This window comes from Acartia tonsa, chromosome 6 (genome assembly GCF_053477335.1).
Source record: "Acartia tonsa isolate MP-2025a chromosome 6, ASM5347733v1, whole genome shotgun sequence".
NCBI lineage: Eukaryota > Metazoa > Arthropoda > Copepoda > Calanoida > Acartiidae > Acartia > Acartia tonsa.
Window position 1 is genome coordinate 5,760,018 of NC_137265.1, and position 243,793 is coordinate 6,003,810.

The 243,793-nt window shown below is 33.5% G+C and overlaps 1 protein-coding gene across 1 annotated transcript; it reads left to right on the plus strand.

Annotated features, from left to right (window-relative positions):
* The first annotated feature begins 112,791 nt into the window (after positions 1 to 112,791).
* On the plus strand, positions 112,792 to 242,310 carry LOC145321664 (uncharacterized). The gene is made up of 28 exons (XM_080163160.1): positions 112,792 to 113,198; positions 141,175 to 141,257; positions 146,195 to 146,247; positions 146,570 to 146,654; positions 147,453 to 147,492; positions 151,180 to 151,229; positions 156,405 to 156,461; positions 161,639 to 161,753; positions 162,171 to 162,243; positions 175,805 to 175,886; positions 180,939 to 180,990; positions 184,893 to 185,002; positions 185,571 to 185,634; positions 186,254 to 186,299; positions 191,640 to 191,689; positions 199,538 to 199,598; positions 199,996 to 200,053; positions 201,502 to 201,542; positions 217,129 to 217,248; positions 218,415 to 218,564; positions 234,636 to 234,740; positions 238,882 to 239,100; positions 239,241 to 239,324; positions 239,606 to 239,743; positions 240,335 to 240,443; positions 240,765 to 240,861; positions 241,595 to 241,715; positions 242,159 to 242,310. The coding sequence occupies exons 1-28, from the start codon at positions 113,124 to 113,126 to the stop codon at positions 242,257 to 242,259; spliced, it is 2,439 nt and encodes an 812-aa protein (XP_080019286.1). The 5' UTR covers positions 112,792 to 113,123; the 3' UTR covers positions 242,260 to 242,310.
* Positions 242,311 to 243,793: the final 1,483 nt, after the last annotated feature.

The window sequence follows — 243,793 nt, forward strand, 5'->3', positions numbered from 1 at the left end:
TAGACTAAGTATTTGGGATAGCCTGATATCTAGTTGCCGAAAGTGTACGCAGTTTCCTGGGTGTTTCCTCATCCTAGCTCAATATTTACTACTAGCTACAAATCTTCAAACTTCCCTTAAAAAAATCAAAATTTGAATGTATAAACGATTTATACATTATACATTTGAATTTTTTAACTTTTGATTTTTTTTTGAAGTTTGAAGCTTTTTTAGCTAGTAGTAAATATTGAGCTAGGATGAGGAAACACTCAGGAAACTGCGTACACTTTCGGCAACTAGATATCAGGCTATCGTATTTGGTGGTCTTGGTGTTGTTCAAGTATGCAAAAGAACCTTTTTTTATCACAGCATTAAAAATTAGCTTTTGATATAATGTGCAGCAAATTTGATGGCTTTTAGAACTAAACATACAAAAATTGTAATATTATTATTTATTTTATTATCAATTACTGTATAATAATTTATTGTATTATTTCATAATAAAAAAAACAGTAAAACTTGAAGCTGTTTATAGTACCTATAAAAAATTAATTAATACTGGCTCACAATTGATCAGTTAAAATTAATAATAGCCTGCAATCGGTAATTTAGTCTCTGTATTGGTCTATCATTAGTCATTTGTATTGTATGACGTAATTTTGTTTATTACGCTATAAACAGATTTTCTAAAAGGACAATTATAGAAAAAAAGCTCGCTATTAAAAAATAGGTATTATCTTCTTAGAAATATTTTTTTCCATTTTGAAAAATTTTTAATCCCCCCCGATATAACTATGAACCCTTGCTTGCCTAGTCGAAGCGCTCGGCCCCCTAACCTGCCTAGGCGTGGGCGCTCGGCTCCCTAGCCTATAACCTAACATAACCTAATTGTAAAAAAATTTTGTTCTCGTGGAGGGGGGGGGGGTTGATAACATAATTTTAATTAAGAGAAAAACGCCAATCATCTTTCTAATAAAATAAAACATTGTGATAATGTTTGAACACCTAGTATGTGACACACACAAATACAGAAGATAGTTATGGTACAATAAAGTAGAACAAATTATTGGGCTAGCAAGGTTGCATTCCAGAAATGCCTAAACATATGTTGGTTAATCAAGGACAATTATATCCAATGTTAGTGACCTTTTCTTGAAATAAATAAACTTTAAAAATATTGTTTATTTAAATTGGACACTGGTTTGTTATTCTTTTTAGCTTGTATGCCTTATGGTAAAAGAACTTCTCTAGGTGTGTCTGTCTGACTAGGAAACAGTCTCTGTGGAGCTTCTCTCTCTGACTCATATAAAAGGAAATAGATATGCATATGGTTAAAAAATGTAGTTTGATTATAATTGAATACATATGTTAATAGAATGGTCGGCGTATTCCATAAAAGGGCCTGAAATCACTCCCTCTTATTTCTAAATAAATTGAATTGAGGGAGGCGGGGTGTTGATTTTTGTGTGTTTGTTTATTTCCTAAGTTAGGTTAACAATGTATAATCTCGCAGGGTTATGGATCCCGCAGGTATGGACCCTAAAAAATTCCCTCCTTTCCTTATATTCTATATTTTTTTTAATAAGGGTGAAGCTTCAGTGCTCGAGGGAAAGCACCAAAATTAAACAAATATTTTGTGAGTCTGACTGAAATTGTCTGGAAATATCATTTAATACAATTAGTTCCTTTATATATAGTCTAAGGTAAATAATTTGGAAAAAAGATAAGACATTTTCTTTTTTATTTATTTATTTACCATCGGCTACGCCACGTTGAGTAAGCTATAAAAATTGGAAAGAATTTTAATGAATATAATAGATTTGAAATCTGCATAAAATTTTAAGGATTTTTTATAAAATTCGTTTTTTATATAATTCATTATTTAAAAGCGCAAATCCAATTTAAGTTAATAAATTTTGACCAATAGGATAGGTGGATTGGAAACTACCTGCGCTCTAATTGGTTGCATGATGTACGTCACTTAAGCTTCTCCAATCAGGGCGCAGATAGTTTTCAATCCACCAATCACAGATGTCAAAATTATTTAACTTAATTTGTATTTGCGCTTATAGATAAAGAATTATACAAAAAACGAATTTTATAAAAATTCCTTAAAATTTTATGCAGATTTCAAATATATTATATTCATTAAAATTCTTTCCAATTTTTATAGCTTAACGTTGAGGCCTCTAGGGACATTTGAGTGAAGGGGAATAAGTCAATACCTCCACTGTTCAATTAAGTTTTGAATAGAAAAAGTATATATAAAAATAGTTATAAACCTTCCCAGAACCTATGAAAGCTTCACTGTAAAGATATGTTATGGGTCCAGAGGTGTGTGAGATCTTAAGCTTCAGACAGACAGAGACACAGACTAAAACTTTCTTAAGGTTTAAATATAAAGATGAAATAGCCTAAAACCATTCTGGAATCTATGCGAAGTTTCCCTAAAACAGGGAACTCAAACTTTTAATTAGTTGAAATATTAAGCTTCAGAAAAAACCTTACAACTTTATATAATAGGATATAATTTCAATATCATAGATTGATACAAATCTGACGTAGCAGCAGCTAGAATATCTTCAACACGCTACTTTTACAAGTTCGTATGAAATTTAAAAATATTTGTAATGTATTCAAAAATAGTCAATTATCTTTCTTGAATCATAATGTCTGTACCCTAAAAAATCTGACAAAAACAATTTCTTAGTTTTATCACACATTTAAATGCTTTTTAGAAGAATAAACTTATAAATTAAGCTTAGTTTGTGATGTTTTTACTTTAATAATATTATAAAAAGATTACAATGAAAGATTATTTGCTTGACTTTTTGTTTGATGATTTCTCCTTGATCTATCAGATGCAAACATCTCCAGGGAGGGAGGGTACATTGAGCTGTTTTTTACACTAGTCCCTAAAATTTTATAATAACTTTTTCTAATTTGTTGGTTCAACAACTTTGAGGACTTTTATTGAATTTTGATTATTTGGTTCATTTAGATAAGTGTCCAAATGTTTCAACCACTTATTGTAATCTACATTGGGTTTCATTTTGTTTATCATCAGTAGGGATGTACATATATCTATCGGCCATTGTCTTATCCCTTTAGATCCCTGGCAAACATCTCATCTTGAATCAAATATTGATATTTTATATTGCATTGTATACCAGGGCTCAGCAGCTGCAGCCGTATTTAGCCAGTAGGTTTTTTTTACTAAGCAGTAGCCACAATATTAGGACAAATAACTTAGGAATCTAAAGGGATAAGACAATGGCCGATAAATTAAGCTACATCTCCAATGATAATACACAAAATTACACCTTCTTTAGATTACTATTAGTGGTTGAATCTCAACTTAATGAGTTAGCCAATTAAAATTCATTAAAGTCCCAAAAGTTGTTGACCCTACGAATAAGAAAACGTTGTTATAAAACTTTGGGGACTAGTGTAATAAACAGCTTACTGTTTCCTCCGGCAATCCGTCTTTTAAAAATATTTCAAAGCATCCAACTGGTTTAAATTTGAGTCTAAGTCGCGGCTGCTTAACCCTGCAGTTTATATTCAATAAAGATAACCTCCATTTTTGGGTCATGCATATTGAGAATTTGAGAAATGATTGAACAATTGAAATGAATAATAAGATGACAATTCTGTTTGATTTTTGGTTTTCAATTTGGTTTCCGAACATTTACCGAACACCCAACTAATTACTAAACATTGAATGAACTTTACGACTTTCTTGTATCAACATAACTTAGATCAGTCTATTCTAACGTCAATTTATTAAAACTTGTAAAAATCCTTTTTGGATTAAATTATGATTAGGTAATAATAAGCATTATTTTTGTTGATTGTTTTTTGTTATTTTGTCACCACAAGAAAAGCTTTACAAAGGTCCTTGTATTATTAGTTGGCTATTTTTTTTCTTAATTTAATTCTCAGCTGGTTTTTAGAGCATTTTATTGATGCAAAAGGCCCAGATATATATATATATATATAGATAAACTTATATATGTGGTAACTTATATAGAGTAGCGTTAGGCTAGCCAAAAAATTTTTTTTGCTTTTCAAGTTATTTCGAGTGACCATAAAAAAGAGGATAAATTTTAAACGTTTGGCCAATGTATCTGAATGACGTCATATTAGAAAAATGAATTTTTCTAATATGACGTCATTCAGGATATTTCGGTTAAAAGTTTTAACCCAAATAAGGTAACCAATACTTATGGAGTAACCTATGGCTACCAAAAAATACAATATTGTCCATATTTTCAGGATGCCTACAAAACAAATGATTGATAAATATGTTTGATTTATAACATTGTAAAATATATTTATCAAAGAAAAGGAAATTTATTGTTGCAGGCAGCCACAGCAACCAAGGTTAAGGTATATACTATTTAATAAAGTTTTGCAAGGTTTTGATGGAGTTTTTATGTCCGATTTTGATAACCTCCAAACCTAATGGTTAAAGCTATTCTAAGATGGGATGGTTTCAGGTAAATTTCACCCCATTCCCCCTTCACCTTACAGAATACAGACCACTTGATGATAGGGGTGTAGTCGCTTGTTGAGCTTAATTAAAGAATATTAGAATATGTTGTCTCAATGAACCTAGTAAAAGTGGCTGACTCAGATTATGACGTCAAAGAAAATTAACCAATGAGAGGCACTATAAATTTTACCATTGGTCAATTAAAGTGTATACTGGCCTCTCATTGGCTAATTTTTTTATCATAATCAGAGTCAGACACTTTTACTAGGTTCGTATCAATCTGAATGTAAAAGTAACAGGGTATCTGTCTGTATGTCTATAGTTTAGGATCTCGGTAACCGCAAAATATATTAATTTCAACCTTTAAATAGAAATTGAACCTGTATAAAATACCCTTCCCCTCTTAAAAAAACAGGGCTTTTTAATAATTTACTACAGTGCAGTGGTTGGTTTAAAATAATTATCTTGGGTTGTCCCCTATTCCTGAAAGGAACTATTTGAAATGCAGAATGCAAAGTGTTTGGCTGGAAGCGATTGCATTATTTTCCTTTACAAACATATATAAATAAATGTGTACATATTGTATATGCTGCATAAATATATTATTTGTTCAAAAACTGTTTTGTCTTAAAAATTCACAGACGTCCAATATGGTTGGGGTAAAGTTATATTGAAACCCCTAATTTTACTCCCTTCAAAATCTAAGAAAATACATTAGATTACTCCACTCAAACAATTGAAATCCTCCTCAAAATAAAAAGCTTGGACGTCCCTGCATTTATTGTATTTGCTAAATACATGAATAAACAAGGAAACAATGTCGTTTACTTTTTAAAAGCGAAGCTTTTCTATAATTAGGGTCGGTCCGTCCGTACGTCCGTAACGGATAGCTTTTTCGTTAATTTAGGCATGTTATAATTGTCCTATCGATTTCAAACTTTGCATGGTGATTCCTTTAGTAGTTAGATACGATTTAGAAAGCGTAGCAACTCTATAATCATAACCAGAATGTCCGTACGTCCATTTTAAACATGTTGATTTTTTATGTGATCTAATCATCCGATTGATCTGAATTTTGGTATATTGATTCCTGGAACAACAAAGTATAATGTTATAAGCGAAGCAACTCTATAATCAAGTCCTAAAAATGTAAGTATGTCCATAAACATTATCCTGTATCAAGCAGTTTTTTAACAAATTTACTTAAAATTTTACTTTGACTCTTATACATTTATATTCTGATTATTCATTTTGACACTATACAAGTATTAATGCCCGTTTGTCCTACCGTTTCAGTGCTTCGCTTTTATGGATGTTGTCATCCTTGTTAGATATTTAATTAATCCGAAAGAAAAAATCAAAATTCGAATTATTTCTATCCTCTGAGTTGTTTTTTAAGATCTTTTGATGGGCTAAGCAATTTTAAAATAAAACAATCTTTAAGTTTATCCTTTTTTCGTGTTGGGCAGAAATATTTTGTAATAAATCATCATTTACTTTTTTGTGTCACGTAGCAAATCTTGCACATCTTGTATGAGTTATTTTTAAAAAAACCTTTTTGTTTCTTTTAGAGTAAACATTTTAAAAGTAATTATTTTGTCCCCATGAAGCTTGACTGTAAAGGTATATAGGTTAAATATATATTTTGGTTAGGATCAAAGATAGATAGGCATACAACTTCTATTGAATTAAATTTTCATAAACTTTATTTGATGGATTTTTGATAATTGTTGTCACTTTGACTTTAAAAAAGACTTTGATATACTATAAGATTTGTTATATAAAAAAATAAAATACTATGGATTAAAAAAATATTTACAATTTATCAAGAGCATCATTTTGGTTCTGATTATATTTTAAGGCTAGTTTTATTATTTTATTTTGAATATGCAGAAATGAATAAATATTAGTGAGGGGATATTGAGCTTTTGTAATTACACTAGTCCCCAAAATTTTATATTACAATTTTCATATTCGTTTGCTTGACAAATTTGGAGACTTTTGTTGATATTAATGGTTGGTTCATTAAGTTGACTGTCCAAAATTTTAACCACTGAAAGCAATCTTCGGAGGGGTAATTTTATGTATTGGGTATATATGGACATAAATTTATCGCCCGTTGTCTTATCCTTTTACCTCCATGGTAAATATAATGTTTACATGTGTGGCAGTAATGTTGATCAAAGACCTAAAGGGATAAGACAATGTTTGATATATGTATGTACATTCCCATTGATAATACACAAAATCGTAAAATTGTAAATACTTTGATAACCAAGAAATTTATTTAGCAAATAAATGTTTATTATTTCAATAAATTTTTATGTACTTTGTCGCTATTAAAGCCTTTTCTTTAGTCAAGGTGACTTAAATTATAAAAAATTACAACAAAAAAAACTATTACCATTGCAATTGAATAATTATTTGAATGTCTTTCCCCCTTTCTGTAGATTAAAATTAGTTGTTAAATCGTTTAGAAACTTAACTTAACGAACCATACAATCAAAAGTCCCCAAAGTTGTTAAGACAACCAACTTTAAAATGTTATCATAAAACTTTGGGGACTACAGCCTAATAGCCTTCCCTGCCTGGATGAAATGACTAAATATAATGATTACATGTGTGGAAGCTAGTTATGTAAGTAAACAAACTGGGTCAATGGTTAATTTTGTGTATCATCATTGGGGATATACATAAATTTATCGAACGTTGTCTATCACTTTAGATGCCTTTTTTTATTAATTTATGTCACTTTGACTTAAGAAAAGGCTTTAATAAGAACAAAGATTATACATAAAATATTCAATTGTACATATTTGATTCTTATCAAAAATGTTATTTAGGAAAGTATTATTAATTTTCCAAAGATCTTTATTTGTGTTCTGAACATGTTTTAGACTAGTATTTGCAACAAGTTTGTTTACTTATTTCGAATAAGACTAGATGAAATGACTAAATATAATGATTACATGTGTAGCTATGGGATGTAGGTAAACAAACTAGGTCAATGGGACCAATTAGCATAATTACAATTACCAAGACATACACGCTAATTGGTACAGCCATATATATCTCCAGTGGAGCAACCCCGGGTTCTAAAGGGATAAGACATTGGCCGATAAATTGATGTATATCCCCAATGATGATACACAAAATACTCCTTTGATAGATAACAATTTGTGGTTGAAACGTTGGGACACTCATCTTAATGAAACAGCCAATCAAAATTGAGAAATAGTTATTAAAAAATAACTTTGGGGACTAGTGTGAAAAACTGTCTATTGTCCCCTCTCTCTCTGAAAGGAACCCATGTATTCTGCGGAGATTTTTCCAAACCTAATCTGGAAAAACAATATTCCAGACTAAAATGGGGAAGGGGGTGTTTTTGTTGTTCAACCGGCAAAATGATGTATTTCGTTAGATAATTTAATCCTCAATACATAGACACACACACAAATACGTTTTCACTGTATGACAGTCTGACAGGGAAAGAGAAATGGACGAAAAATACCCCCCGATACCAATTATGTTTAACAAAATTACTCCTTAAATAGATTGTAATTATTGGAGAAAACGTTAGGAGAATGGCGTTGACATAGAAGACCTACTAGACTAATAACCTTAAATATTTTTGTTGCTAGTGTTCTACCGTAGGTCAGGTTAGGGTCTATTGGAAATATGGAACCCATGCAGGATTAGGCTCCCCGATAAGACTAGGCAAAAAAAAATGTCGGGTATAGTCGCTTTCGGCGATAGGCGATTCTTTGTATTTTTCACAGAAGCTTTTCTCCTATTTCTAGCCCCTGCGGGGGGCTCCCACCATGCGGGGCAAATGGCCTAACCCTGTGGGGCAATCACCTAACTAAATATAACCTAACATAACATATAAAACCCATTTAAAAAATACGACGAATCGCCCCTTAAGGGGCGTTGCCACGAAAGGGACTATTCCCAAAATGTCTTTTGTCCCAATACTTTGTCCAATTAAATCCTAAGCTTTCCCTCAAAGGTAACCAATGACAGAACGAGTTTCTAAAGTTTAATAAAATTAATTTTCTACAAGTTAAAGATAAAAAGCTTCCCTAATTAGTACAATGAATTCTACTCAACCTTTTGGTCTCAATAGACTGACGCACATCCTTTTGCTTTATACTCTGGATTGTCTGAATTTACTAACCTCAAGTTATTCTACGCTGTAGGAGTTTTCATTTTGAGATTTAGTAGAATTACAAATTTAGGTTAATTGGTTAAATTTGAACATTTTACATTCAATTTAGAATTAAACATGTATTTGGTATTTTTTGGCAGCACCTACAGCCTCTAGGCGTCTACTTAACCCTCGGTGGAAGGGGGGGGGGGGGGCAAATATTACTTTCCACCAACTTTAAAGTAGTAGTAAATATGCCATAGTTATAGGACAGGCTGACGCGGTCCCTTTCGATTGGGACCACCACGGTGAAATATGGCATGGGACAGCGTGGGGAAAGCGTCCGGGTGGTGCAAGCGCCAAAGAGAAAAAAATACAACAGAATGGGGAAAAAAATCAACATCCTAAGTCCAGGCGTCAGCCTGTACTAGTGCGAAAATGTGGTCTAAACATAAATATAATTATAAATTAATAATTATTAGAATTTGTAAAGAAGAATTTTTTTTCTTGAACCCCACTCACTTTGAGGAGCCGAGGCCAAAAAAATCCCCATGGGAGGGGGAGGGGTCAAAATATTTTCTACCCCCCAAACCGTCATGGCCATCCGGTGTCAGGGACGTATCGATCAGGCCTGTCGGCCTCCCGTTTCGGCCGTGGCCCAGGTAGTTATCTTGATTATATTTCTATACTTTTACATTTATTGCCTCCTCCTTCTTCCCTGGATTAACCGGCATGTTTGTTCTTCCCTGGTCAATATAAGAAAACAAAAATCATCAAAATTCTGTGAAACCTGTGTCTAGAATTCAAAAAAGAAAGAAATGTATTCTGAAATCAAGTTGTTTGAAGGAGTTGAACATTTATGTCATGAAAAATTGTAAAGTGTTATGTCATGGATATAAAGGGAATGGTCAATGGTCGATGTATTGATGTATATCCCCAATAATAATACACAAAATTACCCTTCCTTAGATTTAAATTAAATGAACGAACCAATTAAAATTAACTTAAGTCCCCAAATTCTTACGCCATGCAATGAATAAGAAAGCATAACTATACAACTTTGGGGACTAGTGTAATAAACACTAAACAGCCCAATGTCTCCTTCCTTTTCTGCAGCCATAGCCACTTTTTATCAAACCCCTAAGTTTAAGTACATAATATCCAAAAATACAGTGTGTTTTTTTTATGAGAACTTTTTGAAAGCAATTTTACCCCACTTATAGTTATCAGAATTTAATGATTAATGGCTTATTTTCTTCGTTTTTTAAGGCAATTAATAGAACACCAAAACTTAGGTGTCAACATCTAAAAATGGTTTTAGCGCATTTTTCTTATGCCTAAATCTTCTACCCTTTGCAAGAAAAAAAATTGGATTTTCTGTAGTCGACTTTGGGGGGCCAGTACTCCCTCCCTGGTTGAGATATGACCTTCAAACTTTGATATGTTCTAGTACATGTCCCTAATAGTATCTGTATACATTTTTAGCTCTATATTTCAACTTTCAAGTGTTTAGCAGCCATATTTGGGCATAAGGAAAATGCGCTAAAACCATTTTTAGACGTTGACACCTAAGTTTTGAATTTTAAATTTTACTGTACTTTTTAGATAAAAACTGAAATATTTTTTTGGTGTTCTATTAATTGCCTTAAAAAACGAAGAAAATAAGCCATTAATCATTAAATTCTGATAACTATAAGTGGGGTAAAATTGCTTTCAAAAAAGTTCTCATAAAAAAAAACACACTGTATATAGTGTTAATATACTGTCAATAAGTCATCCTATTGTATACAGTTTTTTTGTTGTCTTAAGCTTAAGATCTCAATAACTACTAAACGATCACAGGACCTATGTGAAGCTTTCCTTAAATTTATAACCTAATCTGTTCAGTAGTTATTAAGATCTTAAACTTCAGAAAAAAACTTTCTACTTTATATGATAGGATAAGTATTAATATGTAATTCTTAATATGGATTAATTGTCACATTCCTAGGTTCTGCCTTTCTTTGTTGACAAAAACAATATTGGTTTTTCAATAGAAACTCAATAATAATATAGAACCACACAGCTTTAAAACAAGCAAAAATTATATTATCTAATTAATCATTTTTATAACGTAGTAGGTTTTTTTGTCTAAAGATTAAGATATTAACAAGGATGACAACATTCATAAGTATCGAAGCTAAAAAATTATGGATTGAAATCTGGAAAAAATTAACTTTATGGCAGTTTCATAAAAAAAAACATTTAATCCTTAAAAATTTCAGCCCTCTATCTTTTATAGGAGCCGAGAAAATCATGTTTCCCCCTTTCTGTCTCAGACGGACACACGGACGGACCGACATTTCGAATTATAGAGTAGCTTCGCTTCTAATAACTTAAGAATTAATTGAGTTCTACTTTATTGGAAAGCTTCACACAGATCTCGGAATGGTTTTAGGCTATTTTATTTTTAGATTAGGCAAATTGTTTACCTCCTTCTTAACCCTTTAAAGAAAGAGTACCTGGATGCTAGGAACATATCCGCCGCTAGTAACAATATATAAAAAATAAAATCAATTATATGTTATATGAAATTATTAGCTAGCTACAATAATAAAATATATTTTTTGAAGCTTAAGATCTCAATAACTACTGAACTACTACCCTTTGAGATAATCTACACATAGATCCAGTAATAGTTTTAGGCTATTATATCTGCAGATTTAAGTCTTGAGATGGTTTTAAGCTGTTTTCTTTGAATACAGAGCCTCTATAGAGATTAGGGGAGCAGTATCTAGTAATAATATATTTTATTATAACACTATAGAACAAGTAAAATAAAAAAGCATAGTAATGAATTTTATGCATGATTCAAGTGAATGTTGCATTTTTGTCCAATAAGATCTCAAAAATGCATTCAAAAACATTTTACAAAGATTTCTTTAAAATCTAATATTATTTTTAATTTAGCTATCTGAATTAGGTAAACCTGTTTTTTTTTTTTAAATGTGATCATAGATGACTTAATGGATAATTTTTTAATAACTTTTTTGGTCTAATACATACACTATAACGCCATTCTAATAATGATCTAATGAACATAATTTAGGCCAGAAAAATAATAGTTATTTCATCATCATTAGACGCATCTCTCTTTTTGACTGTGAAGGCCAGAGAATACGGACACCTTGTTCCTCCATGAATTCCTGCTGTCTTTGGCAAGTTTCTCAGCTTCTCCCCATGTTAATTCCAAATTAAAGAGGTCCCTTTCAGTGCTCTGCCTCCAGGTCATTTTTGGTTGTCCCCGATTACGTTTACCAGTGGTGGGGTTCCATTTTAAGCACTTTTTTGGAAACCTATTTTGCTCCATTCTGAGCACATGTCCTAGCCACCTTAGTCTTTTATATTTCACTTCTGCTTCAATACTATTGCACTTGGTCTTAGCATACAGCTCAAGGTTTGATATTTTGTTTGGCCAGAATATTTTGCAAATTCTTCTTAGGCAGCTATTGTGAAATGCATTAAGTTGATTTGTTTCAGTTTTCACAGTTCTCCAGCATTCCGCTCCATAGAGAAGAACTGATTTCACATTACTGTTGTAAAGTCTGATTTTTGTTTTCAGAGCAAGTTTCTTTGAATTCCAAACGTTGTGTAGACTGTTAAAAGCAACCCTAGCCTTATCAATCCTGGTTTTAATATCAGCTTTTGAGCCATTTTCACTGCTTATAACACTCCCCAGATAGATGAATTTGTTGCTTTGTTTCAATGTTCACCATTTATTGTTATAGTTTGATCAGGGTTTGTAGGTATATTCATAATTTCAGTCTTCTTGACATTAACAAAGAGCCCGACTTGTCCTGCATATTTGACTAGTCTATCTGTCTTAGCTTGTAGATGTTTAATTGTTTCTGAAATCAGTGCCAGGTCATCAGCAAAGTCCAGATCTTCTAGGTGTCCTAGTATTCCCAGCTGGAGACCACGTTTTTTGTCCTCTGTGGTTTTCTTCATCACCCAGTCAATGACCAATATAAATAGAATAGGTGATAAAATGCATCCCTGTCTAACTCCAGTGCTTATCTTAAAGAAATCAGATGTCTTATTGTTTCCAACTGAAACACAGGCTTGGAAGTTGTCATAAAATTTAGTTATCATAATTATCATCTTTTCTGGTATACCATAACTTCTTAGTATTTTCCAGAGTGTTTGTCTGTGTATGGAGTCAAAGGCCTTAGAAAAATCAACAAAATTTACGTGAAGTGGCTTGTTAAATTCAACACATTGTTCAATAACTGTCCTAAGGGTGAAAATTTGGTCAACACAGCCCCTTCCAGCACGGAATCCAGCTTGTTCTTCTCTCAGTTTATTGTCAATTTTCTCATCAATTCTGTTTAAAATAACTTTACATAGGACCTTGCTTGGGATAGAAAGCAGCATAATTCCTCTCCAATTATCACAATTGTTCAAATCTCCCTTCTTAGGTAGTTTTATGATTATACCTTTAGACCAGTCCATTGGTATCTTTTCTTGCCTCCAAATTTTATCAAAAAGATCAGTTAGAGTCCTAGCAGAAAGATCTATGTCTGCCTTAAGCATTTCGGCAGTTATCAAGTCAGGTCCTGGTGCTTTGTCATTCTTTAGGCTATGTATAGCAGCTTTAACTTCTTGAATAGTTGGTGGTCTTATATCTATGTCTATTTCATGTCCTGGTTCTGGTTCAGCAGTAATTTCTGGTTCAGGTCTGTTCAACACTTCTTCAAAATGTGATTTCCACCTTTCAGCAATTTCTTTTTCTGTAGTGAGTAATTTACCATCTTTAGCCTTGATAGTTTCACCACTCTTTTTGCTATATTTGCCACTTAATTGCTTAGTTATGTTGTGTACTGTTTTCATGTTACCAAAGTCAGCTGCTCTCTGGGCCTTTTCAGCCAGATTGTCAATGTAATCTCTCTTGTCTTTCCTTGTGCACTTTTTGACTTCTTTGTCTTTAGCAGTATATTCAGCTTTTAAATTGCTCATGTCAGCCAAATGTTGAGCATTATGGATTTTGTTTTTGAGCTTCTTTCTCTCTTCTATTTTGATCCATGTTTCTTCAGAGATCCAGTCCTTTTTCTCTGGTTTCTTGTGTCCTAGGATTTCCTTAGCAGTAGATTGAAAGTTTTCTTTAATTGAAGTCCATGTGATCTCAGTCTCGTCATTTAGGTCCTCTAAGACTTGAAATCTATTTCTGAGTTTTAAGACAAATTCATTCTTAATCACAGGGTCCTTTAATCTTGAAGAATCATATTGTCTACCAATCTCACTCTTTTTATCATGGCCAGTACGCTTCAGCTTTAATTTAATCTTACTGACAACTAGTTCATGGTCCCTAAATATGTCGGCTCCTCTATAGCTCCTACAGTCTTGCATTGACTTGACCCATTTTCTATTGATCATAATGTGGTCAATCATGTTTCTTGTTTGTCCATCAGGTGTTGTCCAGGTATATTTGTGAATGTTTTTGTGTTGGAATAATGTACCTCCAACAACCATATCATTATTTAAACAGAATTCAAGTAAAAGTTCTCCATTTTCATTTCTTGTACCTATGCCAAAGTGTCCCATTGCATTCTCCACTCAAGTCCTGTCAGTTCCTACTTTAGCATTCATATCTCCAAGAACTAGGCACATGTCATGTTTGGGTACTGAGTTTCTGATTGATTGCAGTTGATCATAAAACTCTTGTTTTACTTCTTCATCTTTGTCATTTGTTGGGGCATAGCATTGGATAATGGTCAACTTGCAGTGCCTTGATTGGAATCTAGCCTTAATTATTCTGTCTGATATAGGTTTCCAGTCTATTAGTGAATTGACATGACCAGAATAAAGTATTAGGTGGCCATCTTTGGTTGTAGTTTGTCCTTGTCCTGTCCATCTACATTCTGCAATCCCAAGTATTCCAATATTGTATTCCAATAGTTATTTATCACTTCGTATTATAGACAGCTTTCCACGGATATCAAATAAGATTTATATTTTTAATATTTTAACTAGTTTTGTTAGCCCTGAAGGCACGGGCTCTAAAAACAGGTATTATTTTACAATTTAATAATCGCGAAAAATTGTCTGTTTTACAATGCTATACTTGATTTTTCAGTATGGCTTATAATACAGTGGTTATAATCCAGCGGATATTAATCGATTTCGAAGCCATGTTGTAATAGTTATTTCTTTCATCGTATTATAAACGGCTTTCCGCGGATATAGAATGTACAATTATAAGATTAAAACCAGTTTTTTTTGCCCCGAGGTGCCGAAGGCACGGGCTAAAAAAACTGGTTTCAATCTTATGATTGTACATTTTTATATTCGTAGAAAGCCGTTTATAATACGATGCTAGACATAGTTTTTTCGTATGTATGAGAACCGGTTCCTATCCACCGGATTCGAATGAATATGTTATACTCTTATGCTGTTGAATAAAATTATGTAACATCCCTTTTATAATATTATCCATAGAATTTATGTGAAAACTAAATTATATCTTTGTTGGTAGGGATTTTGAGGAGACTTCTATACGCAGGTGCACTTGAGGTGGTGGTGGTTGAATTCGACCCCCCCCCCAAAAAAAAAAAATGTTATAAACCTACCAAGGACCTATGCGAAGCTACACGGTAAAGGAGAACCATATAAGTTCAGTGGGTAGCGAGATCCTTTGGTACAGACAGACACAAAGACATCCTGTTATTTCATTCCAATAACGATCTATAACTAAGTACTGAAAATACCAAAAGATTAATTTTTTTAAAATAAAAACTATTAAAATAATGGGTTATTTTTCCCCATAGAAAGGTTGACCTCAACACAATAAAAACAATTTCACAAACGAAATTCTATGACAAAGAATATTAGAATATCCACTTAAGTATATTGAAATCAACTCATATTCTCCACCGTTTGACATAATGCGGATATTTGAAAAGTCTTTGAAATTGCTTTTATGTTCCATTTTATAACAAAAATTGACCAAGCTATATTTTAACCTAGTAATGCTTTATAAAACTACAAGCGGCTGCGCCCCTAGCAGCTAGGGTATCTGTATTAAACTTCCCTGAAAAGTATTACTTAAATTATTTTAGTAGTTATTGAAACCCTAAGCTTCAGACAAAAAAAACTTTCTACTTTATATAATAGGATTAGTGCAATGGCTTTATTATTACTTGGATCTTACACCAAATTATCACGTTTTCTAATAAACTGAAGCTTGTAGCTGGCTAAAAAAACGATACCCCCATTCACCCCCTTTACCTTATCCCCTCCACTTCTAATGGATGCACGACCTGACCAATAAATGATATCCAGCTTAGTAAGTTTAGTAAGTAACGACAATTTTTCCACTGTCATAATATAATGAGAAATCATTCCTAGAAAAAATACCCCCCTCAAAATTTTTTTGTCTTTGAGACTAAAATAGAAATTGGAGAATCGACTTACTTTCCCCCCCTCTTTCAGGTGGCACTAGGGGCCCCTTAGCGCGTAACTGCTAGTAAGTAAATAAATAAGGCTCTAATTGTAAAGTATTCTCGCATCTTAAAGTAAAAAAACTGTGTAGGATTATTTTACTTAAATGTGGGTTATTATTCTTACAATCTTTTTTTCCTACCTAAATAAATAGTAAATTAAGCTATAGTAATTTATACTATAAACTGTTCCTCAATCCTCTAAGTATATGTTGTAAAGGTGTAGGCCGTAGGGTATAAAAACTAATGTATAGTAGGAAGTAAGTGTATCCATATTCCATACTCATTAATTAACCCTTTACAGTCGGGCCCCTTGCCGCACCTTAATCAGTCGGGGGGGGGGGGCGTTCAACGCCCCCCCCCTATTATCTCAGTTCCTATCAGAGCAAGAGGGCTAAATTTTTTTGTGCAAGTCCCCTGTTTGATAATGAATTTCCGACCTTAAGTGAGTCATAGTCAATTTTCGCTTCCTTCACCCCTTTATTTAACAACCTTTGTTTTTAGGTCCTTTTTTACTAAAAAAATTCAAATTTTCTAATTTTCTTATTTTTGAAGCTAGAAGAACAATGTTTTTACAGAAAATGTTTATCTTTATGTAAATTTTATATTAGAAATATCAAAACATAAATTCCAGCGGCCGCAGCTGTACTTGGCAGCTTCCAGCCGCCGCAGTCGGCGGTCGGCGGGAAAACGGCGGCGGATCTTTATGAAATTTTAATACGTTATGTAGACATGTAAGGAAAGCTTAAGTTTAAAATTTGAAGTCTCTAAGTCAAAAATTGCGGTCACAGGAGCCATTTAAAGATTTCTGGAGACCTGGAGGATCAGGACCTGCAGGATCATACCTGGAACCTGAAATAGACTTTAACACCTGTATTTCATATGAGAATGTATTTTAGTATTTTAGTAAGATAAAATGCTTTGTTTAAGTCAAAAAAATATTTTTGCTCTTTACCTGGATGACCCTGCCAGGTTTGCTGGCATCCTGTTCCCGCCAGGATGGAGATATTCAAAAAATTCCAACTCTCAGTTATGTGTCATACCCATACTTAAAAAGTCACGCAGTTTGGGCTCTTTATCTTTCACACACAGAAAATGAGAAAGAAAAAACCGGATGGGGGGGCGTTCAACGCCCCCCCCCCCCGGGCCCCCCATCCGACCGTTAAGGGTTAATAAAGGCTGAAAACCTACAAAATATTAATAGAAAGCTTCCATAATAAGTTGTTCAAGCCGTTTAAAAGATCTTATGTGACAAACAGATTTTTTTCGCTTTCTGTTTTGGGTTACCAAAGCCAAATGAAAAAATAAGATATTGAAATTGAAATTTCCTGCAAAAAAGACATTTTTATTAATTTGCTTATTTTCTTTATTTCTTTCCTATAGTTTACTGTTTACATTTTTAATGTAAACATTCAAAAAACGAGATTGACAACGTCCATTAAGGCAAATTTCACATAAATCAATAATATTTTTTTTCTTAAATTAAAATAACTGTATAAAAATCTACTATTAATCTTTTTGTCACAAATGATTTTCGCTTCTTATAGCCGCTATATAATTAAAGTTACTCCCCCCCCTCCCCCCCCCCCTTGCATCTAGGGGCTCTGATTTTTTTAAGGTTAAAAAATAGCCGAAATAAAACTATTATATACTTAAATCTTAAAGTAATATAGCCTAAAACTACTTTCAGACCAATGTGAAGCTTTCATAAAATTTAGAATTCAATCATCGAAATCTTAATCTTCAGACCAAAAACTCTTACTACTTTTTAGAATAATCACATATAAACTATAAGCCAGTAGATTACACTTTATTAATAATTATTTTAATTAAAAAAATGCTACTTAATTTCTGTTAATTTCATTAAACTTTTGAGTAGCATCGCAACTAAAGATAAATAGAAAAGGGCCTAAAGCAAACACAAATTATGTAAACTTAATTCCAGGCTTATAAAGGGATAAGACTATGGCCGATAAATTGATGTACATCTCCAATGATGATACACAAAATTACCCCATCTGTAGATTACATTTAGTGGTTGAACAAACCAATCATAATTCGCTAAAGTCGCCAAAGTTGTAAAGCCAGCGAATAAGAAAATATTATTATAAAACTTTGGGGACTAATGTAAAAGTCACTTTCCTCCCTGTTTATTTCTGTAAGCAAAGAAATAGATAGAATATTTATTCCTAAGAAAGAGTATTTTTGTAAACAACTTTGAGTCCAGTTTACAATATTGTTTACAATGACAATTTTGCAAAGTTGTAAGCTACCTTTTCTTATTTTAACATACCCTAAAAATAGCCTAAAACATACCAACCAACAATTTCATAAATCAGTAATTAAATGTTTTTAATACAACTTATCCCTTTTTCCAAAACTGAGTTGGTTCAGATTTGCTTTCCATAATGTGTGGGCATGTGTGTTTGTGTGTGTCAAAATTTATGTGTTTGTGTATTTATCCTACAGTTGGGATAATGATATGATAGCTGCTTATTTAAGGTAACATAAATAATCTTAGTTTAAAAGATTTATTGAAAAAATCAATAATTATAGAGTGAAAAAAAAGTTAATTAATATTAACCATAACCCTTGCCCATAATTAATCAAATACAAATATTATATCTCCAGGCTGATACGTCATTAGGGTTTGTAGGGAGGGGGGAGGGGACTGCCTGAAATAACTTTTTAAAGACATTTATAGGGATTTGATTAGCTATATACAAAATCATCCATACTACTTCTCATTAATCATAATTAAATCTTAATATGAATTGAGAAAGCATTGAACTAAAGATTTGCAATGGTAAAAAACGGTAAAAAATTCATTCAACTTCTTAGTGTCGAGGTAGTAACAATTAACCCTCTGGAGAATCATTTAAATCATATAAAACAATTGAAGATAAAAGTCGCTGAAGAAAATACTAATCCACTCATATTCCAGGCTAAGATAAATTTGTGATATTCTTAGTCTTGTCCTTGCCCTAGTTACAAGTCCTACATTTTAGTTTATACAAATTCATGCTGTTTATTCAATTTAAACATTTTTTTTCAGCGAAAGTTTTTTTTATAAATCTGGGAATATCTGTTTATATATTACTATCGGCTTCACCCCTAGTGACACAGGGAAGAACCCTTAACTTTCAATTTTAATTCTAAATAGAATTTTTTTGTGGGTATTAATTATTTTCTGGGACCTATATCTATTGGAAGGGTTAAGGCAGCCCCCCCCCCCCCCCACAACAAAAAAGTAATATACCTTCCCGTGACATATATAAGATTTACTGTAAAGGAGAACCATACAAGTTCAACAAGAATCCTTTGCTACGCACAGACAGACGCCCTGTTACTTTTATTAAGGATTAAATGAAAAATCTGCTCTATTAGACAAAAGAAGAACAGACAAATGAATTTGTAAATATTTTCATATATGTATCTATATCGTATAGCAGCCAGTTAATATTAAAAAAATTAACATATTAATAAATATGTAGGGGGATAAAGTGTCTCAAAAATCAGCCATGTGACGTCATAAAAATGAAGGAGATGAGAGGGGAAGTGTGAAAGAAAACCTCTAAAAAAGAGATGGATAATCCTTCATTTTTATGACGTCCCATGGCTGATTTTTGGAGACACTTTGTCCTCCTATATAAATATAAATATGCTTAATTTTAGGCATTTATCCCAAAATGCAAAGCTTAATATGGAAATGAATAAAAATTGACCATATCTTCAATGAATCAATATATATCATATCGGAATCTTATAACCACAACAAAATTAAGTGGCACAACCCAGGGATCTAAAGGGATAACAATGGCCGATAAATTAATGTACATACCCAATGATGATACACAAAATCTATAGATCACAATTATTGGTTAATATGTTTCACCAACCAACTTAATGAGTCAACCATTCAAATTTCACCAAAGTCCCAAAAGTTGTTACGCCAATAAGTATGAACATGTTATTATAAAAATTTATGGACTAATGTAAAAAACAGCCAATTGCCCACTACATCCCAGAGTTCAGCCTGATATATATCACCAGAGAACCAACAATTAAAATCGCCGCACCCTCAACTTCCCATTAACTATCAATTTTGAGAATAAAGTAAAATATAATATATATAGATTAGGTTTATTTGGGTTAAGCCAGGGTCTGCTATTTGGCCATTTAATTCCATTTGAAATTGCCGAAAATAAAATATATATTTGGAGTAAAACTTTTTTTTTGTGAAACTTAAAGGGAAGTGGGTGAAATGGGGGAGAAAAAGGGAAGGGGGGTATTTTCACTTATAATTGTTTTTCAGAATCATATTCCCGTTTCCCTGGGTTAAGCAATGTCTAGCAGGGTTAAAGCTATCCTTAGGATAATTCTTTCTGTATCCTACAACAAAAGATATTTTGTGGCTGATAGTGGTTAAATTGAACCACCGTCAATCAATAATACAAAGTACAACGGTGTCTGTCTGTCCGTCCTTTAGGTTAAAGTTTAAGATCACATAAACTTCTGGACCGATTAGGCTGTTATTTTTAGGGAATACACCTTCTTGTCATATCAAGGTTTTAAGCTATTTTTCTTCTAGTTCTTTTTATTAGGCAGCAACCAAAACTACGGCTGAAAGGAAGTCACAAAATGCAACCATACCAAAAATCTTTAATAGTGCCTCTATGATAACTTAACTTTTTTAAATAAGAAGAATATTGAAGGGGTGGTGGGGGGTTTCTATGGGCGAGTTATCTTAGAAGGATGGCAACATCCTCCCCCAAGATAGCTAACCCTTCCAGGACCTTTACACTGAAAAGGAGAACCATATCGGTTTAATGGTTGGCGAGATCCATTAGTACATACACAGACAACCAGACACAGATCCTGTTAGATATAGGAATAGATGAGTTAAAAGGTTTCACGCAATTAAAAATCTAATCTCTACCAGGGGCGTCCAAGCTTTTTATTTTGGGGGGGGTAAAATTTTTTTAAGGGGGGGGTAATTTGGTTTTGGGGGGGTAAAATGGCGCGCGAAGCGCGCCGCAAATTTTTTTTACCCCCCCCCAAAATTTTTACCCCGGGGGTAAAATTTGCTTGGGGGGGGTAATTACCCCCCCTGAAATCTGTTGGCAGGGGTAAAATTTGTTTACCCCCCCCAAAATTTACCCCCGGGGTAAAATTTTTGGGGGGGGTAATTTAAATTTTATAAAAAATTTAGTAATAAAAATGCGCGCGAAGCGCGCAAAAATTTTTTTTGTTAGAGATTTTCTATTTTGGGGGGAGTATTTACCCCCCCAAAATGGTTTGGGGGGGGTAAATACCCCCCCCAAAATCGTTGTGGTGCCTACGGCACCCCCAAGGTAGGGGTAATTTTTTTTGGGAGGGGGGTATTGTTCACAAAATTTTGGGGGTGTCTACGGCACCCCCAAAATCGTTTGGGGGTGCCAAATGGCCCATTACCCCCCCCCCTTGGACGCCTATGATCTCTACCACTTAAAATTGATTAGATTGAAAATTCTAAATTGTTGATATTTAGAAATAAACTGCACTTTCATAACTTTTAGTGGTACAAATACTTTATAAATAGGGTCTATGTGTATGCCTAATCGTCTGTTGAAGGGATCATATAATGTGATTGTGTGACTGCTATGATGATTAATAGATTCCTTGAATGTTAAAAAAATCTTTGTTGTGGAACATAACAAACACCCACCCATATACGTCAATGTGGGTGAATTCAAATTTTGGAGTAATGTAGCCCCCCCCCCCCCAATTTTTTTTTGGAATTATAGTAGATTTGCCCCTAAGACCTTTAAAATCCCTCATTTTACCCATACAACTCCGAAAAAAATGATAAAAAAGTTCCCCCGCCCCATTCTTCCTTTTTTTCTTTCCAATTGGAACTTTCAGAAATTTCGTTGATTTTTAACCCATCAAGGCTCCTAAATTTAACTGAACGTGACCTGACATAAATAAGCATCAAAATTGATGCACTGCTTGCTAGAGGAACAGTACCAATTCTTCTTTCAAATTCAATATTATTAATTAATATCTTTTCTTAATCTTTATTAATTTAATCGGATTCTAAATGTCTATTTGACATTAAATATTATTTTATGATTAGAACTTCTATTTAAGAAGAAATGTAAATATATATTATTTCGCAGCCGGCTGTGAAAAACACTTTCAAAGCCGAAAAAAAGTGAAAATATATGTTGACACTTTTGAACCCCTTTTTACTAAAAATAAACTCCTATAAAAAAAATTGAGGATACTAAAACCCTTTTTTCCTTCCAAAATTAACCCCTTGATAAAAACTGAAAATATATGTAATTCGGCTGCAGGATATCTATCTATTAACGCTTACATTTTTTTTATGAAAGAAATATTTTTTAAGGCATAAAATCACCAAACTTTCCAAATTGAAAATCAACTTTTCTACAATTAGGTTCGGTCCGTCTGTCCTTATATTCTTTTTGCTAATATAGACTCAACAGTCGGGCACCTTGCCGCTCCTTAATAGATTTGGGGGAGAGGAGGGGGCGTTCAACGCCCATCCCCCCTATTTTCTCATATCCTGTTAGAGCAAGAGGACTAAAATTTTTATAATAAAATCTAAATCATAAAAATCTCTTGGGGCCAACAAAACTGGAATAATTCTTTTAAAAAACCTTATTATTAGCATAACTGTCGATAATACGATGTGATAAATTACTATATTACCCAATAATGTAAAGTTAAAACTTTTTGTGTTCTTGTATAAAGAGCATTTTAAGAATGCTCTACCTGCACTAGATATGGAATAGATCGATAGCATGTTAGAACTGTCCTATCAATTTCGAACTTTGTATGGTAGTACCTGTAGTAATTAGGTATTTAGAAAGCGTAGCAATTCTATAATCGTAACCAAAATGTCCGTACGTCCATTTTAAACATGTTGATTTTTAAAACTGTTTTAACAACAAATTTTATATGATATAATTATCTAATTGATCTGATGTTTTGGAATACTGATTCCTAGGACAACAAAGTACAAAATCATAAGCGAAGCATCTCTATAATCAAGTCCTAAAAATGTAAGTAATAAGTATGTCCTTAAACTTTATCCAGTATTTTGCAGTATTTACTTACAATTTTGTATTGACTTTTATACATCTCTATTCTAATAATTCAGTTCTTACACTCTACAAGCGTTTATGTTCGTTTGTTCTACCGTTGGAACGATTAATAAAAAAAAATCAGGGTGGTTTTAAAGGTAAATCATAGGTTTTATGCTATTTTAATAGGTGGATGCGACACTAGCTTTTTAAAATAACATATTTTTTTCTATTCACACAACGTGTCCTATTTATCAATTTATTGTTATGCATGTATGTGTGTATGTATGTCAACTAAGATCTTATTAACGGCTGGACTGATCATAACAAAATTTTCAGGGAAGTTATATGGAGTTCCAGGGTAGGTTTAAGCTATTTGGAGGAAGGATCAATACAAATTTAGATAGATAGATAGATAGCCGGTGCCTTCGGCACCACGGGGCTAAAAAACTAGTTTTAATCTTATAATTGTACATTCTATATCCGCGGAAAGCCGTTTATAATACGATACGAGAAATAACTATACTCGTATTCATTCAAATCCGGTGGATAGGAACCGGTTCTCATCCATACAAAAAAACTATGTCTAGCATCGTATTATATCCAGCATTCTACGAATATAAAAAAGTACAATCATAAGATTAAACATTCTGTATCCGCGGAAAGCCGTTTATACTACGATGCAAGAAATAACTATTATCGTTATTGAGAATGTTGTTTATAAACACATCCTCCAATATATTATCCCTTAAGGTCCAAGAAATGTTTAAAACTTATTTCTCGTATTCATTCGAATCCGGTGGACAGGAACCGGTTCTCATCAATACGAAAAAACTATGTCTAGCATTGTATTATAAACCGCTTTCTACGAATATAGAAATGAACAATCATAAGATTAAAACCATTTTTTAGCCTGTGCCTTCGGCACTTCGGAGCTAAAAAAACTGGTTTTAATCTAATAATTGTACATTCTATATCCGCGGAAAGCAGTTTATAATACGATGAAAGAAATAACTATTATAACCCTCCGTCCCCTTTCAACTTTTAAGTACTCCCCTTTTAAAAGCAAAGCTTTTCTACAATTAGGGTCGGTCCGTACGTACGTCTGGAACGGATAGCTTTTTTCGTTAATTTAGGCATGTTAGAATTGTCCTATCGATTTCAAACTTTACATGGTGATTACTGTAGGTACGATTATGGATATTGTCATCCTTGTTTTTACAGAAAAAGAACTTTCAATAGCTAAGTGGGTGGGAGATATCTGACAACTTTTTTTCAACAAATTTTCTCTTGTTAAGTTTAACCAATTAATTATATTACTTTCAACACTATTTTCATTTTTCTAGAAATATAGATATTTTTTAAATCTGAAATAGCTAGATTTAAAAAAAATAAAATATAAAAAATACAGCCATGTCGATAGACAAATAGAGAGATAGAGGACAATTAAAGTGTTAAAAGATAAACAGACAGATAGATAGAAAGATGGATAGACTTTTGTGATGGGAGGAGGAATGTCTTAACCTCATAAACCCCAGAATAAGTTTCTGTGACCTATTTAAAGTCACCCTGAAAAATAAAGGAATATTATTTATAAAAAGATATATTGGGTTGGAGGTAGGAAGGGAGTGGATTGGGTCAGGGTAATCGCTGCAAGTTTCTTATTAGAGAACACGAAAATCTGATGTAAAAGCCAAGTAATAATATGTGCATAGTAAGGTCGGCACTGGGCAGTTTCAATTTCAAATCTTAATATTTAAGAGTCCCTTTAAAACAACAAAATTTTAAAGCAGTATGTTCATATGAAGTATATACAAAAAATGTTTTTATTGAACTTAAAAAATCATAACCGGACATTACTGCACAAGAAATAGTTTTATTAATAGTTTTACTTAACCTAATACCAAATCATATGGGTCCTAACCATTTTCAAACAGGCCTAAAATAATGATCCAGATGTTAGGACATACATTCCCTATTTATCAAAATTTTTGCTTTGACAATGTTTCATGGTACAAAAGTTAATAGTTGTTTAAAATAGTCTAGGCATTAGACTTTATATACCACCATCCTAATAGATTTTTAAATCGAAGTTTTCTATAATTAGGGTCGGTCCGTCCTTCTGTACGTCCGGATCAGTTAGCTCTTATTGTTCATTTAGACATTGTCCTACCGTTTTCAAACTTTGCATGATGATTCCTATGATAGTAAGGTACGATACAAGATACGTAGCAACTCTATAATTGTTACTTGAAAGTCCGTACTTCCATTTAAAACATTCAGATAATTAATTTTTAAAAGCGAAACTTTTCAATAATTAGGTTAGGTCCGTCCGTCCTTACTCCCAATCGTAACCGTTAGCTCTTTTCATTAATTTGGACAGGATAAAATTGGCTTATTGTTTTTAAACTTTGCATGATGATTACGATGATGATATAGTTAGGTATGATTCATAAAGCACAGCAACTGTATAATCGTTATCAGAATGTCTGTACGTACATTTATTTTTAATTTTTTGACTACAATATTTCTTGTGATTTATTTATCCTATTCATCTGGTTTTTAGAATACTGATTCCTAGGACAACAAAATACATTGTTATAATCGAAGCATCTCTATAATCAAGTCCTAAAAATGTAAGTATGTCCTTAAGCATTATCCTGTATTTAAGCAATTTTTCTTCCAATTTTGTTTATGCTTATACATTTACACTCTACTTATACAGTTCTTGCACTTACCCCATAATGCGTAATTTTTATATGTGGCATGAGAAGACCTTTCTAACACAATCCTAGCCAATTTGGCAAAAAAAAGAAAGGCCTGTCAAACATCAAGAACTAGGCAGAGCTGTCATGTCTCAGTGTATGGTGGTTCTGTCTTTTTTTTTCTTCACAAGGGCTAAATCTCGAGCTTTAGTACTCTGGAGAGGTGAGTAGATTCAAAATTCAATGTTGATTAACTCATTGTTATTGCTTGAGCAATAGCATGAATTGTGTTATTTAAAAGCGAAGCTTTTCTATATTAAGGGTCGGTTTGTCTGTCCGTCCGTCTGTAACAGTTAGCTGTTTTCGTTAATTTAAACAGGATAGAATTTTCCTATTGATTTTTAACTTTGCAAGCTGATTCATATAACAGTTAGGTACGATTAGAAAGCGCAGCAACTCTATAAACGTTACCAGAAAGTCCGGACGTCAATCTAAAACAAGCTGATTTTTAAATTTTTTTCACAACTAATTTTTTGAATGTTAAAATCATCCTTTTCACCTATTTTTTTAATACTGATTCCTATTACAACAAGGTATATGTTATAAGCGAAACATCTTTATAATCAAGTCCTAAAAACGTCAGTATGTTCTTAAACAGGATAATGTATTTAATCAATTTTGCAACAAATATACTTACAATTTTGTATAGACATTTGTATTAATTCAGTTTATTCAGTTCTGACACTCTTCAAGTGTTAAAGTTTGTTTGTCCTTCCATTTCAGAGCTTAGATTTTATGGATGTTGTCATCCTTTTTATTGGTTTTTGACCAAAACTATAGGATTTATATTGAAAAAAGTAAAGCGATTGTTATTTTAACACCCTTTATATATTTATGTCCATCCGTCTGTATCTGTATAAAACTGGGGGGAACATAAATTTCTCGGCTGCTATTCAAGTTAAAGAGCCTAAAAATTTCATGAGAATGCCCTATACCGATGAGCTCCAGTTTATAATATTTAGCTCTGAGAGTCATTTGATTTATTTTGGAAATTTTAAATTACTTAGCTGCTATTCTAGATAGATAACCAATTTGTTTGATTAAAAATTTCTTAATCGATGAGCATCTACTCTCTACTCTACTCAGTACGTCAGTCTGTTGGAAATGCTCTGATGGTCATTTGTATTGGATTTGTATTGGATTTGTAAAGTTGTTTTGTCCGTTTGTCTTTACATCCTTCCTATGAAGCAGAAAGCTTCGACTAATTCTTAAACACATGATAGTTATTTCTGGCATCATATTATAAAAAGCTTTCTGCGGATTTGTAGAAAACTGGATATAGTAATGAGATAGATATTTAGATAGATAGTTAGAACGGTAGATAGAAATATAGATACATAGAAAGATAGATACATAGAAAGATAGATACATAGATAGATAGATGGATTAATCATTACTTGGACTTTTTTAACCAAATTAGTTTTTTTAGGTTATTGATAATTAAAACAACCTCCTTAAGTTAATCATTACAATAAAATACAATTTTAAAATTTATTTACTGTTTAAATATGCATAAATATGACGTTTTTACTGACAATTTGGTTGAGTTTTACTCAAAGCATATTGCATGTTGACAATAAAATGATTATAACTTAAGTTCTATTTGAGATAAATTGATGAAATAAAAAGTATATTCAATTTGATTATGCTGAGAAGTCACTTATTGGTTTTAAAAAATAATAAACCCTTTTGATTGGGGAGGGGGGGGGGGGGCGTTGAGTATCGAAATAAAGAAACTAATGTAAATTTCTTTTTTTTTCTGATGGGTTTTAATGATTCATATAGCAGCAAAACTGTTTTTAGAGAATAGCCCTTTGTCTGTCTGTCCTTTTGTCTGTCTGTCCCTCCCCTTGTCTATACATCTGTCTAACTGCCTCTTTTTCGGATTTCAATGATTCATCTAGCATAGCCTAATTCTAATTAGTTAATACATGTATGAGAGCTCTATCCTGTCTCAATAACTTTTTTTTTCCTAAGTAAAAGTTGTACAGTACAGTTGTACAGAATAAGATTTTTTATTAAAGTCTCAAAATTGAAATTTAAAAAAACAGCTGATCATTTTTGTGGATTTTTTTAAAAATTACTTTTTTACCCAAATTTTCATAGTTTTTCCCCAAAAAAATCACAATATTCTCACATTTCCAGCTTAGGTATTCTAAATTTATGCAAAAAAAGTATAATAGATGACATCTATAAAAAGATCCATAACCTCAATTTACTATTCTAAGATTTGTAGGTAAAACATAGATCCTGGATGTGATAAAAGGATCCTCTGAGGTTCCACCAAAGAAGTTTAAACAAATTAGAATCAGCAATGATTTTGTACAATGTTTTCATTATAGTATTGACAAGTAAATCACTTCTAGATACCAAGCATATGGAGGACTGGTAAAATTATTTCATTACTGAAACCAGGGAAACCTGACAATCAGGGTTCCAGCTACTGCCCTGTCACACTTCTTTTTCCTGCCTGCATGATTCGTCCCTACCTGAATGATGCTGTTAAACTTGCAGACCAACATTATGGCTTTCACACAGGCAGGTTCACTACCACTGCCTTACAGAGTATTAAAACCTTAATCAACAATAGCCTAAACAATAAGAAACCACTTTTTAGAACAGTGCCAGTTGTCATTTATCTTTCAAAGGCTTTTGACACTGTAAACAATTAAGTTCTACTGTATAATATTAATGTACTAGACTTGACTGAGTACATGAAATGTTTTCATGTGAATACCTTAGAGGTAGGCAACAATTTGTTGTTATCAGAGGATCTAGATCTGCATACAAATCTGCCAAACAGGCTGCCCTACAAGGAGAGGTCCTATACCCTGTACTCTTCAATCCGTAAATTACATCAATGCCAACAACTCCAACAGCATATGTCCCCTTATTGATCCTTATGTCAAGGACATTAAAGCTTACTTAGCAGTTCTTGATGATTGGTTAAAAAGTCAGAACCCATTCATTTCTCCAGCTAAATCATCTGCAATAGTCTTTACAGCCTTTTCTAAAAACAAAAAGCTTGAAGCTCTCTCCACTAGAGGGAAAGAAAAGTAAGTTATAGTAAATACATACAAAGCAATTTACCAGTCCCTGATAATCTAATGCAGTCCCATATTTAGTAATGATAGCTGGGACAGCATTCTGTTTGCTGGAAAAGCTGCTCTGAGAACAGCCATCTACTGTCACATCATGACCATCATTGAAAAACTGCATGCAAAAACCAAGATTATGCCAGTGATAGACCATTAACATCTATGCTAAGCAAGCAAGTTTCTCCTGTCAACCAAAACACAAAATCACCTCTACATGACAAATCTGATCCCACCACCCTCTAAACACCAAATGAAAAACAGGATTTCCCAACTAGATCTGTCTGAAAAGACCTACAGATCCAGACTTAAGGTGATACACACAGAATCTGTCAGAAATACCAACAGAAACTAAAATGACAATAAAGATCTAAACATACCAGCCCCATCCATCAGAAAACATGAAAACTCATTACCCAGAACAGCTACAACCACCCTGGCTCAGTACTTTCAGGTTACAATGTTTACCTGAATACCTTAAAGGCCAGAGTAAACAAGAATCTGGTGCAGTTTGTGTCTGAAACTGGCAAGAATTTTACACAACCACCATCATTTCAACTGCAACCACAACCCATCAACACCTAGATACCTTTGAAAGCAGCCACAATACAAGAACTGACTGTTTCCAATGATGATGAGCAGCAACAAACAATAACAGAGGAACTATTTTGACATCAAGTCAGCAAGGAATCAATATTGAGCAAGATAACTTTTCAATATTACAAGGAAAACTTTATACAGAATCATTGCTGATTCTGAAGCATGTTAGTTTCAACTTCATTGATGGAACCTCAGAGGGACATCTTTATACAGCCAGGAACTATGCTATAACAATTCATGAGGAATGTACGAGGGACATGAAAAGTGAGTATTTTTTTGTGTTGACTACCAAAACAAACTTAAGTTTTATTTAATTGTTTAGACATTAATTCAAATAACAACTTCAAATAACTCTTACAAAACTTCTAGAATACAAATCTTAGATTAGTCAATTGATTCTGTAAGATCTTGTTATTGATGATAACATAATCTTTGGTTCAGCTGTCATCTATTATGCTTTTCTTTGCAAAAATTTAGATTAACTAAGCTGTAAATATGAGAACATTGTGATTTTTTGGGGAAAAACTATGAAAATTTGAGGAAAAAAGTAATTTTTTAAAAAATCCACAAAAATGATCAGCTGTGATTTAATGAAAGTTTTGGGCTGAACTGTCATACACTCCCGGTCATAGAAATATATGTCTTGTCATACATAACTAAAAAAAACCTGTTTCCTATCTAGGACACCGGTGCTTAGCCGTTTTTTGCCTATTTTCAGGGCAAATTCATCATTAATTATGTAGGAATCAACTTTTAAAAAAATGTTTTTGGTTTACTTCATGATAAATGATAGCAATAACCATTTTTTAAATTTCTAGTACCAGCCACTAAACAGCTAGAAACGGCTGAACATGGCTGGCGACGAACAAGAGTATTATGTTTAGATAGGGCTTGTGACATGTCTTTGGGTAGGTTTTTAGAGGTGCTGAGCTCAAAAATACCAACAAGAATTGTGACTGACCATCCATATGGCAACTAGGAAACGGCTGAAAACAGCTGGCAGCAATCAGGAGTATAATGTGTAGATAGGGCCTGTGACATGCCTTTGGGTAGGTTTATAGGGGTGCTGTGGCAGCTGGGATACGGCTGAAAACAGCTGGCAGCAGTCAGGAGTATTATTTGTATATAGGGCTTGTGATGTGTCTTTGGGTAGGTTTTTAGATGTGCTGAGCTCAAAAATCTCAACAGAATTTGTGACCGCCCATCCATATGGCAGCTGGGAAATTGCTGAAAACGGCTGAGCTCAAATATACCAATAAGAATTGTAACCAACTATCCATGTGGCAGCTGGTATAAGGCTAAAAACAGCTGGCAGCAGTCAGGAGTATTAATTGTAGATAGGACTTGTGATCTGTCTTTGGGTAGGTTTTTAGGAGTGCTGAGCTAAAAAATAACAATAAGAATTGTGACTGACCATCCATATGGTAGCTGGAAAACAGCTACAGCTCAGCCTGTTGCCATGTTTTGTGGAAAATTAAGGATATGTGAACATCAAAAATTTTTATAGAAAAAACTTTTTCAATTAAAATTTTAACCCTATTTTGTTGAAAATATCAATAATAGATAAGTTAAAAGTCCTTACATAGTTGTTCTACATCCAAAACTGCTAAAAACGGCCAAAGAAACGGCTATGAAAATCTAAAAATTGTACAAAACCAGCTGTAGTTATTACGAAAATGCCATATAGATGGACAGCCACAAAAATTAGTAGAATATTTGAGCTCAGCACCCATAAAAACCTACCCATAGTTATGTCACAAGCCCTATATTCAACTCATACTTTTAGCTATACCTTGCCATTGTAAGCCGTTTTCAAATATTTAACAGCTAAATATAGAATTAAACAGGTTTATAATAAGTATTTTGATGAAAAAAGCTAAAATTTCAATTGAAAAAGTGTACTTATACTGCAATATTCTATGTTTAGGTTTCCTGGAAAATACCAAAAAAATGGTTGAATAGCTGTTACCCAGCTGACATAGAGACAGGCACTCAATTTTTGGTAGCAGTTTTGGGCTTGGCACCCATTAAAACCTATATCTAGACATGTCACAAGCTAATCTACTATTAAAACTTTTAGATTTTCATAGCCATTTCTTTAGCCATTTTAGCAGTTTTGGATGAATAACAGCAATGTATGGACATTTAACTTTACTATTGTTGATATTTTCAACAATATAGGGTTAAAATGTTAATTGAAAAAGTTTGATTCTATAAAAATATTTGATGGTCACAGATCCTTATTTTCCACGAAATATGGCAAACAGCTGAGCTACAATCATGAAAAATAATAAAAAGTAACAAAGCACATTTTTTACATCAGTTGGAATTATTTTTATCATCTAGTTTTTGATTTACAGATGTTTTTATGCGTTTTTTACCAACCAATCAGTACCCAAATTTATTTTAGCTTATTATATACAGGGTGTTTTTTTTAATAGGACAAAAGTATTGCTTAATATAACCCATTTGCCACACAGTGCGATCCAGTGGGACATCCAAAAAATTTAAAATTGACTTTTATCTATCCTAGGAATTAATAATGGCTGTAAGTAGACAGCTAGAAAAGAAATTTTTTAAAAAATTTAATTTTTGGTGGATTTATACCATTTTTAAAAAAGGTAGTGAAAAATTTCGGTATTATCCTCTAACCTAACCTAAAATAGTTGTTCGTCGGGGGGGAGGGGGGAGGGAGGGGGGGAAGTACTCAAATTTTCAAAATTGAAAAAAAAATCTAAGAGGATAACGCCAAAATTTCTTTTCAGTTTTGATGATTTTCCAGATTTTTTTACACAATTTTTTCAAAGCAACAAAAAATACATTTATGTTCATTTTATGAAAATAATTTTTTATTGAGGTACTTTTCAGATACCTGTACCAATGTCAAATTAAAGAAAAATTTTAAAAAAATATTTTTTTGGTGGTGCAAATTGACATTTTGTGAGAAAATTTCACCAAAAATATTAAGATTTTTAACCCCAAAAAATCAGTTTTCTCCATTTTACCCAAAAACGGCCAGGAGGCCCCGGGTTTTGCAATAATAATATCAATATGCAACATGTATTATGTATAAAACAGTTTTCACAACCTGGGGCCTTCCGGCCGTTTTTGAGTAATTTAGCATTTTACATTGCATGGTTTGAACAATTTCATTCTTGTTAATTTCAAATTTTTCCCCCTTTAGAGGGGGAAAGAGTCATTTTAGAGCCCAAAGTCATCTCTGCAATGTTTTCAAACTTTTTGAGGTGTTTCTTTCTTTACTTCTGCATAATTTGCCTTTGGCCATCCGTTACGCCATTATTTGCCGCCGTTTGCGTGATTTTTAACAATTTTTGCGTGTTCTCGCGGTTTTAATGGACATTTAAGGGTTAAAGGAGTCATTAAATAAAGATGACATAAAAATACTTTTATTTTTGCAATTAAATTTGCTAAATTTCATGTTTTCTAAAAAGATGCGTATTTATAACCGGTTTTGGTCAAGCAGAAGTTCAAATTTAGGAAATAATTATAATATTTGCAAATCTTATATATGCGTAATTATGTTTATATTCTTATACAAACTCTTATACAAACTTTAAATGAAGATAGCTAGACTTAGAGTAAAGGTATTAACACAAAATCAAAAGTTTATAAAAAATTATGTTATTGTTGTTTATATCTGTAAAAAAAAATATTTGAAAACATGCCTTACAAGTGTCCTATTTTACTTATACTGGACCTACCTAAAAATGCCAGGACTCGAACTGGGTGTACCTGACGCAATATTCTTGTTCACAAACATTGTTTGCATTGAAAAAATATTTACATGGACGTTGATTTTGTTAAAATATTCAAATCCTAACTAAAGTTTTGAAGGTTTATAGATTTTTTTAAAATAGGGTAGCTTCGCTCTTCCAATACCGACAGACATACTTACCAAATGCACATTAGAAGTCAACAGGAGCAAAATTTAAGTTATTTCCTAGCTAAAGCAAAAAAAATTACATCATTTTCTCAAAAACAAGCCTATTTATTGAAGTTTACTTTTGTTTACTTTTAATGTCCCGTTTTTAGGCAAAAGATCGCACTGTGTACCACGTAGCTCCTAAACTGTACGTAGCACAGGAATATTTCTTAAACACCCAAAAACTAGAGTTTATGACGATTCTAACAATATGCATAACATTTTTCTACTATTAACACAAGCCGCGCAATTTGAATTTTAAAAATATACACATTTTTGCACATTCTTTAAATTGTTCATGATCCAAAAATCTTCCAATAAAAGGTACTTTGGAAAAACCAGTTTTTAAGGCATAATTTGTTTAAAATCGCTAAATATTTTTTTCTTATACAAATTGCCCCAACCCAGTAAAGAAATTAAGATATAGATCATTAATTTCTGTCAATGGCAAATGGGTTATATTAAGCAATACTTTTGTCCTATAAAAAAAACACCCTGTATAGTTAAAAGATAGATTGGTAGATAGATAGCCTAGATAGGTATTTTGATTGATTTGGTTAAATCCCAGCTATAATTTTCGTTCTACAGAAAAGGGAATTTAGTCCATTGTCTTATCCCTTGAGATCCATAGATATATCAACTTAAAGGGATAGTTGCTTGAAGTGCATTTCAAAAAATTTATTGCAAGCAAAAGTTACAAGTATACCATCAAACATATATGATATTGTATTACAGTAAATAACAAACAATTAGACATAACGAAATTAGTAGTCACGCTGTTATTTTTTATGAATATAGCCAGTTATATAAATAACATATATCACAAAAATACTATTTTAAGTCCTAATATTTTCAAACTACATGGTAGAATATTGAAATTCTTTCAAATGTATGCCCTATAAATGTAAAGGGGTAGTTTCACGAAATGCATTTGAACTTAATTTAGTGAACCGCATATTTTTTCCTAGTTAATGGGTTAAGCTACATTTAAATAGCATATATTTGAAATGAATTCAATTTTCTACCTCGTAGTTTTTAAAATATCAAGACTTGAAAATTGTCCTTTTGTGATATATGCAATTTAAAAAGACGATTTTCTAGTCTTGATATTTTAAAAACTACGTGGTAGAAAATTGAAATTCTTTCAAATATATGCCATATAAATGTAGTTTAAACATTTAACCAGGATAAAATATGCGGTTCACTAAATTAAGTTTAAATGCATTTCATGAAACTACCCCTTTAAACCATTGAACAGGAAAAATTATGCAGTTCACTAAATTCAAATTTAAAGGCATTTCGTGCAACTACCCCTTTAAAAAAAGAATTATATTTAACTCCATGCAGAACCAGAGATTCTGTTGGACCAAAATATAGATATATAGATAGTAGATAGTTAAACATGTAGCTAAATAAATAGATAGACAGAAACAAAGCATATTCTATAGGTTTTCATTATAACAAGGATGACAACATTCATTAAAGTAAAGCACTGAAATGGTAGGACAAACGGACATTAATGCTTGTATAGTGTCTGAACTGAATAATCAAAATATAAATGAATAAGAGTCGAACCAAAATTTAAATAAATTTGTTGAAAAACGGCTTGATACAGGATAATTTTTATGGACATACTTACATTTTTATTTAGTTGCTTCGCTTATGATATTGTACTTTGTTGTCCCGGGAATCAGTATACCAAAAATCAGATCAATCGGATACTTAGATCACATAAAAGATTGTTGTTAAAAAAGTAAAAAAATCAACATGATTAAAATGGACGTACGGACATTCTGGTAGTGATTATAGAGTTGCCTAACTACTACAGGAATAAATAGGACAATTCTAACATGCCTAAATTAACGAAAACAGCTATCTGTTACGGACGGACGGACGTACGGATGGACCGACCCTAATTATAGAAAAGCTTCGCTTTTAACAATTTTACTTTGTTGGTAACTATTCTTAAATTAGATTAGAGTAACATTGTGACTGTGCGTATGAGTTTGTCTTTCTGCCTGTGTGTACCAAGAATCTCGCTAACCACTAGTTCTCATTAGTTCTCTTTCACATTGTTGCTTTTATAGGTCTTTTCTGAATTGAACCACAACCCTCCAAAGAGAAGGGGGGGGGGTAAAGGAGTTATTACGCTCAAAATTATCCATAATTTCAAAACTCCTATTCTTACAGTTTGTTTAAGGCTATAACCCACTTGAAGTTATATCTTAATCTTTTAAAAATATATTTAGTCTTAGATAATTAGATAATAAACAAAGGTAAGTGGAAATAGTTGTATCTGCAGCAAAAGTTTTTAGTAGCTGCGCTTCTTTAATAAGAAAGTAAATCTCTAGATGTAGGGAAGACTGTACTGAGTATGTATGGCCACTATTTGAATAAAGCTGAAATAAAGTAGGGTTGCTGCGCTACTTTACTTCAAAAAAAGTATCCTATAATTGGATGATAATATAAATGTTAAAATAGAAATAAAAATTTAACAAATATGGAACAATTTTAGCTGGAAAATAAAGATAAATAAATGATTTTAAAATTAGATGTTTTATAAATACAAATTATACAACTTTTTATTATAATAATTAAATGTGATTTTTTTTGTATGTATACTATAACAATGGTTTAATGCTTTTTTAAACACAATCTCTCAAAAGTACAGGTTCTATTGGCTATGACCCATAAGATAAGAAATTAAAGTTTTTTTGTTTGAAGCAAAATATCTTGGAAATGGGATATCAAACTTCATAATCCATTTTTCTAACGTAACAAAAATTTCATAGCTAAAACATACAGATACTATATTACTTTTTACTTTATTTTTAGAATATAGTTTTTAGAAATGTCCTTTGGCCCCATGTATTGATATTTCAGGGATGATGTGGACGATAGGCTACATTTTCACTGGTACCCTAAGCTTTCTAACTACGTTATTTGTTTATTGATTCGAAACTTTTGGGTGTTTTTATTGATTTTTTATATAATTGTATCAAACTTTTTAACAATTTATTTTAATGTGCAGAAGGGGTAATTTAGTTTATCATTATTGGAAATATTGTTTGTAAATGTTGAGGATTATTTTATCCTCCCTATCCCTTTTTTCACACGTTTCATTTTGTGTTTTAGTATCAAATAATTCAGGAAAAAAGGAAAAAAATACAAAAGAAAGATTTTGGTATTTTTATGAAAAAAGGTATAAACTATATTTTATTTCATAAATCTTTAATTTAGACCAAAACAGGTTTAAGGCTATTTTACCCAGAAATATAGATACATACTTCTTCTTTTCAAATGTTAATTCTTAAAAATTTAACTAATTGTAATAAAAATGTTGTTACTAAGTAATGGATATTTATTCCTGGTCACTTTACTGTTAACTTCATCCATGAATATCTTTTAGGAAAAGTTTTTCAATTTTAGCCCCCCCGGGGAGTGTGTGAAATGTTTTTTTGACCTTTTTTCCCACGTAATTAATTAAAGCATAATACTCATTTTTTGGTATTTATTTAAATTTTGATTTTTATTTATTTTTAACAGATTTTGAAAAGTTTTTTATGTATGAAAAATCGTTAAAGATATGTTTTTAAAAGGGATAGGGAAACATTTACTTTAGGATAATACATTTACTTTCTTAAGCATATAATTGTTGAATTAAAAATACATTTGTATCATTGCCATGCATAGTTAAGACTTTCAGACAAAGGTCTAAGGGAGTCAAAGGGAGTGGGAAGTCAGTAATCAAAACCACTCAATGACATCATTAAGATTCCTTGAAAATAATATTTGATAGAAATATTTATAGATATTTCTATTATTATAAGAAACACTTTTGTGTAAGAATATTTTTTATTGGGTAACAGGAAACATTGGACGATTAAACTTGACATTTGTTGTGTGTCTTTAAAACTTTAAAACAGTGTGGTTGACAAAACAGCACAAACGTACACAACTTTTTGCTTCACTCCTATTATTTCACATACCCACTTTGGCAATTATTTTTTTATGCGTTAGCACTTAGCCTTTCCATGTTCTTTCTATAACACAAGAAACCAAAATATTTCTTTTCAGTGTACCCTTTTTATTATTTTACAACAGCTAGAAGTTTTGTAGTTATGAAGGAACACTTGGCAATAAATATTTGAGTTTAAAACAACAATTTGTTAAATATCTTACTTTCAATTTCTTATTAACTTATTAAACTTATATTTGTTCAGCCGTTATCGAGATCTTATGCTACACACTAACAGACATATGTTACTTTCTTAAAAAGATTTAGCATTTTACAATTATCCCGGGGCCTGTGAGAGATAGAAAAATAGAAATATAGATACATAGAAAGTAGATAGTCCGTTTAATGGATAAATAGATAGTTAGAAAGCTAGCTAGCTAGCTTGCTAGCTAGATAGATATATAGTCCGTTAGATAGATAGATAGATAGATAGTCCGTTAGATAGATAGATAGTCCTTTAGATATATAGATAGTCCGTTAGATAGATAGATAGTCCGTTAGATAGATAGATATATAGTCCGTTAGATAGATAGACAGATAGATAGTCCGTTTGATAGATAGATAGTCCGTTAGATAGTTGATAGATAGTCCGTTGGATAGATAGATAGCTCAGATAGCTCGTTAGATAGATAGATATATAGTCCGTTAGATAGATAGATAGATAGTCTGTTAGATAGATAGATAGTCCGTTAGATAGATAGATAGATAGATAGACAGATAGATAGATAGATAGATAGATAGATAGATAGATAGATAGATAGATAGATAGATAGTCCGTTAGATAGATAGATATATAGTCCGTTAGATAGATAGACAGATAGATAGTCCGTTAGATAGATAGATAGTCCGTTAGATAGATAGATAGATAGTCCGTTGGATAGATAGATAGCTCAGATAGCTCGTTAGATAGATAGATAGATAGTCCGTTAGATAGATAGATAGATAGATAGATAGATAGATAGTCTGTTAGATAGATAGATAGTCCGTTAGATAGATAGATAGATAGATAGACAGATAGATAGATAGATAGATAGATAGATAGATAGATAGATAGATAGATAGATAGATAGATAGATAGATAGATAGATAGATAGATAGATAGATAGATAGATAGATAGATAGATAGATAGATAGATAGATAGATAGATAGATAGATAGATAGATAGATAGATAGATAGATAGATAGATAGATAGATAGATAGATAGATAGATAGATAGATAGATAGATAGATAGATAGATAGATAGATAGATAGATAGATAGATAGATAGATAGATAGATAGATAGATAGATAGATAGATAGATAGATAGATAGATAGATAGATAGATAGATAGATAGATAGATAGATAGATAGATAGATAGATAGATAGATAGATAGATAGATAGATAGATAGATAGATAGATAGATAGATAGATAGATAGATAGATAGATAGATAGATAGATAGATAGATAGATAGATAGATAGATAGATAGATAGATAGATAGATAGATAGATAGATAGATAGATAGATAGATAGATAGATAGATAGATAGATAGATAGATAGATAGATAGATAGATAGATAGATAGATAGATAGATAGATAGATAGATAGATAGATAGATAGATAGATAGATAGATAGATAGATAGATAGATAGATAGATAGATAGATAGATAGATAGATAGATAGATAGATAGATAGATAGATAGATAGATAGATAGATAGATAGATAGATAGATAGATAGATAGATAGATAGATAGATAGATAGATAGATAGATAGATAGATAGATAGATAGATAGATAGATAGATAGATAGATAGATAGATAGATAGATAGATAGATAGATAGATAGATAGATAGATAGATAGATAGATAGATAGATAGATAGATAGATAGATAGATAGATAGATAGATAGATAGATAGATAGATAGATAGATAGATAGATAGATAGATAGATAGATAGATAGATAGATAGATAGATAGATAGATAGATAGATAGATAGATAGATAGATAGATAGATAGATAGATAGATAGATAGATAGATAGATAGATAGATAGATAGATAGATAGATAGATAGATAGATAGTCCGTTTGATAGATAGATAGCTCAGATAGCTCGTTAGATAGATAGATAGATAGTTTTTTAGATAGATAGCTCAGATAGCTCGTTAGATAGATAAATAGATAGATAGTCCGTTAGATAGATAGATAGATAGATATATAGATAGTCTGTTAGATAGATAGATAGTCCGTTAGATAGATAGATAGATAGATAGATAGATAGATAGATAGATAGATAGATAGATAGATAGATAGATAGATAGATAGATAGATAGATAGATAGATAGATATATAGATAGATAGATAGATAGATAAATAGATAGATAGATAGATAGATAGATAGATAGATAGATAGATAGATAGATAGATAGATAGATAGATAGATAGATAGATAGATAGATAGATAGATAGATAGTCCGTTAGATGGATAGATAGTCCGTTAGATAAATAGATAGTCCGTTAGATAGATAGATAGATAGTCTGTTAGATAGATAGATATATAGTCCGTTAGATAGATAGACAGATAGATAGTCCGTTAGATAGATAGATAGATAGATAGTCCGTTAGATAGATAGATAGATAGATAGATAGATAGATAGATAGATAGATAGATAGATAGATAGATAGATAGATAGATAGATAGATAGATAGATAGATAGATAGATAGATAGATAGATAGATAGATAGATAGATAGATAGATAGATAGATAGATAGATAGATAGATAGATAGATAGATAGATAGATAGATAGATAGATAGATAGATAGATAGATAGATAGATAGATAGATAGATAGATAGATAGATAGATAGATAGATAGATAGATAGATAGATAGATAGATAGATAGATAGTCCGTTAGATGGATAGATAGTCCGTTAGATAAATAGATAGTCCGTTAGATAGATAGATAGTCTGTTAGATAGATAGATATATAGTCCGTTAGATAGATAGACAGATAGATAGTCCGTTAGATAGATAGATAGTCCGTTAGATAGATAGATAGATAGTCCGTTGGATAGATAGATAGCTCAGATAGCTTGTTAGATAGATAGATAGATAGATAGATAGATAGATAGATAGTCCGTTAGATAGGTAGTCCGTTAGATAGATAGATAGTCCGTTAGATAGATAGATAGTCCGTTAGATAGATAGATAGTCCGTTAGATAGATAGATAGATAGATTGTCCGTTAGATAGATAGATAGTCCGTTAGATAGATAGATAGATAGATTGTCCGTTAGATAGATAGATAGTCCGTTAGCTAGATAGATAGTCCGTTAGATAGATAGATAGATAGATAGATTGTCCGTTAGATAGATAGATAGTCCGTTAGATAGATAGATAGTCCGTTAGATAGATAGATAGATGATTTTCTGTGTGAAAGAAATTTTTTTGTTGAAATCAGTCCATTAACAAGGAAGTTGAGTTTAGTGGTTCAGAGAGTCATTCTAGGTAAACTACGATATCAGATTTGTAATCTCCAATTAATATCCAGGTGAAAGGGAAAAAATTGGTTGAAATTGGTAAATAAACAAAAAAGTTGGATTTAATAGTTCAAATAGTCATTTTAGGTAAAGTACGATATCAGATTTGGAATATCCAATGAATATCCAGGTGAAAGAAAAAAAAATGGTTGAAATTGGTCAATAATCAAGAAAGTTAGGTTTAATGGTTCAAAGATTCCTTTTAGGTAAATTACAACCAAACTAGAAGCGATCATGACAAGTTTAGTGATTTTTTAACTTAATAATTTGAAAAATTTATTTTTATTGATTTTCCCTTATTTAAAAAAAATTTCATTTTCCTCGAAATCTGAGAATGGTAATTAATCAAAGGAATTTATTGAAAAATATATGTGAAAAAATCACTAAAATTTCAAAAAATATTGAAGCCGGCTGCAATTTTATATATGGAGTTTTACTATATAAATACTAAGAAATTTTACTTAATAGCATATATTCTCTCTTTTTCGAAGCCACTTTTTTTCACAGCCGGCTTCAAAATAATATATGTAATATTAAAAACTTATTGATTAATTTAATTTTAATCATTAATCCTAAAATATAATAGTAAGAGGATGCGTGTCTCTGTTATGAAGATCTTGCTAACAGCTGGAACGATATCAAAGAAGATAAAGTATAGAATAGAATCCAGGTAGACGATTCTGCCTGGCTAGCCTGAAATAAAATTGGAACTTTTAAAAGTCCTAAAAGTCAATATGGCTAGTAGTAAAATCGAATGACTTCAGAAATTATCCAGATATAATATTAAAATTAATACCTTTTTTTATAATTTACTGACATTCAGCCATTAACAATCGATTAACAATATAATGTGCAAAACCATGCACAAAATTGAATTAAAATGTGAATTTAATAAAAAAAATGACAAAGAAATATTTGGACAGTTGTCCAAACTGGACAATCGTACAATTTAGGTTGGTTATAAGTTTTTTATTGCACAAGCGCAACTTTACTTCAATTTTCCGAGATATATTTGAGGTTTTCAATTCTATACTTTATCTTCTTTAATCGATATGGTTCTCCTTTACAGTGAAGTTTCTTATAGGCCCATGGAAGATTTATTACTATATGGTGGGAGGGCACCTCTAATCCCTACTGGAAAAAAATAACCCTCCCCCATAATATTTTTAAAACTTGTTTTTTTTACTGAAAATTGAAAAAGGAGTTCAAGAGACCCCTCTAGGGACGTAGCCACTTGTAGAACTAAAAAGTACTAATTTAAGATTTTCAAAAATTTCTATAGATTCGTTACAGGATTTTAAAACTTTTCTACCACAAATAGAAATGATGCCAAGCATAAAAATATATCTTTTCAAATTTCTTTGAATTGTGCATTCGAACATCAAGAGAATATTAAGTGCATTGTTACCTTGTATGGGCAAAAACGAGGGACAGCCATAGAATTATATCATCTTTGGGAATAACTCTGAATTATGTATGAGAAAAAAATCGATGAATCGGGCGCTTTTCCGTAGAGTCCCTATCGAGCAAAAATCCACTCCTATCCCCCCCCCCCCTTTAATTTTGAAATAATACCGAGCACCTGCAGTAGGCTTTAATCATGCAGCTACCCACAGTACTCAATATAACCCAACCTATCCTTATACTAAAGTAACAGGATATTTGTTGGTCTGTCTGTGTGTTTGTACCGAAGGATCTCGCTAACCGCTAAACCGATCGGGTTCTCCTTAACAGGTTATCTTATCATACGCCCCGTGAAGGTTTATAACTATTTCCTTGGGGGGTGGGACACCCCCAATTCCCCCCAAAAATGAAAAATCCCCCCCCCAAATTTTTTTTTTACTTTTTCTTTTAAAATCTAAAATAAGAAATTGGGTTATCAAATTCGACTCCCCCCTCCACAAGTGCCCCTAGAGGCCTCTAGGGGCGTAGCCGCTAATCCTGACATAAAGTAGTAAGAAGCGGACGAAACACTATCACACCTACTTACTATCTTATTAAGGGTGAGGGGTTTCTGAGCTCGACAAGCCATTTTCAGGGAAACAAGCAATAATCTTAATCAAATAAATGCATAAACACATTGATAGTTTTCTTGAATGAGTATATATTTAATTTAAAGCCTTTCCAAAATGTAAGGTTTTATAAAATTGTAACCTGGGCTAAGGAATTTTATATGTAAATATATTCCAGGATAAATTATGTTAATATTCTACAACTACAAATACACTGTATGTAGACAAGATTTTCTTTAAATGTACAGAATTCAGTGATCTAAAGGGATAAGACCGATAAAATTATGTGCATCCCAAAGATGATACTTAAAACTACCCCTGTTGTAGATTACAAATACTTAGTTGTTGAAACGTTTGGACACTGAACTTAATGAACCAAACATTCATAATTTAATTAAAGCCCCCATAGTTGTCAAGCCAACGAATAAGAAAATAATATAAAACTTTGGGGACTAGTGTAATATCCCTTCCCTGACAATTCCTATCCGAGAAGGAAAAACATTGTAAAATGTTTCTACAATAAATAAAGTTAATCTAGATATATAATCAGTAATTCTGACCAATAAGAATACAGTGTAAGAACAATCCAGCTGTATTATTGGTTACAAAGTCAAAGTGTTCAAATATTTGTCGCTCGTATTTTTGGAATAAATAATATGTGACTAAATATAAACAAAAGGTTATTGTCTGCTAGAATTTATTTTATAAGTTAATTACTATTTTGTCTGTCAATACATCTATTATACTTCAAAGTGTTATAAGATTGTTTGTTTTTAATGTAAAAATTCTTATCAGTATAAATTGGAAAATAAAGTGTATCTAATAATAACAAAACACTACCAATTGCCACAGACAGACAGATGTAAAACTTTGAAAATGTTCACTTTTTAACTACAAAAACAGAGAGAGATGGGACAATGGGTTGTTTATTTCACTAGTCCCCAAAGTTTTACAGCAACTTTAGGGACTTTAGTGGATTTTGACTGGTTGGTTTATTAAGTTGAGTGTTTAAATGTTTCAACTAGGGTTGGGCCGGATATCCGGTGTGGCCGGATATCCGGCCATTTTCAATATCCGGCCGGATACCGGATATTGAAACTATCCGGCCGGATATCCGGCAATATAATCTTTTATATTTTACAACAAAAATCTCTGTTTTTTTAATCTTCAATGGCTTTAATTTTCTTATTATTGAAGCTAGAAGAACCTTTTTTTCTGAATATGTTTATGTTTATGTATATTTTATATTAGAAATCTCAAAACATAAATTTTGGCGGTGGCAGCAGTACTTGGCAGCTGCCAGCCGAAAACCGACGGTTGGCAGGTAAACGGCAACAGATTTTATGAAATTGTAATATGTCATGAAGATATATAAAAAAGACTAAGTTTAAAATTTGAAATCTTCAAGTAAAAATTTGCAGTCACAGGAACCGTTTAAAGATATCTGGAGACCTGGAGGTTAAGGACTTGCAGGATTATACCTGGAACCTGAAATCGACTTGAACACCTATATTACATATGAGGATGTACGACTATAGGATATTTTAGTATTAGATAACATGAAATGCTTTGTTTAAGTAAAAAAATATTTTTACTTTTTACCTAAATGACCTTACCAGATTTGCTGATATCCTGTGCCCGCCAGGAAGGAGGTATTAAAAAAATTTCAACTCTCTGTTATGTGTCATACCCATATTTCGAAAGTCACTCAGTTATAGCCCTCTACCTTTTATACACAGAAAATGGGATAGAAAAAAATCAGAGGTGGGGGGGCATTCAACGCCACCTCCCCGCCAATCCTCCAACCGTTAGAGATTGATATTACAGATTAAGAGTAGTAATAGTTAATTAGATTTATTTACTAAGCTTTTTTTGTCTGTAGCAAAGGATCTTGCTAACTGCTGAACTGATATGGTTCTCCTTTAGAGTGAAGCTTCTTATAAGTCCCAGGGTGGTTTTAGGCTGTTTAATTTTTATAAAAAAGTCGTTGTAAGGTTTTAAGTTATTTTTCTGCACTTTCATGTCCCTTCTAATATATATCCCTAGATACTAGGGACGCAGACGCTAGTATAATATAAAACACCAGTTTATGAAGAAATTTTTTTTGCGGGAATAGTCCCTTTCGTGGCAACGCCCCTTAAGGAGCAATTATTCGTATTTTCACAGTAGCGTATCTCCTATTTCTATAGCCCCTCGCGGGGGACTCTAACCTTGCGGGGCCAATTGCCTTACCCTGCGGGGAAATCACCTTACCAAATATAACCTAACCTAACCTAAAATAACCTATTAAAAGCAATTTAAAAAATAAAAACGAATCGTCCCTTAAGGTGCGTTGCCACGAAAGGGACTATATCCTTTTTTGATACTTTAATATGTAGTAATTTGGCCGGTTATCCAGCCGGATATCCGGTAATTTGGCCGGATAACCGGATATTTGCCGGATATCCGGCATTTGAAATTAGCCGGATATCCGGTATCCGGCCAAAAAAATATCCGGCCCAACCCTAGTTTCAACCACTTTTTTAAATCTACAGAAGGGGTAATTGTGTGTTTTCTCATTGGGGAGTTACATAAATTTATCGACCATTGTCTTTTCCCTTTAGACAAATATGTAAAAACTTTAATCTGAAACAGGAAAGGAAAAATATAAAAAAATTGACATTTTCCCAAATGTCACTTGTTACATTTAAATTCTGACCTACTTCCTACTTTCATAATATCAAATAATACTTACATTATTTGTACTATACTATTAGCATATGCAGCAGCGTCCCTAGCATCAAGCTAAGGGAGGGTATTAATAAAGCCTGAAACCTAAAACCCTCTAAATACATTTAGGCATTAACCCTTAACAGTCGGGCCCCTTGCCGCACCTTAATCAGTCGGGGGGGGGGGGGAGGCGTTCAACGCCCCCCCCTCATTATCTCAGTTCCTATCAGAGCTAGAGGGCTAAAATTTTTTGTGCAAATCCCCTATGTTATGATGAATTTTTTATGTAAATTTTATATTGGAAATATCAAAACATAGGTTTCAGCGGCCGCAGCTGTACTTGGCAGCTGCCAGCCGCCGCAGTCGGCGGTCGGCGGGAAAACGGCGGCGGATCTTTATGAAATTTTGATACATTATGTAGACATGTCAGAAAAGCTTAAGTTTAAAATTTGAAGTCTCTAAGTCAAAAATTGCGGCCACAGGAGCATTTTAAAGACTTCTGGAGACCTGGAGGATCAGGACCTGCAGGATAATACCTGGAACATGAAATTGACTTGAACACCTGTATTTAATATGAGGATGTACTACTAGAGGATATTTTAGTATTTTGGTAAGATAAAATGCTTTGTTTAAGTCAAAAAAATATTTTTGTTCTTTACCTGGATGACCCTGCCAGGTTTGCTGGCATCCTGTGCCCGCCAGGATGGAGATATTCAAAAAATTCCAACTCACAGTTATGTGTCATACCCATACTTAAAAAGTCAAGCAGTTTGGGCTCTTTATCTTTCACACACAGAAAATGAGATAGAAAAAACCGGATGGGGGGCGTTCAACGCCCCCCCCCCCCCCCGACCGTTAAGGGTTAAAATATCCTAAAACATCTTGTAGACCAACTTACCAACGACCATACCAAACCTCTCCAATGCAAGGGTGAAATCAATCTTTACTTTATATGATGAAACTTATCAGTTCAGTGGTTAGAACTTTCGTTGAAAACACAAAGGCAGACATACAGATAGAAACATTTAAACCGTGCAAATTTTATGCAAGGAGATAGAGGACATTAGTTGTAAATCATATTGGAACTCGAAGTTTTTTAGTCACGTTTTCTTGTTCGTTAAATTGTTGTTAAATAAACAGCCAATTATCCTCTCCCTCTCTCTGGTAAGGATTTGTATATTTGTTCATGTTTTTCAATGATGAGTAAGAAATTGTATAAGAACCCACATAACTCTGATTTATCGCTCCACCAAACTTTCTAACGTTCAAACTTTCTAAATCTAAACCTAGAAAATTTATTAATTTTGAATTAAAGAAAAGATTAATCTATTTCCAGTTTGACTTCGAAATCAATTAATATTAACTGGAATAGAACCGGTTCTGAGCTATACGGAAAAATTATATATCGTACAGTATTATAGACAATTTTCTACGAATAATAAAAAAATCATAAAATTAATTCTTATTTTGTTAGTCCGGGACTTCAGTTCACAGGACACCAAACAACCAAACTTCAATAAAATCCCCCAAAGTATAGTATAATATATTTTGTGGAAGTGATTGCACACCGTGTTTCGCTTGGTCAGCAAAACATGGCAAAGATAATGGAAAAAATCAGCCAAAATAATCAAAGAATTTGGTAAGTCTCAGGTTCTTGGTAACAGGAGCGCAGCTACTCTAAATAAATCATCGTGTTTTCAGTATGGCTCTAAATACGAGCTAACAGAACTAATGTATCGTTTTTATAAAGAATATTCCACGAAAAATTAAGTAAAATCAGAGGATTAATTTTTGTTATTTTGGCCCGGATGAATTGAAAAAAAATCAAAAAATTTTTATTTATATTCAGGAAGGCAATTGTCTTTGTTGTTTTATCTCCACTTTTCTGCAATTTTCGCGACGTCAAACCAATTTTTTTCTTCATTTTTCTTAATGAATTGCTCAAACTATAAGTCTATGATTTGATTTTAGGTTAGTTAAGCGTTTTAATACGTATAGATGCTTTCTTAGAGTTTGAGAAAATTGAATTACATAAGTAAACTGTATGCAGGCTTATAATGTGTTTAACAACTGTAGCTATTCTTTTACTCGTTTTGTCAGTTGTGAATTACTACGGATAGAAAATTAATTTTAGATTACTTTAAAGCAGAATTAACGTTAGTTCTATCAAGTTTTTTACCCAAAGGTTAAATGTTTTTGAAATCTTAAAAGACATAACATATAATCACAACAAAAATTGCGGCAATATGCATGGATCTAAAGGGATAAGACAATGGCCGATAAATTGATGTACATCCACAATGATGATCCATATATTTACCCCTTCTGTAGATTAAAACTAGGGGTTTAAACTTAATGAAATAACCAATCTATAATTCACTGAAGTCCCTAAATCTGTTAAGCCAAAGAATAAGAAAACGATATTATAAAACTTTGGGGACTAGTGTAATAAACAGCCCATTGTCCCCTCTCTCTCTCTCTTTGAATTTTTATGAATATATATAGGATAAATTCCAAGAATGCATGATGTTATCCTTGTTTAAACACTTAATGCGTTGAAAGGACAAAAAATAGAATTTAAGAAATGTGTAAAGGAATTTTTCCCTGGCTAATTTATTTTCAATTAAATTAGAGCTGAAAATGAATAGGACATATTTGGGTTTGCATAGTTTTCTACTTTTCCCTACAGAAGTTATTAAGTTATTGCTATTAATTATGTATATAACTATGAGTGAATATTATTTCATAATGGAATAAAATATTTAAATGTCAAAAAAATAATGTTATTATGTTTTATCCCTTAACTTGCAAAAACATGCAAAAGTGGGTGTATTCACCCCCAGGTAAAATCAAGAAGGGAGGAGGGGTAAAACAATAAAACAATTTACCAATCAAGGAATGTTGAGTAAGTTGATTTTGTAGGGGTTAGACACCTAAGGGGGTGCACAACCCTGTGTACGCCACTGCTTTGGTTACCTACAAGTAAAACTGGATTATCACGGTTCTCTGTCAAAGTGCGATGTATCAATCTTACAAAAACAATAATAATTAAGTCCATAAGATGATAGGCTTTTAAAACAAATGTAAAACTTAAATTATGGAATGTGAAATAACTACCACCTCTTCTCACGTAAAAGTGTATTTGTTTATGGGAGGGGGGAGTATTAACCCCTGTTTTATATTACCCATCTCTTGAACGACAAACTGATCAACAAACAGAATTGTAGAACAATTTTGCTACTACATAAAACTCTTAAATTTTACGCATTTGCAATTTTTTTGCGAACTTGGCCTAAAAATGCGCATACCTCCTAAAATACAAATACCTGAAGTGTTAAAAGACATTTTTGCAGTTAAAATGTTAGGAATTTAAAATCTTTTCAATTAACAAGAATGAAAAGAGCATAATATAAGTAATATATTATAAGTAGGGAATGAAAAAATCCCCTAGAGGCATCTAGTGGCATTTGAAGGGGAGGTAAGAGTCAAAATCTGCATATTTTCAATTTTAGTTTTTTGAAAAGAGAAATACAAAAAAATTAGGGGGGGGGTGTCATTTTTTCTTGGAGCGATTACTCTTTAGGGGGTGGTGATACACTCCCCCAAGTTATAAATCTTCCCAGGACCTATGAGAAGCTACACTATAAAGAAGAATCATATCGGTTGAGTGGTTATATAGATCCTTCGGAACAGACACAGATTTTGTTACTTTTATGCAAGGATTTATATCTTATGTCTATAATCAAATGCAGTTTTGTTCAGGCAATAGTTTCAAAATGCTTTTTTACCATTAAATTGATAAATGGATTAAGTTATAAAGACGCTTTGCTTTAAAAGTACTTATACTTGTCCCAATATTTGAAGTGTCTGGATTAGATAAAATAAAAGTTATAGAAATGAGGGTAAACAAGAACGCTAACGTCAAAAAGTTGCATAGCTTTTTAAAATCTTGAATATAGGCCACAAATTTATAGTCGGGGGGGGGGGGGGTATCTAAGAGTATATAAAGGGGTGTTTATCCCCTCTAATCATGAAACCATAATTTAATCCCCTCAAAGTCCTAAAAAATACATTAGATTACCCTCTGTTAAACCTTTGTAACCTCTCATTTTAATCCTCTCAAAATAAAAAGCTTGGACGTCCCTGGAAAAGAGTTATATATAGTGTAATGGAATAGATCAGGGGATACGAGAGAAAGCAGGGATCTTAAGTGATAAGACATTGGACTATAAACTCATAAACCGCACAAATATAGTAAACAAAATCAACATTTATGAAGATTAAAATTACTGGTGGAATAGATTGTACACTATTGATTTCTAACAACCAATCAATATTGAAGTTAAAAAGAACTAAAAATTTTTGAGCCAAAATACGTGTTGATAAAAAAATTTTGGTACCAGTATAATTTGAAGTCCAACATCTCTAAAACAAGGATGGCAACATCCATAACTATCGAAGCTCAAAAATTATGAATGAATAACGGGCAAAAAATTACTACAGAGCAGTGTCATACAATAATCATTAACTTGATTAAATAAGGAAATCACGAACCCTTTAAAATCACACAACCTTTAAATCACGAAAACTTAAAAATCTAGGAATCGATCTAGCACCGCCATTGAAAGACAGATCTTAATGAAACTTGATGGTAGAATATGAGCGTATTCAGCCGCAAATCTTGAATAAAAATCGAGGAAACCATAAAAACCTAAAAATCTAGGAATAGATCTAGCACCCCAATTAATAAAAAATCATAATAAAACTTAAGGAAGATATGAAGAATGTAAGTTTAAGCAATCCCTGAAAGTTTCAGCCCATTATCTTAAAAAGGAGTTGAGAAAATCACGTAAACATGAATATCTAGGAATCGATCTAGCACCCCAAATAACAGACATATGGACAAAACAATGTGTAGATTAGATGGTCATATGTTATAAGAATCTTCACTAAAAATTTCAGCTATCTATCTTTTATAGGAGCCGAGAGAATTACGTTTCCCCCACTTTGTCTCTAACGGACAGACGGACGGACATTTCGAATTATATTTCGCTACTAAAAAAAACCTAGAACAGACGTAACCATGTATATATTGGTAGGTTTGCTACTATTTTTAAAGAGATTTATTTTTTTTCTTCAGGAAAAAGGTTTATAAGATAAAATGATAAGATAAGGTTAATGGAAACTTTTGTTCTCGTTTGTCCAGATCCTCTTATCCCTTCTCTATACAAAATACCAGGGAGGGAGGGGACATTGGGCTGTTTATCAAACTAGTTCCCTAAGTTTATAATAATGTTTCTAATTCGTTGGATTAACAACTTATAAGACTTCTATTGAACTTGGTTTGGTATAATCATTTAGTTAGTAGACTTTCCAAACGTTTCAACCACTAATTTTAATCTACAGAAGTGGTAATTTTATGTATCATCATGTGGGATGTACATCAATTTATCGACCATTTGCTTTAAATCCGTGAGAAAATACCCTAAGCCTAAACTCAGGGTTGCAGGGATATGATAACTATGATATTATATATGATAATTATATCTTCCCCCAATCTCTGTCTTAGTAACTCTACCTATTTAGATTAGGGCAGGAAATAGATTTATAATAATGTATATGCAATTGTCCTCCCCCTCCCTGGTCCCAAACTAATTACCTAGACCAACTAATTATCCACTAATACAGGGAGGGAGAGTGTAATGGCCATTAAATTCTTCTCCGATAGGAAACAGTTCCTAAAAAGGCAGAATTAATAACATGAGAATTGAGGGGGAGATTATTTTTTTTGCTATTATCCCATAATTCTTATTCTTTAGCCCTGCTGCTTATATTTTTCGGATGAAGGCAAATATTAAGGGGGGGGGGTCCCACTTCCAAAGAAATCATGCTTAAACCAATGCATAACCAATGGGCATATACCTTAAAAGGCAACGCTCAATTTCCAACAGTTAGTGAGATCAAAAGCTTTAGCCGGGCGGATTGACGAACAGACATCGTTTCATTTTGTGTCACAAGTGGCTTCACTCCTAAGGGTGGGCGGGGCGGAGGAGGTCATGAAAGTAGCCTAAAACCACCGAAAGAAATAAATAAAGCCTCCCTGAAAAGTATATTTCATTCAGACCAGTGGTTTCCGAGATATTTAGCTTCAGACAAAAACTTACTACTTTATGAAATGTATATGATGTATAAGTAGGATATTGAAGTTTATATGCTGTATAGTAAGAGATATAAGTTTTCCGGAATTGTAATGTAGGGAGTAGATTTGAAATCTGCATCAAATTTTAAGGATTTTTTATAAAATTCGTTTTTTGTATAATTCTTTATCTAAAAGCGGAAATACAAATTAAGTTAATTAATTTTGGCATCCGTGATTGGTGGATTTAAAAAATCTGAGCTCTGATTGGATGTCGTACATCATTCAACCAATTAGAGCGCAGGTAGTTTAAAATCCACCTATCCTATTGGTCAAAATTAATTAACTTAAAATGTATTTTCGCTTTTAGATAAAGAATTTTACAAAAAACGAATTTTATAAAAAAAAATCCTTAAAATTTGATGCAGATTTCAAATCTACTCCCTACATTAAAATTCCGGAAAACTTATATCTCTTACTGTATAGTGTATAATGATGTATCAATTTAGAAGTTTCCAGCTACTGATATTAATGATTACCTTTATACTAAGTTTTTACTAACAATACTATCAAGAAAACTGGAATAGTTATTTATTGCCTCGTATTATAGACAGCTTTCCGCGGATATTAAAATGAAATATAATTTTAATTATTTTTAGTAGCAGTCTTATTTTTGACTAAAGATAGTAATTTATCGTATCGTATTATAGACAGTTTTTCGAGGATATTAAAATGAAAATTAAGAGATTAAAACCAGTTTTGCTAGTCGAAGGCCCGGGCTGACAAAACTGGTATTAATTTTATGATTTTTATTTTAATATTCGTGGAAATTTGTCCGTAATACGATGCTTTATATGATTTTTCAGTATGGCTCATACCCGGTTCTAGTTCTGCGGATTTTAAACGGTTTCGAAGCCATACTGGAAAAACTTTATATGAAAAGTTTTCTTACCCTCTCTTTTTCTCGAGCAAGAAAATAAATACAACCAAGAACAAGCATATAAGTCTTAAGCAAAGCACCAACATAATAATTAGTAAATAGTCTTTATTATGATTCAAGGATAGCAGGAATCTAAAGGGATAAGATAATGGCCGATAAATTGATGTACGTCCCCAATGATGATATACAAAATTACCTGTTCTGTAGATTACAATTATTGGTTTAGACGTATTGACTCTTGACTTAATGAACCAACCAATCAAATTCAATTAAAGACCCCAAAGTAATCTATATTATAAAACTTGCTGTTATTGAATCAACATTAAATACTTAAAGGCATTCTTTCATACTTTTAATCTTAATGAAAACTGACTAACACGTCAAAATTACATGTGAAGAGAATTAGAATAAAAAATCATGCATACTTAAATGATGAATTATGTAAAAACTTTGCTTTTGATAAGTATTTTGTTTTTCCATCGTCTGGCTTCAGAAATGTTTGGAAAGTATTTTAATTCTAATTGTATTGAGAGAGAGAGGGAGGGAGGGGGACAAAGAGAGAGAGAGAGAGAGAGAGAGAGAGAGAGAGAGAGAGAGAGAGAGAGAGAGAGAGAGAGAGAGGGAGGGAGGGAGAGAGAGAAAGAAAGAGAGTGAGAGAGAGTGAGAGAGAGAGAGAGAGAGAGAGAGAGAGAAGGTATTTCAATTGTAATTGTATTTCTTTATACTTTTACTTTTCAAACTTTCTTATCAAACTATTTTTCATATAAAACAAGTTTCTTCTTTTCAGTTTTTTCAAGAGCAGAGAAAAAGAAAAGAAGGAGAGAGAGAGAGAGAGAGAGAGAGAGAGAGAGAGAGAGAGAGAGAGAGAAAGAGAGAGAGAGAGAGGGAGAGAGAGAGAGAGAGAGAGAGAGAGAGAGAGAGAGAGAGAGAGAAAGAGAAAGAGAAAGAAAGAAACTAGGAAACAATAAAATACCACCTCAGTTGGCTTAAAAACATACTTTGTTTTAATTTAAAACTCAATCAGAAGATCTTGCCATAGTAAGGGCTTTTCTGAAGGATGTTGCCTGTGGTTGATATCCATGATATTTCACCAAGAAAAAATTGGGTAGATAAAAGACCTATCTGTTCTCAATGGTCTCCTATTTAGAGGTTGTCAAGGTTCAATATTTACAATGTAACTGTCCCCTGGCGGCGTAAAGCGGTATATAGCAAAAATAGCGGCAAAAATAGAAGCAACTACTAAAGGACCACAAATAAAGGGGCGGGAGGAACCAGTTATTAATAAAAATTATATATATTAATATATATATAACAAAATTAAAGGTCCAAATTTTCAAAGGACTTTGATCGGGATAAAATGTGCCTAAAATTGAACAGAGAATACTAGTTTCAGGTTAGATATTGAAAATTTAAATAATTTTTTGTTGCGGACGGTCCTTTTAAGAGGTTATCCAGATTCTACAAAAGAGTTACTTGGTTACCTAGTAAGTTGTCCATTTATGCCTGGTATTGATATATTTTGGATGATTACCTCCTGATTGGTTTCTCTAATTGGCCAGAGATAGGGAAGCATAAATCATATGAACAATTTTTAAAAGTGAAGCTTTTCTATAATTAGGGTCGGTCCGTCCGTCCGTACGTCCGTAACGGATAGCTTTTTTCGTTAATTTAGACATGTTAGAATTGTCCTATCGATTTTAAACTTTGCATGGTGATTCCTGTAGAAGTTAGGTACGAGTTAGAAAGCGTAGCAACTTTATAATCATTACCAGAATGTCCGTACGTCCATTTTAAAAATGTTGATTTTTTTACATTTTTAACAACAAATTTGTATGTGACCTAATAATCCGATTGGTCTGATTTTTGGTATACTGATTCCTGGGACAACAAAGTACAATATTATAAGCGAAGCAACTCTATAATCAAGTCCTAAAAATGTAAGTATGTCCATAAATATTATCCTGTATCAAGCAGTTTTTAATAAATCGTTGGGGGTGCCTACGGCACCCCCAGGGTAGGGGTAAATTTTAAATGGGGGGGGGGGGTAATCGCCCCATTATCCCCCCCCCTTGGACGTCTATGCCTATCATATAACAACCCCAGTACATTCGTGAATCTTTCCAAAGTTAGATAACTAAACCGGTTCGGTAGTTATTAAAATCTTTAGCTTCATGCAAAAATAAACCTTAGGTAGGTATTCATTAATACAAAAGGTTTTAGAAGCTTTGAAACTTTTTGTAGTTAAACTTAAATAACCTATATCGCTCAATAAGAAATAAAAAGATAGGACAATGGACGATATAGTATCTTCCCTTTAGTATGTTGTGTAAAATTCTGCCATAAGTAGCTTGTGACTTTGCACTTTTACCATTGCTTTACATAGTTGCCCTATCACCATGACGTTAGTATGTAAAATAAAATATCTTGTCTTTTTGGTAAAATCTAAATATTTTCTCTCCCTCTCCCCGTTCTCTCTCTCTGTGTCTCTCTCTCCCCCCGTTCTCTTTCTCTCCCCCCTCTCTCTCTCCTTCTTTCTCTCTCTCCCTCTCCCCGTTCTCTCTCTCTCTCTCTCTCTGTTACACGTAAAGATTTCTACAACTTTAACGTATTAGAATATCTGTGAACTGATTTATTCAGTAATATGTTTTATATAACAATGTACAATACACGATTTAACGTTTTGCTTCATTTTTATATAATTTTTTAAAGATTAAAATCCTAATATTTTTCATTTCAAATTTTCGTCCTGAAAGGGTTAAAATGATTAGTTTAATATCTGACCCCATTACGGGGAGTGTCGCACGAATCAATTTATTATAAAACTATGTTTTCTTACGTTTACTATATTATAAACTTAAGTTTTTCTGTTTTATGAATACAAATCAAATACATCAATGTTATTTAAATAGCAACATGAATATAAAAAATACATTTATGATGCAAAAAGTAGAATAATGGTTATTATTGTTCTGGTCAATGAGAATTTAATAGTGATAATTGAAGCACTATGAGTTTTGAGCAATAAATGTCTGGGAGATTCGAGCTCATTTATAGACGTTTACTTCCTATATAGATCTGTCATGGATCTTGATGCAATACAATAGCCCGTTTTGTACATGTTAAAAATTGGAAGATTTCATTAAATAAAAGCTGTCGCAAATATAGGTATTAAATAATCAAGTTATTTTATACATAATTATCCTATAATATATAGATTAGTAAACTTCTTATTGTCTGAAGCCAACGAATTTATAAAAAGAAAAGCCTTATAATACCATGGGATGGTTTTAAACTAAAATCTACTTAATATAATAGGATATATGTCTGATTTTCAAATTAGTTAACTTATTTTTTTTATTAAAAGACACTGTAATCCTTTTTAAAAGCGAAGCTTTTCTATAATTAGGGTCGGTCCATCCGTTCGTACGTCCGTCCGTCCGTCCGTAACGGATAGCTTTTTTTGTTAATTTAGGCATGTTAGAATTGTCCTATCGATTTTAAATTTTGCATGGTGATTCCTTTAGCAGTTAGGTACGATTTAGAAAGCGTAGCAACTCTATAATCATTACCAAAATGTCCGTATGTCCATTTTAAACATGATGATTTTTTTACTTTTTTAACATCAAATTTTTATGTGATCTAATTATCCGATTGATCTGATTTTTGGTATATTGATTCCTGGGACAACAAAGTATAATGTAATAAACAAAGCAACTCTATAATCAAGTCCTAAAAATGTAAGTATGTCCATAAACATTATCCTGTATCAAGCAGTTTTTTAACAAATTTACTCACAATTTTGCTTTGACTCTTATACATTTATATTAGGGTTATTCAGTTCTGAAACTATACAAGTGTTAACGTCCGTTTGTCCTACCGTTTCAGTGCTTCGCTTTTATGGATGTTGTCATCCTTGTTTTTATAAGCTTTCATCGAACTGCATATTTTTTAGATTAATAAAATGTATTATATGTATTATGTTTTGACCTGACCACAGAATAGTAAAAGCTTGTTTAAAGGTAATTCTAATATCTATAACTAGCGGCTACGCCCCTAGAGGCCTTTAGTGGCACTTTAAATGTTTTTGTTTGTTAAAGTTAATTTTTTATGTACGATACCTCTTTATTTGACGTTGAAGTCTCCCATAATTTTTTAAAAATTTCGATTTTTTTGTCATTTCTCTTGGGAGGGTGGTGGTACCTTCCCCCAAAATAGTTATAAACCTTCCCGGGACTTATGAAAAGCTACCCTGTTAAGGAGAACCCGACCGGTTCAGCGGTTAGCGAGATCCTTCGTTACAAACACATAGACATCCTGTTACTTTAGTATAAGGATACAAAGTAGTTTGATGTCTGTCCCTCCGTCTGTGTGTCTCTCCGTCCGTCCCTTAAGATCTCGGTAACCACTGAACCGATCGGATTCTACTCTTCAGGGAATATACCCACTGGTACTTTGGTGGTTTTAGGCTATTTTCTTGGGGGTTGGGACACTCACAACCCCCCCCCAAAAAAAAAAAAATCCCCATTTTTTTTCAAACAGTTAATTCAAAATAGGTTGTTGCAGCACCAGAGGTACTTCATTTTTTTTTAAATTACCTCTTGGGGCAAATCCCCTAGTTGCTAGGGGCGATACCGCTAGTAATTTATATAACAAGGAATGTGTGGTATTCGGCAACCCTGGGCCATGCGGAAACCAAGATATTATAGTGATGCTACGCACCCAGCTAATCCTGTTATTCTACAATTGTAAAGCCACCTGCAAATATGCAAGATAATGGTATTGATTTCATCTCTCAGTTGTCCTGCAAGTGGAGGGAGGGGTGTGACCCCTCCCTCTCCCTTCTTAAGCACCGGAACCTTTCCCTTCAACCACCAAGTTATCAGCACCACCTCAGCCCCGAGGATAGGGGTTTTAAGCCTTCTTTCACCAGATAGATTCACCACCCACACAGACTGTTGTTGTCACAGTAATCATCAAACCTTCCCTTTTAGTACCCAGACCTACCACTCAACCCCTCTATTCTTATCTACCTATTGTGCTGTTCCATGGGCTATCCTGCCTCCCCCGGACAGGGATAGCCATCTACCTAACCATTGCAACTATCTATGTTTTACTTGTATGATTTACCTTTAACTATCTCTATTCCTAATCCATATGCATTTATATTATATTGTATATCTTTAGTAACCTTTAGACCCTGAATAAAGTAACATCTGAGTAGACTTTGTTTGTTATTTAGTGAAAGCTAGAGAAGCCCAGCTTCTCTATAATCATACGTGTCCACGTCTGTTCGCACTGCCGTAGTCATTTGAACTTGGGTATTCGCCATTTAACCGAGGCGGATACCACAAATGCATTTGTTCTTTGCCTAAGTCATTTGCAGGAAACATATGTGATAAGTCAATCGAGAATAATTTGATGTACATATAAATTAAAATTAAAATTGACCCTTTCGTAGATACTGTTAATTTGTACCAACCTATCAAGATATAAGTACCCAAAGTATGGATACTGAACTAATGCACATCTCAAATACGTGGAAAAGTCTGAACATTTTTGTAATAGCCAATAAAAAGGAATTAAGTTTATTGTTTAGGTATTAATTTGATGTGTTTGTACTTTTGTGAGTAGTTTTGCAGAAATACTGAATTGTTTTTAAAGGTAATTTGAATTGTAAACAAGGAAGATAACATCCACAAAAGCGAAGCTCTGAAACTGTAGGGCAAACGAACATTAACAACTGAATAAGGAGAATGATTGTATAAGTCAAAAGAAAAATGCTACAAAATTTGTTGCAAAACTACTTAAAAACTTCATAAGTTAGAGATACGGATTATTAAACCTTGTTGTAATACAAAGTAGTATTACATTAATGATAAGATATATCCGTCGGATGAACAGACCCTAAGTATAAAAAATTGTTGCAAAACTACTTAAAAACTTCATAAGTTAGAGATACTGATTATTAAACCTTGTTGTAATACAAAGTAGTATTACATTAATGATGAGATATATCCGTCGGATGAACAGACCCTAAGTATAAAAAGAACTTTCAAAAATATTTGAATGAATACTAGTTACTTTGAGTAAGGGAAAAGTAGGTTGCGGGTAAAATCCTTAAAAGTGTGTGCTTTAAGGCTTAAAAATAGTGGTAGAACGATAATATTCACTAAATGTGTGTATTTCTTTATGAAAAGAACTATAGACAACAAATTTTTTTTTTAAAGTTAACATAAATTTATATCGTTCTACTACTGTTTTTAACCTAAAACACACAACATTTACGGATTTTACCCGCATCCTACTTTTCCCTTTATGCAAACCAAGAATGACAACATCCATAAAAGCGAAATTTAACAAGACAAAAAAAACATTCCTTTCACCGCTCATCTGTCTCGGCTCCAATAAAAGAGAGAGAGCTGAAATTTTTTGACAACATTCCCATCATTAAGGAGCACAATTAACTATAAAACATTAATGGCGGTCGGACTGCTTTTTAGCAGGTTTTAGGCTATTTTTATATTTTCCAAATTTTCCCCATATCTTTGGTGTTTATGGTCCGATTTTTAAAAATTTTTCAGTTAAAGATATCAAAATTAAATTTCCCGTCATTTGAAGAAAACAACAATGAAAACAACATGCACAGTAATTAAGCAAGATTTAGTTAACGTAACAAAATAAAATCTTGTGATGTATCTCGTTAAAGAAAATATGTAGGTATGTAAAAGGGTTTAAACTTTTGGAGAAGAATCTTTAAACCTCCCCCACCCCTTTTTCGTCAAGTGTCCGTAAAAGCCTCTTTTAGCGTAGCCGATAGTAACGTTCATATATATTATTTCGCAGCCGGCTGTGAAAAACACTTTCAAAGCCGAAAAAAAGTGAAAATATATGTTGACACTTTTGAACCCCTTTTTACTAAAAATAAACTCCTATAAAAAAAATTGAGGATACTAAAACCCTTTTTTCCTTCCAAAATTAACCCCTTGATAAAAACTGAAAATATATGTAATTCGGCTGCAGGATATCTATCTATTAACGCTTACATTTTTTTTATGAAAGAAATATTTTTTAAGGCATAAAATCACCAAACTTTCCAAATTGAAAATCAACTTTTCTACAATTAGGTTCGGTCCGTCTGTCCTTATATTCTTTTTGCTAATATAGACTCAACAGTCGGGCACCTTGCCGCTCCTTAATAGATTTGGGGGAGAGGAGGGGGCGTTCAACGCCCATCCCCCCTATTTTCTCATATCCTGTTAGAGCAAGAGGACTAAAATTTTTATAATAAAATCTAAATCATAAAAATCTCTTGTCCTAAGAACTGTCCTATCAATTTCGAACTTTGTATGGTAATACCTGTAGTAATTAGGTATTTAGAAAGCGTAGCAATTCTATAATCGTAACCAAAATGTCCGTACGTCCATTTTAAACATGTTGATTTTTAAAACTGTTTTAACAACAAATTTTATATGATATAATTATCTAATTGATCTGATGTTTTGGAATACTGATTCCTAGGACAACAAAGTACAAAATCATAAGCGGAGCATCTCTATAATCAAGTCCTAAAAATGTAAGTAATAAGTATGTCCTTAAACTTTATCCAGTATTTTGCAGTATTTACTTACAATTTTGTATTGACTTTTATACATCTCTATTCTGATAATTCAGTTCTTACACTCTACAAGTGTTTATGTTCGTTTGTTCTACCGCTGGAACGATTAATAAAAAAATTTCAGGGTGGTTTTAAAGGTAAATCATAGGTTTTATGCTATTTTAATAGGTGGATGCGACACTAGCTTTTTAAAATAACATATTTTTTTCTATTCACACAACGTGTCCTATTTATCAATTTATTGTTATGCATGTATATGTGTATGTATGTCAACTAAGATCTTATTAACGGCTAGACTGATCATAACAAAATTTTCAGGGAAGTTATATGGAGTTCCAGGGTAGGTTTAAGCTATTTGGAGGAAGGATCAATACAAATTTAGATAGATAGATAGATAGCCGGTGCCTTCGGCACCACGGGGCTAAAAAAACTAGTTTTAATCTTACAATTGTACATTCTATATCCGCGGAAAGCCGTTTATAATACGATACGAGAAATAAATATTCTCGTATTCATTCAAATCCGGTGGATAGGAACCGGTTCTCATCCATACGAAAAAACTATGTCTAGCATCGTATTATATCCAGCTTTCTACGAATATAAAAATGTACAATCATAAGATTAAACATTCTGTATCCGCGGAAAGCCGTTTATACTACGATGCAAGAAATAACTATTATCGTTATTGAGAATGTTGTTTATAAACACATCCTCCAATATATTATCCCTTAAGGTCCAAGAAATGTTTAAAACTTATTTCTCGTATTCATTCGAATCCGGTGGACAGGAACCGGTTCTCATCAATACGAAAAAACTATGTCTAGCATTGTATTATAAACCGCTTTCTACGAATATAGAAATGTACAATCATAAGATTAAAACCATTTTTTAGCCCGTGCCTTCGGCACTTCGGAGCTAAATAAACTGGTTTTAATCTAATAATTGTACATTCTATATCCGCGGAAAGCAGTTTATAATACGATGAAAGAAATAACTATTATAACCCTCCGTCCCCTTTCAACTTTTAAGTACTCCCCTTTTAAAAGCAAAGCTTTTCTACAATTAGGGTCGGTCCGTACGTACTTCTGGAACGGATAGCTTTTTTCGTTAATTTAGGCATGTTAGAATTGTCCTATCGATTTCAAACTTTACATGGTGATTACTGTAGGTACGATTATGGATTTTGTCATCCTTGTTTTTACAGAAAAAGAACTTTCAATAGCTAAGTGGGTGGGAGATATCTGACACCTTTTTTTCAACAAATTTTCCTTTGTTAAGTTTAACCAATTAATTATATTACTTTCAACACATATTTTCATTTTTCTAGAAATATAGATATTTTTTAAATCTGAAATAGCTAGATTTTAAAAAAATAAAATATAAAAAAGACAGCCATGTCGATAGACAAATAGAGAGATAGAGGACAATTAAAGTGTTAAAAGATAAACAGACAGATAGATAGAAAGATGGATAGACTTTTGTGATGGGAGGAGGAATGTCTTAACCTCATAAACCCCAGAATAAGTTTCTGTGACCTATTTAAAGTCACCCTGAAAAATAAAGGAATATTATATATAAAAAGATATATGGGGTTGGAGGTAGGAAGGGAGTGGATTGGGTCAGGGGGGGGGGTGGAAAGGGGGTAATCGTTATTATTAGCTCGCTGCAAGTTTCATTTTATTAGAGAACACGAAAATCTGATGTAAAAGCCAAGTAATAATATGTGCTTAGTAAGGTCGGCACTGGGCAGTTTCAATTTCAAATCTTTATAGTTAAGAGTCCCTTTAAAACAACAAAATTTTAAAGCAGTATGTTCATATGAAGTATATACAAAAAATGTTTTTATTGAACATAAAAAATCATAACCGGACATTACTGCACAAGAAATAGTTTTATTAATAGTTTTACTTAACCTAATACCAAATCATATGGGTCCTAACCATTTTCAATAACCATTTTCAAACAGGCCTAAAATAATGATCCAGATGTTAGGACATACATTCCCTATTTATCAAAATTTTTGCTTTGACAATGTTTCATGGTACAAAAGTTAATAGTTGTTTAAAATAGTCTAGGCATTAGACTTTATATACCACCATCCTAATAGATTTTTAAATCGAAGTTTTCTATAATTAGGGTCGGTCCGTCCTTCTGTACGTCCGGATCAATTAGCTCTTTTTGTTCATTTAGACATTGTCCTACCGTTTTCAAACTTTGCATGATGATTCCTATGATAGTAAGGTATAATACAAGATACGTAGCAACTCTATAATTTTTACTTGAAAGTCCGTACTTCCATTTAAAACATTCAGATAATTAATTTTTAAAAGCGAAACTTTTCAATAATTAGGTTAGGTCCGTCCGTCCTTACTCCCAATCGTAACCGTTAGCTCTTTTCATTAATTTGGACAGGATAAAATTGGCTTATTGTTTTTAAACTTTGCATGATGATTACGATGATGATATAGTTAGGTATGATTCAGAAAGCACAGCAACTGTATAATCGTTATCAGAATGTCTGTATGTACATTTATTTTTAATTTTTTTACTACAATATTTCTTGTGATTTATTTATCCTATTCATCTGGTTTTTAGAATACTGATTCCTAGGACAACAAAATACATTGTTATAATCGAAGCATCTCTATAATCAAGTCCTAAAAATGTAAGTATGTCCTTAAGCATTATCCTGTATTTAAGCAATTTTTCTTCCAATTTTGTTTATGCTTATACATTTACACTCTACTTATACAGTTCTTGCACTTACCCCATAATGCGTAATTTTTATATGTGGCATGAGAAGACCTTTCTATAGACACCTTAACCAGGTTTCTAACACAATCCTAGCCAATTTGGCAAAAAAAAGAAAGGCCTGTCAAACTCAACTCAACTCAAAAGAAAGAACTAGGCAGAGCTGTCATGTCTCATTGTATGGTGGTTCTGTCTTTTTTTTCTTCACAAGGGCTAAATCTCGAGCTTTAGTACTCTGGAGAGGTGAGTAGATTCAAAATTCAATGTTGATTAACTCATTGTTATTGCTTGAGCGAAGCTTTTCTATATTAAGGGTCGGTTTGTCTGTCCGTCCGTCTGTAACAGTTAGCTGTTTTCGTTAATTTAAACAGGATAGAATTTTCCTATTGATTTTTAACTTTGCAAGCTGATTCATATAACAGTTAGGTACGATTAGAAAGCGCAGCAACTCTATAAACGTTACCAGAAAGTCCGGACGTCAATCTAAAACAAGCTGATTTTTAAATTTTTTTCACAACTAATTTTTTGAATGTTAAAATCATCCTTTTCACCTATTTTTTTAATACTGATTCCTATTACAACAAGGGGTCCTACCCCAAACGTAAGAGTCCCAAACGTCAGAGTGGACAAACGCAAGAGTCCCAAACGCAAGAGTCCCAAACGTCAGAGTGGACAAACGTCAGAGTGGGACAAACGTCGGAGTGGACAAACGTCAGAGTGGACATTGCTTAAGTAAAACATCAGAGTCTATGCTATTTTAATTATATGACAATTTTGAAAGTTTTTTATACCACTGTCTACAAAATAATGGTTATGGCCGCAGCGCTCGGCCCCCTAGCCTGCCTAGCCGCAGCGCTCGGCCCCCTAGCCTGCCTAGCCGCAGCGCTCGGCCCCCTAGCCTGCCTAGCCGCAGCGCTCGGCCCCCTGGCCTATAACCTAACCTAACCTATCTAAGAAAAATAAGGGGACCGAATAAAGGGGGGGGGGGGGAGGGTGGATAAAAAAATTCAAAATTGAAAAAAAAATTCAAAATTGAAAAAAAAATTCAAAATTGAAAAAAATTTCAAAATTGAAAAAAAAATAAAAAATTAAAGAAAAATTCAAAATTGAAAAAAAATTTTGGGACTCCTGCGTTTGTCCACTCTGACGTTTGTCTCAAAAATCCTGCGTTTGTCCACTCTGACGTTTGTCCCACTCTGACGTTTGGGACTCTTGCGTTTGTCCACTCTGATGTTTTTCCACTCTGACGTTTGGGACTCTTACGTTTGTCGTGGAACCCAACAAGGTATATGTTATAAGCGAAACATCTTTATAATCAAGTCCTAAAAACGTCAGTATGTTCTTAAACAGTATAATGTATTTAATCAATTTTGCAACAAATATACTTACAATTTTGTATAGACATTTGTATTAATTCAGTTTATTCAGTTCTGACACTCTTCAAGTGTTAAAGTTTGTTTGTCCTTCCATTTCAGAGCTTAGATTTTATGGATGTTGTCATCCTTTTTATTGGTTTTTGACCCAAACTATAGGATTTATATTTAAAAAAGTAAAGCGATTGTTATTTTAACACCCTTTATTATGTATTTATGTCCATCCGTCTGTATATGTATAAAACTGGGGGGAACATAAATTTCTCGGCTGCTATTCAAGTTAAAGAGCCTAAAAATTTCATGAGAATGCCCTATACCGATGAGCTCCAGTTTAAAATATTTATCTCTGAGAGTCATTTGATTTATTTTGGAAATTTTAAATTACTTAGCTGCTATTCTAGATAGATAACCAATTTGTTTGATTAAAAATTTCTTAATCGATGAGCATCTACTCTCTACTCTACTCAGTACATCAGTCTGTTGGAAATGCTCTGATGGTCATTTGATTTGTATTGGATTTGTAAAGTTGTTTTGTCCGTTTGTCTTTACATCCTTCCTATGAAGCAGAAAGCTTCGACTAATTCTAATACATATGATAGTTATTTCTGGCATCATATTATAAAAAGCTTTCTGCGGATTTGTAGAAAACTGGATATAGTAATGAGATAGATATTTAGATAGATAGTTAGAACGGTAGATAGAAATATAGATACATAGAAAGATAGATACATAGATAGATAGATGGATTAATCATTACTTGGACTTTTTTAACCAAATTAGTTTTTTTAGGTTATTGATAATTAAAACAACCTCCTTAAGTTAATCATTACAATAAAATACAATTTCAAAATTTATTTACTGTTTAAATATGCATAAATATGACGTTTTTACTGACAATTTGGTTGAGTTTTACTCAAAGCATATTGCATGTTGACAATAAAATGATTATAACTTAAGTTCTATTTGAGATAAATTGATGAAATAAAAAGTATATTCAATTTGATTATGCTGAGAAGTCACTTATTGGTTTTAAAAAATAATAAACCCTTTTGATTGGGGGGGGGGGCGGGAGCGTTGAGTATCGAAATAAAGAAACTAATGTAAATTTCTTTTTTTTCTGATGGGTTTTAATGATTCATATAGCAGCAAAACTGTTTTTAGAGAATAGCCCTTTGTCTGTCTGTCCTTTTGTCTGTCTGTCCTTTTGTCGGTCTGTCCCTCCCCTTGTCTATACATCTGTCTAACTGCCTCTTTTTCGGATTTCAATGATTGATCTAGCATAGCCTAATTCTAATTAGTTAATACATGTATGAGAGCTCTATCCTGTCTCAATAACTTTTTTTTTCCTAAGTAAAAGTTGTACAGTACAGTTGAACAGAATAAGATTTTTTATTAAAGTCTCGAAATTGAAATTTAAAAAAACAGCTGATCATTTTTGTGGATTTTTTTAAAAATTACTTTTTTACCCAAATTTTCATAGTTTTTCCCAAAAAAAATCACAATATTCTCACATTTCCAGCTTAGGTATTCTAAATTTATGCAAAAAAAGTATAATAGATGACATCTATAAAAAGATCCATAACCTCAATTTACTATTCTAAGATTTGTAGGTAAAACATAGATCCTGGATGTGATTAAAGGATCCTCTGAGGTTCCACCAAAGAAGTTTAAACAAATTAGAATCAGCAATGATTGTGTACAATGTTTTCATTATAATATTGACAAGTAAATCACTTCTTGATACCAAGCATATGGAGGACTGGTAAAATTATTTCATTACTGAAACCAGGGAAACCTGACAATCAGGGTTCCAGCTACTGCCCTGTCACACTTCTTTTTCCTGCCTGCATGATTCGTCCCTACCTGAATGATGCTGTTAAACTTGCAGACCAACATTATGGCTTTCACACAGGCAGGTTCACTACCACTGCCTTACAGAGTATTAAAACCTTAATCAACAAAAGCCTAAACAATAAGAAACCACTTTTTAGAACAGTGCCAGTTGTCATTTATCTTTCAAAGGCTTTTGACACTGTAAACAATTATGTTCTACTGTATAATATTAATGTACTAGACTTGACTGAGTACATGAAATGTTTTCATGTGAATACCTTAGAGGTAGGCAACAATTTGTTGTTATCAGAGGATCTAGATCTGCGTACAAATCTGCCAAACAGGCTGTCCTACAAGGAGAGGTCCTATACCCTGTACTCTTCAATCCGTAAATTACATCAATGCCAACAACTCCAACAGCATATGTCCCCTTATTGATCCTTATGTCAAGGACATTAAAGCTTACTTAGCAGTTCTTGATGATTGGTTAAAAAAGTCAGAACCCATTCATTTCTCCAGCTAAATCATCTGCAATAGTCTTTACAGCCTTTTTGAATAAAGCAGGCACTGTAGTTATTGTAGAGGTCAATGTTAAAACAGTACCATAAGTCAGACATCCTAAGCTCTTAGGTGTTATATGTGACAATCTTTTCTATATTGACCATCTTGTTAAGTAGCCTAGAAACAAAATAAACTCTAAAAACAAAAAGCTTGAAGCTCTCTCCACTAGAGGGAAAGAAAAGTAAGTTATAGTAAATACATACAAAGCAATTTACCAGTCCCTGATAATCTACTGCAGTCCCATATTTAGTAATGATAGCTGGGACAGCATTCTGTTTGCTGGAAAAGCTGCTCTGAGAACAGCCATCTACTGTCACATCATGACCATCATTGAAAAACTGCATGCAAAAACCAAGATTATGCCAGTGATAAACCATTAACATCTATGCTAAGCAAGCAAGTTTCTCCTGTCAACCAAAACACAAAATCACCTCTACATGACAAATCTGATCCCACCACCCTCTAAACACCAAATGAAAAACAGGATTTCCCAACTAGATCTGTCTGAAAAGACCTACAGATCCAGACTTAAGGTGATACACACAGAATCTGTCAGAAATACCAACAGAAACTAAAATGACAATAAAGATCTAAACATACCAGCCCCATCCATCAGAAAACATGAAAACTCATTACCCAGAACAGCTACAACCACCCTGGCTCAGTACTTTCAGGTTACAATGTTTACCTGAATACCTTAAAGGCCAGAGTAAACAAGAATCTGGTGCAGTTTGTGTCTGAAACTAGCAAGAATTTTACACAACCACCATCATTTCAACTGCAACTGCAACCACAACCCATCAACACCTAGATACCTTTGAAAGCAGCCACAATACTGAACTGACTGTTTCCAATGATGATGAGCAGCAACAAACAATAACAGAGGAACTATTTTGACATCAAGTCAGCAAGGAATCAATATTGAGCAAGATAACTTTTCAATATTACAAGGAAAACTTTATACAGAATCATTGCTGATTCTGAAGCATGTTAGTTTCAACTTCATTGATGGAACCTCAGAGGGACATCTTTATACAGCCAGGAACTATGCTATAACAATTCATGAGGCATGTACGAGGGACATGAAAAGTGAGTATTTTTTTGTGTTGACTACCAAAACAAACTTAAGTTTTATTTAATTGTTTAGACATTAATTCAAATAACAACTTCAAATAACTCTTACAAAACTTCTAGACTACAAATCTTAGATTAGTCAATTGATTCTGTAAGATCTTGTTATTGATGATAACATAATCTTTGGTTCAGCTGTCATCTATTATGCTTTTCTTTGCAAAAATTTAGATTAACTAAGCTGTAAATATGAGAACATTGTGATTTTTTGGGGAAAAACTATGAAAATTTGAGGAAAAAAGTAATTTTTAAAAAAATCCACAAAAATGATCAGCTGTGATTTAATGAAAGTTATGGGCTGAACTGTCATACACTCCCGGTCATAGAAATATATGTCTTGTCATACATAACTCAAAAAAAACCTGTTTCCTATCCAGGACACCGGTGCTGAGCCGTTTTTTGCCTATTTTCAGGGCAAATTCATCATTAAAGTGATCGCGAAGCTAATTTTTCAAATTGCATTTTTATTTACCTTTTCTTATTTTTTAAGTAATTTTCATTGAATAATGCCTTAAAAATTCCACTAAGTTAGAAATAAATTAATTAAGGATGCCGAGATCCACTTCTCACGAAAATACCACAACAATCTGTGCACTTATAAGACTAAGGAAAAATCACCCTTTTCTTTGCTTACACATAAAAACAATGAAATTTATACTACAAAAATTTTTTTGTACTACATCTCTTTTGAAATAAATTTTCAAACTTGGTTTACATTTAAATATAAAACCTGCCTTAATATCGTAAAATCAGTTACCAAATATTGATATATCTATGCAGGTACACTAACATATGAAAAATTGTTAAAATCTTCAGAAATTACATGATTTAAGAATAAAATTGGGCAAAAAGAATAAACAAATATCATTTGCTATACATAACTAGCAAAAAAATTAGCAGTCTTACTAAACGTTTTCCATAAACAAAAGCAATCTTTTGTTTGTCCCAATTATCGGAAAAGAGTAAAAATTTTCTAAATACCTGCCTATATTTAAACCCTAGATATTCCAAATTTTGTTTTTTATTTAATTTTTTTTAAAGCCTTAAATTCATATTCCTACAATCAATATACATAAGTTTCAACTAAACATTATTTAAATGAAAATCCATATAAAAAAAACATTCAGGGCCCATTATTTTAAGTAGTTGTCTGTTTCATTCAACAGAGTTGGGGATTTAAAACGAAAAGGTCGTCAATTAAATAAAATCTGGATAATATATAAGTTGATTTTAATTAATTTTTATCCAGTAATATGACTGTTTCATTCACACAGAGTTGGGTCTTTGAAACAAAAAGGTTGTTAATCATTGAAAATCTTGATAACATAGATCATGCTTTTCAAGGACGTCCAAGCATTTTTAATGGGGGGGGGGGGGGCGGTGAGGGGTAAGAATTAAAAATTACAATTCCTGGGATGCCTACAGCACCACCAAGTTCATTTTGGGGGGAGAAATCTTTATGTCATAGAGTTAGTGACGTCTAAGCTTTTTTATTTTAAGGGGGGTAAAAATTAAAAATTTTGGGGATGCCTACCTCTTTATCCTCCACCCCCTAGGACGTCCCTGGTGATATTATGTAAAATCTCGACAAATTGGTTAAACAAGTTTATTAATTTATTGATTTATTATCATACAGATTTTGTTTATAAACCCAACTTATATTAGCCGTTTGCGTTGCCCTCTTTCTTTCTTCGTCCCCTCTCTTACCTGTCATAGTACAAATGGTACCAACGGATTTTGTTAAGTTGAAATATAGAAACCAAATATTTTTTAATATTGTAAAAGTGTTCAGTGTATTTTAAGTTATAAGTTTGGACCAATATAGGACAATTTCAATAACTATGATAAGTAAATAATTGTATTCCCATAACTGAAAAGACATGTTATTTTATTCCCTTTTTTGTATATATTAATTGCTTATTATTAGTATTAAAATAAAAGCCTTGCTTTAATTATTGTACATCCATATTTAACAGACTTATATATAAATTTATTAAAAGAATAGAATTTGTGTGTTCTTTATTCTATTCCATGTTTTGAAGAATAAACTTTAATAAAATCAAGTTCTGTGGTGTCCGTACTCTGTCTGTGTGTATGTGTGTGTGTGTTTAATTCAACCTGCTGTACTCAAAAAACGCCTATCTTAGAAAACACTTATAGCAAAACCTTTAATTAATTCACATTTTAAAGTTTGTTTCTTTTAAATATCTTCTATAAATTTTAATTAATTAATTAAATATAATCTAAGCAAGAATTTTACCCCAAAATAAAATAAAACCTTAATGTCTGTAAAACCTTCTCAATTGATAATAAAACTTTAAAATCCCCCAATTATTTTTTTGCCTATTCGTATTTTTAGCTCTACAGTATGATTCCAAAAGAGAGTACAAACACACAGACAAACATCCTGTTACTTTATTAGTAAAAGGATGTTTGTGTGTCTGTATATTTGTACCAAAGGATCTCGCTAACTGCTGAACTGATCAGGTTCTCCTTAACATGGTAGATTCTCATAGGTCCCGGGAAGATATATAACTATTTTGGGGGAGGGTACCACCACCTTCCTAAGAGAAATCACAAGAAATCAAAAAAATTTATGTTTCTTGATTTAACAAAGAGCATTCAATGAAACATAAATGTCAAATGCAACATAGACATATTTTAAATATAAAAAAAGTATTTAAAGTGCCACTAGAGGCCTCTAGGGGCGTAGCCACTAGTTGGAGATAAAAAGCTTGGACTTTATCTTATCAATTTTTAATAAATGAATGTGTCTTTATACAAAATGAATATAATAAAGTCATATTAATGATATAAAAATATATTCTTATTAATATATTGATTGCTAGATATAAAACAATGCTTTGCTTTTTAAAATGTTTTTTTAAAGCATTTTCTGAGATATGCATTTTTTGAGATAGGCGTTAAATAAGATGATACAATATTGATGGTCCCGAGAATAGCTGAATTTTATAGTTTCAATTATAATATTATCAATTGCCTGTATGTATCCTGTTATATTACATTTTATCATACATATACAAAGCAATTAACTGATTTCAAATGATTTTTAACGTCACATATCTAAAGCCATGTAGATATGTAGATATTCATATAAATTTTCAAATAAAGGGAAAAATGAAAATCCAGGTACCATTATCAATGATATTCATTACCATATATGGCTTTATTTCTGTGACCATCGGAAGAAAATTTTTAATCTATCCGTAGATTACAATTTCAACATTTTTTGGTTAGTTTAATAGGGTATGTAACAAAAGCATTTATTTTACTATAAATTTGCAAGTAAACTTCAACTAAAAGATTGTTATTTGTCGATTTTGATAGGTTTTTAGGTATGTATAATAAAACACAAAATACAACGATGTTTTCAAGGGAATAAATTCGTTTTTTTAAAGTTTGATTTATTTTTAAATGGGAAGTATTTAAGACTTAATTCTCAAAATAGTACTCTTAAAAAACATTAATCAGTGACATATATCAATTTTTTTCCAGCTTCGTGAACACTTTAATTATGTAGGAATCAACTTTTTAAAAAAATGTTTTTGGTTTACTTCATGATAAATGATAGCAATAACCATTTTTTAAATTTCTAGTACCAGCCACTAAACAGCTAGAAACGGCTAAACATGGCTGGCGACGAACAAGAGTACTATGTTTAGATAGGGCTTGTGACATGTCTTTGGGTAGGTTTTTAGAGGTGCTGAGCTCAAAAATACCAACAAGAATTGTGACTGACCATCCATATGGCAACTAGGAAACAGCTGGCAGCAATCAGGAGTATAATGTGTAGATAGGGCCTGTGACATGCCTTTGGGTAGGTTTATAGGGGTGCTGTGGCAGCTGGGATACGGCTGAAAACAGCTGGCAGCAGTCAGGAGTATTATTTGTATATAGGGCTTGTGATGTGTCTTTGGGTAGGTTTTTAGATGTGCTGAGCTCAAAAATCCCAACAGAATTTGTGACCGCCCATCCATATGGCAGCTGGGAAATGGCTGAAAACGGCTGAGCTCAAATATACCAATAAGAATTGTAACCAACTATCCATGTGGCAGCTGGGATAAGGCTAAAAACAGCTGGCAGCAGTCAGGAGTATTAATTGTAGATAGGACTTGTGATCTGTCTTTGGGTAGGTTTTTAGGAGTGCTGAGCTAAAAAATAACAATAAGAATTGTGACTGATCATCCATATGGTAGCTGGGAAACAGCTACAGCTCAGCCTGTTGCCATGTTTTGTGGAAAATTAAGGATATGTGAACATCAAAAATTTTTATAGAAAAAACTTTTTCAATTAAAATTTTAACCCTATTTTTTTGAAAATATCAATAATAGAAAAGTTAAAAGTCCTTACATAGTTGTTCTACATCCAAAACTGCTAAAAACGGCCAAAGAAACGGCTATGAAAATCTAAAAATTGTACAAAACCAGCTGTAGTTATTACGAAAATGCCATATGGATGGACGGCCACAAAAATTAGTAGAATATTTGAGCTCAGCACCCATAAAAACCTACCCATAGTTATGTCACAAGCCCTATATTCAACTCATACTTTTGGCTATACCTTGCCATTGTAAGCCGTTTTCAAATATTTAACAGCTAAATATAGAATTAAACAGGTTTATAATAAGTATTTTGATGAAAAAAGCTAAAATTTCAATTGAAAAAGTGTACTTATACTGCAATATTCTATGTTTAGGTTTCCTGGAAAATACCAAAAAAATGGTTGAATAGCTGTTACCCAGCTGACATAGAGACAGGCACTCAATTTTTGGTAGCAGTTTTGGGCTTGGCACCCATTAAAACCTATATCTAGACATGTCACAAGCTTATCTACTATTAAAACTTTTAGATTTTCATAGCCATTTTAGCAGTTTTGGATGAATAACAGCATTGTAAGTACTCAAATTTTCAAAATTGAAAAAAAAAATCTAAAAGGATAACGCCAAAATTTCTTTTCAGTTTCGATGATTTTCCAGATATTTTTACACAATTTTTTCAAAGCAACAAAAAATACATTTATGTTTATTTTATGAAAATAATTTTTGATTGAGGTACTTTTCAGATACCTGTACCAATGTCGAATTAAAGAAAAATTTTAAAAAAATATTTTTTTGGTGGTGCAAATTGACATTTTGTGAGAAAATTTCACCAAAAATATTAAGATTTTTAACCCCAAAAAATCAGTTTTCTCCATTTTACCCAAAAACGGCCAGGAGGCCCCGGAATTTGCAATAATAATATCAATATGCAACATGTATTATGTATAAAACAGTTTTCACAACCTGAGGCCTTCCGGCCGTTTTTGAGTAATTTAGCATTTTACATTGCATGGTTTGAACAATTACGTTCTTGTTAATTTCAAATTTTTCCCCCTTTAGAGGGGGAAAGAGTCATTTTAGAGCCCAAAGTCATCTCTGCAATGTTTTCAAACTTTTTGAGGCGGATCTTTCTTTACTTCTGCATAATTTGCCTTAGGTCATCCGTTACGCCATTATTTGCCGCCGTTTGCGTGATTTTTAACGATTTTTGCGTGTTCTCACGGTTTTAACCCTTTACAGTCGGGCCCCTTGCCGCACCTTAATCAGTCGGGGGGGGGGGGGGGCGTTCAACGCCCCCCCTTATTATCTCAGTTCCTATTAGAGCTAGAGGGCTAATTTTTTTTGTGCAAGTCCCCTGTTTGATAATGAATTTCCGACCTTTTATAAGTCTAAGTAAATTTTTGCTTCCTTCACCCTTTTATTTAACAACCTTTGTTTTCAGGTCTTTTTTTACTTAAAAATTTCAAACGTCTGTAATTTTCTTATTTTTGAAGCTAGAAGAAAATTTTTTTCCCAGAAAATGTTTATTTTTATGTGAATTTTACATTAGAAATATCAAAATATAAATTTCAGCGGCCGCAGCTGTACTTGGCAGCTGCCAGCCGCCGCAGTCGGCGGTCGGCGGGAAAACGGCGGCGGATCTTCATGAAATTTTAATACGTTATGTAGACATGTAAGAAAAGCTTAAGTTTAAAATTTGAAGTCTCTAAGTCAAAAATTGCGGCCACAGGAGCCTTTTAAAGATTTCTGGAGACCTGGAGGATCAGGACCTGCAGGATCATACCTGGAACCTGAAAGTGACTTGAACACCTGTATTTCATATAAGGATGTACTACTAGAGGATTTTTTAGTATTTTGGTATGATAAAATGCTTTGTTTTAGTCAAAAAAATATTTTTGCTCTTTACCTGGATGACCCTGCCAGGTTTGCTGGCATCCTGTGCCCGCCAGGATGGAGATATTCAAAAAATTTCAACTCTCAGTTATGTGTCATACCCATATTTAAAAAGTCAAGCAGTTTGGGCTCTTTATCTTTCACACACAGAAAATGAGATAGAAAAAACCGGATGGGGGGGCGTTCAACGCCCCCCCCCCCCCCCCCGACCGTTAAGGGTTAATGGACATTTAAGGGTTAAAGGAGTCATTAAATAAAGATGACATAAAAATACTTTTATTTTTGCAATTAAATTTGCTAAATTTCATGTTTTCTAAAAAGATGCGTATTTATAACTGGTTTTGGTCCAGCAGAAGTTCAAATTTAGGAAATAATTATAATATTTGCAAATCTTAAATATGCGTAATTATGTTTATATTCTTATACAAACTTTAAATGAAGATGGCTAGACTTAGAGTAAAGGTATTAACACAAAATCAAAAGTTTATAAAAAATTATGTTATTGTTGTTTATATCTGTAAAAAAAGATATTTGAAAACATGCCTTACAAGTGTCCTATATTACTTATACTGGACCTACCTAAAAATGCCAGGACTCGAACTGGGTGCACCTGACGCAATATTCTTGTTCACAAACATTGTTTGCATTGAAAAAATATTTACATGGACGTTGATTTTGTTAAAATATTCAAATCCTAACTAAAGTTATGAAGGTTTATAGATTTTTTAAAAATAGGGTAGCTTCGCTCTTCCAATACCGACAGACATACTTACCAAATGCACATTAGAAGTCAACAGGAGCTAAATTTAAGTTATTTCCTAGCTAAAGCAAAAAAAAATTACATCATTTTCTCAAAAACAAGCCTATTTATTGAAGTTTACTTTTGTTTACTTTTAATGTCCCGTTTTTAGGCAAAAGATCGCACTGTGTACCACGTAGCTCCTAAACTATACGTAGCACAGGAATATTTCTTAAACACCCAAAAACTAGAGTTTATGACGATTCTAACAATATGCATAACATTTTTCTACTATTAACACAAGCCGCGCAATTTGAATTTTAAAAACATACACATTTTTGCACATTCTTTAAATTGTTCATGATCAAAAATCTTCCAATAAAAGGTACTTTGGAAAAACCAGTTTTTAAGGCATAATTTGTTTAAAATCGCTAAATATTTTTTTCTTATACAAATTGCCCCAACCCAGTAAAGAAATTAAGATATAGATCATTAATTTCTGTCAATGGCAAATGGGTTATATTAAGCAATACTTTTGTCCTATAAAAAAAAAACACCCTGTATAGTTAAAAGATAGATTGGTAGATAGATAGCCTAGATAGGTATTTTGATTGATTTGGTTAAATCCCAGCTATAATTTTCGTTCTACAGAAAAGGGAATTTAGTCCATTGTCTTATCCCTTAAGATCCATAGATATATCAACTTAAAGGGATAGTTGCATTAAGTGCATTTCAAAAAATTTATTGCAAGCAAAAGTTACAAGTATACCATCAAACATATATGATATTGTATTACAGTAAATAACAAACAATTAGACATAACGAAATTAGTAGTCACGCTGTTATTTTTTATGAATATAGCCAGTTATATAAATAACATATATCACAAAAATACTATTTTAAGTCCTAATATTTTTAAACTACATGGTAGAATATTGAAATTCTTTCAAATGTATGCCCTGTAAATGTAAAGGGGTAGTTTCACGAAATGCATTTGAACTTAATTTAGTGAACCGCATATTTTTTCCTAGTTAATGGGTTAAGCTACATTTAAATAGCATATATTTGAAATGAATTCAATTTTCTACCTCGTAGTTTTTAAAATTTCAAGACTTGAAAATTGTCCTTTTGTGATATATGCAATTTAAAAGACGATTTTCTAGTCTTGATATTTTAAAAACTACGTGGTAGAAAATTGAAATTCTTTCAAATATATGCCATATAAATGTAGTTTAAACATTTAACCAGGATAAAATATGCGGTTCACAAAATTAAGTTTAAATGCATTTCATGAAACTACCCCTTTAAACCATTGAACAGGAAAAATTATGCAGTTCACTAAATTCAAATTTAAAGGCATTTCGTGCAACTACCCCTTTAAAAAAAGAATTATATTTAACTCCATGCAGAACCAGAGATTCTGTTGGACCAAAATATAGATATATAGATAGTAGATAGTTAGACATGTAGCTAAATAAATAGATAGACAGAAACAAAGCATATTCTATAGGTTTTCATTATAACAAGTATGACAACATTCATTAAAGTGAAGCACTGAAATGGTAGGACAAACGGACATTAATGCTTGTATAGTGTCTGAACTGAATAATCAAAATATAAATGAATAAGAGTCGAACCAAAATTTAAATAAATTTGTTGAAAAACGGCTTGATACAGGATAATTTTTATGGACATACTTACATTTTTATAGAGTTGCTTCGCTTATGATATTTTACTTTGTAGTCCCGGGAATCAGTATACCAAAAATCAGATCAATCGGATACTTAGATCACATAAAAGATTGTTGTTAAAAAAGTAAAAAAATCAACATGTTTGAAATGGACGTACGGACATTCTGGTAGTGATTATAGAATTGCCTAACTACTACAGGAATAAATAGGACAATTCTAACATGCCTAACCATTAACCATTAACGAAAACAGCTATCTGTTACGGACAGACGGACGTACGGATGGACTGACCCTAATTATAGAAAAGCTTCGCTTTTAACAATTTTACTTTGTTGGTAACTATTCTTAAATTAGATTAGAGTAACATTGTGACTGTGCGTATGAGTTTGTCTTTCTGCCTGTGTGTACCAAGAATCTCGCTAACCACTGGACCATTAGTTCTCTTTCACATTGTTGCTTTTATAGGTCTTTTCTGAATGGAACCACAACCCTCCAAAGAGAAGGGGGGGGGGGGGGTAAAGGAGTTATTACGCTCAAAATTATCCATATAATTTCAAAACTTCTATTCTTACAGTTTGTTTAAGGCTATAACCCACTTGAAGTTATATCTTAATCTTTTAAAAATATATTTAGTCTTAGATAATTAGATAATAAACAAAGGTAACTGGAAATAGTTGTATCTGCAGCAAAAGTTTTTAGTAGCTGCGCTTCTTTGATAAGAAAGTAAATCTCTAGATGTAGGGAAGACTGTACTGAGTATGTATGGCCACTATTTGAATAAAGCTGAAATAAAGTAGGGTTGCTGCGCTACTTTACTTCAAAAAAAAGTATCCTATAATTGGATGATAATATAAATGTTTAAGTTAAGTTCAAATAGAAATAAAAATTTAACAAATATGGAACAATTTTAGCTGGAAAATAAAGATAAATAAATGATTTTAAAATTAGATGTTTTATAAATACAAATTATACAACTTTTTATTATAATAATTAAATGTGATTTTTTTTGTATGTATACTATAACAATGGTTTAATGCTTTTTTAAACACAATCTCTCAAAAGTACAGGTTCTATTGGCTATGACCCATAAGATAAAAAATTAAAGTTTTTTTGTTTGAAGCAAAATATCTTGGAAATGGGATATCAAACTTCATAATCCATTTTTCTAACGTAACAAAAATTTCATAGCTAAAACATACAGATACTATATTACTTTTTACTTTATTTTTAGAATATAGTTTTTAGAAATGTCCTTTGGCCCCATGTATTGATATTTCAGGGATGATGTGGACGTTAGGCTACATTTTCACTGGTACCCTAAGCTTTCTAACTACGTTAATTGTTTATTGATTCGAAACTTTTGGGTGTTTTTATTGATTTTTTATATAATTGTATCAAACTTTTTAACAATTTATTTTAATGTGCAGAAGGGGTAATTTAGTTTATCATTATTGGAAATGTTGTTTGTAAATGTTGAGGATTATTTTATCCTCCCTATCCCTTTTTTCACACGTTTCATTTTGTGTTTTAGTATCAAATAATTCAGGAAAAAAGGAAAAAAATACAAAAGAAAGATTTTGGTATTTTTATGAAAAAAGGTATAAACTATATTTTATTTCATAAATCTTTAATTTAGACCAAAACAGGTTTAAGGCTATTTTACCCAGAAATATAGATACATACTTCTTCTTTTCAAATGTTAATTCTTAAAAATTTAACTAATTGTAATAAAAATGTTGTTACTAAGTAATGGATATTTATTCCTGGTCACTTTACTGTTAACTTCATCCATGAATATCTTTTAGGAAAAGTTTTTCAATTTTAGCCCCCCCGGGGAGTGTGTGAAATGTTTTTTGACCTTTTTTCCCACGTAATTAATTAAAGCATAATACTCATTTTTTTGTATTTATTTAAATTTTGATTTTTATTTATTTCTAACAGATTTTGAAAAGTTTTTTATGTATGAAAAATAGTTAAAGATATGTTTTTAAAAGGGATAGGGAAACATTTACTTTAGGATAATACATTTACTTTCTTAAGCATATAATTGTTGAATTAAAAATACATTTGTATCATTGCCATGCATAGTTAAGACTTTCAGACAAAGGTCTAAGGGAGTCAAAGGGAGTGGGAAGTCAGTAATCAAAACCACTCAATGACATCATTAAGATTCCTTGAAAATAATATTTGATAGAAATATTTATAGATATTTCTATTATTATAAGAAACACTTTTGTGTAAGAATATTTTTTATTGGGTAACAGGAAACATTGGACGATTAAACTTGACATTTGTTGTGTGTCTTTAAAACTTTAAAACAGTGTGGTTGACAAAACAGCACAAACGTACACAACTTTTTGCTTCACTCCTATTATTTCACATACCCACTTTGGCAATTATTTTTTTATGCGTTAACACTTAGCCTTTCCGTGTTCTTTCTATAACACAAGAAACCAAAATATTTCTTTTCAGTGTACCCTTTTTATTATTTTACAACAGCTAGAAGTTTTGTAGTTATGAAGGAACACTTGGCAATAAATATTTGAGTTTAAAACAACAATTTGTTAAATATCTTACTTTCAATTTCTTATTAACTTATTAAACTTATATTTGTTCAGCAGTTATCGAGATCTTATGCTACACACTAACAGACATATGTTACTTTCTTAAAAATATTTAGCATTTTACAATTATCCCGGGGCCTGTGAGAGATAGAAAAATAGAAATATAGATACATAGAAAGTAGATAGTCCGTTTAATGGATAAATAGATAGTTAGAAAAGCTAGCTAGTTAGCTTGCTAGCTAGATAGATATATAGTCTGTTAGATAGATAGATAGATAGATAGTCCGTTAGATAGATAGATAGTCCGTTAGATAAATAGATAGTCCGTTAGATAGATAGATAGTCCGTTAGATAGATAGATATATAGTCCGTTAGATAGATAGACAGATAGATAGTCCGTTAGATAGATAGATAGTCCGTTAGATAGATAGATAGATAGTCCGTTGGATAGATAGATAGCTCGTTAGATAGATAGATAGATAGTCCGTTAGATAGATAGATAGATAGTCTGTTAGATAGATAGATAGTCCGTTAGATAGATAGATAGACAGATAGATAGATAGATAGATAGATAGATAGATAGATAGATAGATAGATAGATAGATAGATAGATAGATAGATAGATAGATAGATAGTCCGTTAGATAGATAGATAGATAGATAGATAGATAGATAGATAGATAGATAGATAGATAGATAGATAGATAGATAGATAGATAGATAGATAGATAGATAGATAGATAGATAGATAGATAGATAGATAGTCCGTTTGATAGATAGATAGCTCAGATAGCTCGTTAGATAGATAGATAGATAGATAGTCCGTTAGATAGATAGATAGATATATAGATAGTCTGTTAGATAGATATATAGTCCGTTAGATAGATAGATAGATAGATAGATAGTCCGTTAGATAGATAGATAGATAGATAGTCCGTTAGATAGATAGATAGATAGATAGATAGATAGATAGATAGATAGATAGATAGATAGATAGATAGATAGATAGATAGATAGATAGATAGTCCGTTAGATAAATAGATAGTCCGTTAGATAGATAGATATATAGTCTGTTAGATAGATAGACAGATAGATAGTCCGTTAGATAGATAGATAGTCCGTTAGATAGATAGATAGATAGTCCGTTGGATAGATAGATAGCTCAGATAGCTTGTTAGATAGATAGATAGATAGATAGTCCATTAGATAGGTAATCCGTTAGATAGATAGATAGTCCGTTAGATAGATAGATAGTCCGTTAGATAGATAGATAGTCCGTTAGATAGATAGATAGTCCGTTAGATAGATAGATAGATAGATTGTCCGTTAGAAGATAGTCCGTTAGCTAGATAGATAGTCCGTTAGATAGATAGATAGATCATAGATAGATAGTTTGTCCGTTAGATAGATAGATAGTCCGTTAGATAGATAGATAGTCCGTTAGATAGATAGATAGATGATTTTCTTTGTGAAAGAAATTTTTTTGTTGAAATCAGTCCATTAACAAGAAAGTTGAGTTTAGTGGTTCAGAGAGTCATTCTAGGTAAACTACGATATCAGATTTGTAATCTCCAATTAATATCCAGGTGAAAGGGAAAAAATTGGTTGAAATTGGTAAATAAACAAAAAAGTTGGATTTAATGGTTCAAATAGTCATTTTAGGTAAAGTACGTTATCAGATTTGGAATATCCAATGAATATCCAGGTGAAAGAAAAAAAAAATGGTTGAAATTGGTCAATAATCAAGAAAGTTAGGTTTAATGGTTCAAAGATTCCTTTTAGGTAAATTACAACCAAACTAGAAGCGATCATGACAAGTTTAGTGATTTTTTAACTTAATAATTTGAAAAATTTATTTTTATTGATTTTCCCTTATTTAAAAAAAATTTCATTTTCCTCGAAATCTGAGAAAGGTAATTAATCAAAGGAATTTATTGAAAAATATATGTGAAAAAATCACTAAAATTTCAAAAAATATTGAAGCCGGCTGCAATTTTATATATGGAGTTTTACTATATAAATACTAAGAAATTTTACTTAATAGCATATATTCTCTCTTTTTCGAAGCCACTTTTTTCCACAGCCGGCTTCAAAATAATATATGTATACATATGTACTTACAGTGTATAATTCTCTTTTTTGTACCCCTAATAAGTAAATATACTTTGCCAAGGAAAATAATATTATCTATAAAACAGCTGTTTACATAATGTAAACAAATATCTCTCTATATTCCTTGGCAATATTATTAAAAGGCTTTTTGTAAAATACACAAAATTTTTTTAATTAATAAAATTGATTTTATTATTTTTACACTAAGCGTTTATTCTTGTGAAAATTAAAAGGCTTTTTCTCGGTATCGTTATTTTTTTACTTAGGGGCTTTTTACTACCCCTTATATCTCGAAAACAGCAACTCCTTTGTAAAATCTGGCTTTAAATATCGAATCTAAATGAAAAATAAGTAGGGAAAACCCTCTATATTAAACACTTCTATGCCTGTTAGGGAAAATATATATTTCAAAATTAAGATGTACGTGGTTCTTTACTTACAATTTTGCTTGACTCTTATACATTTACATTCTGATTATTCAGTTCTTTCTGGCATTATACAAGTGTTAATGTCCGTTTGTCCTACCGTTTCAGAGCTTCGCTTTTATGGATGTTGTCATCCTTGTTTAAGATTAAATCTTTTAACCCAGTGCTAGACATGTAGCGCATCTGCTCGTTATCGGAAAGGTGATTGGTTCGATTCTTGGCTTAACACTGCATCATGATTAAAGACGTTAAAAATGGTTCCTACTGCTGCTGTGTCAGGTGTGAGACATTAATTGATGGAATATGGGGGAATGCGTTGGCCCAAATCAGGCACAACTCATTACTAAGCACAGTTAGGACTTCCAGACAAAAGTCATGCAATCAAACAGTTGGTTGTCTGATGTGCTATTCAACCTAATACCCAGGGTGTTTGGATAGAAAAGAAGAGATTTGGCTCCCCTTATCTATTCTGGACCTGATGTCAGATTGTCATATGAGGTAAAAATAGCAAGTCAATAGGAGGCCTGATTAATTTACATATTTGGTTTTGATAATTGATAATTTGAGACTGAGGGTGAAGCACTAGTTTAAGAGAGACTGTTGTTTTGAGAATATTTGTCCCAGCTACTATTCTTTATCCAGACACAAGATGGAAAAAGGGTTACTTTACATTCGCCAAAAAATAAATGAAAAGAAACTATTTTCTTTATTTTTGTTTGTTAGTAAAATATTTTCCTTTATGGCTCCTAATCCAATTAAGACTTGGATTTAAACGGTCTGGACCAGGGCTCGGCATCTCGGGGCCAGCAAAAATGGACTTGGAAGTTTTCATGTTTCTATCAACAAAAAAGTCAATTATAATGCGATAAATAATTATTACTCAATAAATCACCCAAATCAATACATGTACACCTTATTCCAATTTCATTCATATCTACCTTGTCAAAAATGATGATACATTGATCTTAATAAAAGCAATACAGTGCAGTGCAGAATTAGCTACCTATTTTCTTAACTTTCTATGAATTTGCAGGGATCTAAAGAGATAAGACAATGGCCTATAAAATAATGTACATCTCTAATAATTATAACAAAATTACCCTTTCTGTAGATTACAATTAGTGGTTAAATCATTTAAACACTCAAATTAATGAATAAGCCAATCAAAATTCACTACAGTGCCCAAAGTTGATCAGCCAACTAATTATAAAACTTTGTGGACTAGTGTAATAAACAGCCCATTGTCCCCTTTCTCTCTAATAAATTTGAACTAAAGCAGACATAGATACATCACAATATATTAAAGATTTCTTGTTAAAGCCACCACCAAGCCAATTGACTAACACTATTAGAACATATAGTGTTAATGGTTTTTGGTATTGTACCCACTAGAGATTAAATCCAATTATACCAAGCTTTTTGCTTCAATCGTCCATCTATATTCATAAGATAACTTCAACTATCAATTACCTCATACAAGCGAGGCTGCCGTGCAGGTAAGACACCTTGGTTAAGTAACAACTCTTTGGTTATGCGAACTCTGGCTGGGAGTCCTAACTTTGCAAGGAAATTAGTGGTGCCTAGTGTCCCCCTAAAATCATGAAAATCCTAAAAAATTGTTAGTTCTACAATTTTATGATAAGCTCTACCATGATCTAGTCACTTTTTTGGTGGGTCATCTAAAATAACTAGCTTCTCTCTCTCTTTCAAGAAAGTGTATCTATATCTTAAACTAGCGGCTAAGCACCTATAGGCCTCTAGTGGACCTTTAGAGGTTGGTTGAGTTGGCCCACCCCAATTTTAATTTAATTTTTTTGAAATAAAAAAAATTTAACATGGTAATTTTTTCAGGGGTATTTCTCTTGGGAGGGTAATGATATTGATTCAGTGGTTAGCAGGATACTTCGGTACAGTCAGACAGCCCGCAACAAAGGGACAATGGACCAAATAAAGCCAAAATTGTAGATTACTAATCTCTCCAATCTTGTGTTTACCAGACACTTGAAAGGGAATCTTTGATTTGTCAATTTATCTTTCTGTCTCAGTCTTCTTACACTTTTCATCCTAACTTATTTACTTTATCTTGGAGTTAAGCTACTCTAGAATTCATCTGGTTTGGTCAGTCTTTTTGCAATATTATGTATGTAAATGTTGCTTGTTGAGAATTTTTTAAATTTAAATCTTGCGGTAAAAGCGTTGTAATTACAGTTACTAATTTCCCACCCAATATTGATAACCTGCCAATGCAATGGCAGAATTTAGGATAAAAAAATGTTTTTGAAGGAGATTAATTTATTGTCTATTGTATTCTCTACACACAAACTATTGGGACATTAACGTAATTGTTACATAAAAAAGAATTTGCCAATTAACTTTTTTTTCTTTAATATTTTTGTAAAAGCGAAGCTACTCTACAAGTCACATACATTGGTAAACTAGATAGGCTTTTAATTGATAGCATAGTAACAGTAATTAATACACAAATTCCTTAAAAGTTATTTTATCCCTTCATCCTCTTACTTGAAACTCTCTCTAGGGAAAGCTTGTTTTTCTTGAATAAGAAAGTTTTTGTTTGTTTATTAAGTTAGGTTAGGTTATGTTGGGTACTGGGTAGCTCCCTTGATTAGCCCCCTGTAGGGATTTTACATAGGAAACCTCCTCTCAATTATTTTTTTATTTATTTCAAAACTAGAGTTGGCTCAATAAACTATATCGCTATTGGCTAGTTTTCTATAAGTACATATCTATTTATCTATTTCTCAATAAATCAATTTTCCTCCCCTGCCATTACTATCTAAAAGAAAGAAGTAAATATTTATTAATTTAAATGATTTTAAAAATATTTTTTCAATTATATTTTTTTCACATTACCATCACCAAAGGGTTAAAATGATTATAATTTTAGTTTTAATATTTTGACACAAAGGAAGTGTCGCCACAATCGAATTTTTTTAAAATACAGTTTTCTTAGATTTACTCTATTATGAACGTATATTTTTTATTTATGAAAAAAGGATTAAATACTTTAATGTAATTCAAATATCTACATGAAGTGAAAAACTTAATTCATTCTATAAACAAATAGAATAAAGGTCTTATCGCTTTGGTCAATGAGAGTTTAATGAGGATTATTGGAGCACTATGAGTTTTAAACACTTTACCATTGGAAGACTCGAGCTCATTTATAGACGTTTATTTCCTATATAGATCTGTCATGGATCTTGATGCAATAAAGCAGGCCGTTTTGTAAATGTTAAAAATTGGAAGATTTCATTAAATAAAAGTAATCGCAAATTTAAATAAGGATGAAGGTTATAAGTGCTCAACGGGCACTTTTTGTGAAAGGACCGAAATATTTGACTAAAGGATTAAATTCAATAAAATTTTCACAATTGAAAAGCATAATATATCAAGATTTATATTTTACTGCCCCACCCTAATGTATTATGTGTAGTACATAAACAAGGACAATTACCTCGAGAAGTAGCGCAGCTGCGATTATCATGTATTTAATGTTTGCAAGGCAGCAATTTATAGTCCAGCAGGTATTCAGACAAGAGATTATGTTCAGAATTAATGCAGCAGTAATTTATTACGGAAAGACGACTATGAATCTTCCCCCAAATTATATAAACAAGTTTTTTTTAAATGTCTACAAAAGTATTTTGTTAATTATGAAAATTGAAAACGATTTTTTTTCGTCCATTGTCAAATCCCTGTATCCCTGCATTTATTGTATAATCCTTTTTACTTTTAAGAAGTCATGTCTAACTATTACCTCCCCACAATAAGTTATTGGATTATTAAACACAAGCGGCCATAGACTCTAGTGTCACTACAATGGAAAAAATAGCATATTCAATATACATGACACTTCTCTGAAGAGTATATAAATCTATCGCACACCAGCCATTTCCGAGATCCTATGATTCAAACAAAAAACTTCACTACTTTATAATACAGATTTAACCTGCGCCCCAAGCATGTAGCATCGAATGGGAATTTAAGCTGGCAGTAAAGTATAATGAAACCATCACAAGTGTAAATTATATAAAAAAGAATTAACTATCCTGTGAAGCTTTGAACTAAATCGGTTCAGTGGTTAGCGAAATCTCGACAACGGACAATTAAAATAACCCTTTTTATATTTTGAAAATATAACTCTTTAAGTAAACTATTTAAATAAAGCTATTACTATTTATGACCGCTTTTTAAAAATGAAATTACCTAAGTAATATTAAAGTAGGTTTTTGTATTTTTACTTACTTTGTACACATGTGTAGATAATAGATGTATAGTAATAGATATACAGCATGAGAGTTAACAGGGTTGAAACAATATTGACCTCCTTTGTATCTGACTTTTAAAAATTATGCATCTCTATAACTTTATCAAGTTATTTGTTCTATGTATCTTGGTAATTTTTAAGCCAAGCTATTTAAGAATGCTGGTTTGAAAAAATCTATCAATATTTAATCTTATTTTTAACCCGAATTCGTTGTGCTACTATGTCAGGTGCACGACATAAATAGTTTGAGTTTTGGGAATGCGTTGGCCCAAAACAAGCGCAACTCATTACCATGCACTGTTAGAACTTCCAGACAAAGATCGTGCAATCAAAGGATTGGTTGTCTTACTTTCGTTTTGGGTCTTTGTAATGTTGGACTCAAAGTAACAATTTTTTATTGTGTACATAATATATGTGTATATTTACTCAGGGATCTAAAGGGATAAGACAAAGGAGAAGAAATGATATACACTCCCAATGATGATAATCAATATTAACTCTTCTGTAGATTTAAATGTTTGTACACTCAACCAATAAAAATTCAACAAAAGTCACTAAAGTTGTTGACCCAACAAATAAGAAATCGTTATCATAAAACTTTGGGGACTAGTGTAACAATAAACAGTCCAATGTCCCCACCCTCGTTAATATTATTATTGTTTTAGTGCTTGAAATGTTTTGACACCGATTTAATATGAACCTAGTAATAGTGTCTAACTTTTTATCTTTGTGACGTAACAAAAATCGAAGGATGAGAGGGGAGGCGGGAAAGGAAACCCCTAAAAAAGAGATGGATTTTTGTTACGTCACAAAGATAAAAAGTTAGACACTATTACTAGGTTCATTTAATATACCAACCAATTAAAATTCAACAAGAATTCCGAAAGTCGTTGAGCTAATTAACAGATAAGGAAACGTTATTATTGAACTTTGGTGACTAGTGTATAAATAAACAGTCCAATGTCCCCACCCTCCTAATATTATTATTATTTTAGTGGTTGAAATGTTTTGACACCGATTTAATATACCAACCAATCAAAATTCAACAAAATTCGCCAAAGTTGTTAAGCCAACAAATAAAACGTTATTATAAAACTTTGGGGACTAGTGTATAAATAAACATGCCAATGTCCCCACCCTCCTTAATATTATTATTATTTTAGTGGTTGAAATGTTTTGACACCGATTTAATATACCAACCAATAAAAATTCAACAAAAGTCACTAAAGTTGTTGACCCAACAAATAAGAACACATTTATTATAAAACTTTGGGGACTAGTGTAATAAATGTGCCCTCCCTCCCTGGTATTTACTATAAAAAGAATGAAGCATTAAGGGATGAAAGAAATTGAAAGCTACAAAATAACAACATCAACAAATAATAGCATAAAATAGGATATTTTGTCCTAGGAAAACTATTTTACCTCCAAAAGGATCATAGTTACTCTATACAGAAAGAAACTAGATAAATCAGTATAAAATAAAACTATCAAAGAATCTACATTTCTTTAAATTTTAGATTTAGTTTAAATTTTCTTTAGGAAGATTTTTAAAAAATTTAGATTGAAAAACATACTAACTTTAAAATAAAACAAGGATGACAACATCCATAAAAGCGAAGCGCTGAAACGGTAGGACAAACGGACATTAACACTTGTATAGTGTCAGAACTAAATAATCAGAATATAAATGTATAAAAATCGGAGCAAAATTGTAAGTAAATTTGTTGAAAAACTGCTTGATACGGAATAATGTTTATGGACATACTTACATTTTAAGGACTTGATTATAGAATTGCTTTGCTTAAAACATTATACTTTGTTGTTCCACGAATCAACATACCAAAAATCAGATCAATTGGATGATTAGATCACATAAAAATTTGTTGTTAAAAAAGTAAAAAAATCAACATGTTTAAAATGGACGTACGGACATTCTTGTTATGATTATAGAGTTGCTACGCTTTCTAAATCGTAACTAACTACTAAAGTAATCACCATGCAAATTTTGAAATCGATAGGACAATTCTAACATGCCTAAATTAACGAAAAAAGCTATCCGTTTGTGACGGACGGACGGACTGGCCCTAATCATAGAAAGCTTTACTGAAAAAAAAACAATTTATTTGTATCACCATCCCATTTGAAGGAAATACACATAAAATGGCCGGGTATAGTTTTGTGGCCAGCTGAGCCCTCCCCCCCCCCCCCTCCACCTCCGATTTGTGGGCGCACATACCCTCCCCCTGGAATGGTGAGTAGTCCCTAGGGAGTGTTTTCTCTTTTGTCTTGTCATTTTAAGAAAAGAAAATTATTCTCTAACACGCTCACACACAGAAACACCTACACACACACACACACCTACACACAAACACGCTCACACACACAAACATAAAAATCCCCACCTTCTAATTTTCCTTCATTTTACATTTTCTTGAAGGAAAATTAAATGAAATTTTAAAACACTCCTTTTTTTCGGACAAGTTAAAATTATCTTTTAAAACCATCATTTTTACCCCTTTCAAAAACTGAAACCTTCGAAACTAATTCATATCCGCTGGATTAGAACCTGTTCTCAGCAAAACTAAAAAACCACGTACGTCATAGTATTACAGAAGATTTTCCACGAATATTAAAATAAAATTATGATATTGTTATCAGTGGTAGCCTGGGCCTTCGGCACTTCGGGACAAAGAAAACTGATTTTAATCTTATTATTTTTTATTTCAATGTCCGTGGAAAGCTGTCTATAATACGCTATGATAAATAACTTTTTTATATACACACATTCTATTACTTAAGTATATAGTCTAGTCTCATTTTTAAGGTAGTAAATTTCATTCATGGAATCTTTCGTCACTGTCAAATTGGCATAGTGACTGACAAAATAAACAAGAATATTTTACAAACAGAGAAAAGAAGTATAAACTAGAATTGTCAAACTAAGATACAATGGAGTTTTAGACTTGGAGGGAGGGGACAATGGGCTTTTTATTACACTAGTCCCCAAAGTGCTATAATATCGTCTTCTTATTCGTTGGCTTAACAACTTTGGGGACTTTAGTGAATTTGATTAACAGAGTGTTCAAACGTTTCAGCCACAAATTTCAATCTACAGAATGGGTAATTTTGTGTATCATGATAGGGAATGTAATCAATTTATATACCATTGTCTTATCCCTTTAGAGTTTTAGAATATAATATTCACATTATATCATGCTTTTATTGACGGACGGACTGAGTGAGTTAATAAGTATTTGCACATTACATTGGTTAAGGAATCATCTCAAGAAATTTTAGAAGCAATCTCTTGACGTCTTTCAGTAAATTACATTTCCCCTATGTAATACTCTCAAACACTGACAAAAACCATAAGTTTTTTAAAAAGTTAACAACATCCATAAGTAGCAAGCTCTTAATATTAAAATACTCATGACATCTCATCTTTAAAGGAAAGCTTTATTTAAGTTATGGGCAAATAAAATGGAATGCAAAGTAAAGAAAACTTTATTTTCAGGCAACTTATCCAGGGGTAGTCAGTCTAAACAACAGTTCTACAAAAAAAATCACGAAACCTTATGGGATATCTGGTGATATAGTTTGTTTTTGTCATTTAAGTGAAGAGGGGTGGGAAAGAAGGGGAGGATAAGAGGAAGGGGGTTGTGGGGAAATTTTCCTTTAGAGCTGTTTGTCAGAATATAATTCCCTTATCACTTGCTAATGAATCCTTACAGGGTATTGACCGAAGGATACATTAATATCAGGGAGGAAGGGGACATTTCTCTGTAAATTATCCTGGTACCCAAAGTTATATATGCAAGTTATACTCATTCGTTAGCATAAAAACTTTGGGTACTTTTATTAAATTTAATTAATCTAGCAGTTTCCAAACTTTTCAACCAATAATTATAATCTACAGAATGTGAAATTTTTATCATACATATACATCAATTTATCGTCCATTATCTTATCCCTCTAGATTCCTGATTAATATGAAAGATAGGTAGTAATTGAGGGTATTCTACAATACAACCAAAAATTTTATGGCAACTTTAGCATAAACATGATAATAGATAAGGGATCAAACCGCGTCACGAATGAAGATATTGAAAATTCTGTAACTTTGCTGCTATGCCATATGCATATAAGAAACAGTAGGGGCAATGTCTTGGCTAAACATCAATTTTTAAACACATTACTATGACGAATGTATAACTGATCTTATCTTATGATAAATATTATAATCGAACATGAAATTTTATTTAGACAACAATTATAGCAGGCTATTGCCTTATCTTGTAGAATAATAGTTTAAAACAAACATTTTATTTCAACAAAGTTTGTAACTAAAAATCAGGTAACTTTAAAAAGTATCTCAAAAATGTGACGTCATAAAAATGAGGGAGATGAGAAGAAAAGTGGAAAAGCAAACCCTTAAAAAAGAGATGGATAATCCCTCATTTTTATGACGTCACATTGCCGATTTTTTGTAAATCAGCTGTAATGTATGAAATCTAGTTTTGACATAAAAAGAACATTACTATGAATAGAGAGAGATGCAACTAAAGGTAGAACAAAGAAATTATTGCACAATCCATTATTTTGTCAGTGGGATACATCAACCCGTTACCAAAGATCTGTTTGTAAATAAAATAAAATAAGTGAGGGTTCAATGAAATCAAAGGAGATAAGTAAATTTTAAAAAAATGTTGAAAAATTAATCACTCGCAAGTTGTAAGTTGTAGGCAACTTTAACATTGTATGGAGTCTAAAGTTTTTGGTAATTTTTTTATATTTCATACCACATATAGGCTAACCCCCCCTCGTTATGTATATTTCCCCCCCAGTCTAAAAATAATATTTAAGGTTATACAAATGTTCAATATACAGTGTGTTTTTTTATGAGAACTTTTTTGAAAGCAATTTTACCCCACTTATAGTTATCAGAATTTAATGATTAACGGCTTATTTTCTTCGTTTTTTATAACCATTCATAAAACATTAAAAAATTATTTCAGTTTTTATTAAAAAAGTACAGTAAAATCAAAAATTCAAAACTTAGGTGTCAACATCTAAAAAAGGTTTTAGCGCATTTTTCTTAAGCTCAAATCTTCTACCCTTTGCAAGAAAAAAATTGGGTTTTCAGTAGTCCACTTTGGGAGGCCAGTACTCCCTCTCTGGTTGAGATATGGCCTTCAAACTTTACTATGTTCTAGTACATGTCCCCAAAAGTATCTGTATTAATTTTTAACTCTGTATCTCAACTTTGAAACGTTTTGCAGCCATTCTTGCAAAGGGTAGAAGATTTGAGCATGAGAAAAATGCACTAAAATCATTTTTAGATTTTGACACCCAGGTTTTGAATTTTTGATTTTACTGTACTTTTTAAATAAAAACTGAAATATTTTTTTGATGTTCTATAAATGGTTATAAAAAACGAAGAAAATAAGCCGTTAATCATTAAATTCTGATAACTATAAGTGGGGTAAAATTGCTTTCAAAAAAGTTCTCATAAAAAAACACACTGTATAAAACAATTTAGGATGTAAGGAATATTAAAGGGTTATTTTTAGAGCTCTGCTATCGATTTAAGGGATATTTCCTAATTTTCTCACTATTATACCATCAGTTACATTCATTTGTGCATAATCAACATAAATGAGAGGGGGATTAACAGTCAGGGAGGGGACATTGGACTGTAAATTTCTGTACTTTTGTTGATTTTGATGAGCTGGTTCAAAACGAGTAGTGCTGCAACTTTTAAACTAAAAATTGTATTTCCTACAGAAAGGGTAATTTTTGTTTATCCTCATTCGGAATGTATATCAATTTAGGAATCCATTGTTTTATGAGTTCAGTAATTTTTAGTTGCAGAGCTACTCTTATAGTCGAATATGTCCGCCTGTCTGGTGGAATATATATACTTGCATATTACTTATCATATAGTTACTAGCGGCTACGCCCCTAGAAGCAACTAGGAGAACTTAAGGATGGAGGAGCAAAAGTCGATCCTCTCACCTAATTTTAAATGATTTTTAAAAGGAGGATTAAAATTTTCTTGGGAGGGGTTTTTTTTTATTGGGAGGGTGGAGATATCCTCCCCCAATAAGAAGCTATAAGAAGCTTTACTGTAAAGGAGAATCAACGGTTGTCCAGATCCTTCGCTACAGACAAAAAACTTATTACTTTATATAATAGGATTAATGAAATGAACTAGCTGATTCGCACCAAGCATCTAGGGAAGGAAGGGCAGTAGTGATTTGAAAATTCCTACTTTGTATCAAAAACTGACATCATCTGTTTAATATTCTATTTCAAATTTGGTCAAATATTTGCAGAATAGCTTAAAACCATTTCAGAACCTATGAAACTTGCCATTTTTATGAAATCCGAAAATGGGGACAACTAAAACAAAAAGGAAAATATATAGAGGTTCAAAATGTTTATAAAAATGAAAGAGAAAAATAGAAATAGAGATAAATAGATAGAAAGAGAGAGAGAGAGAGAGAGAGAGAGAGAGAGAGAGAGAGAGAGAGAGAGAGAGAGAGAGGTATAGAGAGAGAGAGAGAGAGAGAGAGAAAGAGAGATATATAGATAGAGATAGATAGAGATAGAGAGAGAGAGAGAGAGAGAGAGAGAGAGAGAGAGAGAAAGAGACAGAGAGAGAGAGAGCAAATGAAAAAGGATGTAAATAAAAGATATTTAGAGAAGTGTTTATGGTAGTACTTAATATTGAGGTGTATCTTTACTTTCTCCAAAAACATCTTATTAACAAACCTATACTAATTTTGCAAATTATAACTAAAGAAAAAAATAAACCACCAAACAAGCTATCCAACTATATAATAAATGTTTCATTTAATGAAATAAATATTCTACAAAATAACCAAATAAAAATTGCCTTTTCCCTTTAGTTCATTCTTAGTAATTTATAATTTATTTACTACTGGCGTCTACGCCCCTAGTGGCCCTTGAGGGAAGTATGTTGACCCTCAAATTTTAATTTGTGTATGGGGTATTTTCCAAGGGCTATTTCACTTATATAAGTGGAAGTACCCTTCCTTAAAATAGTTTTATTTAAATCTTCATTTGTCCTTTAACCCTTAACGGTCGGGGGGGGGGGGGCGTTGAACGCCCCCCCCTCCGTTTTTTTCTATCTCATTTTCTGTGTGTGAAAGATAAAGAGCCCAAACTGCTTGACTTTTTAAGTATGGGTATGACACATAACTGAGAGTTGGAATTTTTTGAATATCTCCATCCTGGCGGGCACAGGATGCCAGAAACCTGGCAGGGTCATCCAGGTAAAGAGCAAAATTTTTTTTTGACTAAAACAAAGCATTTTATCATAGCAAAATACTAAAAATTCCTCTAGTAGTACATCCTTATATGAAAGACAGGTGTTCAAGTCACTTTCAGGTTCCAGGTATGATCCTGCAGGTCCTGATCCTCCAGGTCTCCAGAAATCTTTAAAAGGCTCCTGTGGCCGCAATTTTTGACTTAGAGACTTCAAATTTTAAACTTAAGTTTTTCTTACATGTCTACATAACGTATTAAAATTTCATAAAGATCCGCCGCCGTTTTCCCGCCGACCGCTGACTGCGGCGGCTGGCAGCTGCCAAGTACAGCTGCGGCCGCTGAAATTTATATTTTGATATTTCTAATGTAAAATTTACACAAAGATAAACATTTTCTGGAAAAAAAATTTTCTTCTAGCTTCAAAAATAAGAAAATTACAGCCGTTTGAAATTTTTAAGTAAAAAATGACCTAAAAACAAAGGTTGTTAAATAAAAGGGTGAAGGAAGCGAAAATTGACTTAGACTTATAAAAGGTCGGAAATTCATTATCAAACAGGGGACTTGCACAAAAAAAATTAGTCCTCTAGCTCTAATAGGAACTGAGATAATAAGGGGGGGCGTTGAACGCCCCCCCCCCCCGACCGATTAAGGTGCGGCAAGGGGCCCGACTGTAAAGGGTTAAGAAGCTTTACTTTAGATAAGAAGCATATCGGTGAATAGTAAGATCCTTTTCTAAACACAGACAAACATTTTCATGAATGTTCATTTTCAATAATGATTGTGTCTTTTTGAGAGAAAAAAAGTAACATATGAAATTATGCAGAAGTGATGGTATACTGCATTTATTATAGATTATCTTACTCAGCTATTTTGTTCTACTAAGAGGGGTGAAAACCAGGGATATAAAGGGATAAGACAATGGCCGGTAAATTGATGTACATTCCCAATGATGTTACACAAAATTAGCCCTTATGTAGATTATATTTATTATAGATCTTACTCAGCTATTTTGTTCTACTAAGAGTGGTGAAAACTTTCAGAGTGATAGGGATAGCCAAAAGTATAAAACTTTATCATGTTTAATAAATAAATGTTTAAATTCAATATAAAACAAACCAAGTCATCCTGTATACAAAGATCTTGATGATCACTCGACCAATATGGTTGTTTTAAATGTAGCTTCTTATAGGTAATGGTAAGGTTTATATAATTTAAGGAGTGGGTACCAGGGCCGCTAGGGGCTCAATAGTGAAGCCACTTGCATGCACAGTGATTTGCCAGGTTGCTGTGAGCAGAACAGACTAAATTACCAATGGCAGGCCAGTATATAATTTAATTGACCAATGGTAGGACAGTATTAGGTCATTTTTAATTAGCACTAAAAACAACTACATCAAACAACAAACAACATTTTAATATTCTTATCAGTCAATGTGCTATTATTGCTTTAAATTAATGTGTTAATTGTTTTAAATGTATCTACTAATCTAATCTAAATTTTACCACATACTATTACTTTTAGATTGTTGTTACTGTGCTACCTATGACATAATTGTCCCTGTTTTATTTGTCTTGCTTTCCATAAGTGCAATGAAAACAAACAATGAAATTCACTTTAATTAATTATTAATCAAATGTGTTGTTTACATCAAATTGTCTGTCTGATTTTTTTGTTGCGTAGCTACTCTTATTTGTATATGTCTGTCGACCTTTTGGCCAATATATAGATATAGAATATTTGACTATATTCACATATTCATCACAATTTTTTCTTTGTTTCAAATAAAGTAGAAAGGTAGCAAGTAGTAAACTACTGAACCAATTAAGTTCTCTTTATTATTTTAGAAGCTTAAATTTATTATTTCTATTTTGGGTTCCAGGACAAACGCAGGAATCCCAAACGTTGGAATGGACAAACGCAGGAGTGTTAAAATATTGATTAATAAGTAAGTATTTATAAACAGGTTAGGTTAGGTTAAGATATGATTAGACAAATAAGCCCCCCCCCCCCCACAGGGGTTTGGGATTTTAAAAACCTAAAATATGGTTTAAAATAGGTTAGGTTAGGTTAAGTGTCCACTCCTGCGTTTTTACATTCCGACGTTTGGGACTCCTGCGTTTCTCCTATGACCCTATTTTAGTCTTGGATGGTTTAAGGCTAAATTTTAGCTCCCAACAGACGCGTAGAAAAATAATCAGGAATCAGGGGAAATTTGTGTTTACTGGCGCTATAAGTAGTTCTACCGTTCACATTAATATTTCCGTTTGATAGCCTGTTGAAAAGAAATTGCTTTAATATTTTATGTTACTTATTTCCAATATATTGATAGAAACTAAGAATACTTCTTTTATAGTAGAGTAGCTATATAGGATATAATGAAACAAAATTGTTTAATACAGGGCTTTTTATACTTTTTTAAAATTTGTAAATGTATATTATTTGTTCTTCTGTATGTCAAATGAATTAATTGAAAGGTTAATTTAAAATGTACACTTTCTAACCAATTATGTGGTGGGATTGTTCATACAATTTGATCCTATTGGTTTAATACAGGGATTGATGATCTATATTAATTATTAGTAAGTGAGATATAGACTAATATGCAGTGTATAAAGTGTACAAATACAGTCTATAAATTGGGGAGTTTAGATTCATGACAGTGCAATTAAGCAGCACCAAGCATAACTAGTTAAATATCCTAAGAACATATTAACAAACTATAGTGAATAACCCAATCTATTTCACTTGTACATATTCTAGCTCCTTACTATTATAACTACTGTGTATAACCTACTCTATAACACCATTGTCTATTCTAGCTCCTCACTATTATAACTACTGTATATAACCCACTCTATAACACTAATATCTATTCTAGCTCCTCACTATTTATCCCTGTCACTATTATAACTACTGTGTATAACCAACTCTATAACACTGGTATCTATTCTAGCCCCTTACTATTATAGCTACTATGTAATTGTATAACCCACTCTCTAACACTGGTATCTATTCTAGCTCCTCACTATTATAACTACTGTGTAATTATAACCCACTCTATAACACTATTATCTATTCTAGCTCCTCACTATTATAACTACTGTATATAACCCACTCTATAACACTATTATCTATTCTAGCTCCTCACTATTATAACTACTGTGTATAACCAACTCTATAACACTGGTATCTATTCTAGCCCCTTACTATTATAGCTACTATGTAATTGTATAACCCACTCTCTAACACTAAATCTATTCTAGCTCCTCACTATTATAACTACTGTGTAATTATAACCCACTCTATAACACTATTATCTATTCTAGCTCCTCACTATTATAACTATTGTGTATAATAACCTACTCTAGAACACTATTGTCTATTCTATCTCCTCACTATTATAACTACTCTGTATAACCAACTCTATAACACTGGTATATATTCTAGCTTCTCACTATTAAAATTATTAGATAACCCACTCTCTAACACTGGTATCTATTCTAGTTCCTAACTATTATAACTACTCTGTAATTATAACCCACTCTATAACACTATTATCTATTCTAGATCCTCACTATTATAACTACTGTGTAACTATAACCTACTCTATAACACTGGTATCTATTCTAGCGCCTCAATATTATAACTACTGTTTAATCTATAACACTATTATCTATTTAAGGTATTCATTATTATAAGTACAGTGTATAACCCACTCTATAATACTAGTATCTATTTTAACTCCTCACTTTTTAATTAATGTATATAACCTACTCTATAGCACTATTGTCTATTCTAGCTACTCACTATTATAACTACTGTATATAACCTACTCTATGATACTAGTATCTATTCTAACACTATTGTCTATTCTAGCTTCTTACTATTATAACTACTGTGTAATTATAACCAACTCTATAACACTGGTATTTGTTCTAGCTCCTCACTATTATAACTACTGTAATTATAACCTATTCTTTAACACTATTATCTATTCTAGCTCCTCACTTTTATAACTACTGTTTAATTATAACCAACTCTATAACACTGGTATCTATTCTAGCTCCTCAATATTATAACTACTGTTTAATTATAACCAACTCTATAACACTATTATCTACTTAAGCTACTCACTATTATAACTACAGTTTATAACCCGCTCTATAACACTATTGTCTATTCTAGCTCCTCACTATTAGAACTACTGTGTATAAAAACACTCTATATTTCTGGTATCTAGTTCCTCACTATTATAACTACTGTGTATAACCAACTCTATAACACTGGTATCTATTCAAGCTACTCACTATTATAACTACTATGAATAACCAACTCTATAATACTATTACCTATTCTATCTCCTCACTATTATAACTACTGCATATAACCCACTCTATAACAATATTATCTATTCAAGCTAATTTCTATTATAACTACTGTATATAACCCACTCTATAATACTATTATCTATTCAAGCTACTCACTATTATAACTACTGCATATAATCTACTCTATAACACTATTGTCTATTCAAGCCACTCACCATTATAACTACTGTATATACTGTATTATAACTACTTGTATTTATTCTAGCTCCTCACTATTATAGCTACTGTGTATAACCCACTCTATAACACTGGTATCTATTCAAGCTACCCACTATTTCACTACTGTGAATAACCCACTCTATAACACTAGTATATATTCTAGCTCCTTACTATTATAACTACTGTATATAACCCACTCTATAACACTGGTATCTATTCTAGCTCCTCACTATTATAACTACTGTGTAATTATAACCCACTCTATAACACTAGTATCTATTCTAGCTCCTCACTATTATAACTTCTGTGAATAACCCACTCTATACCACTATTGTCTATTCAAGCTACTCACTATTATAACTACTGTGTAACTATAACCAACTCTACAACACTGGTATATATTCAAGCTCCTCACTATTATAACCACTTGAATGTCCCAAGAATACATTAAGAAAGTTTTTACTGCTAGTATATAATAGAGTAAAGCTTATATCACACTTTTCTCTCTTTTTAAGTTTAAAATGAAGAAGAAAATCTAGTCTAATATCAAAATCTTGTAAGTTATTAAACCAACAAACGCAGATGAAATGAAATAATAGTTATTTATCGCATTTTATGACGTTACATGCTGATTTTTTTGAGACTTTCTTTATTTTCGATCGAAGGCCCGGGCCAACTAAACTGGATTTTGTTTTATGATTTTCATTATTTAATTCGTGGTAATTGTCTTTAATACGGCCATACTGGAAAACCGTTTGGTTTTAAATTAATTCGAATTTACTTATTACTTCTTTGAGAAGGAATATATCTCAACCTTCTGGTAAACTATGTAAAATCTTATTCTAGTTGTGATATACCCGTCATGAATATAGAAGGCCATCAAATCTCAAATATGCAAGAAAGGAGGGATGGGACATTGGACTGTAAATTGTACTGAATTTGGTTTAAAGATTTAGTACTTAATTGGTTGATTCATATCAAAAGTTTAAATTTTTAACCAATAATTTTTATCTAAAGAGGGAGTAATTTTGTTTATCATCATTGAGCTACTTCGTCCATTGTTTTATTCCTTAAAATCCCTGCAAACTCCGATCCTAAAAGATACTAGTATTTAACCTAATTTCTGGTTCATTGTCATATATATGTACCCCTGGCTATTTTTTAGATTTCCTTAGTAGATATGGCCACCAAATAAGAAAAACCATTGATATATATATTTGTATAAAAGTTACTCGTTTCTTGGCATACAAACATGAACGATAATCTATAATACAAAGTAGCTTGATGTCTGTCTGTCTCTCTGACTGTCTGTCTGTCTGTCCCTTAAGATCTCGGTAACCACTAAACCGATCGGATTCTACTCTTCAGGGAATATACCTACTGGTCCTGTGGTGGTTTTGGGCTATTTTTTTGGAGGGTGGGACACCCCCGACCCCCCCCCCCCAATAACCAACCCCCCCCCCAATTTTTAAAAAAAATTTCGATTCATTCGCATTTTTTTCCGCCGGGTAGGTATACCTCTTGGGGCTAAGCCCCTAGAGGCTAGGGTCAAAACCATAGTATCCATAATAGCGAAGCTAAACGAATATTAAATGGTCAGACAAACAGACAATAATAAATGTAGACCTAAGAAAATGTTAAGGAGAATGTAAAGAAGAACCATATCGGTCCAGCGGTAAAAAAGATCCTACTTTACACACACATACACACCTTATTATTTATATTGTTTCAAAAAATATACTTTTTTGAAAACCAAAGATATATGATTTGATTATCCTATTCATCTGATTTTTGAAGCACTGATTCCAATTACAACATGTTACAATTTTATAAGCGAAGCATTTCTATAATCAAGTCCTAAAAATGTAAGTATGTCCTGAAACAGGTGTCCAGTATTCAAGCAGTTTTTAAACAAATTTACTTGAAATTTTGTTTAGGCTTCTACATTTATATTCTGCTTTTCATTTCTGCTATTTAACCATTTCAAAGCTTCGCTTTTATGGATGTTGTCATCCTTGTTTTTTTTTATAGAATCTTAATGCATGATTTGAATTTGACGGTACTATTATCCTTATAATAAAGTAACAGGATGTTTGTTTGTTTATTTGTTTCGAAGGATTTCGCTAATTGCTGAATCGTTATACTTATGGTTATCCTTTACAGGTATAAAAAATAGAATTATCAAATTAAACTCCCCCTAGCCGCTAGTATTAAGTGAAAGTAGTAATAATTAATTGAGGAAATGTCCTATTGTGAACAAGGAAACGCCTGCTTAGAACACTAAGAGTAACATTTAGACTCAATTTGACTACTGATCATGGTGTGAGGGGGGGGGGGTAAATTTAGAATCTAAATTCGTACAATGCATATTTGTAAATAAGAACTTTTTACATCTAGTTTTAAAAGGGTAAGTCAAGAAGTTCTTAAAAACAAATTTTATTTCAACTTTTTAAGCAATATTTTAATGAAATTAAAAATTTAGAATATTTTATGTGTATATATCACCCTGTTTATTTGTAGATAGGTATAGGTATTCTGTAAACAATTTGAAAAACTGTGTGAAATTGAAAATATTCAGGAAAACTAATAGCTATTTTTTTAAATCACAAAAGTTAGGACACGTTCTTTAAAGAAATCCTTTAAAATATAAAAATTTCCTAATCTCCGTCCTAATCCTTCCTTCCTTGTCTTACCCTTAAATAATTAAAAATTGTAATAGTTATTTCTCGCATCGTATTATAAACGGCTTTCCACGGATATAGAATGTACAATTATGAGATTAAAACTAGTTTTAATCTTATGATTGTACATTTCTATATTCGTAGAAAGCTGGATATGATACGATGCTAGACATAGTTTTTTCGTATGGATGAGAACCGGTTCCTATCCACCGGATTCGAATGAATACGAGAAATATCATTAATTTAATACCCCCTATGCAGCTTACTTTAAAACTAGTAGGGGTTAGATTACTGTGCTAAAAAATTCCACCAGTAGAATTAAAAAAATGAAACATGTCAAAGTTTCTAATACTTTTACCAAAATATCTCAATTTTTTTCTTAAAAAACGGGAAAAGTGATTTTAAGCATTTTTTAAAAACATTATAAAGGTAAGAAATATGATTTTTTACAATTTCATATAATGCTATAAAAAAACTTCAATAGGTAATACAATTTCCAAACTAACAAAATTAACCCATTTAAAAAGAAATGAAATTTGTTTAAAATAGAGAATTTTGTTGTAGATGCTTATACATTGCTTGACAAAAGTAAGTAAGGGGCGTTAAAAATTTAGAATAATTGATCGAGTTTAACAATGCTTGGAATTTGACGGCAAAATCCTATTAATCACCTGCATATAGCTCAACCCTCCTTGCTTTAAACTCTTGTCATTTTGTGAGGAAAGACGTTTATAAAAGGTGGGAGGGAAGTTGGGCTAACTACCTGTGATTACTAGGGAACTTTTTTACTGCCTGTAAAAAATGACGTTACACTGTCCTGCCATTGGTACTTAAGTCTATGTATTGGTCATTTATATCATATGACATCATTTCTTAAAGGTACTATAAAGAGCTTAATTTGACTGTTGACACCACACTTACCCACACTCATGGTTATAAGTATTGATTTAGGCGATTAAATCAATTTTCAAAAATTATCCAACTTTGCTTTTAAGCAATCAATTAATTTTATGAATATTCATATAAATCTTAAATTAGTACAAATGTATGATAACCAAACTGCTTCCACTTTGTAAATTGAAAGTCCGTCAGTCAAACCTATTTGCTAACCGTCAATGTTATCAAACACAATTTTTTCCCATTTTCATTAAATCTTGAAAATCAATTTAATTTCTTTGCATAAGTGTTTAGAAAGGGGGTGTAAGAGGATGACCCCTTTTAAAATAAAATTTAGAAGGCACATTTTCCGCTTTTTTCTTAAGGTTTCACATTCCCTAATGAATCACTGTTCACGCAACTAATTTTATCCACTAATATCAAAAATATAAAAGGAAGGGGGAAGGTGTGAATTGTTTTGATAACAAAATAATGGATATATGAATTTGTTATTCTTCCCGTGACTACACCTAATTTTTCTAATCTTTATAAACATTCCAGGAAAAGGGGAAATTATCAGGGAGGGAGTGGAAATTGGGCTGTATATTCAATAGTCCCCAAAGTTTTATAATACGTTTTATTATTCGTTGGCTCAACAACTTTGGGGACTATTTTGAATTCTTATTGGTTAGTTCATTGTATTTAGTGTCCAAACGTTTCAACTACTAATTATAATCTATAGAAGGGGTAATTTTGTGTATCATTATGGGTTTACATCAATTTATAGGCCATTGTCCCCTTTAGATCCCTGGGGAAGATACATTTTATACATCTTGTACGTGTTCTTACATAATTATTTATTAAATATTTAAATTATGATAGTCATTTATACCATCGTATTATAGATAGCTTTCCGCACATATTAAAATGTTATCCCCGAGGGACCTGAGGCCCGGTCTATCAAAACTAGTATTAATTACTACAATATATTTTACAGTATGGCTTTAAAACCAATTAATATCCGCTGGATTAGAACTGGTTCCGAGCAATACTGAAAAATCTCAAAATTAAAACCGGTTTTGCTAGTTTTTTAACATCTTAAAATCCGCGAAAAGCTGTCTATAATACGATGTGATAAATAGCTATTATTCGTTTTCTCATATTTGAAAAATGACCGTGGCTACATTATAATAATTTATTTCATTTTAGGTATTTAAAGGGATAAGACGTTGTCCGATAAATTGATGTACATGCCCAATGATTATACCCTCCTTTTGATTACAATTAGTAGTTAAAACGTTTGGACACTTAACTTAATGAACCAACCCTTCAAAATGCATTAAAGTCTTCAAAGTTTTCATTAACTTACCATAATAAATAGTCATTTACATAGGTTAGGTTAGGTTAATTCATGATAACAGCAGGTCCCCAATAACAAGGATCTAATCAAATTCCAAAATTTAACATTAATTCAAAGAGTTACCATTAGTTCCAGGGATCTAAAGGGATAAGACAATGGCCGATAAATGGATGTACATCCCCAATGATGATACACAAAATAACCAGATCTGTAGCGTAAAATTAGTGGTTGAAACGTTTGAACACTTAACTTAATAAACTAACAAAATCAAAATTCATTAAAGTCTCCAAAATTGTTAAATAATAAGAAAATAAAATTTTGGGGAAAAGCGTAATAATCAGCCCAATGTCCCCTCCCCCTTCCTGCCAATAACAAGTATCAAATCAAATTCCATAAATTAACATTAATTCATAGAGTTATCAAAATACAGAGTGGAAGGGGACATTTTGCTGTTTATTACACTTGTCTCCAAAGTTTTATAATAACATTTTCTTATTTGTTGGATTAACAACTTTGGGGACCAGGATGGTTCATTAAGTTGAGTGTCGAATCGTTTTAACCACTAAATAAAGCTACAGAAGGGGAAATTTTGTGTATCATCATTGGGGTTGTACATCAATTTATCATCCATTATCTTGTCCCTTTAGATCCATGAATTCAAAGAGTTATCATAATTAACATGGTTAAACTTTAGAGCTGTTGTTATATCGACAATAGACTGTATGCATTAGGACATTATCAGAATAGGTTCATGTGGGTTTAAAATCGACGTAAATATGAAGCTGATTAGTCTTTAAATCCAGTGTAATTGGATCCTTTATTGGATTTAAAACTGCCTCTAGGAGCACTTGATATCTTCAATTATAGTTTTACCAAGAAAAAGCAACAAAAAAAATTATTGAGGGGGAGCATTTTTTTCTAGTTGCGATTTTCTTGGAAGGGTGGTGGTACCTTCTCCCATAATAGTTATAAACTTTCTTGACAGCCATCCGACACGTTACAAATTACGCTTATGAAGCAAATTTTAATTTTGAGCAATTGATAAAATTAGACTAGGGTTATAACGATGCTAGGAGATACTTTGGACCCAGGGATCTGAAGGGATAAGACAATGGCCGCTTAATTGATGTACATCTCCAATGATGACACACAAAATTACCCGTTGTGTAGATTATAATTAGTAATTAAAACGTTTGGATACTGCACTTAATAAACCAACCAATCAAAAATTACTAAAAGACCCCAAAGTTGTTAGGTCAACGAATAAGAAATCGTTATTATATTCGTTAATCGTTATTATTAGAAATCGTTTGGGGACTAACTTGTGATTAACAGTTCATTGTCCCCTCTCTTCCTCTTTGTCTCTGCAATCTTACACTAGTGTTATAATAATGCTTAGATAGACTCTGGACCTCATACTGAATTTGGATGTACTGAAATTTAGTTTCCGAAAGTGTACCTAGCTTCCGCGTCCTATCTCAATATTTACTACTAGATAAAAAAAAGCTTCAAACTTCCAAAAAAAAATCAAAATTTTAAAAAATTTAAATTTTTAATGTATAATTTATAAATCGTTTATACATTATATCGCTTTTCCCTTTGACCGGAGTAGCTGAAAATAGCGCTTGCAATGATTGGGTTATCTGCTGTACAACTTTGAAAATTAAGGGAGAAATAGACAATCCATTTTCAGCACATCTGAATTTGATTGAGATGAGCCAAGATTTTCAGGCCAAGAGTAAACATAGCAGTGAATACAGGGATAGAACAATGGAATATAAAAAAGAATATCTCAATTTATTTTTTTAATGGAAACATTATGCATATAGATTTTATGACAGGAGAACTTTTGTCGTCACTTTAGATTGCTTATTTAGTCTTCAGATATTGGTTAATACGTTCCTCCATGGTCAGGAAAGAGAGGATGGGATAAAGTCATAAGGGATGGAGATGGGGGTATTGTTATATTAGCCAGCTGGGATAAACATTTTATCAGGGTATGCGAGAATCTTTTACAATATCCACGTATTCTATATCCATTTTTAAGATGAAAAAAATTCGGAGAAAATTAACTTATCTCTCATTGTGCTTTCCCTCTTTGAAACCATCAAACTTGGTATTGTCCAAGGATACTGACATAAAACTCAAAAAAGTTTTTGGCGCATGCAGTATTGCGTTACATATGCTCTGGTAATTGTCTAAATCAAGTTAGGTTTCTTAAAATGAAAAAAGAAATTAATAGTTATTTATCGCATTGTATTATAGATAGCTATGGAAAATGCCATAAAACTAACATAAGCCCAGTTTATAAAAGACAAAGGTCAACCTCTGGAAATTTTAGGTCGAACTATAGAAGCTTTAGGTTGACCAATGTTAAAAAGGTATTTGTGAACTGGGCAATAATTTTTAGTATGGCTTGGCTAATCCACCGAATATTAACTAGTTTCTTTAATTAAACATGACAAAATATAGAAGTTAAGAGTTAAGACTCTAGGGGGCTTGGTGTCGCTTCGGGTACTAGACCTCTCTCCACGCACCTTGAAACATACTCTGCTTATGATTGCGGTGTAAAGCGTCCATTCGCCCATCAGACAACCAACTCTCTGAGATGCACGACCTTTGTCTGAGAAGTCCCAACTGTGCATGGTAACGAGTTGCACCTGTCAAGGCATTCTCCCAATCTAACTATTTACGTCGCGCATCTGATATTATAGCAGTGGGAACAATTTGTAACGTCTTTAGTTATGACGCGGTGTCGGACTGAGATTCGAACCTATCACCTTCCCGACGACGAGCGGATGCGCTACGTGTTGAGACTCGGTCGCGGGTAAAAGATCTACTATAGAATCCATAAACAATTTGTAAAATTGTATATTAAACTTTGAGTATCTTTATCCTTGTTTAAATGGATTGCATTTATATCATTGCCAAATTGAAACTTAATTTTTAAGAAAAACTTAAAATTTATTCATTATTAATGCATTATTACATTTGTATAAACATATTAAGAGCTTTTTAGGGAAATTTTTGTGCATTAACTTTAACTCATTATTGTTAAGTTTTTTTTCTAAAAAAGAAAATAAAAAAAAAACTTTTTGAGGATAACGAAACAATAAAAGATGAAATCAAATTAATTTTATAAAAAAAAAACATGGAAAATTCTTTTAAAATGTTTGGGCTAAACTTCTGAAATTGCTGATCCAATTAAGTTAAGATTCTCAGGGAAGGCTCATTTATTTTTTTTTGGTTTTATGCTACTTTTTGCTCTCAGCAAAGCCCAAAGCCCCAAACCAAAAGTACAAAATAAAGTCAAAACATATTAAGAGAAAATTTATTTAACAAGGATGACAACATCCATAAAAGCGAAGCACAGAAACGGTAGGACATACGGACATTAACACTTGTATAGTGTCATAACTGAAAAATCAGAATACAAATGAATAAGAGTCGAAGCAAAATTGTAAGTAAATTTGTTGAAAGACTGCTTGATACAGAATAATGTTTATGGACATACTTACAATTTTAGGACTTGATTATAGAGTTGCTTCGCTTATTACATTATACTTTGTTGTCCCAGGAATCAGTATACCAAAAATCAGATCAATCGGATAATTAGATCAAATAAAATATCAGCATGTTTAAAATGGACGTACGGACATTCTGGTAATGATTATAGAGTTGCTATGCTTTCTTAACCGTACCTAACTAATACAGGAATCACCATGCAAAGTTTAAAATCGATAGGACAATTCTAACATGCCTAAATTAACGAAAAAAGCTATCCGTTCCAGACGTACGGACGGACGGACCAACCCTAATTATAGAAAAGCTTCGCTTTTTAATAATATGGTTAAAAACGATTTACACTGCTAAATAAATCTCTATTCTTACATAAGCGTAAAAAAATATTCTCACGATTTTTTTTACTAGATGTCATGTTAAGTATTACCTAAATATCTTTGTAGCAGTAAAAAATGTATTTCACCAGAAGCATACATTTTTAATGTAGGTTTTTTGGGGTTCAATCAATTACGCATATACTAAATCTGCCGAGTTTAGCACAAATATGCAGAGAGAGAGAGCGAGAGAGGGGACAATGGGCTGTTTATTACACTAGTGTCCAAAGTTTTATAATAACGTTTTCTTATCCGTTGGATTCACAACTTTGAGGACTTTAGTGAATTTTGATTGGGTTGTTTATTAAGTTGAGTGTTCATTAATTTCAATATACAGAAGGGGTAATTTTGTGTATCCTCATTGTGGATGTACATCAATTTATCGGCCATTGTCTTATCCCTTTAGGTTCCTGATAAATATGACAATAACTATAAGTAGCAAACCCCTTAAATATATAAATGTTAAAACAAACGGAAAAACCAAGTTGATTATAGAGAAGGTTCTTATTTTTTGCTCATGTAAATCTTAACAAAAGAAATTAGAAATCTAAGCTTAATAGCAACTGAGATATAAGATTAATGATATGAGTTGAGAGTTGGAAAGCTTTTTAAATATTAAAAAAAACTTCCTAAAAAGTAATAACCGAAGTAATTCTGGCAGCCTTTAAGAAAAACCCCAAACTGTCCCAGTTTTGAGCAAGACGATTCCTGTGACGTCATATAAAAAGGGAAGGGGGGAAGAAAATCTCTTCAAAAGAGATGGGAGAAAAGGGAAGATATTTTTCCCCCCTTCCCTTTTTATATGACGTCACAGGAATCGTCTTGCTCAAAACTGGGACAGTTTGGGGTTCGTCAGCCTTTAATATTTCTATTCTTTTGCTATTATATCTACTCATCATGAAAAAACACAAGTTATTTGGCTGAATCACTGGAACACTGGGTATGCTAACATTTTACATTACAGTTTTTTGGACTTTAAATACCAACCTTTCTTATATGTATTTGCTTTTTATTCAACCATAGATTTTCTTCATTTCGAATGTGTTATAATTAACTTGTTCTTACATCTTTGGCATTAAAAAAGGGCTGTCACATGGCAGAACAAATCTGTTTACTTTTTTTATACTTTTAGCGGCTGCGCCCCTAGAAGCGTCTAGGGGAGTGGGAAAAGTCGACCCTCCCTTCATTTTAAGTTTTTTTCTAAAAGTAAAAAACATTTGGGGGGGAGAGGGTGATTTTGATTTTGATGGTGAAGATGCCATCCCCCAAAATGCTTAAAAACATTCCCTGAACCTAAAAGAAGCTTCACTGTAAAAGAAACCCATATGGTTAGCGAGATCCTTCGCTGCAAACAAAAAAGCTTATTACTTTATATAATAGGAAATTGTTAAAATGGTATAAATTGCCAAAAGTATTAGTACTAATAGAATTATTTTTGTCAATAAAAATTTAATAAATCTATTTTTGGTTTGCCGCATTTAAAGAAAAGAAAAACTTCCCTTAATTTTTTATTTTTTTGGGGGGGGGGGGTGAAAGAGGCCTAAATTAAACTGATCAGGTTTTTGCAGGTATTCGTATTTGAAAGAAAAAAAAGATTAAAGAGAATGCAATATGACTAAACATGTAATGTAGATAGAGACGTATATAGGGGGGGGGGGGTATACCTTAGCCCTTACCCCCCTTAAAAAATTAATATGGGTAAATATCAAATCCCAAAGAACCTGAATAACATCAAGACTACCCATAGCTTCTAGGTACTTATCACTTTATAAAGGGGTAGTTGCACGAAATGCATTTGAATGTGAATTTAGTGAAACACATATTTTTGACACAACCCAATCTTTCCCGATTTTGTATATTTTTTGATGGAACATGACTCCAGTGACGTCATATTTTTCTTTCCCGAAAAAGGGAAGGGGAGAAGAAAAAAAAGAGATGGGAGAAAAGGGGGTTTTCCCCATCTCTTTTGAAGAGATTTTCTTCGCCCCTTCCTTTTTCGGGAAAGAAAAATATGACGTCACTGGAGTCGTGTTCCATCAAAAATTATACAAAATCGGGAAAGATTGGGTTGTCATATTTTTTCCTGTTAGGTGGTTTTAACTGTATTTATAAGGCATATATTTGAAAGAATTTAAATTTTTAAATATCAAGACTGAAATCGTGACTTTTACCTACACAAATAAGACATTTTTGGACGTAACTCAAAAACTGCCTGGTAAAAGTTTATTTTTAGTTGAAATATCTTAATATATAACCTATATTTATATCATATTATACAAAAACATTTACTTCTACAAGTACCCCAAACTCGTTAAATGCACTTCGTGCAACTATACCTTTAGTTTTTTTTAAGAGGTTAAAATAAAGAAGAGTCTTTATTTAATATTTTTAGGGAGGGGGAAATTTTTACTTCCATTCATAAAATAGGACCTTAAAGAAGCTTCCTTAAAGACTTAAAGCTTCTCCGTATTAGACACAAAAAAAAACATCCAACACCTTTTATTTTGTATTATGTAACAAGTAATGTATTTCAAAGAAAAAATACTGATAATAAAGTAAAAGAATATCTACCTGTCTTTCTGTGTGTATGTTTACCGCAGAATCTAACTAACCAATGAACCAATACGGTTCCCCTTTACAGTGGAGCTTCTTATAGGTCCTAGGAAGGTTTAATACATTTTGGATCTACTGCAGTTCACGGTAAAATATTGCTGGTAAGCAATATTTCCAAAAATCTATGAATTTTAAAGGCTGCTAGCTGCCAAACGGCTAAACATACATATCATACCCGCGCACCATTTTAAGCGGCATAAGAAGGCCTACAAATAATCCGGAATAGCCAAGATCCAATTATGCACAGAGAAAGCTTCACTGAAGAAAAAACGCGTAAAATAGGTCTTTTTCGCGCATTTCTCTGCACTGCGAGATAATTATGCATTATTGATTTATAGCTATTCCAGATTATTTGTAGGCCTTCTTATGCCGCTTAAAACAGTGTGCGGGCATGATCTGTACTTTCAGCCGTTTGGCAGCTAGCAGCCTTTAAAATTTTTGGAAATATTGCTTACCAGCAATATTTTACCGTAAACTGCAGTAGATCCTACATTTTTAAGGGGGAGTACCACCACCCTACCAAAAGAAATCGCCCCTAGAAAGATTGCCTCATCTCCCCAATTTTTTTTCTTTTTCTTTTTAAAACTACAATTGAAAATGTTTGGGTCGACTTCCCCTTCCCTTCAAAGACTTTAGAGGCATCTAGGGCTACTAAAAAACATAAAATAATTAAGTTTAAATTTCAACCTTTTAATATGCATTTAGTATTGTAGATTTAATTGTGTGTTCGTGTGCAAGTGGCATGAAATAATAAAAAAGAAAACAAGGATGATAATATCATAATGATTCATGCATAAATCCTTTAAAAGGTGTTAATTCAACAGAATAAACCTAAAATACAAGAGAATAGAGCAAAAAAAAAAAAAATTTTCCCATTTATTTTCTTTTTATTTGCACATGTTTTGGCTCACTAATATTTCCTCCAAATGCTGTTTTTGAGATCTTGTGCTTCATTGGTGCTGATTTTTAGCAAATTAACACTGAAACTAATAACCAAAAGATATCTACATTTTATTTATTTATAGCATAATCATCCAAAATGAATGTCTAAGTCGCTAATCTGAAAATTCGAAATTGCCTATTTTTTGGTTCTCAGTGTAAAGTTGCTTCTCTTCTTATATATCACCAAAAAATCTTCAGACAATTTATAAGTTTCTGCTATTGCTATCCTGTTTGCTATTAGGAAGGACAGACGGAAGTATAACCTTATTGTTTAAAAGCTACGCTTACAAAGATTACAAACAATAACTCACTCTTGTTTTCAAAAGGTTAAAAATCTACATGCTTAAATTGGACGTACGGAGTTTCTGGTAACAATTGTAGAGTTGCTACGCTTCCTCAATCATACCTAACTGTTATAGGAAACACCATACAAAGTTTGAAATCGATAGGACAATTCACACATGTCTTTAAATTCTAAAAGAGCTAACCGTAACGGACAGGCAGACCCTATTCATAGAAAAGCTTCGCGTTTAAAAATGTATAAAAACTATTGTGCAAGATGTATGCAAAGATAAACACCTCACTCAAAATTTATTATTCTAAAAGCGAAGCTCCTATAAAACTACACTTGAAGATACGCCCCGAGAGGCCTCTGGGGGCTCTAGGTGTTATGGGTTTGAGGATTGCTATCAGTTAGTTTTAATTTTAGTGGTAAAATGGAAAAATGGGGGATGGGGGGTTATTTTTTTCTTGCGGCGATTTCTTTTTTTTGTTTCTCCTAAAATAGTTGTTAACCTCTCCTAGACCTTTGAGAAGCTCCACTGTAAAGGAGAACCATATCGCTTCATTGCATTGGTTAGTGAGATCCTACGGATCAGTAATATTTGACATAAATTCACTTTACATAAATTCATTTCACATAAAACATTTCACATAAAGTAGGTATCATTTGAATTAAACTCATTTCACATAAAGGTACATTACACACACGCACAAACATAAAACATCCTCTTACTTTTAAACAAGAACTTTCAATTTAGACTATATCACATTAAATTAAAGTGGTCATGTAATAAAATTGTCAATTTTGACAATAAAGCATTTATGAAAAAGTGGTCATGTCTGACATATTATCAACATGATGATAACCTACAGACATTACGACTACTGTCGTAAGTTGATATCATAACAACACAAAATAAACAGGATTAGTTGATATAAAAAGTCATTTTTAATTCTATTCAAGGATTTTTAAAATCTTAAACATAAATCGTCTAATGGTATTTGTGAAATCTACAAGAATATCATATTATGTGATTTATTGATTCTACATTAAAAAAAATTTATTATCCAATAATCTTTAAAACCTTAATAATTGTCAATTTTTTTATTTAGTTTATTGTTCTTTTTGTAGTAAGATGCTGTTGATGCTGTTAGTGTGTTATTGCTGCGCTACTTATAAACAAAATCGTTCTTGTTACACCCAAAAAGTCAGGGATCTAAAGGGATAAGACATTGGCCAATAATTTATTGTACATATCCAATGATGATACACAAAATTACCCCTTCTGTAGAGTACAAACAGTGGTTAAAACAAATCAAATTTCAATGAAAGTCCCCCAAAGTTGTTAAGCAACCGAATAAAACTATTAGAAAACTTTGGAATCTAGTGTACCCGCGACCGTGGCTCAACACGTAGCGCATTCGCTCGGCGTCGGGAAGGTGATAGGTTCGAATCTCGGTCCGACACCGCGTCAAAACTAAAGACGTTAAACATGGTTCCCACTGCTACTATGTCAAATGCGCGACGTAAATAGTTAGAGTGGGGGGAATGCCTTGGCCCAAAACAGGCGCAACTCGTTACCATGCACAGTTAGGACTTCTCAGACAAAGGTCGTGCATCACAGAGAGTTGGTTGTCTGTAATGTACTGTACTACGGGTATGAGGTGAAGGACCAAGAGTCTGGCCTTGAGTTGACAAGTTGACTGTTCAGTCCAGGTGCAACTCACCCAAACGACATTAGCATTAGAATCTAGTGTAATAAACAGCCCAATGTCCCCTCCCTCCCTGCCAAAAGTAGTTGTGACAACCGCTGCGTAGCTACTGCTATTTAGTAAACATAAATTCTACGCGGTCAAATTTTACAAGGAAACCGCGTAGACTCTGGAATTTTGTAAACAGGGAGTCTACGTAGTTATATATCTTAGGAGAGCTTTATGTCAAAACCTCGGAAGCCTAAAGTGTCTCCTCCTTTCTCTCTCTCTCTCTCTCTCTCTCTCACTCTCAATAATTTCTCTCTATTTCTCAATAATAAAAGTTTAGTATCGTAAAATATTTCCATGCAAAGAGAGGAAGTGCGGTAAATCCAAAAAATAAGAAAAAATCTAAAATTTTTGTCAGTGTCACTTATTCTTTTTAGTTCTAAATATTCTAAAAGTAATGTTTAATTATAGTTTTAATAAATTAAAATACTGATTTTCAGGTTTTCTTCAAATAAATCCATATATGATGGTTGCTTACCTAATAAAAAAACATGATTTCAGTTAAATAATCATAGTGATATTAAGTGTCAATCAAAGTGATTTTATAAAAAGTGTAAAAAATTCAAAAAATGATGTTGTGACTCTGTGACAAAGGTTGTGTTGTTAAAAAGATTGAAAATGAACGTGGAGTCGGATTTAAAGTTGATGTACTCGCTGGCAGGGCTGGTACAGAAAATTACCCAGGACTGTAAGGTAAGGATTGTTAATGGGGATCTGAAGGGATAAGACAATGGCTGATTAATTGCTGTACATCCCAAATGATAATACACAAAATTAACCATTCGTTAGATTACAATTAGTGGTTGAATAGTCAACTTAATGAACCATCTAATCAAAACTCAAAGTTGTCCCCAAAGTTTTAGCCGATGTATAAGAAAACGTTATCATAAAACTTTGGGAACCATTGTAATAAACAGGCCATTGTCCCCTCCCTCCCTGAGGGATTTGGGAGGTTATGAGTTCGAATCTCGGTCTTCTAAACTAACCGCTGCTATGTCAGATGAGTGGTATTAATAGTGAGAGTTGGGGGGGAATGCCTTAGCCCAAAAGAAGCGCAACTCATTATTACGTAATGTTTCAACTTCCAGATGAAGGTTGCACAATCAAAGAGTTGATTGTCTGCAATAGTTAATATGTTGGTAGCTTGGGACCTATGTAGTTAACATCCGTACCCCGAGATATAAAGTAAGGATTTTAAAAGTTGGAATCAATAACCTCACACCATCCTCTCCTGGCTCCCTATCGTCTTTAATTATTCATTACAAAGCCATATTTATACTATTTCTCAATTCTATTTTCCCTACATATTGACAATATTGTCCTTGTTATAATCTCAGCAGTGTGAATATTAAAATATAAAATTTAGCAGGAGACACGTTTTTGTTTGAAATACCTAATTTTAGAGTGACAATCTAAATCTTATGTTGACATTTTAAAGTTCACCATACTCTACAACAAAGCAGGTAGGGAGGGGACATTTGGGCTGTTTATAACTTTAGTCCCCAAAGTCTTACATAACGTTTTCTTATTCATTGACTCAACAACTTTGGGGAAAATTATTTAATTTTGATTGGTTGGTTCATTTAGTTGAGTGTCTAAAGTTTCCTTCTTTAATTGTAATCCACAGAAAGGGGTGATTTTCTGTATCATCATTGGGGATGTACAACAATTTATCAGCCATAGTCGTATCTCTGACAAAAAAAAGTCATGCAAACTTTTTTATATAATTTTTTATTAGAATAGTTTTTTTAGATGAAAAATAAATTTTAACTTTATTTCTTAATTAAGATCTTTTAACTTTCAGTATATAGGTTAAATTTGTAGAAAAATCGACAAACCTTTCTAGCTTCTATGATAATAATAGACAAACATATGGTTTTTGCCGTCTATTAGATCTATTTTTTGCTATTGAAATTAATGTAAAATTTGACAAAGTCCAAATAGTGTCAAATTTGTGTAAAAAATCATCCATGTGACGATTATCCATCTCTTTTTTAGGTTTTTTTCCCACTTCTCCTCTCATCTCCCTCATTTTTATGACGTCACATGGATCATTGTTGTTACAATTTTGACACAATTTGGGCTTTATCTAAAATGTGATAGCCTAATATATTCATATGGTCATAACTGTTTCTTGTTTTTGTGAACTAATTTCCAGACAGACACACGAACATCAAATTATTTCATTATTAGAAAAGTTGGTACAGAAGTTAGTAAGCCCATATCATATTTGTCTCGTGTATACAATTTAGATTTATGAATATGTAAATGGGCAGGAATCTGACGGGATTAGACAATGGCTAATAAATTGATGTTCATCCCAAATGATGATACACAAAATTACCCCTTCTTTAGATTAAAATTAGTGTTTGAAACGTAAACCAACTAATCTAAATTAATTAGAAGTCCCCAAAGTTGTTAAGTCAACGAATAAGAAAACATAATTGTAAAACTTTGGGGACTAGTGCAATAAACAGCCAATTGTCTTCTCTCTCTCTGATTTAAATAGAAATTTGTTAATTTGTAGCCTCTATTTTATTCTTTATAAGTAAGACATCCATTTTTTTTAGAAATATTGTGACTTTACGGAAACCTAAAATTTTTATATAAAAAAAGTAGCTGAAAACTTCTTAGGAACCTCTTTAGATGTTACATCTAATTTTTTTTCTTTCAATATTTACTTATCCCATGGTGTAAGTTGTTATAATTCATGCAGGTTTAATTTATGGGTCAAATTATGATATTACATTTAATGCATAATATGTATGTGACAAGGATAATATTTTCCATTTCCAGCGGAGACTTCAGTTCTCATTATTATTATAGCAAATTTTTAATATAAAGTAGATTGATGTCTGTCTTCTTCGTATACTTTATGATAATTTTTTTAATGTTTCAGTTGTCAGTATCAGTTTTTAGGTCCAATTAAAGGAATTTTTGATAATATCTCAAAACCTCATTGGGAGAGCGAAATCCATAGAGGCTAGTGGTGAAACCATTACTATTACATAAAATTGGAATTTATCTATCCGTTAAGATTTCTAAAAAGATTCAGTTCTCCATTTTAAGAGCTTCACATAGGCCTTGTTGTAGACCCAAATCCCTATTTTTTTTATTTAAAATGATAAGAAAACTTAAAATCATAAAAATAAACTGGATTTCCATAAATTTAGAATCTATGTTATGTTTTTTTGCTAGATTAGTGTTGAATAACTGAAGTAATTGTAACACAATCCTTCACACCAGACTTTATCAGGGATATATGGATATGTTGAATAACTGGAGTAATTGTAACTCAATCCTTCACACCAGACTTTATCAGGGATATATGGATATGTTGAATAACTGGAGTAATTGTAACACAATCCTTCACACCAGACTTTATCAGAGATATATGGATATGTTGAATAAATGGAGTAATTGTAACTCAATCCTTCACACCAGACTTTATCATGGATATATGGATATGTTGAATAACTGGAGTAATTGTAACTCAATCCTTCACACCAGACTTTATCAGGGATATATGGATATGTTGAATAACTGGAGTAATTGTAACTCAATCCTTCACACCAGACTTTATCATGGATATATGGATATGTTGAATAACTGGAGTAATTGTAACACAATCCTTCACACCAGACTTTATCATGGATATATGGATATGTTGAATAACTGGAGTAATTGTAACACAATCCTTCACACCAGACTTTATCAGGGATATATGGATATGTTGAATAACTGGAGTAATTGTAACACAATCCTTCACACCAGACTTTATCAGGGATATATGGATAAATTTAATAAATGGAGTAATTGTAACTCAATCCTTCACACCAGACTTTATCAGGGATATATGGATATGTTGAATAACTGGAGTAATTGTAACACAATCCTTCACACCAGACTTTATCATGGATATATGGATATGTTGAATAACTGGAGTAATTGTAACACAATCCTTCACACCAGACTTTATCATGGATATATGGATATGTTGAATAACTGGAGTAATTGTAACTCAATCCTTCACACCAGACTTTATCAGGGATATATGGATATGTTGAATAACTGGAGTAATTGTAACACAATCCTTCACACCAGACTTTATCATGGATATATGGATATGTTGAATAACTGGAGTAATTGTAACTCAATCCTTCACACCAGACTTTATCAGGGATATATGGATATGTTGAATAACTGGAGTAATTGTAACACAATCCTTCACACCAGACTTTATCAGGGATATATGGATATGTTGAATAACTGGAGTAATTGTAACACAATCCTTCACACCAGACTTTATCAGAGATATATGGATATGTTGAATAAATGGAGTAATTGTAACTCAATCCTTCACACCAGACTTTATCATGGATATATGGATATGTTGAATAACTGGAGTAATTGTAACTCAATCCTTCACACCAGACTTTATCATGGATATATGGATATGTTGAATAACTGGAGTAATTGTAACACAATCCTTCACACCAGACTTTATCAGGGATATATGGATATGTTGAATAACTGGAGTAATTGTAACTCAATCCTTCACACCAGACTTTATCATGGATATATGGATATGTTGAATAAATGGAGTAATTGTAACTCAATCCTTCACACCAGACTTTATCATGGATATATGGATATGTTGAATAACTAGAGTAATTGTAACTCAATCCTTCACACCAGACTTTATCATGGATATATGGATATGTTGAATAACTAGAGTAATTGTAACTCAATCCTTCACACCAGACTTTATCAGGGATATATGGATATGTTGAATAACTGGAGTAATTGTAACACAATCCTTCACACCAGACTTTATCATGGATATATGGATATGTTGAATAACTGGAGTAATTGTAACTCAATCCTTCACACCAGACTTTATCAGGGATATATGGATATGTTGAATAACTGGAGTAATTGTAACACAATCCTTCACACCAGACTTTATCAGGGATATATGGATATGTTGAATAACTGGAGTAATTGTAACACAATCCTTCACACCAGACTTTATCAGAGATATATGGATATGTTGAATAAATGGAGTAATTGTAACTCAATCCTTCACACCAGACTTTATCATGGATATATGGATATGTTGAATAACTGGAGTAATTGTAACTCAATCCTTCACACCAGACTTTATCATGGATATATGGATATGTTGAATAACTGGAGTAATTGTAACACAATCCTTCACACCAGACTTTATCAGGGATATATGGATATGTTGAATAACTGGAGTAATTGTAACTCAATCCTTCACACCAGACTTTATCATGGATATATGGATATGTTGAATAAATGGAGTAATTGTAACTCAATCCTTCACACCAGACTTTATCATGGATATATGGATATGTTGAATAACTGGTGTAATTGTAACTCCATCCTTCACACCAGACTTTATCAGGGATATATGGATATGTTGAATAACTGGAGTAATTGTAACTCAATCCTTCACACCAGACTTTATCAGGGATATATGGATATGTTGAATAACTGGAGTAATTGTAACTCAATCCTTCACACCAGACTTTATCATGGATATATGGATATGTTGAATAACTAGAGTAATTGTAACTCAATCCTTCACACCAGACTTTATCAGGGATATATGGATATGTTGAATAACTGGAGTAATTGTAACACAATCCTTCACACCAGACTTTATCATGGATATATGGATATGTTGAATAACTGGAGTAATTGTAACTCAATCCTTCACACCAGACTTTATCAGGGATATATGGATATGTTGAATAACTGGAGTAATTGTAACACAATCCTTCACACCAGACTTTATCAGGGATATATGGATATGTTGAATAACTGGAGTAATTGTAACACAATCCTTCACACCAGACTTTATCAGAGATATATGGATATGTTGAATAAATGGAGTAATTGTAACTCAATCCTTCACACCAGACTTTATCATGGATATATGGATATGTTGAATAACTGGAGTAATTGTAACTCAATCCTTCACACCAGACTTTATCATGGATATATGGATATGTTGAATAACTGGAGTAATTGTAACACAATCCTTCACACCAGACTTTATCAGGGATATATGGATATGTTGAATAACTGGAGTAATTGTAACTCAATCCTTCACACCAGACTTTATCATGGATATATGGATATGTTGAATAAATGGAGTAATTGTAACTCAATCCTTCACACCAGACTTTATCATGGATATATGGATATGTTGAATAACTGGTGTAATTGTAACTCCATCCTTCACACCAGACTTTATCAGGGATATATGGATATGTTGAATAACTGGAGTAATTGTAACTCAATCCTTCACACCAGACTTTATCAGGGATATATGGATATGTTGAATAACTGGAGTAATTGTAACTCAATCCTTCACACCAGACTTTATCATGGATATATGGATATGTTGAATAACTAGAGTAATTGTAACTCAATCCTTCACACCAGACTTTATCAGGGATATATGGATATGTTGAATAACTGGAGTAATTGTAACTCAATCCTGAGCACCAGACTATATAAATAAAGGGATAGGTTAATGGAATAAAATAAAATCTTCCTTCCCTTAATGTGTAGAAAATGGTATCTTATAAATCAGCGTTGCGGAGCCGTTTGATTTTGGTGCGGCTCCGGCTCCGGCTTCGACCTAAAATCAAGAAAAAAATCGACATATTTTTTTCCCATGTCTATTTTTGACTTTTGAAGGTTTTAAAAGTTACATTTTTATTAAAAACTTAATAGGGGCATTTGCACATGACAAAACAGAGTTACTAAATTATAATTTATACAAGGATGACAACATCCATAAGTAGCGAAGCACAAAAAATCGTGGATGGAAATACGTAAAAGTAGATTTAAAGTGTATTTATCCCAAAAAAGTTTGAAAATTGGACCCAAAACACCAAATATATGGGGAAATATTTAAAACATATAAAAATAGCCAAAAACCTGATAAAAGGCAGTCTGACCGCCATGGTTGTTTTCTTTAAACGACGGGAAATTTAATTTTGATATCTATAACTGAAAAAATTTTGAAAATCGGACCATAAACACTGAAGATATGGAGAATAATGTGATAAATATAAAAATAGCCTAAAACCTGCAAAAAGGCAGTCTGGCCGTCATGGATGTTTTCTTTAAACGACGGGAAATTTAATTCTCATATCTATAACTGAAAAAATTTTGAAAATTGGACCATAAACACTGAAGATATGGTGGAAATGTGAAAAATACAAAAATAGCCTAAAACCTGCAAAATGGCAGTGTGGCCGTCACGATTGTTTTCTGTAAACGACAGGAAATTTAATTTTGATATCAATAACTGAAAAAATTTTGAAAATCGGACCATAAACACTGAAGATATGGAGAAAAATGTGAAACATACAAAAATAGCCTAAAACCTGCTAAAAAGGGGTCCGACCGCCCTTGATGTTTTATAGTTAATTGTGCTCCTTAATAATGGGAATGCTGTCAAAAAATTTTAGCTGTCCATCTTTAATAGGAGCCGAGAAAATCACGTTTCCCCTATTCTGTCTTACACGGACAGACGGACGGACGGACAGACGGACGGACAGACGGACGGACAGACGGACGGACGGACGGACGGACATTTCGAATTATAGAGTAGCTTCGCTACTAAAAAAATTGCTTTATTTATCTAGTCCGGAGCCGGAGCCGTTTTTTAACGAAAATTACGGCTCCGGCCTCAGCAAAATATGGCGGCTCCACGGAAATTAGATGTCAATCATTCTTATTTATAAAGTTTTGTATTCTAATATAAAAGTAACAGAATATGTGTCTGTCTGTAGTTAAAGATCTCACTTACTGCTGAATCAATATGAGTTTCCTTAATAGTGAAGATTTTTATTCAAACCAATTTTAGGTTAGGGTACCTCTAACCTCCCAATAGAAACTTCACCCTGCAAAATCACCCCAACTCCATATTTTTAGTATAATTCCTAGGTTATTTTTTACCTTGCGTTTCATAATGTTTTTGTAACAAAAATCAAAATAGATAAATAACATCCTTTATACCAAAAATCCGTGAAAGACAATCGCAAAACTGCATAATTTTATAATCAGGAATCTAAAGGGATAAGACAATGGCTGATAAATTGATATCCATCCCCAATATTGAAAAAATTTTCTTCTGTAGATTAAAATTAGTGGTTGAAACGTTTGAACACTCAAATTAATGAACCAACCCATCAAACTTATTTAATAAAGTCCCCAAAGTTGTTAACCAACGAATAAGAAAACTTTGGGGACTAGTGTAATAAACATCCCATTAACCTTCTTCTCTCTGAATAGTATTACATATAATAAGATAATCCGTGTGCATTTTGAGCTTGATATAATTCATTTGTATTTTATGCACTGCCTAGCAGGTATTAGGTTCGAGTCATGGCTGAATAAATTAGGCGTGTTATACCCCTTCCTCCTTTTACTTTTCTGTGGAAGCTCTTTATAGTGCCCTTAAAAAATGACATCATACAATAGAAATAACCAATGATAGGCCAATACACAGACTAAAAATCCAATGGCAGGCCAGTATACATTTTAATTGATCAATGGTAGTTTATTTTTATAGGCAATTTAAAAAGCTTCTTTTCCGTGGCATTTTCTTTGTCGACGACAATTATTACACACTAAAAAACAGCAAAAGATTTACATCAATACCAAAAAAAACTAAAATTTTCACTGATAAAAAAATTGAGATCATAGAAGGCTTTGCCTAAAGATATTGACATATATATAAAATTGATACAATTATTTTTTCTTTAAATATATTTTTTTTTTTATGATATTGAGATAAAAATAGATATTTAGTTTTCCTAGATATTCTTTTTACATAATATAGTTATTTTAGATATACAATAATGTATATAACAAGATCAATTTTATTCATTCCAGTGATAAGAACAAGGCAGTGGCGATAATAGGGAATGTAATTTTTTTTGCGAGGGGGTGCTGAAAAAAGGCACATGCTATACGAATTTTTATTTTACGAAACAAGCGAATTACATTTCTGAAATTTACCTTTGTAAAATATTCTATATTAAAGATGTAAATATCGATAAAGCAAAGGTATTGTCAACAAATCACAAAATATGACATTTTTATAGATAGTAAGCTAAATAGATTATTTTTAATATTAGGTTTGTTGTTTAGTTTTAAAATCCGCAAAGCAAGTTGTATCCATTTTAACGTTATGTTGCCGAGAACCGGACTGACATGCATACCCTAATTATAGGGCAGCTGCTCTGCTAATATTATTATGAATAAAATATGTAACATAAATACCTATACATAGATATTATATCAGACATACATGCCCTAATTATAGAGTAGCTGCTCTGCTAATATTATTATGAATAAAATATGTAACATAGATAACTATACATAGATATTATATCAGACATACATGCTCTAATTATAGAGTAGCTGCCCTACTAATATTATTATGAATAAAATATGTAACATAAATACCTATACATAGATATTATATCAGACATACATGCTCTAATTATAGAGTAGCTGCCCTACTAATATTATTATGAATAAAATATGTAACATAAATACCTATACATAGATATTATATCAGACATACATGCCCTAATTATAGAGTAGCTGCCCTACTAATATTATTATGAATAAAATATGTAACATAAATACCTATACATAGATATTATATAAGACATACATGCCCTAATTATAGAGTAGCTGCTCTGCTAATATTATTATGAATAAAATATGTAACATAAATACCTATACATAGATATTATATCAGACATACATGCTCTAATTATAGAGTAGCTGCCCTACTAATATTATTATGAATAAAATATGTAACATAAATACCTATACATAGATATTATATCAGACATACATGCTCTAATTATAGAGTAGATGCCCTACTAATATTATTATGAATAAAATATGTAACATAGATAACTATACATAGATATTATATCAGACATACATGCTCTAATTATAGAGTAGCTGCTCTGCTAATATTATTATGAATAAAATATGTAACATAAATACCTATACATAGATATTATATCAGACATACATGCTCTAATTATAGAGTAGCTGCCCTACTAATATTATTATGAATAAAATATGTAACATAAATACCTATACATAGATATTATATCAGACATACATGCCCTAATTATAGAGTAGCTGCCCTACTAATATTATTATGAATAAAATATGTAACATAAATACCTATACATAGATATTATATCAGACATACATGCTCTAATTATAGAGTAGCTGCCCTACTAATATTATTATGAATAAAATATGTAACATAGATAACTATACATAGATATTATATCAGACATACATGCCCTAATTATAGAGTAGCTGCCCTACTAATATTATTATGAATAAAATATGTAACATAAATACCTATACATAGATATTATATAAGACATACATGCTCTAATTATAGAGTAGCTGCCCTACTAATATTATTATGAATAAAATATGTAACATAAATAACTATACATAGATATTATATCAGACATACATGCTCTAATTATAGAGTAGCTGCCCTACTAATATTATTATGAATAAAATATGTAACATAGATAACTATACATAGATATTATATCAGACATACATGCTCTAATTATAGAGTAGCTGCCCTACTAATATTATTATGAATAAAATATGTAACATAAATACCTATACATAGATATTATATCAGACATACATGCTCTAATTATAGAGTAGCTGCTCTGCTAATATTATTATGAATAAAATATGTAACATAAATACCTATACATAGATATTATATCAGACATACATGCTCTAATTATAGAGTAGCTGCCCTACTAATATTATTATGAATAAAATATGTAACATAAATACCTATACATAGATATTATATAAGACATACATGCTCTAATTATAGAGTAGCTGCTCTGCTAATATTATTATGAATAAAATATGTAACATAAATACCTATACATAGATATTATATCAGACATACATGCTCTAATTATAGAGTAGATGCCCTACTAATATTATTATGAATAAAATATGTAACATAAATACCTATACATAGATATTATATAAGACATACATGCCCTAATTATAGAGTAGCTGCCCTACTAATATTATTATGAATAAAATATGTAACATAGATAACTATACATAGATATTATATCAGACATACATGCCCTAATTATAGAGTAGCTGCTCTGCTAATATTATTATGAATAAAATATGTAACATAGATAGCTATACATAGATATTATATCAATATTGTGTCAAAACTTATTAGTATTGCGTTTAGGCGAAAAGGGACTTTTAAGTCTTTAAAATAAATCTCCAACCCAAATAAATGCTTAATTATTTGAAGATATATTTTCTTTTAGGCCAAGATATTCCACTATTCTAACTATGAAGTTCACACATCTGACAAAGCAGCTGAAGGCAACATTTTTAGCTTTCAGTTGTGCTGAGATTCAAACGTTGTAGTCACAGTCACGGTTTTAAACCATAATTTTCTCCAGATATTATCAGATATTTAATCAATCAATTAATCTATCAGTTAATTACCGGGCATTATAAGATCTCAATAAATTAATTTGTCTATCCGTTCATTTCTGATTAATATCAGATCTTAATCAATCAATTTGTCCATCCGTTCATTCGCCTTTTTCATGAGAAATAATAATATAATAAGTTTGCTAACATCTAATCTAAAGTTATCTAGAGAAAAACTATATTTCAACAAAATAAGATTTTTTTAATATCTTTATTTAGTAAATTAGGTATAACTGCTTACCTAATATGTAACCTTATTTTTGTTTGATAGATATGCTTAGATAGTGTAATTGAAGCTCTTTAAATTGCCTATAAAAAATGACGTCATACAATATAAATATGATAGGCCAATAAACAGACTAAATTACCAATGGCAGGCCAGTATACATTTATTTACCAATGGCAGTCCAGTATCATTTAAATTGACCAATGGCAGGCCAGTAAAACGTCATTTTTTATAGTCACTATAAAAAAGCTTCAATGTGAAGCTTCTACTTTTGCTCTCAACTTTTTAAATCATAAGATACAACTTGTCTGAACATCTATAATTAACTTGCGGAAAGGTTGGAGGCAAAATAATAATCTTCAGATTCTATATCACGTTCTGGGTGTAACAACCTTAATACTGAATATTATAAGATAACTTATGTAATTTTAATCCTAAAGATTATTTTTTGTGGTGAAGCTACTCTAAAACTCATAATGGTTTGTTGTGTTGGTCTATATTATTATTTGGATCTTATGTGGTAATACGACACCCAGACGGACAGGCCGTTTACAGAGTTGCTTCGCTGTGACTTATGATAACAAACCCCCTGCACTAATCCTATTATATCACCATCTATCTCATGACCGCTGTTGACCCCGCACCCAGCGGTCAAACTAGCCTGCCTAAATGTGGGGAGGGGACTCAAACATGCAACTATCACGAGTCCCTCACGCGCTTATATAATCGGGAGGCATTGCCTCCCCTTTTACCACCGCTGCCCCCACAGCCTGTCTACCGTCGGGAGCTAAGCCCTAGCGCCCCACACCCCCTTCAAACCTAACCATTGTCATATTTTGTTGTATATATATAGTAAACATAACTTGTAAATATTATTCAGTTTAAATATATAATTTCTGTATGATTGAATCCTGCTTGTTTGTTTGGTAGAATAATTAAAGGCTAGGGCTCGTTGAATCCGAACTCGTTACCCCGTGGGCCGAGAACGCTCGGCTTACCAGAACTTGGTGTCAGCGTGTTTCAATCGAGCCTTACAGAAACTAGCCTATTCTACCTCTGATTGGACCCTTTGGCAAGTAAGGGGACAATCAGCCGCCAACTGACCCGTGAGACGGCCTTTTTAGGTCGAATTTCCATCATTTTGAACGCAATATGTGGGCCTCTGGCCTACGGCAAGCAGATTTAGCCTGCTAAAAGCGCCAGTTAAGACGCTTTTTCCGTGTCGTGTAGGAGTAGCGCTAGGTGCGCAGCCACGACAATCGGATAATTTAGCTCAGACGGCTACAGAACTGAGTCTAAATTGGCAAGTGTAGCTGGGACAAGCCCCAGGACACCCAGGCCAAACCTACGAGACAGACAGCTGGGTGCTGGTCTCCCTAAGAAGGCAATGTGTGGCTGCGAAGCTTCAGCACACAAGTAAGCCCTACCACTGCGACGGATAGCAGATTTTGAGCCACAGGCACGGCAGGACGGGACATTCCCTGCCGCTGCCTCCCAGGATTCGAACCCGAGGCGCTGCAGGACGGGCCATTCCCTGCCGCCATTTTCGGGATTCGAACCAGCGGCGCTGTAGGACGGGTCATTCCCTACCGCCGTCACCCCTCTGAACCTTGCAGGACGGACATTCCCTGCTGCCAGTGCTTCCAGAATCGCACCTAGAGCTCCTAGTGATAACAACACATAAGTGTGTATAAATGTCAACCAAGTGATAAGAATAAATATAAAATTGTTGACCAAGTGATAATTAATAAGCTCTAGTGATTCGAAGCTACAGTCTAAGCCACCATGGTAAGCGATACCACCATAGCTGCGGTTCGGCCACCACCAAAGTTTCTGCCAACCCCAGCCGAACGAGAGGCCCCCTTGTCTCAAGGGCAGGACCTCCACTTCCCCTGCCATGTCAGGGTGAGGTTTCCTACCCCTGACCCTGCCCAGCATGTACAGGTTGATGCCATGATTGATTCTGGCAACCGTGTACCAGGGTCTGCTGTAATTTCTGAGCACCTCATGCACGCGATGGGCGTGCAACGCATGTTGATTCCGGACAACACCCAGATCCTGACTGCTAATGAGGAAGGTCAGCCCCTCCAGGTAATAGGAAAGTTAAAAGAGTTATATATGGCAGTCTCACACACTCTTATACTCCATTTATACCACGTGACTGTGGTCCGGAACCTCTCACACCCTCTGAACCTAGGAGGGTATTTTCTCAAGGAGTTCGGAACTAGGCTCTGTTTCGACATGCAACCACCTTGCTTGTGGGTGCGTGGGGAGTTTATCCCACTCCGTGGCGTCCCCATTGACCGGGAGACAGCCGAGAGAGAGCTAAGCTATGAGGGGCCCCTGCCAGGCCCCCTGCCTGAGCAGCCGCGTGTGGTTGAGAAAGGCACACACTGGGTGGACGCTGAGCTCAACGCACACAAGGGAGCTAACCTGCTAGCCATGGGGTTGCCCCCAGTGCCCAAGGTGCCGAGGGAGAGCCTGCCAACAACGTTTCCTGAGATTGCCAGCCCTCCAGAACCAATCTTCTCCGCCGACACCTTTATCAACGGCCAGCCGTGTCCACCTGGCCCCCTCTACCTGGGACCTCCAGCCAGTCCACCAGCCAAGCCCGAGTCCAGACCCGTCAAGTCGTGGTCTGATGTACCCGGAGCCACACTCAACTCTCAGGCCCCAGCCTCTCCCGGCGCCGTGCCCGTCAAGTCGCGGCCGGACGTCCACGGAGCCAAAGCTGGACCCAGCACTTTGGCCTCTCCCAGCGCCGAGCCCGTCAAATCGTGGCCGGACGCCCTCGGAGCCACACCTGGCTCCGACACGTCAGCCCCTCCAGAAGCCGAGCCCGTCAAGTCGCGGCCGGTGGGTCCCGGAGCCAAGGCTGACCCCGCACCAGCCACGTATAGGCTAAGCGCTGTCACTCCAACTGATGGCCAGCCACCCCAGCTCCGCACAGCCAAGCGGGTGGTCCTGCCTGGCCGCGGGGTTATGGCGGTCCCTGTTGAGCTAGTAGGCCATCGCACCAAGGATGCCATTCAACTAGCTGCCCCAGAGCAGAGGTTTGGGGAGGATCTTGTTATTCCAGAGGGCCTGTATGCCCACAGGCCTGGCTCTGCCACTGTGTTTAGAGTACTGGTGGTCAATGAGGGGGAGGTGCCCCTCTTGCTGGATGCTGGCCTCCCAGTGGCAGGGGAGCTGGTCAAACCTGACATTCTAGAGGTCTCTGATACGCCTCCCCCGCGTCTCCACTCGTTCCAAGAACCTGCTGAGCCTATAGACATGCAGGAGTTGTGGGAGGCCCTGGAGATGGAAGACAATGAGTTCCTACGCAAGGACCCCTTGCTCAAGAAGGAGGTCTGGACTATGTTGTCAGAGTACAGGGACGTCTTCTCCAATTCTACCCCCGGCTGCACAGATGTGGTTGAGTTGCAGCTGCGCCTCAAGCCAGGGACCCAGCCGATCCGCCAGAGATTTAGGGATCTGAACCCGCGGCAAGAGGCTGAACTGGAGAAACAACTGGACACCTGGCTACAGGAGGGAGTTATAGAGCCGTCAGACTCCGCCTGGAGCAGCCCCCTGGTGCCCATCAAGAAGAAGGACGGGAGCACCCGCTGGGCCGTCGACTACAGAGCCCTCAACAAGTGTCTGGAGCTGGACAGCTACCCCCTGCCTAGGATCCAGCAGTTGGTGGAACGAGCTGGCGGGCACCGTGTCTACAGTGCTTTAGACGCGGTGGCCGCATACTACACCATCCGTGTGTCCGAGGACAGCCGGCCCTGCACCGCCTTCACCACCCCCAGGGGCTTGTATCAATGGAAAAGGATGCCCTTTGGCCTGGCTACGGCACCGTCTGTCTATTCCAGGTTTATTGCAGGGGTCCTAAACCCACTAGGCACAGCCAACCTCCAGTCATACCTTGACGACGTCCTGACCTTCCACCAGGATACCTGGGCCCACCTGGCCAGGCTCCGAGAGGTCTTGGAAGCCCACCGCAGGGGAGGGATCCGCCTCAAGCCAGCCAAGACCAAGCTGTTCCGATCCAAGGTGGATTATCTGGGCCACACCCTCAGCCGTGAGGGGATAGCCATGCAAGAGGACTATATTGACCGTATCTTGGACTGGCCAGCCCCTAGCACCCCCAAGGATTTGCTGGCGTTGCTGGGGTTCTTTGGATACTACCGCCTGTTCATCCCAGAGTATGCAGACCTCACCTACGAGATGAATCGGCAGAAGACGGCCAAGGCCCTAACCTGGACGCCTGAGATGGAAGCCCAGCTGCTGCAACTCAAGGACAAGTTCCGCAAGGCCCCCATCCGAGCGCCGCCCAGGTTTGATTTGCCAGCGGTGTTCCAGCTCACCACAGATTTCAGCAGCCGCGCCATCTCTGCCATACTGAGTCAATGCCAGGAGGGCAAGGAGAGGCTGATTGCCGCCGTGGGGCGCAAGACAACCGACCCTGAGACGCGCTACCCGTCCTGGAAGGGAGAGATGGCCGCCATTATGTATGGGATCCGAAAATTCCACGGCATCTTGTCCTACCGCAGCTTCCAGATCAACACTGATTCCTCTGCCTTGCTACAGATGAAATCACTGAACACATCCACAGGGATGGTGGCCCGCTGGCAGGAGGAGCTAGCGGCCTTAGACTTTACCGTCTGCCACAGGCCTGGCACCCAGAATACCAACGCCGACGCCCTCAGCCGCCGGGAAGATGCCAACATGCCAACGGCTAGCGCCGAAGAATTAGCAGAGCAGGCTGAGTATATCCACAACCTTTGCCAGCTAGGGGAGTCCGCAGCTAGCCGGCCTCCTGCCGCCCGACTGGATCCAGCTAGAGTATTGGAGGCCCAGACACAGGACCCCCTCCTGCTCCGTGTCCGCCAATGGGTGGCTGATGGCAAAGCCCCAACCAAGGCTGAGCTGCGTGGCAAGGAACGAGACGAGCAGCAGTACGCCAGCCGCTTCCCAGCCCTGGGGCTTGACGAGCATGGCTGCCTCACCACCACTGACCAGACTCTGACAGGAGAGAGGACAAGATACCTGCTGCCTTCGGCCCTCCAGCAGGACGCGTTCTTTCTAGCCCATGGGACCCCCATGGCTGGGCACTTTGGGATGGACGCAACTATCGCCCGCGTTGCCATGCACTTCTGGTGGCCCAACCTGGCCCGTGACGTCCGCCTGATGGTACAAACCTGCCCTGAGTGTGTCCAGAAAGTTACCAAGGAGAGGCTGAAGCAGGGGATCCACGTGCCCTCCCGCCAGGGGTATCCACAGCAAGTCCTATTCATCGACCTGGTGGGGCCACTGCCAGAGACCCCAGCTGGGAACCGCTACATCCTCACCTGCCAAGATGGATTCAGCCGGTTTGTCAGCCTCTACGCCATCCCCAACAAGCGCACCCTCACGGTGGCTGAAGCCCTGTTGCACCGCCACCTGGCCACGTTCGGATGCCCCCTGAAGATCCATTCCGACAATGGAATGGAATTTACCGGCCAGGTATTCCAGGAACTGGCCTCCAGGCTTGAGATTGGCCTGACACATCCACCACCCTACAACCCGCAGTCCAACCGAGTGGAGAGGTTTCATAGGACGCTCAACACAGGCATGCGCCTGTTCCTAGACAGAGACGATAACAACTGGGAGCCACACCTGCCTGCCATCGCCTTTGCCTACAACACCAAGGCCTGCAGATCCACTGGCGTGACCCCGTTCCTGGCCTTCTTTGGGAGAGAGGCCAAACTTCCGGTGGACATGGTACTACGGCTGCCAGAGACCGAATATACTTCAGTTCCAGCCAACGTCCAAGCTCTCTTGCAGCGCTACTATGCAGTGTATGATGCCATCCAGCAGAAGGAGGAGGGAGCCATCAGGAGGAGCGCGGCAGCTTACGAAGGCACGGCCAAGTATGAGGTTGGAGACTTGGTCTGGTACCTGGCCCCCCGCCTGGTGCCAGGGAAGGCAGCCAAGATTACCAAGAGATGGACTGGCCCCTGGAAAGTAGTGAGGAAAGCTACAGAAGTCCATTATGTCATTAAACCTGCCTCTCCAGTAGCCAGGATCTCAGAAGTTACCGCGCATGTAGGCCGACTGCGCAAATACACTGGAGATGTGACTGCCCACCAGATCCCAGCAGACATCCAAGTTGACATGGACGGTGACGAGGATGCCACCGAGCTGCCAGTTGGAGCGGCGGCGCCCGCAGCTAGCAACCCAGGAGAGCTCCCAGTGCACCAGCCAGCCGCAGCCGCCCCACAGCCTAGCGGCCAAGATCGTGACCCAGTAGAGGAGAACCTGCAGGAGCAGCCCAACGAACCACCACCGCCGCCGCCCGCTCCAGAGCCACTCAGAGATGCCATCTGGAACCCTGACGCGGACATGGAGAACCTGCCAGCCAGCAGCGAGCCTGTAGGAGAAGAGCCAGCCACTGCGATGGAAGAGGCCGCCCCAGAAGAAGAAGAAGAAGCCATGTGCCCCCTGCTGATGACAGCCATCCCCATCCGGGTAGGAGCTAGGAGACCAAGCAACCTGAATCAAGCAGGCGCCCCCATGGAGTTCTATGCACCCTTTGCCATCACCATTCCACCCTTAGGAACCACCAGAGTCTGCCTAGGCCTCCGTGTCCAGCTACCAGCCGCGACAGAACTGATCCTGCAGACGAGGCAAAATTTCCAGCGGCGAGGCTTGGCCGTCGCCAACCCACGCCTAGAAGCCAACCAGGAGCTGACAATGCTGATCACCAACCACAGTCAGACCGAGCAACGAGTGTCCCAGGGAGCCTGTGTAGCCCGAGCTGTCCTCCATCGAGCTGTGCCCCAAGAACTGCCTGTCCGGCGCAGGCATAGGCTGTCGTATCCCCAGGTTCAAGGCCTGGTGGCTCAGGAGCCACGCAACCCTTGAAGGGGAGGTTGTGGTAATACGACACCCAGACGGACAGGCCGTTTACAGAGTTGCTTCGCTGTGACTTATGATAACAAACCCCCTGCACTAATCCTATTATATCACCATCTATCTCATGACCGCTGTTGACCCCGCACCCAGCGGTCAAACTAGCCTGCCTAAATGTGGGGAGGGGACTCAAACATGCAACTATCACGAGTCCCTCACGCGCTTATATAATCGGGAGGCGTTGCCTCCCCTTTTACCACCGCTGCCCCCACAGCCTGTCTACCGTCGGGAGCTAAGCCCTAGCGCCCCACACCCCCTTCAAACCTAACCATTGTCATATTTTGTTGTATATATATAGTAAACATAACTTGTAAATATTATTCAGTTTAAATATATAATTTCTGTATGATTGAATCCTGCTTGTTTGTTTGGTAGAATAATTAAAGGCTAGGGCTCGTTGAATCCGAACTCGTTACCCCGTGGGCCGAGAACGCTCGGCTTACCAGAACTTACACCAGATTTTCATGTTCTCTAATAAAGTGAAACTTATTGTGCTAAAATAATTATTCCCCCTTCACTCCTACAGGATGAATGAACTGGCCAATAATAGAGTTCCATGTTAGCAACCTAAATTGACGGTATTTCCCCCCTGTCATAATAATAAGAATATCCATGTATATTCTACATTCATTTCTATAACCCAATTTAAAATTCTAATTTAAGATCTTGAGTTAATAATCCAAAAATATAAATTATTTTGACATTTTAACTAAGCTGCATGTTCAATAACTTTTCTAATCCTCTGTTTTATTTTATCATTTGTTGTTTTCTTGTTATTGCTACACTACTTATGGACATAATTGTCCATGATATCCTATTATATAAAATAGTCAAGTTTTTCTGAAACTTAAGACCTCGCAAACTACTAAACCGATTGGGTTCTCAATTTTAGAGAAGCTTCACATACGTCTTTGGATGGCTTTACTTTTTTAGGTTTAAATCGTGGGTTGGTTTTAGGCTATTTTTCTTCCCAGTCTCTACCCCTTTAATACAAAGGCCCTAGTTGCTAGGGGTGTAGCCTCTAGTGAATAATCATACAGTATTGTTTACCAATATATCAATTTATGATAGCTTTATATTTATTGCTTTTTTCAAGTGGGTCATACTCATATACTTACACAGGGAGGGTGGAGACATTGGACTGTAAATTTTACTGGTACGAAAAGTTTTGTAACGTAGTATCTCAAAAACTAACAATGTCCAAACATTTCAACCAATAATATTTATCTTAAGAAGGGGTAATTTTGTTCATCATGATTGGGGATGTTTGATAATTTAATGTTCAATGTCTTATCCCTTTAGATCCCTGTCTACATAACATAAGATTGCTACTCAGATAATGGGGTTTGTCCGTATGTTGGCATACATTCTGGTATCCACAGATATAGCCATATCCGTAGTACAGAAACCGGCTCATGAAATGTAAAGGTTCAAATGTTAACATTTTAAAATACTCAAATGCTCATTTCAAGTTTAAGGAAGTTAGATCAGCATTAATATGCTTTTAGCAGTACTTTTGCAAGAATTTTGCATAATATCTTCCTATTTGAATAGCCGTTTTTCTTTATACATTTCGTCTGAATATAGCTTCAAACCATTAACATCCAGTAATCTACAAGATTACTAAAGATTAAAATAAAAACACACTCTAAATGCTCATCTTACTACTGTAGAATATTGGATCATGCTTCAGGCCAACTGTTACATGTTCTTTATTGTATTTTTGTCAGAGCTCTAAAGGGATAAGACAATGGCCGATAATTTGAAGTACATTCCCAATGATGATACACAAAATTATCCATTCTGTAGATTACAATTAGCGATTGAAACATTTAGACACTCAACTAAATGTAACAAACAATCAAACTTTAATAAAAGTCCCTAAAGTTTTTAAGTCAATGCATAAGAAATATTATCATAAGACTTTAGTTACTAGTGTAATAAACATCCCAATGTCCCCTCCCTCCCTGGATATTGGACAATCTATCTACAATATATTGTATTTTCATACTCTACAGTCTATTAACAATATTTTTTGTACGAGGATAATAAATAAGGATGACAATATCAAAAATGAACAAAACAAACATTTAAAACATTTCGGTAACATACTAAATTAAGAGTTTAGATTTATAGTATAGATGTATATACATATAACTGCCTGCCTCCCTTTTCAGAGGACCTTTTAATCTTGCTAGCAAATTGTTTTCTGCTACTTGGCTGTGTTAATATTCCAATCACTATTGGTTGATTTTCAAAGACCCAATTGAGAGTCGTCACAAGATCTTTGGGATGGGGACAAACAGTTATTTAACCCCTTCCCCCTCTAGTGTTTTACTGTAATTATTTTACTAGAATTAGAATCATTATACAGCTGACATATTACCTTCATGGCATTAGCCTGCTAATTTTGACCCAGGTTGCTTGAATATAACTGAACAAAAAATTGTATTCATTTATTTATAGAGATAGGTATACCTACATATTTTCTTCGTTTTGGGAATGGATTTTTTATTACCTGGATTATATTACATTAGATTATAATGAACTTGTAGCTGGATAAATAACGGGACCCCGGCCACCCATCTACCCAACCCCCTCCTCTCCTACTGGATGAAAAAAACTGACCAATAAATGAAGTCCATGTTAGCAATCTAAATTGACGACAATTTTTCCCCCTGCCATAATATCTATATTCTATATCCAAAAAATATCCTTTTTTATAAAGTAATAAGTTTTTTTGTCTGTAGCGAAGGATCTCGCTAACCGATATGGTTACCTATTACAGTGAAGCTTCTTATAGGTCCAGAGAAGGTTTTTAACTATTTTTGGGGAAGGTATGTCTAGTTCCACCCTCCTAATAAAAAAGGAACCCCCCAAAAAAAATTCTTTTTAAAACATTTTTAAAATGAGTGGAGAACAAATATTCCCCTACCTTAGGTTCCCCTAGAAGTCTCTAGGGGCGTAGCCACTTGTTTTCTGTAAAGGAAATGACTGGAATCATAAGCCATCTTAAGTTTAAAAGTGGAGGTTAAAAAGTCTTCTTTTAGGTGATATATCCCTGTTTTATGATAAAACGTATCAGATTGAATCTAAATCATTTTCTATTGAATATCGACACCTACTTTAAAACAAGGATGTTTCTATGCATTACAACGTGTTTATGTCATTTTAAGCCTAAAGATAATATTTACAAATTGTTCGATAGCAAAATTAAAGGCTAATTCTCATTTTAAACAAGGATGACAACATCCATAAGTAGCGAAGCACAAAAAATTGTGGATAGGAATACGTATAAGTAGATTTAAAGTGTATTTATTAAAGTCAAGAATAGATTTATTGGAGAAAATAAACACGAAACCTTGTTTTATTTTGTATGATGAAGACGGTTAAAGTAAATTACATACTAGATGCACATATCAATCGGAAAAATATTTTGAAACTGTTAATGCAAAAAAGTTTTAGAATTTAAAAAAGATATGGGGAAATATGTCAAACATATAAAAATAGCCAAAAACCTGCTAAAAGGCAGTTTGGCTGCCATTGTTTCTTTTCTTAAAACGCCAGAAATTTGATTTTAATATCTTTAACTGGAAACTTTTTGAAAATTGGACCATAAACACCAAAGATATGGGGGAAAATCTGAAAAATATAAAAATAGCCAAAAACCTGCAAAAAGGCAGTCTGACCATCATTGTTGTTTTCTTCAAACGACAGGAAATTTAATTTTGTTATCTTCAACTGAAAACTTTTTGAAAATTGGACCATAAACACCAAAGATATGGGGGAAAATCTGAAAAATATAAAAATAGCCCAAAACCTGCAAAAAGGCAGTCTGACCATCATTGTTGTTTTCTTCAAACGACAGGAAATTTAATTTTGATATCTTTAACTGAAAACTTTTTGAAAATTGGACCATAAACACCAAAGATATGGGGGAAATGTGAAAAATATAAAAATAGCCAAAAACCTGCAAAAAGGCAGTCTGACCATCATTGTTGTTTTCTTCAAACGACAGGAAATTTAATTTTGATATCTTTAACTGAAAAAATTTTGAAAATCGGACCATAAACACCAAAGATATGGGTAAAATTTGGAAAAAATAAAAATAGCCTAAAACCTGCTAAAAAGCAGTCCGACCGCTATTGATGTTTAAGAGTTAATTGTGCTCCTTAATAATGGGAATGTTGTCAAAAAATTTCAGCTCTATCTTTTATATGAGCCGAGAAAATCACGTTTCCCCCAATTCATTAATTACGGACGGACAGACAGACGGACGGACAGACGGACGGACGGACAGACGGACAGACGGACAGACGGACAGACGGACAGACGGACAGACGGACAGACGGACAGACGGACGGACGGACTTTGTGAATTATAGAGTAGCTTCGCTACTAAAAATGTATTGCCTCTTATATTCTGCTACTTCAGGATATTATTGAGCAAATCATGCATATGCAATGATTTTAATAAAGAAAATTTATTATAAAACAATTTCAGAAAACCTTTCAATTTTAAATTTATTAGGAGGGGGGGGAATATTAATTTGTAAGTCGAAACAAAATTGTAAATAATTTGTTGCAAAATTGCATAAATACATGATAAAGTGTAGGGACATTTTAAGGATTAATTATAGAGATGCTTCGCTTATGATATTGTACCTTGTTGTCCTAGGAATCATTATTCCAAAATTTACAATGAATAGAATAATTATATGATACAAAAACGGACTTCCTGGTAACGGAAATAGAGTTGCTACGATTCCTAAATCATCTTACCTAAATTTTATGTGAATCACCATGCACATTTGAAATCAGTATGAAAATGGTAACGTGTTAAGACCTAACCGTTATAGACGGACGGACCTACCCTAAATATAGAGTAGCTTCGCTCTTTATTGAAGTGAAGGTGGTTTTAAATCAATGATGATATTCAATTCCTAAAGGCTAAAAGTTCAATATCAAAAGGAAATCAGGAATCTAAAGGGATAAGACAATGGCCGATAAGTTGAGGTAATCCCCAATGATGATACGTAAATTACCCCTTTTTGATGATTACAATTAATGGCTGAATCGTTTCGACACTGAACTGAATGAACCAATCAATCAAAATTCAATATAAGTCCTCAAGGTTGTTAAGTCAATTAATAAGAAAACGTTATTATAAGAAGTTTGGGAACTAGTGTAATAAACAGCCCAATGTCTCCTCCCTCCCATCGAAATAGTGGTTGGGATAATTTGAGGAGGGGGGGGGTGATATTGAAAATGTTTCATAGAAACTTCAACCTTAACTTACAATTATTACTAGAAAATATAAATTTCTCAAAATGAGATTTTATGACCAAGGCTGTCCCCAAAGGGCGATTATTCCTTAGAAATATTTAAATATTTTTGGGGTTATTACTAACCCCAACACTCTACCCCTCCAAAAAAAATCACAGACCCCACTATTTAGTGAAGATGATTAAAGTCCCTCAACATATTATGATAGAATAGCCACTGAGAGGCCAGTATACATGCACTGTAATGGACCAATGGTAAAATTTATGCTGGCCTCTCATTGGTTATTTTATCGTATGACGTCATAATCTGTTGAGGGACTTTAATCATCTTCCTATTTAGTAGCTATATAGTTTTAAATTATCAATACTGATTATTAATAAAGATTATTTTGTTCAGATTTCCAAATAAATTCTTTGATAGCAAAAGCATTATATCAATTACTGTTCGTTTGTCAGTTAGTCTGAATTGTTGAGCTATGCTCTCATGGGTGTTGTTTGTTATCATCCTTGTTTGTATTTGTATTAACTGAAAGTTTATGTTTGTAATTTGTGTCTCTAGACGCAGGGAGGGATGAGACAATGGTCTGTTTATAACACTAGTCCCCAAAGTCTTGTAATTACTTTTTCTTATTCGTTGGCTTAACAACTCTGGGGATTTTTTTTATATTTGATTGGTTTGAGTGTTCAAACGTTTTAACCACTAATTGAGACATACAGAATGGGTAATTTTATATATCATCACTGTGGATGTACATCAATTTATCGGCCATTGTCTTATCCCTTTAAATCCCTGGTCTACAGACGCCTAAGTTCCAAGTTTACTAAAGTAAATAAACAATTACAAACACAGAACATAAAACTAACAACTAACAAATTTGAATATTTTACATTAACATATTAAAACAAGGATGACAACATCCATAAAAGCGAAGCACTGAAACGGTGGGACAAACGGACATTAACACTTGTTTAGTGTCAGAAATGAATAATCAGAATCGGAGCAAAATTGTAAGTAATTGCTTGATACAGAATAATGTTTATGGACATACTTACATTTTTAGGACTTGATTATAGAGTTGCTTTGCTTATAACATTATACTTTGTTGTCCCAGGAATCAACATACCAAAAATCAGATCAATCGGATGATTAAATCACATAAAAAAATTTGTTATTAAAAAAGTAAAAAACATGTTTAAAATGGACGTACGGACACTCTTGTTAAGATTATAGAGTTGCTACGCTTTCTAAATCGTACCTAACTACTAAAGGAATCAGCATGCAAAGTTTGAAATCGATAGAACAATTCTAACATGCCTAAATTAACGAAAAAAGCTATCCGTTTGTGACGGACGGACGGACGGACCTACCCTAATTATAGAAAAGCTTCGCTTTTAATAAATATCTCCATATTACTACTATTCCCTTTGGGACCTATAGAAGCTGATCAAGGTGGTAGAAAGATGGGGAGATAGACCTACTTCCCTACATTTTAGCTCTAAAAAAGAAAAGTAAAAAATGTGAGGGTTATTTTTGTTCGAATAGTGATCTCTCTCGGGAGGATAGGCGAACCCTACCCCTAAGCCCTAGAATGGTTTTATGCTATTTTATGCCCACCTCCCTCCGTTAGAACAAAGACCTTAAAAGCTATGATAAAAGATACCCTTTTAATGACTTTTTATATGTATTTAATGTAAAAATGTAATAAAGTATAACATACAAATTTTATTGACACAAAAACTCACAAAAAAAGATGCAAAATTAGATTAGTTCAATATATTTGATTTAGAAAATTTTTATTTTTTCTGATAACAAGAATAAAGTATTGTTCATTGCAGCGATGTATACTTTAGTAAATTTATGTTAACTTAGAAACTTGTATGTATTCAATTTTAATGTCTTAATTGTTAAATGAAATATTATATGCATTCCAATTTTGCAGGGATCTAAAGGGATAACACAATGACCAATAAATTGCTGTTCATTCATCCCTAGTGATGATACACAAAATTACCACTTCTGTAGATTACAATTAGTTGTTAAAACGTTTGAACACCAACCAATGAAAGTTCAATTCAAAGTCCCCAATGTTGATAAGACACCGAATAAGAAAATAGTTTTATAAAACTTTGGAGGCTGGTGTAATAAACAGCCTATTGTCCCCTCTCGCTGTCTGATTCAAACTACAGAAATAATAAAATACAGATTTGTATAGGTATGCATCATATAAATTGACCTACCAACCATTTTTACTTAAGAAGTTTGGATCTACTGCAGTTTACGGTAAAATATTGCTCGTAACGAATATTGCCAAAAATCTATGAATTTTAAAGGCTGCTAGCTGCCAAACGGCTGAACGTACAGATCATGCCCGCACACTGTTTTAAGTGACAAAAGAAGGCCTACAAATAATCTGGAATAGCCATAAATTAATAATGCATAATTATCTCGCAGTGGAGAGAAATGCGCGAAAAAGGCCTATTTTACGCGTTTTTTTTCTTCAGTGAAGCTTTCCCTGTGCATCATTGGATCTTGGCTATTCCAGATTATTTGTAGGCCTACTTGTACCGCTTAAAATGGTGTGCGGGTATGATCTGTAAGTTCAGCCGTTAGGCAGCTAGCAGCCTTTAAAATTCATAGATTTTTGGCAATATTCGTTACAAGCAATATTTTACCGTGAACTGCAGTAGATCCAGAAGTTTTATAGAACACGTAAAGCATGTTTAAATTTTGTATTTATCCACGTACATAGATATTAAAGTGCATCTACATCAAAATTTATTTGTAAAAACGGTTAAAAATAGCAGATTAAGTTACATTCGCTAGCTTTAATGCATAGGACACTTAGATCAAAGTTTGATTAGTAGGTTCAAAATAGCAGTATCTAAACTTGTTAAATAATAATTTAATCTTCAGAAGGGTTAATTTTGTTTATTATAATTGGAATTTTACATAAGTTTACCGTACAATGTTTTATGTCTTAAGATTATTGTTGTTTATATTCATTTGGAAGTTCCTTATTTGGTGGCCCCACGGGACCAAAAGCCTAGATACCAAAAAGAGCTTTCTGAATTATTTTACGGTTTAGAAACAACTTTTACCCAGCAAAGATTATTCGAATTTGAAGCTGATTTTCTCAACTTTTAAGTGTGTTATCTATGCCAACGTGAATGCATTTAACCTATTTTGTAAATATATTTTGCCGGTAAAACAATTTACAACCATTAACCTGTAAGAACACATACATATCACTATGGGGTTTTGGACGATAAAAGTTTTAGGCACCATTAAAAGTATCATATAATTCACTATGAGTTTATGGTCTATTAAAGTAAAAGATAATGATTATTTACAACCATTAACCTGTAAGAACACATAGTTATCACTATGGGGTTATGGACGGTAATAGTTTAAGGCACCGTTAACTATTAAGAGAATCATATGATTCACTTTGAGTTTATGATCTATCAAAGTTTAAGAATATTTGAGAATAAACCATTGTGGTGTTTTACAGATAGAAAGTTAAACATAGCTTAATAAATGTATTATGACTACCTGGATCCAATGTTTGGGACCTTTTTCTCTTTTGAAGCAACTTGGCGGTTTTGATATTTTTTACGCTCTTTGACAACCCAATTGAAAGTCGGCACAGGGTCCACGGGGTGGGGACAAACAGCTAATTAACTTCTTCCCTCTATATTGTTTAACAATAAATAATAGCACAACAAAATCTAAAATTATTTAAAATCCTTTCTACCATTTCTTTTAGGTTTTAGAAATTAAAAACTTGTTCCATATAAACTTTTTCTTTAAATTAAATTGGTTAAAGAATGCTATAATATTGCTACTGACTTGTAAAAGTTGATATTAAATTTTTTTTGTTAGTTAGACTTTAGCAACATATTTGATAAAATATATAATGTCGATAAATTAATGTACAATCATTCCCTATAATGATACACAAAATTTACCCTTCTGTAGATTACAATTAATGTTTTCTATGTTTGAACAATAAACCTAATGTACCAACCAATTTAATGTCGATAAAAGTCCCCAAAGTTATTAGGCCAACGAATAATAAGTGATTATTGAAAAACTAGTGTAATAATATGCATATGTACGCTACTCTGACTTTATTCAGTTATAAGACCAATGTGAAATGAGTGTATGTGTGTTAACATACAATTTAGATAGATTCAATCAACAGATAAAGTTAAGAATGCCCTGCTTTTTTCCCTAACACACAATATAAACTCTATTTATAACAACTACAAAAAAATCATAATGTATTTTACTGAAAGTGGGTTTCTAAAAGTACTAAAAGTTGTTTTAGATTATTTTTAGAATATATGCTTCTTTTTGGTTTTTAGCGGGTATTAAGCTATTAAAAAATGGTTTATATAGAATTATTATGATATATTAAATTACCCATTGTGTAGATTACAATTAGTGGTAAAAACTATGGACGCTCAAATAAACCAAACAATCATAATGTATTAAAAGTCCCCAAAGTTATAAATTAAACGAATAAGATATCGTTGTTTTAAAACTATGAGGACTAGTGTAATAAACAGCCCCATGCCCCCTCCCTCTCAGAAAAAAAATCCTAAGTATTCTAATTTAGGTTGGACTACCACTGTTTGAGGAGCTACTGATCAAGACCACAAAATTACAAACCCAACTTCTCTCCACAGCAACTTCACTCAGGTAACTTGATTACATTACCTTTGTCCTAAAGTCGTAGCTGTGTTTGGTGCCTCAGGAAAATGGGGATAGATGTCACAGCTTTTGGCCAATCTATTCTATTGACGTCAAAGTAGAAGGAAAGAGAAAAGAGGAAAGGGAAGAGGGAAACAAATCTCTTAGAAAAGAGATGGGGTATTTCCTGACGTCAGTAGAATAGGTAAGCCAAAAGCAGTGACATCTGTCCCCATTTTGCTAGGGCACTATAGACAGCTACCCTAAAGTCTCAAGTTTCAAATTGTACATTACAGACAACAAACTCTTTAATAACTCGGCCTTTGTCTGAAGCTCTTGACTTTTTGAAGCATTTTAAAGCGCTGGAAGATGTCTTGTGTGACGTCATAAAAATACGTCTATAAAGGACACACGACACTTTCCAGCATTTGTAAAAGTCCTTTTACTTGAAGTCCTGACTTTTTATGATAATGAAAATTAAATTACCACTACATAGTTACATACTTTAGGAATTACGCATTTAAAGGACATTTTAAGGGAGGCTGAGATGTTCAGGACAGCCATTGTGTGTTAAAAATAGTTAAGAATATTCGGGTGTAGTCCCTTTCGTGACAACGCCTCTTATGGGCGTTTTGTTGTATTTTCAAAGTTATTTTAAGTTAGGTTAGGTTAGGTGATTGCCCCTTAGGGTAAGGTAATTGACCCTACAAGGTTAGAGCCCCCTTAGAAATAGGAGAAAATCAACTGTAAAAATACGAATGAACGTCCCCTAGGAGGCGTTGTCACAAAAGGAACTATAACCGAAAATTCAATATTATAAATTCAAATAAAGCAATAATTTCATGCATTTCTTTGTAAAATAGTTGAAATGGCTGAAACAAATACCAAATCTAAATTTATTTTCACAAATGTCCAATTCTAGTATAAATAAATCTTTTTAAATATAGAATATTTTATAATACAAAGTGTCCTAAATAATTCCTAGCTTAAAATATTAAGATAAAGTTTAAACTTTCTGTAAAAAGTAATTTTGTAAATTATGTATTATCAAATGCTTTAGAAAAGTCAAAGTTCCAAATATTATTATAGAATCTCATAGGGAAAAATACAAATTTCTTTTTAAAAATTACTAAAATATTATAGCATTTTCATAGAATACCCTTTTTTACTTTAAAGAGTTTTAAAATAGTAGGTCCTATTTAATGAAACTAAAACCCAACACCTCCCTTACATTTAATGAACTTTAAAAACCTTTTTTGACCATGGACACCCTTTATATCTAAACACAGTGGACACCCTGTGTAAATATATCTATGCACAATGTTTGTTCAGATGAATTTTAAATATTTTAACAAAGCAAATTTCTAAAATTTTTAATACTTTAACATAAGTCTTATGTAACAAAATATTGTGAGCGTCAAATATTGCTTCTATTCCCTATTTTCTTAAAAATGGCTCATAGTTTTTAGATTTGTTAGCCTAAAAATTTAGCTAAAAATTGTTTTGAATTTTATTATTGTCCTTATAATAAAGTAACAGGATGTGTGACTGTCTATATGTACCAAAGGATATCGCTAACCGCTGAACCGATACGGTTCTCCTTTACATTTTAACTTTTCATAGGTCCTGGGCTTAGCAGCCTTTAAGATTTTTTTTGAAATCATCTGACTTTAACATAGATTTAAAAGAAAACATTTCACATTCCATTAGAGGCCTTTTTAAAAAAAATATTTAATAAGTGTTTATCATAATAGAAAATATTATGAATAGAGTAGCTGTATATTTAAACAAGGATGATAACATCCATAAGTAGCGAAGCACAAAAAGAATGTATAAGAATTTAAAGATTAGTTGTCAAAAGCATGTATATTAGAAAAAAAATCACGAAACCATTTCAACATTTGTTTTTAGTTTCTTAATATTTATATTTCAGTACTATGACTAACAGACTGACGGTCAAAGTAAATTACATACTGGATGCTCAAAACAACGGGAAATATAATTTTAATATTTTTAACTACAAAAATTTAAAAAATCGTACCATAAATACCAAATATATGAGGAAAAATGTATAAATATAAAAATAGCCAAAAACCTGCAAAAAGGTAGTCTGACCGCCATTGATGTTTTCTTGAAACGACAGGACATTTAATTTTGATATCTATAACTGAAAAATTTTGGAAATCGGACCATAAACATCAAAGGTATGGAGAAAAATGTGAAAAATAGCCTAAAACCTGCTTAAAGGCAGTCTGACCTTCATAGTTGTTTTCTTGAAACGACAAGAAATTTAATTTTGATACTATAACTGAAAAATTTTGGAAATCGGACCATAAACACCAAAGATATGGAGAAAAAAGTGAAAAATACAAAAATAACCTAAAACCTGCTAAAAAGCGGTCCAACCGCCATTGATGTTTTATAGTTAATTGTGCTCCTTAATAATGGAAATGTTGTCAAAAAATTTCAGCCCTTTATCTTTTATAGGAGCCGAGAAAATCACGTTTCCCCAAACTAAGACAGACGGACATACGGACATTTCAAATTATAGAGTAGCTTCGCTACTAAAAAACACCCTCAAACACAAACACAATACACACACACACACACACACACATACTCTAGTAAACTTGAACTATGTATGCTGTAACATGATTCAGAAAAGTTTGGCATACCAAAATATAACACGAACGGGGATGATAATATTCATAGGAAGCGAAACTTTTAAATATAAATTTAAGCCACTAACGAAGAAAGTTAGTTATGAAGTTAATCTTCCTTTAAAACTTATCCGTCTATCCAAGGACGTCTCAGCTTTCTTTGAGGGATGTAAAATGATGGGTTTGATGGGTATGAGGGTAAACACCCCTTTAACAATAACCCCTTCCACTTCCTTAATCGTCAATGCGACTTTCAGAATTAAATTTCTACATAAAAATGTTCCTGAGAGTATTACCGACAGACTGACGTTTTTTCCCCAGATTCTTATTGATCAGAAGAATCTTCATGGTTAATTTCAACCGCCTATTTAGAGTAGAATCCAAGAAATTCCTGTGTCCAAGAAAACTCTATAAATTATCTAAAATACAGACATTTTGGTTTATAGAGTATCTTCGATAAGAATATCATTATGTAAGGTCTCCTGAATAGGAATATGTAATAGAAGATTACACAAAAAATCTTGTATATCTAGCTATCGATTCCATATACTGTTGTCTTTATGTCCAATAAGACATTGCAAATGTTCTGCAATTTTAAGAGAAGTATGTGATTCGTTTAGGGCAGGTTTTAGACTATTAACCGAAAGGGGGATGGAATCTGTACTTCTTACCAGATTGCCCTTCTGAATTTCTTACTATTTATTTTCGTAACAATTTGTAAAAGGTGAGATGGGAAAGGGGAAAGGGGTATAAAACCCTTTCTTGATCAAAGCCTCTAGAGGCGAGGGTCGAAGCAACTAGTTTTCTGTATTGGTAAATCAGTCTAATGACCTTTGAAATATACAAAAACTGTAATTAAAGATATTTTTTATATAATTGTCCTTGTTTCAAAAACATTCTCTTTCACATTTTGGAATAAATTTTTCTACTCAAGTTCAAAGTTTCACATGCTTACATAGCTAACCAACAGAGAGAGAGAGGGGACAATGGGCTGTTTAATACACAAGTCTCCAAAGTATAATTGACATTTTCTTATGCGATGCCTTAACAACTTTGGGAACTAAATTTTTATTGGTTGGTTTATTGAATTGAGTGTTCGTACGTTTCAACCACTAATTGTAATGTACAGAAGGTTTGATTTTGTGTATTAACATTGGGGATGTTCATCAATTAGTCGGCCATTGTCTTTTCCCTTTAGATCACTGGCTAACCATACCTTTAGATATTTAGATTACATATAATTTTAGATTGTTGTTGATGTCGGCTATAACTTTAAGGCACTTGTCAACATGAAATCATGGACATCCAAGCTTTTTTTAGGTTGTTAAAAAGGATTACGGGGGTTATCTAAAGTATTTTTAAAATATTTTGAGAGGGATAAAATGAGTATTTTCATGGGAGAGGGGGGTAATAAAAGTTGTTCTAAAATCTTTAAAAATTTAAAATGATATTTTTCAAACGGTAATTTTACTAAAAGTCTTAAGTTCATATAAGACTTTTAGTAAAATTATGAAATTAAAGGCCTACTATTTTCGTCGGGTCTATAACCACCATTTAACATTACTACTAGAAACCTTAAGGGATATTACTCTAATTTTGACAATTTATTAATTACAGCTTTAGTGCTACAACCATCATGACTGACTCAAAGAGAAGCATTGCTACTAAAATATTGTATACCACAATTTTAAATATTATAATATTATTGCACAAGGTTGCAAAAAAAACCTTTTTTTCTAATATTTGTAAAGAAAAATATTTTCTTTACAAATTTCAAATTTTTTACATGGTTTTGAAGATTTTTTTTGCATTATATTTGGTATAACACATACAAAAAAATTACCCAAACACATACATACACACACACAAACACACACAACTTAATCCTATTTAATTAAGCTTTTTTAATACTTACAAGTTGTAACGCCCCTAGTATTTAGGGGCTCTGTGTTTGAAGTGTATTAGAGAGGAGCTAAAAAAAAATACCTAAAACCATCCCAGGACTTAAATTTCAAAATAAAATAGCATTAAACCATCACCTCAAATAGAAAATCAAATTGGTTCTGTAGTTATTGAGATTTTTAACTACAGACAAAAAACCTCACTACTTAATATAATAGAACTAGTTGCTACTCCCCCTACTTTAAGAAAGGTTGGAAATGTCAGGAAACAGCCTAAAACCACACCAAGACACATAAAGTACAGACTATTCGGACTAACAATTTACAAGATCTTTAGACAAGACAAAAACATTACCTCTTTATATTATTGGATTAATATTTTCAGTTCCTTCCTGGAGACCTTTCAAAAGTTGGCAGATACTGCAAGCAATACAAAAGGTACCTTTCCAGTTGTTAAAAATATGCATGGTTATATGGTCATACGACCTTCAGACAACCAACTCTTTGATTGCACGACCTTTGTCTTAAAAGTCCTAACTGTGCATGCTAATGGGTTTCGCCTATTTTTAGTCAAGGCATTCCCCCTACTCAAACTTTTTATGTCGCACACCTGATATAACAGCAGTAGGAACCATCTTTTTATTATATGACAAGGTGAAGGGCCGAGATTCGAACCTATCATCTTCCCGACAACGAGTAAATATTACAATAAATAATACATTTATATTATTATACTATTAATAAATTTTTATAATTGTAGGGACAAGCACTGATATCGGAATATGTTTAACACGAATTGTTCTCCGGCACAGAGCTTTAGAATCTCACCTCAGAACATTGACAAGGTAAGGAGGGTAATATTGCATTTGAAGAAAAATAGTTTAGCTTTTCCGTCAGTCAAACTAAACAGTAGCTTTAATTTTATATAATTTTGTTGGTTCAGGGATAAAGGGTACAGGGTTGTGACTAACAATTTAAAGTGAAAATTTCCCCACAAACCCTTTCCTCCCCCCCCCCCCCATTTTTATCCACTTCCCTCTAGTTATAAAATAAGTTTTACACCAACACCACAAAAATATCAAATTTTGAGCAATATCAAATTAAATTAATTTCCTGAATCACGGCACCTCGGTTGGTTAATGTAATGTTAGTCATTTTTACATTGTATTTAAGAAATCATATCAAAGTATTGTTATATGAATAATAATTATTGTTGTAAATTATAATTTGACAGTGTAATAACATATAACAATAGTAATTGCTATATACCAATTTGCTAGAGTTATTCTATTTTAATTGTATTAATAAATTGCATAAATATAATTATTTATCAAGAATAATAAATGTTAATTTTCTTATTTCTTATAATTAAAGTCAAATTACGTGTGGGAAGTAGGGATTGATCAATGGAATTTATTTTTCTAGGATGGCTTTGAAACCGATTAATATCCGCTGGATTATATCAGTTCTTAGCCATACTGAAAAATCATGTATGGTATCGTATTGCAAAAAATTTCCATGAATATCAAAATAAAAATCATAAAATTAATACCAGTTTTGTTAGCCCGGGCCCGATGTGCTAAATAACTATAATGAATAACCGAAGATTTTAGTATAGAATTAATACAATTTTATTTTTTTAGGGCGTTATCAGAATGTTTTATTTTCCCAGTGCAAAGCAAGGTAAATATTATTCGATTATGCAGCTATACTCATAATTGCTTTGTCTAACTTTGTCCTTGTTAATTATTTTATTTTTACAATAACATGCATAAGTCTGTGACCTATTGTCAATTCATTTAGAAATAAGGGAAAGGTTGGGGGTTTATGTGTTTGACTAGTCATTTTACGGACAACATACCAAATTATTTGTACCTATTTTTATAACATAGGAGGCATCTCCTATATTCATATTGATCAAGTTCTTATGTCGCTTTTCAATATTTATTCTACTCATCTCTATAGTAGCTTAGCGTTTTAAACTTTTAAATCCTTCGCTACAAGTGGACGTAATAATGCTTGCTAAAATATTTATCCTATCCTATTTTATTATGTAAAGTAGTAAGAATTTTTACTACTGAACCATCTCGGTCCTCTATTTGAGGTAAGCTTCACATAGGTATTGTGATGATTTGGGCTATTTCACTATTAGATTTTAATATCTTGATGGTTTTTAGCTATTTATCTAGTCCTTGAGTTCCTATATACTAGGGGCGTAACCACTAGTAATTAATAAAATGATAATCATAATGAATATAAAATGAAAATTAAATTCTCTAGAAATGATCAGATAAGACTGAACAAACATTCATATTTTTTTTTTAAACCGGAACTCAAATAAAAATCTATTGCGTTCTTTTTTTTAGATTGATAAAAAACATTTTTATTTACGTAATTTTTGAATTTATAAAGTAAGAGTGCTTTTCAGGAGAAAAAAGAGGATGACAAAATTCATAAAAGTTAAGCTCACTAAATTAGACATATTGACAAACTAACGTTCACTGGAAGACTTTAATAAACAAAATATCGCAGACAAGGACGTCCAAGGGAGGAGGATAAAGGGGTGTTCACCCCCTCCAACCAAAACAAATTTGACGGTCTTGTAACCCCCCCCCCCCCCACCTCCTTCAAAAAATTATGCAAATAAATTAGATTTTATCCCCTACCATAACAATTTTCTCCTTAACCTAGGGAGAAAACCCTCTTTCCCCTCGAATAAAAACCAAAGAGCTTTGACGTCCTTGATTGCATAAAACTTTCATAAAACGGAAATCCAAGGTACCTCATATAATGATTTTGTCCTCCATTGCCACATGCTATATCCCTGCGTGTCTCTGGAATAAAGAGCACACGTTTGGACACTCAACTTAATGAACCAACAAATAAATATATAATAAAAGTCTCCAAAGTTGTTAAGTAAAAATATAAGAAATTGTGATTATAAAACTTTGGGGACTAAACATCCCAATGACCCCTCCCTCCCTGAGAATAAAGAGCACTAAAACACTTGAAAGTATGAAACCTCTGTTGTAGAGAAGCAACTTATACTCTTATAAAACAGCAAACAAAATTGTTCAGATTATTAAGCCAGTTTTCAAACCAATAGCCGGCATATTCCAATATCAGTGTTCGTCCATACAATTATTAAAAGCGAAGCTTTTCTATAATTAGGGTCGGTCCGTCCGTAACGGATAGCATTTTTCGTTAATTTAGGCATGTTAGAATTGTCCTATCGATTTCAAACTTTGAATGGTGATTCCTGTAGAAGTTAGGTACAAGTTAGAAAGCGTAGCAACTCTATAATCATTACCAGAATGTCCTTACGTCCATTTTAAACATGTTGATTTTTTTACATTTTTAACAACAAATTTGCATGTGACCTAATTATCCGATTGGTCTGATTTTTGGTATACTGATTTTTGGTATACTGATTTTGGTAGTTAGGTACAATTTAGAAAGCGTAGCAACTCTATAATCATTACCAGAATGTCCTTACGTCCATTTTAAACATGTTGATTTTTTTACATTTTTAACAACAAATTTGCATGTGACCTAATTATCCGATTGGTCTGATTTTTGGTATACTGATTTTTGGGACAACAAAGTACAATATTATAAGCGAAGCAACTCTATAATCAAGTCATAAAAATGTAAGAATGTCCATAAACATTATTCTGTATCAAGCAGTGTTAATGTCCGATTGTCCTACCGTTTCAGAGCTTCGCGTTTATGGATGTTGTCATCCTTGTTAAATTTATGAATAGTATAATAATATAAAATTATTATTCATTGGCGTAACACGTATGGCATTAGCTCATTGTCGGGAAGGTGATAGGTTCGAATCTCGGCCTGTCACCGCGTCAAAACTTAAAAAGTAAAAAAAATCAGTGGGGTAATTTTTTAGGGTGTTACCCTCTCCCAAATTATCTGTAAAACTTTCCAGGACCTATGATAAGCTATTTACACTGTAAAGGAGAACCGTATCGCTTCATTGTTTTGCGAGATCCTTCGTTACAGACAAAAAAAAACACATTACTACACCATATTATAAGACTAGCCCGTATCCTCTAGGGGCTTTGCCCCAAGAGGTAGGAAGCTAGGGCATCTTAGTTAAATCGAGAATATTTATCCCTAAACCCATGTTTACATACTTTATTTTTAAAAATTTTATAAAAATTTCAAAAGTTGAGGGTTCTTTTTTGTTTATTGTAGGTGTTGGGGATGTCCCACCCCCCAAGAAAATAGCTTAAAACCACCACAGGACCATTAGGTATATTCCCTGAAGTGTAGAATCCAATCGGTTCAGTGGTTACCGAGATCTTAATCTTCATACGGACGGACAGACATCAAGCTACTTTGTATTATAGATTATGAAAGTCTACCTTAAATGAAGCAGGAAATTCACGATCTTTGAAAGACTGTCAATGGGACGGACGTACACATATTATAGAGTAGCTTCGCTACTTATTAAAGGTGTAAAATTTCGCTCTATTGTCGCGACATATCTCCATTAAGGTTGATAGAGTGGTGAAAACATTGTTTACAAAAATATGAAAATAAGTGCATAACATAACGAGCAAATTGATGGAAAATTGACTTTTGTCCTTTTTACATAATTAAATAGTCTTTTATAAATGTTTTTTATGCTTATAAAAATTTTGATATTTTTAAATTTCATTAATACATTTATGAAAGTTGTAATTAATTATCTCGTATTCATTCGATTCCGGTGGATAAGAACCGGTTCTCATCCATACGAAAAAACTATGTCTAGCATCGTATTATATCCAGCTTTCTACGAATATAAAAACGCTGGTTTTAATCTCATAATTGTACATTCTATATCCGCGGAAAGCTATTTATAATACGATGTGAGAAATAACTGTTTCGGCATTGCTATGGATTAATATCCGCTGGATTAGAACAGGTTCTCAGCTATACTGAAAAAAATATGTATAGCATCGTATTACTGACAATGTTCCACAAATATTTAATAAAAATCATAAATTTAATACCAGTTTTGTTAGACCGGGACTAACAAAACACATTTTTAATTGATTCGCTACTTACTTTTTAATGAATCATATTGGAAACAACGTATTGTGTTCAATAAAAAATGAAGTCATACAATACAAATGACCAATGATAGGCCAGTATACAATTTACTATTGGTCAATGTATACTGGCCTATCATTGGTCATTTGTATTCTAAGACGTTTTTTTATTGAACACTATACAAAGTTTTATCTTGAACTATATTGAACTCTAATTTTGTTTGGCTTGATCTTAAAATTGATTCCTTTTTTGTTAGTCCGGGTCTTTGGCACCTCGGGGCTAACAAAACTGGTTTTAATCTTAAATTTTGTTTAGCTTGATGAATGGAGGAGCCAAGTGAAACAGATAGACCGAGATCATACCAGGTACACACATATTATGGAGTAGCTACGCTCCAGCTAACTCAGGGATATAAAGGGATAAGACAATGGCCGATAAATTGATGTACATCTCCATTGATAATATAGAAAATTCCCACTTCTGTAGATTACAATTATTGGATAAAACGTTTAAAGACTCAACTTAATATTTCAGCCTTTCAAAATCTATTAAAAGCCCCCAAAGTTGTTAAGCCAACGAATTAGAAAATTATATATCCATCATAATATGGGGAAGAGATACTGAATTGTTAATTTGATAATATGTTCAGGAATTAGGATGTATTAAAAACTACTAAATTGGCTAAGCTGTAAATATCTGGATTCATTCCTGTTTTGTTGACTAGAGTGTTCTCAATTGTTATATAAGTTTCAAGCATACTATAACATTGTTGTTTTGGTGCATACCAAACTTTGTTTATAAACTACCGGTTGCGTCCCTAGCATATAATGTCCCTGTATTTAAGAGGTAGTAATAGAAAGGGAAGAACAATAGCATATAACAAACCCAAGGATTAAATCTAAAAATAAGCTATCTTTTGTTCTATATGAAGCATCACTAAACAGGAGAACAATATCATTTCGGTAGTTATTGAAATTTTAAGCTTTATACAAAAAAAAACTTAGTATTAACAGTCACCCAAAATCAGCTGAAATTATGGAATATTTCTTTCTTATAATTAATTCAGTTGTTATTTACAGCTGGATATAATCCAAAGAAAGGAATCGTATGAGACCTGCTATATAATGGATAATTTACAGGAATTATTATTCTAGTCCCCAATTTTTTATGATAAAGTTTTTGGTACGAAATAGGTATTTATGTGTATCATCATTGGGGACGTACATCAATTTAACAGCCAAGTTTGAGGCTTCCAAAAAACCATACAAAAAAACTCTCAATAGAGACATTTTATTTCAGACAGTCGGAATTTGAAAAAGCTGCAACTCCAAATAAAAATGACAAATAAGATTTAAAGCATCCCATTTCTTTTTTGTCGTATAAAAATGCATAAAATATAGAAATGTATTTGTAAATGTAATAAAAAATATATACAAATTTTAACATAAATACAGGGTGAATAAATAAAACATCTTCATTTCAGGGAGGAATGGGACATTAGGTTGTTTATTACACTAGTCCTCAAAGTTTTATAATAACGTTTTTTTATTCGTTTTATTAACAACTTTGGAGATTTTTCTTGAATTTTGATTCGTAGTTTCGAACGTTTCAACGACTAATTTTAATCTTTAGAAGAGATAATTTTGTGTATCATCATTGGAGACTTACTTCAATTTATCGGCCATTCTCTTATCCCTTTAGATACCTGTCTTCATTTCAAATTATATTTTCTTTTTTTTACATCAAATGTTCAATTTAGGGCTTAAAACGATAACAGAATTAAAATGAAAGCAAGGATTTATTTACAGGGATCTAAAGGGATAAGACAATAGCCTTTAAATTGATGTACATCTCCAATAATTATACATTGAATTACACCTTAAGTTTATTGCAATTAGTCGGTAAAACGTTTAGACACTTAACTTAATGAACCAACCAATTAAAATTCAATGAAGGTTTTCATAGATATTAAGCCATTGTCAAAATTGTCTAAGTTTTAGGCTAACTTCATTGTTTAATGTAATTTGACTGCAAAAGGACCATTTTAAACTAAATCATTTCACAAAAACATGTAAATTTAGCACAAAAAAAGGTAGGTCTTTTTAAGAAGTACCCTGTATTTATTTATTATCGGGTACATTGCCCCCAACTCTTTCATTCCAATTCATAAAGTGCCAACTTCTTGTAAATAGAGAGAGAGAGAGAGAGAGAGTGTGTGTGTGAAAGAGAGAGAGAGAGAGAGATTTATACAAAGCTATAAATGCAAAACATATCAAATATATTTAGAAATCTAAAAGCAAAAAAAAATTTATATGGCTCAATAGATTAGTTGGGCTTTTAAGGGAACCTTTGTTAATACCTTTGGGTGATTTTAAGCTTTTTGAAATAAGATATTTTTTATATCTTCATTTTTTACGCAAATATTATCCAAATTATACTTATGTAATGGAATAATTGCATTGATGATTATACAATCTTACCTCCACTAATTACTACAACTAATATCTGGCAGGCATAATAAAATGCTTTTTCAAACCATCAAAACCTATGAGGTTTAAAAAGTACATTAATAAATAATTTTGAGGTATACCACTCAATGATTTATTCATAATGATTATAAACAATATAATTTAAATAATTTTATTTATTCATATCAGATCAGGGGAGGGGGGGCATTGGGATATTTATTACACTGGTCCCCAAAGTTTTATAATGATGTTTTCTTATTTGTTAACATTTTGGAAAATTTTATTGAATTTTGATTGGTTGATTTAATAGGGTATTTGTCAAAATGTTTCAACCACAAACTGTAATCTACAGAAGGAGTAATTTTGTGCATTATCATTGGGAATGTTCGTCAAATTATCAGTCAATGTCTTATCCCTTTAGATCCTTTACTTAGGATGTTTATCTTAAATCTGTTTTAGGTTATTTTTTCAATAAATTTCAAAGCTTCCTTGCAAGTCTCTATATTGTAAAAGCAAAAGGTTACTAAACCCAAATCTTACTTTGTAAGAGATGAAAACTTTAGTGAGATAATTTTTCACTATTTTCTGCATCTTCTTGTCAGTTACAAATGGTTTACACTTTTGTACATTAGGCTAATGAGATTCTTTTAGATTTTTTTGATTATTTATAAAATTTCAAACTTTTAAAAATACTTGCGGCTACTATAGGCCTCTAGAAGCACGTAAAAATGTTTTCTTTTTTCGCTGCTAGATGATATTTTTGCGATTTCTTTTGGGAGGCTGGTGGTATCCTCCCTCAAATTGCTATAAAGCTTCCCAGGAATTTTGAGAAGCAATCCTGTAAAGGAGAACCATATGGGTTCAGTGGTTAGCGAGATCCTTTGGTACACACACAAAGTTTTATATTAACGTTTTCTTATGCGTCCAAATGTGTCCAAATGTTTCAACCACTTATTTTAGTCTACAGAAGGGGTAATTTTGTGTATCATCCAAGGGGATGTAACTCAATTTATCGTTAACTGTCTTATCCCCTTAGATCCCTGAATTATTGTACTGTACAAAACTGAAAACCAATGGGACAATAACCATCTATTTTTGTTTCCTGGCATTAGTTTACCAGAAAACCAATCTCAGCTTATATGTTTTTTTCACACTAAAGGATTTATTCTTTGGCATGGCAGCCAAGGAAATTTTAAAATTGGGAGATACGGAAAGTGGCATGTGTTACGTCATAAAAATGAGTCTAAATCCATTTATAGGGGTTTCCATTTCTCAATTCTCCTCTCATCCATTCATGACGTATTTTATGACGTCACACGTGACACTTTCCTTATATCCTGAAAATGACAGAAAAGGCATCTTGGTATGTCTTTCATGCACCTTCAGTTGATATTCTAAAATATAATTGAGTTGCGGTATTCTTCTATAATATGTTGCTATTTTTTTTTCAAAATAACTGTGAAAATGCCCCATTTAGAAATTTTGTGAGAATGAGATCTCAGCTAATATGTTTTTTTTACACTAAAGGATTTATCCTTAGACTTGGCAGCCGCATTTATTAAAAAAAAACGGATTTATATTAACGTTTTCTTATTCGTTTGCTCAACAACTTTGGGGACTTTTAAAGATTATGATTGATTGGTTTATTAAGTTGAGTGTCAAAACTTTTCATCTTCTAATTGTAATCTACAGAAGAAGAAATTTTGTGTATAATGATTAGGAATTTATATCAATTAATCGTCCATTAACTTATCCCATTAGATCCCTGGATTTATTATATAATTCTTCAGTTTAGATGGCCATGCTACCACTCTTAAAAACAAATATTTATAATCCCTCAAATTTAAGTGGGGCGGGTTTGGTAGGGGTGTGTTTTACCCCAAAATAAGATGAACAGAAGACGGTAAAATGTATATTTGCATAAATTTTGTGAGAATGAGATATTTCAAGTTTGCATAGAAATGTCTGGAGATAAAACTATAAACACATATTTCCGAAAACTTTGAAAAAAGAGGATCATTTAAATACATTTTGGTGTATATTTTAACATGGCAATTATAGTTTTTTATAGCCACGATATAAAATTTTGAATTCCTATTATATAAAGTAGTAAGGTTTTATTTTTCTTAAGCTTAAGATTTCAAAAACTACTAAACTGTTTTCCTTTTTAGGATAGCTTTACATGGGTCTTGAGATGGTTTTTGGCTATTTTATTTTATATTCACAGACGCTTGAAATTAGAATATAATGTAATCAAAAGACAATGGCCGATAAATTGATGTACATCCCCATTCTCAATGAACAAAACTATCACTTCTGTAGATTAAAATTAGTGATTGAAATGTTTGGACACCCAATTTAATGAAAATTTATAAAGGTCCCCAAAGTTGTAAAGCCAACGAATAAGGAAACGTTATTAAAATACGTTGGGTACTAGTGTAAAAAAAAGCCCATTGTCCCCTTCCTTCCCGTTAAATCCTCCAAATTGTGTAAACCTGTATTAAAAACTATTTAGAAGAGGATTTACTTGTTCAGGAACAAATTATGTCTTTCAATCCTGGCTCAATCCTGCTAGGATTCTGACAGCAACCCTTGCCAGATTTTCACATTTCACAAATATCCCTCAAATCACAAGAGGACCATTCTTAACCACACCCCCCCCCCCCCTCTTCCAACCTCAAGTTTTTAAAAGCATGGAAGGAGGGGACATTAAGCTGTTTATTACACTAGTCCCCAAAGTTTTATAATTACGTTGGCTTAACAACTTTTTAATCAAATTATGATTAGTTGGTTTATTAAGTTGAGTGTCCAAACTTTTCATCCATTAATTGTAATCTAAAAATGAGGTTATTTTGTTATGGAGGGGGGGGGCGTTGGGTTGTACAAAATTGAAAAAAAAATTCTAAGAGGATAACGCCCTTTGCTTTTGTGGATGATATAATCCTTGTTAAATTTAAAATACCTATAACCTAAAGAAAGAAATTAAGTCTTAATGTAGCCTCTCTATACAGTCTTTAGTCTAAACATTATATGAATATGAAAATCTTATTCAATTGTTGTTGTTTTTTTCAGGGATTTCAAGAAGATGAGATCTTTGGTGAAGAAAAAATCTGATCAAATTAAAAAACTCAGGAAACAAAATCTTTTCTCGTATTCATTCGAATCCGGTGGATAGGAACCAGTTCTCATCCATACGAAAAAACTATGTCTAGCATCGTATTATGTCCAGCTTTCTACGAATATAATTGTACATTCTATATCCGCGGAAAGCCGTTTATAATACGATGCGAGAAATAACTATTAATCTAAGATCAAACAAAGCATGACAACATCCATAAAATTTATTCAATACAACGGATTTAAATCCTAAATTTATTTGCTTTTAGGGGTTGAATAAAAAATTGGAACATTTTTAGCTAAGCAATGACAAGTTTTTAAAATTTTTGGTTTTAAGAAAAGTGAACTATTACACAGCAATAATATGATTAGATTGACTTCCTGCATATTAAGCAAATGTATTGTGAAAAAGAAATGTTTTGCACGATGATAACTTCAAGAACCCGCGATTGTTGTTTCAAATCATCGTCATTTGTGAGGTGATTGGTTCGAATTTCGTACCAAACCGTATAATAACTAAGACATTAAAAGTTGTACCTACTGATTTATGTCAGGTGCTAGTCATTACAAGCAAAAGAGGGTATACTATGGCCCCAAAACAGGTGCATTCCATTACCATGCACAGTAAGAAAGATAGTGCATTAAAATCGTTGGTTTGGGCATTACTTGGGACGTTTGGGCCTTGGAACCTACTATAAGAAAGTTCTTTCTCGTATTCATTCGAATCCGGTGAATAGGAACCGGTTCTCATCCATACGAAAAAACTATGTCTAGCATCGAATTATAAACCGCTTTCTACGAATATAAAAATGTACAATATCTGCGGAAAGCTGTTTATAATACGATGCGAGAAATAATTATTCTCTTATTGTTATTAACCGTCACTAGAGGTACCAATGTGGCCGAATTTGCTTCAACAGCAAGACGCGGATAAGTAAAAGTAAGTAAGAGGTACCAATCAGGTAGAAATACCTTCAACTTAAGGTCCTTAAGTAGGGTGGTAAAAATATAAGATTTGCAAATGAATTTAATTAAATTATAATAGATTTTAATTTTGAATTGTATTTGATGTCATATTTGAATTAAAAATCTTCATTTTCCAAGAGAGGCATTTGGCAAAATCCGCCAAGTTGCCAGATGAACAACCCAATCCCCCCCTCCCCGTTAAATATATTTTACATTCTACCTACAATATGCAATCCCAATGATTTTGTCTACATAAGTATTGTAATTTTTTGACAGGACCAACACCTTTATGAACTTTTTACATATATTCTTGATTCGATGTATATATTTGTTAAGGTTAAGTAAGGTTTATCAATCAATTTGGTATATACGATGATATATTGACAGGGAAAAATTTACCGTTAATTTAGCTTACTAATATGGACGTCATTTTTTGCCAGTTCGTTCATCCAATAGTAGGGGAAGGGATTGGGTAAAATGTTTGGATGGGATTATCTTTATTTTATTCAGCTGCGAGTATCACTTTGTCAGAGTACATGAAAATCTGGTGAAACATCCAAGTAAAAATTGTCGATTGGTTTATCTATCCGCAAAAAATTTTCAGTATGGCTTCGAAGCCGATTAATATCCGCTAGATTAGGACCGGTTCTCAGCCATACTGAAAATAATTTATAGCATCATATTACAGACATTTTTCCACGAATATTTAAATATAAATCATAAAATTAATACAAGTTTTGTTAGCACGGATCTCGGGGCTCATAGCTGACAAATCTGCTCTTAATCTTATGATTTTTTATTTCAATATCCACGGAAACCTGTCTATAATACGATGCAATAAATAACTATTAAGATATTTTAATTGTGGTGGGAAATTTGGTTCATTAGTAAATTAGAGGATTTTTATTAAAATATTAAATTACAGATTAGAATTATATAATAACCAAATATCCAAAATTAAACAAATTTGATACTGCAAAATGTATGGATTTAAAAATAATACTTTTTTGCTAGAATGTTTCGGTTAAAGCATTTTACTTTCACTCGTTTGATATAGTAGTAGTCCACCTTTTAATTAGATTTGTTATTGGTTATCCTTCTATCTTATTATTAGGGTATTGAAATTTTTATTCTTTTTTCCCTTAAGATCTCACTAATCACTGAACCGATTAAATTGTTTGATTTGGTAAAGCTCTTCACAAAAGTCCCAGGAGAGTTTCATTCTTTTCTTTTTTGTAGAATTAAATCTGTATGGACCTAAAATTAAGACAAATCCAGAGAAGCAACGTTACTGAAAATGCGGATTTTTCAGCCGAGTTGATTTATATTTTTCCAGATAAAAGCCATCACCTCACACACCCATAAATTATTATTTTCTATATTGCAGGCATCCAGGGATAAGACAGTGGGTGATAAAATTGTAATAGAAATTGATGTAGATTTACAGTCCCCAAAGCTTTCTTATTTGATGGCTTAACTACTTTGGGGACTTTTACTGAATTTTGACTGGTTGGTTTTTTAAGTTAAGTGTTCAAACGTTTCAACCAATAATTTTTATCCACATATAGGGTTTTTTTGTGTGTCATCATTTGGGGATGTACATAAATTTAACGTCCATTTTCTTGTCCTGGGTTATGTCATTAAACACCAAAGACAAGACAATAGAAGATAAATTTATATACACTCATATTAATGAAAAACAAAAAACCAATTTTTTCTTCCCATTTCTAAAGAACGTTTTTATAAAACTTTGGGAACCAGAATAATTTGCAGTCCAATGTCCCCTTCCTCCCTGCCCGGACTCCATTATGTGTAAAAGTTTTTAGGATAAGTGTTGTGCTGAAATGAGTAACCCCATTGTATCACAAAATTTGCAAAATTTATGATTTATTATGCCTTTAAAAAGATTGATTATCGCTTTTTTTGTAAATAATTCTAAAAATTGAGTATATTATTATCCTTACTTTTAATATTTTGATATAGTATATAAATTTAAACTGTCATCTGTGAACAATGGGCTGTTTATTACACTAGTCCCCAAACTTTGTGGACTTATACCGAATTTTGATTGGTTGTTTTTTTAAGTTAAGTGTTCAAACGTTTCAACCACTAATTTTAATCTACAGAAGAGTTAATTTTGTTTGTCATCATTTGGGATGTATATTAATTTTTCGGCCATTGTCTTATATTTGGCTTAATATTCAAATCTTTAAAATATCTAACAATATTTAATTTGTCAATATCAAATCATAATCATGGTAAATTTTTAATGGATTTTTAATGGATTTTAATTAACAATACATTCAATAAAAATCAATAAACAAACATTGATGAAAAATTCAATCCCCAACAAACTATTAAATGCAGAATTTTCATTTTTGAGTTGTATAAGAATGAAATGAGAGAATGAATTTGAGGAAAAGTGGAAAAATCCTTCATTTTAAAATAGTAGAATATCCTTCCTATACCTCCTCCCTTCTTAAGTTTTAATATCATCTCAATTAATGTCTACTCCAGCTTCTAAGGCAAAAAAGTTAAATAAAGGCTTAGAAACAATTTATGTGACAAAATTGATAAATTACTCTGAAATAAAAAAAAGAAATGTAATTGATAAAAGACATTTAATATCCCTTTATATATGTTTGTTTATAAGTCCGTCTGTATGTTCCAAAAATATGGCTAATTCCTGAACCATTATTACTCTCCTTTGCAGAGAAGCTTTTTTAAACTCCAAAGAAAATCAGTCTATGCACAGCCGACAGTTTAAAGATTGAGAGAAGGGTGCGGGAAATATGGGTGTCCCGTAATCGCTTTATGGGATATTTCCATAAAAGTTCACCCAACCGTTGCAATGATTTTTAAATAATTTTTAAGTTTTATCAAATATTTAATCTTCATTTCCACTTTACACTGAACTTCAACAGGGTATTGTTAGTAGCGAAGCTACTTTATAATTTACTTTTTCTGTCCGTCCGTCTGTCAGTCGGTCCGTAACGCTATTGTGGAAATGTGATTTTCTCGGCTGCTATTTAAAGAGACTGCCAGTATTTTTGCTAAAGATTTCCTGTATCAATATGAGCATACAGTGTATCATTTACATGGTCCGTCGATTTTCCGATCATGCATAAAAAGACATACTCATTTTTCATTAAGGTTTTGTGATTCTATGATTTATTCCATGTTTATCATCTAACATATTCTACATATATAATTCACTTTGTCCGATGGTCCTTTCATGATTTTTTTTGCAACGCTACTTATGGATTTGGTCATCCTTGTTATTTAGAAAAAGGATCAGTTACCTAAGTTTTTATAAATACAAAAACAGAAAGTTACAAATAAAAGTATGTTAAAATAAATATTCAATATTTTGGTATTAAATTCATGTCCTGTTTACAGACTGACAGACAGAATAACTGATACTATAGAGTAGCTGTGCTAGGGTTTATTTTTTTGTCGAATATCTTTTTCTCTTCTTATTTGCAGGAATGATTTGAAATTTTCCATCTTATTTGCCAAAATGAGTAGACACATTTTTTGAAGCATTTTTAAGATTTTTAAATTTAATTTAACAATGAGAGAAAACAACTTTTTTCTACATCTCAAAATGTGTTCTTTAAAGATTTGATTCTCTTAAACAGTCTGTGTTAACCAGGGATCTAAAGGGACAAGACAATGGCCAATAAATTAATGTACATCCCTAATGAAGATACACATAATTACCCCTTCTGTCGAATACAATTAGTGGTTGAAACGTTTGCACAGTGACACTCAACTTAATTAATGAACTAATCAAAATGCAGGAAAAGTCCCCAAAGTTGTTAAGCCAACGAATAAGAAAACGTTATTATAAAACTTTGGTGACTAGAAATAAAAATACATTATTACATCTTGTGGTGAAGCCTCTAGAGATTAGGGGCGGAGCCACTAGTGTATTAGATATTTGTCAGGGAGGAAGGGAACATTGGGATGTTTATTATATTAGTCCCCAAATATTTTTTAATAACGTTTTATTATTCGTTGGATTAACATCTTTGGGGACTAATAAACTATTGAATTTTGATTGGTTCATTAAGTTGAGTGTGGAAACATTTCAACCACTAATTGAAATATAGTGTGAAGGGGTAATTTTGTGTATGTACATCAATTTCATGGCCTTTGTCTTATCCAATTACATTTCTGTATATCTGTAGTGATACAAAAAATAAAAGATTTTGTGTGAACAGGAAAAAGATTCGGAAAGAAAAGGGTAACACCGCCCCTCTAATAAACACGTGTGATCTTAATATTCAAGATTTTAATAAAACTGTTCAAAACTTTGAGGAAAAGGAAAAGAAGGTTGGTAATTTTGTATTTAAAAGCGTAGCTTTTCTATAATTAGGGTTGTCCATACGTAAGTCCGGAATGGTTAGCTCTTTTCGTTAATCTAGACATGTTAGAATAATCCTATCTATTTTGTACTTTGCATGATAATTCCTTTAACAGTTAGGTACTGATTCCTATTACAAGAAGGTACAAAATTGTAAGCGAAGAATCTCTATAATCAAGTCCTGAAAATGTAAGTATGCCCTTTACAGTATCCTGTATTTGAGCAGTTTTGCAACAAATTCTGATTCAGTTCTCACACTGCACTGCAAAAGTGCTAATGTTCATTTGTAATAACGTTTCAGAGCTTCACTTTTATCAAATCTGTTTAAAAAGAAATTGCCCCCCCCCCCCCCCGATAAAAAGATTGATCAGCATACAATTTTTTAGGTTGTGCAAAAGATATCCAGTCAAGAAAGAGGTCATTATTCAGTTCTAGCTGCTTCATTTAAACCTATTATAGGTAATATTAGAATTATTACATATAGAGTGGTCATTATTCAGTTCTGGCTGCTTCATTTAAACCTATCATAGGTAATATTAGAATTATTAAATATAGAGTGGTCATTATTCAGTTCTAGCTGCTTCATGTAAACCTATCATAGGAAATATTAGAATTATTATATATAGAGTGGTCATTATTCAGTTCTAGCTGCTTCATTTAAACTTATTATAGGTAATATTAGAATTATTATATATAGAGTGGTCATTATTCAGTTCTAGCTGCTTCATTTAAACCTATTATAGGTAATATTAGAATTATTATATATAGAGTGGTCATTATTCAGTTCTGGCTGCTTCATTTAAACCTATTATAGGTAATATTAGAATTATTAAATATAGAGTGGTCATTATTCAGTTCTAGCTGCTTCATTTAAACTTATTATAGGTAATATTAGAATTATTATATATAGAGTGGTCATTATTCAGTTCTAGCTGCTTCATTTAAACCTATTATAGGTAATATTATAATTATTATATATAGAGTGGTCATTATTCAGTTCTGGCTGCTTCATTTAAACCTATTATAGGTAATATTAGAATTATTATATATAGAGTGGTCATTATTCTGTTCTCCGCAGATAATCCTCCAATCAAATGAAATCTTATCCTACCTTAATAAAATTCTTAATTAGAGAAAAAATAAAATTTGTTAAGTAAATTAGAAAATTATTTGAATAAAAGTTTGTCAAATTTTTGTATAACTAGAATAACAGTATCCATTAAAATACAGTTAAAAAAACATATATTAACAAATTAGAGTATCAAATTGTGTCGAAATGTCTTGTCATTTCTTTCTAGTAATGCATATAAAGTTCTTTGCCTTTTAAAATCGATAGAATTTAATGATCAGAGCTATCTGTTATGGACTGTTTCGGTATGTTTTTCTTGTATTCCCTGGCAAGTTCGAACCCATTAATCCCTGTTTCCTTACACCAAATTTCCTAGAGAATGAGTGTGTTACGCGGCATTCCTAACTATCTCCGCGCGGCGCGTGGCTTGTAAACAGACAAAAGAAACACGCACTTTTCCTTTGATTAGTCCCACGTGAAGAGCTACGTGATTGAAAATAATGTATTGCTTGAATATACATGCGCTCTGATGTGTGGAATATCTCAAATAAGCCTTCTGCTTAGTTTGACATCATAATGTGGTAAGAATTTATCTTTAATTCTTAATAATAAGTGTAGCATGGTATATTTTTACGAAGAAATTTAAAACATTAATTTTTCAACAAATAGACCATTTAACTGCTAACTTTTGACATACGAATATTTTCCTTAATTTTATTGATCATTTGAATCCAAAATTATCAATTTCTGATGCTATTTAATATGTTTCGTGCCAATTTAAAGTTTTTTAGAAATTTTACATTTTTAATTAAATTGAAATCACGCAACCTCGATCTACAAAAATAATAAACCATTAATATTATGTAATTAATTTTTATATTTTTGTTTTAGATTCACTGTTTTCATGGTAATAAATACACATTTGTAAACTTCACATGTTGGTCATTCGGAGGGCTTGAGATTAAGATTTCGAGAACGGCTAGGATAGCGTTCCGAAACAATGAAAACGAGACAGAACAGATGCAGCTAAGAACATTCTGTGAAGTTTTGTGAATGTGTTGGTTGTGATACCTTACCACACATTATTATTATAGTCATAATCAGTACAGTTAACTTTAGTGACAATTATGGGTCCTAAAAAGAATAAAGGTGAACAATTGAGTAAGCGGCTGCGTCCAGCCGTTGATGCCCTAACCAGTGAGCTAAATAGAGTGATGAAGTTGGTCAGTGATACTTCAGAACTTAATGTTAGACATCTCACTAAGGAATCAATCCTTGTCCATGACAAGTTCGAGACATTTGACAGCATCATGGTCGGTTTTAGCAAGCTTGGTTTGAGAATCCAAGAGCTTGATGAGTTTAGTGACATTTATTCTGATATAGTTACTGTACAAAAAGACTATAGTGCCTTGAAAGACGCTCTTGATGCTATAGAAGAGCTTAGTGACATTCAAAGTGTTGTTGATGTTGTTGGTGACAATTTGCCTAACCATCAGGCTGAACTTTATGATCGATGTTTGAAGATTGTGAAAGTTATTAAAGGGCCATATTTTCCCTTACCTGATGCAATTATAAACACTTTGTCTGCTTTGATGAAACGTTTGGCTGAGGTTAAGCTTGAACCTGTGAAGCCACCTACAACGTCGGCGGGTGCCTCGACAGCATCGCCATTTGTGTCACCGTTTGGCACACCACAGTTCGCCGCCGGTTCTATATTCACGCCAGGATATATGAATCGTGTCGACGAACGTCTTCTTCCCAGCTTCGACGGCCTGGAAGCATCCTACGTAAGTTTTAAAGACACTTTTAAAAAGCTTACTGTAGGACAAGACCCGTCGTATTTACAGTTATTGTTAAGCAGTGAAAAGGTCTGTAAAAATAAAGAGCTGAGACTCCAGTTAATTCAGATTCAATCGCATGAATCTCAGTGGGCCTACCTTGACGCACGTTTTAAGTCCAAAACACGTCAGATGCTCTGCCTTTTCAACCAATGGGAGAAGAAGTCTAAACCGTCGGACTCCAACCAGATTGTGACTGTGTTAGCAGAGTTTGGCGGAGCAGTTAGCCAGCTGGAGCAGCTGACTAAAGATGATGAAGATGATGAGGTCACCACCAGCCAGTGGTTGACCGTGATACTTCTTGAGATGTTATCCAAGAAGTTGCCACGTGATTTTCAAGATAAGCTCAATTTATCATTGGGCTCGATGGATGTCCCAAACGTCCCAAAGCTGTTAAAGATTATTGAAGAACAGCGTGGCGCCATTTTAATGAGGTGTTCGACTAATATGGACACCCCCTCTAAGAAGAAAGGTAACCCTGCGACAGCCGCTACCGCCGTAGGTAAACCTGGTAAATCTAAGATGAAGCAGTCATGTTTTGTTAATGGCTGTGATGACATGCACTTACTTTACAAGTGCCCAAAATTTCATGACCTGTCAGTGTCAGACAGGAAGAGTATTGTGGAGAGTGCTGGATGCTGTTGGATTTGTTTGCAAAAAGGGCATAAATCTGTGGATTGCCCGAAGGCAGATGTAATAGGCGGCTGCAAAGTGGACAATTGTGGCCAGGCCCATAACAACCTTTTGCATGAGAGTGTTGATATGGCTGCCGCCGTCTATGAAGTACATACTTCCCCTGAGGCGAACCTAATGTTAATGTTACAACAATTAGACGTCGTTGACATTAATTGCCAGAAGGTCCCAGTGAACGCTATGTGGGACACTGGTTTAACTACCACAATGGTAACCCAGTCACTTGTTAATAAACTTCAGTTACCTTTTACTGGACGTTCAGCAAGAATTTCTTTAGCTGACGGTGAAGTTAAACGTCTCCCGACGGTCAAGCTATGTTTAATTGATCGACACAAGAATTATCACATATTAGAACCTGTGGTAGTGCCTCTCATTGGTCCAAAAGAGGCGATCTGCTCCATAAATCCTATGGAGGCAGCTGTTTTGTTTGATATGAAACCTGAAGATTTTACTTTGGTTAATGGGCAGGTTGATTTGCTCGTAGGGCACCTGCACCCATCGATGTTTCCCTACTCTGAACGTTCAGTAGGAGAAACCATGCTTTACTCCAGCCTGTTTGGATCTGGATATTTTGCTGTTAGTGCTAATGGTTTAGCAAAGAGTAGGTATGTTGTCTGCTCAGATGTTCAGCCGCAGCCGACTGTTGGTGCTGCTTGTGATGCTATTATTGAACCTGTTGGTTCTGCTTTTAACGCGGCTGATGAACCTTTTGGTTCTGCTAGTGCCGCAGCCGTTGATAATATGGCTACGGCGGGTGTTGCCGTGGCTAATATTGATAATGATGTTAGTTGTGCTGCAGTTATTCCTGATGATATTGGTAACGATACTGTAGTCGTTGATAACTTTGTTACGGCGGGTGTTGAGCCGCTGAATGATTCGGTTCCAGCCGGACAAGAGCCGACGGGAGTTTCGGTTCCGGCTGGACAAGAGCCGATCAGAGTTTTGGTTCCAGCTGGACAAGAGCCGACGGGAGTTTCGGTTCCAGCTGGGCAAGAGCCGATAAGAAATTCGGTCTCGGCCGGACAAGAGCCGACGGGAGTTTCGGTTCCGGCCGGACAAAAGCCAGTAGATGATTCTAAGTTTTATGACAGCCACACTTTTATTACGTGCCCTGGTGGTGTTATGAATCAAGAATTGACTTGGTTGACTTGGCCTGCCAATGGCGGGTGGAAATATGGCGGGTGTTGCCGCCAGAAAGTCATTGAAATTTTTCAAACCACACATATCTAATCTACAACATAAACTATTTATGTGAAAATGATCTTTAAAGAAAAAATATTACAAGTTATATATTAGGCTTGTGAAGGGAACCAAAATGGGTTCTGTAAAGAATAAGTATTCATTATTCAACTAATTTTATTGTTCATACCTAAGCACAAAAATTCTACAAAACTGTTAGACTTTTAAAGCAGATTTTAAAAGATTTTGTTTCTTTAAGTATGATTTTGAAGAGCAAAAGTTCGTGTATATTAACAAATGATTTTTGCAGATTTTAAATTGAGAAAAATAGATATTACAAATTATTTTTCTAGTTTTTTTTTATGGTTCACGTTTACTTAAAAAATGTTATTTCTCAGATTCTCATATGAAATAATGCATTAAAGTAAAGAAAACAACATGTAATATTATTATGATAATGTTTAAAATATTCCTCATTATTATTTTAAAAGATTATCGCAAAAAATCAAGATATTTGTTTAAATTTGTAAGCAAATCAAAGATTTTCTTTCATTCCGGAGGCAGAGATTCTTAAAAAATTCATGTACAAAAGTTTTTTTTGGTCACTCCGGGAGCTGGGATTCCTATTAATCCACGCGTAAAGATTTTTTTTTCATTCCGAGAGCAGAGATTCGTAGTAATATACGTACCTAGCGATTTCGGACAATTTTAAACCTTGAGAAAATACTTTAGCAATTATTTTCCTAGGTATATATATTTTTTGTTCATGTTTAAGCATTTATAATAATGAACACGATGTATGGTATTATTAAAATATTGATTATTATTTTATCTGAATGCCACAGAATTAATTTAAGATAAACTATGCATATTTTAAATTAACTCTACCTTCATTTTTATCGTATATATTAAAATACTGCTGCAATGTATTTTTTTTGTAAAAAGAAATTAACCATTTCTTAAGATTTATAAGTAACGCAAAATTTGATACAATTTCGTTTAAACTTTCAAATCGATGCAAGATTTTTTTCATTTGAAATGCAAACTTAAGTTTTTTATACGTTTACGCAAGTTCTTTCAATGATTTAAGTCTTTCCGGGACCAGGGATTTTTTTCGCGGAAAATTTCCTAGGTACCTGCACAGATATAAACATTTTTATCCTTGTTGGATTGAAATTTGATGTGATAAGAAGTTAACAAAATGAGAGTTTTACATCATTTAAATATTTCTTTATGATTTATTATAATCACATAAATAATTTAATATAACATGCATATTAAAATTATTACTATTTACCTTTGAACTGATGTACCTAAAGAGAAATTGCAGATTCAGCATTTTAAAGTTCTTTTCTTATATTGAGCTTTTGTTTATTTTGGTAATTTAATTTGCATATTTCAATTGCAATTTTATTTTACGCAATTTTGATTCACGAAGATTTAAAATTATGAAATTTTAATTTTCCGATGTTTGATGATTTTATGGTCATATTTATTTAGATTTAAGTATCTATTTTATTAAAACATGTTAGATTTAAGGATCTTACCTATCTTATCTTAAAAATGTTTAGATGTAAGCCCGAGTATTTTTCCGCTGGAAACAATGCTAATTATTGAGAAGTTTTTTATGAAATTCTACTTTTCTTTTCTAGCAAAAAGATTTAGTAGAAAAAATGTCATTATTTAATCTTTCTTTCTTTTGATGAAAAAAGTTTGAGTTGATTATTTAATTATCGATGCGATTTTTAGTATAAAAATCATTTACCTGTTTTATTATGTAGGTGCCTTATTGAAGCTTAGGTACTATTGATTATTAATTCATGTATTCGCAATTACATGGTCTGTAATTCTAATTTTATTGAGATTATGAGGCCATGATATAATGAGATGTGTGAGTGGTAAATGTGCAATTCATGTATATTGAATGCTTTTCCCATTCCTTATTCCTATCCTTATGTGGTAGTGGAGTCGGTTTGAGTTATTGTGGTGTTCGTAAGTTACCATAATCAATTTCAGGCCTGATGGCCATGACATTTTAAACTCTTGTGGTTTATGTGTTGTGAGAATGTGATTTTGTGGACACTGTCTGCACGCATATTGCAAAGATGAGGTATTGTGTTCGATTCCCAGTGAATAGACGGGTGTGTTTCGGTATGTTTTTCTTGTATTCCCTGGCAAGTTCGAACCCATTAATCCCTGTTTCCTTACACCAAATTTCCTAGAGAATGAGTGTGTTACGCGGCATTCCTAACTATCTCCGCGCGGCGCGTGGCTTGTAAACAGACAAAAGAAACACGCACTTTTCCTTTGATTAGTCCCACGTGAAGAGCTACGTGATTGAAAATAATGTATTGCTTGAATATACATGCGCTCTGATGTGTGGAATATCTCAAATAAGCCTTCTGCTTAGTTTGACATCATAATGTGGTAAGAATTTATCTTTAATTCTTAATAATAAGTGTAGTATGGTATATTTTTACGAAGAAATTTAAAACATTAATTTTTCAACAAATAGACCATTTAACTGCTAACTTTTGACATACGAATATTTTCCTTAATTTTATTGATCATTTGAATCCAAAATTATCAATTTCTGATGCTATTTAATATGTTTCGTGCCAATTTAAAGTTTTTTAGAAATTTTACATTTTTAATTAAATTGAAATCACGCAACCTCGATCTACAAAAATAATAAACCATTAATATTATGTAATTAATTTTTATATTTTTGTTTTAGATTCACTGTTTTCATGGTAATAAATACACATTTGTAAACTTCACATGTTGGTCATTCGGAGGGCTTGAGATTAAGATTTCGAGAACGGCTAGGATAGCGTTCCGAAACATGGACAGACGTTCGGAAGGTTCGATCCTAAATGTAGAAAATTTCTCAAACTCAATCAAAACTTGTTGAGACATGGAATATTGATCAAACTTGAGAACAGACAACAACAAACCAAATTTTAATCCATACAATCATGAAATTTAAATTTTTAATTTTTGATAAATTAGTTTTATAGAATCGCCGAGGAATGGTTATAATTATATTAGGGGGGGGGGGGGGCCAAGGAAGTTCAAGCTTATAAGGTAAGGGTGGGGTATTAACCCTGTACACAATTCTACCATTCTTTTGACATACAAAGTTCTGTACACATATCAATATTAGTGTTATGTATATTTGCATAAAAAAGGCAATGTTAAAGTAAATCTGACATATGAATAGAGAATGATTGCTTACAGGCAAATACATCAATATATAAGTCAACACACACACACACACATTTACATCCACATACACACACACACACACACACACACACACATACACAACACACACACACACAGACAAAACACACAGACAGACACATACACACAGAAAACTTAATACACACATACAACAAAATACAAAAATACTAATAAAAATAGTTATGTTTTTTATCATGAAGTAATTGGATGTTTGTTTGTATGTGTTTGTGTGAGTATAGTAAAATAATAAAAAAAACTGCATCGTTAGATTTACAATCTTCTAGGAGCTTGCCTTTTTTTCTTTCCTTTTTTTGGGTGGGGGGTGGGGTGGGGGGGAATCTATCAAATTTTACAAACCCTTCTTGAAAAAAACTTGACTTTCACTATGGGGGGTGTAGACTTAAAACCCAGGAAGGAAGGCCGGGACAACGGTCTGTTTATTACACTAGTACCCACAGTTTTATAACAACGTTATCCTATTCGTTGACTTCACAACTTTGGGGACTTTTAATGAATTTTGATTGGTTAGTTAAATTAGTTGAGTGTTTCAACCACTAATTGTAATCTACAAAACGGGAAATTTATTGTATTATCATTAGAGAAACACATCAATTAATTGGCCATTGTTCTATCCCTTTAGATCCCTGCTAAAAATAGTTGCGTGCATATGGTTTAGTTGTTCTAAGAGGGTCTAAACCTCGAAGTAATGAAAAAGATTTTTGAAATTTTTGGGCGTTTAACCCACAGATGAAAGTTTATTTCCTGAAAACCATAGATGTTTAGAAAGTTTTAAAAATCTAAATATTGACACGTGAATATGAATATTAGAATGGTCTATTTATGTCACAGGAGTTTTTAACATGATATGATATTTAACCGGTAGAATCTCTTATTTTGCTATAAGTTGACCATACACTAATATACTTCAACCCCCCCTCCAATCACTTTTTAAAACTTATTTCTAGGAAGCTTCAACAATTAATATTATACGTGGATATTATGTCAGGGGGATATTGCTAACATGCAACTCATTTATTGGTCAGTTTGCTGATTCCTGTAAGAGGGAGGGGTATAGGGTAATGAGGGTGGAAGGAGGAAATCTTTATTTTAGCCAGCTGCGGGTTTCACTTTATTAGAGAACATAAAATCTGGTGTAAGATACAAGTAATAATATTTCCATTATCTTTTTCTTAAAATAAAAATATTATGGTAGGAGGTTATTGGTCCACAGGTTTAATATTTGATTTTGCTGGTTGGTTGCATATTCATGATAAATATACAATATCCAATGTCTTTTTATGGTAATATGTGGGGGATATATAAACTGCATTTTGCATCATATAGGCCAGTGCAGTGGCTGGAAATCTGTATTGCCTCTAAATTTTTGTTAAAAAATGATACTTTCTTCCTATTACAGTGTGTTTTTTTTATGAGCACTTTTTTGAAATCAATTTTACCCCACTTATAGTTATCAGAATTTAATGATTAATGGCTTATTTTCTTCGTTTTTTAAGGGAAATTATGAAACATCAAAAAAAATTACAGTTTTTGTTGAAAAAGTACAGTAAAGTTGAAAATTAAAAACTTAGGTGTCAACATCTAAAAATGGTTTTAGCGCATTTTTCTTATGCTCAAATAATCAACCTTTTGCAAGAATGGCTGCTAAACACTTCAAAGTTAAGATATAGAGCTAAAAATGTATACAGATACTATTAGGGACATGTACTAGAACATATCAAAGTTTGAAGGTCATATCTCAACCAGGGAGGGAGTACTGGCCCTCCAAAGTCGACTACAGAAAATCCATTTTTTTAAGAAAAATGCGCTAAAACCATTTTTATATGTTGACACCTAAGTTTTTAATTTTCAACTTTACTGTACTTTTTCAACAAAAACTGTAATTTTTTTTGTTGTTTCATAATTTCCCTTAAAAAATGAAGAAAATAAGCCATTAATCATCAAATTCTGATAACTATAAGTGGGGTAAAATTGCTTTCAAAAAAGTGCTCATAAAAAAAACACACTGTATATAAAGTAGTAAGCGTTTTTTGTCTGTCCCGAAGGATCTCGCTAACCGCTGAACCGATATTGTTCTCCTTTACTGAGAAGCTTCTTATAGGTCCTGGGAAGGTTTTAAACTATTTTTCGAGAGGGTGTCTTAACCCCCCTCTCCCCCCAAAAATAATTTTTATAACTCTTTGGAAACTCAAATTTAATATAGGATGAGGTCGACTTTTCCTTCTCCTACCAGTGCAGTGCCCCTAGAGGCTTCTAGGGGCGTAGCCGCTAGTGTATCAATATTGTATCATTTCTCCCTATTTTGATAAAGTAAATGAAGTACGTCAAAGCTTTTTTAGGGTGGAAGGTGGGAGGGGAAAAATCTGTTCGAAGCAAGTTAAATCATTTTACAACACCCCCCCCTCTCCCTAAAAGTTTAATTTTACCCAGAGAAAAATCATAATGACCTCCAGCAATTATTTAAGTGGGGGGATAAACCCAACATGAAACTAGGGTTGGGCCGGATATCCGGTGTGGCCGGGTATCCGGCCGGATATCCGGCCATTTTCAATATCCGGCCGGATACCGGATATTGAAACTATCCGGCCGGATATTCGGCAATATAATCTTTTATATTTTACAACAAAAATCTCTGGTTTTTTTATCTTAAATGGCTGTAATTTTCTTGTTATTGAAGCTAGAAGAACAATTTTTTCTGAATATGTTTATCTTTATGTAAATTTTATATTAGAAATCTCAAAACATAAATTTTGGCAGTGGCAGCAGTACTTGGGAGCTGCCAGCCACAAACCGAAGGTTGGCAGGTGCGACAAACACTAGAAGCGACATACGCTAGAATTTAAACTTTAAAAATAATTAAAGATTTTTTCGTTCATAAATACTAAATTTATATTACTATCAATGCAGGGATCTAAAGGGATAAGATAATGGCCGAAAATGTACATCCCCTATAGCATAAAATTAGTGGTTAAAACGTTTGAACACTCAACTTATTAAACCAACCAATCAAATTCATTAAAGTGCCAAAAGTGCCTAGCCAACGAATAAGAAAACTTTCTTATAAAACTTTTGACCTCATCAACCTCATTTTTTATTATAGTATATTTTAAAATATTATTTCTTTTTTTTTGGGGGGGGGGAGTAATTTCTTCTGGGGCAAAATATCTGGGGAGTGTGGTGGTACCCTCCCCCCAAATAGTTATAATCCTTCCCAGGACCTATGAGAAGCTACCCTGTTAAGAAGAATCCGATTGGTTCAGCATTTAGCGAGATCCTTCGGTATAGACAAACAAACATCCTTTTACTTTTTTATAAGGTTTAATTCTAGCGTTTGTCGTATCTATTGTTTGTCGCCTTTAGAAAAAATCTAGCGTTTGTCATATTCTAGAGTTTGTCGCATTCTAGCGTTTGTCGTATCTAACGTATGTTGTGTCTAGGGTTTGTCTGTCTACTGTTTGTCTGTCTAGCGTTTGTCGCATCTACTGTTTGGCGTATCTAGGGTTTGACGTAGTACCGATATTACAGATTATTAGTAAAAGTTAATTAGATTTATTTGCTAAGAAGAAAGATCATTTAATAGTTACTTAATTTTTAAGTTTTAACCTTAATTTTATCCTATTATATAAAGTAGTAAGCTTTTTTTGTCTGTAGCGAAGGATCTCGCTAACCGCTGAACCGCTATGGTTCGCCTTTAGAGTGAAGCTTCTTATAGGTCCCAGGGTGGTTTTAGGCTGTTTAATTTTTATAAAAAAATCGTTGTAAGGTTTTCAGTTATTTTTCTACACTTTCATGTCCCTTCTAATATCCCTAGATTCTAGGGACGCAACCGCTAGTATAATATAAAACACCAGTTTATGAAGAATTTTTTTTGCGGGTATAGTCCCTTTCGTGGCAACGCCTCTTAAGCTTCACAGTAGCTTTCCCCCTATTTCTAGCCCCTCCCGGGGTACTCTAATCTTGCGGGGCCAATTGCCTAACCCTGGGGGGCAATCACCTAACCAAATATAACCTAACCTAAAATAACCTATTAAAAGCAATTTTAAAAATACAACGAATCGCTCCTTAAGGTGAGTTGCCACGAAAGGGACTATATCCTTTTTTGATACTTTAATATGTAGTAATTTGGCCGGTTATCCGGCCGGATATCCGGTAATTTGGCAGGATAACCGGATATTTGCCGGATATCCGGCCAACGCCGGATATCCGGCATTTGAAATCTGCCGGATATCCGGTATCCTGTATCCGACCAAAAATATATCCGGCCCAACCCTACATGAAACATAAATATTCGCCAGAGAATTGCAAAAACATTTTGTTTGATTGGTTTCAGTGTTTTGGGGGTAGGGGTGAAATAGTAGTTATATATTGAATCGCATTATAGACAGATTTCCGCGGATTTCAAAATGAAAAAAAAATAGAAGACTATTTTATGATTTTTTATTTCAATATTTGAAATTGTCTATAATACAATGCTATACATGATTTTTTAATATGGCTGAGAACTGGATCTAATCCGGCGGATAGTAATCGGTTTCAAAGCCATACTAATAAGTTTTTGAAAAAAGTTTAAATATTGAGTATTGTATGTTACAAGAAATAGAACTATTAACATATGGATGAATAATATTAATATTTAGGTGAAGAATATTGTATGTTACAAGAAATAGAACTATTAACATATTAATAAATAATATTAATATTTAGGTGAAGAGTATTGTATGTTCCAAGAAAACGGACTATTAACATATGGATAAATAATATTAATATTAAGGTGAAGAATATTGTATGTTCCAAGAAATAGAGCTATTAACATATGGATAAATAATATTAATATTTAGGTGAAGAATATTGTATGTTACAAGAAATAGAACTATTAACATATGGATAAATAATATTAATATTTAGGTGAAGAATATTGTATGTTACAAGAAATAGAACTATTAACATATGGATGAATAATATTAATATTTAGGTGAAGAATATTGTATGTTCCAAGAAATAGAACTATTAACATATGGATAAATAATATTAATATTTAGGTGAAGAGTATTGTATGTTCCAAGAAATAGAACTATTAACATATGGATGAATAATATTAATATTTAGGTGAAGAATATTGTATGTTCCAAGAAATAGAACTATTAACATATGGATAAATAATATTAATATTTAGGTGAAGAATATTGTATGTTCCAAGAAATAGAACTATTAACATATGGATAAATAATATTAATATTAAGGTGAAGAATATTGTATGTTACAAGAAATAGAACTATTAACATATGGATAAATAATATTAATATTTAGGTGAAGAATATTGTACGTTATAAGAAATAGAACAGTTAACATATGGATAAATAATATTAATATTTAGGTGAAGAGTATTGTATGTTCCAAGAAATAGAACTATTAACATATGGATGAATAATATTAATATTTAAGTGAAGAATATTGTATGTTCCAAGAAATAGAACTATTAACATATGGATAAATAATATTAATATTTAGGTGAAGAGTATTGTATGTTCCAAGAAATAGAACTATTAATATATGGATAAATAATATTAATATTAAGGTGAAGAATATTGTATGTTACAAGAAATAGAACTATTAACATATGGATAAATAATATTAATATTTAGGTGAAGAGTATTGTATGTTTCAAGAAATAGAACTATTAATATATGGATAAATAATATTAATATTAAGGTGAAGAATATTGTATGTTACAAGAAATAGAACTATTAACATATGGATAAATAATATTAATATTTAGGTGAAGAATATTGTATGTTCCAAGAAATAGAACTATTAACATATGGATAAATAATATTAATATTAAGGTGAAGAGTATTGTATGTTACAAGAAATAGAACTATTAACATATGGATAAATAATATTAATATTTAGGTGAAGAATATTGTATGTTACAAGAAATATAACTATTAACATATGGATTAATTATATTAATATTTAGGTGAAGAATATTGTATGTTACAAGAAATAGAACAGTTAACAGAAGTTATGGACAAACTCAACAGAATATTGTCAGAACCAAGGTTAGAAATAGATAGATAGATAGATAGATAGATAGATAGATAGATAGATAGATGAGTGCATTTTTTTTCGTTCATTGTCTTATCCCCTATATCCCTAAACTAAATAGAATTTTATTTTGTAGGAGATTTGATACAAATTCAGAAGACAATTTCAGTTTAGTGTAAGCTCTCAGAGCATACAGTCGCATGCACAATGTGAAAGCTGCAGTAAACTCACTTGTGACTTAAGTGAGTAACTTCATACAAAAAATGTAACTTATAAATATCAACTTTAGTTATATTAAAATATTTATTCTAAGACATAACTTCTAGAAACTACAACTCAAAATGGATCTAAGTGATAATATCTACAAACCCAATTCAATGTCTACCACATTTCCTAAACAATATCAACACTTCATCTTCAAAATTTCATAATCCTCATAAATTAAAATCGCTACTATGTCATTTCCACCTTCATTTATAAAAATAAAATTCTTCAAATTTAAAATATTTTACCTAAAACGGCCACTTATTCCCAAGAAAATAAGTAATACTTCATAGTCAACTTAGCCTTCAAAAATAATCTTCCATCAAATCTAATATAACTTAATCTGCCAGACATTAGTTGTAAAATTATACTTACATCACTCACTTCTGTAATATTCATAACAAAATTGGCCTAGCATCAGAATTCTGCTTGCTAAGTAGGTAGGTTAGCATTTTTCTAGGTTTTATGTAGGTCTCCAAAAAATTAGTCCTTAGATTTATGCTTAATGGGATGGGGCATGAATCTATATTGACTACATATAATAATTTAAATTTTCAGAGGTTTTTTTTTATTAAGTAGATTTAACAGCAAATGTCACCAATATCAACTGCAAACCTAAAATAATGTATCCTAATCGGCCACCACGTTCAATTCTTTATCTGCTAGACATTAGTTATAAAATTATACTTACATTATTCATTTCTGTAACAAAAGTGACAATAATGGCCTAGTATCAGAATTTTGCTAGCTAAGAGTAGGGGTTAGCATTTTCTATTATAAAGGTCTCCCAAAAAAAGTCTTTAGATTATGCTTATTGAATGATGGGCAATGGCATTCATCTATTTATGACTACATATATTAACCTAAACTTTCAGGAATGTCAATATTGTACAGATAATTTAACAAAAATGTCAGCAATGTAAACTTCTCCAAACCAAATTTCCATATCCTAAACGGCCACCACATTCCATTCTAATAAATCACAGCTTCAAACAATTTAGACATCTAAATATAGAGTAGCTTCCTTCTAAATATCACAATAAAAAATTTCTATTTATGATACAATCAGCATAATTTTCTTCTAAACACACAAATCAGCATATTTTTTACATTTTAGAACTCTTAAAATGACATTCATTATTTCTACAATTGTTTTACTTACAAAATTTCATTATAACTACAATAATAACTACATATATAACTACAAGGTAACTGCATTTATAACTACAAGATAACTACATTTATAACTACAATATAACTACATAATAACCACCAGTTAAGTCACATTTAATTTTGCAATCATATCTCCGAGGGGTTTCACCCCTAAATTCAGATCATAATCGAGTTAGTAGTAAAACCTCTACCAGTATTGCCATGTACTAAAAGAGATGTACTAAGCTCTACTATCCTTGTACCATAAACTATTCTTACCTTATCCTAGGGGCAGGAGGTACTTCTTGAAGTACTGGGGGATATTGACGTCCCTCCCCTTACCAGTCACCCTTCCTTCCAGGGATATGGAAGGTTTGCGTAGGACTAACTATCCTACCTGTAAAAATCCCAACAGTTAGCGAAAACACCCACAGAACCTCAAACACTTATGGCTTTCACACAGCCAGAGGTGTACATGAAACAAGAACTGTTGGAACTGATGCTCAGTTTACTGAGAATATGAAAGATGATGGTCAAATCCGAAAGGAAGCTATCAACTTGATGACAGGACCAATAAGTTCTAAGCAAAGCTGTAAGATAGGAACCTGGAATGTTAGAACAATGTATGAGTCAACTAAAACAGCCCAAGTAGTTAAAGAAATGACAAGTTACAATATTGGAATACTTGGAATTGCGGAATGTAGATGGACAGGACAAGGACAAACTACAACCAAAGATGGCCACCTAATACTTTATTCTGGTCATGAAAGCCAACATATGTATGGTGTTGCTATAATTATTCAAAAACGACATGTCAATTCACTAATAGACTGGAAACCTATATCAGACAGAATAATTAAGGCTAGATTCCAATCAAGGCATTGCAAGTTGACTATTATCCAATGCTACGCCCCAACAAATGACAAAGATGGAGAAGTAAAACAAGAGTTTTATGATCAACTGCAATCAATCAGAAACTCAGTACCCAAACATGACATGTGCCTAGTTCTTGGAGATATGAATGCTAAAGTAGGAACTGACAGGACTGGAGTGGAGAACGCAATGGGACACTTTGGTATAGGTACAAGAAATGAAAATGGAGAACTTTTAATTGAATTCTGTTTAAATAATGATATGGTTGTAGGAGGTACACTATTCCAACACAAAAACATTCACAAATATACCTGGACAAACAAGAAACATGATTGACCACATTATGATCAATAGAAAATGGGTCAAGTCAATGCAAGACTGTAGGAGTTACAGAGGAGCCGACATATTTAGTGACCATGAACTAGTTGTCAGTAAGATTAAATTAAAGCTGAAGCGTACAGGCCATGATAAAAAGAGTGAGATTGGTAGACAATATGATTCTTCAAGATTAAAGGACCCTGTGATAAAGAATGAATTTGTCTTAAAACTCAGAAATAGATTTCAAGTCTTAGAGGACCTAAATGACGAGACTGAGATCACATGGACTTCAATTAAAGAAAACTTTCAATCTACTGCTAAGGAAATCCTAGGACACAAGAAACCAGAGAAAAAGGACTGGATCTCTGAAGAAACATGGATCAAAATAGAAGAGAGAAAGAAGCTCAAAAACAAAATCCATAATGCTCAACATTTGGCTGACATGAGCAATTTAAAAGCTGAATATACTGCTAAAGACAAAGAAGTCAAAAAGTGCACAAGGAAAGACAAGAGAGATTACATTGACAATCTGGCTGAAAAGGCCCAAAGAGCAGCTGACTTTGGTAACATGAAAACAGTATACAACATAACCAAGCAATTAAGTGGCAAATATAGCAAAAAGAGTGGTGAAACTATCAGGGCTAAAGATGGTAAATTACTCACTACAGAAAAAGAAGTTGCTGAAAGGTGGAAATCACATTTTGAAGAAGTGCTGAACAGACCTGAACCAGAAATTACTGCTGAACCAGAACCAGGACATGAAATAGACATAGACACACGACCACCAACTATTCAAGAAGTTAAAGCTGCTATACATAGTCTAAAGAATGACAAAGCACCAGGACCTGACTTGATAACTGCCGAAATGCTTAAGGCAGACATAGATCTTTCTGCTAGGACTCTAACTGATCTCTTTGGTAAAATTTGGAGGCAAGAAAAGATACCAACGGACTGGTCTAAAGGTATAATCATAAAACTACCTAAGAAGGGAGATTTGAACAATTGTGATAATTGGAGAGGAATTATGCTGCTTTCTATCCCAAGCAAGGTCCTATGTAAAGTTATTTTAAACAGAATTGATGAGAAAATTGACAATAAACTAAGAGAAGAACAAGCTGGATTCCGTGCTGGAAAGGGCTGTGTTGACCAAATTTTCACCCTTAGGACGGTTATTGAACAATGTGTTGAATTTAACAAGCCACTCCATGTAAATTTTGTTGATTTCTCTAAGGCCTTTGACTCCATACACAGACAAACACTTTGGAAAATACTAAGAAGTTATGGTATACCTGAAAAGATGATAATTATGATAACTAAATTCTATGACAACTTCCAAGCCTGTGTTTCAGTTGGAAACAATAAGACATCTGATTTCTTTAGAATAAGCACTGGAGTTAGACAGGGATGCATTTTATCACCTATTCTATTTATATTGGTCATTGACTGGGTGATGAAGAAAACCACAGAGGACAAAAAACGTGGTCTCCAGCTGGGCATACTAGGACACCTAGAGGATCTGGACTTTGCTGATGACCTGGCACTGATTTCAGAAACAATCAAACATCTACAAGCTAAAACAGATAGACTAGTCAAATATGCAGGACAAGTCGGGCTCTTTGTCAATGTCAAGAAGACCGAAATTATGAATATACCTACAAACCCTGATCAAAATATAACAATAAATGGTGAACAATTGAAACAAAGCAACAAATTCACCTATCTGGGGAGTGTTATCAGCAACGAAAATGGCTCAAAAGCTGATATTAAGACCAGGATTGATAAGGCTAGGGTTGCTTTCAACAGTCTACACAACGTTTGGAATTCAAAGAAACTTGCTCTGAAAACAAAAATCAGACTTTACAACAGTAATGTGAAATCAGTTCTTCTTTATGGAGCTGAATGCTGGAGAACTGTGAAAACTGAAACAAATCAACTTAATGCATTTCACAATAGCTGCCTAAGAAGAATTTGCAAAATATTCTGGCCAAACAAAATATCAAACATTGAGCTGCATGCTAAGACGAAGTGCAATAGTATTGAAGCAGAAGTGAAATATAAAAGACTAAGGTGGCTAGGACATGTGCTCAGAATGGAACAAAATAGGTTTCCAAAAAAGTGCTTAAAATGGAACCCCACCACTGGTAAACGTAAACGGGGACAACCAAAAATGACCTGGAGGCGGAGCACTGAAAAGGACCTCTTTGATTTGGAATTAACATGGGGAGAAGCTGAAGCACTTGCCAAAAAAAGAAATTCATGGAGGAACAAGGTGTCCGTATTCTCTGGACTCAACAGTCAAAAAGAGAGATGCGCCTGATGATGATGACCTTATCCTACATTATTATCATAAATTGTATATCGATAGTTAAATTGATGAAATACATACATACATCTTACAGAATATTAGTTTATGTTACTATCCCTTTTATTCCTGAACTAAATACAATTTTATTTTGTAGGAGATTTGATACAAATTCAGAAGATATTGTTTCCATCTTCCAGACTTCAAAGGTAAACCACAAAACTTTTTACTTTTTCGAGCAGCACCCATATTCTTTAATCAGAGAACGTTCGTATGTTTGTCTGGTAATTTAATAATTGTTTTTAATTATTTTAATAATTTTCTTGTCATTTGTATTTTGATTTCAACCTGCATAAGTTTTCATTATAACTTATCTTGTTAATATATCGATAAATAGCTTAAAACCATCCAAGACTCATATCTAATAATGATATTGTTAGAACCATCCGGGGTCTTATTGGATTAATTTGTCTATCCCACTGACTTTATAGTTATAGTTATAATTTTTCCTTTTTATATCCAGACTTTTCCACCAATAATATACTATGTCTTATCCTTTAAGATCCCTGGACAAAATATGATTTTGTCTTACACCTGAGCTTTCTAGCAATTGAATTTTTAACAAGCTAGTAAATATATCATTTAACAAGGATGGCAACATCATTTAAAGCGGACTTTAACAAAATATTTATGAAACAGCGTATAGTGTCCAATAAAAAATTACGTCATACAATTCAAATGACCAATGATAGGTCAGTATACAATTTACCATTGGTCAATTACAATGTATACTGTCATATCATTGGTCATTTGTATTGTATGACGTCATTTTTTACACTATACGCTGTTTTATTATTTATTAGAGCTTAAAATTGAGTCGATGTGTTTTACTAATGTCATTATTAGAATAGCTTTATATGAACATAGTGATTTTCTAACAAGAAGTCTTTTGTTGGCTAAATATCGATGATATGCCAGCAATAGTCATTTTCAAAATACCATATATAGTAATGTGCAAAGCTCATCCAAATGTTACCCATCTATAGCATAAAGAAGAACTGATTTTTGTCTGTTCCTAACACTAGATTCTAGGGAAAAAGGATTTCCTATCAACTACAAATGCTTTATGAATCTTTTTGAAGCACAAACCCTTGTTTTAGAAAAGCTACGCTTTTGAAGAGTACGTATCATTTAACTTACATGTGTCAGTTTGAAATACCTATATGATTGATTCAATTAAAAATCTAAGAAAAATTCGGGACTATTTTTCAGAAAATCTATTGAAACAAGACAAAAGTAAGACCAATCAAGCTTAAGAAAATGAGGTGAAACTTTTAGAAGTCTGGCCTTAAAAAAAAAAAACTATAATAAATAAGTTTTTTGGCAAATATATCTTAAATTGCGTTGTCGAGCACTTGAATCCCCTCCCTTTATTTTTGATTTTGAAGATAATTTAATGGGACAGGGGGGGGTTGTTTTTCGTTACCTCATATTATATTAGGTTAAAATGTGCACTTATTAGCCCCGAGGGGTTAGGGTCCCAACATGGGCTAGGCAGAACAAAAAAACAATACCCTTCCCCCATTATTTTTAATTTATTCAAAAAAAAACAAAGAGATTTCCTGTTCGATAAACATTTTAGGGTAAAGTACCAGTTTTTATATTAACAAGGATGACAACATCCATAAAAGCGAAGCTCTGAAACGGTAGGACAAACGGACATTAACACTTGTATAATGTCAGGACTGAATAATCAGAATGTAAATGTATAAGAGTCAAAGAAAAATTGTAAGTAAATTTGTTGAAAAACTGCATGATACAAGATAATGTTTATGGACATACTTACATTTTTAGGACTTGATTTGATTATAGAGTTGCTTCGCTTATAATAGTGTACTTTGTTGTTCCAGGAATCAGTATACCAAAAATCAGAACAATCGGATAATTAGGTCACATACAAATTTGTTGTTAAAAATGTAAAAAAATCAACATGTTTAAAATGGACGTACGAACATTCTGGTAATGATTATAAAGTTGCTACGCTTTCTAACTCGTACCTAACTTCTACAGGAATCACCATGCAAAGTTTGAAATCGATAGGACAATTCTAACATGCCTAAATTAACGAAAAAAGCTATCCGTGACGGACGGACGTACGGACGGACCGACCCTAATTATAGAAAAGCTTCGCTTTTTAAAACTATTTTTCTTATTTTGTATCCCCGTCCCCCAATGTCTATTTATTTTGACAATTTTATTCCCTTTCTAACTAGGCGTTTAACTAGGATAAGATAAGAGTTATTTCTCGCATCGTATTATAAACGTCTTTCCGCGGATATAGAAAGTACAATTATGATATAAAAACTAGTTTTTTTAGACCCGAGGGGCCGAAAGCACTGGCTAAAAAACTGGTTTTAATCTTATGATTGTACATTTTTATATTCGTAGAAAACTGGTTATAATACGATGCTAGACACAGTTTTTTCGTATGGATGAGAACCGGTTCCTATCCACCGGATTCGAATGAATACGAGAAAGAATATTCCCCCTCATCTAGCAATTGAATTCATATTTTAATAATGACAAGTGTAGCAATTCTACAAGTAGGGTATGTCCGCGATTATAAATTTCTTTATATTAATGACTGTAGTTTTCTTGCTAAAAAAAGAATTATTATTGACAAGGATGACAACATCCATGAGCATCAAAGCACAAACAAATATAGAAAGTAAAAAATAGACTAAACAAAAGTTTACGATCGACAGACAAACGGACGAACGGCCGAAAAGACGTACATTTAAAATTATAGAGTAGTCTCACTATTAAAATAAATAATTGCTTATTATAAAGTATGCAAGTTTGCTAAAATTACTTTGATTATTAACAATGCCATGTTAAAAATATCAACTTTCAACTTAATTCCATTAATTTATCACCTACGGTATAACGGCAATGATTATAATCATCCTTGTCTAATAAAATTGTTTACTATCATTACTAGAATTCTAAATTGTTATTTTAATCTTTTTAATTAATTTGTTACCTTATAAAACGTTAATTGTTAATTAAAGCAAATATTCGGCTAATGAAATATTATTTTAAAATTCGTAAAATTATTGGATAATATCAAGGATATATCACTAAAACACAGAATTATATTTCCATGAAAATCAAAATAAGAAGTTGATAAACTAATTTTGTTGAAATAAACACAAGGACACCTTAAGATATTTTAGGCCATAAATTAAAACCCGGTTGCTTGGAAAGTTTTTGAGATTGCCATACTTGGGTCAGGTTTAGAATTATTACAGCTGATTTTTTAAATTGTAAAAGGTTGATTTCTCAGAGGCTTACAAGTGGTCTGACGCACGGCTGCCGAGCCCTGCGAAAAATCACCCCCTTACACTCTTCCATTACTTATTCTTTGCAGATTTAAAAAAAAACAAGAAATCCGGTACTTTCCCTCAGTCCCTTGCAAGTACAGAAACCCCTCATTATTTTTGAAAAAGCCCAACCTGGCCTAAAGTAAACATAAACACTCGAAAATTTACACTTCATTCAAGATTATTTTCATAATGAGAGGAATCTGCTCTAAGCACAAGTAAGCTCCCGTTGGGGTTCTCTTCACTCTAATCAATGTTTAGGATGTGTACTGTTACTCTAGCCTTATCTGTTCCCCCACAGGGTCACAAGTGAGCTCCAGTAGAAAATATAGCTTTTCTGTCCTTAACATAGCAAAATCTCACAAAGTATAGCTTTTTTGTCCTTCAAATAACAAAATCTTGCAAAATATAGCTTTTCTGTCCTTCACTTAGCAAAATCTTCGCAGGGGTTCTATTCACTCTTATCAATGTTAGGATGCGTACTGTTACTCTAGCCCTAGTTGTTGCCTCACAGGGTCACAAGTGAACTCTCGCAGAAAATATAGCTTTTCTGTCCTTAACATAGCAAAATCTCACAAAATATAGCTTTTCTGTCCTTCACATAACAAAATCTTACAAAATATAGCTTTTCTGTCCTTCACGTAACAAAATCTTGCAAAATATAGCTTTTCTGCCCTTCACATAGCGAAATCTCCGCAGGGGTTTTATTTACTATAATTAATGTTTAGGATGCGTACTGTTACTCTAGTCCTAGTTGTTCCCCCACCGGGTCCCAAGTAAGCTCCCGCAGGGGTTCTATACACTCTAATTCTTCATCCAGAGCCTCTTCAGCTTCAAGGTAAAATTAAAGCTTCTTTTACATTTAGTTAGGTTAAGTAAAGGTTAGAAGAGCCCGTAAGGAAATGGCCTTCACATCAGATGATAGTATTATGATTTTAAAAATCAAAATAAGAGTTGTGGGTTTGATTTTTGTAGTCAAAATTGTACCTTCCCTCAATTCAAAATTAATAAAAAGTCTGTCTTACTGTGAGCTGTAACTCAAGCTGTATTTTAAATATTTATTGCCTCTTAAAGAAATTTTTTGACAGTAAACCTCAGTTTTTAAATCACCCATATTTTGCTCTATTTAGATACAGGTTTTAAATGTCAAAATTTGGAGTTTAGAGAGAGAGGGGACAATGGGCTGTTTTCATATTCGTTGGCGTAAGAATTTTGGGGACTTTAGTGAATTTTGATTAGTTGATTCATTAAGTTGAGTGTTAAACCGTTTCAACAAATAATTTTAATCTACAGAAGGGATAATAATTTTGTGTCATATCATTGGGGATGTATATCTATTTATCTGCCCTTGTCTTATCCCTTTAGATGCCTGACCCACAATTTATCTAAATTTATCTGCTTCCTAGATCTTCCTACCACGAGACCTGCTCATTAAATTCCAGATCAGAAAACTATCCTTCAGATACAGAGGTAATCCTCATAATAAAGTAACAGGATGTCTGTCTGTTTGTACAGAAGTAATTGCTAACCGTTGAACCGATCGGGTTTTCCTTTACAGGGTAGCTTCTTATAGGTCCAGGGAAGGTTTATAACTATTTTGGGGGAGGGTACCACCACCCTTCCAAGAGAAATCACCCCTAGAAAAACATTAACCCCTCCCCCCCCCAAAAAAAATAAGATTATTTTTTAAAATAAAATAAAAAAAGAGTGTTTGAGAGGGGGAGGCGCCCTCCCCCCAATTTTTAAAAAAAAAATTGGCATGCTTTGCGCGCATTTTTACTACTAAATATTTAATAATAATTCATAATTAGGTAGGTAAATTACCCCTGCCAACGGATTTCAGGTGGGGCACCATTATACCCCCCCCCCCCAAATAAAAAGTCTTGAACGCCCCTGTTCCCATTCCCTTCTACTAAGTGAATTTTATTGAATTTTGAATAGTTGGTTCATTAAGTTGAGTATTCAACCACTAATTGCAATCTATAGAAGGGTAATTTTTTAAATCACCATTGGGGATTTACATTAATTTATCGGCCATTGTCTTATCCCTTTAGATTCCTGGCCCTAGTTAAATTATTGATATTTGTAGATGACTGGAAGAGAGTCAATAATATCAAGTAGAAGCCATGATTCAGGTACCAAATTTATTTTATATTAGTACCCAAAGTTTTAAACACACGTTTTCTCATTCGTTGGCTTAAAACTTTGGGTACTGTAATTAAATCTTGACTGGAAGAGAGTAAATAATATCCAGTAGAAGCCATGATTCAGGTACCCAATTTGTTTTATATTAGTACCCAAATTTTTAAACACACATTTCCTCATTCGTTGGCTTAAAACTTTGGGTACTGTAATTAAATCTTGACTGGAAGAGAGTCGATAATATCAATTAGAAGCCATGATTCAGGTACTTAGTACTCAGTGTTTTAAAGAATGGGTTATTTTGTTTATCATCATGTGAATGTGAGTATATTTATCAGCCAATGACTTATCCCTTAATATTTGTAGTGAATTTTAAAGAGGGTGCTTATCTGTTTAGATTTTGTAGGAACACCTTAAATAAGGTTACCTTTTCCTTTAAAAAAATAGCATATCACTATATAAATTCTTTCATTTTTTTTATTTTTTTATTATTTTATTAGATAGAATAATAATATTATGATATTTGTCTGGGGGCAATTTCTCTTTCTTCCAAAAAAGTCAAAAAATCTTCATATGACCCATGAGATGCTAAACTGTAAAGGATTTTAATTTCCAAATGTGTACGCAGTTTCCGCGGTGTTTTACTCATCCTATCTCAATATTTACTGCTAGCTAAAAAAGCTTCAAACTTTAAAAAAAAATTTGAAAATTAAATTTTTGAATGTATAAATCGTTTATACGTCAAAATTTTAAAAGTTTGGAAGATTGAAGTTTTTTTAGCTAGTAGTAAATATTGAGAAAGGATGAGGAAACACCGCGGAAACTGCGTACACATTTGGAAATGAAGATTCAGCACATCAACCATAATGATTTAGCGGTCAGCGAAAACCTTCAGACAGACACACACACAAACAAACATCCTGTTACTTTTATATAAGGATTGTAGTTTATCTCTGCAAAATAAGAATAACTATACCATATATCCCTGGTAGACTTTGAATTTGAATAAAAGTGTGCCGAGGTCAAGTACATTTAGACTTTCTTCAAGGATAGGGGATAGGGCATCTATAGAAAAATATTTGGACGCTAAAATATTTCTTTTATCAAAGTTTGACTTTTTAGTCTACAAATTTTTTAAGTAACGTATGTTTTTTTTGGGGACTTTTTTGTATTTTGATTGGGTGGTTTATTAAGTTGAGTGTTCAAACGCTTCAACAACTAATTTAATCTAGTGAAGTATTAATTTTAGGGATGTACATCAATTTATCGGCCTTTGTGTTATCCCTTAAAATCCCTGTTTTTTGAGGCAATCTAGATTATTTTCACGTGACATATCCCTCTTACCCCTGCTTGTCTCCAAATATAAAATTTATTATTGAATCCAATATATAGTTTTGAGTTCAATTTTCAGACCAGACTGCGTAATACTAAAGATACACAAAATGTTCTCCTTTTATTACAAGATATGGGTAAAATGTAAATTCCCAAACGCCAGAGTGGATAAACGCAGGAAAGTTAAAATATTAATTTAGTTAAGTAGATTAGGTTAGGTTAAGATTCTAATACCCCTTTTTTGTAGACACTATAAGTAACTTTAACCCATCATTAAACACAGTTAGAACTTTATAACAAAGATTTCGAAATGTATAAAAATATTATAACTAAATTATTAATGATGGACAGAAAAATGCTTTTGTGAAGATTCCCATGTCTTTTGCCAATTTATTCTTCAACATAACTTGTCAGTCTGTCCATCTTTATTTACTTTATTTAGTTAAATCTAGTTTTGAAGTTATTATGTCTGTCTTTCTATATGGTCCTCTTTAAAATTATATTTGGTTTAACAATTTCAATAGCTTCGCTACTTTTAGATATACTTGTCCTAGATTCTAAGTTGTTATATTAGGGAAGAAAGGGGACATTGTGCTGTTTATTACACTAGTCCCCAAAGTTTTAAAATAACGTTTTCTTATTTGTTAGCTTAACAACTGTGCTGACTATTTTTATTGGTTGGCTCATTAAGTTGAGTGTCCAAATGTTTCATCGACTAATCATTATTAAAAGATGGGTATTTTTGTGTATCAACCATGGGGATTGGGGATGTATATCAATTTATCGGCCATTGTCTTATTCCTTTAGATCCCTTATTTATATTGTAGAGCTCTTTTCATTTTCTATTGTTATTATAATATTGCATTAATAAATATACATAGAATACGTGGACATTGTGACAGATTCTTGCAGACCCAGATGAAATGTCTCTCTCATTGGAGTAAAACACTAGAGGGAGAAAGGGTTAAATAACTGTATCTCCCCATCGCACTGTCCTTTCGACCGTCAATTTGGTCATTGAAAAGTAACCAATGCTACCGTTTATATTAACACAGCCAAGTAGCAGAAAACATTTTAGTAGCAGATGAAAAAGGTCATTGGAAAAGAGAGGGAGGTAGTTGTCTGTATATACATCTATACTATAGATCTGTTGGATAAATAACTGTATCTCTCCATCGAAGTGTCCTTGTGTTGACCGTCAATTGGGTATTTGAAAATCAACCAATGGTACCGCTTATATTAAACACAGCCAAGTAGCAAAAAATATTTTGGTAGCAGACGAAAAAGGTCATTAAAAAAGGAAGGGAGGATGTTATCTGTATATACATCTATACTAATATAACGATATCTCCCACCCATACTCCCTTTTCTCATCCCCTCCCCTTACCATGGAGGAACGTATTAACTAATATCTAAGGACTATTTTAGCAATATATGATGACACTGATTCCTTTGTCACAAGATCCATGTATTCTTATATCCATTATTGTATTGTTGTAACTTTTGTACCTGTAATTTGCAGGCTGCTGCAGTTATATCCAGGGATCTAAAGGGAAAAGACAATGGCCGATAAACTGATGTACATCCCCAATGATGATAAACAAATTACCCCTTCTGTAGATTGCAATTAGTGAATAAAATGTTTGAACGCTCAGCTTTATTAACCAACCAATCAAAATTCATTTAAAGTCCCCAAAATTGTTAAGCCTATGAATAAGAAAAGACTAGTGTAATAAACAGCCCAAGTCTTCCCCTCCCTGTGCAGTTATCCAGGAGTTTAGTTCGAGTTTTCCAGCTTAATTGATAAACTTTATATTTATGCTTCAGGGTTGCCATTTAAACCAGGAATCTAAAGGGATGAGACAATGACCGATAAATTGATGTACATCCCATATGACGATACACGAAATTATCCCTTCTGTAGATTACAATTAGTGGTTGAAACTTTGGGGACTAGTGAATAAACATCCCAATGTCCCATCCCTCCCTGCATTTAAAAATATTCAATATTTTTTTTGGAAAAAAGTTTGGGGATGGTAAAACAAACTTTTGGGGTTCTCAAATAATATGGGATTACCCCCAAAAAAACACCCCATGCTCTATATTGAGCTTTATTATAAAATTTGCCTATCGGTTTGGAAGATCAAAAATAACAAGGAGACTTTGTATTTAAGGGGTAAGAATGACAGAATATGAGTCTAAAGTCTAAATCTAAGAATAAAAAAAACCTCCCCAGAAATGTTTAAAGCTTCCCAAAAAAGGAAATCAGTATAGTAGTTTTTCAAATCTTAGGCTTTAGACAAGAAAAACATAATACAGAAAATTAATTTACAATCTTCAAAAAAGATGTGGGAACCATGTTATTGTAAAAAGTTGTAAGGTCTCCTAGACTAAGTCATATAAAAGGTAAACACTTTAACTGCACTAAACAACTTTTGTTGGTATTTTTCAACATTTGTTTGACATGTTTATAAAAAGACTAATAATAGTTATTTTTCGCATCGTATTATAAACAGCTTTCCGCGGATGTTTGAAAAGTTACCATTTTTGTAAGCCCCCAATGGACTTGAAGGCCCGTTATAATTTTTATTTTAATATTCGTGGAAAATTAGCTGTAATACGACACTATACATGATTTTTCAGTATGGCTGAAAACAAGTTCTAATCAAGCGGATATAATTTGGTTTCTAAGTCATACTGGAAAAGCGCTTATAGTTTTTAAGCCAACGAATAAGGAAAGTTATTTAAGACTTTGGTTACCAGTGTAATTTACAGTCCAATGTCCCCTCCCTCCCTCTCTGTTAGGAACTATATATAATAAATACACAAACAAATAAAACTTTCAAAACTTTGTCACTTTATTTTATTTGTCACAATAATAAGCTTCGAAACCGATTAATATCCGGCGGATTGGAACCGGTTCTAAGCCATACTGAAAAATAATGTATCGTATCGTACTATATCCATTTATCTACGAATATAAAAATGTACAATCATAATATTAAAACCAGTTTTGAAAGCCCGTGCCATCGGCATCTCGGTGCTAACAAAAAAATTAATCTTATAATTGTACATTTTTATATCCGCGGAAAACTGTTTATAATACGATGCAATAAATAACTATTCTTCAAAACTAATGGTAAATAGATTATTGTAGGATTACAATCATTAATTATAAATGCGATAGGCTTCAATATTTTCTGTGTAGATTCTCCAAAGAGAAATCAAAGTAATTGATAAAGTTTTGTTATATAATTCAAGTTATTTTGGGATAATTGCTTGTTCTTCAAATCTTTGTTGTCATTCGGTTAAATTGTTTTATTCATAGTTTAACAATAGAATAGAAGTTTTACAATTTTATAACTGTCCATTAAGGATGACAACATCTATAAAAGCGAAGCTATAAAACACTTGTTGAGTGTCAGTCAGATCTGAATTACCATAAAATAAAAGCATAAAAGTATAAACAAGATTGTAGGTAATTGTTGTAAACTGCTTAGATAAATGATAATGTTTAAGGACATAATAACATTTTTAAGACTTTTTTCAGTACTAGAGGCTTCGTCCCTAGCCTCTTTGCCCCTAGAGGTTTAATTACATCTTCTATTGCCTACCCAACGGAAAAATGCGAATGGATCGTTACCTACCCAGCGAAAAAAAATGCGAACGGATCGCAAATTTTAGCGAATTAGCAAAATTCGAAAAATTCATTTTAAAAAATTGGGGGGAGGGAATTTTTGCTTTTTGGGGGGTTTTGGGTGTCCCATCCCACAAGAAAATAGCTTAAAACCACCAAAGGACCAGTAGGTATATTCCTTGAAGAGTAGAATCCGATCGTTTCATTAGTTACCGAGATCTTAAGGGACGGACAGACAGACGGACAGATATCAAGCTACTTTGTATTATAGATAGTTGAGAGCGTTTTCGAATCCACCGGATATGAATCGGTTTTAAGCCATACTGGAAAGGTTTACCAAATCTTATATCTATTTTAATTTAAGGATATCCAGAGACATATTTCTCCATTGATCAAACTCTCTTCATAAATGAGGTGAATATTTAATTAGTAGGGCAGCTACTATATAATTAGGGCATGTCTGTATGTCCGTCAGTCCGCTGTGAAATTATTATTATAAAGTTTCTATCCTATTGATCAAACTCTCTTTATAAATGAGGTAAATATTATATTTAGTAGTGCAGCTACTATATAATTAGTGTATGTCTGTATGTCCGTCAGTCCGCTGTGAAATTATATTATAAAGTTTCTATCCTATTGATCAAACTCTCTTCATAAATGAGGTAAATATAATAATTAGAAGTGCAGCTACTATATAATTAGGGCATGTCCGTATGTCCGTCAGTCTGCTGTGAAATTATATTATAAAGTTTCTATCCTATTGATCAAACTCTCTTCATAAATGAGGTAAATATAATAATTAGAAGTGCAGCTACTATATAATTAGGGCATGTCCGTATGTCCGTCAGTCCGCTGTGAAATTATTATTATAAAGTTTCTATCCTATTGATCAAACTCTCTTCATAAATGAGGTAAATATTATATTTAGTAGTGCAGCTACTATATAATTAGGGCATGTCCGTATGTCCGTCAGTCCGCTGTGAAATTATATTATAAAGTTTCTATCCTATTGATCAAACTCTGTACATAAATGAGGTAAATATAATAATTAGAAGTGCAGCTACTATAGAATTAGGGCATGTCTGTATGTCCGTCAGTCCGCTGTGAAATTATATTATAAAGTTTCTATCCTATTGATCAAACTCTCTTCATAAATGAGGTAAATATAATAATTAGAAGTGCAGCTACTATATAATTAGGGCATGTCTGTATGTCCGTCAGTCCGCAGTCTGTATTTGCATGCACAATGCCCCCACCAAAATCACGCGTGGATCAGAAATAATTTAAACATGTGTATGGTGCTATTATTTGTACTAATTGCATACTGAGAGAGGACAAAGCAAATATAAATGATTTAGAATTCCCCCCCCCCCCCCCTACATACACAGTTCTCTAGCTAATAAAGGCAGAATATTGTAAATGGAGAAAGTCGCTGAATGTGGCGTCATAAAAATTAGGGAGATAAGAGGAGAAGTGGGAAAGAAACCCCCTAAAAAGAAATAGATAATCACTCTTTTTTATGACGTCACATGTATTTTTTTGAGCGACTTTCTCAATTTACGCATAAACTTTGGGGTGACGATTTATAAACCGTTCTATTTCTTATCCCCCTTCATAGACGTCCAAGGGGGGGGGTAATGGGGCGATTAACCCCCCCAAACGATTTTGGGGGTGCCGTAGGCACCCCCAAAATTTTTTTTCATTTTACCCCCCTCATTTAAAATTTACCCCTACCCTGGGGGTGCCGTAGGCACCCCCAACCATTTAGGAGGGGGTATTTACCCCCCCCCAAATAATTTTGGCGGGGTAAATACCCCCCCCAAAATAAAAAATGTCTAATAAAAAAAATTTTGCGCGCTTCGCGCGCATTTCTTATACTATATATTTAATAAGATTTAAATTACCCCCCCCAAAAATTTTACCCCGGGGGTAAATTTTGGGGGGGGTAAACTAAATTTACCCCTGCCAACAGATTTCAGGGGGGGTAATTACCCCCCCCCCAAGCAAATTTTACCCCCGGGGTAAAAACTTTGGGGGGGGGTAAAAAAAATTTGCGGCGCGCTTCGCGCGCCATTTTACCCCCCCCAAAATAAAAAGCTTGGACGCCCCTGTCCCCCCTTAAAACACATGACTAATTATTAATTGAACATTACATTGATTGAATATTGCATTCAAGTTTAGTCTTTATACTATACTGCAATGTATTACTGCGCTACTTATGGTTTTAATAATCCTTGTTATATTGTCGAGTTAATTAAAAATATTGTAAAAGATATAATTAATTTGATAATTTTGTTAATTTTTTATCCTCAAAAATGTATACAAGGTATATTTAATATTAGGAAAAACTTTTCTCTCCCATTCTTACCGCAAGTTTAAATCAACAACTTTCTCTTATACCAGAAATTTAAATATTTTTTTATTCTATTCGCTAAAATGTTCAAAACATTTTCCAGTATGGCTTCGAAACCGATTAATATCTGCTGTATTAGAACCGGTTATCGGCCATTCTGAAAAATCATGTATAGCCTCGTAGTACAGAGAATTTTCCACGAAAATTAAAATAGAAATTTTTAAGTTGATACCAGTTTTGTTAGCCCCGGCCTCCAACCCCAGTAGGCTAAGAAATCGGGTTATATTATCATGATTTTTCATTGTTAAATCCGCGGAAAGCTGACTATAATACGATGCGATCAATAAGTATCCTTTAATAAAAAAAGGTGCAAAATAGTTATTCCTTGTGTAAAATTTCCCTTCTATTTTCAGTTCAATTATCAACTATTGGCCTCACTAGACATGTCGTTTGATTAAATCCAAATTTCATTTTTATTTTAAATTAAAAATTCACTTTATTTAATCTTATGTTTTTATATAATCATGTCATTTTTCTTTATTGTAAGTGTTTTATCAAATAAAATACATAAAAATAATAGTTAAAAAAAAAAAAAAAAAAATTCACTAGAAGTTTAATTAGATGTTACTAATTTGTTTCTTTGAAAAAATATGTTTAATTTGTTATTAATTTGATGAAAAAATAATCAGTTTATTAATTTGATGAAAAAATAATCAGTTTATTAATTTGATGAAAAAATAATCAGTTTATTAATTTGATGAAAAATAATCAGTTTATTAATTTAGTGAAAAAATAATCAGTTTATTAATAAAATCCGTTTATTAACAGAGAGAGAGGGGACAATGGACTGTTTAATACACTGGTCCCCAAAGTTTTATAATAACGTTTTCCTATTCGTTGGCTTAAAAACTTTGTGCACTTTAGTGAACTTGGTTGATTCATTAAGTTGAGTGTTTAAATGTTTCAACCACTAATTTTAATCTAAAGAGGGGGTAATTTTTGTACCATCATTGGGGATGTACATCAATTTATCGACCATTGTCTTATCCCTTCTAATCCTGGTTTATTAATCATCTTCTAACGAAAACTAATTATAAATACTTTTTTTCTTTAATTTAGAAAAAAATAAGTTGTTTTTCTTTTATTACTGGCTAAGTTGATCTAAAGCTATGGTATTTTATACGTAAATGGTAAGCTACTTAAAAATAACGTAATTTTTTCATGTTTTAAAATGATACTGTTATTGATAATGTAAGTTAATAATCGTATCGTATTAGGCAGCTTTACGCAGATATTGAAATAAAAAAAATATAAGATAAAACTGATTTTATTTTATGATTTTTAATTTAATTCTAGTGGAAAATTGTCTAATATACGTTGCTATACATGACTTTTCAGTGACTTTGACAACCGGTTCTAATCCAGTGGATATTGATCGGGTTCCATGCCATACTGGAATAGGTATTCACGTATTACAAATGGTGGATATAAAAATGTACAATTATAAGATTAAAACCAGTTTTGTTAGACCCGAGATGCATTGTACATTTTTATATATGTAGAAAACTGGATTTAATATGATACGATACAGGATTTTTCGGTTTGACTGAGAACCGGTTCTAACACAGCGGATGTAATTAGGTTTCGAATACTGGACATGTTGTTCTGTTACATATGGACAAAATTTACATTAATGAAAGCTTTTCTATTGTTAGGGTCGGTCTGTCCTTCCGTCCGTAAGTAATGGTTAGCTCTTTTCGCTAATTTAGACATGTTAAAATTGTCCTATCGATTCCAAACCTTCTTGATGATTCTTATAACAGTCAGGTACGATTTAGGAGGAGTAGCAACTCTATAATTGTTACCAGAAAGTCCGTTTGTCCTACCGCTTCAGAGCTTTGCTTTTATAGATGTTGCCATCCTTGTTTTCCCATGAAAACAACCCTTCATATTAAATTATTAATTTAGTTTTATGATGGTCTAATTTTATTTTATGACTTTAGTATTATTTCATGCTATAAGAAAATAAACTAGAATTGAAGGGGGGAACCAGGGCGATAGGGGACATTGGGCTGTAATTACACTAGTACCCATAGTTTTAGTATAATGTTTACTTATTCGTTGGCTCAACAAATTTAAGGACTTGAATTTTAATTAGTTGGTTCATTAAGTTGAGTGTTCAAACTTTACACACACCAATTGTAATCTAAATAAGGGGTAATTTTGTGTATCATGATTGGAGATGTACATCAATTTATCGGCCATTGCATTATTTCTTTAGATCCCTGACGAGAAATAAAGGGGAGAAAAAATGAAGGGATATTTTATCTCAAGAAAAAATAGTTTGCCTCCAATTATTTTACAAGAAAAAATTTGAGAGAGAATTGTTGTTTGCTTAATGGCATAAATTATTATTCATGAAATATTTTTGTGAAGCAGCATAAACAATCTTATAAATTATCTTGAATAGCCAAGATCCAATGATACACAGGGATGGCTTCACTGAAGAAAAACGCGTAAAATAAGCCTTTCTGCGCATTTATGTACACTACGAGATAAATAACTATAAAGTAATGATTATTCTAGATTATTTGAAGGCCTTCTTTTGTCGATTAAAGTTTTGTGCGAGCATAATATATATGTTCCACCTTTTGGCTGTTAGCAGCCTTTAAAATTCATTGATTAATAGAGATAATCGTTACCAGGAATATTTACCGTGAACTGCACTTGATCCGGATTATTTAGATCTAGGACAACTTACTCTTCAATGATAAGGAAAATTATTTAGAGAATCGGTATTTCCCGCATCGTATTATAAACGGCTTTCCGCGGATGTAGAATGTACAATTATGAGATTAAAACTAGTTTTTTTTAGCCCCGAGGTGCCGAAGGCACCGGCTAAAAAAACTGGTTTTAATCTTATGATTGTACATTTTTATATTCGTAGAAAACTGGATATAATACGATGGAAGACATAGTTTTTCGTATGGATGAGAACCGGTTCTAATCCACCGGTTTCGAATGAATACGAGAAAAAAATTAACTATTCTGTGTTCATATTACTTTGAAACTGGGATAGAATGTGGAAGATGAATTTGAGGTCAAGAAAATAGCCTAAAACCATACAAAGACAATTGTAAAGCTTAAAAGTACAACCAATTATGATTTGCACTTTTCGAGATCTTCAGTTTCAGACAAAATGAACTTACTTTTTTTGTAGGATATGTTGGGACAACTACCAAAAGCAAAAAACTAATTTTGTTTTTTTTCTCAAAAATTTTTAAGTGTATTTTTCGACACTTTTAGTTGACTTATGTCAGAATTCATGTTACTGTTCGTATAACTTTCTTGTAAAAAAGCTTTGTAAGGGGAAAAGGCATAAGTAGTATCTTTGTGAGATATGTTTTGTAGGCCTTTAAACTTGTTGTAACCTGACAATTAATCAATCAATAGATATTAAATCCTTGCCCTTTCCCTTCTTAAACCCATATTATTAAAAATAATACCAAATGATTCATAAGTTTATTTGCTTTTTTTGTCTTAAACTTTAACCAAGGGTGTAGCTTTATTTAGGAAGGTAAAATGAGTGGGTTTTGAGGTGGGTAGTTTTTCAAAGTTTAAGAGTGTAAGCACCCCATCAACCCCTTCCCCCACCCTTGGACGTGTTTTTGACTAAAGCTTAGTTTTTAGTAAAAAAGATATAAGTTAATTCTCGAATCGTATTATATACAGCTTTCGTGGATATAAAAAAGAAAAATTAAAAAGATTAAAACAGGAATAAATTTTATGATTTTTATTTTACTATACGTAGAAAATTGTCTCTAATACAATGATATACATGATTTCTCAGTATGGCTAAGAACTAATAACGTATATTAATCGGTTTCGAAGCCATACTGGAAATATTTTTCTCAATTTATTTTTCTCTATTTCCCTGTATACTGGTATAGCTCATAAAATCGTATTGCTTTGCTTAATGCCCCCATTTGAATAGAGAATTAATACCCCTATTTGAATAGGAAATAATGTTTTATTTGACCAAAATTACGGGAATATTGTGGGATTTACAACCCCTGGAGGTCTTGCAGGACCAATGGTAAACATTAATAAAATGTACAATTAACGGTTACGCCCATTGAGGCCTCCATTGACACTCGAGATTTTTTTTAGGGTGGTCATCTTATTCTAGGGGCGATTTATCCTAAGAGGGTGGTGGTATCCTTCTACAAAATAGTTATAAACTTTTTCAGGATCTATAAGCTAAATTTTAAAGGAGAACCATATCTGTTCAGCGGATAGCGAGATTTGTTGATACAGACAGACAGACTCATATACATCCTGACACTTTATATGATTTAAAAATGTAACACAATATATTGCTACTAGCGGCTACGCCCCTAGAGGCCTCTAGTGGCACTTTAAATGTTTTTGTTTGTTAAAGTTAATTTTTTATGTACGATATCACCTTATTTGACGTTGAAGTCTCCCAGATTTTGAGAAAATTTTCAATTTTTTTGTCATTTCTTTTGGGAGGGTGGTAGTACCCTCCCCCAAAATAGTTAAAAACCTTCCCAGGACATATGAGAATCTACCCTGTTAAGGAGAACCCGATCGGTTCAGCGGTTAGCGAGATCCTTCGGTACACACAGACAGACAGACACACAGACAGACAGACAAACATCCTGTTACTTTAGTATAAGGATATCACTAAAGTATGGTACTATATCAATCTTAGATTAGGTCAATAGTGATGTCATTATTAGAATATTGTCTATTGTGGATTTAGCTTTTAAAATGTTTGATCTAATGTTTAAATTACCTTTTATAATGATTATGCCGGTTATTATTTAAATAATGGCCACTTCTTTAGTTTTTATGTCTGATTTTGCTTTGTTAATGGTCTGCACTTGTTTAGCAAAAGTAAATTATATAATAAATGTACATTTGATTAGAGCTAACTATGGTTCTTCTAAGGTCTAGACATTTTTAGGATTGAGACATACACTGTTAAAAAATACACAATTATTTATTTCTTTTTGCCATTTTTACAGTAAAGGCTGTTTGTTAAAATAGTCCCTAAAGTTTTTTAATAACATTATCTTGTTCGTTGGCTCAACAACTTTGGGGAGTTTTATTGAATTTTTACTTGTTGGTTCAACCACTAGTTGTTATCTACACAGGGTAATTTTGTGTATCATTATTCGGGATGTACATCAATTTATCGATCATTGTCTTATCCCTTAGATCCCTGCCTTTTTAGCACAAACGTAAATACAATATAATCTTGTATGATTGTACGTCCGACATTCCAAATTTCAGTTGAAATTATTAGTAAAAATTAAAAATAATTTTCTTGTTTTACACAATCTCTGTAATATATGATCTATTATTTGATGATTTTATGTGATTTATTAACAATTACTGCCACAAAAAAAAGAAGTAAATCTCTATTTACTGTTAACTATTTTTTTCATCTGAAATAATGATTGCTAAAATATTTTGGGGAAAGTCAAATAACTTTTTAGAGTGTGAAAATACTTGGTTAATAAATATTCACACGACAAAAAAGGGAATTTTTTATTACTATATAAAAAAAGTATTTGAATATAAACATGAGTAAAAAAGGTACAGCTTTAAAAGGACAGTAGGGCTCGACAATAAAGCAAAACTATTTTTTGCCTACAAGTAAATTTTAAGAATTTATCAACGCAGCCGTATCAAACTCGAAAATTTGCAGTTACGCCGTTATACATTTGAACAACTTTGGTGTCTGAAGCCAATTTCTAGATTTGCAATTCGAAGCAACAAAAATATTTTTCAACATATTATAAGAAAAAAGTTTGCCACAAAAACGGCTAAACAAAGGTTCTTCAATCAAAAAGAAATATTTGATTTTCATGCTGTTTCAGGATGACTTGGACATGTCTAGAAGTAAGGAAGTGAAGCTAAGATCTCGGAACGGGCAACAAGGTACAAAATTAATTTCTAAAGCCGGTCGGTTGTAAGAACATATAGAGAAGTAGCGACGATTCTAACAATTTTTTATATATGTATAGGAATTTTCGTGGAATTCTTTTTGTAAGCAAACATGTGTGTAATATTTTTTTCATTATGGCTTCCAAACCGAGGAATATCCTCTGAATTTAAACCGGTTCTGAGCCATACTGAAAAATCATGTATCTCATTTCCACCAATTATTAAATAAAAATCATAATAATAATACCCGTAGGCAAACAAAACTACAAATAATTTTTCATTTTTCTATCCGCGGAAAGCTGTCTATAATACGATATGCTAAATAACTATTAAATAATTTTTTTTGTGTACGTTAACAGATATTTATTTCAATTTATTTTGCATTGTTTAGGTCAGCTAGACTCCAGCGGGGCTGTCAAGGTCAATGGGAGGCCACCTCTACCTAAAAAGTAAGTATTTTTTCATGTATGGCTTCGATTTATATCCGCTAGATTAGAACCGGTTCTCAGCATTACTGAAAAATCATGTATAGAATCGCATCACAGATAATTTTCCACGAATATTAAAATAACAATCATAAAATCAATACCAGTTTTGTTAGCTGTTGCCTTCGGCTTTTCATTGCTAACAAAACATGTTTCATTTTAATATCCGCGGAGAGCTGTCTATAATACAATGCATTGAATATGTTTTATATAATGCTTCACATTATACAAATATTAAAGCAGGAATAAGATAAATAAAGTGGAGGAATAAATGTAGAATATACGTGGATATAATGACAGGGATAATTGTCGTCAATTTAGAATGTTATTTCCCCTGTCATGGTCGGGCCGTTCATCTAGTAGGAGGGTATGGGCTGGGGAGATCGTTATTTTAGCCCGCTACAAAGATCACTTTATTAGAGAACATGAAACTCTGGTGTAAGATCCAAGTTATATTAAATTCATTAGTGGGGATAATGGCATTGATAAAGAACAGGCAGATATCTAACTTAACAATTAGCAGCAGACTTACAATGTTGACTTAATAAGTTTCTTTGCTGTTAAAAATTATTATATTAGTTTTAAATCCCAAGAAACAAATAAAATACAATAATCTTAATCTTAAAATGGAAACATTTTTTGCCAAAAATTTTGAATTTAAAACAGTCCCCCCACCAAAAAAAAAAAAAAATAATAATACCTTTCAAGTATCAAATCATGCAAAACCACACTTTACCTAACCTATCCTAACAAGAATAATATTTGTTTTTCTTCCTTAATGAATTTAAGGGGTGAGGATCAGGGTCCAGTGGTGATGAAAGGAAACTGGCCCATTTTATGATATTTTGGCCTGAAATGCTTTGATGTAGACATAAACATAAAATTATATGTCTTTCTATAGTGGGACACACAAGTAGAAGGAAAGTAGATAAGAAAAATTTGTAAATTTTCTTTTTCTTATTTTCTATAACACTTTTTATCTCTATAAACTAAAAAATCAGAACAGATATTATCATTTTTGAAACAAGACTAATTTATTGTCAGGATCTATGGATTCTTCTTAAATAATTGGTATGATATGATATGATAGGTTGACTTTATATGGCGTTTAATGAATTCTATTTCTGTATGTAAATTCTAAGGTACTTGAGGGAAAAAAGTAGGAATATTACACGACCAGTTTTAATTTTTAAAAAAAATTGGGGGGAGGGGGTTATTTTTACCAGGGTAGATTTCTCTTTGAAGGGTGAAGGTACCCTCCCCCAACATGGTTATATACTTTCCCTGTACCTATAATATGCTTCATTGTAAAGGAGAACCATATCGGCCCAGTTGTTAGCTAGATCTTCAGACAGATAGACAAACAGACAAAAATCTTGTTACTTTTATATAAAAACAATATTTTTTTTTAGGCCGAAGCCTGTTGTTCCTGACCGAAGCTCATCTCTTGAAAGTAAGAAAATTATTTACATGGTTTTATTTATGTAAAGTTAGGAAATTATTTTCTTGGCCAGAAAAAAAAACACTTTGTTCAGACAAATTTGCATTTTTCCTAGTGTATAATGATAAATAGTAGTTATTAGAAAAAGGAATATTGTGTTACTTACAAGTCCTGATCCTGAAATGCAGGGCTTTTAGAATCTTATATACCTAACCTTAGACGTTCAAGGGTTGAGGGTAATGGGGTTTTACTCCCCTCAAACTTTGAAACCCCTAATTTTTATAGGTTTATCTTAAAATTATAGGATAAGGATTAAAATTTTCAGAACATGTAAGTTTGATAGTTGTAGAGGTTGTAGCTAGGGATTCAAAGGGATAAGGCAATGGTCGATAAATTGATTTACATCACCAATTTTGATACACAAAGTTACTTCTTCTATAGATTACAATTAGTGGTTGAAACGCTCGGAAAATCGACTTAATAAATCAACCAATCAAATATAATAAAAGTCCCCAAGGTTGTTAAGCGAACAAATAAGAAATCGTTATCATAAAACTTTGGGGACTAGTGTAATAAACAGTTCAATGTCCCCTCCCTCCCTGAGAGATTGTAGTGGAGGTTGCTCAGCTTGCCAAATTGTGTCACTTGTATTCAAGGATACCCATTCTAATATATTTTACAAAATCTATTTCCCCTTTTTCCTACTTTTATTGTTAAGTCATTTGCAAAATTTAAGAGATTTTAAGACTTAAGTAATGCAGTCATAACAAGATACTGCAATTCATAATACACAACAATGCAATAAAACAATATTTTTTCTCGTATTCAATATTCATTCGAATCCGGTGGATAGGAACCGATTCTCATCCATACGAAAAAACTATGTCTAGCATCGTATTATAAACGGCTTTCTACGAATATAAAAATGTACAATCATAAGATTAAAACCAGTTTTTTAGGCCGTGCCTTCGGCACCTCGGGGCTAAAAAACTGGTTTTAATCTTATAATTTTACATTCTATATCCGCGGATAGCCGTTTATAATACGATGAAAGAAATAACTATTCCAGTATGGTCTCGAACACGATTAATATCCTCTGGATTAGGACTTGTTCTTAGCTATACGGAAAAATCATGTAAAGCATCGTATTGCAGACTATTTTCTAGAATAATATAGTTTTGTTATCACGTCTGTAATACGATGCGATAATGATTATTCTATTTTACAAGACATGTAACGATTTTTTTATGATATAGTGCCACCATAAATAAAACACAATTTTTACCCAGGGATCTAAAAGGACAATAAATTGATGTACATCCCCAATGATGATACTCAAAATTACCTCTTCTGTAGATTATATTAAGAGGTTTTAACGTTTAGACACTCAACTTAATGAACAAACCAATCAATAATTTAATTGAAGTTTCAAAAGTTGTTATTCCTTCCTTCTAAGTGCAATTTATTGAGTATCTCCGCTATCAAACATAAAATAGACAAATAGTGTTATTTTTTCACGTTTTCTAGCACTAAAAAAGTTGTATATTGAGCAAAAAGATTGTCTTATTATAGGTTAAAAATAGTTTTAATACCCAGCTAACTAATGAAAAACTTGGGTAATTGTTTTCGGAGATAGAGGGATAGGACAAGGGAAGAAAATTATTTTCTCGTATTCATTCGAATCCGGTGGATATGAACCGGTTCTCATCCATACGAAAAAACTATGTCTAGCATCGTATTATATCCAGCTTTCTACGAATATAAAAATGTACAATTATAAGATTAAAACCAGTTTTTTTTAGCCGGTGCCTTCGGCACCTCGGGACTAAAAAAACTAGTTTTAATCTTATAATTGTACATTCTATATCTGCGGAAAGCCGTTTATAGTACGATGCGACAAATAACTAATCTTCCTTCCATGATTTTGTAAATAGTGTGAATAGTTATTTCTTTCATCGTATTATAAACCGCTTTCCGCGGATATAGAATGTACAATTATAAGATTAAAACCAGCTTTTTTAGCCCCGAGGTGCTAAAGGCACGGGCTAAAAGACTGGTTTTAATCTTATGATTGTACATTTTTATATTCGTAGAAAGCTGGATATAATACTGGATATAATGCTAGGCATAGTTTTTTTCGTATGGATGAGAACCGGTTCCTATCCACCGGATTCGAATGAATACGATTTTCCTTAAACACTTTTAATAATAGGAGGGGGAGGGGGAGATGGGTATAGATTTTTTTAATCTTCATTGTTCTCTCCCTACCTGAATTTTTATGCGGGTATCTAAAGGGATAAGACAATGGCCGATAAACTGATGTACATCTCCAACCCCTTCTGTAGATTACAATTAGTGGTTGAAAAGTTTGGACACTCAATTTAATGAACCAACCAATCACAATACAATTAAAGTCCCCAAATAAGAAAACGTTATTATAAAACTTTGGGGACTAGTGCATGTAATAAATAACCCAATGTCCTCTCGCTACCTAAATTGTTCTGGCTGACTGTACATAAAAAAAGATTATTTGTCTTATATAAGGAAATTAATGATTAGAGAAGACTTCCACTAAATCTCCAATTTTTATAGTGGATCACTCAATACCCTCCTAATTTTTTTTTGTTTGTTTTTTGGCTAGTTATTAGGTTAAATAAATGATGGCAAATGAGCACAATCAAACTTAAATTTTAATTGTTTAGGCCACCTTCATGATATTTAATAAAAATAACTATAGCTGACATATTGTTAAACTGTTGTTTAGAAGCTGTATTGACGTATTGACTGTATTTCCATCGACATTATGAACAATCTAATGTTATATCTATAACAACAAGTATCTACTCCCATCCAAAATTATTACAAACCTTCACTGTGAAGGAGAACCATATCGATTCAGCGGTTAGAGAGACCCTAAACAAAACACATATAGACATCCTATCACTTTTAAATAAGGTTATAATCTTTTATTAATAATAATAACAATGAGAACAGTCTTAGCAGAATTAATTAGGTCTTTGAAAGAAAAATTATATATGTACAAAAGTGAAAATATTGGATTGATGGGTGGGATATGTTTGGTAAGAGATATAAGTTTTCCGGAATTTTAATGTAGGGAGTAGATTTGAAATCTGCATCAAATTTTAAGGATTTTTTATAAAATTCGTTTTTTGTAAAATTCTTTATCTAAAAGCGAAAATACATTTTAAGTTAATTAATTTTGACCAATAGGATAGGTGGATTTTAAACTACCTGCGCTCTAATTGGTTGAATGATGTACGACATCCAATCAATCCGCAGATTTTTTAAATCCACCAATCACAGATGCCAAAATTAATTAACTTAATTTGTATTTCCGCTTTTAGATAAAGAATTATACAAAAAACGAATTTTATAAAAAATCCTTAAAATTTGATGCAGATTTCAAATCTACTCCCTACATTACAATTCCGGAAAACTTATATCTCTTAATGTTTGGTCCACTTGTTGATACAGATGATGCTACTGAGACTTGCTTTACCTATATTGAAGTTGAGCAGATGAAAAAATATTTGTTCTCCTACACACAAAGAAAAATTCAATATGATTCTGCTTAAATGTAAAAATTCAAACAAAATTTCAAGATACATAAAATGATTGACTTGGATTTTTTGATATAAATAGAGATAGATAGATAGATAGATAGATAGATAGATAGATAGATAGATAGATAGATAGATAGATAGATAGATAGATAGATAGATAGATAGATAGATAGATAGATAGATAGATAGATAGATAGATAGATAGATAGATAGATAGATAGATAGATAGATAGATAGATAGATAGATAGATAGATAGATAGATAGATAGATAGATAGATAGATAGATAGATAGATAGATAGATAGATAGATAGATAGATAGATAGATAGATAGATAGATAGATAGATAGATAGATAGATAGATAGATAGATAGATAGATAGATAGATAGAGAAAGAAACATAGGAAACAAAGTGACTAAAAAGAATCATATAAAGAAAGAGAGAGCCAGTAAAAAAGTGTTCAGAAGTAAAAGGAAAGATGTATGAAAAGCGGTTTCTTTAGTCCTTCTGCAATATTAACATACCATTAGAATATGAGAAAAAAATCTTTTAAAATCTATTGTGATAAATCTCCGAAAAAAAGAAAGATCTAGCTGGCTTGTTCTGACTCTAACAGATAGAATCAATCTACAACTTTTTACTAACTATCTTAGAATAAATAGTAATAGAATTAAAATGAGTTGTTCTTTATTATAATTGTTACCTGATTCTGATTTAAATTAAAATCTAAAAACCTATAATAATTTATGTTCTACTAGCGGCTTCGCCCCTAGCCTCTAGGGGCTATGCCCCAAGAGGTGTTAAAAAATTTTTTTTGGCGAAATACGTAAAAGGACCAAGGAAATCTTCTACAAAAAAAAAGGGGGGGGGGTTGTGTCGGTATGTATTTCTTGTATTCCCCGGCAAGTTCGAACCCATTAATCCCTTTTTCCTTACACCAGAATTCCCCAGAGAATGAGTGTGTTACGCGGCATTCCTAACTATCTCCGCGCGTGGCTTGTAAACAAACAAAAGAGACGCGCACTTTTCCTTTGATGATTCCCATGTGAGGAGCTACGTGAATGAAAATAATGTATTGCTTGAATATACATGCGCTCTGATATGTGGAAGATCTCAAATAAGCCTTCCTGCTTAGTTTGACATCATATGTGGTAAGAATTTATCTTTTAATTCTTGAAAATAAGCGTAGAATGGTACAAATTTATGAAGAAATTTAAATCATTAATTTTTCAGCAAATAGACCATTTAACTGCTAAGTTTTGATATACGAATATTTACCTTTATATTATTGATTATTTTATTCTAAAATTATCAATTTCTGATGCGATTTAATATGATTCGTGCCAATTTTAAGTTTTTTAGAAAATTCATATTTTTTATTAAATTAAAATCACGCAACCTCGATGCTAAAAAATAATAACAATTAATTTTATGTAATTAATTCTTATATTTTTGTTTTAGACTTACTGTTTTCATGGTAATAAATACACATTCGTAAACTTCACTATGTTGGTCATTCGGGAGGCTTCGAGATAAGATTTCGAGAACGGCTAGGCATTGCGTTCCGAAACAGGGGTATTTTTTGTTTTTTGGGGGGTTGGGGGTGTCCCACCCCCCAAGAAAATAGCCTAAAACCACCACAGGACCAGTAGGTATATTCCCTGAAGAGTAGAATCCGATCGGTTCAGTGGTTACCGAGATCTTAAGGGACGGACAGACAGACAGACGGACAGACAGACAGACAGACAGACAGACAGACAGACATCGTTCTACTTTGTATTATAGATATTGTTTTATGTAGGTAGTTGTTTATATTTTTAGAAAACTAAAAAGGGAACCAGACAAAAATTTCTAATAATGCTTCTATGCATTTTTTACCCCCTACCACTTGCCAATTATATTCTATCATAATATTCAAAGATAGAATTGTGAAATTTTTCAGAAAATACTTCGTCATGTTTAAAGTAAATTAAGTATTATATCCTCTAATTATATATAATTTATGTCCGAAGCATAAGATCTCAATAACTACTGAACTGATTGGGTTTCCTAATTTAGATAAACTTTACATATGCCCCGGGATTTTTCAGGCTATTTAATTTTCATATTTAAGTCTTAGGATGATTTTAACTTTTTTTCGGCCCGTTTGAATACAGAGCACCAAGATGCTAGGGGTGCAGAATCCTAAAAATTCATTGATATTCTATTCCTATTATTCTGAGTTGTAAATGTGTTTCTTTGTCCGGGAAATTACTTTGTCATCAGGAGCATCACACCAAATTGGACAGATATAGAGAGAGGGCACAATTGGCTGTTTATTACACTAGTCCCCAAAGTTTTAAATAACGTATTCTAATTTGTTAACTTAAAAACTTTGGGGACTTTAGTGAGTTTTGATTATTTGCTTCATACGTTGAGTGTACGAATGTTTCAACCAATAGTTTTTATCTACAGAAGGGGTAATTTTCATCATTGGGGATGTACATCAATTTATCTGCCATTGTCTTATCCCTTTAGATTCCCTGAGAATTACAGCAAATTGAACAGAGTCGCATTTCTTACAATATATTTGTTATGGATGTATAAAATACATGGATGTTATGCAAGGATCTAAAGAGATAAGACAATGGCTGATAAATTGAGGCACATCCCCAATGATTATACACTAAATGACCAATTCTGTAGATTACAATTTGTGGTTGAAAGGTATGAACAAAATTTTGATCAAAATTCACTCAAGTCCCCAAAGTTGTTAGACCAACGAATACGTTTTTAAGACACAATATATTTGTATTGGATATGTAGAATACTTGTGGATATTATGACAGGGGAAAAAATGTCGTAAATTTAGATTGCTATTTTCCCTCACATTCATTGTTCAGTTCGTTTATCCAGTAGGAGGGGTGGGGGTTAAGGGGAAGGGATGGGGGGATCGCCGTTGTAGCCCGCTATAAAGTTAGCGATCCAAGATCCAAGTATTAATAAATCCATTATATTTGTACATTTATATCTATCTCATCGTTTATAGACAGCTTTCCGTGGATAGTAAAATGAAAAATATACTAGATTTTTTGGTCCGAGCCTTATCATATTATTATTTCATTATTCTTTAAAAATTGTCTGTACTATGATAAAACACAGAATTTTGATATTTGCTGGTTCTAGTCCCGTAGAAATAATTCGGTATCGAAGCCGTACTGGAATACTTTTTTGTCGCATCGTATTATAGACAGTTCTGCGGGTATTAAAATGAAAAAATATAAGATTTGAACTATTTTTTGTTTTAAATTTTAAACTTTCTTCATCCTATATAATTCTCTTTCCTTCAATGGTTCAGTGGTTACCGAGATCTTAAGCTTCATACTGACGGACAGACATCTTTCTTCTTTGTATTATAGATGTGTGCTAGTGTGGTATCCGCCGAGGATAAATGGCAGACACCGGAGTTCAATTAGATTACGGCAGTGTGACAGACGTGGACACCTTACTATAGAGAAGCTACGCTTCTCTAGCTTTCACTAGATAATGATCAACATCTAATTTCAGTTGTCACTTTATTGAAGGTTTAAAAGATACTGAAGCTATATACAACAAACAATAATAACATGGATAGGAATAAATAATCATAACATAAAAGCATAAATAATACATATACAATGGTCAGTTTGGGCAATAATGATCCCCCATCCCTGAAAAGGGTGGGGGAGAATTAAGAATACAGTTAACCATAATAAACATGACAGATTCAATCATTAATTCTAAGCGTAGGGAGGGGGTCACTAGACCCCTTCCCCAGGACTCGGGGGAGGGCCGTTAACCCTCCACCGAACCCCAGATCAGGGGTGCCATAGGTATGGCTCACGGTTGCCGAATACCACAACTCTCCCCTCGGAAGGCTGGGAGGGGGTTTCCCTACCAGACTTCCGACAGTGGTTGAGGCCTTCGGCCCGCTCCTTAGGGCTAAAATATATACAAACGATAATGATTCAATGGAATCCTAGTGGTGAGTATCTTCTTAGGGTTGATGGGCTCCCAATGTGGGATAGAAGGCAGAGGCTGGCTTGGGTTGGACACGTTGGTCAGCGCCGGCAGGTATCAGGTTTGCTGGTGGCACAGTTGTTGCTGGAACAGTCAGCAGTGGGGCCTGCTGGTTGTTGTTGGCAGCGGCTGGGGCACTGGCTGTCAGGTTGACCGTTTGAGCAGCGGCCTGTCCTCCTGAGGGGCCGCGGGGTCTGCCAGAGGGCGGTCCTGGCCTACCTGGGCGGTCATACCCGCTGTCAGTGGATTTCATAGACACCATTTCCTCTGCTGCTTCCCTGCCGATGGGAATGGCATCCCAGTCCACTGAAAAGTCCCGGGACTTGGCATGGTTGAGCCTGGCTCTAGCCAGCGCTTTCCTATACAAAGCTGGATGGTACAGGAACACTTGTGATATCGCATTCAGGGCTGCTCGGACTCCTCCTTGTGCTGCTGCCAGGGAAATGATGGTTAGATCCCCCAGCAGTTTGAGGATCAACAACAGCAAACACAGTATGGCTGCGCCATCTCCCCACTCGTGGATGGCTTGTCTAAATCCAGCCCAGACATCCAGGGCTGCCTCTCCTTCCTCCGCCAGTCGGTCAATGTTGTAGGACACTATCCCATGGTCTCCTGTGGCCGAACAGCTGACTTGCTGAACGCAGGAGCCATAGGATAGGCCGGTCAGCATGGCACTCTTGTATGCTGGGAACGCCAGCAGTTGTTGCCAGTCGTTCAACTCAGCCTGCGAATACAAGCCACCTGAACTGAAGTCATCTAAGGGTTCTGTCAACAACTGCTTAGGCGTATCCAGCGGGGGTGGCCTCTTCTTGGGAGCAGGGGTTAACTCTATCCAGCCTTCCTCCGCGTGCACAGTCAGGGGGTAGGTGGAGGAGCAAGGAATCTTGGTGGCGTGTTCACTGTATACCCGTGTCACAGCGTCTACAAAACCTGTGGGCTCTACTGGCACTTTGTCCCAACACTCCTTGTGTTCGCGGACAACGTACTTGTGACGTTGGCAGGTCAGCTGCAGCAGGATGTCTCCCCTCAGTACCGAGAACGTGCTCCCCTGGACACGCACCGGGTGGGCCGGGTCTAGTTGCTGGAGCTTCCAGCAGTTGGCCGCTACTTCTTCTGCTGCGGTGCTTTTCATGCGCGTTTCCAGGGTAAACCCAATATAACCTGCATGGATCTGTGCTTGAAGGGGAACGTCAACATCCCTGGCCGACACTCTGGGCAGCGCAGCCGCGGCTGGGTCAGCTGCCACGAACAGCGCTGGATGGTTTGTGGCATGGGCCTCGAAGTCGCAGTTCACAATCGAGGTGGGGTTGGTCATGTTGATGAAAAACTGGGCCTGATGGTCAACCAGATATGCATCCATCACCAGGCTGGGCTGGAGGCTGCGGATCAGCCTCAAGGGGCAATCTCTTCCCAGGTGGTCCCACACGTAGGTTGCTTCCCCAGTGATGCAGGACAGCTCAGAATGGGGACACTCTAGGGTCAGGTGGTCAGACTGGGACTCCACCCGTCCATCCTCCACCACATAGGTCTCCTCCTTGACCAGCAGCCGCCGCTCCTGGAGCACTAATTCGTTGCGGTATAGCTGGCCCTCAAAGTGGACGTCCTCCCCCTCGCAACCCACCCCCTCGGGGCTGTTGACGAGGGCGCCCACCATGTCGATGGTGAAGAACAGGGGGTGGTTCAGCTGGAACGTCAGTGGCTGGGTCTTGCCTGGCAACGTGTAGACTCGGTTCCTGGCCAGGTCTCGGCACGCTTCTGGGTCTATCTTGGTTGGCCTCATGAGGGTGGGGACCGAGGTCACCTTGAGGTGACCCCATACCCCACACCTGAATGTCCACTGGGACACGGTGAGCTGACAGCTGTACCCAGTGGTTTCCCTCACCTTGACTTGCTGCAGGACGTGCACTTCATGGCCCAGGGGCACCTCCTGGTGTAGAGGCTCCGTGTTACACATCTTTTCTTTATTGTAAGACGTGACATGGGTGGGGTTGGCACAGTCCCACCCCACCAGGACGTAGCTGGTTGTAGGCCACACGGCTGCCAGCAGGAGGCCCCACAGGACCATCCACCAATGGGAGAGGCTTCCAGGTAACCATCTTCCTCGTACACGCGGCTGGGGATCTTCAGCTCTGGTCACGGCTGCTTCTTGGGACTGGACACGGCTGGGCTGCTCCTGGCTAGATACAAGTTTCCATTGAGCGTTATCTGTATGCGGCCGAGGCACCCCGATACCCTCCCCAATGACAGACTGGCAAGCGACTGGCACTTGCCTGGGTGTCGGCTCCCCTAGCCCTAAGTGCTCCCTTCCCTTGTCCAAAGCATGCCCAGTGGCATGGGGCTGAAGTGCATGTGGCACAGGCTCGCCCTTACTCACTGCCCTCCCCTGCCCTAGGAACTCAGGTGCATGTGGCACAGGCAAGTCCTTATTTTCCCAAATTTCAATCTCCCCAGCCTCAGGTGCAGGGGGCACAGGCAAGGCTGGGTGTTTACAATATTTTGGATACAACACATTTAACAAATTCAACTTATCCTGATGTTGAGCAGCTGGGTTCCCTTGGCTGGCAGGGGGCTCTGGATGGCATGTAGCTGGACTCTCCCTGCAGGCTGGTGGCGCTGGCTGGCATGTAGCTGGGCTCTCCCTGCAGGCTGGTGGCGCTGGCTGACTGGGGGTGACGGGTGTCACCCCTTCCTCTGGGACCGCTGGCTCGTTCCAGGACTCAGGTCTCTCGGTGGCGGCGACGGTTGTCGCCCCAGACATCAGGTTGGAGGCTGGCTCGTTCCAGGATCCAGGTATCTCGGTGGCGGCGACGGTTGTCGCCCCAGGCACCAGGTGGGAGGCGCTGGATAGCACCCCCCCATCATCCCAGGTGGCGACGCCGGGTGGCGTCCCATACATCGATGCAGAGGTGCTGGCTAGCACCTCCTGCCTCTCTCGTTCAGCGGCTGCCAGGGCCTCCCCATACACCGTCTCAGGGACGCTGGGCAGCGCCCCTCCACTCTTGCTGGGTAGGCTCAGTCGGGCAGGTGCCATCATGTTGAGGCTAAAAGGCTGGGGCCTCAGCACCTCTGGCTCGGCTATGTTGTTGGGCTGTATCAGCTCTGGCCCCAGATGGTTAAGACTGAAGCCTAGGCCAACCCGGTTGGGTTCAGCCGCGCCGCCCAGTACGTTGATCCTAGCTGGAACAGTCCCAAACTGCGGCATCCCATCGGCTCGGTCCGCAGCTCTGGGGGCGGCTGCTTGCTGTGGTGGTGCTGGGGGCGCGCTCCCTTCCATATGGGCCACTCTGCTGGGCTTCCCTGGAGGGGCACCCTTGTCGGCGGTGCGCCTGCGGCTGGCTACCTGGGCCCAGTCGGCTCTACAATCGGCCGCCGTGTGACCGTCATAGTGGCAACGCTCACACTTGGCAGAACGGTCACGGCGTGGCTGGGTGCGTCTCTCCTCTAGGCTAACTTCCACCGGCGTTGGGCAGTCTCGAGCTCGGTGGCCTCTCCCCTGGCAGCGGTAGCAGCGGCCTGGAACCTTGTCATCTGGAGCGACCTTCCCCATCTGGTGGAGACCCGGAGCCAAGGAGCCAATCTCCATTGGCTCCGACTCGTCATATTGGGGCAACTGGATGCAGGCAGATCCAGTCAGCCCGTCGGTTGAGTCCACTAAGCACACACCTTCCTTCAGCTGCTTAGTAACCATGGTCACGGTGAACATGGCCTTACGAGTGTACTCAGGTACACTCGTAATTTCATGGTTCATCATGAGGCGTTTTACGTTGGCGTTACGAATTCCACGATTTAATTCGTCCACCAACAACTCAAGATCCTCATGGTTGTAGGCGTCCCTATACAAGGCGCACTTAGTTGATATGTACGCTTGTATAGGTTCTGTCGAGTGTTGCTTGTAATCCCTAAACGCTTGTTTAAGCGTTTGGGATTCAAAAGCAGGGCGAAATAGCAACTCACACTCGGTCTTGACCTGTTCGTAGGTCAAGGCTTGGCCTGCCTCGCCAAACAGATGGGACGCCATTTCCGCCGCTTGCCCTACCAGTGACAGTAGGAGGGCGTTGCGGCGGTTGAGGGAATCATGAGGTGGCACGCGGTAAGCCGCCCATGACATCTCAAGTCTGCGGATATGTGCCGACCAGGATTGCTTGGGCGGCCCTCTAAACTCCGGCAGATTGCTCAGCATCAGCTTGCGGTACTCGGCTGGGGCCGGCTGAGGGTCATCCTGGAGCCATCCTGGGGCTTGGTCACCTCCTGGGGCTTGATGCTGGTCCATTGGGTCAACGGTGAAACGGCGGGCACAAAGTTATACAGTACTAAAAATGAATGGTTTGTCACTTGAGGCTTCCTAGCCTAACAGCCAACACTGTTTGTATCACTAGGTTGGGAGTTAAGTTACAAAGATATAACTTAGCTGTACTTATCACTAGTTAGGTGTTGAGGGTCTGAACTGGGCTGGTAGAGGTAGATAGATGTTGAGGGTCTGAACTGCTGTCAGGAACTGATTGGGTTTTCCTTTATCACACTAGAGCTAGAAGGAAAGAAACTTGCAATTCTTTATTTGCTAAAATACCCCTGTTAAATGCTATGGAGTAGCTCCGCTCCGGTGTGGGTGTGTGTGTGTGTGTGTGTGCGTGGAATCTCCTGTCCTTGTAACGCGCGTCCGCGCCGTCAAATCCGCGCACACGGGGAAAACGCGCTCTCACCCCTCAACTCGCTCTCTCATTGGTCCGCTTCGTCCGTTGGATTTATGATATTTTCCGCACTCTGTTGCGCTACCCGTGAATGGCGCTATGTGTGTCCGATCGCTAGCCCCACACTACAGACGGACTTAGTCTAGTGTGGGTAGGAAGGGGGAAGCGCGTGAGGGGACGGGGGTAACTCCGTCCGTTCCCCCTGTGAGGGAGGGGGGTAACTGTGTGCTGGTGTAATAGGGCCTTTTCTTCTTAATCTTAGGCTTATCTATTATATCACCCTGATTGTATTTGCCTTCAATGGAGAGGGGCCCCTCCCCTTCCCTTGGAATAAGGGGTGTATTGTTGTTGTGCTGTGGGCTTGAGATTGTTTTGATTGTATATCAGGGTCTTTATTATATTACATCTAGCTTCTATTTCTGTCCTTATCACAATTGCATAACAGATTTGTTTACCAACTCTGTTCTATTTTTAGCTGTTATCACAATACACAATAATCCAAGCCTGTTCTATTCTTAGATTTATCACAACACAACAATTTGTTTGCCAAGCTTTGCTCATAAATCTATTGTTTGGCCATCACACTAGGGTGGTAATCCCTGAAAATGTGATATAATATCTGTTTTCTAGATGGGTGGCTGCGTTGTAGCTTCTCAGGATACTCGGGGTTGACGTAGTTTTTCTCTGTTCTGGTGCACTACACTCGTATGTTAGCTCGCAGCTTGCAGCTATGTGGCATGTTTCAGCCTATCGGCGGCAGGGAATGTCCCGTCCTGCTAGCGCCGCTTATCCAAATCCAGCTGATGGCGGCAGGGAATGTCCCGTCCTGCTAGCGCCACTGGTTCGGATCCTGCTATCTCTTGCAGTAAAATTGGCCTATTTTCAGCCGTTTACACTTATTTGGCTTGTTTCAGCCGGTCCGCAGGCCTGTTTCAGCCCTTTTGGCGCTCAATTCTCCGTTAGATATCAGCGCTGCTCGCGGTTATTCATCAAATTTCGCTGTCTCGCTTCCACAACTGCCGGATGCAGAGTTAAACTTTGCTGTCCAGGGTGGGTAATTCAGGTTGCTTGCGTCAGTTTTGCCAGATTCACTGCTGGGAGTACCTTAGCCTCAGATGCGCGTCTGCTCTACACTTGTGGTTCGCCGTAATCTCACACAGCTGACACCAAAGTTGTGGTATCCGCCGAGGATAAATGGCAGACACCGGAGTTCAATTAGATTACGGCAGTGTGACAGACGTGGACACCTTACTATAGAGAAGCTACGCTTCTCTAGCTTTCACTAGATAATGATCAACATCTAATTTCAGTTGTCACTTTATTGAAGGTTTAAAAGATACTGAAGCTATATACAACAAACAATAATAACATGGATAGGAATAAATAATCATAACATAAAAGCATAAATAATACATATACAATGGTCAGTTTGGGCAATAATGATCCCCCATCCCTGAAAAGGGTGGGGGAGAATTAAGAATACAGTTAACCATAATAAACATGACAGATTCAATCATTAATTCTAAGCGTAGGGAGGGGGTCACTAGACCCCTTCCCCAGGACTCGGGGGAGGGCCGTTAACCCTCCACCGAACCCCAGATCAGGGGTGCCATAGGTATGGCTCACGGTTGCCGAATACCACACTAGGATGTGTTGAGAAAACTGTCTTTATTCAAATCTTTCTAAACTTTCTAGATCCTTTATAATTCTCTTTCCTTCAGTGGTTACCGAGATCTTAAGCTTCATACTGACGGACAGACATCTTTCTACTTTGTATTATAGATGTGTGCGAACATGTGTTGAGAAAACTGTCTTTATTCAAATATTTCTTTGGTTTTAAATTTTAAACTTTCTTCATCCTATATAATCCTCTTTCCTTCAGTCTGACCCATTTTACCATGGGATAAAAGGATAGGACAATGGCCGATAAATTAATGTACATCCCCAATAATGAATTACCCCTTCTGTAGATTACAATTAGTGGTTAAAACGTTGGGACACTCAACTTAATAAACCAGCAGAGTTTAAAAGAGTCCCCATAGTTGTTAAGCTAGCGAATTAGAAAACATTATTATAAAACTTTGGGGACTAGTGAAATAAACAGCCCACTTTCCCCTCTTTCTGCAAATATTACTTTAATACAATATGATTATCACTATCTCTCTGGTTTTAAGTTGTTTGTGTATCAGCATAGGACTTTGGGGACTAGTGTAATAAACTGTCCCCTTTCTCTGTAGATAATACTTGAACACAATATGGATATGTAACTATTCCTATCTCCCTGCTTTTAAGTTGGCTGTGTATCATCATAGGGCTTTAAAAGTTTCCAGACTATCAGGGATAAAGGATACTGCATGGAAATACTCTTATGAAACATTTGTTTTTTTCTATTCTTTAAGATCTTGCTATCAACTAAACCGATTAAGTTCTCCAGTTTATGGAAGGTTTAGATCCGATTAGAGTTTTAGGCTAATTTACTAGAAATTTAATAATAAACACATTTAATTAAAGGGTATCGCCCATCCTCTGACCTGAGGAGCTAGCACTACACAGATTAAAAAATTAAATTTTTCTTTTTTATGACAATTTGATAGAGGTTCGACTTTTTTTTATACTTTTTAGCTTTGTTACTTACCTGTTTTGGGGGGGGATGACTCAAATAGTGAAGACGACCGTTTTTATCATATATTCCCCCTCACCACCAAAAATATGTAGTTACATAAATAATTCCGATTTATTTTGCTTGTTGGTTATACCTTATTGCTGCATTCAGCATATGTATATAGAATATATTATAAAAGTTTCTCTGTTTCTCCCCTTAATTAATAGACAAAGAATACTTTACTTGAATACATTTTCAAAACTTGTTACATATGGTTAAAGTCTAAAAGCCTTCCCAAAGCTTTTCTAATAACTTTTAGCAAATCATATAGACTCAAATCAAAGAGTCCTGTCGTAAATGAGATCTTACTAAAAAAAATAATTCATACATACTAGCTTCAATCCTACTACTTTCCCCAGAGTATTATCAATACTTTCTCTTATTCATAGGTTTGAAATCTTTAATTAGATTTCGATTGAGTATTACAACTGAACATTGTCATTCTTTTCCACCAATAATTTTAATCTTTGTTAATATTTAGAAGGGGTAATTTTGTTTCCATAATTGGTGTTGTGCATCTATTGGTCGCCCATTGTCTTATCCCTTGAGATCAAAAAAAAAGAACATAATCAAATTGTAGCTCCCTGAATTGAAAAAAAGTTTTACTATGTGGAACATATTTTTAGGTAAAGTTCCTGTATCAGCAGCGCAACGGCCGAGTTCACTAAGCACCCCTGGCTCAGGGCCTAGTTCACTAAGTAACTCTGGCTTGGGGCGCAGCTATTCACCATTCTTTAACACACAAGGTATTAAATATTTGCTTGTATTGACACAAATGCGTAGCTGTGTTAAGTGCCCTAGGAAAATGGGGATAGATAGTAGAGGGAAAGAGAAAGGGAAGGGAAGGGGAAAAGAAATCCCATAGAAAAGAGATGGGGTATAGCATAGGCGTCCAAGGTGGGGGGTAATGGGGCGATTACCCCCCCCCCCCCCCAACGAATTTAGGGGTGCTGTAGGCACCCCCAAAAAATTTTTCATTTTACCCCCCCCATTTTAAATTTACCCCTACCCTGGGGGTGCCGTAGGCACCCCCAACCATTTAGGAGGGGGTATTTACCCCCCCTAAACAATTTTGGGGGGGTAAATACCCTCCCCAAAATAGAAAATCTCTAACAAAAAAAATTTTTGCGCGCTTCGCGCACATTTTTAATACTAAATTTTTGATAAAATTTAACTTAACCCCCCCAAAAATTTTACCCTGGGGGTAAATTTTGGGGGGGGTAAACAAATTTTACCCCTGCCAAAAGATTTCAGGGGGGGTAATTACTCCCCCCCCCCAAGCAAATTTTACCCCCGGGGTAAAAATTTTGGGGGGGTGAAAAAAATTTGCGGCACGCTTCGCGCGCCATTTTACCCCCCCCAAAACCGAATTACCCCCCCCTTAAAAAAATTTTACCCCCCCCAAAATAAAAAGCTTGGACGCCCCTGGGGTATAGGGTATTTCCTGATGTCAATAAAATAGGTAGACCAAAAGCAGTGACATCTATCCCATTTTCTTAGGGCACTATAGACAGCTACCGCAAACGCTAGTTGTCAGAGATGTGATTAGTTTGAATCTTAGTTAGAAAAATCAGCGTTGCTGCTGTGTCAGGTGTCTGATGTCTAAACACCTATCACAGATAGAACTAAGAGTCAAAGGTTAGTCAATTAAAGGGTTAGTAGGGGTTTTGATGAAAGTATCTAATTCAGTCAGTTCTTAACGCTGTGTGTAAAATGTGATTTTCTACTAATTTATTACTCACTCTGTCTATTGATTTTTGTGTGCTTCACTAATCTAGAACTGGTTGCGTAGCATATTATTGGAATTAATATGAATTGATTATGACGAAAAAACTATCCCTACGAAATTTCTATCACTACCAAATTATTTCCAAATATCTACCCGTGACCTTAACTATCTCTTTCCTATCAGGGTCCGGATCTCGACTGAGTACACCCCCTAGCACAGTGGGACGGGGTGGTGACAGTGGGGGTGGAGCTAGGACCCCCTCCCCGACACGCCACAGCATTGAGCCACCTCACTATGGAGTTCCTAAGAACATACCCGTTACTTCTTCACAAGGTAATTTTGCTTTTTCCAGTATGGCTTTGAAGCCGATTGATATCCGCTGGATTAGAACCGGTTTTTAGCCATAGTGAAAAATCATATATGGCATTGTATTACAGACAATGTTCACTAATATTTAATGAAAAATCATAAAATTAATGCCAGTTTTGTTGGCTCGGGACACCGGCCACTCGAGGCCAAGAAAACTGGTTTTTAATGTAATTTTTCATTTTATTATCAGCGGAAAGCTGTCTATAATACGTTGCAATAAATAAATAAATGCATTATTGGTTTAGAATTGTGAAAAGTGTTTCATGAATTTATATTCTATGGAAATAGTAAAGATACTAAAAAAACTCACAATGTCCTTCCGTCCGTCAGTCTGTAACTCTATTAAGGAGTTGTGATTTACTCACCTGCCATTTAAGATATACGGCTGAATTGATGTAAGAAGATTCTCTTTTTACAATGAACTTTCATAAGAAAATGCCTGTTTTTTTATTCTTATGTATTTTATAAATTGTATTATATTATCAAAAGAATGAAACTGTGCAACTAATGTATATAATTGTTATCTTTGTATTACATTAGTTTTATACTTTGGCCTAATTTTCCAGGGAGGGAGGGGACATTGGGCTGTTCATTACAAAAGTCTCCAAAGTCTTATAATAAAGTTTTTTTATTCATTGGCTTAACAACGTTGGGGACTTTTAAATTGAATTTTGATTAGTTTGGTCATTTAGTCCAAACGTTTTAACCACTAATTGTAATCTACAGATGGGGTAATTTTGTGTATTATTATTGTGAATGTGTATTTATTTAACGGCTATTGCCTTATCCCTTTAGATCCCTGCTAACTTTCCTTTATTATTATTATTATCTATATAATATTATCTAGTTTACTTTTGTGTTGTTTAATAATATAATAAATATATGAGAATAATAGGAATTATTCAGGAATACAGGGATATGTTTAATAATATAATAAATATATGAGAATAATAGGAATTATTCAGGAATACAGGGATATGTTTAATAATATAATAAATATATGAGAATAATAGGAATTATACAGAGATACAGGGATATGTTTAATAATATAATAAATATATGAGAATAATAGGAATTATTCAGGAATACAGGGATATGTTTAATAATATAATAAATATATGAGAATAATAGGAATTATACAGAGATACAGGGATATGTTTAATAATATAATAAATATATGAGAATAATAGGAATTATACAGAGATACAGGGATATGTTTAATAATATAATAAATATATGAGAATAATAGGAATTATTCAGAGATACAGGGATATGTTTAATAATATAATAAATATATGAGAATAATAGGAATTATTCAGGAATACAGGGATATGTTTAATAATATAATAAATATATGAGAATAATAGGAATTATACAGAGATACAGGGATATGTTTAATAATATAATAAATATATGAGAATAATAGGAATTATTCAGGAATACAGGGATATGTTTAATAATATAATAAATATATGAGAATAATAGGAATTATACAGAGATACAGGGATATGTTTAATAATATAATAAATATATGAGAATAATAGGAATTATTCAGGAATACAGGGATATGTTTAATAATATAATAAATATATGAGAATAATAGGAATTATTCAGGAATACAGGGATATGTTTAATAATATAATAAATATATGAGAATAATAGGAATTATACAGAGATACAGGGATATGTTTAATAATATAATAAATATATGAGAATAATAGGAATTATTCAGGAATACAATGACCGATAAATTGATGTACATCCCCAATGATGATACACAAAATTACACCTTATGACAAATAATTGAGAAATAGAATTTTTGAATATCTCCATCCTGGATGCCAGCAAACCTTGCAGGGTCATCCATGTCAAGAGCAAAAATATTTTTTTTTCAGAAACAAAGCATCTTATCTTACCAAAAAACTAAAATATCCTCTAGAAGTACATCCTTATATGAAATGCAGGTGTTTAAGTCAATTTTAGGTTCCAGGTATGATCCAGCAGGTCTTGATCCTCCAGGTCTCCAGAAATCTTTAAAAGGCTTCTGTGGCCGCAATTTTTTACTTAGAGACTTCAAATTTTAAACTTAAGCTTTTCTTACATGTCTACATAACGTATTAAATTTTTAATAAAGATCCACCGCCGTTTTCCCGCCGAACGCCGATAGCCGTTTGAAATTTTAAAGTAAAAACGGACCTAAAAACAAATTTTGTTAAATAAAAGGGTGAAGGAAGCGAAAATTGACTTTGACTCACTTAAGGTCGGAAATTTATTATCAATCAGGGGACCTGCACAATAATCTTTAGCCCTCTTGCTATAATAGGAACTGAGATAATAGGGGGGGGGGGGAGGAGGGGCGTAGATTGGAATTAGGGTTTGAAACGATTGAACACTTAGTTAATTGAATTAGCCAATCAAAATTCACTAAAGTCTTCAAAGAAGTTGAGCCAACGAACAAGAAAATGTTATTATAAAACTTTGGGAACTAGTGTAATAAACAGCCCATTGTCCTCTCTATCTGAATTTTTTGTTTATTTACTTCGACTAAATTCCTTATTTAGAATTATGTATGGGGAATTTATTTGTATTATGTTTTGTTACAAAATAAATATTTTGCAGGGAGGGAGAGGACATTAGGCTTTTTATTACCCTAGTCCCCAAATAACGTTTTCTTATTTGTTGGTTTAACAACTTTTGGAACTTTTATTGAATTTTGATTGATTGATTCATTAAGTTGATTAATTAAACGTTTCAACATCTTTTTTTAATCTACAGAAGGTATAATTTGGTGTATCATCATAGGGGATATACATCAATTTATCGGCCATTGTCTTATCCCTTTAGATTCCTGCATATTATGTGAAAACAAGGGTGTAAATATTCATAAAAGGATTCATCTGGATTATATAAATGGATGTAGAATATACGTGGATATTATGATTTTCGTTAGTTTAGATTGCTAAATAGAACTCATTTATTGGTCAGTTCGTTCATCTAGTAGGAGATGAGGGGATGGGTCAGAGGGGATGGATGGGGGGAATAGTTATTTTAGTCCGCTGCAAGCTTCAATTTAAAGGAAAACATGAAAGTGTGTTGTAAGATCCAAGTAAATTATGCTAGAATCCAAAGTTTTATCTACGTAATGATTCTCTCATTTGTTGGTTTTAATAGATAATTTTAATACTCACAATTTATAGAATAATTTTACGGAGGGAGGGGACATTAGACTCGAAAATACACTCAAAGTTATATAACCACATTATACTATAGGTTGGCTGAAAACTTTTAGTAGTTTTTTTTTATTTTCATTAATTGGTTCCAGACTAGTAGCGTGCAAACTTTTCAACCAATAGTTTTAATTCACAATTATGGTGATTTTGTACTAGGGATGTATATCAATTTATTGTGAATTGTCTTATCCCTTAAGATACCTTAGTTTTCTTGGTTTAGGTTATTAAACAAAATAGAAATCTAACCTAACAAACATATATATTCAGAAGTATATCAAGAATAGTTATTTATCGCATCGTCTCATAGACAGCTTTCCGCGGATATTAAAAAAAATTACAAGAACAAAAACAGTATTGTTAGCTAGCCCTGAGGGGCCGAAGTCCTGGGCTAAAAAAACTGGTTTTAATTTTATCATTTTTATTTCAATCTTATTGGAAAATTGTCTGTAATACTATGCTATAGATGATTTTTCAGTATAACTAAGAACTGGTTCTAATCCAGCGGATATTTATGGGTTTCTAAGCCATACTGGAAACTAGAAGAAAAAAATAATTATAATTTATTCATTCAATAATATACTTTTTATATATAAATGCATTTATGGAAAGAAAACTAATGAGGAAAATCATTTATTTACTCTACTGCAGTATTTTACTTTTTGTCATGAAAACAATTTTAATTATAAATGCAAGCCTTGGTAAATACTGAAATAAAATTATAAAATGAGTATTTCTAAACACTAATTTTTGGATTGGGTACTTTTTACTAGTAGCTGCGCCTCTAGGGGCCTCCCGTGGCACTTAAGGTAAGGGGAATAGTCGACCCCCTTAATTTTAATTAAGTTTTAAAAAGAAATTTAAAGTTTGCGGGTGGAGGAATATTTTTTTAGTGGCAATTTCTCTTGGAAGGATGGTGATACCCTCCCCCAAAATAGGTATAAACCTTCCAAGGATCTATGAAAAGCTACATTGAAAGGGGGAGATCCATATGGGTCATCGGATAGCGAGATCTTTCGATACATACAGACACACAGACACAGATCCTCTTACTTTTATATAAGGATTGTTGAATAGTTATTTCTCGCATCGTATTATAAACAGCTTTCCGCGGATATAGAATGTACAATTATAAGATTAAAACTAGTTTTTTTAGCCCCGAGGTGCCGAAGGCACCGGCTAAAAAAACTGGTTTTAATTTTATGATTGTACATTTTTATATTCGTAGAGAGCTGGATATAATACGATGCGAGAAATAACTATTCAACAATCCTTATATAAAAGTAAGAGGATCTGTGTCTGTGTGTCTGTATGTATGTTTAGTTTTGTATCTTGTCCTGTTCACATGTTTTCAAGTGATTAGATTTGGACAAGGGTGATTCAAAAAAATATATAAATCTCTAACAAATTAAAGTTATAGCTGTAAAATGGGACCAAAAAAGATCCCTAACAAACCACCTCAAGTGACTCAAGTAAAATTGGACCCAATCACTAGTGCATTTTTAAGTGAGTTAAAAGTTGATGTAAATAAATTGACATTAAATGAAAATTCTGTTAAAAGTGTTTTAAACACCCTAATTAAAACTATCGGTCAACTTAAAAATGAAATTACCCAGCTTAAAGAGTCAGGAAGTGAGAGTTCAAGCGACGAGGAAGAGTGGGAAGTAAAGGGTGGAAAGGGGAAGAATGGTACAAACTTGCCCAGAGGAGGGGGAGGAGATAACAACAGATGGAAAGGAAATGGTGTTCCCACCAACATACAGGCACAGGTCAGATATAACAGCGATCACATTGACCAGAACCAACAAAGAGCAATGAAAGGTACTTTATTATTTGCCTCGCCAGAAAATGCAGCCAAGAACCTTAAGTCTATTCTAAAAGAGCCAGAAGAAATTGGAGAAGAACCATACACCCAGCAAATATGCGACACTATAGAGAAGTATTATGGTGTTCATATTGACCCAGCTCTGGATATTGAAGCATGCCACCCTACATCCAAAGGTTGTGGTATTATAAGGTTTAATAATCGAAGGATGGGTTTAGCATATGCTAAACTATGTTCGGCGATTTTGAAAGGGCCCAAGCCATCACAGCCCAGGAAAGAGGAGGAGATTGTAGGTCAACCTGGGGAAAGAAAGAGAGGGGCGATGGAGGGGAACGAGATGGAGGGAGGAGCGATGGAGGGGGAGGCATCAGTGGGAGGAGCCCAGAAAGAGGAGGTGAGAAAGGTAAAACGACCTAACTTTTGGTTAACTTTCCAACTCACAAAAAGGCGTTCAGATTTAATCAGAAAACTAAAGGAGCTTAAAAGGGATGGAAAGATAAACCATTTTACTTCTAATGAAAATGGTGTTATCAGTGTCACTTTGAGCAAAGGAGCGGCTCCCAAACGGCTAACTTTGGATTACAAAAATGACAACTCTAAAACTTACTATGTGGGTGAGTTACTCCAACTTGTCTCCTGTAAAATATGATAAACAATCCGAAAGTGAATCAAACTAGAATATAATGGTGTAAAAATGGGATGAATATTTTATTTTGAAAAACCCGAATTTTAAACTAATCTCTATCTGTTATCACTTAATATTTATTTTACTATGTATATGTTCTGTGTAAATTATCATAGCATTAAAAATGGGTTGTTTAATGCTTTTTTTTCTTTGGTATATTCAAACAAAAATAATATAAGCATTCAAATTAAAAATGGATGATGAGTTAGTTAATAATCTTGGACATAATTCTTTGCAATTAGATTCAAATTTAAATCATTCGTGTTCTTACTTTGAAAACCATGAATTTGTAAACTTCATTGGAAAGAGGGAGGAAAAGTTTTCAGTCTATAGTCAGAATATTAGAAGTATAAATAATAAAATCGACGATATACAAGAATTATTATCGGAGATAGAAACTGAAAAATTTTCTTTTAGTATTCTATTATTTCAAGAAATTTGGGCAGCAAATAACGCACAGACCACTAGATTAGAAAATTATCAAGATATTATCTTACAAACAAGGGAAGGAAAAAGGGGTGGGGGTTTAGGAATATATCTTAAGCAAAACTTAAGTTATGAAATTATTGATGAATTATCATATATTTTAGAGGGCGAATTTGAGACTCAATTCATAAAAGTATTTTTTGGTAAGAACAAATTTAAGATTATAGGCAACATTTACAGAATTCCTGGTGGTAACTTAAATAACTTTATAGAATGGTTTGGAGAAAAATTAACATTTCTTAAAACTGACCCAGTTTTAAAAGAATCTGATGAAATTATATTTGGGGGTGATTTCAATGCAAATTTTCTAAACTTTGATTCCCACAACCAAACAAATGATCTTTTGAACCTATTAATATCCTCTTCTTTTCTACCAATGATTACTCTACCTACTAGAATTTGTCAAAATTCAGCAACTCTCATTGATAACATTTTTAGCAATAAAAAGCAAGAATTTTATGAAAGCAACCTAATTATATCTATTTCTGATCATCTCCCAATTTTTTACTTAAATGTAACTTGTGAAAAAAATACTTCAAACCAAAAACAATATTATTATGATATGAGTCCAAATAACATAGAAAACTTTAAAGAGAAACTCTCTTCACAAAATTGGGAAGGTGTTAATAATGATAATATTCCGAAAACTGCCTTTGAAAGTTTTGGTAACATATTAGAAAAGTACTTTACAGAGAGTTTCCCTTTAAAAGAAAAATGTGTTAACAAAGGAAAAGTTCCTATTAACCCGTGGATGTCACAGGAGTTATTAAAAATCAGAAAAGCCAAAAATAGGGCCTTTAAAAACAAACTTAAACATAGGACTGAATCTGCTGAAAATAAATTTAAATGCCTAAATAATAAATTCAAAAAACTTGCTAGAAAAGAGAAGAAAAAATATTACCATGAAAGATTTGAAGATTGTGTTACTGATATCAGAAAGACTTGGTCGCTAATTAACTTAATAGTCAAGAAAAAAAAGTGTAAAAATGACGTGCCTTGTGTTTTTACAGATGCACAAAAATCCTATAATACTTTCTCTGAGATAGCCAATGGTTTTAATGACTTTTTTGTTGATGTTGGGCCAAGACTTTCTGAATCAATACCTCAATCTTCTAAATCTTTCAGGGATTTCTTGGGGGATCAATATGATGAAGAATTTAACTTTCAGGAAGTAAACTCTTTTATTATCAATATAACTTTGTCCAAATTAAAATCAAAATCAAGTGTAGGTAATGATAATATCTCTATGAAACTTTTAAAAGAAATAATGCCAATAATTGTAAAGCCTATCATTCACCTGTTTAACCTCTCTTTAAACACTGGCTACATTCCTGATAACTATAAATGTGCAAAAATTATACCTATTTACAAAGCTGGTGAAAGAGATAGATTTGACAATTATCGTCCTATTTCCATACTTCCAGCCCTCTCTAAATTACTTGAGAAAATTGTTGCTTTTCAAATGATTAGATATCTTGAGGGAAACAAAATGTTATATCAACATCAATATGGCTTCAGAAGGTCAAGAGATACACAACAACCACTGATACATTTAATCAACAAAGTTTATGACGGACTGAATAAGCCCCAATCAGAATACAGTGCTTGTGTGTTTCTTGACCTTAAAAAGGCATTTGACACGGGTGATATACCAATTTTACTATCCAAACTAAAACACTATGGTTTTAAAGGTGTATCTACAAAATGGTTTGAAAATTATCTAACTAATAGAAAACAGTATGTTGAAATAAATGGTGTAAAGTCCGAAGAAAAAGTATTAACCCATGGAGTACCACAGGGCTCTGTCATTGGACCAATTTTGTTCTTGTTGTATATAAACGACCTTCCAAATTCAACAACATTATTTTGTAGCCTTTTTGCAGATGACACAATCTTTTGTAAAACCTCAAGTAATTTAGAAACCATAAAAACATCATTAAATGAAGAATTAGATAAGGCATCAGTATGGTTTAGGGCAAATAAACTTTCTTTAAATGTATCTAAAACAAAATACATGGTCTTCAGACTTAGCAGTATGCAACCTGTCAATAATAACTTTAGAATCTTCATTAATGGGGAGGAAGTTGAGAGAATCAGCAATGAAAATGAAACAAAGTCTTTTAAATTTGTTGGGGTACATCTTGATGAATTTCTCAATTGGAATGAGCATACAAAAATGGTAAAAAACAAAGTTTCTAGTTCTCTATATGCATTAAATCAAATAAAAAATGTTCTCCCATCAAAAACTTTGAAAACGATTTATTCCTCAATGATTTTGCCTCACTTAAATTATTCTAATATCACATGGGGCCTCTCTAAAAGTAAAGATATTGATCAAATAAGAAAACACCAAAAAAGGGCAATAAGGATTATTGTAGGTGCTAATTATAATGCACACACTGAAATTTTGTTTGGACAATCTAAAATCTTAAAATTTGATGATTTGGTAAATTTAAACATTTTAAATTTTATAAGTAATTTTTTTCATAAGAAACTCCCAGAAAGCTTTGATAACATGTTTAAAGTTCTTTCTTCTCAGTGATTACTGATAAGTATACCTAAAACAAAACATCTTGAATATTTTCCAGCAGTGTCATTTCCAAAACTTTGGAATAACTTGAGAAATGAAATAAGGCTTTCAGACTCTGTAAAGAAATTATTGTCCATGATTAAAAAAGATTATTTTTTAAATTATAAATCATTTCATTGCAACAAAAGAAAATGCTTTTCCTGTAAGAAATAAAATCTGTACCAACTTCTGTAACTGTAAATAGTTATTTAGTCAACCCACTTAATTATTGATCTATTAAATTTGTGTAAATATCTTTATATAATAAATAATTTTTGTAATTCTTGCTATAAATAAAATAATAAATGAAATCAATTAAAGGGGTAAATTTACGGCCTACTCCAAGGCTTAATTACTCCTTGCTATGCAATTTTTAAAATATGATTTCATATGTATATTTAATAATTTAAATGTATTGCATTAGTTAATAAATTCTATTCTATTCTATTCTATATAATACGATGCTATACATAGTTTTTTCGTATGGATGAGAACCGGTTCCTATCCACCGGATTCGAATGAATACGAGAAAATAATTTTCCTTGTGAAAAACTATAAATCTGGAAATAAACAATAAACAGACAGACAAGTTTACCAGGGAGGAAGGGGACATTGGACTGTTTATTACACTAGTCCCCAAAGTCTTATAATAACATTATCGTATTCGTTGGCTTAACAACCTTGGGAAGATTTATTGAATTTGGGTTGGTTCATTTAAATACGTTTCAACCACTAATTGAAATCTACATTAGGAATGTACATCAATTATTGGCCATTGTCTTATCCCTTTAGATCCCTACAAGTTTACAGATGAAATGAAAATAAAAATATATTTCTAGTGGTGGGAAATGTAGAAATAATTCAGAATTTAATAATAATAAATCATTGTAATAGTTCTATGTAGCACAAAATATAAAATAGTATTTCAAACCATGTTATTTAAACAATGAAATATTTTATTAGGAAATTATTAAAGTAAAAGCAAAATATTTATAAATCAAAATAGAATTTTGGGGTTTATTTGATGTGAATACCCAATGATGATAATCAAAATTTCCACTTATCATTTCTAAGCTAACGAATGAGAGAGCATGTGATAACCAGTTTAATTGGGCCAATGCTTTCATTTTTTTTTGTATTTTTGGCGATTTATTTTGAGAGGGTGGTTCTACCCTTTCCTAAATAGTTATAAAACTTCCTAGGACCTTTGAGAAGCTACCCTGAATAGAAGAACTATAACGGTTCAGCCATTAGCGAGATCCTTCGGTACACACACAGACACAATTCCTGTTATTTTAGTATAAAAATGCATTATTTTACTGTCCTTTTTTGCCACCAAGAATGTACCTAGTTTTCAGGGAGGGAGGGGACATTGGGCTGCTTATTACACTGGTCCCTAAAGTTATATAATAGCGTTTTCTTATTCGTAGGCTCAACAATTTGGGATACTTTTATTGAATTGTGATTTGTTTAAACGTTTCAACCAATAATTGTAATCTACAGAATTAAGGGATAATTTTGTGAATCATCATTGGGGATTTACATCAATTTATCAGCCATTGTCTTATCCACGGGTAGGCTAAAAAAATTCCAGGTTTTTGAAAATACCCATTTAAGCGGATTGCACAGCCTTAAAGTCACATGTCTTGGTATACTAGAAAAGGTAAAAATCAAATTTTCTATTGGGGGCTTTTTGAGAAAATCCGCAAAATATTTTTTTTTTCATTTTCACCTAAAATCCTCTAAAAATAAGGTAAAAATGTTAGGGTAGGCTTTTTAAAACTGTTATTGCTCAGCCCATAATTATCCTAAAAAAAGGTTAGACATACCAATGGAAAGCTTATTTCCTCTAGTTTTCAAAATGACAAACATTTTTAACGTGCATTGTATAGTTTTGTATCTATGTTGCTAAATGTAAAAAGTATCATCAAACACATCTAAATGTACATGTGCATGGTTTGATTGTGTCCCCCCCCCCCCCATTCCTCTAGCTAAAAACCTTGGGTACCAGAATAAAAAACCTTGGGTTCAAAGATGAAAAACTTTGGGTACCAGAATAAAAAATCTTTAGTACCAGAGTGAATATTGCTTACCAACCTCCATCCTTCCCTGACTGATTGAAAGGCCAAGACTCCAAGGATCTAAAGGGATGAGACAATGCCCGAAAAATTGATGTACATCTTCAATGATGATTACCTATTATGTAAATTAAATTAATATTAGTGGTTGAAATGTTTGGACTCTCAACTTAATCTAACAAAAAAACCTTATTTTATAAAGATTTGGAGACTATAATGTCCCCCCCCCCTCTCCTCCAAAACACAGAGACATCGTACATTAAATTACACTGGTACACAATGTTTTGTAACCACTTTATCTTACTCATAGGCTTAAAAACTTTGAATCTTTTAATTGAATTTTGATTGGTTGGTTCCAAACTGTCAGCGTTAAATGTTTTCTATTATAACTTTAATCTACAGAGGGGGTAATTTTGGGGATTTTCGTTAATCTAAATTTTTATTGTCTTATCCCTTAAGATCACTGAAAAGCCCTAATTGTGCATGAAAATGAGTTGCGCCTGTTTACAGACTAATGCATTCCCCCTATACTATTTCTATTATTGTCAAGCGCCAGACATAGTAGCAGTGGATATTATGACAAGGGAAAATTTGTTTAGGTATTTTTGCAAAGGTTAGGTTATGTTAAGAATATACAAATAAGCCCCCCGGAAGGGTTGGTTATTCAAAAAACCTTTAAGATGGTTTAAATGGGCTATGTTAGGTTAATAAAGGGATAATAAAATAAGACCCCAGCAGGGGTTAGGCATTTGGATAACCTAAAAGATATTTCTAATTAGGTTAGGTTAGGAATATAATATACTAATAAGCTCCCCATGGGGATTAGGCATTTGATAAGGTATTTCTACTTGGTTGGATACGGTGGCTGCGTATAATAAGAACTTCGCTCTGATCGTAAAGAAACCAAAACAAAAATCTTTTTTTTTTCTTACTTTTTTTATGACATCTGCTATTTAACTCACTTTGTCCGTTTGTCCCTCCATTATTTTCATGTTTCGCCTTTACAAATGTTTTCATCCTAGTCTTTATTTAAAAATCACATAGGTGTAGTTCATTGACCTTACTGGTCAATTTTCTGAAAAGACCCTAGTAGATACGCACACTTCTCGCTAACTGTTGAACAGATCAGGTTCTCCTTTAGCGGGTAGCTTCTCATAGGTACTAGGAAGGTTTTTAACTATTTTGGAGGAGGGTACCAACACCCCCAAAGAGAAATTGCCCCTAGAAAAAATATCCCCCTGTCATAATATCCACTGCTACTATTTCTGGCGCTTGACAATAATAGAAATAGTATAGGGGGAATGCCTTGGTCCGTAAACAGGCGCAACTCATGTTCATGCACAATTAGGGCTTTTCATTGATCTTAAGGGATAAGACAATGAAATTTAGATTGATGTAAATCCCCTAAATTACCGCCTCTGTAGATTAAAGTTATGTGTAGAAAAATTTTAACACTGATAGTTTGGAACCAACAAATCAAAATTCAATTAAAAGACCCAAAGTTTTTAAGCCTATGAGTAAGATAAAGTGGTTATAAAACATTGTGTACCAGTATAATTTAATGTACAATGTCTCTGTGTTTTGGAGGGGGGGGGGGTGGTAATAAGGGATGTTTATTACACTAGTCCCCAAATTTTTATATGATAAATAAGGTTTTTTATTTGTTAGATTAAGTTGAGTGTCCAGATGTTTAAACCACTATTGTCAATATGCATAAGAGGTAAACATTACTGGAGATGTACATCAATTTATCGACCATTGTCTTATCCCTTTAGATCCCTGGAGTTTTGGCCTTTCAATCAATTTAGACCAGTCAGGGAGGGATGGAGGTTGTGTATTTTGCTGTAGGATGGCGAAGGGTAAACAATATTAACTCTGGTACCCAAGATTTTTTATTCTGGTACCCAAGGTTTTTCATCCTAGTACCCAAGGTTTTTTTATTCTTGTACCCAAGGTTTTTATTCAGCTTGCAATATTTAGATAGATGAATGTACATTTAGATGTGTTTGATGATACTTTTTACATTTAGCAACATTGATACAAATTTATAGAATGAACGTTAAAAATGTTTGTCATTTTGAAAACTAGAGGAAATAAGCTTTCCATTGGTATGTTTAACATTTTTTTAGGATAACTATGGGCTGAGCAATAACAGTTTTAAAAAGCCTACCCTAACATTTTTTACCTTATTTTTAGAGGATTTTAGGCGAAAATGAAAAAAAAATATTTTGCGGATTTTCTCAAAAAGCCCCCAATAGAAAATTTGATTTTTACCTTTTCTAGTATACCAAGACATGTGACTTTAAGGCTGTGCAATCCGCTTAAATGGGTATTTTCAAAAACCTGGAATTTGTTTAGCCTACCCGTGTATCCCTTTATATCCCTGCAAAATTTTGTTTCTTTTTAATCCTAATAATTTTATTTTTGTTTCCTGAATTCCTAATAATGTAAATAAGAAAACTTTTGGCAAATTTTTGACAAGTAAAGCTAATATATTTCTAGGCTCGGAGTGTTGATTTTCAATAGCAAACATTTATCTTTTGATTTATATTCACTGAACGACATTAATAAAAAATTACCATATCTAACATTGCATGGTTTAATTAATTGTTTCAAAATTCTCTCTGCTATAATGGAAAGTAATCGTCTCTTTTTAGTAGCAAAGCTACTCTATCATTCACTTTGTCTGTCCGTCATTCCGTCCGTAACGCTATGGAGGAAATATGAATATCTCGGCTGATATTGAAGATAGACGGGTGAAATTTTTAGTGAAGATTCCTTGTATTAATGAGCATCGAGTGTATAATTTACTTTGTCCGTTAGTCTGTCTGTTATACATGAAAGACATTGACATGTTTTTTATTAAGGTTTCGTGATTTCTAAAAATTAGGTTCAAAGGTTTCGTGATTTCTAAAATTATGTTTAAAGGTTTCGTGATTTATAAAAATTATAGCACATTTATCAATTCATTTTGTCTGTTTGTCCATCCGTCAATTTTTAGTGCTTCGCTTCTTTTGGATGATGTAATCATTGTTATTATCTAAATTAGATAAGGGGTTATTTTAATTTAACTTGAATTTCAAAATTGAGGTTTTTTATTTTCTAAAAATAAAATTTGGTGCTTGCTATTTTTAAGCACCATCTGAACTTCTTGATGCATTTTATGAACCTACAACTTTACTCATAGAGGTTCACTCAAGGATGGAAAAATATTCTTTAAAAAATCATGAAAAATTTTATTTTATATATCCTTACTTAAGATAAATATTTTTTTAAATGTGTTAAAAGCATCGCAGGAGTAAAAAGTAGAAAGAGTCATAATACACCAAATCTTATAAAAAGCTACCCTGGGAGAAAGGGTTTCGTTAATTTTAAATATTCCTTTATATCTATGTTAGGATAAGGAAATCCTAATTTTTAGGTAAGCCTAGACAATTTTGTAGCATTTAATCCAAAATACTATGAAAATTTTTTATTATTATTATTGGGGTTTTTTTGTACGAAACATCATAATAGAATAGCTACGCTGACTTACATTATTATAACATTCTCAAATAATTGAAGCTGTAATTTTACCAAATATAATCTAACGTTGAAATATAGGTATTTCAATGATTTGTTTTGTAGATTATTTGTTCCTTCTGGAGGATTAATCCATGCAACACTACTTCAATACTTAAAAAGGATATTCTTCAAGTTATTTTTATGAACTTATTATAAGAAATAAAATGTAATAATATGTATTGGCTTATATTCTTGCAAAATAGCCAAAAACCAATTAAAAGCCCTTGAAAATTGTATATCCGCCTAAATAGCAAGATCTTCAATATATAAATTTACATAGGCAAAAAAACTAAGAACTATGGTATTTAGAATTAATTTGTGTTTGTTAGACTTCAACAAAATGTTTAACAATTGGTAAATCTTTAAACTGGACCAGTTTGGGGATTTTATTTATGAAAATAATAAATGAAACAAATAATTCTGACAAATTCAAATTATATTATCAAATATGATATTTATGATCTAAATGAAACTATATGATGATAGTGAATTTTTGTGGTGGGAATAAATATAAAAATTTAATAATATGATTCTTAAATTTTGGCATATTAATCTATGCAATTTTTATGACAACAAAATGCTTCCATATTCCAAGGGATTTAAAAGGATCATGTTATGATTGATGTACGGCCCCAAGGATAATACACAAAATTTGCCCTTCTAAAGATTAAAAATAGTTGTTGAAACGTTTGATCACTAAACTTAATTTACCAACCAATAAAAAATTCAATTGAAGTCCTCAAAGTTGTTGAGCCAACGAATAAGAAATCCTTATAACAAAATATTTGGGACAAGTAATTAATAGCTTAATGTCCCCACCCTCCCCCTGTATTCCACAATAAATAAAGAATAAAAAATGAAAATACAAAAGTGTCTCTTTATCTACCTCGTTCAATCATTGCATTTCTATCTTTAGCTCTTTCATCATTTATTTCCAATAGAAAACCCAACTTTTACAATTTTCAAATTTTTAAACTTATTTTAATCAAAAAACGTTCGTTTTTTGCAGACTGACAAAATAGTATTTGTTTAATATAATGAAGTATGTTAGAATTGTCCTAGCATTCTAAACAGAATAAATATTGTTATTTAAAATCTATACATTGTCCATAGACTAGAAACCAAAATTTTATATCCTATTCGTTGTCGCAAAAACTATTTTGTTTTCATTGAATTTTGATTGGGTTATAGCTAATTTTGAATATCATCATTGGAAATAAATATTAATTTATAATCCTTTGTGTTATCCCTTTATATCCCTGTGCCTAAGAGCGTAACAGGAATGTTTTTTATGTAAAATGCTATCCTTGTTGTTACTATTTTTGATACTATTTCAATAAGTATAGCTCATTAAAAAAACTGTTAGTATTAGATTTTAGATTTTTAAATATGCATATCAATTAACATATTTATTACTATTGGTAACGCCCCTAGAGGTCTCTAGGGGAACTTGAGGGAGTTGGGAGGGTCGAATTCGACAACCCTTTTTTTTGAAAGTGTAATTTTTACAAGGTGATTTCTATTGGGAGGGTGGTGAAGCAGCAAGTATTCAGTGCCCAAGAAGTTTGGGGACTAGTGTAATAAACAGTTCTTTTTTCTAGTGGTGATACCTCGGGGCCTGTCAGAAGTAAGCAGCCAGTATTCAGTGCCAAAGAACGGTCCTAATCCAGTGCTGCCCAACTACGCTCTAGAAAAATTGGATATGGGTAAGTTATTTACTTCCAGTATGGCTTAGAAATCAATTAATATCCAGTGGATTAGAACCGGTTCTAAGCCATACTGAAAAGTCATGTATCATTCAATTTTCCATGAATGATAAAATGTACAATCAAAAGTATTAAATAATTATTTATCTCATCGCAATATAGACAGCTTTCCATGGATATCAAAGTAAAAAAATATGATATCAAAACCAGTTTTTTAAGCCCGGAGGAGCCGAAGGTCAGTATATTTCAGTATGGCTTAGAACTGCTTCTAATCCAGCGGATATTAATCTGTTTCGAAGCCATACTGTAAATACTTTTCCCTTATATTTTATTCTGATTTTTAATTTTTAGACTTTTGTACACAAAATGAAATAAGAGGAAAAATGCATATTATAAAAAAGTACACCTTAAGTAAAACGTAATTTTTTCACTTCAATCAGATATTTGTTAGGATTCTTTATTTCATTAGTGAATCAATATTACCCTCCTACCCTATAATTTATGGGGTAATTATGCCCCTTTTTTCTTAAAGTATTCTGGCTTAAAATAATTATTACTATAAGTTTATTTTTAAACTAGCGGCTACGCCAAAATAGGCTTTTAGGATGGGATGGGAGATGAGTCGACTATCTCCTCCCTCAATTTTTGTTTTAAAATGTAAAGTTTATTTTTGTTTTTTTTAAAGTGGGGTCATTTTGTTCTAGAGGTGATTTCTCTTGGGACGGTAGTGGTAACCTCCCCCAAAATAGTTGTAAACCTTCCAAATGCCTATGAGAAGCTATTTTACAATTGGTCAATTTAAATGTATACTACCCTTATTCGTTTTGTATGACGTCATTTTTTTTATAGGCAATATGATCTACTTCATTGAACTAGTGGCAAAATAGTTGATTCTGCCGACTGATTTTCTATCTAAAAAGATTCATTAGCCATCGAGCAAATTTTCTCATTCGTTGATGAAATTAGTTTTTTTTACCTCAATCTATTTTTCTTTCATACGAAGGATATTAGAGTAAAACAATAGAGGGGGGAAGGGTTAAATAACTGTATAGTCCCATCACGTGGATCATGTGCCGACTTTCAATTGGGTCTTTGAATATCATGCAATATCTTCGTAAATATTAACACAGCCAAGTCGCTTCAAAAGAGCAGACGAAAAAGTTACCCCCCCCCCCTTAAAGAAAAAAAAATCCTACCACTAATTTTTTTTACTTTTTCATTTAAAATCTAAAATAATAAATTGTGCTTTAAAATTCGAATCTCCTCTCCTCAAGTGCCCCTAGAGGCCTCTAGGGGCGTAGCCGCTAGTCCTAGATAACAGACAGACAGATAAAGCAGACAAACTCACAGACATCTTAATTCTTTTATAACAGGATGATATTTGTAAATTTAGCCGTCGTTAATATTCTATTGGTAGAACTGAAAGGATTGGATATGGAGGAAAAATCCTATTTTACGCGAGTGTACCAGTTATAACCCCCCCCCCCCCCCACCCGTAACTCATTTATTTGGTCTTTCTAATTCTTCCTATAGGTTAAGGTTCTGACCAAGTATAAGTATGTAAATTACATTGGGCTGTTTTTTACACTAGTCCCAAAAGTTTTATAATAACTAATAATTTTTATTCGTTGACTTAACAACTTTTGGGACTTTAATTAAATTTTGATTGGTTTGTTCACTAAGTTGAGTGTCCAAACGTTTCAATCAATAATTGTAATCTACAGAAGGGGTAATCTTTGGTGATGTTAATCCAGTTATCGACCATTTCTTATCCCTTTGGATCCCTGATCAGTTATATAACCATGTCAATATAATATCAACACCAGCAACTTCTATTTAATGCACTGCACTGGCATAAAACTTTGAAGCTGGTTGTCGAAAGAATGTCATCAGTTTTGAAATTTAGTACGGGAAGAATTTCACTCTTGGTTTATAACACAGGGATCGAAAGACAATGGCTGATAAATTGATGTACATCCCCAATGTTAATACACAAAATTACCTCTTCAGTATTTTACAATTAGTGGTTGAAACGTCTGTACACTCAACCAATCAAAATTCAATTAAAGGCCCCAAAGTTGTTAAGCCAACGAATAAGAAAAGATTATTATAAACAGCCCATTGCCCCCTCTCTCTGTGTATAAAGGGGAGGGGTGATGTTCCAATGGCGCAACAAGAGATTCTTCCGATATTGATTTTTCCGCCTGAAGAAATAATCTGAATTGATGAGTGGAATAAATAATTTAGGAATCAGTTCAAACAGCAAAAATTTTAAAATTATGTCTGCTATAAAATGTCAATTTTGTCTTTAATTAGTGGATAAATAGCTAAATTAGTCAGATCTGAACTTAACCCTTAACGGTCGGGGCTTTGAACGCCCCCCCCCCCCCCATCCGGTTTTTTCTATCTCATTTTCTGTGTGTGAAAGATAAAGAGCCCAAACTGCTTGACTTTTTAAGTATGGGTATGACACATAACTGAGAGTTGGAATTTTTTGAATATCTCCATCCTGGCGGGCACAGGATGCCAGCAAACCTGGCAGGGTCATACAGGTAAAGAACAAAAATATTTTTTTGTCTTAAACAAAGCATTTTATCTTACCAAATTACTAAAATATCCTTTAGTAGTACATCCTCATATAAAATACAGGTGTTCAAGTCAATTTCAGGTTCTAGGTATGATCCTCCAGGTCTCCAGAAATCTTTAAAAGGCTCCTGTGGCCGCAATTTTTTACTTAGAGACTTCAAATTTTAAACTTAAGCTTTTCTTACATGTCTACATAATGTATAAAAATTTCATAAAGATCCGCCGCCGTTTTCCCGCCGACCGCCGACTGCGGCGGCTGGCAGCTGCCAAGTACAGCTTCGGCCGCTGAAATTTATGTTTTGATATTTTAAATATAAAATTTACATAAAAATAAACATTTTCTGCAAATAAAATTTTCTTTTAGCTTCAAAAATAAAAAAAATTAAAGCCGTTTTAAATGTTTAAGTAAAAAAGGACCTAAAAACAAAGGTTGTTAAATAAAAGGTGAAGGAAGCGAATATTGTCTTTGACTTACTTAAGGTCGGAAATTCATCATAACACAGGGGACTTGCACAAAAAAATTAGCCCTCTAGCTCTAATAGGAACTGAGATAATAGGGGAGTCGTTGAACGCCCCCCCCCCCCCCCATCGACTGATTAAGGGGCGGCAAGGGGCCCGACTGTTAAGGGTTAATAAACTAACCAATCAAACTTCATTAAAGTCCCCAAAGTTTTCAAGTCAAATATAAGAAAATGTTATCATAGGTTGGTGATTAATAAATAGACCTCTCTCTGTAATAAGTTCATAATTGTTAGGATTCTATATGAACAAATGTTCCTTATTTTACAGGAATTGTAAATAAATCACAAAAAAATTACACACTCAGTTGTCAGTATATAATTAAAGCATAAATAATATTTCGCTAAAAAAGTGATTTAATGACGTACAACTGTACCCTTACAAAGATACAAAGTAGATGCTATACTTAAAAGAATATTTGATTATATAAAAAAGTTATTTGCTATTATTTTCTGCTGACTTTTGGTAATATTGAATGAAGAAATTTTCTTTACGCTTTTATAGATAAGAGAGGCATCTCTAGGAATAAATTAAATATCATTTTATATTTAGATTTTCATTATATTGGGATTATCATTTTATTATTGAAATTTAAAATATTAAAAAATAACAGGGATGACAAGATTATAAAGAGCATGTTATCATCAAAACAGGGATAACGACATCCATAGCAAACCAATAATCAAACAAACGGTCAAAGTGAGTTATAGAGCTTGTGTTCAGTTTTCATAACAAAGAAAAGATGATATGCAAAACTCAAAGAAAATCACAAAAAAAAATAAAGTTTATATCTTTTGATGCATTCGACCGGCAGCCAAACGGACAAACCAATGTTTAAGACTAGATGCTCATATATCATAGGAATCTTCAATGAAAGTTTCAGCTGTCTATCTTCAATAGAAGCTGAGGAAATCACGTTTCTAGCTTAGTGTTGCGAAAAGACTGACGGATGGACAGGCAAAAAGAATTATAGAGTATCATCACTTTTTTTAAAAGTTCAAAACGTTTGAAAAAATTAAGAATCTTCTAATTTTAGTTTTGCCTTTGCCAATCTACATGAACACCCAGCTAATGTCTGGAGGGGCCAGATCGAGTCCTACAAGCCAGCAGCTGATCTCTGGAGGCGCAAGGTCGAGTCCCACAAGCACACAGCTGATATCGGGGGTAGCGAGGTCGAGCCCCTCAACCATAGAGACAACATATGCGAGATACAGTGCCCCCAACACACCCAGGGATAAATCTTTTTCAAATACAGGTCAGTAAAGATTTTGGACAAATTCGCATAGAAAAATAAATAGTTTAAAGAAAATACACGTCACTTAAGATTGTACTTAGTCGGAATGTATTGGCCCACAATTATCTAATTTAATTTACCAATTTATCTTGCTGTTTCAGTTGAGCATGAACGTACGGGGTCAACAGGTTCGGAACCCAGCCTTCTAAATATATCAACATCTGCTTACAGTCTAAACAATTCAGGCACAGTTTTCAAATAATCCTTAATTTTTTCATTATAAAGACCAGATAGCAAAAAGGAGTTTTATTATTTAGAAAACTAAGTAACCAATATGGAGCTAATAAAAAATTAATAAATAATTTTTTTTTCTAAAAATCAAATTAAGCTTAAAATGATTTTAAAGTTCTTTCCATAAATTATTATGAAGTTGCTAGACTTTTTTTGATTATACCCTATCTTTAATGGAATCTGAGAGGTTGATTATGATTACGTTCTTTACTTTTAAAAACTGTTATTTTTACAGTATACACAAATCAGAGTAACTACAGTGGTCAAAATAATACAGCAGCCGGTAGCCAACAGTCGGCAGCTGGCAGCCAATATTCAGCAGCTGGCAGCCAGCAGGCACATTCTATACCTGTGTATTCTACTCCCCACTCAGGTAAATATTTCAATATTGATAGTAAGATTGTTATTTGTTTCATTGATCTATCCCTTTTATAGTTTACTAATTGATTCACCCCTAGCCTCTTGGGGCGGGCTCAGGAGGTAAAAACCATGCCAAGACATATATATTAGTACAGTATTAAAAGTACAGCCAAAATCTTAAACTTCAGACAAAATAAAAACTAGCAGGACTAGCAGCTACGTCTCTAGTATCTAGGGGCTATAATTTCAAAGGGGTAAGAAGGGGGCAGATAAATACAATAAAATCATTTCAGGTATTAAATATAAATAAGATAGCCTAAAACCATCCTGGGACCTATGTCAATCTTTCCTAAAAAGGAGAACTCAATTGGAACCTGTCCACTGTGGTCCCTCCAGCCTAACACCAGGATCTATCTATCTATCTATCAATATGAACCTAGTAATAGTGTCTAACTTTTTATCTTTGTGACGTAACAAAAATCCATCTCTTTTTTAGGAGTTTCCTTTCCCACCTCCCCTCTCATCCTTCGATTTTTGGTACGTCACAAAGATAAAAAGTTAGACACTATTACTAGATTCTATCAATATATTATTTTTTTTGGAGGTTCTGTACCTGTGAACTGTGGTCCCTCCAGCCTTCCAGCAGGATTCACCTTATCTGGCAGTAATCACCAACAACAGCAACCTGCAGAGTCTAAACATTATCAAAATTCAAAATCAGGGAAGCAGCTTATAGTGCCTAATAAAAAAGACTTTATACAATACAAATTACCAATGATAGGCCAATAAACATACTTAATTACCAATTGCAGGCCAGTATACATTTTTATTGACTAAAGGTAGGCCAGTATACATTCTAATTGACCAAAGGTAGTCCAGTATACATTCTAATTAATTAAGGATAGTATACAATTTAATTGACCAATGATAGGCAAGTATAAATTTTAATTGACTAATGATAGGCAAGTATACATTTTAATTGACCAATGGTTGGCTGATATGACGTCATTTTTATGGGTACTATAAAAATCTTTAAAATCAGGACCTCTGATGATTGATGAAAGTAACCTGGACACAGAAGAAGATCTTGTTACTCCCACTATTGAACAACTATCTATTCTAGATGAAAAGGTAATAATTCAAGAACATTCTAGATTATTATTGATAAATCCTTAATTTTAATGATCTGATTTTTTTTAACCCTTACGTTTTATCAACTATCTATTCTTGAAAAAAAAAGTAAGTAATTCAGTACTTTTAAGATTGCCCTTATAAAATCTTTAAGTTTTAATGATCTTGGAGATCTAATTTACTTGTTACTCCCACTATTGAACAACTATCTATTTTTGATGAAAAGGTATTAATTCAAGAACATTCCAAAAAAATTAACTATACTCTTGAAAATTTTGAATTAGAAATATTAAATACGCTTAAATTATCCTGAAAGATTTTAATTTCCTTGTTATAACAACAACCTCTGTTTTTTACAATTAAGGAATTTTTCTGGTAAAATCAAGAATATCTTAATTGGTCTGTAATACATACCACCTGGAACTTTAAAATGTTTATTGTTGTTGTTGCTTATAATTTTAATTTGTACTTGTTTCCCGTTTTTCTCATGGAGGAAGGGGGAAACTGGATTGTTTATTACACTAGTCCCCAAAGTTTTATAATAACACTTCTTATTCGTTGACTTAAAACTTTGGGGACTTTCATTGAATTTTGATAGGTTGCTTCATTACGTTGAGTGTTCATTTCAACCACTTATTGTAATATACAGAAGGGGTAATTTGAGTATCATCATTAGGGATGTCATCAATTTATTGGTCATTGTCTTATCCCCTAAAATCCTTGCGTTTTTTAGGTTCCTATGCATGGATGCCGTGCAGGAATGGACTGTACAAGTTCTGGCAGCGGGTCTATGGGGTCCTCCAGTGGATATGGATCCACAGGATTTGATACCTCCATTCTGGAGGATAATCCAGGTAAGCAAGTTCTGGCAGCGGGTATAAGGGGTCCGTCAGTGGCTATGGATCCACAGGATTTGATACCTCCATTCTGGAGGAAAATCCAGGTAAACGGGATCCATCGAATCAAAAGTTACTAGTATAAAGAAGGCAAAAGATATTTGATAAAAGTTACTTTAAACGAATCAAATGAATAAACCCTTGACTGTTGATTAACACGTAGCGCATCCGCTCGTTGTCGGGAAGGTGATAGGTTCCTACTGCTGCTATATCAGGTGCGCAACAAAAACAGGCACAACTTATTAACATGCATAGTTATAACTTCCAGACAAGGGTTGTGCAATCAAAGGATTGGTTGTTTAAAAGGGCGTGTGACCATATAATCATGCACAAAAAAGGCTAAAGCAATATCTTTTATTTGGGAATAGGAGAGACACTTAAACATTCTTTTTATTTTCCAGAATTGCCCTGTGATTCGCCTGGAAGTGGAAACGAGCCAGCAGCCACTGGCAGCTTCCATAATGGCCTCCAACATCCACTCAAACAACCAGCTCAGGAATGATCATCAACGTTTATTTTTACTTGCAAACCTACTAAATATTCTCATAAAAACAGACTTATTTAATAATCCAGAGGGATGAATTCCCTAAAATTTCTTAGTCAAGAACAGAGCCTCATCCCCCCGCCACTTTTAAATATATCATAAAATTGAAAATAAGGTGGGGAGTGGGGTCTCTTTTTCACTTTTGGTCTCTTTGGGCATTTTTTGACATTTAACTAAATTTAGATTATTTTTTATGCTTTTTATCTGTAAAATTATGGGCTTTGTATAATAAAATTTTAACTTAAAATAGACTTTATTTATATATAGACTGCATACACACAACATCCAACAACTACACAACATCCAACAACTACATACACACAACAACCAACAACTGGACATACACAACAACCAACTTCCCATCAACAGCAATATGATCAGGGAGAAAAATTTTAACCATAAAAAACAATCATAAACTCTCAGCTAGTAAAAAAGATTAATATCCTCTGTATTAGAACCGGTTCTAAGCCACACTGAAAAATCCTGTAGCTTATCGTATTATAGAAATTTTCTTCTAATAGTAAAATGAAAAATCATAAGATTATTACCAGCTTTGTTAGCCCGTGCTTTCGGCCCTTAGGGTCTAACAAAACGGGAATTAATCCTGTAGTATACCGGTGTGCTTTCCGCTGAAAGCTGTCTATGGGACGATGCGATAAATAATTTTCCTTAAACTTTTTGTTTAGTCATAATAAACAAATTATTGAAACATATATAGTATTTTTGACTAGTATTTACGGGTATAGTCCCTTTCGTAACATCGCACCTTATGGGGCGATTCTTCGTATTTTTCACAGTAACTTTTCTGCTATTTCTAGCCCTTGCGGGGGGCTCTAACCCTGCGGGGCCAATTACCTAACCCTGTGGGGCAATCACCTAACCCAATATAACCTAACCTAACCTAAAATAACCTATAAAAAGCCATTTTAAAAATACGATGAACCGCCCCATATGGGGCGATGTTACAAAAAGGACTATTCCCGTATTTACTTTATTTATTACTAGCGGATAAAACACTAGAGGTTTCTAGAGTGCCCTTAAAGGCGAAAGGGGAAATTTGATCCTCCCCCACCTTCAATTGTAATTTTAAAAATAAAAAGTATACAACAAAAAATTTGGGGGGGAGACATTTTTTCTAGGGGCAATTTCTCATGTGGGGTAGGTGGTAGCCTCCCTCAAAATAGTTTTACACCTTTCGAGGACCTATGAGAAGCTACATTGTAAAGGAGAACCATATCGGTACGGTGATTAGTGACATCCTTTGGTACAAAAAAAACTAAATTTTTCTTGAAAAAATCTAGAAAAGCGTCCAGTTAACAATTGTTGAGTCGCCGACAAGTCAGCCAAAGCCACACGTTGCCCCAAAGAACATTGCTTTAAGAATTACATCGGACTATTTATCAGTGACGTCACAGGAAAGCAGCTCATTGTGCCAAATAAAAAATGACACTATCTATAAAACAAAGTAGAACGATGTTTGTCTGTTTGTTTG

Excerpts from the sequence above, each read along its gene's own strand:
- LOC145321664 (XM_080163160.1), top strand. The coding sequence starts at position 113,124 with ATGAACGTGGAGTCGGATTTAAAGTTGATGTACTCGCTGGCAGGGCTG. Across the intron at positions 201,543-217,128 it reads CCGAAGCTCATCTCTTGAAA|GTAAAGTTCCTGTATCAGCA; the intron begins GTAAGAAAATTA and ends ACATATTTTTAG. Across the intron at positions 241,716-242,158 it reads CATTCTGGAGGATAATCCAG|AATTGCCCTGTGATTCGCCT; the intron begins GTAAGCAAGTTC and ends TTTATTTTCCAG.